Below are 202,654 nucleotides of genomic sequence, written 5' to 3' on the forward strand. Positions count from 1 at the left end.
CTCCATCCTCCTTGTAATTTAAAACCAACCTGTTTTCAATCTTTCCCACTTCTGACGTCCTCAACCTGAAACATTAATTCTGTTTCTCTTTCCACAGATGCTGCCTGAACTGCTGAGAGTTTCCAGCATTTTCTGGACCATGGTACTGTATTGGTCAGCACAACACTTTATGGTACCAGTGACCCGGGTTCAATTCCCACCACTGTCTGTAAGGAGTTCGTACACACTCCCTGTGACTGTGTGGGTTTCCTCGGATGCTCCACCGTCCTCCCACAGTCCAAAGGTGGGAGGTTAATCGGACATTGTAAATTATCCTATAATTAGGCTGATCCCATTCATGAATAGTAACCAACAGCAAAACAGAAGTGGCTTATTTAATCAGCAATGGTCATAAAAAGGCACCAGGCAACACGTTTAAAATACAAATGTACACATATACATACAGTATAGGATTAAAATATCCCAAAATCACCCTCCAGTACAACATTCAAACTCATAGAGTTTTATTGCAGTTTCACTGCTCACTGTACAGAAATGGGAGGGAGTTTGTGAGGAAATGCTGTACCTGGTATTGGCACTGGGGAAATCACAATCTTTATGGGATTTCTAAGGACAGCATTAGTGCAACAGCCAGAGCAGTTTTAATACTTGTACAAAATGGAAAGGATTTCTGGGCTTGGATTCACTGGTTTAGTCTGATACAACAACACAAAGGTGGGGTGGAGTCTACACACTGTCCTCAGTTTGACTAACAGCAGACAATTTGGACAGGAAAATGACAGATTTGACATGGATCCCACAATGATTGCAACTGAGATCAGTGTAGATGGACAACAAGGTCAGCATGGATTTGGTGGGCCGAAGGGCCTGTTTCTATGCTGTGTGACTCTGTGACCCTTCTCAGGATGGCCCAGGAGCAATAGCTCGATGTTTGTAGATTGATGAAGAAAATGCTCATCACTGATGTGTCACTCCGAGTTGGATGATGCCGGCCTCATTATTATGCTCAGGGTTAACGATCCGTGTATGAATGGGATTTATTGTCCTGAAACTGTAACCGGCTGATTTCATTGCAGATTCCAGTAAACAGGTGAACAAAGGAACTCCAGTTCCAACTGACTACTGCGAGGGTACAAAGGGTAACTCCTGTAACACCGACGTGATGGAAGAGCAATGCCATGGCCGAGAGTGAAAATGGTGACATCGGGACGTTCTGTTTGATCTCTCTCAGCTGCCAGCTCTTCACCTCTCTGCTACGACAGGGGAAGTCAGCCTTGATGGCACAAACAAATACAAGCAATAGGAAGTGTTGTTGCTTCACAAACAGATTGGAAATGATGGGAAAGGAGAGGGACTCAGAGAGACCTTGTCATTCTGGTGGGGAACATTAACCACAAGAGGTGCTTGTTGTACAAGGGGGCCTTGGTGACCCTCCAGGTCTACAGCCAGGCAGCGGCAAGGAGTAAAGTGTGAGATGTGGTAGAAATCAGCAATGAATGATCCCAAGGCGAAGAATCTGAGAGGCAGTGATCTGGTCACAAAACAACAAATTTCATCTCATAACACAGTGACAATAAACCTGATTGTGGTTGTCTTCATCAGGCAAAGCAGTTGAACTGTGTGTGGGAGCCTGCATTTGATGTCCCAGATTGCAGTCAGGACTGTCTTCTGAAGCACATATTATGTAGTTATTGCACCTTCAAGAGATCTAAATCAGAGATAAATTCACAAGGTCTTGTGGACCGAGCCCCTCTGGGCTCCTCTTTCATGGTTCCTTAAAATGATTCCGGTACCAATGAGAATTTTGCCAGATTATCAGGATTGAATTTCTCACCGGAAGCTGAGAGCTGAAATGAGTGCAGTGTTGTTCTCACTCAGGGTAATACAAGTTACAGCTACAGAGCACCATGGTCCCACTGTTGGAGGGAAGGATTTTCCAGGCTCCAGTCTACAGCAGGGACACAGAACCTGCCCTCACAGTCACCTCTGGAACTGAAGACTGCCGTGTCCCTTCTAACTGACCGGATGATTTTCAGGTTCAGCTTCATGACCTGGGCCGAGAGGTTGTAATTCCGGCATTTCTCCAGGATCCTAAAATGGACAGAATGTGTTTGTTATACATGATGACAAATCTTCACTTTGTTCACTGAGATAAAGATGGGACAGACTGACAGGCAGTGGGGGGAGGGGTATGGGATGGGGCAGGGGAGGGCAGTGGGATGAGGGAGAGGCAGAGGTGACTAATTGGACATAACTGATGTTACAAAGGGTTCAGACAGAGACAACCACTTTCTGCAGAACCAGACACAGACTGATAGAAATGGTAAATAACCATAATGGTGTCCAAACAAGAATGTAATGAAACTCTAAGGGATACTGTCAATTAAATTAAAATTAACCAGATATTATCGACAATAACAGAGGTCATGATTCCTGCTAACCCATGTGTCAATAAATGAGAGAGAGTGGCATTATAAATCAAACCCAGGTTTTGACTTGGAGCAAGAAGGCTGTGGGTGACCGGCTGATTTCTGGAGCTGAGGCAGATTTTACTACTCGGGGTAAAAGAGAGGAGAGACTGTGCAGGTGCCTGACGTCAGCCAGTAGAGCGAGACAGATTTAAAAAGATGACCACCATATACAGTGGGCAGAGGAGTGAGAGGAAGCAGTGTGATCGGGCTTTGGCTCAACGGGCTTAGGCAGTAACGGGACGAGGTGAAGTAGGTTTACTTGTGTTGGTTGCGGAAAGGAGGAAGTATGTGTCAGAGGCCAGTTTTCTGTGCTTGGTGTCAGATGTGGAAGGTCCCGGAGTCTCCCAGCCTCCCGGATGGCCTTCTCTGCACTAGGTGTGTCGAGCTGAAGCTCTTAAAGGACCAAGTTAGGGAACTGGAGATGCAGCTCAATGACCTTCTCCTGGTCAGGGAGAGCGAGGAGGTGATAGAGAGGAGTTATTGGCAGGTGGTCACACTGGGGCCACGGGAGACAGACAAGTGGGTCACAGTCAGGAGGGGGAAGGGGAAGAGTCAGGTACTAGAGAACGCCCCTGTGGCTGTACCCCTTGACATTAAGTACTCCTGTTTGAATACTGTTGGGAGAGACGGCCTACCTGGGGGAAGCAACAGTGGCCGTGCCTCTGGCACAGAGTCTGGCCCTGTAGCTCAGAAGGGTAGTGAAAGGAAGAGGAAGGCAGTAGTGATAGGGGACTCTATAGTTGGGGGGTCAGACAGGCCATTTTGCGGATGCAGGAAGAAAACTCGGATGGTAGTTTGCCTCCCAGGTGCCAGGGTCTGGGATGTTTCAGCTCGCATCCAAAATATACCGCGTTGGGAGGGAGAACAGCCAGAGGTCGTGGTACATATTGGTACCAATGACATAGGTAGGAAAAGGGAAGAGGTCCTGAAAGGAGAATATAGGGAGTTAGGAAGGGAGTTGAGAAGCAGGACCATAAAGATAGTATCCTCAGGATTACTGCCTGTGCCATGCGACAGTGAGAATAGGAATAGAATGAGGTGGAGGGTAAATGCGTGGCTGAGGGATTGGAGCAGGGGGCAGGGATTCAGATTTCTGGATCATTGGGACCTCTTTTGTGGCAGGTGTGACCTGTACAAAAAGAACAGGTTGCACTTGAATCCCAAGGTGACCAATATCCTGGTGGGGAGGTTTGCTAAGGCTAGCTGGGAGAGTTTAAACTAGAATTGCTGGGGGGTGGCAACTGATCCGAAGAGACTGGGGAAGAAGAGGTTGGCTCACAAATAGAGAAAACTAGTAGACAGTGCAAGAGGGAGGACAGGCAGGTGATAGAGAAGGGACGCGCTCTGTTCGAAGAATTGAGATGTGTTTATTTTAATACAAGGAGTGTTGTGAACAAAGCGGATGAGCTTAGAGCGTGAAGCATAGAGCTTGGAGATATGATGTGGTGGCCATTACAGAGACTTGGATGACTCAGGGACAGGAATGCTTACTTCAAGTGCCGAGTTTTAGATGTTTCAGAAAGGATAAGGAGGGAGGCAAAAGAGGTGGGGGTGTGGCACTGTGGATCAGAGATAGTGTCATTGCTGCAGAAAAGGTGGATGCCATGGAAGAATTGTCTATGGAGTCTCTGTGGGTGGAGGTCGGGAACAGGAAGGGGTCAATATCTTTACTGCGTGATTTTTACAGGCCGCCCAATAGTAACAGGGATATCTAGGAATAGATAGGGAAACAGATCCTGGAAAAGTGTAATAATAGCAGAGTTGTCATGATGGGAGATTTTAATTTCCCAAATATCGATTGGCATCTCCCTAGAGCAATGGATATTGATGGGGAGGAGTTTGTTAGGTGTGTTCAGGATGGTTTCTTGACACAATATGTAGAAAAACCGACAAGAGAGGAGGCTGTAATTGATTTGGTATTGGGAAATGAACCTGGTCAGGTGTCAGATCTCTCAGTGGGATAGCATTTTGGAGATAGTGATCATAATTCTGTCTCCTTTACAATAGCATTGGAGAGAGATAGGACCAGACAAGTTAGAAAAGCGTTGAATTGGTGTAAGGGAAATTATGAGGCTATCAGGCAGGAAATTGTAACCTTAAATCGGAAGCAGACGTTCTCAGGGAAAAGTATGGAAGAAATGTGGCAAATGTTCAGGGGATATTTGTGTAGAATTCTGCATAGGTACATTCCAATGAGACAAGGAAGTTATGGTAGAGTACAGGAACCGTGGTGTACAAAGACTGTAATAAATCTAGACAAGAAGAAAAGATTACAAAAGGTTCAGAGAGCTAGGTAATGTTAGAGATCTAGAAGATTATAAGGCTAACAGGAAGGAGCTTAAGAAGGAAATTAGGAGAGCCAGAAGGGGCCATGAGAAGGCCTTGGTGTGCAGGATTAAAGAAAACCCAAAGGCATTCTACAAGTATGTGAAGAGCAAGAGGATAAGACGTGAAAGAACAGGACGTATCAAGTGTGACAGTGGGAAAGTGTGTATGGAACCAAAGGAAAAAGCAGAGGTACTTAATGAATCCGTTACTTCGGTATTCACTATGGAAAAGGATCTTGGTGATTGTAGTGATGACTTGCAGCAGAATGAAAAGCTTGAGCACATAGATTTTAAGAAAGAGGATGTGCTGGAGCTTTTGGAAAGCATCAAATTGGATAAGTCGCTGGGAATGGATGAGATGTACCCAATGCTGCTCTGGGAGGCGAGGGAGGAGATTGCTGAGCCTCTGGCAATGATATTTTCATCATCAATGGGGACGGGAGAGGTTCCAGAGCATTGGAGGTTTGTGGATGTTGTTCCTTTTTTCAAGAAAGGGAGTAGAGATAGCCCAGGAAATTATAGACCAGTGAGTCTCACCTCAGTGGTTGGTAAGTTGATGGAGAAGATCCTGAGAGGCAGGATTTATGAACATTTGGAGAGGTATAATATGATTAGGAATAGTCAGCATGGCTTTGTCAAGGGCAGGTTGTGCCTTACGAGCCTGACTGAATTTTTTGAGGATATGACTAAACACATTGATGAAGGAAGAGCTGTAGATGTAGTGTATATGGATTTCAGCAAGGCATTTGATAAGGTACCCTATGCAAGGCTTATTGAGAAAGTAAGGAGGCATGGGATCCAAGGGGACATTGCTTTGCGGATCCAGAACAGCTTGCCCACAGAAGGCAAAGAGTGTTTGTGGACAGGTCATATTCTGCATGGAGATTGGTGACCTTTGGAGTGCCTCAGGGATCTGTTCTGGGACCCTTACTCTTCGTGATTTTTATAAATGACCTGGATGAGGAAGTGGAGGGATGGGTTAGAAATTTGCTGATGGCACAAAGGTTGGGGGTGTTGTGGATAGTGTGGAGGGCTGTCAGAGGTTACAGCGGGGCATCGATGGGATGCAAATCTGGCCTGAGAAGTGGCAGATGGAGTTCAACCCAGATAAGTGTGAAGTGCTTCATTTTGGTAGAATATGACAGCAGAATATAGTATTAACAGTAAGACTCTTGGCAGTGTGGAGGATCAGAGGGATCTTGGGGTCCAAGTCCATAGGACACTCAAAGCTGCGACGCAGGTTGACTCTGTAATTAAGAAGGCATATGATGCATTGCCTTCATCAATCGTGGGATTGAGTTTAAGAGCTGAGAGGTAATGTTGCAGCTATATAGGACCCTGGTCAGACCTCACTTGGAGTACTGTGCTCATTTCTGGTCGCCTCACTACATGAAGGACGTGGAATCCATAGAAAGGGTGCAGAGGAGATTTACAAAGATGTTGCCTGGATTGGGGAGCATGCCTTATGAGAATAGGTTGAGTGAACTCGGCCTTTTCTCCTTGGAGCGACGGAGGATGAGAGGTGACCTGAGAGAGGTGTATAAGATGATTAGAGGCATTGATCGTGTGGATGGTCAGAGGTTTTTTCCCAGGGCTGAAATGGTTCCCACAAGAGGACACAGGTTTAAGGTGCTGGGGAGTAGGTACGGAAGAGATGTCAGGGGTAAGTTTTTTACTCAGAGAGTGGTGAGTGTATGGAATGGGCTGTCAGCAATGGTGGTGGAGGCGGATACAATAGGGTCTTTTAAGAGACTTTTAGATAGATACATGGAGCTTAGAAAAATAGAGGGCTATAGGTAAGCGTAGTAATTTCTAACGGAGGGACATGTTCGGCACAACTTCATAGTTTTTCTATATTTCTATGTCTATAAATAGAGCAGGAAGATTCCAATGACTTTATTCATGTGTGAACTGAGAGAGGGAGAAATAACAGTGAATTTACAAACTATTTAAACACAATAAAACTGCAGGAATTTATATGAACAAAATACCTGCTCTGTTTCACCACGGTTGTTCTCATTAGTTCTTTCGTTCCTGCCTGTAATGAATGAAATAATCCCTTATAAATTCTAGATGAATGATGCACATTGGTGAAGATTACTTGTTGCTATTTTAACCGGCCATGGACACCAATCTATTTTGTCCACATGAGGTCCATACCCTTCTAAACCATGTCTATTTAAATGAGGTTCTAAATCGTTCTTGTAATGCTAAACATGTCATCCTCTGTCAGTGTGTTCCAGATGTCAACCATTCTCTGTTTTAAAAACTAATCCCACACATCTCCTTCAAAACTCCTTCCTCTCAGTTTAAACCCGAAAGTTCTTTTTGATACCCCTATCGTACCATGGGAAATGATTTTCACTCTCTACCCCATCTATCTCTGAGGGGTTCACTTCTATGCTAACTGCTAAGGCTAATAAAATGGCTTCTCTGTAATGTTAACTGCTGAGGTAGTGGGTTCTCTGTAGCAGCATGTCTGGGTTATAAGCAGAGATAACGGGGCTTTGGAATTCAGTGTTAACCAATGGGAGGGAGGTTATTCTTTCTTGTCTGTCTAAAATCTATCGGTTTTTTGCGGGCTTTGGGCAGAAGGCGTGAGGGGAATGAAGAGAGGAGATGGGCTCGAGGAGTCGGTGGGCTACCCGACTCTCCGGGCTCTGGGCGGAAGCTCGGAGGTCGACAACGATCGGAGGATCAGCGCAGGGGAATCCGTGAGCTCCAACGATTTGTGCACGAACTGACAAACTGATTAATAAGTCTCTTGGTACATTTTATTTTATATTTTGTTTATCTACTAACCCCACAGTCAAATATAAAATCTTAGTCGTTTAACTGCATATTGCGTACCGTTTGTTATTCCGGGGTACTGATTTGAAACAGGGGACACGTTGTGCAGCATCCACCCAAATGAGAATTCCAAGGTTTGGTCGAGCAGGGGGGTCCTCAACCCCGAGGTCATCCCACACATCTCCTTCAAAACTCCCTCCTCTCAGCTTAAACCCAAAAGTTGTTTTTGATACCCCTGTCATACCATGGGAAATGATTTTCACTCTCTACCCCATCTATGCCTTTCACAACCTTGTATACTTATAAGGGTCACTCCTTAGCTACCTTCACTCCAGGGAAACCAAGCCCAGCCGATGCAATCTCTCCTCATAACCAAACTCCTCCAATCCAGCAACTTCCCGTCGCATCTCCTCTGCACTCTCTCCAGTGCAACTATATCCTTCCTATAGTGTTGTGACCAGAACTACACACAGTACTCCCAGTGAGGCCTATCCAGTGTTTTGTAAAGTTGCAATGTAGAATCATAGAGAATACAGCACAGGTACAGGCCCTTCAGCCCAACGAGTCCATGCTGACCACATTGTTCTCTGAGCTCGTACCAATTTACTGTATCTGTCCCATATCCCTCCAAGTACTGTCCCTGAATGTATCGATTTAAGTATTTCTTACATGAAAAGATTGTACTTCCCACAACCACTTCCTCTGACAGTTCGTTCCATCTACTCACCAACCTCTGTGTGAAAAAGTTGCTCCTCAGATCTCTGTTAAATCTTTCCACTTTCACCTGAAATCTCTGCCCACCCCTAGATTTGGGATCCCCTCCCTGGGGAAGGCTGATTCCATCCACCTTATCTATGTTTCTCATTATTTTAAACATTTCTGTAAGGTCTCCTTCCCCCATGTTCCAATCTATAAAGACTTAGCCTGGCCAACCTCTCCCTATAACTCTAGTCTTGGCAAAATTCCCCCATGTTCCAATCCATAAAGACATAGCCTGGCCAACCTCTCCCTATAATTCTAGTCTTGGCAAAATCCTCGTAAATCTTTTCTACACTTGGTTTAGTTTCATTACATGTTTCCTATATCAGGCTGAACAAAACTGTACACAGTCCAAATGTAGCCTTACCAGTGACTAGTACAACTGCAGCATAATGTCCCAACTCCTTTGCTCAATGTCCTGACTGAAGATAGTCAGCATGCTAAATGCCCTTTTCACCACCCTGTCTACCTGTGACACCACTTTCAATGAACGATGTACTTGTACTCCGAGGTCTCTCTGTTTCATTGCACTCCCTGGTGCCCGAACATTCAGAGTACCAGTTGCAAACTAGTTCCATTTTCCAAAATGCATCTAATACCTTGTACTTATCTGTATCGAAATCTATTTGCCACTTCTCAACCCTCTTCCCTCAATGATCAGGATCACTGTTCAATCTACGATAACCATTTTCACTATCACCAACATCTCCTCATTTTGTGTCATCTGCATATTTGTTGACCAAGCCTTGTGTATTCACATTTAAATCATTCTATAATTAACAAATAACAAGGGTCCCCATACTGACCCATAGAGCACAGCACTAATCACTGACCTCCATTCCCAGAAATAACCCTTAAAAACCTTCTGATTCCTACCAAAAAACTCATTTTGAATTCACCCAAATTGCTCTCCCTGGATTCCATGGGAGCTAAACTGCCATGTGGGACCTAGAACGCTTTGGAAAGGTCAAAGAAGACAACATCCACTGACCTACTCTCACCAACAGTTTTAGTTACTTCTTCAAGTAATTCTCTGGCTTCTCCTTGTTACTCTACTTAAACAACGGAATGACAGTAGCTACATCCCAGTCTTTGGGAATTTCACCAGTGGCTAAAAATGAAGCAAATATCTCTTCAACAGCCTCCACAATTTCTTCTTTAGCTTCCAATGTATTCTGATGATATACTCAGTCAAGCCCTGAGAATTCATCCACATAAAAATGCACATTATCTAATTTAATCCCCCGTTTGATCCTGCCTAATTCCCACAAAATTAGCCCAGCCCCAGTTTTCAACCCTAACTTGGGGTCCCATGCTTGCTTTTCCATCACCATCTTAAAACTACAAGAACTGTGGTCACCAGAGCCAAAGTTCTCCCTGACTGCTCCCTCAGTTACTTGCCCTGCCTCATTCTCCAAGAGGAGGTCCAGTATTGCACCCTCTGTCTAGGTCTCTCTACTCGGGAAACTTTTCAAAGTTTAAATATCGTTCAGTGTCATTTCCTGTACACAAGTTTAAGGAGAACAAGATAATTATTACTCTGGATGCAATGCAGCACAAAAAATACAAACTATGAAGAACACATTATCAATAATAAAAATCACAAAATAACTATAAATACACACGACAGCTTACATGCATAGATTGATTGTCTATCCATAAAGTGACACTGGCTTGTACATAATGTCAGTGATGGGAAATTATAATGTAGTGGTGGAGTTAGCGGGTGGAGGTGTTGATCAGCCTCACCGCTTGGGGAAAGGAACTGCTTTTGAGTCTGGTGGTCCTGGCGTGGATGCTACGTAAACATGAGAAAGTCTGCAGATGCTGAAAGTCCAAAACGACACACACACAATGCTGGAGGAACTCAGCAGGTCAGGCAGCATCTTTGGAAATGAATAAACGGTTGACGTTTCAGGCTGAGAGCCTCCTTCAGGACTGAGAAAGAAGGGGGAAGATGTCAGAATAAAAAGGTGGGGGGAGGGGGAGGAGGCAAGCTGTAAGTTGACAGGTGAAGCCAGGTGGGCAGGAAAGGTAAAGGGCTGGAGAAGAAGTAATCTGATAGGAGATGAGAATGGACCACACCGTACTCTATATACAATATGTCATTAATTGCAGGTAGTTTGGTGCCAGTGATGGGTTGGTCAGTTTTAACTACCCATTGTGGAGCCTTCCTGTTCGCCACAGTGCAGTTTCCGTACCAAGCAGTGATGCAGCTTGTTAGGCTGCCCTCTACTGTGCATCTGTGGAATGACATGAGTGTGGATGTGCAAAGTCTCGCTCTCTCAGACTCCTCAGAAAAATGAGGCAGTGGTGAGCTTTCCTGCCGTGTAGGATGTGTTCTGGGACCATGAGAGTTGTGTGTGATGTTCACTCCCAGGAGTTTGAAATGATGTTCAGTCCATACAGCTTCACAGAATGAACCTCCAAAGATGTCATCTCTAATTACTGATGCTGTGTCCTCCGTGATCAAAAGGCAACATCCCCTCCTCATTTATCTGTACCTCTGTCCATAAGACCATAAGACCATAAAACATAGGAACAGAATTAGGCCATCTGGCCCATCGAGCCTACTCCGCCATTCAATCATGGCTAATCCTTTATTTTCCTCCTTCTTAACCCCAGTTCCCGGCCTTCTCCCCACAACATTTGATGTCATGTCTTATCAAGAACTTATTAATCTCTCCCTTAAATACACCCAACAACCAGGCCTCACAGCTGTATGTGGCATCAAATTCCACAAATTTACCACCCTTTGCTGAAGAAGTTTCTCCGTATCTCTATTTTGAAAGGGCGCCTCTCTATTCTGAGGCTGTGCCCTCATCCTAGACTCATGGGAAACATCCTTTCCACGTCTACTCCATCTAGGCCTTCTAACATTTGAAAGGTTTCAATGTGATTCCCCTCTTCCTTCTGAATTCCAGTGAGTACAGACCTGGAGATATCAAATATTCCTTGTGTGATAACCCTTTCACTCCTGGAATCATCCTCATGAACCTCCTCTGGACCCTCTCCAATGCCAGCACATCTTTTCTAAGATGAGGGGCCCAAAACTGTTCACAATACTCAAGCTGAGGCCTCAGCAGTGCCTTATAAAGCCTCAGCATCAAGTCCTTGCTCTTATATTCTAGACCTCTTGAAATGAATGCTAAAATGGCATTTGCCTTCCTCACCACTGACTCTAACTGCAAGTTAACCTTTAGGATGTTCTGCACAAGGACTCCCAAGTCCCTTTGCATCTCAGATTTTGGGATTTTCTCCCCATTTAAAAAATAGTCTGCACATTTATTTCTACTGGCAAAGTGCATAACCATGCATTTTCCAACATTGTATTTCATTTGCCACTTTCTTGACCATTCTCCAAATTTGTCTAAGTCTTTCTGCATTCTACCCATTTCCTCAAAACTGCTTGCCTCTCCATCAATCTTCGTATCATCTGCAAACATGGCAACAAAGCTATCTATTCCATCATCTGAATAATTTATATACAGCATAAAAAGAAGTGGTCCCAACACCGCTAGTCACTGCCAGCCAACCAGAAAAGGATTTTTTATTCCCACTCACTACCTCCTACCAATCAGCCAATGCTCTAACCATGTTAGTATCTTTCCTGTAATACCATGGGCTCTTAAATTGGTAAGCAGCCTCATGTGTGGCACCTTGTCAAAGTCCTTCTGACAGTCCAAATAACAACTTCCACAGCATTCACTTTATCCTACTTGAAACATCCATCCTACTTGAAACTTCCTCAAAGAATTCCAACTGGCTCGCCAGGCAGGATTTTCCCTGAAGGAAACCATGCTGACTTTGTACTGTCTTGTCATGTGTCACCAAGTACTCCATCACCACATCCTTAACAATTGACTCTAACATCTTCCCAACCAGGCTAACTGGTCTATAATTTCCTTTCTGCTGCCTTCTTCCTTTCTTAAAGAGTGGAGTGACATTTGCAATTTTCCAGTCCTCTGGCACCATGCCAGAGTCCAATCATTTTTGAAAGATCACTTCTAATGCCATCACAATCTCTAATGCTATCTTTCAGAACTCTTGGGTGCAGTTCATCTGGTCTGGGTGACTTATGTAGCTTTAGGTCTCTCAGCTTTTTGAGCACCTTCTCTCTTGTAATAGTAACTGCACCCACTTCTCTTCCTTCACACACTACAACATCAGGCATACTGCTAGTGTCTTCCACAGTGAAGACTGATGCAAAATACTCATTTAGTTCATCAGCCATCTCCTTGTCCCCCATTATTATTTCTCCTGCCTCATCTTCTAGCGGTCCTATATCCAATCTCATCTCTCTTTTATTTTTAACATACTTGAAAAAACCTCTACTATCCACTTTGATATTATTTGCTAGCTTGCATTCATATTTCATCTTTTCCCTTCTAATTAATTTTTTTAGTTGCTCTCTCTAGGTTTTTAAAAGCTTCCCAATCATCTATCTACTATCACGTCTGTATTCTGGAGCATTGAGCTGCCAGTCCTGCCCTTCTCTCAGCCATGTTTCTGTTATGGCTGTAACATCCCAGTCCACAGAGCCAATCCACATTCTGAGCTCACTCACGTTACCTCTTAATGCTCATGCTGTGAATTAAATGCAGTTTGACTGAGTATTCTTTTCTTTCCCTTCATCCTGATATCCTGAATACAAAACTTGCTCTTGCAGATTACTGCTTTATCCCGTGTGTTGTTCCTGCTCAGAGTTCCATCCCACCCCCAAATGTTCTTGCAAGGATATTGGCCCCTCTCTGGTTCAAGTGTAACCTGTCCCTCTTGTACAGGTTGATTCCGTCCCCAGAAGAGATCCCAAGAACCTGAACCTCTCCCCCTGCTCCGGCACCTCAGCCACGAATTCATCCGGCCTATCTTTCTATTTCTGACCTTGCTTGTTGTCCCAAATTATAAATATCAGCATGCCATGTATGTTCTTCTCCACAATATCAACCGATGTTCCTTCTTAGAGATCTATGAACTTGGAGCTATGGTTAACTTCCACCCTGCCCTTAAATTCACTTTGTCCATTTCTGACACATCTCTCTCTCTCTCTCTCCTTTCTTGATCTTTGTCTCCATGTCTGGGGATAAGCTGTCTATTGTTATCTTTTGTAAACCTACTGAATCCCACAGCTATCTTGACTGTACCTCCTCCCAACCTCTCTCCTGTAAAAATGCCATTCCCTTCCATCAGTTCCTTTGTGTCTGTGTGGTGAGGTTTTCTTTTCTGGGAAATCAGAAATGTCCTACTTCTTCAAGGAACAGCGTTTCCCTTCCTCCACTATTGACGCTTCCCTCAATCGCATCTCCTCCATTCACAGGCATCTGCCCTCCACACATCATTCCGGTGCCTTAACACTGACCGAGTTCCTCTTGACTTCACCTACCACCCACGGGACTCTGCATCCCTAACACTGACCGAGTTCCTCTTGTCTTCACCTACCACCCACGGGACTCTGCATCCAGCACATCATTCTCTGTACCATCCACCATCCCGGTGGCCAACCATTTTAGTTCCAGTCTCCCTTCTGACTTGTCAGTCCATGGTCTCCTCTATTGCCATGATGAAGCAACTCTCAGGTTGGAGGAGCAACACCTCATATTCCATCTGGTAGCCTCCAACTTGATGGCGTGAATATTGATTTTTCCAACTTCCAGTAATTTTTCTCCCTCCCGTCCCTTCTTCTTCTATTTGCCACTGTGTTCCCCTCTCCTCACCTGCCTATTACCCCTCTTCTTTCCCTTTCTGGAGATGGAGTTCAACCCAGATAAGTGTGAGGTGGTTCATTTTTGTAGGTCAAATATGATGGCAGAATATAGCATTAATGGCAAGACTCTGGGTCTCCATTTGGCAGCGTACGGAGTAAGACTTCTTTTGTCTCAGCTCCATCTTTCATAACTTACTTTCCACTGCTAGATCCATTTGAAGTTTGAAGATTTATTATATTTGCTGAAGGATTTTATGATTAATTAAGATGGCTGGAACCGAATTACGTAGTGGCAAAACCCTTTCTGAGCCGCAACAAACAGAGAAATCAGAGGAAGTTTCTACTTCAGAAAGAATGTTTTCTTCAGTGGAAGCTATTAATGTGAAGATCGGTACGCTGGATACCAAAATGGATAAATTGACGAAAGCTAATGAATTGCTTGAAAAAACCAACATCGCTATTCAGGAGTCTTTGAAGAATTTGGAAGATCGATAACAGCCGCTTAAGCAGAGTACTCACAGAATTGAAAGGGAATTTGAATTAATGGATCAATCTATTAAGGAACAGGATTTGATGATGTCTCTTGTGGAAAAGAAAATTAATGAGGATACTTCAGAATTATAAGGAATTAAGAAGAAAACAATTGAATTGGAAAGCAGAAATCGCAGGATGAATCTACATATACTAGGTTTGCCTGAAAATACGGAAACCGGTGAGCTACTAAAGTTTTATTTGAACATGTTATATTCACTTTCTTGTGACATTCTCGAAGCCTGTCCGATATTGGACACAGCCTACTGAATTCGGCGTTTTAAATCATCAGCCAAAATTAAACCACATCCTGTAATTCTTTGTTTGCATTATTTTACAACCAAAGAAGCTATTCTTCCGAATACAAGGAAAAGGGATAAACTAATCAATAATGAAGTTCAGATTCGTATAGTGGAAGGTTTTGCCCCAGAGATTTATGCCGAAAGAATTAAATATCGGGAAGTGATGGCGGAATTTTTAAATGAGCTGTTGCCCGTCTGATGAGTACTCCACCCAATGCTCGTCCAAAACGAATTGACTCTCCAGAAGATGGTTGAAAATTTATAAAAGAATTTAAGTCCACTTCGGAAGCAATTTGAACAGTTGATCCTTAACTGGGAGTGGTTTGTAACACCGTTGATGAAAGTCCGCTTTTCGTCTTATCTATGTTTAGATACAGACTTGGTTAACTTACTTAGATCTGTTGCTGTTTGCTTTAACAGTTAATGTAGTTCTGAATTTAACACATATATATTTACTTATTTTTCTTTGATTTGTAAGTCTTTAATATTAGTTGTAGTATATATTAGTTGATGGGATTCATCTTTTTTTTGAAAACATGGCTGTGTATATTAAGCGGATTTAAGATGGCCGTTGTTAATTCGGTCTTAACTACTGTTAGACATAATATGAAAATATTTGGAATTTGTTTACTTCTTTATGTATTCTTTGTTATGTCTTTTTTGTGGTGGTGAATTTTACTTTGTAAACGGAGCTGCCAACTGGAGACGGGTTAAGGGTCAATAGATTAGCATGTCATTCGCCTATTGGACGATTTCTGGGCTTTTGGGGGAGGTGGGTGGGTCTATTAGGTTAGTTTTTTTCTCGACTGGGCAGTCCTGAGGGGCTTTTCTCTGTCAATCAGCTTGCTTCTCTTTCTGATCGAGTCAAGCTTCACCTTTTCTTCCGATTTATGCTGCGCCTGAGCGTTAGATTACTTTATAAAATTTTTAAATTAAGTTTTAAGTATGGATCTTAATAAAATCAATATAATATCTTGGAATTTAAATGGTATGAAGCAACCTATTACGTGCAGAAAGATTTTTAAGAAATTAAAAACACTTCATGCAGATATTATTTCTGTGGAGGAGACACACATCTGTAGACAAGATGAAAATCGCTTTTTTAAATTTTGGAAGGGACCCTTATTTCATTCTTTATCAGTAAACAAAATAAGAGGGGTACCTATTTTTATTAATTCTAAAATCCCTTTTGTTCATTTTAATACTGTTACTGATTTAATTGGAAGATATTTAATTCTTACTGGTTTGTTGTGTGGTCAAAAGGTGGCTTTGGTATGTGTATACGCACCTAGTACAGACAACCCTGAATTTTTTAAGAAGCTATTTTCTGTACTGCCGAATTTAAATGAATATAAGTTGATTATGGGCGGTAACTTTAACTGCTGTCTTAACCCGTTGATTGACAGATCGTCCACCAATCCGTCACTTCCTAATAAAGCTGCGACTTGTATTAATTCTTTTTTATTAGAATATGGTCTGGTCGATATTTGGAGATTTAAATTTCCTAAAGATTTTTCTTTTATTTCACATGTATACTATAAATATTCTAGAATTGATTATTTTTTCTCGGATACACGATTGGTGTCCTCTGTTGTTGAGTGTGCCTATGATGTGATTGCGTTGTCAGATCATGCACCTATGAAACTAACTTTGGAACTCTCTGATAATATTCACATACCTCAGCTGAGATTTAATATTTCATTGTTGCAAGATTCAACTTTTGTAAATTTTATTAAAGAACAAATTTCTCTGTTTTTGAATTGAATACAACTGAGGAAATGTCAAATTTGGTTATTTGGGATACGATGAAATCTTTTCTTCGGGGACAGATAATTTCATATTCAGTAGGTTCAAGAAGGAAAACTAAGGCAGAACTTTTGCTGGTCACTAATAGGATTAAAGAAATAGATAAACTCTATTCAGTAACGCCTAGTGAAGATCTCTTTAACGAAAGGGTGGAACTCCAAGCACAACATGACTTGCTTTTGACTTTTCCCATTGAACAGCAACTTTTTAAATCCAAAAGCCAATTTTATATACACTGAAACAAATCAGGCAAATTATTAGCTGGACAGTTAAAAGCAAGTATGGCTAGAAGACAGATCCTGAAAATAAGAAGACATGATAGAACTGTAACGGTAGATCCTTATGAAATTAATAAGATATTTATGGATTTCTACTCTAACCTTTATGAATCTGAATTTTCAGATAATATTACTTTTAAGAATAGTTTTTTGCAAAAAGTGAATATACCTAAAATCTCTACTCAAGATATGAATACATGAGATGCACCTATTAAACAAGAGGAAATAGCAAGGGCTATATCCTCTCTCCAATCAGCTAAGGCTCTGTGACCGGATGGATATACAGTGGAATTTTATAAGACTTTTACTGATATACCTCATTTATATCAAAGGTTCACTGACTCTATATCCTCTGGGACTCTCCCAAACACTTTCTATGAAGCTTCAATCTCTTTAATTCCTAAAAAAGGTAAAGATTTATCTGAATGCGCCTCTTAGAGACCAATTTCTCTATTGAATGTGGATTTTAATATCCTCTCTAAGATTTTGGCTAATAGACTTGAGAAAATCTTACCTACTGTCATTTCCAATGACCAAACTGGATTTATTAAAAACAGATATTCACATTTTAATATTTGAAGATTATTAAATATTATTCACTCTTCTCCATCTAAAGAATCTGAATGTGTTGTTTCTCTTGATGCAGAGAAAGCTTTTGATAGGGTGGAGTGGTCTTACTTATTTGAGGTTTTGGAAAGATTTAATCTGGGCCCAGGATTTATTTCTGGATTAAATTGATCTATCATGCTCCTATGGTTGCTCTTATAACTAACAATCAAAAATCTCCCTATTTTAGATAATATAGGGGTACTGGACAGGGATGCCCTTTTAGCCCTTTATAATTTAACTTGGCTTTAGAACCCCTTGCTATTGTCCTTAGAGATTCTAACACTGTTCAAGGTATTAAGAGAGGGGACAAAGTACACAAGGTTTCATTATATGCAGATGATCTGTTAGTTAATATTTCAGATCCAAGGAAATCTATTCCTTCTATGTGATCTATATTTTCTAAATTCAGTAGTTTTTCTGGGTATAAATTAAATTTACACAAAAGTGAGTTATTTCCTATTAATAATTACTCGGATCCAAATCATCAAATACCTTTTAGTATTGCTAAAATTTACTTTACCTATCTTGGTATTAAAATTACTAAAGCTATGAAGGATCTCTATACATATAATTTTTTTCCATTAATTGGCGACACCAAACAAATGCTTTCTAAATGGTCTCCTATGACATTATCATTAATGGGTTGAATTAATGCTATTAAAATGATAGTTTTACCAAAATTTTTATATATCAGGCAGTTCCTTCTTTTGTTCCTAAAAAGTTCTTGACAGAATAGATTCTATAAATTTATCTTATATTTAGAACAATAAAAATCCTAGATTGAGTAAACCCTTATTGCAGAAATTAAAAAAAGGATGGTGGTATGGCTTTGCCTAACTTTAGAATGCACTATAGGGCAATAATATTCGATATATTACTTTTTGGATTCACTATTCAAATATTGTCCTTCGTGGTTGGATCTGGAGGTAAACTCGGTGAAAGGATTCTCTTTGGCCTCTTTACTGGGAGTTTCTCTTCCTTTTTTGTTTTCTAAGATTAGCAGACAAGAATTTAATCCCATTATTAAACATACATTAAGAACTTGGTTTCAGTCTTGTAGGTTTTTTGAGTTAAATAATTTTATTCTTTCTAGTAATATCTATCTCAATTATTTTTTAAATTTTGGATAAGGCCTTTTTAATTTGGAAAACCAAGGGAATAACAACTTTTTCAGATTTGTTTTTCAGGGGACTGTTTAATGTCTTTTTCTCAGTTAGTGGATAAATATGATTTATCAAATGTACATTTCTTTAGATATTTACAAATTAGTAATTTTTTACGTGGTTTGTTACCAAATTACCCTTCTGCTTATCCACCTAATATGACAGATGTTCTCTTTCAGTTTAAACCTTTTCAAAAAGGGTTGATAGCTATAATCTATAAACGGTTATTGAATGATATCTAATGATAAAATTAAACGAATTTGGGAATCGGAATTTCAAGAGTCATTTTCAGATAATCAATAGAGTAAAACTCTTCATTCGGTTAACAACTCATCTATTTGTGCCCGTCATTCCTTGATACAGTTCAAGGTAGTGCACCGGGCTCATATGTCAAAGGATAAACTAGTGCGTATTTTCTCCAATATTAATCCTACTTGTGACAGATGTAATACTGAGCTGGCCACTTTAACTCATATGTATTGGTCTCGTATAAAGCTAGATAACTTTTGGAGAAATGTTTTTAAAACACTATCAAAAGTTTTGGATCTGGATCTACAACCTAATTTGCTTACGGCAATTTTTGGGATTATCCCATCGGAAGCAGGAAATATTCCTCTTTCCGCACAACATATGATAGCCTTTTCGACCTTGCTGGCTAGGAGAGCCATTTTATTGAAGTGGAAGGATTCTGATCCACCTACTGTCTTTTATTGGCTCTCCTCCATTATGTCCTGTTTAAGTTTAGAGAAAATAAGAAGTCGGACATTTGATACATCCTTTAAATTTGAGCAAATATGGCGACCTTTTATCCAATATTTTCATTTAATTTGATTTATTACTCCTTCAATCTTTTTTTCAAAGTTTTAGATTTGATCAGAAAGTCTTTCTTTCTTTTTTGATCGTATCCTCAAAATGGGCCGCCCAGTCCTTTTTTTTTGTTTTTTTAGTGCAGTGGGTTTTTTTCTTTTCATTTAAAACCCAATGTTTTTTTCCTTTCTCTTCATAAACTGGTAAGAGCAGAATTGTTATTTTCATTTTTTTTAATTATATATTTTATGCTAGTTGAACGATATCTATGATTTTGACAATGGTTTGTATTGTTACTGATACATATATATTTGATCTAATTCTCCTCTGGATTGTATTTATGCTTTTTTAAAAAAATCACTAAAAAGATTAATAAAAAAAGACAGAAAGACACTTGGCAGTGTGGAGGTTCAGAGGGATCTTGGGGTCTGAGTCCATAGGACACTCAAAGCTGCTACGCAGGTTGACTCTGTGGTTAAGACTCTGTGAAGGCATACGGTGCATCGGCCTTCATCAATCGTGGGATTGAGTTTAAGAGCTGAGAGGTAATGTTGCAGCTATATAGGACCCTGGTCAGACCTCACTTGGAGTACTGTGCTCAATTCTGGTTGCCTCACTACAGGAAGGACGTGGAAACCATAGGAAGGGTGCAGAGGAGATTTACAAAGATGTTGCCTGGATTGGGGAGCATACCTTATGAGAATAGGTTGAGTGAACTCGGCCTTTTCTCCTTGGAGCGATGGAGGATGAGAGGTGACCTGATAGAGGTGTACAAGATAATGAGAAGCATTGATTGTGCGGATAGTCAGAGGCTTTTTCCCAGGGCTGAAATGGCTAGCACGACAGGGCATAGTTTTAAGGTTCTTGGAAGTAGGTACAGAGGAAATGTCAGGGGTACGTTTTTTTTACGCAGTGAATGGTGAGTGTGTGGAATGGGCTGCCAGTGGTAGTGGTGGAAGCGGAAACGATAGGGCCTTTTAAGAAATTCCTGGATGGATACATGGAGCTTAGAAAAATAGAGGGCTATGGGTAAGCCTAGGTAGTTAAGTGCATGTTCAGCACAGCTTGGTGGGCCCAAGGGTCTGTATTGTACTGTAGGTTTTCTATGTTTCTTCCACATTCCACTCCCTTCTCCTATTTCTTCTCCAGCCCTTTGCCTTTCCTACCCAGCACCTCCCAGCATCGTCCTTCATCCCCCTCCTGCTCCCACCTGGCTTCATGTATTAGCTTCCAGCTTGTTCTCCTTCCCCTTCCCCCTTCCTTGTTCTGGTTCTTCCCCCTTCTTTCCAGTCCTGATTAAAGGTCTCAGCCCGAGACATCGACTGTTTATTAATTTTCATAGTTGCTGCCTGACCTGCTGAGTTCCTCCAGCATCTTGTGTGTCTTGCTATGCACTTGGAATCCTCAGTCTCTCTGTTCAACATTTCTACCATGGACTGCAGATATCCAAGTCCTATTTCAACTCGACAAAATGGATGACCTTGTACTTGTCAGAATTAAGTTCCATTTGCTAATGCTCTACCCAGCTTTTCATCTGACCCATATCCTATTGCAGACTTGGACAACTTTCCTCACCATCCACAACACCACCAATTCTCATTCATCTGTAAACTTACTAATCATACCTCCTAAACTCACAACTAAGTCGTTAATATATATCACAAAGTGCAGAAGTCCTACAACCATTCACTACTGTACATGAGTAGGTGCAGACTTCAAATCAGAAAAAAAACATTCTTCCAACACAACCTCTGCCTTCTGTCATCAAGCTGATTTTGGATCCATTTAGTTGGATTACCTTGGATCCCAGGTGTTTCAGCCTTCTGGATCAGCCTCTCATGTGTGACCATGTCAAATGCTTTACGAAAGTCTGCATGGAGAACATCTTTCACATTGCCTCCAGCAATCTTCTTTGCCATCTCCTCAGATTAGAGAGATACAGTTTTCCTGACTCTAGGCATTACTGACAATCCCTAATCAGATCCTGATCTCTCCAATTATACACAACTCCCATGACTTAAATTCTCTCCAATAATTTCCATGCAGGCACAGATGGAAATCACTCAAATTCAATTCAAAGTTCTGGACTTCCACAATCCAGCAGGAGTCCCAAACCCATCAGCTCACCTGCTAAGAGATCCCAGCACCTCTGTGCAGAACCTCCAACAAAATCCAGCAAAATCTGAGCCAGAACTGTTCCCGACTGACAGCAGCCAGCCAGGACAGATTTGATAACGTGCTGGAGAATTCCCCTCAACTGCTCCCTTTAGAAGCTGAAGTGATGGTGAGATCAGGGAAAGTTTTCACAGTGATTGAGTTCTTTAGAAAATGTTTTGTTTTTGATACTTACTGCAAACTGGAAAGAATCTGGATAATGCTGTCACAAATGTGATTGCTGATACTGTCAATATGATCCAGAGTGGAATGTTGATCTTGCAGCTTTGATCTGAAATGTACAGAAGTGAACCCACTGAGTAAATTAACACTGCTTCTCCACACGCACTCCCAGTTTAAAATACATTTAACACAGTCATATGTCCAACGGCATTCATGAGACGAAGCAACAAGTTAATCAAAACAATGTAAATTTATTACCAAAATATATACTGTATATGTCACCATTTACTAACTTAAGATTCACTTTCTTGCAGGAAATCAAAGTAGAACAGAGAAATACAATAGAAACAATGAAAAACTACACACAAAGGCAGACAAACAATCAAATCGAAAAGATTATTGAACGGTCTCGGCCAGAAATATCGACTATACTCTATTCCATAGATGCTGCCTGGCCTGCTGAGTTCCTCCAGCATTTTGTGTGTCTTGCTTGGATTCCCAGCATCTGCAGACTTTCTCTTGTTCATTCAGATGTATTTGATTTATTAAATGCAAACACAAAACTAAATCCTAGAAAGAGGTAAACATGTGAAACCTGTAATATTCCCCACACACCCAAGATCCAAGGTTATGTTGTCCATAACAGCTACACAGTCAGCACTAATTACACTGCAAAAGGCAAATGCTAACAATACCTTCTCTCTCCTTCACTTGTAATGTACCCCTGGGATTCCTTTTTGCTGTGGACTGTCACTTTAAGGCACAAGAAAGAACTGAGACTAACTTTTGGATTTCTGCTGAGAGAGAGAGGGGCAGAGTCTGCCTTTCAGCTCATGTTTGCACTTTTACAAGGACTGACTACTGCTGTCAGCTTCTGGGTTGCCATGGAGAGAGAGAGAGGTGGAGTTATTTGATGGACAATCGATGTTATGGTGTCTCTGCAGCGTGTTTACTTTTTACAACGACAGTTACAGACACAGAAACACATGCTCAGAGTCAAGATGGATTCGGTTAATGAAAGACACCAGTGAGTGGGTCGCTGGTTTAAACTTTCAGTAACCCAAAAAGGGTGAGTGGAGATCGACCCTGAGTATTGATAAATGACTCTCACAAGCTTTCTGCAACTAGAGCAAGTTTGCAGGAAGAGAAGAGAGGAAAGATAGGTTTGAAACAGAAGAAACCGAGTGTCAAAGAGATCACTGTTTGGACTCTCTCTCTAAGTAGCCCATGAGGGTGAGTTTGATTCCACTCGACTATGAAAGTGTGATTGTCACATAGTTAATCCACAGGAATGAGTTTTCTGGGGAGGGGAGTACCTTTGTGAATACCACTTGTGTGTTACCCTTGTTTTGGTGTGGTAGTTCACTGAAGAAAGGCACCCCTGTGGCAAATCACTGTTGGAGTTATTTCATACGTCACGGAACTGGATAAGTGGCCATCACAGTTGTGTGTTTGGGGTAACCTTGTGTGGAAACTACCTGTGTGTGATAATCCTTGCCTGGGTTAGCAGTTTTACCACTTGAAGACGGTACGTCAGTGATAGACTACTGTTGGTGATAATCCATACGTGGATTCTGTTGGAGACACACAGTTTTGGACACTGGATGAGCTTTGTTGTGCCCACAGAAAGGTGGGTTTTGCAGGATCGATCAGGAGAATCAATCAGTGGCTCTCACAGTGTGGAAAAGGTGTGACCGGTGGGGAGTTATTCGTGTGTCTAATCCTCACCTGGGTTGATAATTCTACCACAGAAGAACGGTCCCCTTGTTGTGGTCACATTCGGTGACTTCTAAAGGATTTCAGAGGACAACAGGAAGAATCGATGGCATCGGCTTACTCGGACAACCACAAAACCTCTCTCTCTGCATCACTACTCAACTCAACACGATGAACTGAACTTAACTTTACTCATCACCGTAAGACTGTATCCATTTACCCCTAGGCTTGAAAAAGCTTGGTCTTTATATTTCCACACTTATATACATATAATCTTTGCTAACCTGTTTGATATATCTGAATTTATATTACTGTATTGCATAGTTACTAATAAATAGCATTAGTTAACAGCAATACCAGACTCCAAAGTGTTTTCTATTTCTGCTGGTTCTTTAACACACTAACTCACCTTCTCTCTCCTCCTCCAACCCTGATAGCCCTTCCCTCGCTCCTCATTCTCCATCAATCAGATAACTCTTTCCCCTTCTCTAACCTCTTTCTGTGATTTATTGCTGCCCTGTTACAATATCATTGGAAACTTGTTTGTGACTGTTTAAAATCCCATCACCGGACTCAACCTGATGAAAAGTTGCAGTCACAACAGATTTGCCACCATCAATTCTCCACTCTGGTCAGTAGCATGCTTTCAGTTCCATCAGGTTCACCTTCGGGAGTTTATCAAGCAGCTTCTGGAAGTCTGGACACACCCTGTATAACCTACAGTGTCTATACTGGGTCAAACCTCCAGCAGGTCTCCCAGTCCCCAGCTGTAGACTGTGGGGCTGAGGACTGCAGGTGCTGGTGTTCCATATAAAGCAGTTCACAATGTACTGACTGAGATACTCATTCCCTTCCTGCACTGAGCACCATAGCCACCATTTTAATGTAATTTAAGAATATTTGTGCACATACCTTTAGACACAATCCAGCAAATGAGGGCAATGAGGATGAAGACAAGAACCACAATGTTACAAATATTCAGTCGCCACCACCACTGCTTGTCATCTAGAGTCCACAGGGAGAAATGAACAACAACATTAGAACTGTTTCAAAACTGAAGTAACAGATCAACACAAACAGTTCTACATACGTTTCAGTGGACAAGTGTTCCAGATAACAGACATGGATTGGGATTGGTCAGGTTGGCTGTGATAATGAATGTCCTAAACATGAAACAATCCCACCAGGTTGGAAAAGGACCAGGTGTCAGAGCAATGCAGTGAGGGAGGTTCAGAGAGTTCACTCCACTGTCAGTGTGTGCAGATCCCTGGACAAACTAAAGACCTTGTGGTTAGTTCTGGAAATATATTGTAGAACCTGGGTATCCATTATCCTCAGGCCGTGAAGATGGAAATGGCAGGAAGACTGCAGTCTCTCTGTGTACAGACTGAGCCAATGAGACGAGACCCCACTGTAAATAAGCTCAGTCGTATTATCCCAGTGGTCAAGTGCTGCAATTGACATGGTCATGCCAGTCAGCCAATCAGGATGGTGGAATTAGGAGAAGGTCCTGGAGAAAGCTGGGTGGAGAGAGATTTGTGACGGACACTGGTGGCGTTCCTGGTCTTTTGGCGGGAGATGGAGAGAGGAGAGGATCGGGAGAGGCAGCTGCAGGATTTGATCCAACGGGAAGGCATGATTCAAAGGAGTCCAAATGGGAAGTTCTACTGGTGATCAGAGATGAGGAGTTGGTGCCGTTGGTAAGGGACACACCCAGAGTTTGGAAAATATGATCTCCAACACTGTGCACATTTCATGGAGAAGACCGTAGGGACATGAACTTGCTTGAGGTACTGGTGTATATGAATGATCTCATAGTGCTCGAGTCCACACTGGAGGAGCACAAGACGAGACTACTGAAGGTGCTAGACCGCCTGAAAACTGAAGGGTTAAAACTGTCACTGGACAATTGCCAGTTCTACAAGATGTCAGTCAATTACGTCGGGCACATAGTGTCTCAGGATGGAATAACTATATATCTGTCCAAGGTCAAGGCAGAGACCACATGGCGAAGGCCCAAGAATTTGAGAACTCTACATGTATTCCATGGATTCTGTGGGTACTACCAGAGATTTGTGAAGGATTACTCCAAAGTAAGCCAGCCTTTGAATCAGCTTCTGTGTGGTTATCCTCCCTTAGGGAATAAAGGGAAGAGAACGAGAGGAGAAGAAGGTAATGTTTATCTTGGAGCCTTTTGGAGAAAGATGGGATGCAAAATATGAAGAGGCCTTTCAGCTGCTGAAGGAGTTGCTGACTAAAGCACCTGTGTTGAGCTTTGCAAAGCCCCAGCTGCCATATGTCCTGCACACCAATGCCAACCCCGAGGGTTTAGGGGGTGTTCTATATCAGGATCAGGGCAAAGGGTTGAGTCCCATTGTTTTCATCAGCTGGAGTCTGTCACCTCTGAACGAAACTACCCTATGCACAAATTGGGTTGTGGTGGATAAGTTAGATGACTATCTATATGGTGCCAAGTCGGAGGTGGGGACAGACAACAATCCTGACCTTGGCGAAGCTGGATTCCACAGGTCACCGTTGGTCAGCAGCATTCTCTGTTTATGATTTCAGCCTGAAATATCGGCTGGGAAGTCAGAACATTGATGTGGAGTCATGGTCCTGACGGTCACATGAGGTGCTGGAAATGGACAGAGGGTGGGAGTGTGTTCCTGCCTCTGGTGTTAAAGCAATGTGCCAGCTTTCCACCACAGGGAAATGAGCAGCAAGGCTGTGGCAGGATAGAGCTGTGGATCATTTGGGAGCTTCCGGTTGTGCCATTCCACAAGCTTATTGCCACTTGACAGCTCTGGATACAAAGCAGTTGCCTGCCTTGAGTCCTGTGGAATTGGCAGTAACCCAGTGAGACAACACTTGTATAGATGTCACTTGGTCATCTGTTGCAGAAGGGGATATGGGCCAAGCTGAAAAGATGAAACACCCTACCATACCCCTACTGATGAGGGAGTTGAGGAACCAGGTTTTATACAGGGTCATGTCTCCTCCAGACAGGACTCAGCATTCCTAGTTGGTTTTGCCTGAGAAGCATCAGAGGATTGTGTTGAAGTCGCTTCATGATGATTCTGGTTACTTGGGGTTTGACAAGACTGTTGGCCAGAAAGAATGACAATCTACAAATCAGTCAATTCAAGGAATCAAGGACAGTGGAATCAGACAGACTATTTGCCTTTGTTCCTGCCCGCATGCTTGGGGATGGAGGCTGCCATTTTGTGAAGACTCTCTATTCTCCATTTTGTGAGTTTGACATGCTGGGCTTGATCAATGTTTTGAATAAGACACAATGATACTTCAGGTAATCTGCTGGACTGGAGATCATTTCCAAATAAGAAGTTATTTGTGAGATGTTCTTTGATTGGATATAACATGCAGTTTCTGAATGTTGGCATTGATGCATGCCTGAAGTGATTCGAGCTCATTGCTGATTGAGAACAAAAAGCCATAAATTATCAACTGTCACTTGATGGGAAGAGGGAATAAACTGGTGCTGGCTTGGAGCACAGCCAATAACAAGGTGTTAAAGAACAGAAACATGACCTGTGGCCAATGACACTGGAATGTGATATTTGAATTGAATAGGAATTGATATAAAAGTGGATGCTTTGTGTGTGCTGGTAGCAGTAACTTTGAAGAACAACCATCGCAGATACAAGCGTGAGCAACCCTATGTGAAAGACGTGGTGAGTGAATCAGGACTATGAGGAACGCCTGGCCAGCGTAAACTCCTTTGCCAGGTAATACCTTTGCTATTCTTTGACTGTTGAGGAAAGTCAGGGGTACTTAGCGGGTGGGCACACAAGTTATTTAGTGTATGAATTCACGTTCTTGTTAGTTTAAACAATAAAGGTACTTGTCAGTAAATACAGATTTCTCTGTGCCTCACTAATCATCCTTACAAGTAATTTTTTTTAACAACAAGACCTACAGATTGGTCCGAGATCTGTTTTATTGGCCCCGAATGAAGCCTGAGGTTGAAGAGTCCTGCATTTGATCTATTTGGAGGAAGTTGGCTGATAACTGGGTGTCTACACTTTACATAGCGGACAGCCAGATGCCAAATGTGCCAGTTTTCCGGGTGAAGCCAGAAGCCGGGAATGGCCCTGTCAACATTCTCCATTGGAATCACCTTTTACCTCCAGGGCAGGAGGTACGTGTTGACTGAAAGCCTGACATGGACCCTACACCTAGTAGGAGAAGAGCAGAGAAGCAATCAGCGGAACGAGCTGAAAAGGACCTAACCACTGAATGCTGTACGGACTCAGAGGATGAGGACGTGGGGTGTGGTAAACGTTACCGTAAGCAAACTCTGAAACTGTTTAGAGGAACAAAGTTGCGGAGAGATCGTTGACTTTTGCAAAGAAAGTAGTTTTAACTTTCCACATATTGACAGATACTCCCACAGTGTAAAAGGACAAGATGGGTTACAGTTTGTCATCTGTGTTCAGGAAAGTTTCCTTAGTCAGTACGTAGAAGTCCCAATGAGAGAATGTGCGGTGCTCAATCTGTTCTTAGGGAATGAGACAGGGCAGGTGATAGAAGTTTGTGTAGGTGAGCACTTTGCATCTAGTGATCACAATGCCATTCGATTCAAAGCAAATTTGCAAAAAGATGGGACTGGTCCACAGGATGTGATTCTAAATTGGAGAAAGGCCAACTTTGATGGTATCAGAAAGGATCTGGCAAGTATGGACTGGAACAGGCTGTTTTCCGGCAAAAGCATAGTTGGTAAGCGGGAGACCTTCAAAAATGAAATTTTGGAAGTGTTAACCTTTTATGTGATTGTCAGAATAAAAGGTAAAGTTAACAGATGTAGGGAATCTTGGTTTTCTAGACATATTGAGGCCTGGTTACAAAAAAAGGAAGTTCATTGCAGGTGTAAACAAGAGAGAAGCTGCAGATGCTGGAAATCCAAGCAACACACACAAAATGCTGGAGGAACTCAGCAGGCCAGGCAGCATCTATGGAAAAAACTACCGTTGACGTTTCATGCCAAGACCCTTTGGCAGGACTGGAGAAAAAGAGATGAGGAGTAGATTTAAAAGGTGGGGGAAGGGGAGATAGAAACACAAGGTGATAGGTGAAACTGGGAGGGGGAGGGATGAAGTAAAGAGCTGGGAAGTTGAGTGGTGAAAGAGATACAGGGCTGGAGAAGGGCGAGTCTGATAGGAGAGACCAGAAGGCCAGGGAAGAACGAAAAGGGGAGAGGAGCACCAGAGGGAGGCGGTGAGCAGGCAAGGAGATAAGGTGAGAGAGGGAAAAGGGGATGGGGAATGGTGAAGGAGAGTGGAGGACATTACCGTAAGTTTGAGATCGATGTTCATGACATCAGGTTGGAGGCTATCCAGACGGAATATAAGGTCTTGTTCCTCCAACCTGAGTGTGGCCTCAACACGACTAGAGGAGGCCATGGATTGATATATCGGAATGGGAATGGGAAGTGGAATTAAATGGACCAGAGGAGGCCATGGATTGGCATATCGGAATGGGAATGGGAAGTGGAATTAAATGGGTGGCCACTGGGAGATCCCACTTCCTCTGGAAGATGGAGCGTAGATGCTCGGTGAAACGGGCTCCCAATCTACGTCTGGTCTCACCGATATAAAGGAGGCCACACCGGGAGCACCGGATACAGTATATCACCCGAACAGACTCACAGGTGAAGTGTCACCTCACCTGGAAAGACTGTTTGGGGCCCTGAATAGTAGTGAGGGAGGAGGGGTAGGGGCAGATGAAGCACTTGTTCCACTTGCAAGGATAAGTGGCAAGAGGGAGATCAGTGGGGAGGGATGAATGGACAAGAGAGTTGCATAGGACCGATCCCTGCGGAAAGCAGAAAATGTGCAGGGGGGGGAGGTGGGAATGATGTTCTTGGTGGTGTGATCCTGTTGGAGATGATGGAAGTTCCAGAGAATTATGCGCTGGACATGGAGGCTGGCGGGGTGGTAGGTGAGGACAAGAGGGACCCTATCCCTGGTAGGGTGGCATGAGGAAGGGGTAAGATGTGCTGAAAAATGTGAGATGGAATTTGATGCAGACAAGTGTGAGGTATTGCACTTTGGTTGGACCATCCAGGGTAGGTCTTACACAGTGAACGGTCGGGCACTGAGGAGTGTGGTAGAACAAAGGGATCTGGGAATACAGGTCCATAATTCATTGAAAGTGGAGTCACAGGTAGATAGGATCAAAAAGAAGTTTTTGGCACATTGACCTTCATAAATCAAAGTGCTGAGTACTGGAGATGGGATGCTATGTTGAAGTTGTATAAGACGTTGGTGAGGACTAATTTGGAGTATTGCGTGCAGTTTTGGTCACCTACCTACAGGAAAGATGTAAACAAGGTTGAAAGAGTGCAAAGGAAATTTACACTCTGAGGGACCTGAGTGACATGGAAAGATTGAACAGGTTAGGATTATGTTCCCTGGAATGTAGAGTATTGAGAGGAGATTTGACAGAGGCACACACAATTATCAGGGGTATAGACAGAGTAAATGCAAACAGGCATTTTCCACTGATGTCGGGTGGGATTATTATCAAGAGTTTACAGGTTAAGGGTGAAAGGTGAAAGTTTAAGGGGAACATGAAAGTCGTCAGAGCAGGGAAGAAGCTGTCAGTACAAGTGGAGCATGCAAGCTCGATTTCAACATTAGAGAGATGTCAGGATGGGTAGACGGATGGTTGGGGGTATGGAGGGCTATGGTGCTGGTGCAGGTCAATGGGAGTTTAAATGGGTTGGCATGGACTAGATGGGCCGACAGGCCTGTTTCTGTGTCATATTTTTCTATGACACTCCCTCCTCAGGGCCACTTCTCCCAAAACCTCCTCTGCAGTCGGATCAGAGCCGATTCCAGAACAACTCCAGACATTCTGTGTCACCACTTCAAATCTCAACCTGTCAATCATGTAGGAGAATTGCATTCCGGATGCCACAGGAATCCTCAGACTCTGTGGGGATGAGGGTGGGTGTGTGGGAGGAGTTCATTTTGTCAACATGAGTCACTTGGTATTTCTGCTGAAATGCAAATTAGACAATAACAGGTACCTGGAGATCCTTTCCTTATCCAGCACATGAATATAATAGCATATGCTGCAGAAAACACCAGTCCCACCATCGATGTAACGGCAACTCCTACATCCTCTCGTCCGAGGCCTGCAATTAAAAACATTGAATAACTGTATCTGTAACCAGATCAAGGTCATAAGAGGAGAGAATGCTGCCTCTTGAACAGAAGGCTGATGCCCACATGAACTGAAAAACTCAGCTAATTTCCTGTGAAGAGGGACAGCAGTGAACTTCTCCAATTTGACAGCACCTTTCATCACACTCTGTTCAAGAGCAGATCTCTGCCAATGATCTCGTGCAGTCAGTGTTGGAGGGAATGTGGAACGTGGTTTATACTGAGCAAGGCTGAACAAAAAGCAGTGTGACAGAAACCGACAAGCTGATGAGTGATGCTGGTTTCATATTTCCTCACGATACAGAGGGACGTCACTGACACTTTGTCAGTTCTCAGAGCAAATCTCATCAACCCCATTCCCAACCACCCCCCTATTTCCCTGCAACCTATTTCTTGTCCGTGCTTCACCTGCTACTTGCTGAGGATTCCCAGCAGATTCAGGTTTTAATTCCAGGAGCAGGTGATTTAGTCCCTCGAACTGTTCATGGCTGACAAATGACCTAGCTCCACATGGCCAGTGTTACAGAGGCTTTGTGGGGACGGGGATTGAGACCAGAACCCCTGGGATCCAGATACAGATCTGGGAAATCTACACCACACTCACTCAAATAGCAAAACTAAAACAGAGAGAATCAGCAGAGTCACAGGAAGGAATGGAGGGAGGAGGAAAGAAAATCAGCACCGGCAGAATAAATGGTTGTTGTCAGGGTGTTCGGGAGCCCTGAGGGATGAAGGTCAGAAATTAATAGCTGCAGATGTCCCAGTTCAGAGCTGCGATAGTGAAACCAATTGTTACAGGGGTGGCCAAAAACACATGATGCAGTTACCATGCAGTTCCACTAGAGGGGAGTGTTGCACAGGGAATGACATCACGTGTCCCTGACAGGGAAATGATGGGCATGAGGGTGACCAGCACCCACAGTGCCCGGTTACATTTGTACAGTGGGTGTTACTCCTTTTTCACCCCAGGAAAAGGGATTCCCAGTTGGAAAACACTGGAACAAACCAATTTTCTGCAATTAAATTTCCTGCCCCAAGTTTCCCAGTCCCAGATGCCCTCAAGTAGCAGCAGGACTCTCTATCTCCCCGTGATCTTTAATTCAGACCATAAGACCATAAGATATAGGAGCAGAATTAGGCATTTGGCCCATTGAGTCTGCTCTGCCATTTCATCACGGCTGACCCAATTTTCCTCTCAGCCCCAATCTCTGCCTTCTCCCTGTATCCTTTCATGCCCTGACCAATCAAGAATCTATCAACCTTTTCCTTAAATATGCCATACATAAAGATTTGGCCTCTACAGCTGCATGTGGCAAAGAATTCCACAGATTCTGTCTGAAGAAATTCCTCCTCATCTCCGTTCTAAAAGGACTCCACTCTATTCTGAAGCTGTATCCTCTGGTCTTCAACTCTCCCACCGCAGGAAAGATCCTTTCCATATCCACTACATCAAGGCCTTTCACCATTCGATAGGTTTCAATGAGGTCACCCCTCATCCTTCTGAATTCCAGTGAACACAGGCCTGGAGCCATCAAACGTTCTTCATATGACAAGCGATTCAATCTTGGAATCACTTTCGTGAATCTTCTTTGAATCCTCTCCAGTTTCAGCACATCCTTTCTAGGGTGCCCAAACCTGCTCACAATACTCATCAGTGCTTCATAAGGTTTCAACATTACCTCCTTGTTTTTCTATTCTAGTCCACCTGAAATAAATGCTAATATTGTAGTTGCCTTCCTCATCACAGACTCCACCTGCAAATTAACCTTCAGGGAATCCTACACAAGGACTCTCAAGTCCCATTACACCTCATTGTTTTGTACTTTCTGTCCATTTTTTGATTCTCTGGATTCTATTTTATCTTCTTATATATGGAAAAATAAGTGTTCTAGACTAAACAAAATTCATCTTCAGAAAGCTAAAAAGAATGGAGGGCTAGCTTTATCGAATTTTACGGTTTTATTATAGGGCAGTTAATATATGTAATACTACATTTTGGTTATATTACATTAATCATGAGGATTATCCGATGTGGGTTTCTTTAGAAGATAACTCTGTTGATAAATTTTCGATTATTTATATTCTTGGATCCTCACTTCCTTTGTCTTTGAGTAAGTTAACTGACAATTTGGTAGTTAAACATACTTTGAGGATATGGGTACAATTCCGAAAATACTTTGGCTCATTGAGATTTTCTCTTTAAGTCCCCTTTTTTCTAATTTTTTTTTAAACCTTCCATGATCGATGTGGCCTTTTGTTTGAGCAATTGTCAACTAAATATAGCTTACCTAAAACTCACTTTTTTCAATACCTAAAAATAAGAGATTTTTTACGGTCTCAGATCTGTACATTTCCTAAAAGTCCTGATAAGAACCTATTAGATGTAACTTTTAATTTGAAACCTTTTTATAATGGATCTATATCTAATATTTACCGATATAGATCCATTGGTTGCTGGGAATGAGAAGTGTCCCTTTAGATAAAACTAAAACTCTTTGGGAACAAGACTTACAGACTTCAATTTTGGAGGAAACATGGAAGGAATTTTCAAATTGATTAACACTTCTTTGTTACGTGCCCGCCACTCTCTTCTACAATTTAAAGTGGTCCATAGGGCCCATATGACCAAAGATAAGTTGTCTCGCTTTTATTTCGATATATCTCCTTATTGTGATAAATGTAATAATGGAGAAGCTTTGCTCATTCATATGTTTTGGACATGCCCTAGTCTTGAAAAATATTGGAAGGAAGTATTTCAAACCTTCTCAGTACTTTTCAAAGTAAACCTTAAGCCTAATCCTTTGACTGCTCTATTTGACATTGTTGTAGGGAAGGATATTATTTTAGAGTCAGCTGATTTGCACCTTCCAGCTTTTATCTCTCTTATGGCTAGGATAGCGCTTTTGCTTAAATGGAAAGAAGTAGTCTCGCCTACTCACGCTCAATGGCTACGTGATGTAATGTCATGTTTAAATTTAGAGAAGATTCGCTGTTCAACTTCTGAACCTAAACAAGACTTTCAAACAATGTGGGGACCTTTTTTTGAAATATTTTCAAAACCTTTGATTTGCTGTTGAAGCACAGCTGATGGCTAATAATATACTTTTTTCTCTTCCTTCTTTTTCTTCACTAATCAGCTTCGGTTTTGGTAGTGGGCTAGATATTTTTTCTATAATAATTACTATATTTCAATTTTGTGATTAATTAATCTGTATGAATATGTGGAGGCAGACATAATAGTGAAATTTAAGAGACTACTAGACAGGTATATGGATGAATTTGATGTGGGGGATTATATGGGAGGCAGGGTTTGAGGGTCGGCACAACAATGTGGGCTGAAGGGCCTGTACTGTGTTGTACTTTTCTATGTTCTATGTTCTAATATAGGGTAAGGAGTTTTTATGTATGATTCAGTATAACGTATTTGATATATATTTTTTTCTTGAAATTTCTTGAAACACAAATCTTTATCTGTGGTCTTGCCAACATCTGTCTCCACAACGTCTCCACCAACTGTTCTAGCACTCTGGTTCCCATCTCCCTGCAACTCTAGTTTAAATCCCACCATGAAGCATCAACAAACCTTCCCTCTCCAGTTCAGGGACAAACCGTCCCTTCTCTATTTGTCTCACCAAAGTGATATTCCAGTTCTTGAAGGGGATGGCCACAGGGGTACTCTACACTGGTTCCTTAACCTCTTTCCCCTTCCTGACTTTCACCCAGTTTCCTGTGTCCTGCACCTTGGGTGTAACTACCACTTGGTATGTCTTATCTATCACCCCTTCAGCATCATAAATGATCTGGAATTCATCCAGTTTCAGCTCCAGTTCCTTAACACTGTTTGTTAGAAGCTGCAGCTGGATGCACTTCTCCTTGTTGTAGTCACCAGAGACACTGGAGGTCTCCCTGCCTTCCCACAGCATGTAAGAGGAGCATTTCACTATCCTGCCTGGCATCTCTACTGTCCTAACTGGGCATATATAATGAAGAGAAGGGAAAAAAATTCAAGGTTGACTTTTCATTGTCTTCTCTGAGTGAAGCCTCCCTTTGAAGAGCAAAAACCTCGAAGAGCTAAAGTCTCAAAATCACCACTCTATGTCCACTGAGACGATGGACACTGTACTTGCCCCTACCTTTCTTTAATTTGCTCTTACTAATCAATCCTAAATGCCGATTGGTGGCTGGTCACCAAACCATGACCCACTGCTGCCTTTTATCCTCAAGAAGTGAACCAGGTTGATGTCCCCTCTTCTCCAAAGTTCTCATGTTTGGATTGGCTGCTGGTCAAAGCTCTTTTTCTTGTAAAATTTGACTTCTTGTAAAATTTAACTGCTTCACCCTTTAACTGTCTCAGATCCATTCAGCACAGCCCTCGTTTCTGCAAATTCTGCTCAATAAGCATAAACCAGAATCCTTAAAGACCAATTTCTCCTTCCTGTGATTTGGGACACAAAATTCCTCTGTGTCTCCAAGACCTGTTCAGGACTTGTCAGAATCCTGATGCCCATATGAATTTGTCTTGCTGTAGAGTGGCATTTATCCCTGGTTTTGCTCATTCCCATCTATTAATCCCTGTTGGCCACAGAGCTGCTACCACTTCTTGCTTAATTGGGAAATGTGTCATGCAACCTGTCACTCCTCGGTCAATCTGAGACAAGTTGTAATCCAAACACAGATCCTTGCAGGACACCATTAGTCACATTCTCCCAACATGGGCCACGTAATCTCCTGCAAATTATCCCCACTCTCTGCCTTGTCCCATTGAGGCAACTGTCTGCTCAGGTCAACATTTTGCCTTCAGTTCCATGAGCATCAGTGAAATGCCATTAAAGTCTAAACCTCCAGCAGATCTCCCTGTGGGAAAGGACCTCAGCTGTGGGACTGAGGACTTCAGGTGCTGGTGGTCCTGGTAAAGCAGTTCACAACATCCTGACTGAGATACTCTCTCCATTCCAACCAAACTCCAGAGAACCCAGTTCATCATTTACATGAAAATACAGAATAATATTTCAGCACATACCTTTAAACGCTGTCCAGGAAATTGTAGCAATGACGATGACAACGAGAAAACCAACATTACAGACAGATATCTGTCTTCTGAATCTATAAAAGCCTTTGGATAAATGAAAATTAATCAGTTTGAATGCCAGAGTAACAGATCTACACAAATTATATCACATAAGCATCGATTTACAATGTATTCTTGGTAATGAAGATTAATCCTGAGTTAGTCAGGCTTCCTAAACAGAGAGAAACCCAACCAATTCAGAAATTGAGCTGAAATCAGAACACCAGAATGAAGAAAGTCCAGGGATCTTTCTCAAACTGGCAGCAAGCAGAGAATCCAGGAAACAACAGATATACACAAACAAACACATATTTGATAATTTCTGTACTCCCTTATCGAGTGTCTGCACATGCAGAATTGGCAGATACACTGCAGTCTCCCTGTGTACATATCCAGCAGATGAGGTAACAATCCACTACAAATCAGCTTTGTATTATTCTAGAGACCATGAAGGTTTCAGTTGACGTGGTCCTGCCTGTGGTGACAATACCCAGCCCCAGCTACAGCACTGAGGTTCCACTGTGAAGCCTGTTCTGTTGTTGAGGACTGAACCATCACCACACCCAGATGCTCGAGGCTTCAAACAGTGTTCTGGTCCAAGAAAAAATGGAACTCAATGTGAGTGCAGACTAAACTGCCCAAATGCTGGGACATTTAACATGGATAAGGGTAGTGGGTGTCCAGGAAGTCCATTGGTAACCAGTGATACATGCCTGAGGGATTGTTCACCAAAAGATCCAAGGGATACTTTTCCTTCACCCAGATTTTTTAATTCACTCAGACTGATGTGTTCAGTAATTATTGTTTAGGAGGCTACAAGACCATAAGACATAGGAACAGAATTAGGCTATTTGGCCCATCGAGTCAGCTCTGCAAATCGATCATGTCTAATTCTTTTTTAACCCTCCTCAGTCCCACTCCCTGGCCTTCTCTCCGTAACCTTTAATGCCATGGCCAATCTACAACCTATCAATTTCTGCCTCAAATACAACCAATGACCTGGCCTCCACAGCTGCCTGTGTTAACAAATTCCACAAATTCACCATCTTCTGGCCAAAGAAATTTCTCTGCATCTCTGTCTCAATTGGATGCCCCTCTATCCTGCGGTTGTGCCTGCATGTTCCAGATTTCCCCACCATGGGAAACAACCTTTCCACATCTACTCTGTCTAGGCCTTTCAAAATTCGAACTCCTTCTAAATTCTCGTGAGTACAGGCCCAGAGCCATCAAACGTACCTCATATGATAACCCTTTCATTCCCGGAATCCGCCTTGTGAACCTCCTCTGAACCCTCTCCAATGCCAGCACATCTTTTCTTAGATGAGGAGCCCAACACTGTTCACAATACCCAAGGTGAGGCCTCACCAATGCCTTATAAAGCCTCAGCATTACATCCCTGCTGTTATATTTTAGTCCTCCTGAAATGAATATTAACATTGCATTTGTCTTCCTCACCACTGACTCAACCTGCAAGATAAGCTTTAGGGTGTTGTGCACAAGGATTCCCAAGTGCCTTTGGATCTCAGATTTCTGGATTTTCTCCCTGTTTAGAAAATAGTCTGCACATTTATTTCCACTATCAAAGTGCATGAGCATGCATTTTCCAACACTGTATTTCATTTGCCACTCTCTTGCCCGTTCTCCTCATCTGTCTAAGTCCTTCAGCACCCTTCCTTTTTCCTCAACACTACCAGCCCCTCCACCAATCTTTGTATCATCTGCAAACTTGGCAGCAAAACCATCTATTCCAGGCTTTCTCAACCGGGGTTCCGTGAGAGTTTGTGATTGAAAAAATAAACTTTGTTTATTAACCGTGCAACGTGTGATGCTAGCACTCACAGTGGTGGGCAGTGACCGAGCAGACACGTTAGCAATCTCATTCCAGGTCTCTCAGCCCAGTGTGGCAGTGCAGAGTAAGCCTGTGTTTATTTGGCCATTGACAGTTGTTGAGAACTGTACTGCATGGAGGGGAGGACTGTAGGCTGATAATTAGTGAGCGTTGTATTGCACGGAGGGGAGGACAGAAGACTGATAAATGCTGAGTCCTGTACTGTATGGAGGGGAGGACGGTAGGTTGATGAGGAGCATGAAGTTTGTTTTCAGAACATTGAATGGACTCACCCATTTTTATATTTTACTAACCCCTGTGGTTTACAGACATGTCTGATGTTCCAGTGTGGTGATTTTTGAATTACAATTTGTTGAGTCATTTCACTGCACTAGTGCAACAACAGACACAAAAACGTCTGTCTCTACAATGAAAGCTATTTATCAATGGGTTTTACATGGACCGGTGATCCATGTTGTCCTGTTCCATTGAGCCCAGTCTGTGACAAACAACTTACTGCATCTTTCCTGCGTCTCCTCTTCTCTTCAGCAGTCGCTCTTCTAGATTCCTGAAGACTCTTGGCTACACCGTGGATCAGCGTTCCCCAGCGGTCTCTGGCACAAGCCAGCTGCCGCCACTCATTGACCTCGATATTTGGCTGAGAGAGCTGCTGCTTAAGTTGGTCTTTGTACCTCTTGTGCAGGACACGGTGATCTCTCTTTCCCTGAGGGAGTTCTCTGTAGAGTACAGCTTTCGGTAACCTGGAGTTGTCCATGTGAGACGTGTGGCCTGGCCAGCAGAGCTGCCTGAGCAGCAAAGTGGCTTCAATGCTTGGTAGTTGAGCCTTCTCCAGGACCTCATTGTTGGAGACACGATCCAGTCAGCTGATCCCCACGATGGAGCAAAGGCAGCACTGATGGAAGTACCTGAGCAACTGGATTTGCCTGCGGTACAAGACCCAGGCTTCGGAGCCGTATAGCAGTGTTGTGATGACGGCAGCTCTGTACACCTGGATTTTTGTGGACAGACACAGCTGGTGTTCTTCCACACGTTTCTCGAGGCATCTGAAGGCACTGCTACCTCTGGCAAGTCGATTGTCAACGTCCCTCACTACCGTAGCGTCACTGGATATGACACTGCCCAGGTAGGTGAACTGCTCAAACGTGGTGAGAGGGGGGTTGTCAATGATGATCTGAGATGGGTTGTAAACCCCACGAGGGGGCTTCTGATGGAGGATCATTGTTTTCTTCAGACCGACCTTTAACCCCAAAGCCCTTGCAGCCTTGGTGAACTGAGTGACTGCAGCCTGCAGCATGTCCTCTGTGTGAGTGAGACGAGCACAGTTGTCCATAAATAGTAGCTCGAGAATGGGCTCTAGCACGGATTTTGTTCGGGTGAGAAGGCTGCCACCCTCAAACAATATGATAAGTCAACGTGTTGATGACATGTGACTTGATGCTGAAGAGGTTTTGTGTGACAAAGTGAAAAACAACAGCTTCTCTATCCAGGGTGATGAGACAACAGATTTAACCAATTAATGTCATGTTGTAGCACTTGTAAAATTTGCAAATGTTGGTGAAATTCAAGAAAACTTTTTCTGTTGCAAAGAGCTGCCCGAAACAAGCAAAGGCCAAGATATATTTAATGTTTGTCTTCGTATCTGGAAACAAAAGGTCTGTCTTGGAGGAACCGTGTTGGCGTCTGTACTGATGGTGCCCTCGATGGCTCCAGGAGGGGTTTCATTTCTCTTGAAACAAAGACAATCCTGATGGTGTCACAGCACACTGCTTTCTTCACAGAGAGGCGCTGATGTCAAAAACTCTTGGAGATGAAATGAAAAAGTTCTGGATGATGCTTCAAAAATGGTTGACTTTATTAAACAAAGACCAGTTCACTTGAGAATGTTTAAAAAAGTGTGAAAAACTGGACAAGGAGCACACCGATCTCCTCCACATACAGAAATCTGGTGGCTTAGCAGAGGAAGAGTTCTCAACAGGATGTCTGAGCTGGAAGGTGAATTACAGGAGTACATGCAAGAAAATAGTAGGGCAGGATTTTACTGAGTGCTTTGACGATGAAGAATGTCTGCAGAAACTAACCGACTCAGCAGACATTTTTCATCATATGAACCAGTTGAACAAGTCTCTGCAGGGTGCTGGAGAAAATGTTTTGACTTAATCTGACAAAAATTTTGGATTTAAAAGGAACTGAATCTGGAAAAATCATGTTGCAAACAGAAATCTTGAAATGCTTCCAATGCTGCTTGGGCTTGAGAGTGAGCAAGGATCAGAAAGTCTCGAGTCTTACGAAAACCCCCTGGAATAACAAAATTGAACAGTATTTTTCCTCCCATTCAACACAAGTGTATGACTGGGTGAGGGACTCTTTCTCTGAATCTTCTGCTCAGCCTGAGAACTTGACTTTGAGAGAAGAGGAGGAATTTTGTGAGATGCCTTCTGATTGTGCACTCAAGCTGAGATTTACTGGTCTGCCTCTGGACAAGTTCTGGATTTCTGTGAAATGAAGAGTATCCTGCCATTCATAGGAAAGCAATGAACATTTTGCTGCAGTTCTCAACTTTTTACATGTGTCAGCAAGCTTTTCCGTGTTTAACAAGCAATACGAGCAAGAATAGAGATTGTTTGATTTCAGTTGAAGTTAAATCTGTGTTGTGCTTCTCTCAAGTTTGACCCAGAAATGAGTATTTATGCAGCAAAAAAACAGGTACAGATTTCACATGTTAGGCCTATATTTGTGCCTGATCATGTCACTTAGTAAGAGAATGTTTTTTCAAAGTCTTGTATAAAATTGTGTCTTAGGCTATACTTTTATTCATACTGCAATGGCTTATATACCTCCTAGTTAAGATGAGATGTATTTATTCATATTTTTGATGTTGTGTACAAGGTACAGGGTTGGTGGGATTCCAATATTGTTTGTATCGTTTTTTTTAGAATTGTCACTACCGTATTGGTTTTGTATATTTTGTTTAATTTATCTTCATACTGCATACATAACTAGCTGATACACAAGTGTGTGGACCGAAGTTAAGCTTTTGATAGTTCCTTTCTGCATTAAAGTATCTCAAACAGATAAAGAAATTAAAGACCTGAAAAAGTGTTTGTTGTTCTGATTGTGTATTCTTCCCAGGCTACAAAATTTGGTAGCAGCAGTGGGGTAATTCCAAGCCAGTTTAGAGGGTTTTTGATTTTTGTATGCAGTACAATGTACAATACATAACAGGGTAGTGGTGAAGGACAGGACAGTCATTCCCATGAGACAGTGTCACATGGAGACCATGGTAGAGTCTTGAAGCCAGGTTGGGTTATCAGGGACTGAAGCCAGGATGTAGAACTGTGACGGTGATCCAGAGCAACTGCGGCCGTGAAGTCATCGTGTTTTCTGCAGGAGATGTCAGCAACCCCTTTTCCAGTCTTGTTGTGCAGACCTTCTAAGGACTTGCATTTTCATAATGTTACACTCAGAGGATGAGCAAACTGAACCTGATTTCAATGAACAAATTTGAGAGATGCATGGTCGGCACAAGGAAACAATGGCAACTGTTGATAAATTAATCAAAAGGTCCTTTGTATACGTTGCAAGGGAAAGACACATCGCTCCATTTACCGGGGGGGGGGGGGGCTGAGAAAGATGGGGGTCTGTTGATGACTTTATTGAAGAAATCAATTGTGTACTTCATGCTAGAAATTAGACTGGCCAGGATCAGTATGATTTTGTTATGGCACTGCTCAGGGGTGCAGCTCTAGAAGAAGCACTGATGTGCAGTGAAGACCAGGCTGATGACTTGTTCACCTATCTCAGGGAGGCTTTTAGAGACAAGCATAGTGCACCCCAGCTGTTGCATAGCTTCTATAGTCACAAACAGTGTGAGGGTAAAGACATAGAGAGTTTTCACATGTCCTAGCCCAAGCTCTTAACTTCCAACTGAAGTGTTCCCCCGATGCTCTGGCCAATGAAAGGGTGGTGCTCGGAGATCAATTTATAGAGGGGATCAGAGATCCTTCCCCTGAAGGGAGCTCCACCGATTTGTGCGGAATAACCCTGGGTCCTCGAAGTTAGAAGTGCGAGAGGAGACTCTTACTGGCTACAAGGACAGCTATACAGTCACAAACTCCTCAGGTAGGACACTGCCAGCCGCTCTGAACCAGTTCTTTTCTCACTTTGACAGCCAGAATGGAGAAGTTGGCATCCAGTCAGCACTAACAGAGAAGGATAACCCCATACAATTACACCAACATCAGGTCAGATCCGCCTGCGCGGAATCAATGCGAGGAAAGCAGCTGGCCCAGATGGAGTCACCGGAAGGATTCGTAAGGACTGAGCAGATCAACTAGTGGGAGTATTTACTACCATTTTTAACCTCTCGCTACTACAGTCTGTAGTCCCCACCTGCCTTAAGTCAGCCACAATAATACCCATACCAAAGAAAAGTACAGTGAACTGCCTTAATGACTATTGCCCAGTTGCTCTAACTCCTATCATCATGAAATGTTTTGCGAGACTCATACTGTCTTATATTAAGTCTGCCATACCTGCTGACCTTGATAAATACCAGTTTGCATATCGTGCAAACAGATCGACAGGGGATGCAGTCATCACAGCTCTCCACACAGCCCTTACAAACCTGGATCAGGATAACACCTATGTAAGAATGCTCTTTGTGGACTACAGCTCAGCTTTTAATACAGTCATCCCCTATAAACTGGTGCAGAAATTGAGCAACCTGGGCCTTGGCAGTTCACTGTGCTCATGGATACTGGATTTTCTGAGTAACAGACCCCAAAGTGCCAGGATGGGAGAACACACATCATCTACTCTCATCCTGAACACCGGTACACCACAGGGATGTGTTCTCAGCCCCATCCTCGATTCTCTTTTCACCCATGACTGCTCTACCATTCACTCCACCAACACCATTGTCAAATTTGCTGACGATACCACCCTAATAGGTATCATATCAGACTGTGATGAGACAGCCTATAGGGAGGAGGTACAGCATTTGACAGAATGGTGTTGTCATAATAACCTGGACTTGAACATCACAAAAACCAAGGAGCTGATGGTAGACTTCAGGAAATCAAAACGCGTCGAGCACTCTGCTCTGCACATATACGGGAAAGAGGTGGACAGAGTAAAGAGTTTCAAGTTCTTCGGCGTCCACATCTCGGCTGACCTCACCTGGACTGCCCATATCTCTTATCAGGTGGGGAAGGCCCAACAGAGGCTCTACTTCCTAAGGAAGCTAAAGCACGCTCTCCTCCCTCATCAGCTGCTGATCAACTTCTATCGGACAACTATAGAGAGCCTCCTGACGTATTGCTATGCAGTGTGGTTTGCCAGCTGCACAGAACAGAACAGGAAGGACTTGCAGCGGGTGGTGAGGGTAGCAGAGCGGGTTATTGGCACAACATTACCCTCCCTCAGAGACATTTATACTGGCAGACTCCAAAAGAAGGCTACTTGTATTTCAAAGGACCCTACTCATCCTGGACATCACCTGTTTTCCCCTCTACCTTCTGGGAAGAGATACAGAGCATTAAGGATGAAAACAAAGAGACTCCTTAACAGCTTCTACCCACAAGCAGTGAAATGTATAACACCCCCTTCCCTTCTCCTGCCCCCCTCCTAAGACGGCGGCAGCTAAATGCATCACACTTCCAGGAATGGCAGGTGTGCAATAGTCCTACTCCCCCACCCCATCCATATATTATTAATTTTGGACTGCACTCCTGAGGTTTTAGAGATTATTTTATGTATATATTCTTTGTCATGCTGCAAAACGTTGAGCTGCTAAACTGTGTTTCATTGCTCCACAACAATGACAATAAAGATATTCTATTCTATTCTATTTTATTCTATCTGTGGTTTTTAAGAGTCCTCAGGAAACGCAAAGACTGTAAAGTCAAAGTGTGGCGGTAGCCAGGCACAGTGCTCACCTCCTGAAGCTCAGGAATCCAAGTCTGTCACTCTAGACGATGTCCTTAAAGTAGTCGCAGAGCAGGGCAAAGCCACTAGTGAGTTGACTCAAGCAGTGAAAGATCTTACTGTACAGAGAGGTGTTACATATGCTATTAGCAGTAGGCCCAAGCTGCAGCCGAGATTCACAGAGGATGGGCAACCAATATGTTTCCAGTCTCAGGTGGGGTGATGTGGTCAAAAATTGCCCACAGAAGTGAAGTGTGAGGGACGTAGAGCCGGCATCTTCCAGCCCTCAGGTCGTTGTGAGTCGGGCAATTCGGGACAACCTCACAGATAATGTACAGACGTCCCGTGACCAGTCGCTGCAACGTGCCAGAGGACCATGTACTGTCGTTGTGCTTCAGATATCAGGTGTCACTGTCCATTGTCTGTAAGACACAGGTAGTCAAGTGAGCACCCTGACTGAGCAGTTCTTTCCAGAACACTTGAATGGAGAGGATGAGGATATGTTGTCCACTGCTGGCTGGCTTAGGTTAACAGCCACTGACAGTCTTGATATTCCCTACCTTGGGTATCCAGAGCTGGAGGTTCAAGCGATGGCCATGAAGATACCCAGTTGTGGCTCTCCAGTTGTCAGGGATCCTGTTAGCACTGAACAACCCGTCCCATGCATTGTAGGCATGAACATTATAAGCCAATGTAGACAATTTGTCTACTTGTCAACTTGTCTACACAGGATTTGACACCACTCTCGAAGGAAAGTTGGATTCTGGCTGGAGAGATGATTTCCAGAAAGTGCAGATGTGAACTACTGAAAAGAAAGCCGTAGTCCGAGTATCAGGAAAAGATACTGAGCACATACCTGCTGAATTGTAGTTACCGTTGTGGCTAGGAAGGCCACTGGAGATGTTGGTCGTGACCATAAGATGTTACCTCAGCCACTTAACACCCCTCTACCGGGTGGTCTAATAGTTATTCCCATGCTCGTTGACTCTCGTAGTCGTACAGTATCAGTACAGGTTTTAAACCTCTCTCAAGAGGATGTATGGCTCTCACCCAGGACCCGGCTGGGTATACTGTCAAAATTAGAGTGTGTAGATAGTGATCAGCAATGTGCTGTAAGATTTCAGTGGATCTCAGCTGGCATTGAACATGTGACAGTTGGTGTAAAGGAGGAGGGTAGTAACCACAAGTTAAAGTCAATTCTAAACAAGCTCGACATTGGGGTAATGAAGAACAACAAGCACAGCTAAGAGCATTACTGGATAAGTACCTGGATATCTTCGCTGTTGAAGATGAAGGCCTTGGGTACACTGACAAGGTGAAGCATGAAATTCAGTTAATTGATAACGAGCCCATTTCACAGCCACACCGTCACGTTCCGCCCAATCAGTACAGTGAACTGAAAGTGCACAGCTCAAAGAAGAGTGTGATTCAGGAGAGCAATAGTGCGTATGACTCACCTGTAGCCTCCAGATGGTTATGGATCAGGAGGGGTGATCCGTGGGGCAATGCTGCTGGGACACAAGTTGGGGTCTGATCAACACCGGCTGGGTGGCCTGGGTAAGGGTGTATGATGCTGAAAGACCCGAAACACCCGCTGACCCGAGGTTACATCACTGATAGTGTGTCCCAGCGCATCCGCAGGGTGGATCTCAGAATCATATATGAATATCTTCACATGACATTTGGGTCTGCAATGGGCTGGTGACTTTCCGAGGACCCATGCAGGCAACCATGAATAACTTAGTCTTCCGAATTATGCTTGTGTATCTGGATGATATTCTGATGTATTCACAGACTCTCCAGGGATACAGTTGGAGAGGCTTGACACTGCGCTTCAGCACCTCAAGGAAACTGGTCTGAAGGTGAAATTGGAAAAATGTCATTTTCTGCAGTCAGCAGGTTAAGAACTTAAGACACCAGATATCAACCAAGGGGATAGGCACAGATCCCGAGAAGGTCTCGGCTGTTCAGCAATGGCCAGTACCATCTACAGTCAAAGACTTCAGATCATTTATCAGCTTTTGCAGTTCTTATAGACGGCTCATTCAGGGATTCTCAAAGATTGCAGGTCCGCTGCATGATGTAGTGAATTTGTGTTTTAATGCAGGGAGTCCGAGTAAAACAAACCAGCGGTTAAAACAGTCTTGGACAGAAGAATGTCAAAGTGCCTTTGACTTGCTCAAAGAAAAACTAGCCATTTCACCCATCCTCAGCTTTGCCAATTTCACACACCCTTTCATAGTGGAGACTGATGGCAGCATAAGACTGTGTAGATTATTGGAGACTGAATCTTAAGACCAATAATGATGCGTTCCCACTCCCACGTATTGATCAGGAGCGTAAGGGGTTACTGTATCGTGTATTTGAGGATGAGAAGCATGGGGAGTGTTATCAGCTTCTGTTACCTATCAGCTTGAGGAGTAAAGTGTTTGGGTCTGTACATGACTCTATGGGCCATCAAGGCATAGAGTGTACTCCACACTTGTTGAGAAGCAGATGTGTTTGGGTGGGCATGCATGAGGATGTGACATGGTGGATGAAAAATTATCCGCATTGTGTGCTAACTAAGATGCCTTAAGATCTGTCCCCCCATGAAATCATTCCTTGCTTCTCAGCAGCTCAAAGTTGTTGCTGTAGATTTCACTGTGCTTGAACCGGCAGCTGATGGGTGTGAGACTGTCTAAGTAGTCACAGACATTTTTACAAAGTTCACTCAAGCATTCCCAGCTCAGGATCAAAAGGCCGATACCACAACAAAGGTGCTGTTGAGGGAATGGTTTATGAAGTACGGTGTTCCTGAGAGGTTGCATTCTGACCAGGGCCGTAACTTCAAAAGAGAAGGCGTAGCTGAGCTCTGCAAACTGTACGTGGTAAAGAAAAGCTGTACTACACCCCATCATCCTACTGGCAACACTCAGTGTGAGTGTTTCAACAGGATGATGCATGACTTGTTACGTACGTTGTCTCCAGAAAAGAAACGCAGTTGGCCAGAGCATCTACCCGAGTTAAGGCTGATTTATACTTGTGCGTCAAATGAACGCCATAACCTACGCAAGTGGCCTATGCGCGTTGTGAGCGTTTATACTTGTGCGTTAGTGTGTCTGTGTCACTCTGCGATCGGGAGCGCGCGCATGCGCACACACCTGCCCGTGCAAGGCTTCATGGTCATGGTAGTCTTTCTCAGGGTAAACAAGTTTAAAGTGAGCGTCTTTTATCGTAAAAGCAAAATATGTCCTCCATAATTTCGGAGGTCTGTAAGGCTTTATGGAAAGCATTGCAGCCGGAGTTCCTTCCCTGCCCTTCAGTCGCTCAATGGGAAGCTATTGCAGGGTAGGAGGAAATGCAATGCTACATGCGGACCAATCACGATTGTAGTGGTCTGAGTTGCCGCGATGCGTAGTTACATTTTGGGAGAAGTGTGCGTCAGGCTACGGCGTAGGGATCCGCGTAGGCTCTGTGTAGGGTTTGCAGTGACGCCGTACCTACGGCGTCGATTTGACGCAGAAGTATAAATTAGCCTTTAGTGTATGTGTATAATGTGACGCCTCACGCCACCACCGGATATTCCCCTTATTACCGACTGTTCAGCATTGCCTTTCTGGAGGATAAAATTCATTTTCCTAAGATTGATATAAATACACCGGTTTACCTCAGGAACAGACCATTATGCCGTAATAAGGTCCAGGATGCTTGGAAATCAACTGTCTACAGGCTGGTGTAGGTACTAGGCAGCACATACACTGTGGAACCTTTGGAGGGAGGGCCTATCAAGAGGGTGAACAGGGTAGACATCAGGCCCTGAGAGACCCTTCCCACCCCAGCTCCTGGAAGGAGATGATAAACTCATGTCCTCGGGACATGAATCAGATTCTGAGGATTTAGAGAATGAGGTCATATTGGTAGAAGGTGTGTCAGAACAGGGTGTACAGAATCTTGACTCCAGCCTTGGCAGCATATCTTCTGGGACTGTAAAAATGTCTGGAACTGAGACTGTAGTGCCTGAGACTGATGATACAGGGTCAGATGTTGGTGGTCCTCCTGTTGTAGTACCCCACAGGAGTAAAAGAGTAAACGCTGGACAGCACTCTAACCCACATCACGAACCAAGGTCAGTCCGAAATGTGGCCTCCATAAGTCCTGCAGCAGTGTCACAGATACTGGCTCGTCCAGGTTCAGCTCCATTCAGAGAAGCAGTTAAAGAGGTTAAAAATACCTTTGCAGTGAGCGAATAAACGAGGATGCTTACCTGTTTGCAGGGGAGAATGTAACCAGGTGATTGCTGAATATTATTTTGTATTGTTAAAAGTGAACTTGTGCATTCACTCTGGTAACACTAAAATAGCTGCCTGTGCCTTTAAGAGAAAACAGTGACGTCATTATGCACATGTGGAGTAGAAAGAAGAGTTAACAATGTTCTGCAAAGACAAATATCGAGTGCTGGGAGCTGCTTTTCCCAGATTTTCGTGAGTAAGGTATTGGCACAGGATGGCATGGTTGTGCGAAGTTCCTCATCGGCTGAGTAGTGTGAGTGAGGAGAATTTGTTTCAGGGTCCAGTCTGTACATGTTTAGAAGTTAAGCACGTGTGTGCCAAAGTGAGTATACACCTTCATTATGATGAGATGTATTTATTGATATTTTCAATGTTATGTACAAGGTACAGCGTTGGTGGGATTCTGATGTTGTTTGCATTGTTTTTTTTAGAATTGCCACCACCGTATTGGTTTTGTATATTTTGTTTAATTTATTTTCATACTGCATATGTAACTCATTGACACACAAGTGTGTGGACTGAAGTTAAACTGAGATTGTAACAGCAGGAACTGTGCATTTCTTTAAATTCATTTTGTTGTTTTATTTTGATACCCTCTTTCAGCATTAAAATATCTGAAACAGATAAAGGAATTAAAGACCCGAAAAGGTATTTGTTGTCCTGAGTGTGAATTTTTCCCAGGCTACAAAATAAATCACTCTTGGGTTCCTGTTGACCTACATTCCACCTCGTTTGTTTTTGTCCGCCATGATGCACACCAACATCCCCTTAGGCCCCCTTACAATGGCCCATTCTGCATTTTGGAATGGAGGGAAAAGACTTCGATCATTGATAAGAGGGATAAACCGGAACATATTTCAGAAGATCGCCTTAACCCAGCCCACCGAGATTTGGAGTATTCCACGGCCATGCCCCTGCCATCACCTCTGAACGGGCACAGGACCCGAGCCGGGCTGCTGATCCCAGCTTCAGACAGGCTCCCAATGCTGGTTTTAGTTAATTCCAGAGGGGCCTGTGTAGGGTAACATGACTGGCAGAAATGTACATAATTCACAACCATCGACACTGAGTTGTGGTTTCACTTTGAGATGATGGTCTGACGAGATGATATTATTATGTAAAGAGTTTTAGCACGTTTTTGTGTGTTGGTTTGGGAGTTCAATAAAATGTGTTACGGGTTTCGTTAAACATAAAATGCCTCACTTCATTTTATTTCTGAAAACCTACATTAATCCCTCATCTGAGTGTCTGCTGTGGTGGAGCCTCCATCTGCACTCCCTCAAATGAGAGATGCAAGTGTGGGTGTGTCCTTAGTGAAAAATGGCTTTAACCGTCCATCGTCAGATCTGGCTGCACCCTATTCAGCATCATCAGGTCCTGCTCTCCTTCACCAATTGTTCATTCAAAGACTGTGCAGAAATGCAAAGAGAACCCCTAATTCACCACTGTTTCCACAATTCACCATGCTGAAATATTCTAACAATGTGCACTGAACCCATGAATGGCTGGGATTCAGACTGTGCATCTGCCCCTGTAGTTTCCCTACTTCCCTTTGCCCACTGGATCAACCCTCCCAAATGTCCCTCGATGCCCTGGTGTTGAAATTGCATTGAGTCTGGATTCTAACCATTTCTTTTTCATGCTCAACCCTCCTTCTGTTAGATCCTGTTCATCACCAACCTCCTCTCCTGGTTCCAATGTTAATGCCATTGCTAATCGTTCCCTCTCCTCAGGTATTGTTCCTCACCCTTTCACATCTCCCATCACCAGCTCTGTGCACAAAACAAAAGGCAAGACCCCACTTTCCTTACCACATGGAAGAAGGCCGTTCAGCCCATCTATGCCAGTTCTCTCAGCTGTCCATTCCTGATTACTTCTCCTTGAAACCATTTCTCTCCACATCTACATCAAGTCTACCACTCTTATGCTACTGCAATTGACAGAAACCAGGTAACCTAGCAACCCATCTTTCTGGGATCTGTGCCCATGAACATTGAGAGTTGTCAGTTCCCCTCCATGCCTTAGTCTTCTGTTTACTGTTTGTTCCTTTGCCTAGTTTGCCCTCTCCAAAAGCACTGCTGTAAACATTTCCAGACTGAGTTCCATTTCCTCTTTTGTGTATCCAAGGAGACCACCGATATCTTCCTGTGACCCAGACCTTTCTTCTTCACTGTCCACCAAACTGCTAATATTGTGATCAACGGGAAACTTCCTGATCGTTTTCCTCAATTCAAGTTCAAATCATTGACGAGTACCTTAAACAGCAAAGGACCTATTACTGAGCCCTGCTTAACTCACCACACATGTCCCTCCAGACACTGAAACTCCCATTGATCCTCATTGTTTGCTTCCTCCCTCTGAACCAATTTTTATTCCAACACCATCTTTTCCTGGATCCCATGGACATTTAGTTTCTTGAGTGCGCCATGAGGATCTTTAACAAAACTTTGCTGAAATCCATGTGATGAGGAGGGACTTTACCACTCTCTCACCTCACCTTCATCAGGATCAACGAGCAACTTTCAAGTTAAAGTTATTGTCATTCAACCGTATACATGCATACCATCAAATGAGACCACTTTCCTCTGGATTAATGTGCACAACACAGTACATGTAACTCACGTGCATAACACAAAGTAATATCACCACAAATAAATTAACAAATAACAAGATGCATATATAATATAACTGAAAAGTAAACAGTCTCACACTGCTGGTGCTTCATACATGATGAGACCTGGGTGGTGGCAGGAAGTTCAATAGTCTTACGGCCTGGGGGAAGAAACTGTTCCGCATCCTAACTGATCTTGTTTTAATGCTACGGTACCTCCTGCCTGATGGTAGGGGATCAAAAAGATTAGTGGACGGATGGGAGGGATCACTGACAGTTCTAAGTGCCCTGCATATGTAACACTCCTGATAAGTATCTCTACTGGGTGAAAGAGACCCCAGTGATCCTCTCAGCAACACTTGTGATCTTTTGTTGGGACTTGCAGTCAGATGCCTTGCAATTCCCATACCAGACAGAGATGCAGCCGGTGAGGACACTCTCGATTGGGGTCCTGTAAAAACTGGTTATCATGGGGGATGGGGGTGGGGGTTAGCCACGATCTCCTCAAGGAATGGAGGTGCTGCTGTGCTTTCTTATCCAAAGAGGTGGTGATGACGGGCCAGGTAAGATCATCAATTTTGTGCACTCTCAGAAACTTGGTGCTCTTAACTCTCTCCATGGAGGAGCCACGTGTGTGCAGTGAGGAGTGGTCCCTCACTCCTCACCTCTACATCACCAGTCACAGCACCTTTGACAACATCATGTGTGTAACACAATTGAGTTGAGACATTTTACCCTCAAGTACAGTCTCAGACACCAGGTCAGAGGTGAGTCTGGAATCGTCCCAGCAGTGGTGTCACTGTGAAACACCACTCCACAACTGGGCAAAAATACAGGGGAATTTCATCCCTCATGTCTCAGTGATACAGAGTGGTGGTGGTGGGGGGAGGGAGTAACTTTTCTTTTAAAATTAACAGCAATTTCCTTGGAGAGGCGCCTGAAGTTTAAACACGAGTGTAGACAATAACACTTACCTTCATACCAAACTGTTTTCCACGAAAAAAACACAAATGGAATAAAAGCCACTAGGAGCAACACCGCCATTGTGATTGACGCAGCAATCGTTACAGTGTCCTTGCTGTAAAAACCTGCAATTACAAATACATTCAGATAAGCAAATATGCAACAATACACCAGAAAAATGAGCAGGAGAGCTCCCAATTGTTGCCACATCCAATTTGTTCCCCTTATCTCCTGCAGGGAAGGGATGTGCTAATCACTGCCCAGTCTTGTCAACCTGTGACTTCTGGTCTGCACCAACTGACTCTACCTGCTGTGCTGGGTTAACAAGCCACTGAAATGTTACGCCGGCCAAGAATAGACTGACTTACTCAGTCTTCCTCAGTCACTATTTCCCTGTTACCTGCTGCCAATATTCTGCACTGGGTGCTCCTTCTGGTGTTGAGATGGCCAAACCTTGATGAGTTCACTGTCAGAAGCCCCTGCCTCTCCTCCATCCATTCCTCTCATGGACTGCTCTCCTGTCCGATTGGATTCATTTGTCAGCCATTTGCCTTTTCCACCTGTTACCTCCCAGCTTCTCACTTCACCCCTCCCCCACCCACCTACCTCGCTCTCCACATGGCTTCCCCTATCACCTTGCACTCTTTCCCCTCCCCCCACATTCCTATTCTGGCTCTTTCCCCTTTCTTTCTGGTCCTGATGAAGTGTAGTCCGAAACATCAACTCTTTATTCCTTTCCATAGATGCTGCCAAACTTGCTGAGTTCCTCCAGCACTTTGTGTGTGTTTCTCTGGATTCCCAGTATTTGCAGAATCTCTTGTGTTAGGGACCACAATCATAGAAACCATAGAAACCATAGAAAACTACAGCACAGAAACAGGCCTTTTGGCCTTTCTTGGCTGTGCCGAACCATTTTCTGCCTAGTCCCACTGACCTGCACACGGACCATATCCCTCCATACACCTCCCATCCATGTATCTGTCCAATTTACTCTTAAATGTTAATAAAGAACCCGCATTTACCACCTCATCTGGCAGCTCATTCCACCACTCTGTGTGAAGAAGTCCCCACTAATGTTCCCTTTAAACTTTTCCCCCCTCACCCTTAACCCATGTCCTCTGGTTTTTTTCTCCCCTTGCCTCAGTGGAAAAAGCCTGCTTGCATTCACTCTATCTATACCCATCATAATTTTATATACCTCTATCAAATCTCCCCTCATTCTTCTACACTCCAGGGAATAAAGTCCTAACCTATTCAACCTTTCTCTGTAACTGAGTTTCTCAAGTCCCAGCAACATCCTTGTAAACCTTCTCTGCACTTTCAACCTTATTTATATCCTTCCTGTAATTTGGTGACCAAAACTGAACACAATACTCCAGATTCAGCCTCACCAATGCCTTATACAACCTCATCATAACATTCCAGCTCTTATACTCAATACTTTGATTAACAAAGGCCAATGTACCAAAACCTCTCTTTACGACCCTATCTACTTGTGACGCCACTTTTTGGGAATTTTGTACCTGTATGCCCAGATCCCTCTGTCTTACTGCACTCCTCAGTGCCTTACCATTAACCCTGTATGTTCTACCTTGATTTGTCCTTCCAACGTGCAATACCTCCCACTTATTTGTATTAAACTCCATCTGCCATTTTTCAGCCCATATTTCCAGCTGGTCCAAGTCCCGCTGCAGGCTCTGAAAACCTTCCTCACTGTCTACGACACCTCCAATCTTTGTATCATCAGCAAATTTGCTAATCCAATTTACCACATTATCATCCAGATCATTGATATAGATGACAAATAACAATGGACCCAGCACTGATCCCTGTGGCACACCACTTGTCACAGGCCTCCACTCTGAGAAGCAATTCTCTACTACCACTCTTTGGCTTCTTCCATTGAGCCAATGTCTAATCCAATTTACCACCTCTCCATGTATACCTAGCGACTGAATTTTCCTAACTAACCTCCCATGCGGGACCTTGTCAAAGGCCTTACTGAAGTCCATAGAGACAACATCCACTGCCTTCCCTTCATCCACTTTCCTGGTAACCTCCTAGAAAAACTCCAATAGATTGGTCAAACATGACCTACCACGCACAAAGCCATGTTGACTCTCCCTAATAAGTCCCTGTCTATCCAAATGCTTGTAGATTCTGTCTCTTAGTACCCCCTCCAATAACTTACCTACTACTGATGTTAAACTCACCGGCCTATAATTTCCCGGATTACTTTTCGATCCTTTTTTAAACAACGGAACAACATGAGCCACTCTCCAATCCTCCAGCACCTCACCCGTAGACAGCGACATTTTAAATATTTCAGCCAGGGCCCCCGCAATTTCAACACTAGTCTCCTTCAAGGTCCGAGGGAAAACCCTGTCAGGTCCCGGGGATTTATCCACTTTAATTTTCCTCAAGACAGCAAGCACCTCCTCCTTTTCAATCTGTACAGTTTCCATGATCTCACTACTTGATTCCCTCAATTCCATAGACTTAATGCCAGTTTCCTTAGTAAATACAGATGCAAAAAACCTATTTAAGATCTCCTCCATTTCCTTTGGTTCCGCACATAGCCGACCACTCTGATCTTCAAGAGGACCAATTTTACCCTTTACAATCCTTTTGCTCTTAATATACTTGTAAAAACTCTTTGGATTATCCTTCACTTTGACTGCCAAGGCAACCTCATGTCTTCTTTTAGCCCTCCTGATTACTTTCTTAAGTATTTTCTTGCACTTCTTATACTCCTCAAGCACCTGATTTACTCCCTGTTTCCTATACATTTCATACAACTCCCTCTTCTTCTTTATCAGAGTTGCAATATCCCTTGAGAACCAAGGTTCCTTATTCTTATTCAATTTGCCTTTAATCCTGACAGGAACATACAAACTCTGCACTCTCAAAATTTCCCCTTTGAAGGCTTCCCACCTACCAATCACATCTTTGCCAGAGAACAACTTGTCCCAATCCACGCTTTTTAGATCCTTTCTCACTTCCTCAAATTTGGCCTTCTTCCAGTTCAGAACCTCAACCCTAGGACCAGATCTATCCTTGTCCATGATCAAGTTGAGACTAATGGTGTTATGATCACTGGAACCAAAGTGCTCCCCTACACAGACTTCCGTCACTTGTCCTAACTCGTTTCCGAACAGGAGATCCAATATTGCATCCCCTCTAGTTGGTCCCTCTATATATGATTTAGAAAACTTTCCTGAACACATTTTACAAACTCTAAACCATCTAGACCCCTAGCAGTATGGGAGTCCCAATCAATGTATGGAAAATTAAAATCCCCTACCACCACAACTTTATGTTTCCTGCAGTTGCCTGCTATCTCTCTGCAGGTTTGCTCTTCCAAGTCTCGTTGACTACTGGGTGGTCCGTAATACAATCCCACTAATGTAGCCATTCCTTTCCTGTTTCTCAGCTCCACCCATAAGGACTCAGTAGACAAGCCCTCTAATCTGTCCTGCCTGAGCGCTGCTGTAATATTTTCCCTAACAAGCAATGCTACTCCCCCACCTTTCATTCCTCTGCCTCGATCACATCTGAAATATTAGAACTCTGGAATATTAAGCTGCCAGTCCTCCTGTAGCCAAGTTTCACTAATTGCTATAATGTCATAATTCCACATGTCAATCAACGCCCTCAACTCATCCGCCTTCCCCGCAATACTCCTCGCATTGAAATATATACACCTCAGAATCCATTGTTCTTTTGTGAGAAGATAAAAACACAAGAAAATAAGAGGGGAGTCGGTCACTCAGCTCCTTAAACCTGCCCCACCGTTCAATACAATTGGAGCTGATCTGCCCCAGACCTCATCTCCTCTTTTGTCTCAGTCCCACACAATCATGAATTTCCCAATCTTTCAAATATTTATCCATCTCTTCTTTAAATACATCCCAACTACTTGTGGTGGGAAAAGCCTCTCATCCCAGGAATGATCCTTATGGATCACTTTTGGACTGCCGGCAGTGTCAGTGCAATTGTTCTGAAACAAGGGGACCAGAACTGTGCACAGTACCAAGTGAACTCTCCAACACTCTGTACAACTGTAACAATACTTCCCCATCTCTAAACTACAAATCCCTTTGTTACATGCTCAAGGAGATCTGTTTTTTTTTGTGAGAATGCTGTAATGGTCTTTTGGAGGTCACCTGATGTGACTTTCCCGCCGATGTGAGGTCATGTGATGACATGTGTCCCGTGACGAAATAAGGGTCGACTCAGGTGACGTAGTGGGTTTTTGAGTTTGTAGATTTCCGGGTAGAACGTGTTGTGCCTCCGTTTCTGGTGCGTGTTTGTTTTTGTGACGCAGTTTCATTTTTAAAACGGAAGGTGCGTTCTCTTACAAGATATTGTATTTGAACTGGAAATTTGTGGCTGGAAGTGCCAATTTACTCAATTCCGACAGTTTTGAAGGGAGAGTGAGGAATTCATCAAAGTGAAGGATTGAGAGAAGTCGGCATTGTTTGGCAGTTTAATAAAGGATCGACCTTATTGAGTCTTCATTGAAGAGAACCTGCATTGAGATAACTCTTGCAATAGCGCAATGAGTTCATGCACAAAGGCTCTCTCTCTCTAAAAGGAATTTAAGGTCAGTCGATTTAAACTGTTTATTTTTGGCATCGGGAATCCTGTGGACAGAACCGGCAGTAAAGGTGCGTTGGTGAAGAAATCGTTCTCCAGAGAAGTCTCTCCCAATTGAATGTGTAAAACTGTTGGACTTTTGAAGTTATCGCTTTAAGAACTGTATCTGACTGTATCGCTTTAAGAACTGTTTTCGCATTTAACGCTTTAAGAACCAGAGCCGAGTGGAGTTGATGAACGGCTGCGTACCTGTTTAACCTCCGGTTAAAGTTTTCCTTTGTTTTTTTTCCCCCTTTTCCCTTATATGTGTTTAATAAATGTTTGGTTGTTTTCATAAAACCTGTCTCGATTAATATTCGTTGTTGCCGGTTACGTAACACCTTGCAATTAAGGCTTATATGTCACTCCTGTTCCTAATTACTTGCTGCACCAGATCTTTTGTGAATCCTTTATCTTGATCCCTCTGCAATTCACTCATTTACAATTCCTCTCCATTGACATAACAGTCCGGTTCTTCTTACTCAAGGGCTCCACCTCACACTTTCTTGTATTAAACTCCATGTGCTGAGTTGTCACCCACTCACTAATCTATCGATATTCTATTGTACAGTCCGAATTTCCTCATTGGAACTTGCTTTTCCTCCAGTTTTGACGAAGTTCAATATCGTTTCATTACATTATATTAATCACTAATTAGAAACTCTGCTCTCCCATGGGTATTGAATCACTGGTGCTTTTAGATATTTACAACTTAGAATCTATCAGCTCTGTGTTTAATAAAAAAACAAAAATGTTGAAAACACACAGCAGTTTGTGTAGCATCTGTGGAAGGTGAAACAGAGTTAATATTGCAGGTCCTAGACACACACAGAACAGGGAGAATGACATTTAGATATTCATTTGAGCAGCGCTCTATTGGAGAGATTGGACGCTTGAGAAGACATAGTTCACTCCCGTTCGCCCATTGTGCAGAAAATGCAGTGACTCATGACAGTTTGGTATTTTGAGCAGCACCCAACCTGAATTCAGGATTAATTGGCAAGAACAAATTAGAGTAAGGCAGTGGCTAGTGGAGTGGCCATCACTGAAGTGGTCAGAATTAGAGTGGAGATTTTGAGGCTTTAGCTCTTCAAGGCTTCAGTGAGGAGAGGCTTCAGTCAAAGAAAGCAAAACAAAGCTGCAGGTAGAGTTTTCTTTTCACCCGCATTTTATTGTTTTTCCTTCTTTATGGTTGCACAGTTAGGAACAGTAGAAATGCCACACAGGATAGTGGAACGCTCCTCTTGCTGGATGTGGGAAGGCAGGGAGACCTCCAGTGTCTCTCTGATGGCTACACCTGTGAGAAATACTTCCAGCTACAGCTTCTCACACTCTGTGTTAAGGACTTGGAGCTGGAACTGGAAGAGCTCCGGATCATTCGGGAGTCTGAGGGGGTTGACAGGTAGGACATATCGAGAATTAGTTACACCCAAGGTGGAGAACACAGGAAATTGGGTGACAGTCAGGACAGGGAAAGGGATTAAACAGCCAGTGCAGAGTACCCCTGTGGCCATCCCCATCAACAACAGGTACACCACTTGGATACTGTTGGGGGGATGACCTAGCAGAGGAAAGTCACAACGGTCAGGACTCTGGCACTGAGTCTGGCTCTGTAACTCATGAGGGAAGGGGAAGGAAGGGGTGAGCTGTGGTCAGTAGACAATAGGTGCAGGAGTAGGCCATTCGGCCCTTCGAGCCAGCACCGCCATTCACTGTGATCATGGCTGATCATCCACAATCAGTAACAAGTTCCTGCCTTATCCCCATAACCTTTGATTCCACTATCTTTAAGAGCTCTATCCATCTCTTTCTTGAAAGTATCCAGAGACTTGGCCTCCACAGCCTTCTGGGGTGATAAGGCATTCATTTGTTAGGGAACAGAAAGGAGGTTCTGTGGACAAGAACGAGATTCCCAGATGTTATGGTGCCTCCTGGGTGCCTGGATCCAGGACATCTTGGATTAAGTCCTCAGCATTCTGAAGTGGGAGGGTGAACAGCCAGAAGTCGTGGTCCATGTAGGTAGGAAGAGTGAAAAGGTTCTGCAAAGTGAGTTCAGGAGTTCGGTGCTCAGTTGAAGGGCAGAACTTTCAGGGTTGTGATCTCAGGATTGCTACTCAGGCCATGTGCTAATGAGGCCAGAAATAGGAAGATTATACAGTTGAACACATGGCTAATGAGGTGGTGTAGGAGGGAGGGTTTCAGATTCTTGGAATATTGGGCTCTCTTTTCCAGGGAAATTGGAACCTGTACAGAAGTCACAGTTTACACCTGAACTGGAGGGAGACTAATATCCTATAACCATATACAGTAACCATATAACAATTACAGCACGGAAACAGGCCATCTCGGCCCTTCTAGTCTGTGCCAAACTCTTACTCTCACCTAGTCCCACTGACCTGCACTCAGCCCATAACCCTCCATTCCTTTCCTGTCCATATAGCTATCCAATTTAACTTTAAACGACAACATCGAACCTGCCTCAACCACTTCTGCTGGAAGCTCGTTCCACACAGCTACCACTCTGAGTAAAGAAGTTCCCCCTCATGTTACCCCTAAACTTTTGTCCTTTAACTCTCAACTCATGTCCTCTTGTTTGAATCTTCCCCACTCTCAATAGAAAAAGCCTATCCATGTCAACTCTATCAATCCCCTTCATAATTTTAAACACCTCTATCAAGTCCCCTCTCAACCTTCTATGCTCCAAAGAATAAAGACCTAACTTGTTCAACCTTTCTCTGTAACTTAGGAGATGAAACCCAGGTAACATTTTAGTAAACCTGCTCTGTACTCTCTCAATTTTATTGACACCTTTCCAATAATTCGGTGACCAGAACTGTACACAATACTTCAAATTTGGCCTTACCAATGCCCTATACATTTTCAACATTACACCCCAACTCCTATACTCAATGCTCTGATTAATAAAGGCCAGCATACCAAGAGTTTTCTTCACCACCCTATCCACATGAGATTCCACCTTCAGGGAACTATGCACCATTATTCCCAGATCCCTCTGTTCTACAGCCCTCTATCCTAGTGGGAAGGTTTGTGAGTGCTGCACGGGGTTGAGGAGGAGTTGTTAAACTGGAGTTGCATCTGGATGGGAACCAGAGTGTCAGAACAGATAGTGGAGAGGTTGTGGGGACAGACGGGAATCAAAAGGCTGAGCATGGTGCAACTGATGTCCTGAGCTGTGTATACTTCAATGCAAGTAGCACCGTAGGAAAGGCAGATGAGCTCACAGCATGGATCAACACCTGGGAATATGGTATTGTAGCCATTAGGGAGACTTGGTTGCAGGAGGAGGTGGACTGGCAGCTCAATATTCTGGGGTTCCATTGTTTTAGACACAACAGAGAGGGAGGGATTAAAGGAGGAGGGGATATTTTATTAGTCAAGGATAATATCCTGGCAGTCTTTAGACAGGCCAGACTGGAGAACTCATCAAGTGAGGCATTATGGTGGAACTGTGGAATAAGGAAAGTGTGAACACGTTAATGGGGCACATTACAGATCATACAAAAGTCCATGGGATTTAGAGGAACAAATTTATTGAGAGACTGTAGACTGTTGCAAAAATTATAAGGTTGTTATAGTTGCTGATTTTAACTTTAACTGTATTGACTTGGACTCCCATAGTGTCAAAGGACCATACTGGATAGAGTTTGTCAAATCTGTTCAGGAAACTTTCTTGATCAGTATTAGAACTCCCAACAAAAGTGTGTGATTCTTGATCTGCTGTTAGGGAATGAGATAGGAAAGGTGACAGAAGTGTGTGTAGGAGAACACTTTGCATCTTGTGATCACAATGTCATTAGTTTTGAAGAAAATAAGCAGAAAGATAGGTCTGGTCTGCAGGTTAAGATTCTAAATTGGAGAAAGGCCAATTTTGATGGTAAAGGAGAAGATCTAGTAAGTGTGGATTCGGACAGCATGTTTTCTGGCAAATGTGCACTTGGTCAGTGGGAGGCCTTCAAAAATGAAATTTTGGAAGTACAAAGCTTGTATGTGCCTGTCTGAATAAAAGGTAAAGATAACAGGTATGGGAAACCTTGGTTTTCAAGAGATATTGTGGCCTTGTTTAAGAAAAAGAAAGAGGTACATTGCAGGTTCAGGCAGGTAAGAACAAATGAGGTGCTTATGGAGTATAAGAAATGAGAGAACAGTTAAGAAAGAAACCAGGAGGGCTAAAAGAAGGCTTGAGGTTGCTTTAGCAGACGAGGTGAAGGAGAATCCGGAGGGATTCTACAGATATGTTCAGAGCAAAAGGATTTCAAGTGACAAAGTTGGTCCTCAGGAAGATCTGAATGGTAATACATGTGTGGAGCCCGAAACGATAAAGGAGATCTTAAATGCATATTTTACATCTGTATTTACTCAGCAGACAGACACAGAGGCTATAGAAGCAAGGCAAAATGGCATCAACTTCATGGACTCTGTACAGACGACAGGTAGTAGATTGTTGCCTGTCTGAAATTTTGTGTGGCCAGCTGTTCTGAACAGAGATTTAAACTAAAATGGACATTCAAATATTTTAAACCTCCAGCAGGTTTCCCAGTCTCAGCTGTGGGGCCAAGGTCAGTATGTGTTTGTGGTCCAGATGAAGCAGCTGACAATGTTCTGACAGAGACACCTCATTCTGTCCCTCTGCTCAGTACCAAGTACATCATTTCATGTAAATACAGAATAATGTTATAGTACTTACCTGGAATCGCAGTGCTGACAGAAATGCCAAGTAAGAATATCAGGTTAAAGAAACTAGCGGAGGTGCTCCACCACACTAAAAAAAGAAATTAAAACCATTTGAAATTCTCAGAATCAGAATTCAGACTCAGGTTTATTATCACTGATATACGTCATGAAATTTGTTGCTTTGTGGCAACAGCACAGAGCAATAAATAAAATATACTATAAATTACAATGAGGATACAGTTATGTAAAAAGACAGCAACAATAGTGAGATCATTCTCATGGGTACACGGACCGTTCAGAAATCTGATGACAGAGGGGAAGAAGCTATTCCTAAATCATTGAATGTGTGTCTTCAGGCTCCTGTGCTCCTCCCTGATGGTAGTAATCCCCCTGAGTTACAATCTACACAACTTATTCAAAACTTGCATCAGTGAAATGCTGCAGTGAACAGAGATGAACCCGGGCTTGGTCAGGTTCATTGTGATATTCAGTGTCCTAACATGAGGCAATCAACCAGCTCAGAACTGGACCAGACATTCAAGCATTGGACTGATGGAGGTTCCGAGAGCTCTCACACACTGGCAACAAGTGGAGAGACCAGGGAGGGACCAAAAGCATCTTCTGGTTCCCTCTGGAAATAACTTACTGACCCACAGGCATCCCATGTGGAAATGACAGGTACTCTGTAGTTTGTCCGTGTATACATCCAGTGGATGGGATATCAGGCCACTGTAAATCAGTTCTGCTGAATTATCCCAGTGACCTGGAGGACTGCAATTAACAACATTTTGCCAGTGACTGAGTTCCATGTCTGACAGTATAGCCTGTTCTGATGCAGAGAATCAGAACATCACTGTTTCAGCTGTTCAATAGCATCGGACAGTGTTCTGGTTCAAATTGAAAACTGAACTCCACACGGGTGCAGGCTGAACAGTCCACATGCTGGAACATTTTATGTAGACGTGCTGAAAGATTATCCTGAATGTAAAAATAATGTATTATTTTTATAATGCACCCAGCAGCTTGTTGAGTTCTTCATCGTTGCGGATAGCGAGCTGGAGATGGCGGGGAATGATCCTGGTCTTTTTGTTGTCGCGAGCTGCGTTGCCGGTCAGTTCCAAGATCTCAGTCGTTAAATACTCTGACACTGCCGCTAAATAGCATAAATGACAGATGTTCCATCCTTTAACTTTTGCTGCAACTTATTAGGATGTCATGATGGTTGTGATTGAGATCATACATCTGTCTCTGCTCCTTCAATCTGCCCACAGGATCAACCCTTCGAAATGTTACACATCACTCCAGTACTGAAAATTGTATCTGTCTCCAGATTCATCTGTCTCTATATTCTACCCCATCTCCTTGCCAAGTTTCACATCCACACATCACCCTCACCCATACTCTCCTGTCGTTTCTTGGTACCTTTGTATAAAGCAATCACGCTTGCTATTGTCCAATTTAATGGAAACTGTTCTGAATAGGGAGAACATTTAAATTGCTGCATGAAGTGTGTCATTAGCTGCCTCTTTCAGGACCCAGGATGAAGTCTATCCGGATGTCCAACTTGTCAGATGGCAGCTCCAACAATTGACTCAGTGTTTCTTCCCTGGTGTTTGTAATTTTCTCAGATTTGTTGCTCTACACTGGTTCTCACTCAGATTACAGCTCAATGCTCATCAATACTTTCAGAAACCTCCTTGACGTTACAATTTGCTTCCTCCTTCCTCTCTGCAGTCTATAAACCTTTATATTTCTGTTCTAATGCTCTCCTTCTCAGCAAGCTTGATCTTTGTGTGGCACTCACAACACGCTGGAGGAACTCAGCAGGTCGGGCAGCATCCGTGGAAACGATCAGTCAACGTTTCGGGCTGGAACCCTTCGTCAGGACTAAAGAGGGAAGGGGCAGAGGCCCTACACAGAGGAGGACCAGTGAGAGAGGGTCTTTGTGCTTTCAGCAAATTGCTCTTTACCTCTGAATTTACCCCACTAAAGCTCACCACGTTTCCTTAATCCTTCAAGCTTTTTTTTTGATACCCCACTGTCTGACCAAGCCTGTGGTCATCTGCCCGTATCTTGCTTTACTTGGCTTGCTGACAGACTTCATTTGGTAATTAGTCTGTGAAACAGCAGGGGGCACTTACTGTATAAACATTGATTCTATTCTTGGACAACTTTAGTCTGTATGGTGAAGTAGATCTCAAAGTGAACTTAACCAAGCTTTGCTTGAATTAGGCCATGATGAAGGAATGTCAATATTTTGAACCCTGGATAGTTTACAACTTAGAGAGAAAGAGAAGGAACGCGTTCCTTTGTGCTGACTATCTGGAAGGTGCTGTTGAAAACAAAACTACTGCAAATATCCAGGAAAGATCGGTGAGAGGCCTCCCAACACTGAATTCTATCGAGAATCAGAGGGATACCTATCATGCAAACACCTCACCATCACTGGGATAAAGGGGATTCTGTCTCTCATTCCTCAGCTGATTTCATTTTGAAGTTGAACAGCACCACCTGTCAAACACCAGACAGCAGAGATAGCTTCCTCTCAACCCGACTTCTTCCAAAGATCCCTCTGGAGTCAGGTAAGAGATGGGATCACTGTGAAGCAACACTTCACAACTGGGTGAAAGATGATGCCAGTTTCATCCCACAGGTCACAGTTTGTCAGGGTGGGTGGGTTCTGTGGGGGAAGGGGGATAATTTTCAAGTTTTCATTTCATTAATGTCTTTGTTAAAATTTGTCACAAATTACTTGGAGAGATAACTGGAGCTTATAGACAAAGGTAAAGTCACATACTTCTATAAAACTCCTTCTTGTAGATCAAGTAAACCAGAAGCATAACATTCACCAATGGCAACATCTGCAACACATAAATTAAAACGTCCTTGATGGAATAACCTGCAAGTGAAAATAAATTCAAATGAGAAAACATGTAACAATTCACCAGAGAAATGACCATAACAGCTGTACAATGTTGCAAACAACCAAACTGTTCCATTTTCATCCTGCAGGGATGGGCATGTGCCAATCTCTGCCCTGTCTTATTGACTGCATGTCCTGTAAGGTGGGAAACCTAGAACAGACAATTCACGAGCCCTGATCAGTTGTCCTCAGAGGTCTCCAGTCCAATCTTTCCAGGTCACCTCCTACCAATATTCTGCACCAACTGCTCCTTCTGGTGTTGCAATGGTCACTCCTTTGGGAGTGCACTGCACTGATCCACATGATCCAGGATTTGATCTTCCCAAATTCCACAATAATTGGTTATGGAGTTACCCCACAATTTCAGTGGAAAGTCACTGAAACTCTCAATCTCTGGCTCGATTCCACATTTTGTCACAAAAGTTCTCCTACTCATTTAGACAGAGGAGCTCTGGCTGATATCCACAATCTGATCAGGGGCACATTTGAGGAGAGGAAGTCTCCTTGTGAAGGGCAGGTTGATACCCAGACAGCTGACTGCCACCTGCACATCAGACTGATTGTCACCAGCGACTTTATTTCAGATATCAGGGTCTGATGTTGCATCGTACCAGGAACAGGAGAATATCTGACAGCTCTTTACATTCTTCATACTATTTCAATGACGTCACACAGGAACTGAAAAACTCAGCCAACCCCTGTGAGCAGGGGGCAGAGTGAACTTCTCCACATGAGAAACAGAACCTGTAACCTCACAGCATCTGTTACCAGTCTCTGGCCCAGACCATGAAGTACTTTAAGTGCAGTCACTGTTGGAGGGAATGAGACTCAGTTTGTACTGAGTAAGGCTGAACAAACAGTCATGTAAAAGCTGGCAACGTTTTTCCGATACTGGGGAGAAATCCTTTGTTCTTTTGGAAATAACACCGAAGGATCATTTACACCTTCCTGAAGAAGGCAGATGGGACTCTGGTTTAATGTCTCATCCAAAAGTGGAGATCTCTCATTGTGCAACACTTCCTCAACACTGGTTCTGAGAATGTGGGTGATGCTGGTGAAGCCACAGATATTCCCTGTCCGTTTATCCTGACAGGGGGATGGTGAGCCTCCCACTGGAATCTCTGTTGTTCTCATGGTGATGCTGGTTGTTGGTCTATTGTTTAAGAGGGGCAGCGAGGACAAGCCAGGGAACTACAGCCTGATCAGCCTGACATCAGTGGTGGGGAAGTTACTGGAGGGAATTCTGAGCAATGGGATCGACCAGGATTTCATTAGACAAAATCATTTTTTTGAAGAACTAACCAAAAGGTAGACAGGACAATGAATGTTATCTATTTTGACATGATCCTGACATGAATCCAGGGCATTCCAGGGGGTTTCAAAATTGGCTCCGAGGTAGAAAATTGTTTTCCATTATAGAAGCTGGTGACTAGTGGTGTGATGCAGGTATCAGTGTAGGGACTCTTGTTATTTTATATTTTTATCAGTGATTTGGATGCAAAAATGCAAGGCTTGATCAATAAGTTTGCATATTACACAAAATTAGGTGTTGTCATTGATAGTGAGGGCAGCTATTGTGGGTTGCAGGGGGATTTTAGACCATTTAGGGAAGAGGGCTGAGGAGTGTCAAATGGATTTCAAATCTAATGGAACCTTCTCCCAATCAAGAGAACTTGAGAAAATTAATACTGATCATAAATTATAACTCTAGTTTGTTCTTTTAGGCCCCAGGATGAAGTCCATCTTGACCAGGGACTCGGCAGATGGAAGCTCTGACAATGTGCTCAGTACCTCTTCCCTGGTGATCGTAATGTATCCAGTTTACTGCCCCACATGGTTCTCCCTCAGATAATGGTTCATTATTAAAATGCTGATCTGTTCTTTCAGAACCCTCTGACTTTACATTTCTCCTCCCCATCTCTCTGTCTGCAAGTTTTCTGTATTTCTGCATCCCTTTCCTCCTGTCCACCTGAGACAACCTGATCTTCATCACTTTGTGCTTTGAGCTGTCTTGACCCTTATCTTGAATTTACCCCCACTAAAGCTCTCTATCCCTCCCTAATCCATTAAGCTCTTCTTAAATACACAACTCCCTGACCAAACCTGGGGTCATCTGCCCTTTTCCTGATTCCTGTCTCTCAGTGACAGACTTCATTTGGTAATTAGTCTGTGAATCAGCAGAGAACATTTACACTACAAACACCAGTAGTTACTGGGACTATTCTTGGATAACTATAGTCTGTGTGGTTAAATTATTCTCAAAGTGAACTCAGCCAGGACTTGCAAAAGTTAGGCCATGAAGAAGGAATGCAATATTTTGAAATTTGAATGGTTTATAACTTGAGGAGGAAGAGGGAGAAGGTGGTGTTCCCTTGCATTAATTGATTGGAAGGTGTCATTGAAATCAGAATCAGGTTTATCACCGACATTGATGTGAAATTTGTTAACTTAGCAGCAGCAATTCAATGCAATATATGAAATAGAAGAAAATAAATAATAATAAATAAATCTTATTCAGTATACTTCATACGGTATACCTATATTGAATGGATTAAATTAGTGCAAAAAAAAACAAATGCAATACTCCTTGTCTGCGGGGGTTTGGTTCCAGGACCCCCCGCGGATACCAAAAAATGTGGATGCTCAAGTCCCTTAAATAATATGGTGTAGTATTTGCATATAACCTACACACATCGTCCCGTACATTTTAAATCATCTCTAGATTACTTATAATACCTGATACAATGTAATTGCTATGTACATAGCTGTTATACTGGATTGTTCGGGGAATAATTTGTTTTTTGAGCTCTTCTGGGAACGCTGATGCTGCCTCGGCATCAGCCGATCCCGATCCTCCCGTGATCTGTAAGTTCTTGAGGCTGTAGTGCTTTACATAGCAAGCCAGCCATGCCTTACTCCTGCTCTCCTCAACCCCGTCAGAGTAGAGCTCATAGAGACTAAGTGCCTTTTCACGTATGATTTTGCCATCAATGGCGATATGCTTCTGTGACACGTCCTCTAGCCACACACTTACTGCTTTCTCAGACTTTGCAAGCACTTTATCACAAACCAGAGAGGCCATTTTTGCCATTGTAGGGGTAGCACTAACACTTCCATGAATTTCAGCTTCTTTCTGCTTTATGGTGCGAATGCTCGATTCATTCTTACTGACCTTACGGCCCACTTCGGCAAGTGACATACCACTTTTCAAAAGATCTAAGATTTCTACTTTCTCGGTGAGAGATAGCACCTTACGCTCCCTCTAAGCCTTTGAGGAATTGCTTTGACCACTTAATTGCATTTTAGGAGCCATTTTTTTCACAGAAACAAAGTCGCAACAGAACAAGACGCAAGGCGAACAATGCTCAAACAACGAGTGCTGGAGAGAGAACTTCCGGGTTTTCCGGATCCACGGTTGGTTGAATCCATGCATGCGGACCCCACGGATAAGAAGGGCCGACTGTATATTAAAAATAAAGTGAGGTAGTGTCCAAGGGTTCAATGTCCTTTTAGGAATCGGATGGCAGAGGGGAAGAAGCTGTTCCTGAATTGCTGAGTGCGTCCCTTCAGGCTTCTGTACCTCCTACCTGATGGTAGCAGTGAGAAAAGGGCATTCCCTGGGTGCTGGGGTCCTTAATAACGGACGCTGCCTTTCTGAGACACCGCTCCCTAAAGATGACCTGGGTACTTTGTAGGCTAGTAACCAAGATGTAGCTGTATAAATTTACAATCCTCTGCAGCTTCTTTCAGTACTGTGCGGTAGCCCCTCCATACCAGACGGTGATGCAGCCTGTCAGAATGTTCTCCACGGTACATCTATAGAAGTTTTTGAGTCTATTTGTTCACATACCAAATCTCTTCAAACTCCTAATGAAGTATTGCCACTGTCTTGCCTTCTTTATAACTGCATCGATATGTTGGGACTGCATTAGATCCTCAGAGATCTTGATACCCAGGAACTTGAAGCTGCTCACTCTCTCCACTTCTGATCCCTCTATAAGGATTAGTATGTGTTCCTTCGTCTTACTCTTCCGAAAGTCCACAATCAACTCTTTCGTCTTACTGACATTGAGTGCCAGGCTGTTGCTGTGGCACCACTCTACTAGTTGGCATATCTCACTCCTGTACACCCTCTCATCGCCACCTGAGATTCTACCAACAATGGTTGTATCATTATCAAATTTATAGATGGTATTTGAGCTATGCCTAGCCACACAGTCATGGGTATATAGAGAGTAGAGCAGTGGGCTAAGCACACATCCCCGAGGTGCACCAGTGTTGATCGTCAGCGAGGAAGAGATGTTATCACCAACCTGCACAGATTGTGGTCTTCCTGTTAGGAAGTCGAGGATCCAATTGCAGATGTTGGTACAGAGGCCCAGGTTCTGCAACTTCTCAGTCAGGATTATGGGAATGATGGTATTAAATGCTGAGCTATAGTCGATGAACAGCATCCAGACATAGGTGTTAGTGTTGTCTCGGTGGTCTAAAGCCGTGTGAAGAGCCATTGAGGTTGCATCTGCTGTTGACCTATTGTGGCAATAGGAACATTGCAATGGGTCCAGGTTCTTGCTGAGGTGGGAGTTCAGTCGAGTCATGACCAACCTCTCAAAGTATTTCATCACTGTAGGTGTGAGTGCTACCGGGCAATAGTCATTAAGGCAGTTCAGGTTATTCTTCTAAGGCACTGGTATAATTGTTGCCTTTCTGAAGCAAATGGGAACTTCTGCCCATAGCAGTGAGAGATTGAAAGTGTCCTTGAATACTCCCGCCAGTTGGTTGGCACAGGTTTACAGAGCCTTACCAGTTACTCCATCGGGAACTTCCAACTTGCGAAGGTTTAAACTTGCTTTAAAGACAGCCTAACATCAACCTCTGAGACAGATCACAGGGTCACCAGGTGCAGCAGGGATCTTCACAGCTGTAGTTGTGTTCTCTCTTTCAAAGCAAGCATAGAAGGCGTTGAGTTCATCTGGTAGTGAAGCATTGCTGCCATTCATACTGAAGCACCTTCAATGACTCCAAAGACTGAGAAATACCAAAAGGCTTTTATTAGCTGTAAAACAGGACCTCCATGATGAGTGCCTGCCCCCGGACTGACGGGGAGGAGCAAGGCGAACCCTTTATACAGGAATCTGTGGGAGGAGCCACAGAGGCTGTCAGCAGAGGGCGTTTTTTAGACAGTTAACCCCATCACAACATATATACATGGTTTACCACATTCACCCCTCCTTTTTAAAAAAAAAGTCCCGCGGGGTGAAGTGACTGACAATATTTACAAGAAGTATATTTACAGGTCAAGTCTATCAGGCGGTCGAGTCCGTCGCTGTGATCTACGTAGCACTGGTGGTAATTGCATTGGCGACGGTGGTTGTGCTGGCTCCGGCCTGACTTGAGGTGCCAGCACGTTAGGCGCTGTTAATCCCTCGTGTGTGTGCGTCGCGCCCGGTATGGGAGTGTTGTGTGGTGTCTGTGTAGGGTTTGGAGTGCACGGTGTCTCGTGGGTACATACATCGGTGGGTACGGGGTCAATAGTCACCACGGAGTGTTCAGGGTAGGGGCCCAGTGCTCCTGCGGGCGCCAGGTCGCGCATGGAGACCGTGTCCTCCAGCCCATCAGGTAAAACCACATAGGCATACTGGGGGTTCGAATGAAGTAAGTGAACCCTCTCGACTATCGGGGAGCATTTATTGCTCCTTGCATGTTTCTGGAGCAGCACTGGCCCCAGGGACGTCAGCCAAGTTGGTAGGGTGGTCCCAGTGGTCGACTTTCTGGGAAATGAAAAGAGCCGCTCATGAGGGGTGGCATTGGTGGCTGTGCATAACAGGGAGCGGATGGAGTGGAGTGCCTCGGGAAGGACCTCCTGCCAGCGGGAGACCGGCAGACCCTTTGACCTGAGGGCTAAGGGTGTGGCTTTTCACACCGTGCCATTCTCCTTCTCTACCTGTCCATTCCCCCGGAGATTATAGCTTGTCGTCCTACCAGTTGCAATTCCCCTAGCCAGCAGGTATTGGCGCAGCTCGTCACTCATAAACGAGGACCCTCTGTCACTGTGGATATAGCATGGGTATCCGAACAGAGTGAAAAGCTTGCACAGGGCTTTTATAACTGACATGGTAGTGGTATCGGGGCAGGGGATGGTGAAGGGGAACCGCGAGTGCTCGTCGATAACGTTAAGAAAGTACACATTGCGGTCGGTGGAGGGAAGGGGGCCCTTAAAGTCAACACTCAGTCGTTCAAAGGGGCGGGTGGCCTTGATGAGTTGTGCCTTTTCCGGTCGGTAGAAGTGCGGTTTGCACTCTGCGCAAACTTGGCAGTCCCTGGTCATCGTCCTGATTTCCTCAAGGGAGTAAGGCAGGTTCCGGGCTTTCATGAAGTGGAAAAGCCGGGTGACAAAGATCTACATGTAGGGCGTATAGCGGGTCGATCTGCGCGCTGGCGCACGTTCCCTGGGATAGGGCATCGGAGGGCTCGTTGAGCTTCCCAGGCCTGTACATGATGTCATAGTTGTAGTTGGAGAGTTCGATTCTCCACCTCAGAATTTTATCGTTTTTGATCATGCCCCGCTGTTGGTTATTAAACATGAATGCAACTGAGCGCTGGTCAGTTAGCAGGCTAAACGTTTTGCCGGCAAGATAGTGCCTCCAGTGCCTAATAGCTTCCACTATGGCCTGCGCCTCTTTCTCCACCGCGGAGTGCTGAAGTTCAGGGCCTTGAAGGGTACGGGAGAAGAACGCCACTGGTCTTCCCGCCTGGTTGAGGGTAGCAGCCAGTGCAAAGTCGGAGGCGTCACTCTCCAGTTGGAAGGGGATGGACTCATCCACCACATGCATTGCTGCTTTGGCAATGTCCCCTTTTATGCGGCTGAAGGCCGTGCAGGCCTCGGCTGAGAGGGGGAATGTGGTGGACTTGACCAGGGGGCGGGCCTTGTCTGCATAGTCAGAGACCCATTGGGCGTAATATGAAAAGAAGCCCAGGCACCTTTTGAGGGCTCTGAGGGTGTTGGGAAGAGGGAGTTCCAACAGGGAGCGCATACGGTCGGGGTCAGGGCCAATGACTCCATTCTCCACAACGCACCCAAGGATAGCAAGTCGGGTGGTTCCGAACACACACTTGTCCTTGTCATAGGTGAGATTGAAAGCTCTGGCCGCTTGGAGAAATTTTTGGAGGTTGTTGTCATGATCCTGCCGGTCGTGACCGCAGATGGTGATGTTATCCAGATATGGGAACGTGGCCTTCAATTGGCACTGGTCCACCATCCGGTCCATCGCCCTCTGGAAGACAGATACACCATTCGTGACACTGAAGGGGACGCGCAGGAATTGATAAAGCCTGCCACCCGCCTCGAAGGCGGTGTAAGAGTGGTCCTCTCGGCGGATGGGGAGCTGATGGTAAGCGGATTTTAGGTCTATGGTCGAGTACACCTCATATTGTGCTATCTGATTGACCATATCCACGATGCAGGGTAGAGGGTACGTGTCGAGCTGCGTAAACCTATTGATGGTCTGGCTATAGTCCACGACCATCCTATTCTTCTCTCCATTCCGAACAACGACCACCTGCGCCCTCCAAGGACTTGTGCTTGCCTCAGTGACCCCCTCCCTGAGCAGCCGCTGCACCTCCGACTTAATGAAGGCTCCATCCCCCGCGCTGTACCTCCTGCTTTTAGTTGCCACAGGTTTACAGTCGGGGGTCAGGTTGGCAAACAGCGGTGGGGGAGGGATCCTGAGGGTGGAGAGGCTGCAAGTGACATCAGTAGTACGGCAGTTGGCATGATGTTGGGTGGGATGTGTGGGTCGGTGTGTGTGTGTGTGTGGTCAGTAGCGGGGTATGTGACGTATCTCTACAAAACTGGGGATTTACGGCAGTGATTGCTGGGAGGGGCCCATCATAGTCATGCTTTTCAGGTGGCTCTGGAAGTCAAGCCCCAATAGCACAGGGGCACACAGTTGAGGCATAACCGGTGATGTAAAGTCTCGGTATTCTGTGCCCTGCACCACTAGCGTTGCTACGCAACCCCCCCGGATGTCTGTTGTATGTGACCCGGAAGCCATGGTGACCCTCTGGCTTACCGGCCGTATCACGAGTCCGCCATGCTGCACCATGTCCGGGTGGATAAAACTCTCCGTGCTGCCTGTATCAAACAGGTATCTTGTCCTGTGCCCCTCCACCAGGATGTCCATCATTGACCTGGCGAGCTGGTGGGGAGCGCTTTGGTCGAGGGTCACGGAAGCCAGGTTTGGGTCGCTGTCTTGGTTCAGCGCGGTGCGGTGCCCCATGAGCACCCGTTGGTCGTAGGCGGTGGGAGGTGGTGCTGACCAAGATGGCCGCTCCCATGTCTCGCACGTGGTGGCGGCATGCAGGGAAGATGGCAGCAGGGCAGAAGGTGACCCCCATGTTTCGCACGCGGCGCTGCTCGATCCCGCTCGCGGTTTGGACCTACACACCTTCGCGAAGTGGCCCTTCTTTCCACAGCTGGAGCAGGTTGCATCTCGGGCCAGGCAGCGTTTCTGGGGGTGCTTCTCCAGTCCGCAGAAGTAGCACTTTGCGGACTCACTACTGGCGGCAGCCGAGGTCGATTCGCCAGGGGGTTGCGGGGTCTGCGGAGCCCACGAGCTCATCGGGGGATCGCGTGCCTGGAGGGCCTCAGAGTTATGCAGAGCGGCCTCGAGTATGTCGGCCAGTTCGATCGCTGAACCTAAGGTAAGACCAGCTTTTTCTAACAGCCGCTGGCGCACATACACTGACCTGGTCCCCATGACGAAGGCGTCTCACTAGGAGGTCTACATGCTCCGCTGCGTCAGCTCCTCGCAATTGCAGGCCCGCACGAGCGTGTGTAACGCCTGGACGAACTCAGCACTCGATTCCCCGGGGCGTTGTTGCCGAGTGGCTAAGTGGTGCCGAGCATAGACGCTGTTTATCGGCCACAGGTATTGGTTTTTGAGGGCACTCAGAGCGCCGTCGTAGCTCAGCTGGTCTCTGATCAGCGAATAGACCCGTGGACTGACCCTGGAGAGTAGAACTCTGCGCTTCGCTACGGGGTCGGTCACTTTAATCCCCTCTAGGTACGCTTCGAAGCAGGCCAGCCAGAGTTCGAAAGCATTTCCAGCTTCTGGTGTCTGCGGATCGAGATCTAATTTTTCCGGTCTCAAAGTGTGTTCCATGCTTTAAAATATACAGCTAATAAAATTGAAGCACCTTCAATGACTCCAAAGACTGAGAAATACCAAAAGGCTTTTATTAGCTGTAAAACAGGACCTCCATGATGAGTACCTGCCCCCGGACTGAGGGGGAGGAGCAAGGCGAACACCTTTATACAGAAATCTGTGGGAGGAGCCACAGAGGCTGTCAGCAGAGGGCGTGTCCAGACAGTTAATCCCGTCACAACATATATACATGGTTTACCACACATACTATTGGGTTTCACTTTGTGGGAAGTAATATCTTGCAAACCCTGCCAGAGACGTCATGCATCCAATGTCCCTTCCAACCTCGTTCGAAATTGTCTCTTCACCCTTGAAATAACCCTCTGCAAATCATACCTGGTTTTCTGGTACAGGTCTGGATCGCCAGTCTTGAATGCCACAGATCTAGTCTTCAGCAGACAACGTACTTCCTGGTTCATCCACGGCTTTTGGTTTGAGAATGTGCAGTAAGTCTTTGTAGGCACACACTCACCCACACGTTTTAATGTAGTTGGTAACAACTGCAGCAAACTCATCCAGGTTCAAAGATGAATCCCTGAATACAGTCCAGTCCACCGATTCAAAGCAGTCCTGTAGGCGCTCCTGTGCTTCTCTTGTCCAAACCTTCTTGGTCCTCACTGCTGGTGCTGCAGTCTTCAGTCTCTGCCTGTACTCAGGGAGTAGAAGTACAGCCAGGTGATCAGACTTCCCGAAGTGAGGGCGTGGAATAGCATGGTAGGCATTCTTGATGGTGGTGTAGCAATGGTCCAGTGTGTTGTTTCCTCTGGTATTGCAAGTGATCTGTTGATGGTAATTGCTTAGTGATTTTTTCAGACTGGTCTGGTTAAAATCTCCCAAAACAATGGTGAAGGCATTAGGATGAGCTGTTTTGTGCATGTTGATCCCATTGGTCAGATCATCTAAAGACTGACTGACATTGGCCTGAGGTGGAATGTATACTGCTACCAAAATGATTCTGGAGATGATCTGTGGTAGGTAAAAAGGACGACACTTAACTGCTGGATATTCCAGGTCTGATGAGCAGAACTGGGACAGCACTGATACATTTGTGCACCAAGAGGAGTTGATCATGAGGCATACTCCTCCACCTTTGCTTTTCAGAGACTATAGATCTATCCTGATGGTGTATAGTAAACCCGTCAATCTGAATCGCTGCATCCAGTACAGAAGGGGTTAACCAGGATTCCGTGAAACAAAGGGCACACGTGGTCCTAATGTCCCTCTGATTCAGCACCCTGGCTCTGAGATCATCAATTTTGTTCACCAGAGACTGCAGGTTCACCAGCAAGATCATCAGTATCGAGAGTTTAAAACCCTGTTTTCTTAAACGCACTTGTAACCCCGATCTACAGCCACGCTTCCTCTGTGGGTGCTTCCATCACAATCAGAGTTGTTTCTGTCAATTTTAAGCAGCGACAGTTAGTTTAAATGCATTAAGACATCTTTGTTGACTATACTGACCTTGGAAGTAGTTGTGCTTTTTAGCTGTATCAGTCTGAAATGAGAATATTTAATTAAATATCCAAGCAAGATTATTAACAGCCTGAAGGAGATGCCTTCCCACAGCCAACTGTATCAAGGATGAGAAAGGCCCCAAACACTCACTCACTCACCTCACCATCATTGGGATCCTTTACACCAACCTAATATGATGCTGAAATTTGACAACACCATGCATCAAACACCAGTGAGCCAAGACATGTTACTCTCGAGAGTACTTTTTCTAAAGACCCTCTGGGGTCAGATCAGAGGTGACTCCAGAATCATTCCAGCTGTGGTGACACTGTAAATCAGAATTTCATACCTGGGAAAAAGGTCAGACAATTTCATCCCACAGGACACAGGATTCCAGAGGGGTTGATGGAGGTGAGGATTATTCAGCTTCTTTTCTTTTCTATCTTTTTATTAAAATGAGTCTAAAATTACTTGGAGATGTGACTGGAGTTGATACACAAGTGTGAAAATACAATGACAGATACCTGCACCCAAGTACCGACACATCAGAATTGAAATGAATGCAATTGGCAGTACGATTGACAAGACGATACTGACAATTCCCGTGGTGGAAAGGCCTGTAATTAAAAACAAATTCAAATGAGTAAACCTGTAACAATTCATCAGGTAAATGACCATAACAGCTGCCTATTGATGCAAAGAACCAAACTATTCCACTTATCTCCACAGGGCAGGAAACGTAACAACCTTTGCCCAGGCTTGCTAACTTTGTCTACGTGACTGAACCAACTGACTCTGCATGGCCTCCGATGTGGGATGACAACATGCTGACCTGTTATTCCAGACCTGAATTATTCCCTGCAGTCTAATCTATCCTGGTCTCTTGCTGTCAATATTCTGCACTGGCTGCATCTTCTGGAGTTCCAATGGCCACACCTTCAGGAGTGCACTACACTGCAGCCAGCCATCCCACATGGTCCATGGTTTGACTCTCCTGACATCCACAACAATTTCACTGGAAAGTCACTGAATCACCCAAGTTCCATCACTCAGTGCGGTTTACCTCTGTGCCCTCCAGTGATTTATCTGACCTGTATGTGTTCAACTGACCTGTGCTGTGTTTCTGGTGGTTCTGAACTGTTGATGTTTGGCCATTACTGTCTGAATCTCCAGCAGCTTTCCCTGCACCCAGTTGTGGGGCTGAGGACTGCAGATGCTGGTGGTCCTGATAAAGCATCTTACAATGTACTGACTGAGATACTCAATGCATTCCAACCACCCTGCAGAGCACTGAGTTCATCATTTTCATACAAGTTTATTTGACCACATACCAAAAATCGTAGCGTTGACAATCCAGGCAACGATGAAACAATTGATGAGGACAGTATCACAGACGGCTTTCAATTTCCTCCAAATTCCGATCTGAGAACCTTTTCAAAAATAATAAGAAATTTACAACATTTGATAACCAGACAATATGAATGATTTAACACATGCATCAATGGACAAATGTCCCAGGTAGCAGAGCCTGACTCAGGGTTGTTTCGATTGGTGATGATATTGCATGTCCTAAACATCAAGCAATCCAAACAACTCTGAAATGGATCAGATGTCAGAGCTTTGGATTGAAGGAGGTTCAGGAGTTCACTCACCACTGCAGCAAATGGGGAGCTCAGAGAGACACAAAACACGGTTTGTGGCTGCTACCAGGATTTGTTTTACATTTGATAACTTAGATAAACCCTCAATCACTGACTGTGCATGTGGAAACAGATACACTGCAGCTTCCCTCTGGACATGTCCAGCAGATAAGGCAACAGCCCACTGTCGATATTCTCTGCTGTATTCCCTCATGATCTCAAGGGCTGAGACTGACATGGAGTTGCCAGTGTTAACAAAAACCAACCCCAGCTGTAACACTGACGTTACACTGTTTGACTGTGAATCCTGTTCTGATGCCGAGGACTGGAACAGCTGCTCACAGCATCAGGCAGTGGCTTATTCCAACATTGAAACTAAACAGCTCAAGGGTACAGGCTGAACTGTCCAAATGCTGGGATATTTAATACAGATAAGGGGAGAGGTTGTCCAGGACATCCAGTGGTGAGCAGTGCACAAGATCCAAGGGCACCTCCCTTGTAGTGGTTTTTGTTCATTTCCAATTGCTCTCAAGAAAGCTGGGGCGGTGGGGAGCTGGTTTCTTATTTTGCTCCCACCATCTAAATTCTCACCTTCTTCAGACCCCACATGACTGAAAAAGAATTTCTCTCAATTTCCTCACAAGTGCTCTTTCACATTCCCAAGCTTATCACCCACATCTCAGGAATTACTGAGGTGTTGAATCAAACCCTCTTCATATCACCAGATCCCTTTTCCCCATTGTAACTATAACTCATTCACCTGAGACACTGCCCTTTCTCACAACTTCCATCACCATACCCTCAAGATTAACAGGCCTGAACACCCTGTCTGATAAATTGGTTTAACTAATCACAAAAAGATTCCGCTCTTGTCCACTGAACTGTTTGAAGATGAACTAGAATCCAAAGTTGTCCCCCAGATCATCACTTTGATGTTTTTCAATAATATGAACCGAACAGTGAATGCTTGTGTAAAAATAAAACAAGCTGTATCAGGGCTCAACCTGAAATATTGACAACCCCTTTACCTCAGACAAGAGAAATGTTACACGAGCCCAAGTGCAGAACATGGAAGGTATTACTGCCATAGCGAGTTTCCAGGACAGTCTTTTCCCGAAGTCTTGGGTTTGGAGAGAATCCAGGAGCGATACTAGACTTAGAACTGACAGTCCTAAGAACCATGAAACAAGTTTACTCACACCAGAGTCAACCAACAGACTGGCAGCTCCTTGTTGTGATCACAGGGTCTTTATCCTGCATTTTCTGATGGAAAGCAGGTGTGTGTAGTTAGTGGAACCTGGGAATGATTAGAAATTAAACGAGGGGATAGAGGCCCATTTCCTGAGGTAAATAACTCGGTGGGGGATTGCCAGAAGGACCATGACAGTACCCCTCCCTCAACGGGAGCCTCCAGGCGATCCTCCAGGCCTGTCTGGATGATCCGGATGAAAGTCTTGGATGAGGGAAGGGTCTCGGATGAAGAAGCAGGGGACCCAGGAACGCTCTTCTGGACCAGTCTACCAGGTGTTGGAAACCCCTACCCTGACTGCGCACATCCAGTAGTCATTGACGGTGTATGCTGGATGGTTGTCGATGATACGGGCAGGTGGGGGAGTCTCAGCCGGGGGACACAAGGGGCTGATGGAAACTGGCTTTAACTGGGAAACATGAAAAGTCGGGTGGATGCACATAGATCTTGGCAGTTTTACACTGACCGCTGCGGGATTGATAACACTTTCGACCTTGAATGGTCCCAGGAAGCCAGGGGCGAGTTTCCTCTGCTTGTTCTTGAGCGGGATATCCTTGCATGAAAGCCACACCATCGGCCCAGGTTGATACTCCTGCGCCAGAGTCCGGTGTCAGTCAGCTGTCTTTTTATTGCGATTTGCTGATCTAAGTAGGGCATGTTTGTCTCCTCCCAAATCTTAAGGCGCCGATCGATATGGTCCTGAACCGACAGTACCACAATCTCCTCTTCTTGCGCCGGGAACAGCGGGGGTTGGTAGTCCATGGAGCACTCGAAGGGAGACCTCCCAATGGCAGAGCTCACCAGAGAGTTGTGGGTGTACTCAACCCACGGGAGGTGGTCGCTCCAGGTTGACGGATTGTTTGTTGTTACACAATTTAGCATCGCCTCCAGGTCTTGGTTGACCCGTTCCGTCTGCCCATTCGTCTGGGGGTGGAAGCCGGATGACAGGCTGACCAATGCACCTAAAGCTTGACATAAGGCCTTCCATACCGGCGAGACGAACTGGGGACCTCGATCGGAGACGATGTCCGCGGGGATTCCGTGGAGGCGGAAGACGTGACGGACGAGAAGATCTGCGGTTTCTTGAGAGGAAGGGAGTTTAGGGAGGGCTACGAAGTGCACCGCCTTGGAGAAGTGAGGACAGTGGTGTTTCCGCTGGAAGTGGGTAGACTGGTGACGAAGTCTAGGGCGATGTGCGACCAGGGACAGGTAGAGGATGAAGTAAACCTGCAGGTGGCCGATGAGAGGCTTTTCCCCGGGCACAGATGGAACACGCCGAGACACAGGAACGGGTGTCCGCCTCCATGGACGGCCACCAAGTGTTTTATCAGGAGCGCTAGGGTCTGATCACTCCCGGGGTGGCAGGCGAACCGAGATGTGTGCCCCCACTGGAGAACCTGAGACCTGACAGAAACAGGCACATACAGGCGATCACCAGGTCCATTGCCTGGGTCGGGGTCGTCCAATCGGGCTTCTTTTACCTTGGACTCGATCTCCCAAGTGAGGGTTGCAACCACGCATGATGATGGGAGGATAGTCCCTGGGCTGGAAGTGTCCGCCTTGGAGTCGTATTGGTGGGAGAGCGCGTCCAGCTTCCCGTTCTTGGACCCTGGACGGTATGTGAGGGGAAACTTGAACCATCCAAAAAATAATGCCCAACGGGTCTGGCAAGAGTTCAAACGTTCGGCGGTCTGAATATCCCCCAGGTTTTTATGATCAGTCCACAGCACAAACAGTTGTTCTGCCCCTCCTGCCAGTGCCTCCATTCTTCCGATGCTGGTTTGACCACCAGGAGTTCCCGATTCCCCACGTCGTAATTCCGCTCGGCGGGGGACCGTCGGCAAGAATAGAAGGTGCAGGGGTGAAGCTTTTCATCTGAACTTGATCGTTGGGACAGGACCACTCCTATCCCGGAGTCAGAGGCATCCACCTCAACAATGAATTGACGGGCTGGGTCCGGATGGACCAGGATGGGAGCGGTGGTGAAACGCCTCTTCAGGTCGGTGAACACCGAGTCAGCTTCGGAGTCCCAGCAGAAGCAGGTAGTAGGTGAGGTAAGCCGGGTAAGGGGGGCTGCCACTCGACTGTAGTCTCTGATAAATCGGCGGTAGAAGTTTGCAAACCCCAGGAATCGTTGAAGTTGTTTGCGGGTCATGGGCCTAGGCCATTCTTCCACTGCCCAGATCTTCTCGGGGTCTGCTCTCACCCGCCCGCTCTCAATGATATAACCCAGGAAGCTGACCGAAGGATCGTGGAACTCACATTTCTCCGCCTTCACAAATAACTGGTTTTCCCACAGTCTCTGGAGGACTTGATGGACATGGTGAACGTGTTCTTGGGGGGTGCTAGAAAATATCAGGATATCATCGAGGTAAACAAATACGAACCCATTAATAAAATCCCTCGGTATGTCACTGATTAGGGCTTGAAAAATGGCGTGAGCATTGGTGAGGCCAAACGGCATGACCAGGTATTCGAAGTGGCCCAGAGGTGTACTAAAGGCCGTCTTCCACTCGTCCCCCTCCCTCATCCTGACTAGATGGTAGACGTTACGAAGGTCCAGCTTTGAGCAGATGGTGGCTCCATGCAGTGGTTCAAAAGCCAAACTAATGAGGGGTAGAGGGTACTTATTCTTAATTGTTCTACTGTTTTGGCCTCTGTAATCAATGCAAGAACGAAGCAGCACGTCCCTTTTTCTACAAAGAAGAAACCATCGCCTACCAGGGAAGATGAAGGTCTGATAATGCGCACACGAGGGACTCGCTAATATACTTTTTCATGGCCTGTCTCGCCGGTCGGGATAGGTTAAAAGGCAACTGGTAGGGGCGCTAGTGTGCATGCGTATGGATTAGACGTGTCTGGTCAGTGCTCCTCTCCGAGGCCTCGATAAAATTACTATTATACCAGGTTTTATTCATTCATAGGCCAACAGTGTATGTCTAAACTAAGTGCCTGGAAAAGTTTGACAATGCCGAAGGCAAATAAACCGTCGACTGCCAAACTACCGAAGTTTGTGTTAACAATGGGTCAGTAAAGATCGTCTCCGTGTTTGAGATACAGCCGGATAAAACTTACGCCACGTGCAAGGAATTGGGTCAGGAGATTTCTGAGCCAGTTCTGCGCGGCATTAACAACCGCTTTGATGTTTCTGAGACCAAGTTTGAGGCGCTTGTGGCCTCCCAGGCTGATTTACAAGCCCGTGTGGCTAATCAAGAACTAACCACCAGTGACCTTGAAGCACGCGTGCAAGAGCTTGAAGCTAAGTACTCAGAGCTAATGAGACAAAATAGCCAGCTTGAAGCTAAAGTGCATGACCTAGAGGCTCATCCCCAGAGACATAATATTAAGATTGTAGGGATACAAGAGGGCAAGGAGGATGAATTTGTTTCCAGACAGATTCCCAAGTTGCTCGGGGAACAGTATTTCCTGTATCTGGTTAAAGTCGATCGCGTGCATTGCTCTCTCCATCCGAAGCCGGCTGCCGGCGCTAAACCGCGCATCATCTTGGCACGATTCCATCACTTTCAAGTGAAAGAGCTGATCCTGCACCGCAGCAGACTACAACCCGTGGAGTACAAGGGAAATAAGGTCTTGATCTTCCCGGACTATACTAAAGAGGTGATGACTCAACGTTGTGCCTTTCGTGATGCACTGCAAACTCTGCGTGATGGAGGAATCAAGCACACCCTGCGGTATCCGGCTAGGCTCTATATTTATCATCAAGATGGAAGAGCGTATAAAGTATATGACCCGATAGAAGCAGCACAATTCTTGGAAAGGAATAATGCATGAAAAAGGGAATAGATATATGGACACTGTTTATTCAGCTTATATTTGTGCCGGTTTCCATGTTGGGATAAGGGGAGGGACTTGCTTGTTATATGGAGTTTTGCAATGCTATATGCCGCACTGGGATTTAATTGCAGAGAATGTTCTAAATATTTTTGTTATTATAAGGGTTTTGAGTCGGTGTCATGAATGTTCAGTTTCAGTTGTGGACATTGGATAACTCTTCCCAGCCCTAATAGTATTTATTTAATGGTATTATATAGTTTGTGTTATAAATTTTCTTGGAGAGGGGGTTTGTGATAATCGTGTAATGTCAGTTACCTGCCCAGCAGCTCCTTTTGGGATGGAAATGGGGAACTATGTGTCTGGTTCAGGGAGACACGAAGTTGGGGCGGGTTAGGGTGTGTGTTGTTTTTGTTTATGGCTCAGACATGTTTTTTTGGTGTATGTTGTGTTCTTATGAGGCTGCCAGTTATTTTGCATTGTTTACTGTGTTAGTGCTCAATTCTATTAATCTCTTTTTTATTCTCATATGCAGAGGCCCTGCGGTAGGACGCAGCTGGGGGGGTAAAGATATTACAATAGTCTCGTGGAATGTTAAGGGCCTTGGTCATGTTGTTAAGAGAGATAAAGTTCTTAGACAACTCAAATCTCTATCTGCAGATGTGATTCTTCTACAGGAAACCCGCATCAAAGTAACTGAGCAGCGCAGATTGAGGTCTAGCTGGATATCACAGGTTTACCAGTCACCATTTACTTCTCATGCCTGTGGTGTGGCTATCCTCTTTAGGAAAAATATTCCATTTCAACTCACTTCCATGACCACAGATCCTCTCGGCAGGTTTATTATGATCTCTGGCACCATTAATTCGTTTCCACTAACCTTCCTTAATATTTATGGTCCAAACACAGACGAGGCAAATTTTTTTAGGAAAGTTTTTGATTTACTTCCAGATGCCAGTAATTCAAATATAATAATCGGCGGTGACTTGAATTGCTACCTGAATCCATATTTAGATAGATTGTCCTCCCGCCTGCCCTCAAATATCATGTCAGTGCAGGTCCGAAATAATTTGATTAGATCTAGGAATTTAGTAGATATTTAGCGAGTTCAACATCCCAGCGACAAGGATTATTCTTATTATTCTCATGTTCACAAATCTTATAGTAGAATAGACTATTTTTTGGTTGATGCTCATTTAATATCTCATGTTACCAATACAAAATATCATAATAGATTAATTTCTGACCATAGCCCCTTCACAATGTCCCGAAATCTCTCCTTTTCCAAACGAATCTACTCCTGGCGTTTTAACTGCTCCCTACTCGCAGAATAGAAATTTATAGAATATATCACCACCAGATTAAAAGATTTTACAGAAATTAACGATAACAGCGAGGTGTCAGATTCCACACTCTGCGAGACATTAGAAGTTGTAATTCATGGGTATATAATTTCATATGAATCCGCTACTAAGAGGGAGAGAGAAGGGCGATTATTAGAGATTGAGAATACTCTCCCAACCCTCGAAGCGACATACCAGGCTTCGAAATCCTCTGAAGATTATAATAAAATCATGAAGCTTAAATATGAGTACAATTGTATCTTGGGTAGTCAAATAAATAACCTCCTCTTAAAATTAAGACAAAAGCATTTCGAAATGGGTGACAAGCCTGAGGGGCTCCTGGTGTGGCAGCTCAGGGGACCCCAGGCCCTAAGGTCAATTCTTTGCATTAGATCGAGGGCGGGTACCCTGTTAACTAACCCCAGGGAGATAAATGACTGTTTTAAAGAATTTTACAGTGAACTCTACACCTCTAAATGCAATGCTACTCAATGACGTCTTTGATTCTCTGTAATGCCGAAATTTAGTGACGCTGCTAGGGAGGACTTAGATTCTGACTTCACATTGGAGGAAATAACTTCTGCCATTAAGTTCTGCCGATCGATCCCCGCGGGATGCGTCCACCAACCTCAAAGAGCTGACAACAACATACTGCATCGATGGAAACCTGGAAAGATGCACTATTTACCGAGGAAGCGTGGGAAAAGAGCTGGGCAGCTGGTCAGATTGAAGCTGAGGGGCTTCAGGGTCCCTATGCCCACCATCCTACTAGCAAATGTGCAAGCCATAGAGAACAAGGTGGACGATCTTAAAGGGAGACTTACCTACTGCAGGGAGATGAAGAACTGCTGTGTATTCTGTTTCACCGAGACCCAGCTCTCCCCTGCCACCCCCGACTGTGCCATCCGACCGGAGAGATTCTCGATCCATCAGATGGATCGCGCGGTGTCTTCGGGCAAGGCGAGGGGAGGTGGTGTCTGCCTACTGATCAACACTGCGTGGTGCTCGGACACAGTGGCACTGACAAGCTCCTGCAGCCCGGACCTGGAGCACCTGTCGGTGAAGTGTCGTCCCTACTATCTGCCACAGGAATTCACCTCGGTCATACTGACAGCGGTCTACATTCCCTCCGCAGGCGGACGTGGAGTGTGCTCTGAACATACTGCATGCGAACATCAGTGAACTTGAGACCAGGTATCCGGAGGCTTTGCTCATTACAGCCGAGGACTTTAACCAGGCCAACCTCAGAAAGGAACTGCCAAAGTGATAACAACATGTCTCCTGCCCAACTAGAGGCCAGAATATACTTGACCACTGCTATACAGCAGTCGAGGATGCCTACCATTCCGTCCCACGACCTCACTTCGAAAATCGGACCATCAGGCCGTACTCCTCCTCCCCTCTTACAAACAGAAACTGAAGCGGGAGGTCACGGTGTCAAAAGTGGTGTTCCGTTGGACGGAGGAGACGGATGAGGTCTTCCGTGACTGCTTTGAATCGGTGGACTGGTTAGTATTCAAGGACTCGGCAGCTAACCTCGATGAGTATGCCTCAGCTGTCACGGACTTTATTTGGAAATGCACGGAAGGAATGTGTGTCTCGCAAGACGATCCGGGTATTCCCTAGCCGGAAACCCTTGATGAATTATGAGGTCAAGGCCCTTTTAAAGGCTAGAGCTGCGGCTTTTAGGTCTGGGGATACCAGTCGCTACACAGAATCCAGGAATGAACTCCGGAAAGCCATTAAGGGCGCCAAGCCCAGGCTAACCAGAGACATGCCAATAGACTATGGCAGGGTCTAAGTGAGATCACTGGGCACAAAGAAAAGGCTGGGAATATCAATAACTGTGGCACTTCTCTTCCTGACGAACTTAACGTATTCTACGCAAGATTCGAACAGAAGAGGATCGTCCCGCTCCCTCCGAATGAACCGGACCTGGTGACATCGAGATTCATCGTCACCAAGGAGGGCGTTAGAAGGGCCTTCCTGAAGATAAATCCAGGGAAGGCGACAGGCCCAGATGACGTCCCGGGATGGGTTCTCCGGGACTGTCCAAGCGAGCTAGCTGGAGTGTTTGCTGACATCTTCAACTGCTCCTTGCTTCAGTCTAAGATTCCCTCGTGTTTTAAGAAGGCAACGATAATCCCAGTGCCGAAGAAGAGCAAGGTGGCATGCCTGAATGACCATCGACCTGTGGCTCTGACATCAATTGGTATGAAGTGCTTCGAGCGATTGGTTATGGCACACATCAACCACAGCCTAACGGTCAACCTTGACGCTTTGCAATTCGCCTACTGGATCAACAGGGCAACGGCAGATGCCACATCTCTGGCCCTACATTTCTCCTTAGAACACCTGGAGAAAAAAGACACATAGATAAGGCTCCTTTTCATTGACTACAGCTCTGCCTTTAATACCATCATTCCAAATAAACTGATTCCTAAGCTCCGGAACCTGGGCCTTAGCACTCAGATCTGCAGCTGGATCTTCAACTTCCTCACAGACAGGACCCAGGCTGTAAAAATAGGGGACAATCTCTCCTCTACAATCACTCTGAGCACCGGTGCCCCATAAGGCTGGGTACTCAGCCCCCTGCTGTACTCACTGTACACCCATGATTGTGTAGCCAAGTTTCCATCAAACTCAATATATAAGTTTGCTGATGACACAACAATTGTAGGCCGTATCTGGGGTAATGATGAGTTTGAGTACAGAGAGGAAATTAAGAACTTGGTGGCATGGTGCGAAGACAATAACCTATCCCTCAACATCAGCAAGACGAAGGAATTGGCTGTTGACTTCAGAAGGAGTAGCGGACCGCACGACCCAATTTACCTCGGTGGTGCATAAGTGGAACAGGTCAAAAGCTTTAAGTTCCTCGGGGTCAATATCACAAATGACCTGACTTGGTCCAACCAAGCAGAGTTCACTGCCAAGAAGGCCCACCAGTGCCTTTACTTCCTGAGAAAACTAAAGAAATTTGGCCTGTCCCCTAAAATCCTCACTAATTTTTATAGATGCGCCGTAGAAAGCATTCTTCTCGGGTGCATCACAACCTGGTATGGAAGTTGTCCTGTCCAAGACCGGAAGAAGCTGCAGAAGATCGTGAACACGGCACAGCACATCACACAAACCAATCTTCCGTCCTTGGACTCACTTTACACCGCACGCTGTCGGAGCAGTGCTGCCAGGATAATCAAGGACATGACCCACCCGGCCAATACACTTTTCGTCCCTCTTCCCTCCAGGAGAAGGCTCAGGAACTTGAAGACTCATACGGCCAGATTTGGGAACAGCTTCTTTCCAACTGTGATAAGACTGCTGAACGGATCCTGACCCAGATTTGGGCCGTATCCTCCAAATATCCAGACCGGCCTCTCGGCTTTTTCGCACTTCCTTACTTTCCATTTTTCTATTTTCTATTTATGATTTATAATTTAAATTTTTAATATTTACTATCGATTTATAATCCAGCAAGCAGGAAGCATAGAATCAAATATCGCTGTGATGATTGTATGTTCTAGTATCAATTGTTCTGTCCGGCAAGCTGCTGGGCCAGATGGATTTGGCTGTGAATTTTATAAGAAATTCTGTGATATCCTTGCCCCACTTCTCCTCAGAATGATATCTTGCTTTAAGAGAGATAAAGCCTTGCCTAGGACATTGTACGAGGCTAACATTTCCCTCATTTTAAAGAAAGGTAAAGAAGAAACAGACCCGGCCAGATATAGGCCCACTGCACTCCAGAATTTCGATAGAAAGATAATTACTAAAATGCTGGTTAACCAACTAAATAAGCATTTGTCATCTATCATTCATCCTGATCAGACAGGATTTGTCCTGGGTAGGTTCTCCTTTTCCAATGTCAGATGCCTCCTTAATACTATATATGCTGATCATGGGAAAGCTAGTGGAGCAGCAATTTTATCCCTTGATGCACAAAAGGCTTTTGACCAGATTGAGTGGCCTTACATGTTTGAGTCACTGTACAGATTTGTGTTCGGCGAGTCATTTGTATCTTGGGTAAAACTGATATCTGCCAGCCCCATGTGCTCTATCATAACTAATGGTGACAATTCAGCTCTGTTTCCCCTACACGGTTCAGTCCAGCAGGGGGCGTTCTCTCGCCGGCCCTTTGTGCCGTCACGGCACAGCCCCTTGCCTTAAAGATAGAAGTCACCCAAACATTCTGGGTTTGAAAGTGGGAGGTATTGAAACACTTATTAGTTTATATGCTGACGATGTGATACTCTTCCTACAAAACTCACAAAAGTCAGTCCCTCTTCTTCTAGATTTAATCACCTCTTTTGGCAGACTATCGGGATACTCAATCAATTGGACAAAAAGTGACTTTGCGCCCCTCTCTAATGACTACACGCGGGGTTTTTTGGAAAGTGTCCCGTTCAAAGTAGTTAAAGATCACTTTACTGAGGCTTGACAATCCCCAAAGATCCTAAATCAATATTCAAATTAAACTTGGCGCAGTTTATTTCAAAACTTAAACAGAATATAGAAAGTTGGAAAACCCTACCTCTGTCCATGATTGGTCATATAAATTCTTTTTTTTCCCTTTTTTTTCCAATTTTATTTTTATTTGGATAAGGAATTCACAAGTATCATGTACTTTTTTCACATGTGTAACCTTTTCCATTTTTTTCTATGTATAAAACTATAATTATTTATACATTCTTAAGTACACATTGAGATGATATAAAAAGAAATTAGACACTTAAATAGATAATTATGTACAATGGAAATTCTAATCTATTAGGCTAAGTAATGGTATTAATTGTTAAGAAAAATAGTAATAATAGTGGATTAGTAATAGTTTCCCTATATCTCTTCTGGATCATTTCTTCTGGTCCAAAATGTTGTATGTAAGCCTATGTAACAACCATTTGTAGGTGTTTATATCCTAACTTGTTCATACTTGCTCCTGCCCCAAAACATAATTATCCAATCCCTATGTATTTATTTACATAATGATCATTTTTTATCCCTTACCCAAATCTTTTCCTTTACTTGTATTAATTCTCTATTTTCCAAAAGAAAACAAAAACAGTAAACATTTAGACCAGGGGTGCTTACGTTAGCAATATTACTGTGCTGATGAGAAGAGCAGTATAAATCATTAGGAGAGTCATCTAAAGTCTGCTCGCATTGGGGTTATATATTCAATCCATTTATTCCAGATTTGATAAAATTTTTCTTTTTGAATTCTCAGTGAGTAAGTCAACTTTTCCATTTTAAATATTTCCAAGATAATTTCGTGCTAATCTTCTAATGTAGGTGGTATTGGATTTAGCCACTTTCTAGTGATTGATTTCTTACTTGCCGCGAAAAGGGCCTGCAGCAACTTTATATCTTCCTTCTGCTCAAGAAACAATACATGCCCCAAATAGAGCATCTCAATGGTCGTATAAATTCAATTAAAATGGTTTCCCTTCCTAGATTTCTAAATCTTTGTCAAAATCTCCACATTTTTCTTACATCAACTTTCTTTAAAGAATTGGACTCCATAATATTGTCTTATATCTGGAATTATAAGAATCACAGGATTTCAAAAATTCATTTACAAAAGCCCAAGTCTGAAACAGGACTGGGATTACCTGTATTTAGACACTATTATTGGGCTGTCAATGCTAGGGCTTTAATGTTTTGGCAACGGGGGGCTCCGGATAACCTAGCCCCTGGGGCTCCCTTGTGGCTATGTATGGAGTCTAACTCTGTTGTCAATTCCTCCTTGCCAGCCATGCTGTTCTCCAAGTTAGAGAGGCCTGGGACTTCAAAAAGTTTGAATTTTGTTTTGAAAAATTCCATCGGAATTCCAAATCAGATTAGGAGCGTTCTGAATTTACAAGAGACCTCTGTACAAACACCAATCTGTTTGAATCACTCCTTTCTACCCTGATGGTCAAATAAAACCTACCATGCTTGGAGGGAGAAGGGTCAAGTTTCTATTGAAGACCTGTACATAAAGGGACGGTTTGCAACATTTAGTCCGCTGAAAGAGAAATTTGAGCTGCCTCATTCGTACTTTTTTCGTTATTTGCAAATTAGACACTACATTCAATCTAAGATTTGTAATTTTGAAATCCTTCCAGGGAAACATATGTTTTTTGATATTTTAAAGAACCCTCCTGACTCCAGGCATCTTGTTTGTATGTTTGTTTGATAATTGCACTGTAGCGTCTACTGTGAAGATTAGAGATGCCTGGAGAAAGGAGTTGGGCATTGAATTATCTGAAGCTGCCTGGGATAAGTGTTTGTCTATGATACAGGCTTGCTCTGTTAACAGCAGGCACCAACTGATCCAGTTTAAAGTTGTCCACCGTCTCCATTACTCTAAACATAGATTGCACAGGATTTACCCTTCTGTCTCACCAATGTGTGATAGATGCCAAGGGACGGAGGCCATGTTGTCACACACCTTTTGGTTCTGCCCATTACTGACTGGATTTTGGTTCAAAATATTCGACTGGTACTCAAAGGCCTATAAAAGATCCTTCCCCTTGGAAGCTGGTCTCGCCATATTTGGCTGCTCGCAATCTACTATTTGTTTCCCTGCAGCCATACAACAGTCTCTGATGCTGGGGATGATTGTTGCCAAAAGACTTATCTTGAGGGAAAGGAAATCACCTTCTCCCCCTTCCTTTCGGAGATGGATGGCTGATATGATCTCAGTCATGCAGATAGAGAAACTTAGGTTCTCGAGAACCAATTCAATTAAAAACTTTCCAGCTATCTGGGATCCATTTCTTGCCTACCTAGATGAGACCGGGGGCGGATGAGCAAATTCCCCCCAGCTGATTTCTCATGGCCCTCATCTGAGATTTAATGTTTAGTATTTTTGAGCACTTTGTATAATAGGCATCCCTCTGATGTCATGTCTTTTTTTTTTTGCTTATTTCTTTTTTATACATGTCTGAGCTGGTATGTTTTCATTGATTTCATTGTTTTGTTCTTTGAAAATTTTGAAAATAAAGTATTTTAAAAAAAGGCAACTGAGGGCTAGCGAGGCCCCGGGGATAAGGTCGATGGCACAATCATATGGGTGGTGCGGAGGTAGGGAAAGGGCCGGTTGTTTACTGAATACATGTCCCAGGTCATGGTATTCACAAGATCACAAGACAAAGGAGCAGAAGTAGGCTATTCGGCCCATCGAGTCTGCTCTGCAGCTCCCCCATGAGCTAAACTATTCACCCATCTAGTTCCAATTTCCGGCTTTTTCCCCATATCCCTTGATACCCTGACTAATTAGATATCTGTCAATCTCCTCCTTAAACACCCTCAATGATCGGGCCTCCACAGCCACATGTGGCAACGAATTCCACAAATCCACGACCCTCTGGCTAAAAAAATTTCTCCTCATCTCTGTTTTAACTGGGTACCCTCTAATTCTAAGACTGTGGCCTCTTGTCCTGGACTCACCCACCAAGGGAAACAACCTTTCCACATCTACTCTGTCCAACCCTTTCAACATTCGAAACGTTTTTATGAGATCCCCTCTCATTCTTCTATACTCTAATGAATACAATCCAAGAGCCGACAGATGCTCGTCATATGTTAGCCCCTGCATTCCAGGAATCATCCTCGTAAATCTCCTCTGAACTCTCTCCAACATCAGTATATCCTTTCTAAGATAGGGGGCCCAAAACTGCACACAGTATTCCAAATGAGGTCTCACCAGTGCCCCATAGAGCCTCATCAACACCTCCTTACTCTTATACACTATTCCTCTTGAAATGAATGCCAACATAGCATTCGCTTTCCTTACCGCCAATCCAACTTGGTGGTTAACCTTTAGGGTATCCTGCACGAGGACCCCCAAGTCCCTTTGCACTTCCGATTTTTGAATTTTATCCCCTTCTAAATAATAATCTGCCCGATTATTTCTTCTTCCGAAATGTACAACCGTACATTTGTCAACATTGTATCTCATCTGCCATTTCTTTGCCCACTCTCCTAAACTAAGTCTTTCTGCAACCTTTCCGTTTCTTCAACATTTCCTGCTCCTCCACCTATCTTGGTGTCATCCGCAAACTTGGCCACAAAACCATTTAATCCATAATCCAAATTATCGATATACATCGTAAGAAGAAGCTGCCCCAACACCGACCCCTGCGGAACGCCACTAATAACCAGCAACCAATCAGAATAAGATCCCTTTATTCCCACCCTTTGCTTTCTGCCTATCAGCCAATGCTCCACCTATTCCAATATCTTTCCTGTAATTCCATGGGCTCTCATCTTATTAAGCAGCCTCATATGCGGCACCTTATCGAAGGCCTTTTGAAAATCCAAATACACAACATCCACAGCCTCTCCCTTGTCAATCTTATTCGAGATTACCTCAAAAAATTCCAATAAGTTGGTAAGGCAGGATCTTCCCTTCATGAAACAATGCTGGCTTCGGCCTATCTTGTCATGCACCTCGAGGTATTTCATAACCTCGTCCTTGAGGACTGACTCCAATATCTTTCCAACCACCGATGTCAGACTAATCGGTCTGTAATTTTCTTTTTGCTGCCTCCTTCCTTTCTTAAATAGCGGAACTACATTTGCGACCTTCCAGTCCTCCGGAACCATGCCAGATTCTATTGATCCCTGGAAGATCATTTCCAATGCTTCCAAAATCTCCAAAGCCACCTCCTTCAGAACCCTTGCGTGCACTTCATCCGGGCCGGGAGACTTATCTATTCTTAGTCCACTTAGCTTCCCAAGCACTTTCTCTCTAGTTATCTTGACTGTACCTAATTCTATTCCCTGATACCTCTGGCTATCAGGTATATTGCTCATGTCTTCTACTGTGAAGACTGATGCAAAATACTCATTCAATTCCTCCGCCATCTCTTTGTTATCCATTATAATTACTCCAGCATCATTTTCAATCGGTCCCATATCTACCCTTGTCACTCTTTTACTCTTCATATATTTAAAAACTGTTAGTATCCTTTTTTATGTTAATCAACAACTTCCTTTCATAATTCATCTTTTCTTTCCTAATGACTTTCTTAGTTTCTTTCTGTAAGTTTTTAAAGGTCTTCCGGTCCTCATTTTTCCCACTATTCTGTGAAGACTCGGGACAAATCGAAGGGCTCCGGGACAGGAAGGGTCGTGGTAGCTTCCCTGGGAGATGGGGCTGACCTCAGACGGTTGGCATGGCAAGACTGGCTACATTTGGCTATCCTCCCAGTAGACCAGTCGATGTGGGGATTGTGTTAGGTCAGCCATGGATACCCTAGAACTACCGGGACTTGAGGGGAATGAATGAGACTGAATCGTACCTCCTCCCGATGGTTGCCGGATAGGATCAATGTCAGGGCTTACAGTGGGTCACCTGAGCCAGCAGTTTTCCGTCCAGGGCCCAGGCCTCCAGGTGGATGGTTAGCGGCTCGCAAGGAATTCCAGCCTGGTTGGCTATCTCTTCGTCCAGCAGGTTGCCCTCAGCACCGGAATCCACCGAATTCGATAGGGACAGGGACAGTCGTTAGTAATTCATGGTAGCCGGGATCTGCATCCGAGTCTGGGGGGGTTGAAGGGAGTATCGTCTGGCTCACCAAGGCCCCCTTTTCACTGGTGAGCCCTCCCTTTTGGCTGCTGTATCCTGGATCAGAGAGTCCAGACAGTCCGGGTCGTCCCTCGCTGCCAGTTCATCCTTGACCTTGTCCGAGAGACCCTGTCAAGACACCTCCTGTAGGGCCTCGTCATTCCACCCTGAGTCTGCGGCTAAGGTCCGGAACTCGATGGGATACCTTGCTACGCTTCGCAAACTCTGACAAAGAGTCAGCAAGCGTTTAGCGGCTTCCTTATCGCGAATGGGTTGTTCGAAGACCTTCCTCATTTCAGCAACAAAGGAGGGGAAGGAGGAACAAACCTCTGGTCGGTTATCCCATATTGTGGTTCCCAAGCCATGGCACCCCTCGTAACAGCCCCGTGATGTACGCAATCTTGGATTTATCGGAAGTGTAGGTACATGGCTGCAGTTCAAAGACCAGAGAGCATTGTAACAGGAAGGCCCGGCACCTCCCTGGGTCCCCAGCCTAGGGTTCGGGCTTGGGTACATATGGCTCTCGAGGGGACTGTGTTGCTGATCCCAGTGTTATTGCTGTAGTGAATGTAGAATCTGTTTCCAGGAGAGTCTATACCCAAACTCTTGCGTTTGGAGAGAATCCAGGAGCAATGGTAGACTTAGAACTGACAGTACTAAGAACAATGAAACAAGGTTACTCACACCAGAGTCAACCAACAAACTGGCAGCTCCTCGTTGTGATCACAGGGTCTTTATCCTGCATTTTCTGATGGAAAGCAGGTGTGTGTAGTTTGTGGAACCTGGGAATGATTGGAAATTAAACGAGGGGATTGAGGCCCAATTCCTGAGGTAAATAGTAAGGTGGGGAATTGCCAGGGGGACCATGACAAGAAAATCTGCAGATGCTGGAAATCTGAGGAATAAACACAAAATAATGGAGGAACTCGGCAGGCCAGGCAGAAAAAAGTAGAGTCAATGTTTCAGGCCGAAACCCTTCGGCAGGACCATTTTGTGTGTGTAACTCCTTTACCTTCACAGATGCTGCCAAACCACTGAGTTCCTCCAGCAACTTGTTTTTCGTTCTGATCCCAGTGACATCAGTCTCCTGGCTTCGTGGGGACTTGTGGGTCAGACTATTCATCAGTCTCCTGTCTCTATGGAGACTTGTGCTTCAGACTATTCATCAGTCTCTCTCCTTCCTCTTTGTCAATAGACAATAGACAATAGGTGCAGGAGTAGGCCATTCGGCCCTTCGAGCCAGCACCGCCATTCACTGTGATCATGGCTGATCATCCACAATCAGTATCCAGTTCCTGCCTTATCCCCATAACCTTTGATTCCGCTATCTTTAGGAGCTCTATCCATCTCTTTCTTGAAAGCATCCAGGGATTTGGCTTCCACAGCCTTCTGGGGCAGAGCATTCCATATATCCACCACTCTCTGGGTGAAAAAGTTTTTCCTCAACTCCGTTCTAAATGGCCTACCCCTTATTCTTAAACTGTGGCCTCTGGTTCTGGACTCACCCATCAGCAGGAACATGCTTCCTGCCTCCAGCATGTCCAATCCCTTAATAATCTTACATGTTTCAATAAGATCCCCTCTCAGCCTTCTAAATTCCAGAGTACACAAGCCCAGTCACTCCAATCTTTCAACATATGTCAGTCCCACCATCCCGGGAATTTACCTTGTGAACCTATGCTGCACTCCCTCAATAGCAAAAATGTCCTTCCTCAAATTTGGAGACCAAAACTGCACACAGTACTCCAGGTGTGGTCTACCAGGGCCCTGTGCAACTGCAGAAGGACCTCTTTGCTCTTATACTTAATTCCCCTTGTTATGAAGGCCAACATGCCATTAGCTTTCTTCAATGCCTGCTGTACTTGCTTGCTTTCAGTGACTGATGTACAAGAACACCTACATCTCGTTGTACTTCCCCTTTTCCTAACTTGACTCCATTTAGATAACAATCAGCCTTCCCATTCTTACCACCAAAGTGGATAACCTCACATTTATCCACATTAAACTGCATCTGCCCACTCACCCAGCCTGTCCAAGTCACCCTGCATTCTCATAACATCCTCCTCACATTTCACACTGCCACCCAGCTTTGTGTCATGGGCAAATTTGCTAATGTTACTTTTAATTCCCTCATCTAAATCATTAATATATATTGTAAACAGCTGCGGTCCCAGCACTGAACCCTGCGGTACCCCACTGGTCACGGTCTGCCATTCCGAAAGGGACCCGTTAATCGCTACTCTTTGTTTTCTGTCAGCCAGTCAATTTTCAATCCATGTCAGTACTCTGTCCCCAATACCATGTGCTCTAATTTTGCCCACTAATCTCCTATGTGAGACTTTATCAAAGGCTTTCTGAAAGTCCAGGTACACTACATCCACTGGCTCTCCCTTGTCCATTTTCATAGTTACATCCTCAAAAAATTCCAGAAGATTAGTCAAGCACGATTTCCCCTTCGTAAATCCATGCTGACTCGGACCGATCCTGTTACTGCTATCCAGATATCCAGATTGTCCTTGCTGCCCATCATGGAATTTTATCTCAGTCTCGATTTTATCCCACTACCTCCCCACATTAAACTAACCCTTGAAGCATACCTTCCATTCATTACCAATTTCTCTTCCAGCACTGAATGTTAGCAAATTTGACAGGACTGATCTTCCACCTATTAAACCTCTAACATTACCCCTCTCATAGACCAACCACTAACCACTCCCCCCACAGCCCACACCCAACTTCAAGATTCCCACGATCATTGTAATTGAGTTTCTCCATCACCAGCCTACCTTTCCCATTCACAAATCCTTGTTAGCATCTCCTAAGTCAGTGGCAAATTTGATGTTTGAATGTCTGGGTTCCTAGTCCTGTTACAGTAGTGAAGCAGTTTTGGTCACCCTCCTACAGGAGAGATGCCATCAACTGGAAAGTGTGCACAGGAGAATTGAGGATGTTGCCAGGACCTATAGAGTCATAGAAAAGTACAGCACAGAAACAGGCCCTTTGGCCCATCTAGTCTATGCTGAACCATTTAAACTGCCTACTCCCACTGACCTGCACCTGGACCATAGCCCTCATTCCCCTACCATCCATGTATCTATCCAAACTTCCCTTAAACATTGAAATCGGGCTCGCATGCACCACTTGTGCTGGCACTTCAATGCAGACTCTCACGACTCCCTGAATGAACAAGTTTCCTCTTAAACTTTCACCTTCAACTTTCCACCTTTCACCTTTCCAGTTTAAGATGGTGCTACCAAAGGCACGAAACAGCTCACTAGCAGTTCGAAAGCAAAGGAATTCAATTAAAACCATTGTTAATAACACCCTATTTTAAATAAATTGTGGTAAACTACCACCGCAAGCAATGAGGAAGTGAGTGAAGGCAAAGCAAATTCACGGGATGTGCGCTGTAAAATCAACGCACTTGGAGTTGGAGCCGTGTTGGTTGGAGTGAATGATTCGGAGGGGAGAAGACGGGTCAGAGGAGTTCCAATGTCCATCTAACTAACCCGGGTATGAGGATGGATCGCTCTAAGCACTGAGCCAAATTGCAGCGGTCGAGAATGGCTTCTTCTGCAGCTAAATCTAGGCCCGTAGTGATTCACCAGTAGCAGGGCCCAGGTTCTAATTCCAACAACTTCAACCACTGAGGTTCGGAGGTTCAAAGGACTTTTTTGTGGGTTAATATATTCTTTTACTTTCTTATGAACGTGTTTTTTTATTCTCTGCACATTGGGTGTTAGACTTTTTTCAAATGTATGGGGTTAGTGTTTGTGTTTCTTTGTTTCATGGCTGCCTGTTAAGAGACAAATTTCGAGGTTGTATGATGTATGCATACTTTGATAACAAAATGTACTTTGAATTGAAACACCGGCTTAGATAGTCTGGGGGTTTCTCTCTCCGCGATGCTAAGGCTGTGAGACTGCTCCTGGTTGCTGTGCTTTGTGTCTGTGAACTTTACAGCTATTTACCCTGTTAAAATGATGAAGTGAATACTGAGGCTTTGGGTCTACTCTGGGCTGTTCCAGGGTTTTGGATCTAAAGACTCAATTTGGTTGGGAATGCTGTTGTTGTTGCTCGCTTCTCTTGTTTATATGATTTGTTTTGGTGTTTCTTTTTCTCTTTCTCTCTGGGCACTGGGAAGTTGGTCTCATTTTCTTCAATTGGGTTCTTTGTGACTGCCTGTAAGCAAACAAATCTCAACGTTGTATAATTGATACATTCTTTGATTATAAATGCATTTTGAAACTTTGATATTTGAAACTTAACCCATGATCTCTATTTGTCGATCCACCCAGCCTCAGTGGAAAAAACCTGTTTGTATTTACCCTATCTATACCCACCATTATTTTGTATACCTGTCAAATCTCCCCCCCAAACTTCAACGTTCCAAGGAATAAAGTCCTAACTTATTCAATCTTTCCTTATAACTCAGATCCTCCAATATCCTTGCAAATTTTCTCTGCACTCTTTCAACCTTATTTACATCTTTTCTGTTGGTAGATGACCAAACTGCACACAGTACTCCAAATTGGGCCTCACCAATTTTGTATACAACTTCAACCTAACATCCCACTCCTGTACTCAATATATTGACTTAAGACGACCAATGTGCTGAAAGGTTTCTTTATGACCCTCTCTTACTGTGACACCTCTTTCAATGAATTTTGGACCTGTATTCCCAGATCCCTTTGTTTTACCACACTCCTCAGTGCCCGACCATTCTCTGTGTAAGACCTGCCCTGGTTGGTCCTCCCAAAGTGCATCACCCAGCACTTGTCTGCATTAAATTCCATCTGCCATTTTTCAGCCCATTTTTCCAGCTGGCCCAGATCCCCCTGCAAGCAATGATAGCCTTCCTCACTGTCCACGGCACCCCCACGCTCGGTGTCAGCCGCAAACTTACTGATCCAGTGAATCACATCATCAACCAGATTGTTGACATAGATGACAAACAACAACAGACCCAGCACCGATCCCTGTGGAAATAAATTTTCAACACAAATTATAGTTCAAAAATAGTAGCGAAACATCCAGCTCCTGGCATTAATGTAATGAAAAGTCCTCTTTCAAAATTACTTACATCTTTCCTGCAGGTAGGTGACCAAAACTGCACACAGTACTCCAAATTAGACCTTACCAAAGTTTTAGACAACTTCAACCTAAGCATCTCCTGTACTCAATACATTGATTTATGAAGGCCAATGTGCCAAAAGCTTTCTTTATGACCCTATCTACCCATGACTCCACTTTCCTTGGATTATGGACCTGTATTCCCAGATCCCTTTGTTCTACCATACTCCTCAGTGCCCTACCATGCACTCCTAATCCTGGTGTCATCTGCATATTTACTGATCCAGTTAACCACATTATCATCCTGATCAGTGATATTGATGAGAAACAACGGACCCAGTGTTGATCCTGTGACACTCCACTAGTCACAGTCCTCCAGTCAGAGAGGTAACCACTATCTGGCTTCTCCCACAAAGCCAATGTCCAATCAATATACTATCTCATCCTGAAAGCCAAGTGTCTGAACCTTTCTGACCAACCTCCAATGTGGGACCATGTCAAATGCCTTGCTAAGGTCCATGTAGATAACATCTACATCCACTGCCTTGCCTTCATCAGCTTTCCTGCAGATCTCAGACAATCTCACCTGGTCCAGGAACACCACTGGGATTGTGAAACGGGCCCAGCAGAGATTGCACTTTCTGAGGAAGCTTAAACAAGCATCACTCCCCACTAACATCTTAACTACATTCTACAGAGGCGTGGTTGAGAGTGTGCTGACCTTTTGCATCACAACCTGGTACTCCAGCTGCAGTGCTGTCGACAAAAAAGCCTTGCAGAGGGTGGTTAGGGGAGCAGAGAAGGTTATTGGGGTCTCCCCACCTTCTGTCCAAGACCTCTTTCAGAGTCAATGCCTCCAGAAGACACAGTACATCATTAAAGACCCCTCACACCCTCTCCATGAACTGTTTGTTCTTCCGCCATCAGGCAAACGTTACCAGGAGCATCAAAACTAAAAGCACAAGGCTACTAAACAGCTTCCTCCCACAGGCAGTCAGACTGCTAAATAGCTGCTCTACCTGACTCTGCTTTGGACACTTTTAACTTGCACTGGACACTTATAAACTTGATTTTAACTGACATATGACTGTTGTGTTTTACTATTTATTGTTATGTTTATTATTTAGTGTTGCGTTTGTTATGTTATGATTGCACTGCTCCTGGGAAACGCTGTCTCATTCTGCCCTGCAGAGCCGATGTACGGTTAAAATGACAATAAAGTTTTTTTGAATCTTTGAATCTTTGTATGAACTACAAAGAGAGGTTCGGCAAACTCCGATTGTCTTAACTGGAGTGTCAGAGGCTGGGGGGTGGGTGGGGGGGGTACCTGACAGAAGTTTATAAAATTATGAGAAGAGTAGATAGGGTAGACAGTCAGTCTTTTTCCCAGGGTGGAAATGTCAAAAACTAGAGTGCCAATTGTTCAAAGTTCAATGTCAATTTTATTATCAATGTACATAAATATCACCATATACAACCCTGAGATTCATTGTCTTGTGTGCTGCCCTGAAAATCTCTAGAATAGTAACTATAACAGGATCAATGAAAGCTCAACCACAGTGCAGAAGACAACAACTGCAAATAAATAACAAGTACATGAGATAATGAGACAGAGTTATTGAAAGTGAGATCATTGGTTGTGGGAACATTTCAAGATGGGACAAGTGAAGTTGAGTGTAGTTATCCTCTGTTGTTCAAGAGCCTGATGGTTGAGGGGTAGTAACTGTTCTTGAACCTGGTGGTGCGAGTCCTGAGGCTCTTGTACCTTCTACCTGATGGCCACAGTGAGAAGGGAGCATGACCTGGTTGGTGGGAATCCCTGATGATGGATGCTGCTTTCCTACGACAGTGTTTCATGTAGATGTGCTCAATGGTTCAGAGGGATTTACCCGCGATGAATCTGTTACTTTGTGTCGAGTTTTCCGTTCAAAGTCATTAGTATTTCCATACCAGGCTATGATGCAGCCAGTCAATAAACTCTCCACGACACATCTATAGAAGTGTCGAAGTTAGAAACAGAAGTTTGTCAAACTTCTAGATGTCATGCTGAATCTCTGCCAACTGCTGAGGAAATGGGACAGGCACTGCCAGGCTTTCTCCAGAATTGCATTTACATGCTGGACTCAGGACAGATCCTCTGAAATAGTAGCACCCAGGAATTTAAAACTGCTGACCCTCTCCGCCTCTGATCCTCTGATGAGGACTGGCTCATGGACCTCTGGATTCCTTCTCCTGAAGTCTGTCATCAATTCCTTGGTCTTTCTGATATTGAGTGAGAAGTTGTTGTCATGACACCACTCAGCCAGATTTTCAGTCTCCCTCCTGTATGCTGATTCATCAATACTTTGATTTGGCCTGTGACAGTGGTGTTGTCAGCAAACCTGAATGTGGCATTGGAACTGTGCTCGGCCACACAGTCATCAGTGTAAAGCAGGTAGAGCAGGGTCTAAGCTCACAGCCCTGTGGTACACCTGTGCTGATGGAGATCTTGGAGGAGATGTTGTTGCCAGTCCGAAGTGACTGAGATTTACAAGTGAGGAAATTCAGGATCCAATTGCACAGGGAGGCCAAGGTCTTGTAGCTTATTGATTAGATTTGAGGGGACAATGGTATTGAACACTGAACTGTAGATAATAATGAACATCCTGATGTCTGCATCTTTGCTGTCTTGATGTACCAGGATTAAGTGAAGAGCCAATGAGATGGCATCTGCTGTGGACCTGTTGCTCCGGTAGGCAAGTTGGAGAGGATCCAAGAAACCTCTCAGGCAGGAGCTGATATGTTTCATCACCAACCTCTCAAAACACGTCATCACTATCGATGTACCTCAGTGCAACTGGGTGATAGACATTGAAGCAGATTACCACGCTCTTCTTGAGCACCAATATAAATGAAGCCTGCTTGATGCAGGTGGTACCACACACTGCTGAAGCAAGATGTTAAAGATCTCAGTGAACACACCAGCCAGTTGATCAGCATTTTAGTACGTAGCCAGTTACCCAGTCCAGTCCAGACGCTTTCCTGGGATTCACCTTTCTGAAGACAACCCGCACTTCAGATCATCGGATCATCAGGGGATGTGGGAGTTTTCGATGGTTCCTCCATGTTCTGATGGGCAACGTGAACAGAGAAGACATTGAGCTCATCTGGAAGTGAAGCTCTGCTGTCTCCCACGTCACTTGATTTAACTTTATAAGAGCTGATAGCATTCAAACCCTGCCACAGCTCTCGAGGATCCCATCGCTGCTTCAAGTTTGGTTTGGAACTTCACGTCAAGTGTCTCCAGATCTTCTACCTCCTCCTCGATCTTAGCAATAAGAAGAGAGCATTCCTGAGTGATGGGGGACCTTAATGGTCGATGCCATCTTCTTGAGGCATCCTTTAAAAAATTTCCTGGGTGCTGGGGAAGCTGGTGCCCATGATGGAGCTGACTGAGTTTACATCTTTTTGCAGCTTATTCCGACCCTGTGCAGTGACCCCTCACACCAGACGGTGATGCACCCAGTTAGAAAGCTCTTCACAGTGCATCTGTAGAAAGTTGTGAGTGTCTTTGGTGACATACCGGCTGTCCTCAAATTCCTCAAGAAATATAGCCGCTGTCGTGCCTTCTTTGTAATTGTATCAAGATGCTGGTCCAGGACAGATCCTCAGAGACGTTGGCACCCAGCAACTTGAAACTGCTCACCCTCAGCAAGCTGTTTACTGTCTACATGTGCTGCACACTACATGCACCCTGAATTGTGTTTTATTAATGTATTTGTGGTAATATTTTGTGTTCTGCACTGTCAGTGATGTGTGTTTTGTGGGTGCACCGTGGTCTGGAGGAATATTTGTTTTGTTTGGTTGTATTATGTGCAGTCAGATGACAATAAACATGAACTTGAACGTGTCCTATTTAACTGAAGATAACTTTATCTCTTGTACAGTCAGTTCACTCTACAATACATGTGACATTCAGTTACCTTCTCTAATTACTTGCTGAAGCTGAAATTGAGACAGTTACTAATGATACCCAGTGAACCCAGCTCCCTCTGCATCTGCAGCCTCTCCCCATTTCAATAATACACTCCTTCGTTTTCCCTGAGAAAATGAACAATTCCACATTCTGCCACCTTACACTCCATTTGTCAATGATTTGCCCATTCTCATCACTCTGTCCCTTTGGACCCTCCACATGTTCTTATCACAATTTACTTTCCTCCTTATGCTGGTATCAAATTTAACCACCATATCATTGGAACCTTCGTCTCCCACAGCAAGAACATTACAGAAAATTATGAAAATCTCTGTTCCCAGAAACAAACACAGCAGCATCCATTTTTACATCCAGACAACCAGAAAAGACCCACTTATGTCGACTGTCTTCTTCCTGTTTTACATTCTCCACAATAATCTTTGATATTACACAGTAAATGTTCACTGGAAATCTAAACACAGCAGATCCACCTTTACCCACAGCATGTTATCACTGTAAAAAGAGGCCAATAAATAGATCAAGCATGATCTCCCTCTCACTAAACCATGTTAATGTTTACTGTTTTAGGTGTCCTGTTATTATGCCTAATGATTAAAATCTCATCTGTGTCTCAGAACCTGCTAAATCTTTATACCTCACATTCCCTGACCCAGTTCTACAACAGTTTAGTCCAGATACATTTGAAATTTCTTCACTTCTCTAACTCTTCTCCTGTGAACTCCTGATCTTCATCACTCCACTACTGGTGTGTGTGCTTTGATTTACCACAAAGACCAAACTCTGAGTTTCCCTGTCTGAAACTCTGCACTTGCTCCTTCTTTCAAACCGAACTCTATGTTCAGTCCAGGGTCACCTGCATCATTATTGTTCCCTGCAACTTGCTGACATATTATTTTGCAATTTGCCTCTGAAGCTTCACAGTACTTTTCATTATATTAATGCCAGGAGCTGGAGGTTTTGCAACTATTCTTGAACTATAATCTGTGTTGAAAGTTTATTTGTGATGTGGACTTGGCCAGGAAGCTCTTGAGTGAGGACATGAGGAAGGAATAACAATATTTTGATGTTTTATATGCTGGAAAGGAACTTGGGGGTAAAAGCCACAGAGCTGAAATCTGCTGTTGAATGAAAATGTTGTTGTAAGTATCCAAGAGAGACACAAGAGAGACAGTCCTACCCCTTCCCAACCTTGCCACTATCAGGATCATGGGGGAAACTTTCCCTTGGTCCTCAGCTCCAAACTGATTTTGTGTTACATTGAAGTTGAACACAATGTGAAACACAAATGGATTGAGTCAGCTCCTCTCAGGGTCCCTTCTATTAAAGACCCTCCGGAGTCAGTTCAGAGACAATTCCCAAATATCTCCAGTGTCACTTCAAAACATCAGCTCATAAATGGAATGAACAGGACAACTTCACCCAAATGTACAAGACCGGAAGAGTTGGGACAGGGTGTTGATAATTCAGACGAGATTTAATTTGATCTCTTTTTCTTTTGAAGATATGTCACATTTCACTTGCTTGAAAATTCATACCAAATGTGTATTAAACAATGACAGATACCTTTCAGTAATTCCCAAATCTCGGTCACAAATGGAAGGTCATTGATATAAAATGAAGAAAGCTGCAATCCTATGATCATCACAGCAACCACTGCAATGTCCAGCGGTGAAAGGCCTGTAATTAAAAATAAATCAAATAAGCAAACATGTAAAAGCTCCAGAGAAATGTCAATGAACACTTCCAGTGGTTGCAAGAACCAAACTCTAACACTGATGTCCCAGTGAAGGGAACATGCCAATTTCCACCCAGTGTGCCAACCTGTGACCCAGACCTGCACCAGCAGACCCTGTATAGATTAACAAGACACTGAACTGCAATGCCAGGCAAGAATGGATCATTCATGGTGCCCACTCTATTTTCCACGTGGGTCTCCAGCCCAGTCTTTACACGTCACCTGCTGCCAATTTCTGCACTGGCTGCTCCTTCTGGTTCCAATGGCCAGACCTTAAGGAGTTCATTAAGGTCCATAGTTTCTTTCTCCCAACATCCACAACAGTTGATTTTGGAGAAACCCATAAATTTCACAGAGAGTTGCTGAAATTTTCATTCCAATTCTGACCAGTTTCCATAGAATCTGCTGCTCATAACTGGAGCTTGATGCCAGTTCTTCACTGGTGGAAATTCCTCACTGGCTGCATTCAATGTGATTGCAACCTAATTTCCCTCATTTCATGATGTGGTCAACAGTCCATCAGAGAAGAAAAAGCTGTACATGACATTCATCGAACACTCAGACATGTCAGTCACTGTCACCAGCTCCATCACTCCAGATGTTTGTGTTGGAACGTCAGATGGTGAACAGAGGAAGGAAACAGGAGTGTTTCTGACAGCTGCTTTGACTCTGCATATCTGTTCACTGATGTACATAGACTGAACAATTCAGACAAATTCTGTGAATGGTGACAGTGAAAATCTACTTTAACTCTGCTCACCATCTTAGTGAATCTCTTCTGTACTCTTTCTCATCTAATCACATTCTGACAGGCTGCATCACTGTCTGGTATGAGGGGTGGGGATAGGCTACTGCACAGGACTGAAAGAAGCTGCAGAGGGTTGCAGGTTCAGTCGGCTCCATCCTGGGTAACAGCCTACAAAGTACCCAGGACATCTTCAAGGAGCAGTGGCTCAGAAAGGCAGCGTCCATTATTAATTCCCCCAGCACCCAGGCCATGCCCTTTTCTCATTGTTACCATCAGGTAGGAGGTACAGAAGCCTGAAGGCACACACTCAGTGATTCAGGAACAGCTTCTTCCCCTCTGTCATCCGATTCCTAAACGGATATTGAGTCCTTGAGCACGACTTCACGTTTTTAACATATAATATTTCATTTTTACATGATTTTTAATCTATTCAATATACATATACTGTAATTGATTTAGTTATTTATTTATTACAATTATAATTTTCTTCTATATTATATATTGCATTTAACTGCCGCTGCTAAGTTAACAAATTTCACGACATGCTGGTGATAATAAACCTGATTCTGATTATGTAATATTCATTTATGATTACATTTATTTATGTAATATTTATTTATGTCTGCAAGATTGCAACAGTATATTCCAGGTGTGGCCTGACTAAAGATAGTACAGTTGTAACGTGACGTCCCAACCTTGTACTCAATGCCCTACCGATGAAGGCAAGCCCACCATTCACCTTGTTTACAATCCTGTCTGTCTGTGTCACCACTTCCAGGGAACTATGTACTTGTCCTAAGCTAATTACCATCTGCCATTCCTATGCCCACTAACACAGATGATCTTGGTCTTGTTCTATACTTAGACAACTTTCTTCATTGTCCACTATCACACCAATTGTGCTGTTGTTCATGGATTTACTGATCATGTCACCTACATTTTTCTCCAAATTGTTAATATGAATGACAAACAACAGGGGACCGAGCACCAGTCACTGCAGTACATGATTTGTCATCCATTGTCACCTCTGCCTCTGACAACCAAGCTAATTCTGCTTAAGTGATCCTGGTTGAGAGAATTATTTCTTGGACACTGGTGAGAACTTTGTTGCTCTTCAGAAAATAGCACCAGGTGATCCATTACGTTCTCTGAGAACATAAAAGATTCCTTGGTTTCATGTCTCATCCAAAGGCAGAGCTGTACTGGAGTGTTAAATTATGAGAGATCACACAGACTGGGACTGCATTCCCTGCAGGTTACTCAGGTGTAATTCAAGTTTTCAAGATATTAATGGTAGATGGAAGCTATTTCCACACGTTGGGACTGAGAAACGTTACCACAGAAATTTCCTTACAAAGCACCGTTTTGACTCAGTGTTTTACTTTTTCCAGAGTGGAAATGCCCTCCACAGAAATTCAATAGTGTGCTGTGTACAGTGGTCATCCTCACACCCTAGTGGGGTTTCCACATCCACAACACTGGTGATGTCATTCCCTGTGCAACATCCTCCTGTCGGGAAACTGCAGTGTCATTAGACTGGAACTTGGAGATGCTCCTGACTACCCGCCATGGTCTCCTCTCAGTGAGTAAATGTAGCCTCAGTAACACCGTCTGAAATCCCCGTCACTTGTTTAAATGGCCAAGACCAGACTTCTGAAAATGCAACACTTCCCTCACACTGGTTTGGGGGATGTGGGTCCTGTAGTTACTCCCCTCAACTTGTCCTGAGAGGGTAATATTGAGCATCCCACTGGAATCTCTCATGATGGTAACTGGGTAGAGACTCCAGGAAACTAACCCAGAGACAGTAAACTACTGGTCTCTGTGTGCTGACACTGTGATATCATTGTATAAACACATTTAAACTTCAATCAAATCCAGCACATCAGCAGCCCCTCGGGATTAGGGTTGATCTGTCTTCACCTCAGTACCATGAGTTCTGAAGTGAATATCATTACTATTATTACTAAAATATTATTTAGCTGCATCATTACAGAATAATAATTACTTTGTTCTCCTTAATATTTGTGTACAAGGAAATTACATTAAACAATTTTGAATGAAACAATTGTGAATCATAAGAGTATTGGTCACATACCTTCAACCACAAACGAATACATTAACTCAATGTACATGGTGATAAGTGACAAAGTATTACAGATCCACAGGCTTAGAAAATAAAATCTGTATCCCAGATGTCCTGTGGAGAAATAAAAAAAAATATGAAAGCCGTTAACAATGCAGACTGATTATGACACTGGAGGCCATTCTGGACATCAATCAATGCTAGCTCCCCAGGGAGCAATCACAGTCCCACCATTGACCCACTTTAACTGTTACTCTCTCACCCCAGTTGTTACCAATGGCAAACCCTCTATCTCATCTTCCCCAAAATGTAAAAGACATAACAGTAAATGTCCTTTTCTTTAAAAATTAAGTGCAATCATGACCAATAGCCAGATCAGAAATGCTGATCAAGTCAACTAGTTCTCAAAGAGAACTCTGATAGGCCAATCAGGTGGTTCACTCCTGCTCAGTGACAGAACACAAAAAAATCATGTGTACAATTAAGAAACATTGAAGAATAGTAGAAATGATCATGATGAGGTCTGCTAGAGAGAGACAATTATACACATGCTGTCCTCCATAATTCAAAGAGATTGAAGGATAAGGTTGCAGGGTGACAAAACGTGGCAGGAGCACTTGGAACTAAAAGCTAATCGCTACCGGGAGAAAACAGCGCCTGTACTTTCCACACTGTTCTCCAGCAGCCTAAAGACTAAGTCCAGCCAGAACATAACTCACAAGTGCTCTTGAAAGTCCGGTATTAACCCTACATACCAACAACCAAGCATTGCCATCCTGGTCCCTTTCATGATAGCTTATGAAGAAGCCTGTGACTTCCCTCCCAGAGACGATAGGTGTTTGTGCACTCAACTCTTGACTTGGACCCCATCGTTGCAGATGTTTCCAACCACAGCATCTGGAAGGCTGTTCCGAATTCTGATAGCACAGTGAAACTAGCTTCCATTCAGTGTGTAGGTTCTCGCATCAGGCATAGAAACAGCATGAGCAGGCATAGATAAACTTGTTCTTGTGGTGCGTTGTCTCTCATAAGATGAAGGCAGCATGGTGCACAGGTCTGCAGGGCTGTGGCTGGTTTGCATTTTGTATAGCACAGTAGCTGCGTGAGAACTGGTTTAAACCATCAGACCCAGCTGAACCTGATTCAGCATCATCGATCTTCCTCCCAATCATTAAATTATTTGTTCAAAGTTTAACCAAAATTGCAAGAATAATCCCTGATTTGCTCTTGTCTCTGTAATTTTGCTCCAGCAACATGTTAGATGCCCCTCGATGGGTGTGACAGAGACTGTCCACCTGTCTCTGTGGTTCCCACCCATCCCTTTGCCCACTGGATCAATGTTCCCAAATGCTCCTGTTGCCCTGGTGTTGAAATTGCATCTCTCTCTCACTGGATTCTATCCCATTTCAGTTCTAATTTCAGTTTACCTACAAAGCCACCGTGTGTCTGTGTCAAGCTTCGTGTCTGTGGACTCAATTTCATCAACTTCAGTTCTGAATGTTATCTGCTTAATTTTATTGTTTGTATTTTTTTTCTACACATCGGGTGTTTGACAGCCTTCTTTTTAATGGGTTCTATTGTGTTCCTTTGTTCTGTGGCTGCCTGTAAGGAGACGGATCTCAATGTTGTATATCGTATACATACTTTGATAATAAATGTACTTTCAACTTCGCTGTACCATCCCCGTTCTAATCCTGCCCCTTCTTGCTCAATTGATCCTCTTCACTGCCAACTTCTCTTCCAGGTCAAATGTTCACTGACATTGTTAATGGTTCCCTCTCCTCAGATATTGGTCCTCCTACTTTGGAATCTCCCATCGTCACCTCTCTGCATTTAAATAAAAGCAAAATCCTGCAGCTCAGCCATGGCAACGTCTCTGTCTGGTCATTCAAATCCATCCGGTTGCCTGGTGACTGGAGCTGAACACAATGCCTTGAGTATGTCCGAGACAATATAGTGACTGGAAACCCCCACGTGTTGAGAATCTGAAATATACTCAGTGGCCACTTTATTAGGTACATCTGTATACCTGCTCATTAATGTGAATATCTAATCAGCCAATCATGTGGCAGTAACTCAATGCATAATAACATGCAAACATTGTCATGAGGTGCAACTGTTGTTCAGACCAAACACTAGAATAGGACAGAAATGTGATCCAAGTGACTTTGACTGTAGAATGATTGTTGGTGCCAGATGTGGTGGTTTGAGTATCTCGGAAACTGCTGATCTCCTGAGATTGTCATGCACAACAGTCTCTAGAGTTTACAGAGAATGGTCCAAAATGCAAAATAAAACATCCAGTGAGTGACAGTTCTGAGGCTGAAAATTTTTTGGCAGAGATTGGCCAGACTGTATCAAGCTGACAGGAAGGTGACAGTAATTCAAATAACCACATGTTACAACAGTGGTGTGCAGCAGAACATCTTTGACAGACAACATATCGAACCTTGAAGTGGATGGGCTACAGCAGCAGAAGACCATGAACACACACTCAGTGGCCACTTTATTAGGTACAGGAGGCAGCTGATAAAGTGGTCACTGAGGGTATCATAGAAAATGCTGGAGGTACTCAGCAGTACAAACAGCATTTGTGCAGAGACTTGATGTTTCTAGTCACAGAGAGGAGTGAGAGAAATCCTGAGAAATACAAGAGAGAAAGAAAAACATTGGTGTACGATACACTGTAGTTGCTGGAAATCTGGAATAAAAAAGAATTCTAGATTTCCATTTCTGCATTTGTGGAGAGTGGAAAACAGAGTTATGGTTACACACTCTGATCTTGTATCAGAAGTGGTTAGTTCTAACATAAACTGGAATGGCTGGTTATCTGAAATTGATGAATTCATTATTGCAGCTCTTGGGACTCAATGTGGAATAAGGGATGCTGCTCCTCAATGGGCTTTGCTGGAACTGGAGAAGAGATTAAAGACGGGAAACCAGAGAGAAAACTAAAGTGATGGGCAACTGGAAGCTCACTGTTACCCTCGGTGTTCTACAAAGTGTCATACAACCTGTAATGGTTTCTCCAATGTGCAGCAAACTGCTCTGAGGACACAGAATTGGAAGTACAAGTCACTCACTGCTTTACCTGGAGGGGTTATATGTGTGCCAGGAATGGGGAAAGGGAACAGGTAATAAAGCAGGTGTTGCATCTTCTTTGGTTCTGTGAGACAGAGGTGTCCCATGTGGAAAACTGCATTGGAAAGAGAGGTTCTTTCAAAATAAACTTTTACAAACACCCAAGAGAAATTACCACCAAGTCTGAAAGAAAGAGCCACATGTACTGTACACTCAACGGCAGGTCTGAGAGACAACTGCTCAAACCCCCTGACACTCCTTTCACAACTCTGCCATATCTGTGAATGAGGTCCCTGTTTCCAAAGGCACAGCCATCATCAGGATGAAAGGGCATCTTTCCCTCAGTCCCACCTCTAAACAGACTTGGTGACACAGTGAGTTGAGACAACACAATGCAGCAAACACGAGTGAATGAAGACAGCTCCTCTCATGGCCACTTCTCCCAAATATCTTCTGCAGTTTGGTCAGAGGTGACTCCAGGACTGTTTCAGGTATTCCATGTCACTGCAAAGCACCTCAAAACTGGGAAAAATGGGCAATTGCACCCCACAGGTCAGAGAGACAGAGGGGAAGTGGGGGGGACGTTGTCAGTGGTGAATTGATTTCCCATATTTTCCCTTGTTTATGTTAAAGTTCATTCAGGTTTACTGGGTGATGTCTGAAAGTTCATGCAAGAGCAAATTAATCAATGACAGATACCTCCGAGGGTTTTCCACCTCCACTGGTCCGGCAACACGGCTGAACGAAGAGATGGTGCATAAATCACCTGTCCTGCTGTCATTACAGCAATCATTATAATGTCCTTGAGGGAAAACCCTAAAATTAAAATTAAATTCAAATCATTAAACATCTATTGGGCAGTGAATGGCAAACGATGCAACAATCATAATGTTCCATAATTTCCTGCTGAGCAGGGAGTGTTCCAACCCCGGTCTAATCTCACCGATCTGTGACCCAGGCTGACACCAAATGACTCTACTCTGAGAAACATTAATCACAATGCATCGTTATACCCATCAAGGATGGATTATTCAGATTCATTTATTTATCAGATCTACATCACAACATACAATGAAATGTATTGTTTGCATTAACAACCAACACAACCTGAAGATGTGCTGAGGGCAGGGCAGACTGCAAGTGTCACCACACACTCTGGTGCTACTTTCCAGCTGATGTTGGGGCTGCTACACAAATGCACATGTGGGCAGTTTGTTCTGATTGATCTGTGAAGTGCATTATCTGCCTATTTATCCCATCCCATGAGTCAGAAGAATGAGAAGAGCATACAAAGTCAAGGAGTCAATTCTAAAAGGGTTACACCAACAAGAAATTTGTAGAAAGTGTTACGAAAGTAGTTTGACAAAGATAGGATCTTTGCCTTCATGATAAAAAGGGCATAAAGAGGAAGAAAGTCCAAGTGAAAACCTACAGCACAATACAAGCCCTTCGGGAGAAGAACAAATAATATCTTGGGGATTTTTTTTATGCATCGTAGTGGACAGGGTCTAGAGTTCATTGTCAGGAATAGTGAAGTGATATTCAACTGTAATTTCATATGAGGTCTGGATAATTATCTGAAAGAAAGAATTTACACAGCTGTGGGGAGAGGACAGAGCAATAGGATTCAGTTGCTTGCTAGGTGATCGAACCAATCTATTCTTAAATGGCTGAATGACTTCCTTCTCTGCGATAACTATTCTGTGATTCCCTGAACCCAATTAATTCAGCTTTTGCCTCTCTCTGCTACCGCACTGATTTGCATCGGCTGTATTCAATAGGCCGCCAATATGGTCTAAAGGCTAACTGCAAAATGTCATTCATGAATGAAGCTCACCTTGCAACATTAAGGTGTAGTTTGTCTGGATGGAGCTGACAGGATTGGTTGTGATGCAGGTGTACACTCCACAGTCTTCAAATGAAGCGCTTGGGATAACAAGTGTACTGTTTTCATCTGTTAGTTGGTGACGCTGGGAGATTTCCCCTCCATTCTTTTGCCACTGATACACATTCGAATCTCCAAGGACATCACAGGTGAGCTCGACCGTGAAACCCAGTGTTTCGATGTTGGTCAATATGGAACCTTCTGACAGCTCATCTAAAGGAGAGAATACGAAACCATGATATTCCTATCTTGATGTAGAATGCAATCTTACCACGTGACATTGCACCAGTTATGTACAAAAGGTACAAAAGTACAGTCGGTTCAACACATCAAATATATACACAACAATGGAAATAAAAGCCATTTAAACCTCGACTCTGCTCTGTCATTGTACAAGATCACAGCTAACCTGATGGTAGATATTCCCATCTCCCACGATAACAGTTCACCTTTCTGTTTATCCAGGATCCATCTACCTCTGCCTCAAAAATATTCAAAGATTCCAATGATCTTCCTCAAAACTGTGGAAGCAAAAACTCAAAACTGTTTCATCTCTGTTTTAGATGTTCATTTGCAAGTTCATAGACATGCCACTTACAGCAGGAATAGGGTGATGGTACAGATGAATGAGAGGCTCAAGAAGTGATGTTTGAACCTTCTCCCTGTTTAGATAATAATCTGCACTATTGTTCCTTTTACCAACATGCATTATCATACATTTCCAAACACTCTATTCCATCTGCCACTTTTTTACACATTCTTCCAATTTGTCAAAGTCCTGCTGCACATTGCTTCTTCAGCACTACCTAACCCTCCAACGATCTTCGTGTCATCTGCATACTTTGTCACAAAGCCATTAATCCGTTATCTAAATTACTGACAATGTAAAAAGTATCAGACCGCCCTGCCCCCCACCCCCAGGAACACCACTCATCACCAGCAGCCAACCAGAAAAGGCCCCTTTTTCCCCACTCGCTGCCCCCTGCCTCCCAGCCATTCTGCTATCCATTGCTGAATCTCTCCTGTAACACCATAGGATTTTATCATGTTAAACAGCCTCATTTGTATCAAATGCCTTCTGAAAATCCAAGCAAATGACATCCACTGCCTCTCCTTTATCCACATTGCTTGTTACTTCCTCGAGGAACTTGAACAAAGTTATCAGGGAAGATTTCCCTTCACAGAAACCATGCTGACTTTGACCTATTTTACCATTAGTCTCCAAATACCTTGAAACCTCATCCTTAATAACAGACTCCAACACGTTCCCAACCACTGAGGTTAGTCAAACTGGACTACAGTATCCTTTCTTTTGTCTTCTTCCTCCCTTCTTAAGGGGAACTGGCCAAAATTGACTACAAAGGGACACTAGTACAAAGGACAGCAGAGCAGCAATGGCTAGAGTTTCTGTGAAAAATGAGGGAAGTGCAAGGCAGATATATTCCAAATCAAAATGGACGAAGGACATTTCCGTAGCTGACAAGGGAAGTCAGAGCCCAAGTTAATGTTCGAGGTCAGCCGAGGTGTGACAATTGAAGGAGCTGTGAAGGGAAATCTTCCATAGAAACCACAGAAAAACTACAGCACAGAAAAAGGCCTTTTGGCCCTTCTTGGCTGTGCCGAACTATTTTCTGCCTAGTCCCACTGACCTGCACATGAACCATATCCCTCCATACACCTCCCATCCATGTATCTGTCCAATTTATTCTTAAATGTTAAAAAAGAACCCGCATTTACCACCTCGTCTGGTAGCTCATTCCAGACTCCCACCACTCTCTGTGTGAAGAAGCCCCACCTAATGTTCCCTTTAAACTTTCCCCCCCTCACCCTTAACCCATGTCCTCTGGTTTTTTTCTCCCCTTGCCTCAGTGGAAAAAGCCTGCTTGCATTCACTCTATCTATACCTATCATAATTTTATATACCTCTATTCCTTGGAGCGTAGAAGAATGAAGGGAAATTTGATTAACTCCTAACCTATTCAACCTTTCTCTGTAACTGAGTTTCTCAAGTCCTGGCAACATCCTTGTAAACCTTCTCTGCACTCTTTCAACCTTATTTATATCCTTCCTGTAACTTGGTGACCAAAACTGAACACAATACTCCAGATTGGGCCTCACCAATGCCTTATACAACTTCACCATAACGTTCCAGCTCTTATACTCAATACTTTGATTGATAAAGGCCAATGTACCAAAAGCTCTCTTTATGACCCTATCTACCTGTGACGCCACTTTTAGGGAATTTTGTTTCTGTATTCCCAGATCCCTCTGTTTTACTGCACTCCTCAGTGCCTTACCATTAACCCTGTATGTTCTACCTTGGTTTGTCCTTCCAAAGTGCCATACCTCACACTTGTCTGTATTAAACTCCATCTGCCATTTTTCAGCCCATTTTTCCAGCTGGTCCAAGTCCCTCTGCAGGCTCTGAAAACCTTCCTCACTGTCTACTACACCTCCAATCTTGGTATCATCAGCAAATTTGCTGATCTAATTTACCATATTAACATCCAGATCATTGATATAGATGACAAATAACAATGGACCCAGCACTGATCCCTGTGGCACACCACTAGTCATAGGCCTCCACTCGGAGAAGCAATTCTCTACTACCACTCTTTGGCTTCTTCCATTGAGCCAATGTCTAATCCAATTTACCACCTCTCCATGTATACCTAGTGACTGAATTTTCCTAACTAACCTCCCATGAGAGACCTTGTCAAAGGCCTTACTGAAGTCCGTGTAGACAACATCCACTGCCTTCCCTTCATCCACTTTCCTGGTAACCTCCTTGAAAAACTCCAATAGATTAGTCAAACATGACCTACCACGCACAAAGCCATGTTGACTCTCCCCAATAGTCCCTGTACATCCAAATGCTTGTAGATTCTGTCTCTTAGTACTCCCTCCAATAACTTACCCACCACCGACGTCAAATTTACCGGCCAATAATTTCCCGGATTACTTTTCGATCCTTTTTTAAACAACCGAACAACATGAGCCACTCTCCAATCCTCCGGCACCTCACCTGCAGATACCGACATTTTAAATATATCTGCCAGGGCCCTTGCAATTTCAACACTGGTCTCCTTCAAGGTCCAAGGGAACATAGAAACATAGAAACATAGAAAATAGGTGCAGGAGTAGGCCATTCGGCCCTTCGAGCCTGCACTGCCATTTATTATGATCACGGCTGATCATCCAACTCAGAACCCCGCCCCAGCCTTCCCTCCATACCCCCTGACCCCCGTAGCCACAAGGGCCATATCTAACTCCCTCTTAAATATAGCCAATGAACTGGCCTCAACTGTTTCCTGTGGCAGAGAATTCCACAGATTCACCACTCTCTGTGTGAAGAAGTTTTTCCTAATCTCGGTCCTAAAAGGCTTCCCCTCTATCCTCAAACTGTGGCCCCTCGTTCTGGACTTCCCCAACATCGGGAACAATCTTCCTGCATCTAGCCTGTCCAATCCCTTTAGGATCTTATACGTTTCAATCAGATCCCCCCTCAATCTTCTAAATTCCAACGAGTACAAGCCCAGTTCATCCAGTCTTTCTTCATATGAAAGTCCTGCCATCCCAGGAATCAATCTGGTGAACCTTCTTTGTACTCCCTCTATGGCAAGGATGTCTTTCCTCAGATTAGGGGACCAAAACTGCACACAATACTCCAGGTGTGGTCTCACCAAGGCCTTGTACAACTGCAGTAGTAGCTCCCTGCTCCTGTACTCGAATCCTCTTGCTATAAATGCCAGCATACCATTCGCCTTTTTCACCGCCTGCTGCACCTGCATGCCTACTTTCAATGACTGGTGTATAATGACACCCAGGTCTCGTTGCACCTCCCCTTTTCCTAATCGGCCACCATTCAGATAATAATCTGTTTCCCTATTTTTGCCACCAAAGTGGATAACTTCACATTTATCCACATTAAATTGCATCTGCCATGAATTTGCCCACTCACCCAACCTATCTAAGTCACCCTGCATCCTCTTAGCATCCTCTTAGCATCCTCCTCATAGCTAACACTGCCAGCCAGCTTCGTGTCATCCGCAAGCTTGGAGATGCTGCATTTAATTCCCTCATCCAAGTCATTAATATATATTGTAAACAACTGGGGTCCCAGCACTGAGCCTTGCGGTACCCCACTAGTCACCGCCTGCCATTCTGAAAAGGTCCCGTTTATTCCCACTCTTTGCTTCCTGTCTGCTAACCAATTCTCCATCCACACCAATACCTTACCCCCAATACCGTGTGCTTTAAGTTTGCACACTAATCTCCTATGTGGGACCTTGTCAAAAGCCTTCTGAAAATCCAAATATACCACATCCACTGGTTCTCCCCCATCCACTCTACTAGTTACATCCTCAAAAAATTCTATGAGATTCGTCAGACATGATTTTCCTTTCACAAATCCATGCTGACTTTGTCCGATCATTTCACCGCTTTCCAAATGTGCTGTTATCACATCCTTGATAACTGACTCCTATCATTTCACCTCCTATTTTATCTCACTGTACTGGGTACCACCTGTCATTCAAATAATCCCTCCTTCCTTTGTGAAGAAATGCAAGCAGGCAAAAATCCTTGAAGTATCAACAACCTGCCGAAAATCATAACATTGAGTGTTCATTAAATTGCACCGCCTTTGGTCACCATAGCAACTTACGAGCTGCTCGGTGCTGTCTCCAACTCCAGCAGAAACTTAAAAGTTAACCAGTTCTTTCTCGTGCCTTAAAGTGACAGTCCAACCAGTTAGTTTTTGTCTCTCTCTCTCTCTCTTTTACAAACAAGTTGGTGTTAAATAACTCTCTCTCTCTCTTAACAAAAACACAGTTAATAGGGGTACTTCAGGATCCCCTCGCACTTGGGAGTATTGTGTGCAGTTTTAGGCTCCTTATTTTAAAAAGGATATACTGACATTGGAGAGGGTTCAGAGAAGATTCACGGAAATGATTCCAGGAATGAAAGGGTTACCGTATGAGAAACATCTGGCAGCTCTTGAGCTGTATTCCCTGGAGTTCAGGAGAATGATTATCTTATAGAAACATTCTGAATGTTAAAAGGCCTGAACAGATTAGATATGGCAAAGTTATTTCCCATGGTAGGGGAGTCTAGGGCAAAGGGCAGGTCTTCAGGTTTGAAGGACATCCATTTAGAACAGAGAGCGGAGAAATTACTTTTGTCAGAGGGTGGTAAATCTGGAATTTTGTGCCACGAGTAACTGTGGAGGCCAAGTTACTGGGTGTATTTTAGGCAGAGATAGATAGGTTCGTTATTAGTCAGGGCATCAAAGGGTATGGGGAGAAGGCAGGGGCAGTGGGGATGACTCGATGAATTTTATCAACACATGATTGAATGGCAGAGCAGACTCGAGGGGCCAAATGGCCTACTTCTGCTCCTATATCTTATGGTCTTAGAGAGTGGAGTGACATTTGCAATCTTCTGGTCCTCTGGGACCATGCCAGGATCAAGTGATTCTTGAAAGATCATGACCAATGCATCTGTTATCTCTTCAGCAACCTCTCTCAGGCCTCTGGGATGTAGTCCATCTGGTCCAGGTGATTTATCCACCTTAAGACCTTTCACTTTGCCGCACACTTTTTCCTTTGTAATAGCAGTGACACTCACGGACCTCTGGCACACTGCTAGTGTCTTCCACAGTGAAGACAGATACAAAGTACCAATTAAGTTCATCTGCCATTTCTTTGTCTCCCTTTACTACTTCACCGGCATCACTTTCCAGTGGACCAACATCAACTCTCACCTCCATTTAACTCTTTATATAACTGAAAAAGCTTGTGGTATTCCACATTATATTATTGGCTAGTCTGCCCTCATAACTTCATCTTTGATTCAAGTGTCTGACGGTTGAGGGTCAAAACTTGTTTCTGAATGTGTGGTGGGGGTCCCTGATGATGGAGGCTGCTTTCCTGCAACAACTCTCCATGTAGATGTGCTCAATGGTGGGGAGGGTTTTACCCATGATGCACTGGGCTGTATCCAGTACTTCTTGTAGGATTTTCTGTTGAAGGGCATTGGTGGTTCCATAGGCTATGATGCAGCCAGTCAATATACTCTCCATCACACATCTACAGAGGTCTGTCAGATTTTCAGGTGTCACAGGAATCTCCGCAAATTCCTAAGGAAGTAGAGGCACTGCTGTGCCTTCTGCGTTTTACACTTAACTGCTGCACCCAGCACCCGTCGTCTGGAATGATAACACCAAGGAATTTAAAGTTGCTGACCCTCTCCGACTCTGATCCTCTGATGAGAATGGCTCATGGACCTCTGGTTTCCTCCTGAAGTCAGTAATCAGGTGCTTGGTCTTGCTGACATTGAGGAAGAGGTTATTGCTGTGGCACCACTCAGACAGATATTCAGTCTCCCTCCTATATGTTGATTCATCACCACCTTTCATCCCAGAATTACCACCAGCTCCAAGAACTCTTGCTGTTTTCCCAGTGGGACAGAGCAGCCTCACACATGGAAATACTTTACTGACTTTTGTGACTGACATTGAAATCAATGAAACGGGCACTGCTGTGGAAACTGACAGACACAGCACCTCAGGAGGAAGGGGAAGGTGTACATTTAATAGGCTGTGGAATTACCAGCTGGCTCACACTCCATTAGTGCATTTTGACCCACCAGTGACCCATCTACACAGGGAACATCGATACCCTGACATCTCAGTATTTTCAATAAGATTCTGCTCTTGTTACTTCAGAGAACATCCTCAGGTTTGTTGCCTTTTTTGTCAGTCAGGATCAAAATATTTCTCATTGATCATCTTCACCTGGGGCTGAATGTTTATGTCAGAATCAGAGTTTAAACAATAAGATTAATGTGATCATTGTGAGCATTGTATGGATTTCAAAAACATAAACAGAGACACCAATCTTAATTCTTTTTATATCCTCCATCTTCCTCCCTGGTCAGTTTCCCAAAATTCTAGTCCTTATCTCAGTACCTGGATTTACCAAACAGAACGGACAATACATTGCTGACATCACAGTGCAGACAATGGCTTTATCACATAAACACAATGGGAAAGTTTATTACAATACACCGCTGACTTCACAGTGCAGAGAATGGCTTCATCCCACATAAACACGCCAATAAAAATTTGGTGGCGTGGAATCTGGAAGGTCCAAGAGCTTTCTGTATCTTTTAAAAGGAATATTAATCTTGTCTTCCCTGTTTTTAAAACACTTAATGGTTTGTGTCCAGAGTACATCACAGAATCACTTTCCTTTCATAATCCTGCTCAGGCTCTCAGATTGTCTGCCAACGGTCTCTTAAGTTTAAAAAAAAATCTCCCTCAGAAGAAAATAGGCAGGTCATCTTTTTTGAACTACACTCCTGAACTGTGGAATTCAATACTTAAACCTATAGGGGATGCAGACTCAGTTGACACCTTTAAATGAAAGCTTAAAATCTATTTATTTAACCTTGCTTTCAACAAACATCATTTTGTCTTTTATTTATATTTATTTTTATTTTATTTTTCATATTTGTACTTTTAGCCCATTGCCAGCAACTTTGAACTACATCATCTCTGTGAAAAGTGCTCAATAAATAAATTTTATCTTTTACTTAGCATTATTATTGAAGTTTCTTTCATCATGTCATGCCTAATCCCACACCAATCTAATGCATTTTGTACCTCCCTCCCCCCCATCCCTTCTATTGCTACTTTTTCCATTTCTCCACCTTTTCTATCCATCCACACTCTCACTTCACAACCATTTCCTTCTGTTCTCCCCATCAGAAAACCCAAGCCTCAGGTTTGACAAACAGTTCTTCTTCTCTCATCCCACCAGTGCAGCAATGAATGTTGGATCAAATCCTGAACAGGCTCCTCCTTGGGATGACAGGTACATCACAGTGATGGGGTTGAATGACAGCTGCATTCAATATCTGACACCTCACTGTTTATTCTATCAGAGGAGTCACCCAACTTAGCCTCTACTGGAAAATACAACTATGGCACATTCTGTACCCAATCACATCCTGAATAAACACACGGATGGAAATAAAATGGATGTCTATGAGGGAGGGAAGGGTTAGATTTTTCTTGGAATAGGTTAAAAAGTTAGCATAACATTGTGGGCCAAATGGCCTGAATGACGTTGTACATTCTATGAAACATAAAGCTACCTACCAAAGAGGCGCAGTTGTATTATTCTCAGCTCTTGTCCATCCACAATGAAGGTGTAATCTCCTTGGTCACCATCTTCTGCTCCATCCACAGTCAGAGCACCATTAGAAGTATCAAAGTGCAGACGAAACTTGAACTGGTCACTCAGTTCCACTAAGCTGTGACCTGGGACATGATGCAAAATGCTCCTGCTGATGAAGGTCCAAACTATTTCACTCTTGCTGGGATCAACTTTGAGTTCAGGATCCAGTAAAACTGATGAGCCAAGGAGACCAATCTCTTCTTTATCTTTACCTGTTAATAAAAATAATTGAACTCATTTAAAATGTGGTGGCTGTGAAACAGCTAAATAGAGAACTTTGTGAAACTATGGCAAATGAGCACATACTACTGAATAGATATTGGGCCACTCTTTACTGGGGTTACAGGTACTTGACTTTTGGACTAGACTGTTGTGAAAATTCTTTCTGGTCCAGTCTCCCACCTCAGACCCCTCATCAACTTTGGTTGATCCAAGACTCTCACACTATACCTGTTGAAGCCGGTTCCCAGTGCTTCTGATCTACACTGGCTCCAGAACTAGCAATTCACTGGCTTCAAAGCAGGAAGTCTGAGAGTTGGAGCGGGAGAGCGGAGGAAGCCATTTTTGAATTTTTCATTTTGTTTTCCATCGGCGTTCAGAGAGGCGGGACTGCGCAGGCGTGTGACATCGGACAGTGAAGCGCAGAGGATTTAAAAGGAACAGAGCCTTATATAGCAGGCAGTGGAGTTTGCGGGCTGCGGACTGAGCCGGGAGCAGAGTGAAGGCTTAACGGCTTCGGCTCAACAGGCTTAGGCGGAAACGGGCAAGGAGAAGAGGGATTGGTATTCATTTTATTGTTGTTGTTTGAGGAGAGGGGCAGTATGAGTGTGAGGGCAGTTTGCTGTTCTCGGTGCCAGATGTGGGAGGTCCTGGTGTCTCCAAGCTGCCCGGACTTCCACATCCGCGCTAGTGCGCCAAGATGCAGCTCCTAAGAGACTGCGTTAGGGAACTGGAGCTGCAGCTCGATGACCTTTGTCTGGTCAGGGAGAGTGAGGAGGTGATAGAGAGGAGTTACAGGCAGGTGATCACACCGGGGACACGGGAGGCAGACAAGTGGGTCACAGTTCGGAGGGGGAAGGGGAAGGGTCAGGTACTAGAGAGTACACCAGTGGCTGTGCCCCTTGACAATAGGTACTCCTGTTTGAGTACTGTTGGGGGGGGACAGCTTACCTGGGGGAAGCGACAGTGGCCATGCCTCCGGCACAGAGTCCGGCCCTGTAGCTTAGAAGGGTAGGGAAAGGAAGAGGAGGGCAGTAGTAATAGGGGACTCGATAGTAAGGGGGTCAGATAGCCGATTCTGTGGACGCAGTCCAGAGACCCGGATGGTCGTTTGCCTCCCCGGTGCCAGGGTCCAGGATATTTCTGATCGCGTCCAAGATATCCTGAAGTGGGAGGGTGAGGAGCCAGAGGTCGTGGTACATATAGGTACCAATGACATAGGTAGGAAAAGGGAAGAGGTCCTGAAAGGAGAATATAGGGAATTAGGAAGGGAGTTGAGAAAAAGGACTGCAAAGGTAATAATCTCGGGATTACTGCCTGTGCTATGCGACAGCGAGAGTAGGAATGCAATGAGGTGGAGGATAAATGCGTGGCTGAGGGATTGGAGCAGGGGGCAGGGATTCAAGTTTTTGGATCATTGGGACCTCTTTTGGCGCAGGCGTGACCTGTACAAAAAGGACGGATTACACTTGAATCCTAGGGGGTCCAATATCCTGGCGGGAAGATTTGCGAGGGCTACTGAGGTGACTTTAAACTAGAGTGGTTGGGGGGTGAGAATCAAATTAAAGAGACTAGGAGAGAGGAGGTTAGTTCACAACAGGGGGATGGGAACAAGTGCAGAGAGACAGAGGGGTGTAAAATGAGGGTAGAAGCAAAAAGTAGTAAGGTGAAAAGTAAAAGTGGCAGGCCGGCAAATCCAGGGCAAAAATCAAAAAGGCCCACTTTTCAACATAATTGTATAAGGGCTAAGAGTGTTGTAAGAGTTAGCCTGAAGGCTTTGTGTGTCAATGCAAGGAGCATTCGTAAAAAGGTGGATGAATTAAAAGTGCAGATTGTTATTAATGAATATGATATAGTTGGGATCACAGAGACATGGCTCCAGGGTGACCAGGGATGGGAGCTCAACGTTCAGGGATATTCAATATTCAGGAGGGATAGACATGACAGAAAAGGAGGTGGGGTGGCGTTGCTGGTTAGAGAGGAGATTAATGCAATAGAAAGGAAGGACATTAGCCGGCAGGATGTGGAATCGATATGGGTCGAGCTGCATAACACTAAGGGGCAGAAAGCACTGGTGGGAGTTGCATACAGGCCACCTAACAGTAGTAGTGAGGTTGAGGATGGCATTAAACAGGAAATTAGAAATGTGTGCAATAAAGGAACAGCAGTTATAATGGGTGACTTCAATCCACATACAGATTGGGTGAACCAATTTGGTAAGGGTGCTGAGGAAGAGGATTTCTTGGAATGTATGCGGGACAGTTTTTGGAACCAACATGTCGAGGAACCAACTAGAGAGCTGGCCATTCTAGACTGGATATTGAGCAATGAGGAAGGGTTAATTAGCAATCTTGTCGTGAGAGGCCCCTTGGGTAAGAGTGACCATAATATGGCGGAATTCTTCATTAAGATGGAGAGTGACATAGTTCATTCAGAAACAAAGGTTCTGAACTTAAAGAAGGGCAACTTTGAAGGTATGAGATGTGAATTAGCTAAGATAGACTGGCTAATGATACTTAAAGGGTTGACGGTGGATATGCAATGGCAAGCATTTAAAGATCGTATGGATAAACTACAACAATTGTTCATCCCAGTTTGGCAAAAGAATAAATCAGGGAATGTATTACACCCGTGACTGACAAGGGAAATTAGGGATAGTATCAATTCCAAAGAAGAAGCATACAAATTAGCCAGAAAAAGCAGCTCACCTGAGGACAGGTAGAAATTCAGAATCTAGCAGAGGAGGACAAAGGGCTTAATTAGGAAAGGGAAAAAAGATTAAGAGAAAACTGGCAGGGAACATAAAAACTGACTGTAAAAGCTTTTGTTGATATGTGAAAAGAAAAAGATTGGTTAAGACAAATGTAGGTCCCCTACAGACAGAAAGAGGTGAATTGATTATGTGGAACAAGGACATGGCAGACCAACTGAATAACTACTTTGGTTCTGTCTTCACTAAGGAGGACATAAATAATCTTCCGGAAATAGTAGGGGACCGACGGTTGAGTGAGATGGAGGAACTGAGGAAAATACATGTTAGTAGGGAAGTGGTGTTAGGTAAATTGAAGGGATTAAAGGCAGATAAATTCCCAGGGCCAGATGTTCTGCATCCCAGAGTGCTTAAGGAAGTAGCCCAAGAAATAGTGGATGCATTTGTGATAATTTTTCAAAACTCTTTAGATTCTGGACTAGTTACTGAGGATTGGAGGGTGGCTAATGTAACCCCACTTTTTAAAAAAGGAGGGAGAGAGAAACCGGGAAATTATAGACCGGTTAGCCTAACATCGGTGGTGGAGAAAATGCTAGAGTCAGTTATCAAAGATGTGATAGCAGCACATTTGGAAAGCGATGAAATCATCGGACAAGGTCAGCATGGATTTGTGAAAGGAAAACCATGTCTGACGAATCTCACAGAATTTTTTGAGGATGCAGCTAGTAGAGTGGATAGGGGAGAACCAGTGGATGTGGTATATTTGGATTTTCAAAAGGCTTTTGACAAGGTCCCACACAGGAGATTAGTGTGCAAACTTAAAGCACTTGGTATTAGGGGTAAGGTATTGATGTGGATAGAGAATTGGTTGGCAGACAGGAAGCAAAGAGTGGGAATAAACGGGACCTTTTCAGAATGGCAGGCAGTGACTAGTGGAGTACCACAAGGCTCAGTGCTGGGACCCCAGTTGTTTACAATATATATTAATGACTTAGATGAGGTAATTAAATGCAGCATCTCCAAGTTTGCGGATGACACGAAGCTGGGCGGCAGTGTTATCTGTGAGGAGGATGCTAAGAGGATAGGTGAGTGGGCAAAGTCATGGCAGATGCAATTTACTGTGGATAAATGTGAGGTTATCCACTTTGGTGGCAAAAACAGAAAGACAGATTATTATCTGAATGGTGGCCGATTAGGAAAAGGGGAGGTTCAACGAGACCTGGGTGTCATTGTACACCAGTCATTGAAAGTGAGCATGCAGGTACAGCTGGTGGTGAAAAAGGCAAATGGTACGCTGGCATTCATAGCAAGAGGATTCGAGTACAGGAGCAGGGAAGTACTACTGCAGTTGTACAAGGCCTTGGTAAGACCATACTTGGAGTATTGTGTGCAGTTTTGGTCCCCTAATCTGAGGAAAGACATTCTTGCCAGACAGAGAGTACAAAGAAGGTTCACTAGATTGATTCCTGGGATGGCAGGACTTTCATATGATGAAAGATTGGATCGACTAGGCTTACACTCTCTGGAATTTAGAAGACTGAGGGGGGATCTTATTGAAACATATAAAATCCTAAAGGGATTGGACAGGCTAGATGCAGGAAGATTATTCCCGATGTTGGGGAAGTCCAGAACGAGGGGTCACAGTTTGAGGATAAAGGGGAAGCCTTTTAGGACCGAGATTAGGAAAAATTTCTTCACACAGAGAGTGGTGAATCTGTGGAATTCTCTGCCACAGGAAACAGTTGAGGCCAGATCATTGGCTATATTTAAGAGGGAGTTAGATATGGCTCTTGTGTCTAAAGAGATCAGGGGGTATGGAGGGAAGGCCGGTACAGGGTTCTGAGTTGGATGATCAGCCATGATGACAATTGAATGGCGGTGCAGGCTCGAAGGTCCAAATGGCCTACTCCTGCACCTATTTTCTATGTTTCTATGTTTCTTGGAATAGGTTAAAAGGTTAGCATAACATTGTGGGCCAAATGGCCTGAACGATGTTGTACATTCTATGAAACATAAAGCTACCTACCAAAGAGGTGCAGTTGTATTATTCTCAGCTCTTGTCCATCCACAATGAAGGTGTAATCTCCTTGGTCACCATCTTCTGCTCCATTCACAGTCAGAGCACCATTAGAAGTATCAAAGTGCAGACGAAACTTGAACTGGTCACTCAGTTCCACTAATCTGTGACCTGGGACATGATGCAAAATGCTCCTGCTGATGAAAGTCCATTGTATTTCACTCTTGCTCGGATCAACTTTGAGTTCAGGATCCAGTAAAACTGATGAGCCAAGAAGACCAACCTCTTCTTTAACTTTATCTGTTAATAAAAATAATTGTACTCATTTAAAATGTGGTGGCTGTGAAACACCTAAATAGTGAACTTTGTGAAACTACAGCAAATGAGAACATAATACTGAATGGATATTGTGCCACTCTTTACTGGGGTTACAGGAACTTGACTTTTGGACTAGACTGTTGTGAAAATTCTTTCCGGCCCAGCCTCCCACCTCAAACCCCTCATCAACTCTGGCTGATCCATCACTCTCACACTATACCTGTTCAAGCCAGATCCCAGTGCTTCTGATCTACACTGGCTCCAAAACTGTCAATTCACTGGCTTCAAATTTCTCTATTCTCCATCTCTCAGGAAGTTGAATTGCCTCACCTTCAGATTTCTCTGCAGTTCATTCATCCCCTTTTCAGGAACATCCCTCAGTTTCAACACCTTGGCAACACAGGGGACAGGCAGAACCTCAGCACATGGGTGGTACTTGGTGCCCGTGTATTTAGGTTCCACACACAGCCTGGTGCAGCCACACATGAAGATGGTCATCAGGGTGAGGGTGACATCAGGTAAATTTTTGCTCCCACTATACAGGGATTTGCGTATTATGATCTGCGCCTCACCCACTCCATCTCAGACCCCCAGATGAACCTGAAAACAACTCGATGGATTCTCAAGCTGGAGGAGCGGGACATGGGCAACACTTGCACCAAACTACAGCAGCCTGAGAGCCCCTCACACCTGATGACCAGGTTCTTCCCAGATATTGATAGGGAGCGCCCTCCCCACAGTCCCAATTTCAGTTTTAGCTTCTCAGTCTAGTCCAGGCAATCATTCAAAGTTCAAAATACAAAGTAAATTTATTAGCAAAGTACATATATGTAACCATATAGAACAATAAGATTTATTCTCTTGTGGTCATTCACAGTAACTACAATAAACACGAATGAATCAAAGAATGACCACCCCCCTTCAATGTGCAAAAGACAAAAACTGTGTAAATATAAAAAAAAATAATAGCAATAAATAAGCAATAAATATCAAGAACATGAGATGAACAGTCTTTGAAAGCAAGTCCATTGGTTGTGGGAACATTTCAATGATGAGGCAAGTGAAGTTGAGTGAAGTCATCCTCTTTGTTTCAAGAGCCTGATGATGGTTGAGGGGTAATAACTGTTCCTGAACCTGGTGGTGTGAATCCTGAGGCTCCTGTAATTCTTCCTGATGGCAGCAGTGAGAAGAGGCCACAACCTGGGTGGTGGGAGTTCCTGATGATGAATGCTGCTTTCCTGTAACAGCACTCTGTGTAGATGTGCTCAGTGGTCGGGAGGGATTTCCTTGATGATGGACTGGACCATATCTGATACTTTTCGGAGGATTTTCCATTCAAAGGCATTGGTGTTTCCAGACCAGGCTGTGACACAACCAGTCAATATACTCTCCACCACACATCTATAGTGGTTTGTCAGAGTTTTAAATGTCATGCTGGATCTTTGTCAACCCCTGAGGAAGTAGAGGCTGATTTATCACATTTGTCTCAGTCTACGTCAGCGAACTTGAAAGTGGCGTTGGAGCTGTACTTAGACACACAGTCGTCAGTGTAAAGTGAGTAGAGCAGGGGTGAAGCACACAGATCCTGTGGTGCTCCTGTGCTGATGGAGATTGTGGGGGAGATCTTTCTGCCAGGTTCAGCACAGGTTTGGTCAGGTGAATCAGAACAAACTTGTCGCAATTGGTGATGACCTTGGACAGGATCTTACAGTTGACAATCAACAGTAAAATGGGTCTAACATTTCTGATGTCACCCCTTTGCCCCTATTACTTGTATATGAGGGGAGTGATGCTCTTCCTCATGGAGTCTGACATGCTGCCAGCTGGAAGTATTGCATAGTACACTTCCAGCAGGTTTGGGCCCATCAGTCCCACGTAGCCGAGTACAACTCAGTCGGTAAACCATCACCATCCTTCTGAAGGGGTGCTGAAGGCATTGTGCAGCTTGTCTATTTTAACTGTTTTCATCAGGGATCTGGAGGTGCTGTCCAGCCTGCTGTCGGCACTACCAGCTGCATCGATGATGCAGTTGAAGTCACCAACCAGAATGACCAGCTGTGACGTCACCGGCAGTGGTGGGAGCGGCCCGAGGATGGCCAGTCTCTCGCTCCGCACGGGTGAGGTGTACGTGTTAATTAACCAGAGCAGAGTGTTTCAGTACATTATGTATGCCACAAGGAGCCACCCCCACCAACCACCTCTCTGACTTGGGTGATTGAGAAGCTGTCACCCTGTAACAGAATTCCTGGCCAGAGGGATGTCAATCGTTGCCCCCAAACACACAGACACACCACGGGGCCACCATCACAACCAACTCTGGCGATTGCAGAGTGTGCTTGTCCACACTCCTGTAAAAAACTCACATCGGCCTTGACCATGGCCAGTTATTGTAAGGCATTGACACATCACACCGTATTCTTTACACTGATCACATTCAAAAATGCCAATTTTGCACCTATGATTATTTCTTGAGTTACATTTCTTGTCCAGGTCACTCAGCCTGAGCTGTCAAGAACATCCCTCTCTTTGGAGGCTGTGCCCTCTGATCTTCGATTCACCAACGAAAGCAAACATCCTCATCACATCCACTCCATCTTGGCCTTTCAACTTTCAATAGGTTTCAATGAGGTCCCCCTCATTCTTCGAAATTCCTCTGACTACAGGCCCAGAAACTTCAATCATTACTTATATGATAACTCTTTCATTCCAGCAATCATTCTTGTAAAACTCCTCTGAACCCTCTCCAATGTCAGCACATCCTTTCTTAGTAAGGGGCCCAAAACTAATCACAGTACTCCAAGTGAGGCCTCAGCAGTGATTTATACAGCACCAGCATTACATCCTTACTTTTACGTTCTAGTCCTCTTGAAATGAATGCGAACATCCCCTCCACCAATTCAACCTATAAATTAAACTTTCAGGAGTCCTTGAGGTCTCCCAAATCCCTCTGCACTTCAGATTTTTGATTGTTTTTCCTCGTTTAGAATATAATCTATGTTTTTAATCCTTCTACCAAAGTGCATGACCATACAATTCCTGACACTGTATTCCATCTGACACCTCTCCAAATCAGTCAAAGTCCATCCGCAGCCTCTCTGCTTCCTCAACACTACCTGCCCCTCCACCTTCAACCGACAGGTTAAGGCGACTGAAACTGATCATTGAATCAAATCAGAATCATGTTTAATATCACCGACATAGGTCATGAAATTTGTTCTTTACAGCAGCACATTATAATATATAATAATAAAAAGCTATAAATTACAATAAGTGTATATTAAAAAATAAATTAAATAAATAGTGCAAAAAGGGAGCAAAAAAGTGAGGTAGTGTCCACGGGTTCATTGTCCATTGGGAAATGTAATGGCAGAGGGGAAGAAGCTGTTCCTGAAATGCTGAGTGTGTGTCTTCAGCCTCCTGTACCTCCTCCTTGATGGTAACATTGAGAAGAGGGCATGTCCTGGGTGATGGGACTCCTTAATGATGGAGACTATCTTTTTGAAGCATCACCTTTTGAAGGATCCTTGATACTAGGTTAGTGCCCATGATGGAGCTGGCTGAGTTTCCAACTTTCTGCTGGTTTTTCTGATCCTGAGCAGTGGCCCCTCCATACCAGACGGTGATGCAACCAGTGAGAATGCTCTCCACATACATTTGTAGAAACTTGCATGAGTCTTTGATGACATACCAAGATTCCACAAACTCATAATGAAACATAGGCAATGTTGTGTCTTCTTTGTAATTGCATCAATATGTCGGGCTCGGACAGATCTTCAGTGGTTTTGACACCCAGGAACTTGAAACTGCTCACCCTCTCCACGGCTGATCCATTGATGAGGACTGGGGAGTGTTCTCTCGAACTTGCCTTCCTGAAGTCCACAATCAATTCCTTGGCCTTACTTACGTTGAGTGTAAGGTTGTTGTTGTCACACCACTCAACCAGCTGATCTACCTCACTCTTGTACGCCTCCTTGTTACCAACAGTGGGCTAAGCATTCATCCGAGACGTGTTCCAGTGTTGTCAGCAAGGTGGGGATGTCATTTCTGATCCGCTCTGACTCGTCTCCCAGTGAGGAAGTCAAGAAGGGAGGTACAGAGGCCCAGGTTTTGAAGCTTTTGGGACATTCTGATTCTGCTCCAGGGGAAGACAATACATGGATGGTGGTCATTTGATTGGTGGTCATTTAAATCCTCAGGGTGTGATCAGGGACGTCGTTAAGTGACCATTGTCTGCATTAGCACAATGTCAAAGTGTATACCTGTCACAATGGGACAGGTCTGTTTCATCTGAATCAGAATCAGATTTATTATCTGAAAGGCGGGAGGAGAAGATGGCAGTGCAACGCAGCGCGCGCAGCTCTCCGGTGAAAATGATATCATATCTGTTAAATAGAGGCCGTGGACAATTCTGATTTGATGAAGACAGACGTGAGAAGCAGAGGAACATTTGGAGAAATTTCTGGAATGCCTGGTTCGCTGCTGTTGTTACTGCGTGATCGAGAATCTCCGAAGGGTAGGCCCCAAAATCCCCGGCTTTGCCTGCTGCTAGTGACCGAGGCTGAGGTCGAAACGCTCGTATAGAGATGGTGCTCGGTACTCTGTGTCGGAGGGTTGATCAGAGCTCGAAATTTTCGGACGACTCAGAGTCGGACTGTGGTCGGGCATGGCAGGGAGAGTTTTCTTCCTTCTCCTGTCTGCGTGAGATGTGGGATTTTCGAGAAACTTTGAACTTTTTTTTACTGTGCCATAGACTGTTCTTCATCAAGTTAAGGTATTGTTGCACTGTTGTAACTATATGTTATAATTATGTGGTTTTGTTAGTTTTTTAGTCTTGGTCTGTCCTGTGTTTTGTGATATCACACTGGAGAAATATTGCATCATTTCTTAATGCATGCATTACTAAATGACAATAAAAGAGGACTGCGTGTCCTCATAATCTAATCTAATCACCGGCATGTGACGTGACATTTGTTAACTTAGCAGCAGCAGTTCAATGCAATAGTTAATATTCTGGCCAGTTCTGTATTCAGAGAGCCATCCTTCAGCACTTTAACAGAAGGGATGTATTTTGGGTGTTTGGAGTTTGTGCTCTGAAGCTTCCAAAAGGATTCTACTAGCTGGGATGTATGACTATCGTAAATAGGTAATTCTACAAATATTCAAAATGTTAGAATTTGGTAGGTAATTATAGCAACTGAAATTGTGTTTATTCATTTACACTTTACTTGTGTTTAAAAAATGTAAGACTGTGTGATGAGAGGAGAATCAGATTCTCTGCAGAAATTCTGCTGTTTTTATATCACCAGCTTCAAAGTCTCTCTGATGACTCAGTTGATGAGTCACAGCAGAGGTTATCCTACTTAGACTGTGATGGAAATAAAAATCGCAGATCATAGTTTCTATAAATCACACACGACATCACAAATATCTGAAACTTCTTACCAATGACAAGCAACTCCATTATTTTCAACTCTTTCCCATCAACAGAGAAGGTGTAATCTCCTTGGTCACTGGCATTTAATCTGCTTATCGTCAGTGCACCACTCAAAGCATTGAATTGTAAACGGTCCTTGAACTGCTCACTTGGTTCCCATGTGGCGACGCCTGGGATGTGATCCAAAATCATATCATTACTTTTGTTGCTGGCTTTGAAAGTCCAAAGGATATCATTCTTGCTGGAATCAACGGTGATTTCAGGATCCAGTAAAACTGATGAACCAAGGACACCAACCACTTCTTCCCTTTCAGATGCTGAGAATAAAAAGAAAATATAATCATTTAAACTGTAGAGCAGGTGAAAGTGAGACAACTACAGCAGAGGAGTAATATTACATGAACAGATGTTATTGGACATTTTACTTCAGTTTCAGGACCAAGCTGTGCAGGGCAACTTGATCTGCAGCCTTCTTCACCTGGACAATACTAATACTTATGTCAGGAAGTTGTTTATTGACCTCAGCTCAGCGTTTAGTACAATCATTCCCATGGTTCTGATTGGAAACATTACAATTTTGCTTTTATATTCTAGTCCTCTCAAAATGAATGCTAACATCACATTTGCCTTCCTCACCACAGACTCAACCTGCAAATTAAGCTGCAGGGAATCCTGCACAAGGTCTCTCAAATCCCTGTGGTGCCTCAGATTTTTGCATTTTCTCTCCATTTAGAAAATTGTAAAACCTTTCATTTCTTCTACTGAAGTGCATGACCATACACTTCCTGACAGCACATTCCATCTGCCATTTCTTTGCCCATTTTCCAAACTTGTCTAAGCCCTTTTGTAGCCTCCCTATTTCCTCAAAACTACCTGCCCTCCACACCTACAGATGCGCCGGGCTGTCCGCACCACTCACTCTGGCGATTGAGGGAAGTACAGTTCCCATACTAGGCAGTGATGCAGCCAGTCAGGATGCTCTCAATTGTGCCCCTGCAGAAAGTCCTTAGGTTTTGGAGATCCATACCAAACTTCTTCAACCATGGATTGAAGGAAAATGAGGAGGAATTTCTTTACCCAGAGAGTGGTGAATCCATAGAATTCTTTGCCACAGGATGCAGAAAAAAGAAGCACAGATGGTAGTTTGCCTCCCGGGTGCCAGGGTCCGGGATTTTTCTGATCGCATCCATGATATCCTGAAGCAGGAAGGTGAACAGCCAGATGTCGTGGTACATATTGGTACCAACAACGTAGGTAGGAAAAGGGAGGAGGTCCTGAAAACAGACTACAGGGAGTTAAGAAAGATGCTGAGAAGCAGGACCACAAAGATAGTAATCTCGGGATTACTGCCCGTGCCACGTGACAGTGAGTATAGGAATAGAATGAGGTGGAGGATAAATGCGTGGCTGAGGGATTGGAGCAGGCCGCAGGGATTCAGATTTCTGGATCATTGGGACCTCTTTTGGGGCAGTTGTGCCCTGTACCAAAAGGACGGGTTGCATTTGAATCTCAGGGGGACCAATATCCTGGCTGGGAGCTTTGCGAAGTCTACTGGGGAGAGTTTAAACTAGATTTGCTGGGGGGGTGGGAACTGAACTGAAGAGACAGAGGAAGTGGTGGTGGCTCACAAATAGAGAAAGCTTGTAAGCAGTGTGAGAGGGAGGACAGGCAGGTGATGGAGAAGGGATGCACTCAGACTGATAGTTTGAGATGTGTCTATTTTAACGCAAGGAGTATCACGAACAAAGCAGATGAGTTTAGAGCGTGGATCAGTACTTGGAGCCATGATGTTGTGGCCATTACAGAGCCTCAGATGGCTCAGGGGCAGGGATGGCTACTTAGAGTGCCAGGCTTTAGATATTTCAGAAAGGACAGGGAGGGAGGCAAAAGGGGTGGGGACGTTGCACTGCTGATCAGAAATAGTGTCACGGCTGCAGAAAAAGAGGAAGTCATGGGTGGAATTTATAAACAGGAAGGGGTCAATAATCTACTGGGTCTTTTTATTGACCACCCAATAGTAACAGGGACATCGGAGAGCTGATAGGGAGACAGATTCTGGAACGATACAGTAATAACAGTTTTGAATGTTAAAAGGCCTGAACAGATTCGATAAGGCAAAGTGATTTCCCATGGTAGGGGAGTCTAGGACACGACTTCAGGATTGAAGGACATCCATTTAGAACAGAGATGTGGAGAAATTAACTTTAGTCAGAGGGTGGTAAATCTGCGGAATTTGTTGCCATGAGAGGCTGTGGAGGCCAAGCCACTGGATGCATTTAAGGCAGAGATAGATAGGTTCTTGATTAGCCAGGGTATCAAGGGGTATGGGGAGAAGACAGGGGAGTGGGGATGACTGGAAGTATTGGATCAGCCCATGAATGAATGGCGGACCAGACTCGATGGGACAAATGGCCTACTTCTGCTCCTATATCTTATAGTCTAACAGGGTTGTCGTGAATTTGAGTGAATGATTTGTAAATACTGCCCAAACCCAATTATCAATTGGCAAGAAATAACAGATTGTACGCCATATAAAATTATAAAGGAAGTATATTTACTAATTTTAGCTTTATCAAACAGTTATTAAAAGAAAGAAAAGATTGAAGAAAAAAAAGGGCCTATTACAGTTAAACCTGTCGAAATATTGGAGCTCATCTTTTCCAAAGCTGGGTAAACCGTTACTCACGGTGCTGAACCCACGCTCTGCCTGAAAGCACCCACCACAATCCAAACTTCCTTTGAAGGCCATCTTCAACAAACCGGCCTTCTCTCACGAGTATTGGCACTCGTCCTTGGAGATATTCATCTGCACAAGGCACCTCTTGCAATGGGGACTCTGCTTCCCACAGCCTTCTGTGGAATCTTCCTTTCTGTCCCGCTCCGCAGCTCCTGCTAAACAGACCCCAAACCAGACTACTGTCCATCACAAAGCTCCATCCACTACACTCTTGAGAGCTTTCTCCAGATCCCACCACCCTGACTGGCTGACACAACATTCCTAAGTAGAACAGCAGGGCTTCTTGTCTGAGCCAAAACCAAAACATTCTACCAGCAGGACATAATGCTTTGGCTAAAATGAAATACCTACAACATAGCACTGGAAATCTTAACCAGGGCATTACACTGATAATTTCCTTCAAAAATACAGTAAAAATGGTTAGACATGACTTACCATGCACAAAGCTATGTCTTCTTTTAGCCCACCTGATTTCCTTCTTCATTGTTCTCTTCCATTTCTTGTACTGATCAAGTATCTCATTTGTTCCTACCTGCCTATACTGTTATGCATCTCCTTCTACTTAACCAGAGCATCAATGTCTTTCAAAAAAATCAAGATTACGAAAATCTATTATTCTTGTCGTAAATTCTGACAGGAATATACATTCTGTATTCTCAAAAGTTCGCTTTTGAAGCCCTCCCACTTCCCAAGTATACCTTTCCCAGAAAACAGCCTGTCCCAATCCACATTTGCCATATCCTTTCTGATACCATCAAATTTAGCCTTTCTGCAATTTAGCATCTTAACCCGACCACATCTATCCTTTTCCATAATTACCATAAAACTAAAGGCATTGTGATCACATACTTTTGTCACCTGCTCCATCTTATTCCCTAATAGGAGAAGCAGTATCACATTCTCTCTAGTTGAGATTTCTATGCACTGATTAAGGAATCTTTACTGAACTCATTTGACAAACTCTTTCCCATCCAGCTCTTTTACAGCATGGGAATCCCTGTCAGTGTGTGGAAAGATAAAATCAACTATTATCACAACCTTGACTTTTTGCTGCAGTCTGCAATCTGTCTGCAAATTTGCTCCTCTAAATCCTGTGGACTGCTGATGGTCTGTGAAACTATCCCATTAACTTAGCCATACCTTTCTTATTCCTCAGTTCTACCCAAAAACCCTCACAAGATGAGCTCTCCCATCTGTCCTGACTGAGCACGGCCATGACGTTTTCCCTTACTGGTAATGCCACCCCTCCTGCTCCATCATGTCTAAAACAACTGAACCCCAGAACATTGAGCTGCCAGTCCTCCCTCCTGAAAACAAATCTCAGTAATGGCTACAATGTCATATTTCCACAGGCTGATCCATGCCCTAAGCTCATCCACCTTTCCCACAATACTCCTTACATTGAAACATACACAGCTCAGGACATTTGCCCCACTACGCTCAATCTTTCAATTACCTGACCTTGTACATGGGCGTAACAACACCTTTCTCTACAACCACTCCATGATCTGTTTAGGCACTCTGGTTCACATTCCCTGCAACTCAAGTTTAAACTCCACCACTAGTAACCCTTCCCACTAGGATATTAGTCCCCCAGTTTGGGTGCAAACCATACCTTTTGTACAAACCTCACTTTCCAGAAAGAAAATGCAATGATCAAAAAATCTGTAACCCTCCATTCTGCACCATCTCCTCAGCCATACATTAAACTGTATGATCCTCCTATTTCTGGCCTCACTAGCACATGGTATGGGTAGCAATCCTGAGATCACAGACCTGGAGATCCTGTCCTTTAACTGAGCACCTAATTCCCTGGACTCACTTCGCTGGATCTCGTCACCCTCCTCCCCATGTCATTGGTACTGACGTAGTCCTCGACCTCTGGCCACTCACCCACCCACTTAAAAATACTGTGGATCATCAGAGATGTCCCTGATCCTGGCACCCAGGAGGCAACATATCATCTGGGAATCTCACTCTCAGCCACAGAAGCTCCTTTCTGTTACCCTAATCAATTTGAATCCCCTATCGCCGCCGCTTGACTTTCCTCCCTCTTCCCCTGAGGCACAGAGCCAGACTCAGTACCAGATACGTGACTGCTTTGGCTTTCCTCTGCTAGGTGATACCCCGCCTCAACAGTATCGAACACATCCTCCCTGCTGTTGAGGGGAAAGGCCACAGGGGTACTCTGCACTGGCTGCCTATCACCTTCTCCACCTGAATCACCCACTTACCCGTGTCCTGCACAGTGTGTGTAACTACCTGAGAGTGTGTGCTGTCTATCAAATGATCTCAGCCTCCTGAATGATCCAGAGTTCATCCAGTTCCAGCTCCAGCTCCTTCACACAGTCTATTAGAAGCTGCAGCTGGATACACTTCTAGTAGGTTTTGTTATCAGGAACACTGAAGAACTCCCTCCCTTCCCATATCCTGCAAGAAGAGCCTTCCACTGCCCTGTCTGGCAACCACACTGCTCGAAAAGAAAGAATGAAAGAATAATTGGCAAAGAAAAATCTACCTATGGACTAATCCTCCCCTAAGCCTTGATGAGCCAAAGCCTCAAATCCCACTCTAACACTGGCCCACACACACGATGGCCACTTCGCTGAAACCTAACTTCCAGTCTGATTTTCCCAACTTACCTGCATATCTAAATCCCCCCATGATTATCACAGCATTGCCCTTTTTACATGCCCTTTCTATTTCCCTTTGTAATTTGTAGATCACATTCTGGCTACTGTTTGGAGGCCTGTATATAATTCCCATCAAGATCTTTTTACCCTTGCAGTTTCTTAACTCTACCCACAAGGTTTCTACATCTTCTCATGTCGATCTCTTTCCATGGATTTAACTTAATTTTTACCAATCGAGCCACCCCAACCCCTTTGCCTACCTGCTTATCTTTTCGATACAACATGTAGATTTGGATATTAAGCTCCCACTCTAATCTTCTTTCAGCCACAACTCAAATGCCCACAACATCATACCTGCCATCTCTAACTGCGCCACAGGATCAACTACCTTATTCCATCTGCTGTGTACATTGAAATATAACACCTTCATCATCTTTTCTGTTTTTGGCCCAATGTTACAATTTAACTCATACCACTGATTGCAATCTTGCCCTATTGTTTGCCTATTTGTCCTCACAGCCTCACTGCACACTGCAACTAGTTGTATACCAACTGCCCATCCTCAGCCCCATCACTGCAGTTGCCATCCCACTGCCAAGTTACTTTAAACCCTCCACAAATGGATACGATCCTCCTTATCAGTAACATAACTCAAACAAGCTGCTAAAAAGAGGACCACTGTCTCAGCAGTTAACATCACAGAGAAGCTATTTAATTATAACATAACAAAGAAGCCATTTTAATTAGCCTACGCAGTAACATAAATGAAGAAACCCCTTACAATGTTAAGAAAAGTCAGCATTGCTTTGTCCAAGGCAGGTCGTGCCTTACGAGCCTGATTGAATTGTTTGAAGATGTGACTGAACACATTGATGAAGGTAGAGCAGTAGATGTAGTGTATATGGATTTCAGCAAAGCATTTGATAAGTCACCCCATGCAAGGCTAATTGAGAAAGTAAGGAGGCATGGGATCCAAGAGGACCTCTTCTCTTTGTGATTTTTATAAATGACCTGGATGAGGAAGTGGAGGGATTGGTGAGTAAATTTGCTGATGACACAAAGGTTCGGGGTGTTGTGGTTAGTGTGGAGGGCTGTCAGAGGTTATAGTGGGACATCGATAAGATGTAAAACTGGGCTAAGAAATGGCCGATGGAGTCAACCCAGAAAAGTGTGAAGTGGTTCATTTTGGTAGGTCAAATATGATGGCAGAATATAGTATTAATGATGAGACTGTTGGCAATGTGGAGGATCAGAGGGATATTCGGGTCCAAATCCATCGGACACTTAAAGCTGCTGCGCAGGTTAACTGTGTGGTTAAGAAGGCATACGGTACATTGGCCCTCATCATCCGTGGGATTGAGTTCAAGAGCTGAGAGGTAATGTTACAGCTACATAGGACCCTGGTCAGACCCCACTTGGGGTACTGTGCTCAGTTCTGGTCAGCTCACTACAGGAAGGATGTGGAAACTATAGAAAGGGTACAGAATAGATTTACAAGGATGTTGCGTGGATTGTGGAGTATGCCTTATGAGAATAGGTTGAGTGAGCTTGACCTTTTCTTCTTGGAGTGATAGAGGATGAGAGGTGACCTGATAGAGGTGTATAAGATGATGAGAGGCATTGATCATGTGGATAGTCAGAGGCTTTTTCCAGGGCTGAAATGGCTAACACGAGAGGGCACAGATTTAAGATGTTTGGAAGTAGGTACAGAGGAGATGCCAGGGGTAAGTTGTGTTTTTTTACACACAGAGAATAGTGAGTACATGGAATGGGCTGCCGGCGATGGTGGTGGAGGCGGATACGATAGCGTCTTTTAAGAGATTCCTGTGTAGGTGCATGGGGCTTAGAAAAATAGAGGGCTATGGGTTATTCTGGGTAATTTCTAAAGTGAGGACATGTTAGGCATAGCATTGTGGGCCGAAGAGCCTGTATGGTGCTGTAAGTTTTCTATGAAGATCTGAAGGCCAAGTATTTATGTACAGTATACTTAAGGAAGAGGTTGATAGATTCTTGATTGGTCAGGGCATGTAGGGATATGGGGAGAAGGCAGAGATTGGGGTTGAGAGGAAAATTGGATCAGCCATGATGAAATGGAAGAGCAGACTTGATGGGTCAAATTCTGCTCCTACATCTTATGGTCTAATAGTCTTACTAGAATGACCACAACTGGACAAAATACTCCAAATTATCCCCACCAATGGTTGTGCAATTTCAATATAGCACCTCAACTCCTGTGCAAAAATGTGCCAAAAGCTTTCTTTACAACCATATCTACATGTCATGCCACATTCATGGATTTATGCATCTGTATTCCCAGATCTCTCTGTTCTACAAACACTCCTCTGTGCCTTACCCCTCATCTTGCCAAGTGCAACACCTCACTCTTGTCTACAATAAATTCCATCTCCCATTTTTGAGCCCATTTTTCCAGCTGCTCCAGATCCTGCTGCAAGCTTTGAAAGTCTTCCTCGCTATCTACCAGACCCCTAGTCTTGGTATCATCCACAAATTTGCTGATCCAGATTACCACATTATCATTCTGCTCATTGATCTAGATGACAAATAACTAATGGACCCAGCAGTGATCCCTGTGGCACACCATTAGTCATGGCTCTCCAGTCAGAGAGGTAACTATCTACTGCCACCCTTTGGCTTCTCTCTTCTCCTGTGAAGACAATGTCCGATCCAAATTACTACCTCATTTTGAATGCCAAGCAACTGAACCTTCTTGAGCAGCCTCCCGTGTGGGACCATTTCAAAGGCCTTGCTAAAGTCTATGTAAACCACATCTATGCCTTGCCTTCAGCGTTCCTGGTGCAACAACAGCCACGTGACTCAGCGGTGAGAAGGCACCTTTCATAAACAATATACATCTCGGGTCGGTATGACTTCGGATTCAAACCAAACAGGAAGGTCATGATGTTCTGATTAAAGAAACCTCAATTTCAGGGAATGATTTGTAAATACTGCCCAAACCCAATTATCAATTGGGAAGAAATAACAGATTGTACACCACATAAAATTATAAAGAAAGTATATTTACTAATTTCAGCTTTATCGAACAGTTATCAAAAGAAAGAAAAGATTGAAGAAAAAAAAATTAAAAGGGCCTATTACAGTTAAACCTGTCTAAATATTGGAGCTCATCTTTTCCAAAGCTGGGTAAACCGTTACTCACGATGCTGAACCCACACTCTGCCTGAAAGCACCCACCACAGTCCGAACTTCCCTTGAAGGCCATCTTCAACAAACCGGCTTTTTCTGACAAGTATTGGCACTCATCCTTGGAGATATTCATCTGCACAAAGCACTTCTTGCAATGGGGACTCTCCTTCCCACGGCATTCTGTGGTATCTTCCCTTCTGTCCCGCTCCGCAGCTCCTGCTAAACAGACTCCAAACCAGACTACTGTCCATCACAAAGCTCCATCCACTACACCCTCTCAAAAACTTTCTCCAGACCCCACCATCCTGACTGGCTGATACAACATTCCTAAGTAGAACAGCAGGGCTTCTTGTCTGAGCCAAAACCAAAACATTCTACCAGCAGGACATAATGCTTTTGCTAAAATGAAATACCTACAATATAGCACTGGAAATCTTAACCAGGGCATTACACTGGTAATTTCCTTCAAAAATACAGTAAAAATGGTTAGACTTGACTTACCACGCACAAAGCTATGTCTTCTTTTAGCCCACCTGATTTCCTTCTTCATTGTTTTCTTCCATTTCTTATACTGATCAAGTATCTCATTTGTTCCTACCTGCCTATACTATTATGCATATCCTTTTACTTAACCAGAGCATTAATGTCTTTCAAAAAAATCAAGATTATAAAAATCTATTATCCTTGTCTTAAATTCTGACAGGAATATATAAATTCTGTATTCTCAGAAGTTCGCTTTTGAAGCCCTCCCACTTCCTAAGTATACCTTTCCCAGAAAACAATCTGTCCCAATCCACATTTGCCATATCCTTTCTTATACCATCAAATTCAGCCTGTCTGCAAATTAGCATCTTAATCCGACCATGTCTATCCTTTTCTATAATTACCATAAAACTAAAGGCATTATGATCACATACTTTTGTCACCTGCCCTGTCTCATTCCCTAATAGGAGATGTAGTATCACATTCTCTCTAGTTGAGATTTCTATGCACTGATTAAGGAAACTTTACTGAACACATTTGACAAACTCTTTCCCATCCAGCTCTTTTATGGTATGGGTGTCCCTGTCAATATGTGGAAAGCTAAAATCGACTATTATCACAACCTTGACTTTTTGCTACAGTCTGCAACCTCTCTGCAAATTTGCTCCTCTAAATCCTGTGGACTGCTGATGGTCTGTGAAACTATCCCATTAACTTAGCCATACGTTTCTTATTCCTCAGTTCTACCCAAAAACCCTCACAAGATGAGCTCTCCCATCTGTCCTGACTGAGCACGGCCATGACGTTTTCCCTTACTGGTAATGCCACACCTCCTGCTCCATCATGTCTAAAACAACTGAACCCCAGAACATTGAGCTGCCAGTCCTCCCTCCTGCAAACAAATCTCAGTAATGGCTACAATGTCATATTTCCACAGGCTGATCCATGCCCTAAGCTCATCCACCTTTCCCACAATACTCCTTACATTGAAACATACACAGCTCAGGACATTTGCCCCACTATGCTCAATCTTTCAATTACCTGACTTTGTACATGGGCGTAACAACACCTTTCTCTACAACCACTCCATGATCTGTTTGGACACTCTGGTTCACATCCCCCTGCAACTCGAGTTTAAACTCCACCACTAGTAACCCTTCCCACTAGGATATTAGTCCCCCAGTTTGGGTGCAAACCATACCTTTTGTACAAACCTCACTTTCCAGAAAGAAAGCGCAATGATCAAAAAATCTGTAACCCTCCATCCTGCACCATCTCCTCAGCCATACATTAAACTGTATGATCCTCCTATTTCTGGCCTCACAAGCACATGGTATGGGTAGCAATCCTGAGATCACAGACCTGGAGATCCTGTCCTTTAACTGAGCACCTAATTCCCTGGACTCACTTCGCTGGATCTCGTCACCCTCCTCCCCATGTCATTGGTACCGACGTAGGCCTCGACCTCTGGCTGCTCACCCACCCACTTAACAATACTGTGGATCATCAGAGATGTCCCTGATCCTGGCACCCAGGAGGCAACATATCATCTGGGAATCTCACTCTCAGCCACAGAAGCTCCTTTCTGTTACCCTAATCAATTTGAATCCCCTATCGCCGCCGCTTGACTTTTCTCCCTCTTCCCCTCTGAGGCACAGAGCCAGACTCAGTACCAGATACGTGACTGCTTTGGCTTTCCTCTGCTAGGTGATACCCTGCCTCAACAGTATTGAACACATCCTACCTGCTGTTGAGGAGAAAGGCCACAGGGGTACTCTGCACTGGCTGCCTATCACCTTCTCCACCTGACAGTCACCCATTTACCCGTGTCCTGCACAGTGTGTGTAACTACCTGACTGTGTGTGCTGTCTGTAAATGATCTCAGCCTCCTGAATGATCCAGAGTTCATCCTGTTTCAGCTCCAGCTCCTTCACACAGTCTATTAGAAGCTGCAGCTGGATACACTTCTAGTAGGTTTTGTTATCAGCAACACTGAAGAACTCCCTCCCTTCCCATATCCTGCAAGAAGAGCCTTCCACTGCCCTGTCTGGCAACCACACTGTTCTAAAAGAAAGAATGAAAGAATAAATGGCAAAGAAAAATCTACCTATGGACTAATCCTCCCCTAAGCCTTGATGAGCCAAAGCCTCAAATCCCACTCACACAATGGCCACTTTGCTGAAACCTAACTTCCAGTAAGATTTTCCCAACTTACCTGCATATCTAAATCCCCCCATGATTATCACAACATTGCCCTTTTCACATGCCCTTTCTATTTCCCTTTGTAATTTGTAGATCACATTCTGGCTACTGTTTGGAGGCCTGTATATAATTCCCATCAAGATCTTTTTACCCTTGCAGTTTCATAACTCTACCCACAAGGTTTCTACATCTTCTCATGTCGATCTCTTTCCATGGATTTAGCTTAATTTTTACCAATCGAGCCACCCCAACCCCTCTGTCTACCTGCTTATCTTTTCGATACAACGTGTGGATTTGGATATTAAGCTCCCACTCTAATCTTCTTTCAGCCACAACTCAAATGCCCACAACATCATACCTGCCATCTCTAGCTGCGCCACAGGATCAACTACCTTATTCCATCTACTGTGTACATTGAAATATAACACCTTCATCACCTTTTTTGTTTTTGGTCCAATGTTACAATTTAACACATACCACTGATTGCAATCTTGCCCTATTGTTTGCCTGTCTGTCCTCACAGCCTCACTGCACACTGCAACTAATTGTGTACCAACTGCCCATCCTCAGCCCCATCACTGCAGTTGCCATCCCGCTGCCAAATTACTTTAAGCCCTCCACAACAACTCTAGAAAACATGCCTGCAAGAATATTGACCCCTCAGGTTCAGGTGTAACCTGTCCTTTTGTACAGGTGGTTCCTTCCCCAGAAGAGATCCCAATGATCCAGAAATCTGAAACCCTGCCCCCTGCACAATTTCCTCAGCTACACATTCATCCTATTCTTACCCTCACTGGCACGAGGTACAGGTAATAATCCAGTGATTACTACCCCAATGGTCCAGCTTTTCAGCTTACTGCCTAACTCCCTAGATTCTCTCTTCAGAAGCTTCTCCCTTTTCCTACCTATGTCGTTGATACCAATATGTGTCAAATCTTACAGCTGTTCACCCTCCCCTTTAGAATGCTGTGGACTCGATCCAAGACAACTCTAACCCTGGGATCTGGGAGGCAACAGACCATCCGGGTTTCTCTTTCACGTCCACAGAACCTGCTTTCTGATCCTCTAATCATGGAATCCCCTGTCATTACTGCACTCCTCTTCTCCTCATTCCCTTCGAAGCTGCAGAGCCAGGCTCAGTGCCAGAGACCCAGCCGCTGCTCAGAAGTATCCAAAGTGTTATACTTATTATTGAGGGGAACGGCCACAGGGATACTGTGCACTGACTGCCTATTCCCTTTTCCTCTCCTGACAGTCAGCCAGGTACCTGCATCCTGCAACTTCAGGGTGACTGACTCCCTGTATCTCCTATCTGTCACCTCCTCATTTTCCTGTATGAGCTGAAGGTCATCCAGCTGCAGCTCCAGTTCTTTAACACAGTCTCTGAGGAGATGTAACTTGGTGCTCTTCATGCATATGTAGTTATCAGTGAGGCTGCAGGTCTCCCAGAGTTCCCACATCTCTACAAGTAACACACACTAGCTACAGTTGATGACAGAAGTTTACATACACCTTAGTCAAATACATTTAAACTCAGTTTTTCACAATTCCTGACATTTAATCCTAGAAAACATTCCCTGTCTTAGGTCAGTTAGGATCACTACTTTATATTAAGAATGTGAAACATCAGAATAATAGTAAAGAGAATGATTTATTTCAGCTTTTATTTCTTTCATCACTTTCCCAGCGGGTCAGAAGTTTACATACACTTTGTTAGCATTTGGTAGCATTACCTTTAAATTGTTTAACTTGGGTCAAATGTTTTGGGTGGCCTTCCACAAGCTTCTCACAATAAGTTGCTGGAATTTTGTTCCATTCCTCCAGACAGAACTGGTGTAACTAAGTCAGGTTTGTAGGTCTCCTTGCTCGCACACGCTTTTTCAGTTCTGCCCACAAACTTTCTACCGGATTGAGGTCAGGGCTTTGAGATGGCCACTCCAATACATTGACTTTGTTGTCCTTAAGCAATTTTGCCACAACTTTGGAGGTATGCTTGGGGTCATTGTCCACTTGGAAGACCCATTTGCGACCGAGCTTTAACTTCCTGACTGATGTCTTGAGATGTTGCTTCAATATATCCACATAATTTTCCTTCCTCATGATGCCATCTATTTAGTGAAGTGCACCAGTCCCTCCTGCAGCAAAGCACCCCCACAACATGATGCTGCCACCCCCATGCTTCACGGTTGGGATGGTATATCGACGTAACTTGAAAGGCTGCTCAGCAAGGAAGATGCCACTGCTCCAAAACCGCCATAAAATAGCCAGACTACAGTTTGCAAGTGCACATGGGGACAAAGATCTTACTTTCTGGAGAAATGTCCTCTGGTCTGATGAAACAGAACTTGAACTGTTTGGCCATAATGACCATCGTTATGTCTGGAAGAAAAAGGGTGAGGCTTGCAAGCTGAAGAACAGCATCCCAACCGTGAAGCATGGGGGTGGCAGCATCATGTTGTGGGGGTGCTTTGCTGCAGGAGGGACTGGTGCACTTCACAAAATAGATGGCATCACGAGGAAAGAAAATTATGTGGATATATTGAAGCAACATCTCAAGACATCAGCCAGGAAGTTAAAGCTCGGTCGCAAATGGGTCTTCCAAATGGACAATGACCCCAAGCATACCTCCAAAGTTGTGGCAAAATTGCTTAAGGACGACAAAGTCAAGGTATTGGAGTGGCCATCACAAAGCCCTGACCTCAATACAGAAGAAAATTTGTGGGCAGAACTGAAAAATCGTGTGCAAGCAAGGAGGCCTACAAACCTGACTCAGTTACACCAGTTCTGTCTGGAGGAATGGAACAAAATTTCAGCAACTTATTGTGAAAAGCTTGTGGAAGGCTATCCAAAATGTTTGACCCAAGTTAAACAATTTAAAGGCAATGCTACCAAATACTAACAAAGTGTATGTAAACTTCTGACCCACTGGGGAAGTGATGAAAGAAATAAAAGCTGAAATAAATCATTCTCTCTATTATTATTCTGACATTTCACATTCTTAAAATAAATTAGTGATCCTAACTGACCTAAGACTGGGAATGTTTTCTAGGATTAAATGTCAGAAATTGTGAAAAACTGAGTTTAAATGTATTTGGCTAAGGTGTATGTAAACTTCTGACTTCAACTCTATGTACTAACTGAAAAAATATTCCCAGAAACTTTCTTGCTTACTTACTTAGAACCTCCAGATATGTTTGCCCAAGACCACTGAGCCAAATCTGGACCACTAACGCTGGCCCACTCCAACAACGACCACTCCAACAATGGCCACTCCTACAATGTCCGCTGTGCTTTTTATTGATCCAGAGCTGATTTCAGCCAGCAGAAAGAAAACTGACTCTCCTGAGCTCTTTAGAAACTTTGTGCTGCATCACAAACGGATGCAGTGCAGATGAAGAAACAGAGAAAAGGGAAAAGCATTTTTATAAGAAATAGGGAAGAGGTTAGTCGACATAATCATAGAAATCAGAGGTTTATAGAAGATGCTGGTTGATAGTTTTTCTCCAGAGATGGAGGCAGGGAGATCGAGAAAAGGGAGGGAGATGTCAGAGGTGGAACAACTGAATTTAAGAGAAGGGTGGAAGTCAGAGCAAAGTTGATAAAATTGTCGAGCTCAGCATGGGTGCATGAGGTAGCACCAATGCAGTTGTCATTGTAGCAGAGGAAGAGATGGGGAGTATAACTGGGGAAGGCCGAACATGGACTGTTCGACATAGCCAACAAAGAGGCAGGCAGAGCTCGGGCCCATGTGAGTTCTTATGGCTACACCTCGAGTTTGGAGAAACAGGGAGGAACCCAATTTTGTAAAATTTTGAAGGTGAAGACTAGATCTGCCAGACGAAGGAGGATGGTGGTGGAGGAGGATTGGTTGGTTCTCCGTCAAGAAAGAAGCAGAGAACTCTGAGGCCTCACTGATGAGAGATAGGAGATGAGGGAAGGTATTATCAGCACAGGGTGTGAAATCCTTGGCAAAGAAGTGGGCTTGGGGATAGCGGTGATGGAAGAAGAGCTCACTGCTGTGGTGGGCATGGAACTCACAGAGGTGCACGTGAAGGGGTACAAAGGTGAGGCCCTCACTGAGGAAAAAACATTCAGCCTCAAAGAGGGGAATGTCGGAGGAAATTCAGAAGACATGGCAAGGATCAGAGCTGAGATTGGAGGGGGAAGAGGACTGGTGTTGTCACAGGAGAGACGAGGTTTGGGGTGTTCAGCGAAGCTGGAGAGGTGAGAGACACGGGGCTGTGGAGTGGTCAATCTTTCAACTTTTGCTGGACGTGCGGAAGGTGAAGACATGGATCTAGTGGAGGATAAAATTTCAGAGAGGCTCATGACAGGCTGAAGAGAGAAAGGCCCAGAGCTGTGGCAGATACTGAGACAGAGTCTCCAGGTATCTCTGCATGGCAGAAAGAGTGACGTGTGGAATGTGGAGGGAGAAGCAGTCAATTAAACACCAGTAGCTGGAATCCTCAGTGGGTCCAGACCTAGAGACCTGAAAACGGTACTGGAGGCCATGTGGCACAAGCTAGTGGCACAGACAAGCTCCCAGGAAGGTTACGTGGTTGTGGTAGAGGGTCTTGGTGAGCACATGGTGGAAGAGTCGGAGGGCAGCAGACATCACAGAGGAGAAGCAGTGAGAGAGGGTTTCACTGAGCTCCCATTGAAGAGAAGATTTAACACTAGAGCAATTCATCACAATAACAATGCAGAATAACTTGTTACGTGACAAACAAAGTGAAGAGCAACTTAACACTAGATCAATTCATCACATCAGTACGTCAAGGTAGTACAAAGGAAAACAATAACAATGCAGAATAAAGTGTCACAGTGACAAACAAAATGAAGAGCAGAATTAGAATCAGGTTTAATATCACTGGTATTTGTCATGAAATTTTAGTTATGCGACAGCAGTACATTGCAATATATAATTAAATAACAAAATGCCAGTAACTATATATAGTAATTACAGTATATATAGCTAATTTAAATAAATAGTGCGAAAAGAGCAAAAAAAGTAGTGAGGTTGTATTCATGGGATCAATGTCCATTCAGAAATCTGATGACAGAGGGGAAGAAGCTGTTCCTAAATTGTTCAGTGTGAACCTTCAGTTTCCTGTACCTCCTCCTTGATGGTAGCAATGAGAAGAGGACATGTCCTGGGTGACACAGACAGTAAGGAGAAAGGCCATAGGTTAAGGGTGAAAGGTGAAATATTTAAGTGGAACCTGAAAGGAAACTTCTTCACTCAGTGGGTGGTGTGAACATGGGACGAGCTGCCAGCAGAAGTGGTGGATGAGGGTTTGACCGAGACGTTTAAGACAGGTTTGGATACGTACATGGATTGGAGGGGTAAGAGGGCTGTGTTCTAAGTGCAGGCCAATGGGACTGGACAGAATACCAGTTCAGCACAGACTAGATGTGCTGGAGATTCTGTTTCTGTGGTGTAGTGCTCAATGATTCTATGACTCTCCAATTATTCTGAATCACTAACTGCCCATTTCATAGTCACTAATTCAGTGTGTTGTGCACTCGTGTTTTCTGATAGTTTACGAGCTGCTGTCATAATTTCTTGTCTGCTGTCATCCTCAACAGAAACACTGAACCCTGTTTTCCTCTCAACTTCCTCCACGGGTGATCCATAGAACATAGAACAGTATAGTACAGGAACAGGCCCTTCGGCCCACAATGTTGTGCTGAACCAATAAAATTGTAATCAAATGGCTAACTAAACTAATCTCCATTCACTGTCCATATCCTTCCATTTTCCTCACATTCATGAGCTTATTGAAATGTCCCTTAAAAGTTTATAATGTTTCTGCCTCCACCACCACCCCAGGCAGCCACCATTCTGTGTAAAAACTTGCCCTTTCATCTCCTTTGAAATGATCCCCTTGCACCTTAAATGCATACCCTCTGGTATTAGACATTCCTACCCTGGGAAAAATCCCCTGTTTACTCTATCTATGCCTCTGATATTCTTATAAAACTCTAACAGATTTCCCCTCAGCCTCCATTGCTCCAGAGAAAACAACCCAAGTTTAACCAGCCGCTTGTTACAGCATGTTCCCTCTAATCCAGAGAGCGTCCCAGTAAACCTCTTCTGTACCGTCTCCAAAGCCTGGACTTCCTTCCGATAAGAACTATTTGCATTACTCCAGATGCGGCCTAACTAGAGTTTTATAAAGCTGCAACATAACTTCCTGACTTTTGAACTCAGTGCCTCGACTAATATAGGCAAGCATGCCATACACCTTCTGAACCACCCCATCAACCAGTCGAGCCACTTCCAATGAGCTATGAACTTGGACTCCAAGATCCCTCTGCTCACCAAAAATGTCAAGGATCTTTCCTTAACAGTATACTGTCTCTTTACATTTGATCTACCAAGGTACAACACCTCACGTTTGGCTGGGTTAATCTTCATCTGCCATTTCTCTCCCCATATCTGCAACTGATCTCTGACCCATTGTAATCTCTGACAGTCTTCTACGCTACTCACAGCAGTACTGGTCTGCATATCATCAGCAAACTTATTAACTCACCCATCGACACTTTCATCCCGGTCTCTTATCCACTTCACAGATCATCCATCTGTGGAACTTTGAAAAGGGGTCTGTTTTCCTGACTCTGAACACCTCCCGTATAGTTTTGTTGCAAATGATACCTCAGAAACATTTGTTACTCACACTATGGCATTTGTGCATTTCTACACTTGTTTACCAACCAGTATCCTGCACTAAACTCAGGGAAATTCCCCTCATACCCCCCACCTCGCCCCAGGTAGGAATGTTCTGGAGAATGTGAAACCAGACAAGGGAGATGATTCATTCCCTTTCCATTCTGGTGAAAAGTAGTGGATCAACAGGTTTTCCTTTCCTAGAGGCAAGGCTGGTTAGATAAGCTCCTGATTTTGTAAACATTTCTTCAGCATGCATCTAGTTTCACAAAGTTTTGGTAGCGTGTACTTTCAGCTGCTGTTTCTCTATCTCTGCCTCCCTTCACGGTTTTCTGCTTTCTACTGTTCAAGCATATTTCTTCAAAACCTCAGCTGATATTTTTAAATATTTTATTTCTATCTTTCTTTTATCATTTTGTTTTTACTCCAACTTTTCATCCTTATTATCTGTCGTCCCTGACCAAGCACAGTAATGAGGATACTTCTGAAGATTGAATTGTCAAGAATATCTTTCCGATATTTCACTGATCACTGACTGCCATCTTGCCTAATACACTCAGTGGCCATTTATTAGACAGACCCCTACACCTGATCATTAACACAAATATCTGATTAGACAATCACGTGGCAGCAACTCAATGCATAAAAGCATGCAGACATTCAGTCCTTGTTCAAACCTAACACCAGAATGGGGAAGAAATGTGATTTCAGGGACTTTGACTGTGGAATGATTGTTGGTACCAGATAGGATGGTTTGACTATCTCAGAAACTCTGATGTACTATTTTTTCCATGCATGACAGTCTCTGGAGTTTACAGAGAATGGTGTGAAAAACAAAAATATCCAGTGAGTTGCATTTCTGTGGGTTAATGAGAGAGGTCAAAGGAGAATGGCCAGACTGGTTCAAGCTGACAAGAATGCGGCAGTAACTCAAATAACCGCTTGTTACAACAGCAGTATGCAGAAGAGCATCTCAGAAAGCACAACACATCAAACCTAGCGGTGGATTGGCTGTATCTGCAGCAGACCACAAACATACACTCAATGCCCACTTTATGAGGTTCCTCCAGAAGTAGCCATTGAGTGTACATATCAGTCGAGTTCCCTTATTGGTATGTTCGCTCATTTTTAATCACCCAATTACTTTTAATTTTTACAAACCCACCCATGGACACCTGTGTCCCGCAGGAAGACTCTGGGCAGATAGAGTCAGAAGTGGAATACTCATTTTATATTCAAAACTTTCTTTTTTCATCTCTTAATTCACATGTATTCTCGGTAATAATGCTGAAGACGACCAAATCAAATCAGTTACGACCTTACTTTAGTTGGGACATGATGACAGGTTAGATACATAATGATTAACTATCCAGATCTGATCTCCTCATCCCTGACACAGGAGCTTTCTATCAACCCTTCACGGCCGTTCCCTCTCACTCTGCAGATGTGGATGTATTTCTCTTTACAATAGCTTTGTCCCACGAACTGCTGTACCAGTGTGGATTCTCTACCCCTTCTCACATCCACCACAGAGAGTTATTTGCTCACTTGATAAGTTTGAATCTTGTTTGGTCAGTTTTTGTCTGAAAACTAGTTTCAGTATTGCTTTGATTATCTATCAGCACCAAAAGTCTGTATCTGTCTGCCCACTGGTTTGATCATGGGTCGTTCCTCTCTCTCGCGCTCTCTCATTAATCCACTGACTTAATCATACTTCACTTCTTACACTTGGGGTTTTCTTTTGCAAGCTGCTTTGTGCAACTTCACTCATTGCACCCCACCCCCCTCACTGGGTGTTTGTCCATGATGTGGACTCAAAATCCATGGTCTCATGAAGGAGAAAGTGGGCATTTCCCCATCATTTGCAAATACAACTTCCAAAACCCGTTGGTTACAAACTGGTCTTACCATCTGTCCCATCATTCAATTTTGCCTGCTCTCCCTGTCTCACACCCCCAATCTCTGCCTTCTTGAAAGCCAATGCAAAGACAATGACAATTCAGCCCTTGCTGGAATAACAGAAATTTTCCAAACTTTTCACATAACATCTTGCACACAATTCTCACACATCTTCCCTGCAGCCACTTTACCTGTGGTGTTGCATGCAGTAAGCGCTACGGTGGTGTAGCGGTCAGCATGACGCCATTACAGCTCGAGGCGTTCTGGCATTTGGAGTTCAATTCCTGCGCCGTTCTGTAAGGAGTCTCTGTACATCCTCCCCATGGAATGCGTGAATTTTCTCCAGGTTCTCCGGTTTCCTCCCACAGTCCAAAGACCTACTGAGTAGTTTAATTGGTCATTGTAAATTGTCCTGTGATTAAGTTAGGACTAATCGGGTTTTTGGGGGTTGCTGGGGTGATGCACCTCAAAGGGCCAGAAGGGCCTACTCCGCACTGTATCACAAAATAAATAAATCGGCTTGAAAGTTAATATAAACTGAGCATCAGCAAAGTAAAACTGATCTTTTTGATTTTATAAGAATATTGACAATTCCATGTTTCCAGTCAGTTTATCTTCACCATGGATATGCAATCCATCTGCACTGGTCTCATATCAGGAGGGTCTGAAGATTAGATTCATCCTAACTTTGAACACTTTCTCCTTCAGCTGCATTCTCCATATCAAAGGCCTCATTATGGACACTCACTTGGGCCAAAACTTTGCTCATCCTCTTGTGTGATGCTTGGAACATCAGTATCTCACTCCTACAACACCTCCTCTGGTACATTGACAAATCTGTTGGTGCTGCTTCCTGCATTTAGTCAACTTAGAAGTTCCATCAATTTTGTTGCCAATTTCCACCTTCCCTTCATCTTCCCTTGGTCCATCTGTCTCTTCTCTTCCCTTCCTGGATCTCTCCATCATAGTTCAGGGGATATGCTGACCACCGCTAACCATTAAAAGCCAAGATTTTAACACCCATCTTGTCTGTACTTCCCTCCCCGCTTCTTGTTGTGAGTGACTTCATTCCATTCTCCCAGTTCCTCCATGTCGCTACATTTGCTGTAGTGATGACCATTCTGCAGTTGCCTTAGAAAGGTCTTCCTTCTTCCCAAACAGTGGCTTCCCCTCAGCAGGCAAGGCCCCTGACTGAATCACAGACATCTGTTTTCACCCTGTTCTCCTCCTGGACAGAGCATGAACAAAGGTCCCCGGTCCTCACCTTCTCCTCCATCAGCCTTTACGAGTTTATCCCTCACAACTGATGCCAGGATTTCAGCAGACCCACACTCCCATCCCATCTCCTTTCAGCTTTTCAAAGGGATCACTCCCTTTGTGATTCCCTAGTCCACTCTTCCACCCCAATCAACACTTCTGTATCATGAGGTGCTTCCCCAACCACAGGAGATGCAATGCCCAGAATGGAACACAGAAAATGCCGGAAACACTGAACAGTTACAGATGATGGTTTGCCGACAGAAAACAGTCACTGTTTCTCTTTCCTCAGATACTGCCTGAACTGTTGCAGCTTTTCTGGAATTTCCTGTTTATCTTTCAGATTTTCAGCATCTGCAGTTTTCAAATGCAACATCAGTCCTTTAACCTCTGGCCTTCCCAGCACCCACGTAACCAAACTGTCTTTCCAGATGAAGCAGTGACTAACTTGCACTTCCTGCAAATTCATGCCCCACATTCAGAGTTCACAATGTGATCACAGTTTGTCATTGTCATAGAGAGACATAGCATTGACCTTCAGCCCAGCAAATCTCCACCAACAACCCACCACCCATTTACACCAATTGTACATTCATCTCATTGATTATTCATCTCAACTTCCCATCAACTCTCCCAAATTCCAGCACTCAGCTACACACTGGGGGCAATTCACAGGAGTCAAGTGTACTTGTATCATCCCTCTCACCATTCCTTTCATTCACCATCATCACCAGGGAGATGTTTGTACCTGTATCTTTCATTGTAATAGCAGAACTGAAAATAAATTTAATTCGACCATTCCTTTGTTCTTCACTTTTCATTTCCCTGCTTCTGACCACAAGGGATGCACATTTACCTTCTCTCATCCTTTTCTCTTCACATGTTTATAGGAGCTTTTACAGTCAGTTTATGTAAACCGCAAACTCCATCTCGTACTATTTCTCCCTTCCCATTGTATTTTTCTCTCAGTTGCTGAAACCACTCCCAATCCTCATGTTTGCTATTTTTTCTGCCTTTTTATGTTCCTCTCCATTGGATTGACCATATAAGATGGCTTTAGCAAACAACATGACCAACGGCAACGTCCTTCAGATGGTTCACAAAACTAATTCTTTTACACCTCCTTCTTTCAAATATGATTCTAGTAAACTGCATGGGATTGGAACCTGTAATTTACATTTTGATGGTGGGTTTTTGGGCCAATTGTGTGATCTGGCACTTTGCCGTCTCTGAGGGAGGTTGGTGAGGTTTGGAGTGGAGTGTGCAGCCTGGAGGCCAAGATGAAAGCATCTGATAAGATTGAAATCAACGAAGACGAGAGCAAAAGGCGAGCAGGTGTTCAGATCCATCTGTTCGTGCTTGACCGGTCTTCCTCTCCTTCCTTGCTGCAGGAGGAAGGTGCCGGAGTCTTTGACCTTGGGCAAGGTTTCATCTGCACAATTTGTGGGCTGGACTTGTTTACAATCTGCAGTACATGTCATGTGGCTTTCTGGTTTCTGGTTGCTCTCATTTTATTGCTATTTTTGTCATCTTGATCGGAGCAGCTCTGCTGCCTGCAGTCAACGATCAACACTGCACTGAACTGAACTGAACTGAACTAAACCAAACGGAACATTCCTGGACTGTTTCAAAGCTCTGTCATTTGATGTTCAATGTTCTGTGTGTTGTTCCCTCATTTTTTGCCGTTTGGGTGCTTGATGTTTTCTTTGAATGGGTTCCATGGTGTTTCTTTGTTTCCTGGTTGGCTGTGGGAAGATGAATCTCAGGGTTGTATACTGCATAAATACTTTGATAATAAATGTACTTCGAGCATTTAACTTTATTCTCTAAATTCTTTTGAAATCCATTAATTCTTTGTCTCAATTCTTTACCTTGTGCACTGAACACAGAGGTGGGAATGGCAGCTGGAAAAGGCCAGTGACAGACAACATCCAGTTACTGAACAGGAGGTGAAGCCTCCTACTGATCCAAGAGCAAAGATTCCAGGGTCTGGAGGTTCCAAGGACCAAAACCTGGAAAGTGAACCCATTCCCCACTGCGTGTCAGACCAATCAGGAGAGGACACACACACTGTTGTGCAGTCTCCGTCCTAATGGTCACTAAAGGTAAAATAAAAATCCAATCATTCACAATCAACCATTCAGATATTCCAGTGGTTTGGGATCTGGTTCACCCGGTAACAATTCCCACACTATCCCCGAGGCTCTCCAGGTTTCAATCTCCCCTGACACTTACCAGATTCTGTGGAGAATGTATAATACCGTGAAACATCTCAACCAAAAAGTCTGTTGGGGCATTAACACCGAATAACACCCAATAGTCCTGAAGGTCTGGTAGTCTTCACTCCACCATCAGATTTATCACTATGTTCTGCAAAGAACTGCTGCCACATAACAACAAATTGCACCACATATGTCGGTGATATTAAACCTGATTCTGATTCTGACAGTCCAGCACCAATGTCCCGAGTGTGCCTGATTGTCAGAGTTTGACTGGACATCTCTCGTACAAAACTGAACAGAATAGAATTGAACTGAGTTGACTTTATTACTTACATCCTTCACCTACATCAGGAGTAAAAATCTTTATGTTACGTCTCCATCCAAATGTGCAATGTGCAATTTATAATAAATTGTATGTACAACAGAACAGTCAATATAACATAGAAATACAATTGTATCAGCATGAATTAATCAGTCTGATGGCCTGCTGGAAGAAGCTGTCCTGGAGCCTGTTGGTCCTGGCTTTTATGCTGTGTTACTGTTTCCTGGATGGTTGCAGCCGGAACAGTTTGTGGTTGTGATGACTCGGGTCCCCAAAGATCCTTCGGGCCATTTTTACACACCTGTCTCTGTAAATGTCCTGAATAGTGGGAAGTTTACATCTACAGATGCGCTGGGCTGTCCGCACCGCTCTCTGCAGAGACCTGAGATTGAGGGAAGTGCAGTTCCCATACCAGGCAGTAATATAGCCAGTCAGAACGCTCTCAATTGTGACCCTGTCGAAAGATTTTAGGATTTGGGGACCATACCAAACTTCCTCGACAGTCTGAGGTGCTTTTTTAACCACACAGCCGGTACGTACAGACCACGTGAGATCCTTGGTGACGTGTAGCTGTTCAGCCCCTCAATCCCAGATCCATTCAATAGGGGAGCGGTTGAGTCTTTTTCTTAGACTAAATATATATTGATCTACAAATATATGAATTAGGACTACATTCTGTAGTTTCCATGAGATTTGCTTATAATATGTCGGTTCCACAGTCTCAGACACATACCTATTCTAGGGTGACTCAGACTTTTGCACAGCACTGTAATGTCAACGAGGAGCAAAGAGTGAGTGTTTAAATCTGGTGGGATTAAAGGATGTTGGGACTGGCGAGGGTAGAGCACCACAGGAAGGGTATGGGACAGGTGGCAGAGAAGGCCTGCCAGGGGCAGGGATGGCACAGTTACATAGGTACCCAGCCCTCAGACACCAGTCAAGGGCATTTCATTCCAAACAATTGGTTCACTGATCATTACGGAATATCTCTCAGGGGCTTCCACTCCCTTCCCTCTCCCTGCCCCCACCCCACTCTCAGTCAACAAAAGAGACCCATATCAGAATCAGGTTTATCATCACTCACAAATGCCACAAAATTAGTTTTTGTTTTCTGCAGTAGTACAACAATACATATTACTCCAGGACTGTGCAAAAGTCAAAGGCATTCTCGTGATATAAATATGCCTGAGGCTTTTGCACAGTACTGTACGTAAAAATCAAAATGAAACTTCTGGCAATTCCATCATCAAGCACACCGACAGTCCCAGCCAAGCCCTCATCAGAGAGGAGGTACAGGAGCCCAGAGACTTACACCTCGATGTTCGACAACAGTTTCTGAACATTGTTTACCCTCCTCACTGCCTCTGGAAAGCAGCCAGCAAAATCAAAGACTCATCTACCCCAGATACTCTCTCCTCTCCCATTGGGCAGTAGATACAAAAGCCTGAAAGCCAATCCCACTGGGCTCAAGAAAAACCTCTAACCTCATTAATAAGCAAATACGTTGAGGGGCTGGTCAAGGACTACATCTGCAGGATGCTACCACCCACACTGGATCCCCTACAATTCACCCACCGACACAACCGATCAACAGACAACACAATAGCCACAGCTCTACACACCGTCCTCACACATCTGGAGAAGAAGGATGCTTATGTGAGTATGCTGTTCTTGGACTACAGTTCAGCATTCAACACCATGATTCCCTCCAGGCTCAACAAGAAGCTCACAGACCTCTACCTTCACCCTGCCTTGTGTAGCTGGATCCTGGATTTCCTGTCAGATGGCCAGCAGGTGGTCAGAGTGGGCTCCCTCATCTGTGCCCTTCTGACACTCAACATAGGAGCCCTCAGGGCTGTGTACTAAGCCCCCTCCTTTACTCTCTGGATACCCATGACTATGCCACCACCCACAGCTCCAATCTGCTAATTAAATTTGCTGACGATACCACACTGAATGGCCTAATCTCAAGTAATGATGAGGCAGCCGACAGAGAGGAAGTCATCACCCTGACACAGTGCTGTCAAGAAAAAAACCTCTCCCTCCATGTCACAAAAACAAAGGAGCTGGTTATGGACGGCAGTAGGAATGGAGATAGGCTAACCCATATTGACATCAATGGATCTGGGGTTGAGAGGGTGAACAGCTTTAAGTTTCTTGGCATCCACATCACTGAGGATCTCACGTGGTCTACACACACAGGCTGTGTGGTAAAAAAAAACACAACAGCAAACACAAAATATTCTGCAGATGCTGGGGTCAAAGCAAGATGCACAACACGCTGGAGGAACTCAGCCGGTCGGGCAGCACCCGTGGAAACAAACAGTCAACGTTTCAGGCCGAGACACTTTGTCAGGACAACAGTGCCTCTTTCACCTCAGACGGTTGAGGAAATTTGGTATGGTCCCCCAAATCCTAAGAAATTTCTATAGGGGCACAATTGAGAGCATCCTGACTGGCTACATCACTGCCTGGTGTGGGAACTGTACTTCCCTCAGTTGCAGGACTCTGCAGAGAGTGGTGTGGACAGCCCAGTGCATCTGTAGATGTGAACATCCCAGTATTCAGGACATTTATAAAGACAGGTGTGTAAAAAGGGCCCGAGGGATCATTGGAGACCAAGTCACCCCAACCACAAACTTTTCCAGCTACTACCACCCGGGAAACGGTACCGCAGCATTAAAGCCAGGACGAAAAGACAACAGACAATGGGTGCAGGAGTAGGCCATTCGGCCCTTCGAGCCAGCACCACCATTCACTGTGATCTCGGCTGATCATCCACAATCAGTACCCCGTTCCTGCCTTCTTCACCTATCCCTTGACTCTGCTATCTTTAAGAGCTTTATCTAACTCTTTCTTGAAAGCATCCAGAAAATTGGCCTCCACTGCTTTCTGAGGCAGAGCATTCCACAGATCCACAACTCGCTGGGTGAAAAAGTTTTTCCTCAACTCCGTTCTAAATGGCCTACTCCTTATTTTTAAACTGTGGCCTCTGGTTCTGGACTCCCCCAACATTGGAAACATGTTTCCTGCCTCTAGTGTGTCCAATCCCTTAATAATCTTATATGTTTCAATCAGATCCCCTCTCATCCTTCTAAATTCCAGTGTACACAAGCCCAGTCACTCCAATCTTTCAACATAGTTCCGCCATCCCGGGAATTACCCTCGTGAACCTACGCTGTACTCCCTCAATAGCAAGAATGTCCTTCCTCAAATTTGGAGACCAAAACTGCACACAATATTCCAAGTGTGGTCTCACCAAGGCCTTGTACAACTGCAGAAGGACCTCTTTGCTCCTATACTCAACTCCCTTTGTTATGAAGGCTAACATGCCATTAGCTTTCTTCACTGCCTGCTGTACCTGCATGCTTACTTTCAGTGACTGATGAACAAGGCCACCAAGATCTTGTTGTACTTCCCCTTTTCCTAACTTGACACCATTCATATAGTAATCTGCCTTCCTGTTCTTGCCACCAAAGTGGATAACATCACATTTATCCACATTAAACTGCATCCGCCATGCATCTGCCCACTCACCCAACCTGTCCAAGTCACCTTGCATTCTCATAACATCCTCCTCACATTTCACACTGCCACCCAGCTTTGTGTCCTCTGCAAATTTGATGATGTTATTTTTAATCCCTTCATCTAAATCATTAATGTATATTGTAAATAGCTGCGGTCCCAGCACCAAGCCTTGCAGTACCCCACTAGTCACTGCCTACCATTCTGAAAGGGACCCGTTAATCCCTACTCTTTGTTTTCTGTCTGCCAACCAATTTACAATCCATGTCAGTACCCTACCCCCAATACCATGTGCTCTAATTTTGCCCACTCATCTCCTATGTGGGACCTTATCAAAAGCTTTCTGAAGGTCCAAGTACACTACATCCACCGGCTCTCCCTTGTCCAATTTCATAGTTGCTTCCTCAAAAAATTCCAGAAGATTAGTCAAGCATGATTTCCCCTTTGTAAATCCATGCTGACTCGGACTGATCCTGTTGGTCCCCATCTACATCAACGAAGCTGTAGTAGAGCGTGTATCAAGCTTCAAATTCCTTGGTGTCCACATTTCCGAGGATCTCACCTGGTCCCTAAACTCCTCCATCCTGATCAAAAAGGCGCAACAGCGCCTTTATTTCCTGCGGAGCATCAAGAAAGCTCACCTCCACCCCAGGATACTGATGGACTTTTACCGCTGTACCATGGAGAACTTACTCACCAATTGCAACTCAGTGCGGTATGGCAATTGTACCATATTGGACCGCAATGCACTCTAGAGTGTGGTGAAAACGGCCCAGCGGATTATCAGCACCCAATTGCCCACTATTGAGAACATCTCAGCACTACAAGACTGTTTTTTGCACACAGACTGGGACATATTCAGAACAGCAGCCTCCTATGATGACCATACAGACATTGAGGAGTATGCGGAGGCAGTAATCAGCTACATAGCCAAATGCACGGAGGATGTCACTGTGATGAAAACCTTCACTGCACGTGGTTATAAAAAGCCATGGATGACAACAGAGGTGCGGTCACTACTGAAGGCCCGTGACACAGCCTACAGATCGGGGGACAGGAGTGTGCTTCGCTCAGCCAGGTCTGCGCTTTCACTAGGGATCAGGAAAGCGAAAAGGGCCTATGCGGGCAAAATACACGGACACTTCTGTGACACAGGTGACACCAGACGGATGTGGCAGGGAATTAAAGCTCTGACAGACTACAAGATCAGGCAGAAAACTGATAACAGCGACGCCTCTCTACCAGACAGGCTTAACAATTTCTTTGCCCGCTTCGAAGCATCAAACACTACAGCAAGGGGGAGAGCCAGTCCCTTTTTACCATCTGACCAGCCGGCTCCAATCATTGATCCAGCGCAAACACGGAGGACCCTTGCCACGGTTAACCCACGAAAAGCGGGAGGTCCCGTCAACATCCCTGCACGTGTGCTCAAGGAATGTGCTGATGTACTAGCAGATGTCCTGACAGACATTTTCAACATCTTCCTTAGTCAAGCCATTGTCCCCAGATGCTTCAAAACCTCCACAATCATCCCTGTAGCAAAGAAATCAGTTGTAGCCTGTCTGAATGATTACTGTCCCGTTGCCCTGGCCCCCATAATGATGAAATGTTTTGAACGGCTTGTCAAGCCTCGTATCACAGCCAGCCTCCCCTCATCGCTGCATCCTCTACAGTTTGCTTATCGTCCAAATCGCTCTACAGAGGATGCAATATCCACCACACTGCACACAGTTCTCTCTCACTTGGACAACAAAGACACTTATGCCAGAATCCTGTACATTGATTTCAGTTCAGCGTTCAATACCATCATCCCGCAGAGACTAGTGGAGAAACTGTCGCTGCTTGGCCTTAACACTGCTATGTGTCGCTGGATTCTGGATTTCTCGACAGAGAGACCACAGTCAGTCAGTGTTGGTAGGAACATCTCTGACTCCATCACACTGAGCACTGTTTCTTCTTCTGCCATCAAGCAAATGTTACAGGAGCATCAAAACTAAAACCACAAGGCTACTAAACAGCTTCCTCCCACAGGCAGTCAGACTGCTAAATAGCTGCTCTACCCGACTCTGCTTTGGACACTTTTAACTTGTACCGGACACTTATAACTTGATTTTAACTGACATATGGCTGTTGTGTTTTACTATTTATTGTTATGTTTATTATTTAGTGTTGCGTTTGTTATGTTATGATTGCACTGCTCCTGGGAAAAGCTGTCTCATTCTGCCCTGCAGAGCTGATGTACGGTTAGAATGACAATAAAGTTTTTTGAATCTTGAATCTACCATAAACGCTGTCTGGGCAGGGCGAAAAGCATTATCAAGGATGCTTTTCACCCTAACCATGGACTTTTTACTCTCCTCCCATCCGGTAAGTGCTACAGGAGCCTCCACTCCCGCACCAGCAGGCACAGGAAGAGCTTCTTCCCTGAGGCTGTGACACTGCTGAACCTCTCATCACAGCGCTAAGCAGTATTGCACCCATATTGTACTGTCTCAGTACTTTTATATTTGTGTGCTGTAGCACTTACTTTTTATTCGCAGTTATTTTGTAAATAACGCTATTCTTTGCATTTCTGGTCAGATGCTAACTGCATTTCATTGGCTTTGTATCTGTACTCGGCACAATGATAATAAAGTTGAATCTAATCTAATCTTATCTAATTACTGCTATCCAAATGTGCCGCTATTTCATCTTTTATAATGGACTCCAGCATCTTCCCCACCACTGATGTCAGGCTAACTGGTCTATAATTCCCTGTTTCCTCTCTCCCTCCTTTCTTAAAAAGTGGGATAACATTAGCTACCCTCCAATCCTCAGGAACTGATCCTGAATCCATAGAACAGGCTCTGGGACAGCTTCTTCCACCAGGCTATCAGTCTGATTAATTCATGCTGATACAGTTGTATTTCTATGTTATATTGACTATCCTGTTGTACATACCGTTTATTATAAATTACTATAAATTGCACACTTAGACGGAGACGCAGCATAAAGATTTTTACTCCTCATGTATATGAAGGATGTAAGTAATAAAGTCAATTCAATTTCCCTACTGGTTTGAGATGATTGAAACAAAAACTTCACACCATTTTAAGTTTATTCCTCAGGTAGTTATCTGATTAATTATGAGTTAGCCCCACCTCCATCTATTACCTCAATACTGCACTGTAAAGACTTTGAACCAGGTTTTTGAATGCTGTTTACATTGTGAACAGATGCTGATATTTGTGTATTTATACACATTTTCTTCCGTATCCGTACCTTAACTTCTAAATCTATTTTATATAATTCTTTATAGTTATTAAATATTTCATTGCATATCACGCCAGCACACCGACAGCAAATTCCTAGCAATACACACAAAACAATGGAGGAACTCAGCAGGTCAGGCAGTCTCTGTGGAAATGAATAAACAGTTAACGTTTCGGGCTGACACCCTTCATTAGGACGCGTTTGTGTTCACAGCAAATTCCAAACACAGGTCAATATTTATGGCGATTAGATTTCCTCCCAGATCCTCGAATGGTCCCCTAGTACGATAAGATGGAGACTTGACCTCATCATGCCTTTTCACCTCACAGTCTGCTTGCACTGAGCTTTCTGGGGTACTGTAACACTTCATACCTCATTCTGTTGTTGTACATATTCCTTTGTACCACCTCAATGTACTGATGTCGCGGGAGTTCTGTCTGACATGCAAAAGAAGTTTTACATGTCCCTCCAATTTACCATTACAGTCAGGTTCTGGAGTTGAACTGAAAACCCCGAACACTACCTCTTTCTCTGTCTCAGCTGGCACCAATGTGTTGTATTTATTTGTTCCTGTAAATTGTATATAATTCCAGTCACGTGAACAAATGATCTTTGTCATGTTTGTAATGTACTGTGCTGTTACAAAAGCTAATGGCCGTGTCATTTGCCTCGGACAACAGACTTCAGACTTCAGCTTGCAAAGCTGCAGTTCCCGAAGAGAAAAAGCTGGTTCAGTCAGCAATCTGTTGTGACACCACAGTCTCCGAGCACGGAAATGGAGACTGTGGCTCTCGGATTCACACATGAAGTCATTCCCTTACCTTCGGCACCGATCACACCAAGCTGGAGCAGAAGCGAGAAAAGGTGAACGAGTGAAAATATCCGGAGACTGAGAAGGGACATAGCCCGGGGTTGACGATTCTTGGGTCCGACGCTCAACCGATCCACGCCTCTTCCCGACCGATCGGTGCCGGACCTGCTCTGGGATACTGACCCCGTTCGCTGGCGGGCAGAGAGCAGAGGAGGGTCCGCACACCGGGTCACGGAGCTTCCCAGCGGGGAGTGGAGGGGACTGATGTGGAGTGAACTCATAACGATGGTGAACAGTAAAGCTGAACACGGCAACGGTTAAAATGTCTGTTAATGATTTTAAGTTTCTGTTTCGCTCGTTTCAGTTTCAATTTCCGGCTTTGTGATCGACGAGGAGGAGGAGCAAGAGTTTGTACAAACAAGTAAACCTTGTTTGTTTTAGGAGTTCCTTTTTTAATTTCATAAATGATCTTTGTTCATAATAAAATAGACACAAAAAGAGAAAAGAAAATATTTACATCCTATTCATCATATGGTCAATATACTCAGCAGTGTTAACTCTGTTAAAAAACAATTGCCGTCCATGTGTTTCTCTCAGATGACACACTATGACATTGTTTGAGGGGCTACCCGAGCCGATTCAGGCCCTGCCTGTCCAGGAGCAGAAAGATCCCAGACTGTGGTCGTTCCCTACGGAGCCTTTGCATTGGCTGCACTGAGCTTCAGCGTGTCCCCAGCACATCCTCACACAGCCTGAGAGTGCCGGCAGCGTTCCTTACAGGCGCCTCACTGTGCTGGAAGAGCAACAGGTCTCAGACACATCTAAGGGGCTCCTTCACCGAATTGATCTAGCAGTACCGGATATCTGTCTCACGCAGACATCCCACCTCTCCCGGAAGTTCCGGGAGTCTCCCGCATATCGAAAGTGGCTCCCTGACGCCCGGAAATTATATACAATATCCTGAAAAATAGAATTTTTTGAGAGGGAGAGGGAGAGCGAGCATCCTGATTGGTCTCTCTTCGTGCTAAGAGTGGTCCCCAACCACCGGGCCGCGAGGAAACAATATGATTTGGCGATATGAAACGATATGAGTCATTTGCACCTTTCCTCGTTCCCTATCACGCACTGTTGAATTTGAACGCACGTGAGGTCATTACTCACACGTCATCCACGTCAGCGCGGGAAAAAGATCAACTCCTGGAGCTTGCAAATGACGGCGAGCTGAAAAGTATGTTTGACATAACATCTCTGCCAGCATTCTGGATCAAAGTCAAGGCTAAGTATCCTGAGATAGCCACGAAAGCACTGAAAACATTGCTTCCATTTCCAACATATCTCTGCGAAGCAGAGTTTTCTGCAATGAATGCAACGAAAACTAAATTGCGGAATAGACTGGACATAAGGAACCCCGTTTGAGTATCGCTGTCTCTCGTCACCCCTCGATGGGACCGTCTTGTTGCAGGAAAACAAGCCCAGAGCTCACACTGATTCAGTGAGATTGGTGTGTTGCAATGATTTTATATGTTCATACAGGGAAAATATGCACTGTATGTCTAATATCCAAACGTTACTTAAAATGATATGTTGCTATTGACTTATCATCTATATTCTGGTCATGATTAAACCCCACCGCCCCCCCCGGGGTCGGCTGATCCGCAAGAATATCGTCAATATTAAACTGGTCTGCGGAGCAAAAAAGGTTGGGGACCCCTGCTAAGTAGACCTATCAGTTTTCTCTGTGGGCGGGCTTTACAGTCGACCTCAAAAATAATGACAGTGTTGCTCGCTGCACTGTTTGCAACAGTGACGTTTCTATTGCCAATGGTGGGTTAAAATATAAAAGACATTTTGAGGTGAGCTTAACAGGTGTCATTACAGCATAGCTAACGTTATTTAAACTAGCTGGCTAGCTGCTAAGGAGCTACGCTATTGATGTCCTACGTGATGAGGCCAAACTCCCTGTAGACTTGCTTAAAGTTGTAATAGAGTAAACATGACAATATAATATAAGTACATATTTTAATGTCACATTTGCTGCATATACCCAACTTGGTTTACAGATTAGACAAAATCACTAAACAAAGTATTACATACACCCTTGGAGGTTGACGGGGGTGGGGGGGGGATATGGTGTTGTGCGGGGGGGGGGGTGCTACCTCCGTGAAATGGTGGTGATAACTCCCTGAAATGAGTTTTTGCAGGGTGGAATGTATGCTCGCGTGTGTATGTGTCCGGAGAACAGGGCAGACCCATCCGCCACGACACCAGTGACGGGTAGAACCTCGGCACATTGACACTCGGTGTCCACGTGCTTTAGATCCACACACAACTCGATGCAGCCACACACAAAGGTGGTCATCAAGATGAAGGCAACATTTGGTGCAACTTTCTCTGGGGAATTATGCAATGCAACCTGTCAAACTCACTCCATCTTGCATATCCAGATGAACTGGAGAATAGCCCAGGTGTTTACAATGGAAGGGGAGAAACCGTGATCAAAAACTCAGAGATCTCTGTTGCCGATCACTCAGGATTTCATCTGCTGATGCGGGGTGGATCATAATAGAAAGGCTCCCCAAAATGGGTTGGGGTAGTCAGGATTTGCATCAGACTGCTCCACACAAACATATGTAGTGCGTCCAAATCAATCGGTGGGAAACAGAGAGCGTCCCCATCAATTCTGGTGTCAGGCATGGGTGCTCACTCTCCCCTGTTTGTGAGCTGTATAGAAACCTTTGGCAAACCATCAGGAAGAATGAAGGGAGAAGAGAGGTGTTGTTGTCAGGCGATGGAGGTACCCCGGTCTAAACCTCATTCAACATGCATGATGTCACTGTATTGTGCTCAGATCCATGGTCAGTTCACAAACTCACCAGCATCTATGGCCATTTGAATCGCCATCATTGGTCAGAGCGAGGTCACTGGACCGATCGAATGTCACAATCACCATCAGGTCTGACGGCCTGAAGGAGCCGGGCATCTTGTTTGGAGTTGCTGAAACATGGCTGGAGCAGATTGAGACGGTAAAACAAAAGGCGATGTTGCGGGAGGCAGCAGCGGCCTCTCCGGACCTGGGGTTAATTTAATTTAATTTTTGTTTAAAACTAGGGCATAATTTTTTAATTGCACATGGACAGCAGAGCAACCGATGTTCATATCTACCATTGCCGGACACTGCTACAGTACAGAAATTGCCCAACAACAAACCTTCATGAGGTATGGTTACCTGCTGGAGAAGCTACGCGACCTTGGCTTGCTTCAGGGACCAGGCCTACGGTCCTCGGAGTCGCCTGATGCCGGTGGCTGGGAGTGGAGACGTCGTAAGCGGTGTGCGAGGAAGCAGAAGCGTGGCAAGCGGGCAGGGGTCCGTGCTAGGCTAAAAAAAAACCCTAGCCGGCCGGCTCTCCCGTCCATTCTGCTCTCCAATGTCCGCTCCCCGGACAATAAATTGGACTACATCCGACTCCAGCAGACTACTCGGCGGGAGTTCGGAGTCTGCTGTGCTTTTGATTTCATGGAAACATGGCTTAGCATCAGAGTTCCAGACGCTGCCATTCAGCTAGACGGGCTCGCCTTGTTTCGGGCCGACAGAGATGCAGCTCTGTGCGGTAAGGCTCGCGGTGGTGGCTTGTGTGTTTACATCAACAGGGAATGGTGCAAGAACTCTGTGCTGGTTTTAGTTGCTGCTCGTCGCTAGTGTTAGATGCAGACCATTTTATTTACCATGGGAATTCACCACTGTCCTTATAGTCGGTGTGTACATTCCCCCCAGCGCTAATGCTAAGGAGGCGAACTATGAACTGTATGGAGCTATTAGTGAACTGCAGAACGCACACCCTGACGGTCTGTTTATTGTCACCGGAGATTTTAACCACGGGAATCTCAAGTCAGTGGTCCCCAAATTCCATCAGCATGTGGACTTTGCAACGAGAGGGGTGAACGCATTGGACCTTGTTTACACAAACATTCCCAACGCATACCAGGCAGAGCCCTGCCCCCACCTCGGTTACTCAGAGCCCTGCCCCCACCTCAGTTACTCAGTTATGCTAATCCCAGCATACAGACCGCTCGTCAGACGCTCCAGACCAATTCAGAAGCAGGTGAAAACCAGGCCAGCAGGAGCCATCTCTGCTCTTCAAGACTGCTTCGAGCACACTGACTGGCACATGTTCAGGGAGGCTGAAACTGATGGCGACTCCACCAACTTAGAGGAGTACACGGCATCAGTGACTAGCTACATCAGCAAGTGCATTGATGACGTCACGGTGTCCGAGACCATCACTACACGCGCTAACCGGAAGCCATGGATGACCGCGGAGATGCGTGCGCTGCTGAGGACCCGTGACTCCGCCTTCACAGCAGGCGAAAAGGCAGCCCTAACAACAGTGAGGGCCAATCTGTCCCGGGCCATCAGAGAGGCAAAGCGTGCAGACGCCCAGCGAACCCACAGCCACTTCCAGGACAGCGGCAATATGCAGCGCATGTGGGAGGGCTTTCAGGACATCACCAAGGACAAGACAACACCACCTGCCTGTGCTGGTGATGCCTCCCTCCTAGATGCATTGAACAACTTCTATGCTCGGATCGAGGCGGAAAATGACGTGGTGGCGAGGAAGACCACTTCTCCTCCCAATGACCAGGTGCTGTGTCTTACCGTGGCCGATGTGAGGAACACCCTATGCAGGGTCAACCCATGGAAGGCTGCTGGACCAGACAATATTCCTGGCAGAGTGCTCAGAGGTTGTGCAGACCAGCTGGCAGATGTTCTCACTGACATCTTCAACATCTCCCTGAGCAGCGCCGTCATTCCAACGTGCTTCAAGGCCACCATCGTCCCCGTACCGAAGAAGTCTTCAGTGTCCTGTCACAATGACTACTGTCCCATTGCTTTCACATCCATCATCATGAAGTGTTTCAAGAGGCTTGTCGTGAGGCACATCAAGACCCTGCTGCCCCCCTCACTGGATGCCCTGCAGTTCGTGTATCTTCCCAACCACTCAATAGACGACGCCATCGCCACCACCCTCCACCTGGACAAGAAAGACACGTACGTTCAAATGCTGTTTAAAGACTTCAATTCAGCGTTCAACACAATCATTCCTCAGCACCTGATCGGAAAGCTGAAACTGCTGGGCCTGAACACCTCCCTCTGCAACTGGATCCTAGACTTCCTGACTGGGAGACCTCAGTCAGTCCGGATTGGAAGCAGCATCTCCAACACCATCACACTGAGCATGTGAGCCCCCCAGGGCTGTGCGCTCAGTCCACTGCTGTTCACTCTGCTGACCCACGACTGTGCAGCAACACACAGCTCGAACCACATCATCAAGTTCGCCGATGACACGACCATGGTGGGTCTCATCAGCAAGAACGTTGAGTCAGTATAGAGAGGAGGTGCAGCGACTAACGGACTGGTGCAGAGCCAACAACCTGTCTCTGAATGTGAACAAAACAAAAGAGATGGTTGTTGACTTCAGGAGGACACGGAGCGGCCACTCTCCGCTGAACATTGACGGCTCCTCCTTAGAGATCATTGGAAGAACCAAATTTCTTGGTGTTCACCTGGCGGAGAATCTCACCTGGTCCCTCAACACCAGCTCCATAGCAAAGAAAGCCAAGCAGTGTCTCTACTTTCTGCGAAGGCTGAGAAAAGTCCATCTCCCACCCCCCCATCCTCACCACATTCTACAGAGGATGTATCGACAGCATCCTGAGCAGCTGCATCACTGCCTGGTTTGGGAATTGCACCGTCTCGGATCGCAAGACCCTGCAGCAGATGGTGGGGTCAGCTGAGAAGATCATCGGAGTCTCTGTTCCCGCCAATACAGACATTTACACCGCATGCTGCACCCATAAAGCCAACAGCATTATGAAGGACCCCACGCACCCCTCATACAAACTCATCTCCCTCCTGCCATCTGGCAAAAGGTACCAAAGCATTCGGGCTCTCACAAACAGACTGGGCAACAGTTTCTTCCTCCAAGCCATCAGATTCCTTAATACCCAGAGTCTAGACTGACATCTACATCATTTATTATTATATCGTAATTTGTCCTTTACTGTGCCTATTGTCTTGTTTATAATTCATTGTACTGCCCTGCACTGTTTTGTGCACTTTAGGTAGTCCTGTGCAGGTCTGTAGTCTAGTGTAGTTTTTATTGTTTCATGTAGCACCATGGTCCTGGAGGAACGTTGTTTCGTTTTTACTGTGTACTGTACCAGCAGTTTATGGTCGAAATGACAATAAAAAGCGACTTGACTTGACTTGAAAAACTGGCTTTGTGGAAATGGCGTTCTCTGTCAGTAACTTGAAAGAAATTAGCCGTCAGTGTCTGATGTTCTGTCAGTGCTGTGGTACTTGGCACAGGTGTAACCTGTTCCCATCTGTGGCTGCATCAGGGTGTGTGTAGAAGCAAAGTATATGGACACCAAGTGTCACCCTGTGCTGAGGTTTTATTTGTCCATAATGCTGCAGAGAACTGGTCTGGTCCTGTTGACGTACAACGTCACAGTCAGCTGGATGTTGCCGCACGACCTGTCCTTTGTGAAAGAGTTCTTCCAAGGAAACGCTTCTGAGCACAAGTCCATCAGGCGGTGGTCAGTATGGAATGTCCTACAGACACTACTGGGCAGAGACTTGTGGGTCAGTTTCCCAAGCAAACTGTATGCACCATCTCACAGAATGCCTCATCACCAGAACTTGCCACGTACTGAGACACCGCTTGGCTGGTACATGGTATCTAATCCCCATGGTACACTGCCCTCAGAACAGCTGTGGTGGGAAGAGATGGTCTTCCAACTCTTTAACGATTGCGAGATAGAGTCAGATGCAAGGATCCTTGTCTTTGGTCTGCAAGAAATATGTTGGTGTCCAGCACAGCAAAATTACACAAAGTTAGCACCTATCCAATCGGTTTCTCATTGACCAGGGTACCAAAAGCACCAGTAATCACGTTGCCTCTCAGACGATTAGCACCTATACAATCGATGTCTCATTGATGAAATGATCTATTGTAAATTAGTACAAGGAAGTTCAACCCATTCTGTTTCTTATTATGCCATCCTCATGATTCTGTTAACCCTTAGTTCTCAAGCTTAATTGTCCTCCACAAAACTGTTACCCAGTCGGGCAGTCCTAGTCCTGAGGCTTCTGTACCTCCTTCCTGACAGTAGTGGGTCGAAGAGATTGTGGGATGGGTGGTCAGGATCCTCAACAATGCTTCCGTAAGGGAATGCTTCTGACTGATATATTCCAGGCTGTGGGAGTATGTGCTGAGGATCAGTGCAGACAATGCAAAGGCTCTGTGGGGAAAGATCACAGTCTAAACTCCTTCTGCCACCACATGTGGAGGGGCAGAGTTGGGTGAGGAAGCCCCTCGAACATTGAATATCACCGAGGGCCACATCAGTCGTGGTGGTGCTATTGTTTAAGAGAAGTTAAAACTACCGAATACATTGAATAGATGATACTAAGAATTTAAAAATAAATTACAGTACTCTTTGTGCAACAAATCTTTTTGTATCTATGTTGTATTATGAATATTTATTTTTAAGTTTTAAAAATCAGTTGTGAAACTACGACAGTTGGCTTGAGTTTGGAATATGATAAAAGAATAGCCACATTGGAATTTCAAATGGAGTGAGGCTAATGAATATTCAGGTTGAAGGAGATCAGACACCCTCAGAAACAAAACACAAAGTGAATTTTGAAATACAACAATAAAAAAAGCAAAATGATTTTGACCTTTAACGTAATCAAAAAGGAGTACAAAAGTAAGGTGGTCTCGCTACAACTGTGCAATGTTTTGATTGGATCTGTGTGAAACATTGCATTTATTTTGGTAAAAAGAAAAATCAGTTCCAATGAAATGTTCATATCTGACAGTGAAACAGGAAATAAACACAATGACAAAATATCTCATTGATTTACAAATAGCATGTAATATTCACATTGAGGAGTAGACAATAGTGAACAATTGTATGATTACACATCCCATGTCAAATTCATTCAGACATCCGCACATGGGCTATTGGACAGGTATTTTACAATTGCACTCGTTTGACAATCACACTTTATTTACTTGTGCACAAGGAGAAGAGCTCAGTCAGGGTCTTTAAACTGTTCTGAAGTCTCAGCTCAAAATTGATGATTTTTATACAGATATTGATCCAATAATAACCTAATACTCTTCTGAATCCTGTTATTTGCATATTTAAATTCCAATCATAATACATATTTCAGGTACTAATAACCAGTAAAATGTACATGTTAAAGGCCAATAATACATTAGAATTAGTAAAATCACTGTCCAATTGCTGGTGTGCCTTTGTTTTTATCTGTATCTTGTCTTGGTATACCTGGTGGCCTTGGTTCCCAGTGTGGCAAAGACACTGAGCAAAGAGGAGCTGGGCTGTCAAGGATTGAGTTTTGCTTGGGGAACCACGTTCAGCTCAGTAACTCTACAATGTCTGCACACTGTTCTGTCAGCACCTCATTTTAACCCTTGCCTTGCTGCAACTTTCATAGATACAGTTGTTAAAACCATAAATAAAAATGACTCCCCTTTGGTTAATAAGGCAAAGATAGAGTGGATGAGGAGAGGATGTTTCCTATCTAGGAGTCAGAGGGCACAGACTCAGAATAAAAAGACAGACATTTAGAATGGAGATGAGGAATTCCTTTAGCCCGAGAGTGGTGAAGCTGTGGAGTTTGTTGCCATAGGGAGCTGTGGAGGCCAGGTCATTGGGTGTATTTAAAGCAGATATGGATCGGGTCTTGATTTCTCAGGGCATAAAAGATTATGGGGAGAAGGCAGGAGAATGGGGTTGAGAGCAAAATGGATCAGCCATGATGAAATGGCAGAGCAGACTTGATGACCAAATGGCCTAATTCTGCTCCTATGTTTTATGCTCTTAAGGTCCAAACAAGAATTTTAATTATTTTATTCTTTTCCTGGTCTAAGAATAGCAACTAAACACCTCCTTTTCAGCAAAATGGACCAAAATATAACCGGTAATCAATATCTTATGATTATTTCTATATTTATTCGATTTCACCTTTATGACTCCATATTCTTTTCTCTTTTCTTCTGCAAGTATATACCGTAACAGAGCACAGAATGAGTAGGGGCTTTCCATCCGTTCATCCCTCCCCAGTGAACTCCCTCCTGGCACTTATCCTTGCAAGCGGAACAATTGCTACAGCTACCCCTACACCTCCTCCATCACAACCATTCAGAGCCCCAAACAGTCCTTCCAGGTGAGGCAACACTTCACCCGTGAGTCTGCTGGGGTCATCCACTGTATTTGGTGCTCCCGGCATGGCCTCCTATATATCGGTGAGACCTGACGTAGATTGGGAGATTGCTTCGCTGAGCATCTATGCAAGAAAAAGTGGTTTCTCCCGGTGGCCACCCATTTCAGTTCAACTGTCCATTCCCATTTTGACATGTCAATCCATGGCCTCCTCTACTGCTGCGATGAGGTGACACGCAGGTTGGAGAAGCAACTTATATTCCATCTGGATAGCCACCCACCTTATGGCATGAACATCAATTTCCCGAGCTTACGGTAACTGCTGCCCCCCTTCGCCATTCGCCATTCCCCATTCCAGACATCCCACCCTGCAAAAACTCATTTCAGGGAGGTATCACCACCATTTCAGGGAGGTAGCACCGCGCCCCCTACAACCCCATATGCACCTCCCCCCCTGGGTCGACCTCCAAGGGTGCATGTATACAGGATATTTGATTATGAAAGAACACAACAATTTATTTGATCACATATTGAATCTATTTACACACACACACACACACACACACACACATATATATATATATTCCTGGTTGAGTATTTTGTTGGCAGTCTCAATGCTAATAGCTAAACGCTAATGCAAATAGTTTTTCTATTTCTTTTGGAAACTTTCCTTGTACTGTCATGTGGCTTGCTTGGCAGATTTGAGCATTTTGCCAGAAGTCTCAACCTCAGAGCAGTCTGTGTCAATTAATTTGTTAATTTTGCAAGACATCAGATTCGCAAGTGTTTTGTGAGGCAGCTGACTTCTGAATTCTGTCTTAATGTGATGCACCATGCTGAATGCCCTTTCTACATCACAGTTAGAATTTGGCAGCACCAAAAGCAGCTTCATCAACTGGCAGAGCTCTTTGAATCTCAGCTGCCCTGTGCTCACAGATTTTACTTTGGACAGCTTCCCCCAGAACTCATCAACTGGCAAACTTTTGTAGTTTGGCACCAGTCCTTCAAGGTTAGTTGAGCCATAATCCAGGACTTCCAAGTGGAGCTGTTCTCTAGCATCTGCCTTGATCACATTTGGAAATCCGTCTGCCAAAGTCAAAATCTGGTCTGGTTTCACCTCATCTTGGCTCTCTGTATTGACCACTGACAGATTTTTCACAAGATTTGGTCTCTCATTGGGAACTTCTCCAAGATTTTTTGAAAGCACCTGACATAGAATGCTCTGGCATCTTTGAAGAACTGCTTTGTCTTGTAAGGGGGGATCTCTTGTGCTTCCTCGCTTAGCAACTGCCTCCTTGCCAGGTACCCAGTAAAAAGCTCTTTATCTGGGCGGTGAATTTCAGGGTTGCTCACATCTATCTCCTGAATGTTCTGTTCTCTCAATACCTTTGGCTCAATAAATCTGCTTGCTGTGTCCTGCAGGAGCTCTTCCACGCTCTGATCCAACTTGAAGAGGATAGGTGCCTTGTTCTGAAAACTCAAATTGAATTTGTCAAAACGTTGTGTGACATTATGGAGAAAGCATGTGTATATTTTCATTTGGGGGTCTTTCAGCCTCTTCTGAATATGAGATGACTTCTGATTCTCACTCTTTGACTCAAAATGTGAAAGAAAGGCTGGCCATTGGTCCAAACCTTTTCCTAAAGAAAGCCAGTGTGTAGGACAATGCTTTTGTACTCTCTGCTGGGCAACATTGCAGAACTCTTGAAACTGTTTTAGGTCTTCTCTTCGTTTGGAACCTTTCTCAAAGTAGTAGTAGATGTCAACGAGCAGTTCTTCAGGTGGCATTGAGAACTCCTTCGCAGCAGTTTTGGCACAGCTGTTGACCAGGTGACTTGGACAGCCAACTCTGTAAATATGAGGGGCCTGTGCTTTCACTCTTGATAAGACAGAGTTGTTTTTGCCAATCGTCACATTGCAGTTGTCACTGCTAAATCCTACACAAGTAGACAATTCAAGGTTGTCATGCATGGATGATGCAATGAGGTTGAATATGTTTCCAGCTTTGGTATCATTGCATGTCTTCAAATCCAACTGTTACCTAATCCTGTGTTTCATTCTAGTACCCGGCTAAAATGGCACATTCCTTCTCACACATGATATCGTTGCTTTCATCAACCAAAATACTGTCTGGCCTTTTATCTGTCCGGACGAACTTGTACTGATCCTCTGAACATTCAGGTTCCAGTGCCACGTTCACGATAGCTGCTGTCTTGGGTGATGAGCAGGCAGAGTTTTTTGCTATTTCTGTACTTACATTATATTATATTATCAATAGACAGTAGGTGCAGGAGTAGGCCATTCGGCCCTTCGAGCCAGCACTGCCATTCACTGTGATCATGCCTGATCATCCACAATCAGGTGCCCTGTTCCTGCCTTCTCCCCATATCCCTTGACTCCGCTATCTTTATCATGGAGTCGTTTTTTTTATTCTATTACAACTTTAAGCACGTCTACAGGGAGTTTGGCGTCATCACGTAGGACATCAATAGAGTAGCTCCTTAGCAGCTGGCCAGCTAGTTTAAATAACATTCGCTATGCTAGTGAATGGATGACACCTGTTAAACTCACCTCAACATGTCTTTTACATTTTAACCCACCATGGGCAATAGAAAAGTCACTGTTGCAAACAGTGCAGCGAGCAACACTGTCATTATTTTTGACCCCTATTAGGCAGGGCTACACTTTAGTGTAGTCTGGGGTGAAGTGTGTTTTATATATTTTTTTGAAACACTCTGCCATGGCAGTGCAGGACACGAAACCGAACTGATGGGGAGACAGAGGTCGACTGTAATGCCCGCCCACAGAGAAAACTGATAGGTCTACTTAGCACAAAGAGAGACCAATCAGGATGCTCGCTCTCGCTCTTGCTCTCGATCTCCCTCTCAAAAAAAATCAATTTCCAGGATATGGTATATAATTTGCGGGTGTCACGGAGCTGCCATCGATATGCGGGAGACTCCTGGAACTTCCGGGAGAAGTGGCATGTCTGCCATTCCCATTTTCCTCTCTCATCTTATCACCTTACCTCCCCATCACCTTCCTCTGGTGCTCCTCCCCCTTTTTCTTTCTTCCCTGGTTTTCCATCCTCTCACCAGATTCCCCCTTCTCCAGCCCTTTATCTCTTTCACCAATCGACTTTCCAGCTCTTTACGTCACCCTTCCCCCTCTCCCTGTTTCACCCATCACCTGTTACAGTACCTTGTATTTCTTCATCCCCCTCCCTCACCTTCTTACCCTGACTTCTCATCTCTTTTTTCCAGTCCTGAACTAGAGTCTCTGCCTGAAACATTGACTGTACGCTTCTCCATAGATGCTGCCTGGCCTGCTGAGCTCTTCCAATATTTTGTGTGTATTCCTTTGATTTCTGGCATTTGCAAATACTCTCTTGTTTATATCGCTGCTCCTCAAGTATTCCAATCTTTCCAAGGTGTTAAATTCTAATTCCAAATTTAACTGTCCGCTCGTCAACAGTTTTCCTGAATGCCCATATCCCTCTGAAATATGGGCATCTCATATTCGGAATCCATGTTTGAACTGTTCATCCCTCCGAATCTTTGCTAGAAATTGAAAATCTTAGAATAAGCAGTTAATTCTCTCCATGAAAAGTTTTCACACATTTTTCAAAGGACCGAAGAGAAAAGGGGGGAAAAACTGCTGGGTGGGTGTCCCTGTCACATAACACATTGATGCAACCTCTTAAAGGAACAGCCTCTTCAAAACAGCCTTTGCATTCTCTCTCTCACAGACAGACAGACAGACACACACACACACACACACACACTTACTCACTCTCTTTCAGTCTCTCTCCCTCCCTCACAAGTGAACTCACATGTGGCCACACTACACATAATTAAAACATGCAAACCATTGACAGCTTAAACCATTTCTGAAAATCTTATTTTCTTGAGGGTTAAATCATTACCAAATATATTCAGTTATAATCCAACAATATTGAGGAACTGTGTTACTCTAAGACTGTAAACAAAGAAATGTTGAAGTTATAAATTATGCACAAGTAAACAACATTCAACAAGTTTAAAGCATGAAATCCCCACATTAACCAAAATTCCAACATGTTCTGACCCATCAGTAACACCAATGACTGATTTTGTTTGGATTCTGATCATATGAACTGTCCGCTGTCGGGTTCCGGGCACAATGGCCCACATTGCCACATCTAAAACAGCAGATTTCAGCATATCCCTGCCCCCAACAGCAACTTCCTCAGTTGGGTGCAGGGGAAATCCAGCACTGTGTTGCTTCCCTTTTACAATCTCTCTGCTGGCTTCTACCCTGAACTGCATTACCCCACACGATACCCTGTGTATTTTCTTGAAGTGAAAACACTTTAGCTGCCTCTGAATTATTCCTGTACATCCTTCTGCCATGCTCCATTCATTTTCCTCAGTACCCTTGCCTCAGTGTGTGTAGGGTCACTGGGATCAAACAGTTCCAACATCTTTCTAGATTTGTTGGTGATATGAGACACTAATGTACTTATCCACCTGTCTGTAGGGTTCTGGTTCGAAATGATCTCGATCTAATGTTGATCCATACATCCCTTGAAACACCATCCACAGAGAGGATGCAAATGCATAATTCTCCTTTCCTCTGGTAACATTTACACAAATCATATATTGGGTCCCCGTTGTTATTACCCAGAACAGTCAGTACCACATTATTTAACTCCTTATTTGTTCCCCCAGCATGGCGCAGTCTTTCTGACAAAGTGTTCAGATACAAGCACATTGTAATCAATCTCCTTTCCTTGGCATTACTGAGACCGTGTATTGCTTTCTGGTAACTAACTTCATGGAAGAGTTCCCTAAGATCATCCCCAGGGATCCAGAGTCTGTGGGGATTGGTGATAGCATATCCTCTTCGCTGACGATCAACACTGGTGCACCTCAGGGGTGTGTGCTTAGCCCACTGCTCTACTCTCTGTATACACACGACTGTTTTGCTTGGCATAGTTCAAATACCATCTATAAATTTGTGGATGATACAACCATTGTTGGTAGAATCTGAGACGGTGACAAGAGGACGTACAAGAGTGAGATATGCCAGCTAGTAGGATAGTGCCACAGCAACAACCTGGCATTCAACATCAGTAAGACGAAAGAGCTGATTGTGGACTTCAGTAAGGGGAAGACAAAGGAACACATACCAATTATCATAGCGGGATCAGAAGTCGAGAGATTGAGCAGCTTCAAGTTCCTGGGTGTCAAGATCTCTGAGGATCTAACCTGGTCCCAACATATTGATGTAGTTATAAAGAAGGCAAGACAGCAGCTATACTTTATTAGGAGTTTGAAGAGATTTGGCATGTTAACAAATACATTCAAAAACTTCTATAGATGCACCGCGGAGAGCATTCTGACAGGCTTAAGTTCCCTGTCCCCACCGCTTTATTTTCACCATGGATGTCCAGTCCCTATATACTTCCATCCCCCATCAGGAAGGTCTCAAAGCTCTACGCTTCTTTTTGGATTCCAGACCTAATCAGTTCCCCTCTATCACCACTCTGCTCCGTCTAGCGGAATTAGTCCTTATTCTTAATAATTTCTCCTTTGGCTCCTCCCACTTCCTCCAAACTAAAGGTGTAGCTATGGGCACCCGTATGGGTCCTAGCTATGCCTGCCTTTTTGTTGGCTTTGTGGAACAATCTATGTTCCGTGCCTATTCTGGTACCTGTCCCCCACTTTTCCTTCGCTACATCAACGACTGCATTGGCGCTGCTTCCTGCACGCATGCAGAGCTCGTTGACTTTATTAACTTTGCCTCCAACTTTCACCCTGCCCTCAAGTTTACCTGGTCCATTTCCGACACCTCCCTCCCCTTTCTAGATCTTTCTGTCTCTGTCTCTGGAGACAGCTTATCCACTGATGTCTACTATAGGCCTACTGACTCTCACAGCTATCTGGACTATTCCTCTTCTCACCCTGTCTCTTGCAAAAACGCCATCCTCTTCTCGCAGTTCCTCCGTCTCCACCGCATCTGCTCTCAGGATGAGGCTTTTCATTCTAGGACGAGAGAGATGTCCTCCTTTTTTAAAGAAAGGGGCTTCCCCTCCTCCATTATCAACTCTGCTCTTAAACGCATCTCCCCCATTTCACGTACATCTGCTCTCACTCCATCCTCCTGCCACCCCACTAGGAATAGGGTTCCCCTGGTCCTCACCTACCACCCCACCAGCCTCCGGGTCCAACATATTATCCTCCGTAACTTCCGCCACCTCCAATGGGATCCCACCACTAAGCACATCTTTCCCTCCCCCCTCTCTCTGCTTTCTGCAGGGATCGCTCCCTACGCGACTCCCTTGTCCATTCGTCCCCCCCATCCCTCCCCACTGATCTCCCTCCTGGCACTTATCCGTGTAAGCGGAACAAGTGCTACACATGCCCTTACACTTCCGCCCTTACCACCATTCAGGGCCCCAAACAGTCCTTCCAGGTGAGGCAACACTTCACCTGTGAGTCGGCTGGGGTGATATACTGCGTCCAGTGCTCCCGATATGGCCTTTTATATATTGGCGAGACCCGACGCAGACTGGGAGACTGCTTTGCTGAACACCTACGCTCTGTCCGCCAGAGAAAGCAGGATCTCCCAGTGGCCACACATTTTAATTCCACATCCCATTCCATTCTGACATGTCTATCCACGGCCTCCTCTACTGTAAAGATGAAGCCACACTCAGGTTGGAGGAACAACACCTTATATTGTGTCTGGGTAGCCTCCAACCTGATGGCATGAACATCGACTTCTCTAACTTCCACTAATGCCCCACCTCTCTCTCGTACCCCATCTGTTATTTACTTTTATACACACATTCTTTCTCTCATTCTCCTTTTTCTCCCTCTGTCCCTCTGAATATACCTCTTGCCCATCCTCTGTGTTCCCCTCCACCTTGTCTTTCTTCCTGGACCTCCTGTCCCATGATCCTCTCGTATCCCTTTTGCCTATCACCTGTCCAGCTCTTGGCTCCATCCCTCCCACTCCTGTCTTCTCCTATCATTTTGGATCTCCCCCTCCCCCTCCCACTTTCAAATCTCTTACTAACTCTTCCTTCAGTTAGTCCTGACGAAGGGTCTCGGCCTGAAACGTCGACTGTACCTCTTCCTAGAGATGCTGCCTGGCCTGCTGCGTTCACCAGTAACTTTGATGTGTGAGGCTGCATCACTGTCTGGTATGGAAGGGCTACTGTAAGGACCGAAAAAGCTGCAGAAGGTTGTAAATCTAGTCAGCTCTATCTTAGGCACTAGCCTACCAATTACCCAGGACATCTTCAAGGAGCAGTGTCTCAGAAAGGCAGTGTCCATTATTAAAGACCTCCAGCACCCAGGGCATGCCCTTTTCTGACTGTTACCATCGGGTAGGAGATACAGAAACCTGAAGGCACACACTCAGTGATTCAGGAACAGCTTCTTCCCCTCTGCCACCTGATTCCTAAATGGACGTTGAAGCTTTGGACACTACCTCACTTTTTTAATATACAGTATTTCTGATTTCGCACATTTTTTAAATAATCTATTCAATATATATAATTAATTTACTCATTTATTTATTACTATGTTTTATTTCTTCTCTCTCTGCTGGATTATGTATTGCATTGAACTGCTTCTGCCATGTTTACAAATTTCACATCACATGCCAATGATAATAAACCTGATTCTGATTCTGATTCTGATATATGTCCTGATATCTTTCGCAATATCCCTCAACTGCTGAACCCCAAGCGGTGTAGTGTATGTTATATTCCTGTTTTTATTTCCCGCCCCACTCCTCCCTGTCTGATAGTGATTGGAAGTGTGGGGTGGAGACAATGGTGCTATTGGTAGCACAGGCTCTCCTTGGTGTTATGTCAGCGGGAAATCTTCGGAGGGAAGCTCCTCATCGTAACCATATCTAATCGTCTTATCTGCTAAATCATTCTAATCCATATCTCCATATTCATCCACCTCCCCTCTTTCAGATCCAAAAGCACATATTACTCCTCTCTGCGCAGCAAGTTGGTCCCACAGATTTTGTATTTGCTTTAAACACTTTGCATGATCCCCGCTGTTGCTTTTCTTTTCATCTACTGATTTCTCTATCACATTTTTAGCTGCTTTTAAATCACTCCACTGTTTCCTTAATTCCTCCACCTGGCTCTTAGCTCCCTGGATGGCTTCCTCCTGTTTACTCTTTTCTTTAACCAGTTTCTCACACTTCATCAGAAACTGGTTCATACTCACCATCCATCCTTCTCTGCATCTCTACCTCAGCTTTTCTTTAACGTTTTCTACCTCCTCACAAAGCCTTTAGATTTCCTGTTCCAATATATCTCACTCGGCGTCAGATTTGTGTCGACTTTCTATCAAATCCTCAGTCAGACAGGCTACTGCTACTGGCTTTTGTTTTTGGCTAAATTCCTTGTTTGAAAATTGACCCTCAGCGATGTTGAAAAGTGCTTCGCCAGTGGTTTTCCCTTCAGCGCTGGTGTGACGAGCATTCTCCCTGGGTCTCTGGAGAGGGTTAGCACAGCCAGTGCACTTGAAGCGTCTGCTTTTCTATTCATTCCTTAACAATTCAAATGTTGCATTACAGTGTTATTGGCTATGGGTCACCTGACTGACCTTCACCACCTTCTTATTGGCTCTGGTCCAAGCTGGCATCCATTTATTGCCCTTCTCTGTTCAGACCAAAGGGTCCTGCGGAAGGGTTTTGGCCCGAAACGTCAACTGTACTCTTTTCCTAGATGCTGCCTGGCCTGCTGAGTTGGTCCAGCATTTTGTGTGTGTTGTTGGATTTTCTCTTCTTAGTGAAATATGTTGGCTGTGTTCACAACCAACACAACGTCAGGAAGTTCTGGGGGAGCCCACAAGGGTCACCACACATTCCAGAGCCAACACAGCATGTCCACGATATCCAGCAGAACAACACAAACAACAACAACAGTAACAGCATCAAAACAAAACTACGACAACAAAACAAGCCCCTTTCCCCCTTCCCACCCACTCACACACACCGGACAGGCTGTGGCTGGGTCTGGGTCTCCAACCTCCAGTCCCTGTTCTGTACTCGCAGACACACAGACTATGAGTGTGTGAAAAAGAATAAACTGTGCAAATACAAAACAAAAGAAATAATAATAATAATAAATAATTAAGAAATAACCATGCTGCAAGTCTCCCCTCTCCACGACATCGATGTTGTCCAAGGGAAGGGCATTGGGACCCATACAGCTTGGCACCGGTGTCGTCGCAGAGCAATGTGTGGTTAAGTGCCTTGCTCAGGCACACACACGCTACCTCAGCCAAAGCTCGAACTAGCGACCTTCAGATCACTAGACAAACGCCTTAACCACTTCACCACGCGCCAACACTTTATTTATTTATTATTATTATTTCTTTTGTTTTGTATTTGCACAGTTTATTCTCTTTCACACACTCATAGTCTGTGTGTCTGCAAGTACAGAACAGGGACTGGAGGTTGGAGACCCAGACACAGCCTGTCCGGTGTGTGTGAGTGGGTGGGTGGGGGGAAAGGGGCTTGTTTTGTTGTCGTAGTTTTGTTTTGATGCTGTTACTGTTGTTGTTGTTTGTGTTGTTCTGCTGGATATCGTGGACATGCTGTGTTGGCTCCGGAATGTGTGGTGACCCTTGTGGGCGGCCCCAGAACATCCTGAGGTTGTGTTGGTTGTGAACGTAGCCAACACATTTCACTAACAAGAGAACATTGGCAGATGCTGGAAACCCCAGCAACACACACAAAATGCTGGAGCAACTCAGCAGGCCAGGCAGCATCTAGCAAAAGAGTACAGTCGACATTTTGGGCCGAAACCCTTCGCCAGGACCCTTTCTTCCAAACAGAAAAGGGCAATAAATGCATGCCAGCTTGGACCAGAGTCAGTAAGAAGGTGGTGAAGGTCAGTCAGATGACCCATAGCCAATAACACTGAAATGCAACATTTGAGTTGTCAAGGAATGAATAGAAAAGCAGACGCTTCAAGTGCACTGGCTGTGCTAACCCTCTCCAGAGACCCAGGGAGAATGCTCTTCACAGCAGCGCTGAAGGGAAAACCACTGGCAAAGCACTTTTCAGTGTCGCTCAGGGTAAAGTTTCAAACAAGGAATTTAACCGATCACAAAATTCAGTAGCAGTAGCCTGTCTGACTGAGGATTTGATAGAAAGTCGACACAAATCTGACGCCGCGTGAGATATATTGGAACAGGAAATCTAAAGGCTTTGTGAGGAGGTAGAAAACGTTAAAGAAAAGCTGAGGTAGAGATGCAGAGAAGGATGGATGGTGAGTATGCACCAGTTTCAGGTGAAGTGTGAGAAACTGGGTAAAGAAAAGAGTAAACAGGAGGAAGCCATCCAGCTGGAGGAATTAAAGAAACAGTGGAGTGATTTAAAAGCAGCTAAAAATGTGATAGAGAAATCAGTAGATGAAAAGAAAAGCAACAGTGGGGATCATGCAAAGTGTTTAAAGCAAATACAAAATCTGCGGGACCAACTTGCTGCACAGAGAGGAGTAATATGTGCTTTTGGGTCTGAAGGAGGGGAGGTGGATAGATATGGAGATAGGGATTGGAATGATTTAGCAGATAAGTCGACTGGATATGGTTATGATGCGGAGCTTCCCTCCGAAGATTTCCCGCTGACATAACACCAAGGAGAGCCTGTGCTACCAACAGCACCATTGTCTCCACCCTGAACTTCCAATCACTATCAGAGAGGGAGGAGTGGGGCAGAATATAGTATTAATGGTAAGACTCTTGGCAGTGTAGAGGATCAGCGGGATCTTGGGATCCGAGTCCATAGGACACTCAAAGCAGCTGTGCAGGTTGACTCTGTGGTTAAGAAGGCATACGGTGTATTGTCCTTCATTAATCGTGGAATTGAATTTAGGAGCAGAGGTAATGTTGCAGCTATATAGGACCCTGGTCAGACCCCATTTGGAGTACTGTGCTCAGTTCTGGTCACCTCACTACAGGAAGGATGTGGAAGCCATAGAAAGGATACAGAGGAGATTTACAAGGATGTTGCCTGGATTGGGGAAGGTGCCTTATCAAAACAGGTTGAGTGAACTCGGCCTTTTCTCCTTGGAGTGACGGAGATGAAAGGTGACCTGATAGAGGTGTATAAGATGATGAGAGGCATTGATCGTGCAGATAGTCAGAGGCTTTTTCCCAGGGCTCAAATAGTTGCCACAACAGGACACAGGTTTAAGGTGCTGGGGAGTAGATACAGAGGAGATGTCAGGGGTAAGTTTTTTATGCAGAGAGTGGTGAGTGCATGGAATGGGCTGCCGGCAACGGTGGTGGAGGTGGATACGATAGGGTCTAGTAAGAGACTTTTGGATAGGTACATGGAGCTTAGAAAAATAGAGGGCTATGGGTAAGCCTAGTAATTTCTAAGGTAGGGACATGTTCGGCACAACTTTGTGGGCCCAAGGGCCTGTATTGTCCTGTAGGTTTTCTGTGTTTCTATTACTACTCCCCTTTATCAGGACTGGCAGCAGTAAAGGACGATCTTACACTACCCTTGAAAAATCTGCAAGCATTTCCCTATACAAAATCCCTCTGCCATCAAAAATGGAGTAACTAATTGCCTATAATCACCTCTGGCCTGAAAACAATTGGGTCTCTGTGCAATATTGCTTGACCCATGAAGACAGAACTACAGAAACTATCCTGCTCCTCATCTTCCACCCCACTGGTCTCCACATCCTTCACAATTCCCTCCAGCTCCAGCAAAATTCCATCAGGCACATCCTCTCTTCCTCCTTTCAGCAGTTCAGAAATATTGGTCCCTTTCTGACTCCTTGTCTTACCTCTGTTCACACTAACCATTTAAATACTATAGTGCCGCAGAAGCTGGAAATCTTTAAAAAATGCTTGAAATAGTCAGTCTTCAAACTGAAACGTTCTCTTCTTGGAGATGCTGCCTGACCTGCTAAGTATTTCAAGCATTTTCTGCTTTTTTATCTCACCAACCACTTGCTATCTTATGACATTTTCTTCTGCACCCTCAGGGTATGCAGTGTACATTTCCCCCACTTCCATCCCCATCATTGAGAGGCACAAGCAGTCTTTCAGGTGAATCAGTGATTCACTTGTACCTCCCCCAATTGAGTGACTGCATTCAGTGCTGGACACTGGGAAAATCAAAAACTCATTGTGTGATCCCTTTAGGATCACCCGTCTTCAATCCACAGAGAGCAGCCATTCTGACCCCCTATTGCCTACCACTTCAGTACTCCATCCACTTTGACCTCAATGTCTACAGCCTCCCGCCCTGTTACAATGAGTGCACAGTGTTACACAGTGCAACCTTCCGGACTCAATATTGAATTCCCCAACGTTCGGTAACTTGTTGCTGACTGTATCAGAACTGGCCATTTCGACCAGTCATCCATCTATGATTTGGCTCTGTTTTTCTCTCTATTAAGACAGCTTGGTCGGGTGGTCATGATAAGCACTAGCCCTGTGATTAGTGACACATAACACAGACAGAGAGGCATGATCTGCTTTGAACTGTCACATTAACAAACTTAGTCTCATAAGTTACCAACATTCTCTGTTTTTATTCCTTTCCAAATGGTTCATATCCTTTGTCACAAATTCCAACATTTTCCTTCTACTGTAGTCAACACCTCCATCGTTTCCTGCTTTATGTCTCCCTTCTTTCTTTGAGTGTTCACATTTCCCACCCTCCACTCTGCAGGAGCCATCCAGAATTCATGGAAGTCTCGAAAACCAGAAACACAATCCACCTTTTTCATAATTACCTTTCTCAAACTATTGAAGTTAGGTCATCGAGTCTTAGAATTTATCACATTTCAATTCCACTACTTTTGCCAGCACCAGTTCTTCACTGTGACTGCTATTTCTACATGTCCAGTTTGTTTTTATTTATTAATACAAATTTCCTTCAATTATTCACTCCCTTAGCTTCTTGTAATCTCTGTGAAGATTGACAGAAATGCTCATAAACAATTTTGTCTACATTCCAGATATTCATCCTCCAGATTGGCCCATCTCCAGATGTTGCTGATCTAAAGCTAATACTATTTGCCTGTGTTTGGCCCATAAACCTTAAACTTCTAACATTCTGAACCAAAAAGGTGATCCAGGCTTCCTCAAAGATGAAGTACAAAACTCTCTAGGCTTCTGGCCTGCAGGATTCTATGTAATTAATACATGTTACCAATACCAACTGTCATGGTCCTGTCTGGCAATCCCCCACTTTGCTATTATCTCAGCAATTGGGCCTCAATCCCCTCATCTACTCCCAATCATTCCCAGTTCCACTAATCACAGTTCCATCAGATAAAAAGGATAACAACCCTGCAATCACAACAAGGAGCTGCCAGTTCGTTGGTCGATTCTTGTATGAGTAACCTCATTTCATGGTTCTTTAGGACTGTCATTTCTAAGTTCTGCATCATTTTCCTGGATTCTCTACGTGAACATTGTCTCCGTGTTAAGACTCTATGGAATACCTATTCCACGCTCGCGACTATGCTAACACCTCTCGATCCTGCCTCCGTGCCTGTGTCCAGCACTTGGATTCCCCCCGCAGCCACGTCCTTGCAACACCCAAAGGGTTTATTTATTTCTTGAGATACAGTGTGGAATTGGCCCTTCAAGATACGCTGCCCAGCAATCCCAGCAATCCCCTGATTTAATCCTCACCCAATCACAGGACAATTTACAATGACCAATTAACCTACCAACCAGTGTATCTGTGGACTGTGGGAGGAAACCAGAGGACCCAGAGAAACCCACGTAGTCACGGGTAGAATGTACAAACTCCTTACAGGCAGTGGCAGGAAATGAACCTGGGTCGTCTGTACTGTAAAGCGTTGTGCAAACCACTAGACTACCGTGCTGCCCCAAGGTATATGGCCTTCGGTAGAATTGATCCGTATTATTATCACTAATTTGATTTGCCCATTCTATATCAAAAGACACAACTTCACTGTAATAACACCTTCACATGTACTATGCCTCTATTTTCAGAATAGCAGGTATTCCAACAGGAATTCACTAGGCTAATTCCTGATAGGAAATGCTTATCTTATCACCAAATCGTACCAGTTGTGGACAGAGCATTTGTATTCTTTGGAGGTCGAAGAATTGGGCATGTCAATGAAAATGTTCAGTTATTTCCTCTAGTGACAGAATCTCAAAGAGTGATACTGTTAAAATCACAAACAAGAGAAAATCTGCAGATTGGGAGACCGCTTCGCGAACACCTACACTCTGTCCACCAGAGCAAGCAGGATCTCCCAGTGGCCACACATTTTAATTCCCCATCCCATTCCCATTCTGATATGTCAATCCATGGCCTCCTCTACTGTCGAGATGAAGCCACACTAAGGTTGGAGGAACAACACCTTATATTCCGTCTGGGTAGCCTCCAACCTGATGGTATGAACATTGAATTCTCTAACTTCCGTTAATGCCCCTTCTCCCCTTCTTACACCATCCCTAATTTAAAAATATAATTTTTTTTCTCTCTCTCTCTTTCCCTCTCACAATAACACCTTGCCTGTTCTCCAACTTCCTCTGGTGCTCCCCTGCACCTTTCTTTCTTCCAAGGCCTTCCATCTCATGATACCCTCCCTTCTCCAGCCTCATATCCCTTTTGCCAATCAACTCCCCAGCTCTTGGCTTCATTACTCCCCCTCCCACATTCAAATCTCTTACTATCTCTTTTTTCCATTAGTCCTGATGAAGGGTCTTGACCCAATAAGTCGATTGTACTTCTTCCTATAGATGCTGCCTGGCCTGCTGCGATCCACCAGCAGTTTGTGTGTGTTGCTTGAATTTCCAACATCTGCAGATTTTCTTGTGTTTGCGTTTTTAAAATCTGCCGGTGCTAGAAATCTGAGCAACACACACAAAATGCTGGAGGAACTCAGCAGGCCAGGCGGTTTAGGGGCCACTGATTTAAAACTGAGGTACACAGAAATTTCTTCTCACAGAAGGCAGAGACTCTCTGGAATACTCAACCCCAAAGGGTAATGGAGACCCTGCCTTTTAAAGAGGAAATAGATGATTTTCTGAATGATTAGTGAATTGAAGAATATGCTAAATATCAAATGAAGACTGGGGCCTATCAGCCATAGTCAGATTAAATGACAGTATGTTTCACAGGGTGATGGTCAACTACAGTTCCTATTATTTTCTTTTCCTGTCCTTAACAGCTTCTGTTTTCTCATGTCCTTATCAATGCTTTCTGCCATTTGCTGTTTCATATCTTCACCCACACTCTGAGCTCCCACCCATGTGACCGTCAACTATGCATGTACCTCTGTGCACGACTGCAATGAAATACTTACTTGCAACATCAGCACTGATACATGATATAAGCAGTGTTCACAAGGAGAAAATATATTAAACATAAACATCATTTTTACAAGAACAAACATGAAAATTATAGGGAAAAAAACAAAGTCAGCCCAGAAACTGGTTTGTGCCCTTAGATTCATTTTCTTGCAGGCATTCACAGTAGAACAAAGCAATAGCAACGGAATCAATGAAAAACCACACACATACCAACACTGATAGACAATCAATGTGCAAAAGAAGACAAAAGGTGCAAATTCAATCAGTCAATCAATCAATTGATGAATTGACCAATAGATAAATCAACCTATCAATCAATCTCCATGGATGTTCCCAAGCTTGGGCTGAGAAAGGAGGAGTTTGGCATGGGGCCAGCAGCCCAATCCCATAAAAAACCCAGAGCTACAGAAACTGCAACAAAAGCTCTAAAGACCTTATCCCTGGGAGAGAGAAACATCTTTGCCACAGAGACATATGATGGGCTACACCTGGGGAATACTTAAATGCCTGACCCAGGACAGAGGACTTTGGTGAGCTATGCCCCAGTAGGGGTGATGGACTTAAGTTAAGCAACTAAGAGTCCTTCAGGAGATCATAAAATTGCTAGTTTGTTTAGACAGTTCAAAAGCACATTTCTTAAAGAGAGATCACAGGTAGTAAGTACCAGCAATGGTAGTTCATAAAAAGCAATATCTATTAGTTTTGTAAGCTGCCAGCAAAACATCACCGTCAGGATGAAGGATGGAGCATGCACCAAGGAGAAGGATGAGGAGGACAGCAAGATCAGTGTGGAGTGGGATAATATACCAGGGCATTTTCAGATAAAGATAAAAATGGTACTGGGTCTCTTGAAGAATATTACGGTTGCTAAGTCCCCATGGTTTGATGTGATGTACCCATAACCTGGAGTCAGGCAACATCTCTGGAGGGAAACAGCCAGTTGACATTTCAGGTTGAGACCCTTCTTCAGGAGTGGAAAGAAAGTGGGGAGAGTGAGCTAGAAAATGTGGGGCGGGAGGGGTGGAGCAAAATCTGGTAGGTGAGAGGTAGATCCAGGTATGTGATCCAGGGGAGTGATCGGCAGGTGAGGAATTATGAAAAGTGGCACTGATGTAAGAAGCAGGGAGGTGATAAGTGGAACTGACAAAGGGATGAAAAACCTGACTGGACAGGACAGAATCAATGGAAGGAGGGGAGAGGGAAACCAGAGGGAGGAATGTGTGGGTGATAGACAGATGGTGGCTGGTAGGTGAGGTAGAGGGTCAGTGGCCTGAAGTTAGAAAAATCAGTATTCATGCTATCAGGCTGCAGACTACCAAGACATAATAACATTCAGAACATAACAACATGATAACATTCAGGCAGCAGAATCAATACAGTTGGATCTAAACAAAATCCAGATGTGGGCAGATAAATGGCAGATGAAATGTAGTGTAAATAAATGTAAAATAATACATATAGGGAGTGGAAATGTTAGATATAAATGTGCAATGGTGGTCTTGAGTTAGAACATGCACTGTATGAGAGGATTTGAGCATCCTGGTAGACTCATCACTATCAACGTCCAGACAAAGCACAGAAGCGATTAGGAAGGCTTCTGGAACGTTGGCCTATATAATGCGCTCAGTGGAGTTCAAGTCCAGAGACGTTCTCCTTTGGCTGTGCAATGTGCTTATGAGGCCACACCTTGGGTGTGGTGTGCAATTTTGGTCTCCATATTTTGTGAGGGATGTGAAGGCATTGGAGAGAGTTCAGAGAAGGGCAATGAGACTCGTTCCAGGTCTGCAGGGTATAAGCTATGAAGAAGGAACGAAAGAGCTAAATCTTTTTAGCCTAAGTAGATGTAGAATGAGAGGAGACATGACACAAGTTTTCAAGATCATTAAGGGTGTAAGTAAGGTGGATGCCAACTGCTACTTCAAAATTAATCCCTCAGTGAGGACTAGGTGGAGACTGGTTAAAGGGAGATTTCAGACTGACATCAGGAGGCATTTCTTTATACAGCGAGTTGCAGACACATTGAACAAACTGCCTAGTTATGTCGTTGATAGTAGTGACTCAGAGACTTTCAAATATAAACTAGGAATTAAGTAAGTGGGGTGATTGACCCATTCTTGCCAAAAACTTCCAAATGTTCTAATAATAAGAACATAATGAGAGGTGCTCTAATAATAAGAGGTGCTGTACCTCTGATCTGTGTCTAGCCTCCACATGGCAGTACAGGAGGAGGCTGCCTGGATAGCCTGTTGAGGAGATGACGGGCGGGTGCCGTTTTGTACCTGAGTGGTGCTGTGGTATTGAGTGCCGGAGTGGGGATGTCCCATCTGGGTGTCTGTCTAAACCATTCCTGTGTCCTGACTGAGTGTAAAACCATCTCCTTACCTTCCGTGAGAAAAACTCCCAGAGTGAACAGAAGAGCGAGCAACAACATATCCAAGCACCGAGCGGGAGCCAAAGTTTCCAGACAATTCAGGGAAGTTTCCAACGTCTCAGATTCCTGGACTTTGGACTCTGAGCACTGAGACTGGGGGATGTGTGGAGAGTAAAATTAACAACAGCTTCCAGTCATAAACGTTGAACATTGAACCAAGGAGTGGTTCAGCTACCTGTGAAAATGAAAGGAAGGTAGACTCAGTCTGATTACAGAACTGAACAACGTATTGAGAAATAAGGGGAGTTTATGTCATTGGAATCTGCTGTGTCAGTCCACAAGATCATAGCTGATGTTCCGATCATCCTCACATGAAACTGGTAAATGAGTTTATTACTGTCACAAATAAAGTAAAGGATTTGTCTCATATACCGTTCATACAGATCAATTAATTACATTGTGCACTGAGGTGTTACAATAACATTGCAGAATAAAGGGTTACAGAGAAAGTGCAATGCAGATAGAGAGTAAGGTGAAAGGTCACAGCAAGGTAGATTATGAGTTCAAGATTCCACCTTTTCATAAAACATCTTATGTTTCAGTATTCACAATTTCTAATGCAATAAATTACCAAGACACAGAATTCCAAATGTTTACAGTCCTCTGAGTGAAGAAGATTTCCATTCACCTGTTAAATAGTTTGTTCATTTTTACTGGACTGACAGGGTTCTGAGAAACAAAAGTAACGACATTCATCTCTGAACCTTCACTGGTATAGACCACCCCACAATTACAAGTGGCTAAATCTTGTTCCCTCACCTATTGTGGGACATTTTACACCACAGCATGGTTTCCCTTTCAGGAATCCCATGTCGATGCTGACTGTTTTCGAAGCAATCTAATATTGTATAGTATTCCAGGATTTTCCCCAAATACTGACTTCAGGTTAACAGATTTCGAACTTCTATATTTTCTATCTTGCTCCTTTTTGAAATGGGTCACGTTTGCCTGCATCCATCTACAGAAGACATATTAGAATATGTTTTTTTTAGGATGATGCCCAGAGGATCCACTATCTCAGTTATCCAGCTCTTTCAAACCTTTGATTGTAGTTCATGTACCCAATGGGCTTTGACAAGTTTCAGTCTCATTAACTTCTTGTGTATTGATACCTATTTCTCCATCAGACGATCCTCAGTTTGCCATTTCAGGGACTTTTCTCTTTCATGTAGATGGACATCAAGCCTTTGTTTGAATCCATGTGTCCTTTTCTGCTTCTTCATGATACACTCAGCGGCCGCAACATTAGATACACCTGCACACCTGCTCACTAATGTGAATATATCATCAGCCAATCTTGTGGCAGCAACTCAATTCATAAAAGCTTGCAGACATGGTCAACACGTAAAGTTCAAACATCAGAAAGGGGAAGAAAATATGATCAAAGTGACTTCCATCATGGAATGATTGATGGTGCCAGATAGGTTGGCTTGAGTATCTCAGCAACTGTTGATCTCCTCGGATCTTCACTTACAAAGTTTCTAGTGTTTACTGAGAATGGTGGCAGGAAAAATAAAACATCCAGTGAGCAGAGGTTCTGGGTGAAATGCCTTGGTAATGAGAGAGGTCAAAGGAGAATGTCCAGACTGGTTCAAGCTGACAGGAAGGTGACAGTAACTCGAATAACCACACATTACAACAGTACTGAGCTGAAGAGCTTCTCTGAATGCAGAACACGTCGTAACTTGAAGTGGATGGTGACAGCAGCAGAATACCCCACCGGGTTCCCCTGCTGTACTTAATAAAGTGGCCATTGAGTGAAGGGATGGTGTGTGCGTGTGTGTGGGGTGGATGTATTTTTACCTTCGACTCGTTTCCTTTTCACATATTGAGTCAGCCGTTCTGCCTCATGCTGATTTACACACACTTTATTTTCTCTTTATCAATTGTTTGCTGATCCTTTAAGGAGTTGACCCCTTTGGAAAATTGAGCTCTCTTCTGGGGAAGGTTGGATCTGTACAAGAGGAACGGTTTTCCCCTGCACTGGAGGGGGATTAATATTCTCACAGGAAGGTTGATAGTGCTGCACAGGAGGGGTTAAAGTGGAGGTGCAGGGGGAATGGGAACCGCAGCGCCAGAACAGATAGTGGAGTGGTTGTGGAGAAAGATGTTGTTAAGCCTACAGGAATCAAAATGTTGATGATGGAGTGACTAATGTTCTGAGCTGTGTATATTACAACACCAGGAGTATTGTAAGAAAGGCAGATGAGTTTAGGGCACGGATCAGCATGTGGGATTATGACATTGTAACTTTTAGTGAGACTTGTTTGCAGAAGGAACAAGCTCAATGTTCTGGGGTTCCATTGTTTTAGATGTGATAGAGCAGGAGGGATTAAAGTGGGAGGGGTGGCTTTACTCGTGAGAGAAAATGTCACAACAGTGCTCAGTCAGGTTAGACAGGAGAGCTCATCCAGTGAGGCTCTGCGAGTAGAACTGAGGAATAAAAATGTATGACCACGATAATGGGATTATATTACAGACTACCCAGCAGTTTACAGGAGCAGATTTGTAGAGAATTCGCAGACTTTTGTGAGAAACATAAGGTTGTGATAGTAGGTGATTTTAACTTGTCACATTTTAACTGGGATTCCCATACTGTGAAAGAACTAGATGGGAAAGAGTTTATCAAATATGTTCAGGGAAGTTTCCTTAATGAATACATAGAAATCCCAGCTAGAGAGAATGTGGTACTAGATGCACTATTATGGACTGAGAGAAGGCTGGTGACAGAAGTTTGTGTGGGGAGTACATTACATCTAGTGACCATAATGACATTAGTTCAAGCTAACTTTCGAAAAGGATAGGTCTGGTCCTTGGGATGAGATTCTAAATTAGAGAAAGGCCAGTTTTGATGGCGTTAGAAAGGATCTGGCCAATGTGAATTGGGACAGGTTGCTTTCTGGCAAAAGTGTACTTGATAAGAAGGAGGCCTTCAAAAGTGAAATTTTGAGAGTACAATATTTGTATGTTCCTATAAGAATAAAAGGCAAGGATAACAGGTTTAGGATTAGGAGTGCAGCCTGACATTGTGTTGTGCTCTGACTCATTGAAGCCCGTTCTTATGCTTGAGCTTACCGTGCCGTGGGAAGAATGCATGGAGGAGGCCTACGAGCGGAAAAGAGCCAAGTATGAAGTTCTAAAGAACGACTGCCAAAGAAGAGGCTGGAGAGCAAATGTTGGCCTGTGGAGGTCGGCTGCCGTGGCTTTGCAGGCCAGTCGCTCTCCAAAGTATACACTGCACTTGGAATCACGGGAGAGAGAAGAAGGAGAGCCGTTTCTACCACCATAGATGCAGCAGAGAAAGCATCGAGATGGCTCTGGATAAAAAGGGCAGATCCATGGGTTGCTGCTAGATCACAGGCCAGGGTCTGATTAACCCTGGTCGGGTCGCCTTGGCGAGGGTGCATGATAAAGACCTGAAACACCCGACGACCACAGGTAACATCCCTGATGATGTGCCCTAGCTTATCATCATGCAGATGTTTCTGTAAGAAGAAAAGGAACCTTGGTAATATCAAGAGATATTGAACCCCTGGTTAAGAAAAAGGAGGAGATGCATAGCAGGTATAGGACCAGGAACAAATGAAGTACTTGAGCAGTATAAGAAATGCAAGAGAACACTGAAGAAGATAATCAGCAGGGCTAAAAGAAGACATGAGGTTGCTCTAGTAGACATGATGAATGAGAATCCCAAGGGATTCTACAGATATATTGAGAGCAAATGGATAGAAAGACACAAAGTTGGTCCTCTGAGATATCAGAGTGGGCATCTGTTTGAGGAGCCAAGAGAGATCGGGGAAATCTCAAAAGGATTTTTTTTCCATCTGTATTCGGAGATGGACACAGAGACACAGAGTCGATACATGTGAGACAATGCAGCAGTGAGTTAATGGACCCTACACAGATTACAGAGGAGGAAGTGTTTGCTGTCTTGAGGTAAACTAAGGTGGATAAACTCCCAGAGTTAAACTCCTCGGACCCTGTGAGAGGCTGGTACAGAAATTGCAAGGGCCTCAGCAGAGATATTTAGAACATCCTTAGGTGCTGGAGGATTGGACAATAGCTAATGTCGTTCTGCTCTTTAAGAAAAGCTCTACGAATAAGCCAGGAAACTATAGGTTGGTGAGCCTGATATCAGTAGTGGGAAAATTATTGGAAGATATTCTAAGGGACCAGATATATTTGGACACGCAGGGACTGATTAGGTCTAGTCAACATGACTTTGTGTGTGGTAACTTGGTGTGTAGCCAAGTTTCCATCCAACTCAATATACAAGTTTGCTGATGACACAACAATTGTAGGCTGTATCTCAGGTAATGATGAGTTTGCGTACCGAGAGGAAATTAAGAACCTGGTGGCATGGTACGAAGACAATAACCTATCCCTCAATGTCGGCAAGACGAAGGAATTGGTTGTTGACTTCAGAAGGAGTAGCGGACCGCACAACCCCATTTACATCAGTGGTGCACAAGTGGAACAGGTCAAAAGCTTTAAGTTCCTTGGGGTCAATATCACAAATAACCTGACTTGGCCCAACCAAGCAGAGCCCACTGCCAAGAAGACCCACCAGCGCCTTTACTTCCTGAGAAAGCTAAAGAAATTTGGCCTGTCCCCTAAAACCCTCACTAATTTTTATAGATGCACTGTAGAAAGCATTCTTCTTGGGTGCATCACAACCTGGCATGGAAGTTGTCCTGTCCAGGACTAGTAGAATCTGCAGAAGATCGTGAACACAGCGCAGCACATCACACAAACTAATCTTCCGTCCTTGGACTCACTTTACACAGCACGCTGTCGCAGCAGTGTTGCCAGGATAATCAAGGACACGACCCACCCAGCCAACACCCTTTTTGTCCCTCTTCCCTCGGGAGAAGGCTCAGGATCTTGAGGACTCATACATCTAGATTTGGGAACAGCTTCTTTCCAACTGTGATAAGACTGCTGAACGGATCCTGACCCGGATCTGGGCCATACTCTCCAAATATCCGGACCTGCCTCTCAGTTTTTTTTTGCATGACCTTACTTTCCCTTTTCTATTTCTTATTTATGACTTATAATTTAAGTTTTTTATATTTACTACTGATTTGTACTCCAGGGAGCAGGAGGCGCAGAATCAAATATCGCTGTGATGATTGTACGTTCTAGTATCAATTGTTTGGCGACAATAAAGTACAAACATTTGTATGAAGTATAACTTGTGCCAAACCGATCTACAGAGTTTTTGAGTAATTTACCAGGAAAGCTGATGACAGCAAGGCAGTGGATGTCGTTTTCATAGATGTTAGCAAGGCCTTTGGCAAGGTGCCGCATGGGAGGTTGGTCAAGAAGTTTCAGTTGCTGTATTTGCCATTTTCCAGGTCCTACTGAATTTGGGGCTGTAGTGGACTGCGAGGAAGACTATCAAAGTTTGCAGTGGGATCTGGAAAATGGCAAATGGAATTTAATGCAGACAAATACAAGGTGTTGCAGTTTGGAAGGACCAACCAGGTTAGGTCTTACACAGTGAGTAGTAGGGCAGTGTGGTAGAGCAGAGGGATCTCAGTCTACAGATCCATAGTTCCTTGGAAGTGACATCACAGGTAGACAGGGTTTTAGGTTTGTAGAGAACACTTTGGCATATTGGCATTCATAAATGAATGGAGGAGTTGGGACATTATATTGAAATTGTATAAGATGTTGGTGAGGTCTAATTTGGAGGATTGTGTACAGTTTTCATCACCTACCTTCAGGAAAGATGTAAAGAAGATTGAAAGCGTGCCGAGGAGATTTACAAGGATGTTGCTGGATCTTGAGGACCTGAGTTATAGGGAAAGGTTGAATAGGTTGGTACTTATTCCCTAGAACATAGAAGATTGAGGGGAGATTTGATAACAATATACAAAATTATGAAGAATGTACAAGATAGGGTGAATGCAAGCTGCTTATTCCACTGAGGTTGAGTGAGATAACAACTAGAGGTCATGGGTTAAGAGTGAAAGGTGAAATGTTTAAAGGCTCATGATGGGAAGCTTCTTCACTCAGAGGGTGATGAGAGTGTGGAATGAGCTGCCAGTGATGGACGCAGCGTCAATTTCAACATCTGTGAGACATTTGGATAGGTACATGGATGAGAGGGGTATGGAGGGCTATGGTCTGGTGCAGGTCAATGGATTTAGCAGATTAATAGTTTAGCATAGACTAGATGGGCTGAAGGGCCTGTTTTTGTGCTGTAGTGCTCTATGAGTATTTGGAAAAATCATGTTGCAAAAGGAAATCTTGAAATGTTTCCAATGCTGCTTGGGCTTGAGAGTGAGGATGGACACCAAAGAGTCTCGAGTCTTACTGAAAATCACCTGGAATAACTGCAGAACAAAATTGAACAGTATTTTTCCTCCCTTTCAACACAAGTATACGACTGGGTGAGGGACCTTTTCTCTGAATCTTCTGCTCTTCTTAGAACTTGACTTTGAGAGAAGAGGAGGAACTTTGTGAGATGCAGTCTGATTGTGCACTCAAGATGGGATTTACTGACCTGCCCCGGGACAAGTTCTGGATTTCTGAGAAAGAAGAGTATCCTACCATTCGTGTATGAGCAAGCTTTTTCTTGTTTACTTTCAAGAAATGTAAAGTAAAAATGTATTCCCTACTCAGAAGAGCATTGACAATTATCTTTGGATTATTATATCAGAATCAGGTTTATTATCACAGGCATGTGATGTGAAATCTGTTAACTTAGCAGCAGCACTTCAATGCAAAACACAATACTGTTCAGAAGAAAAAATAAATAAAATAAGTAAAATAATAATAATAAATAAATAAGCAAATCAATAAATAAGGAAATAAGTATCTACAAATTACTGTTCATGGTAACGTACCATGAGCTGTAGATATAATGATTTTTATACTGGGGTTCCCTGAGACCTGAAAATTATTTCAAGGGTTCCTCCAGGGCAAAAAGGTTGAGAAAGGCTGGGTCAGAGGATGGGCAATTAGTATACAGGTTGATACAGGATATAGAGAAATGGTGAGGAATGACAGGCAGTTGACAGAGCAAAAATGAAGTGTACCTTTTTTAATGCAAGAAGTATTAGGAACAAAGATGGTGAACTTAAATCATAGGTTCGTACATGGAACTATGATGGTGCAACTTGGCTGTCACAAGGGCAGGAAAGGCTACTGGATATTCCAGGAGTCAGATGTTTAAAAGGAGACAGGGAGGAGGTAAAGAGATGGGGGAGTGGCATTGCTAATCAGGGAGAGTATCTCAGCTGGTGGACGTCCTGGTGGGATCGTCTCCGGTGTCAGAAATAGGAATGGAGCAATCACCCTATGGGGATTATTCTAGACAGCCCCACACCCCGATAGCAGAGCCTATTGGGAATGGGTGACAATTGAGACAGCAGTAGGTGAGGGAAAGAAATAATTCCAAATCACAGTGGGAGGGGGCGTGGATTGAGTTAATGGTTCCAAAGAGTTAGCACAAAACTTCAGGCTAACAAAGAACGGAAAAACAGTTTTCTGAAGACAACATAATCAAAATCATCAGCACATAACTTTAGCCTCTTGCTGCAGCATTACATTAGATGGGTATAACACGAGTTTGAGGAGAAGGCTGTTTAAGATGATGCAGTGGATGCAAATAAACACAAAGGTGATAAAATGTTAACATTCGGAAAAAGGAGAAACAAATCCAAAAACATGGTTATCAGTGGCCCCGTTACTCTCTCTCTTTCTTCTCCCCACCCTCCCAACCTGTCTATTAACTTCATCTTCCTCCCTTTGGTTCCCCACCTCCTTCCCCTTCCCATTCCTCCGTGGTCTACTGTCCTATCAGATTCCTTTTAGTTCAGCCCTTTGCCTGTCTAAGTTCAAAATTCAATATAAATTTATCAATGGCTTTCTATGTTACTATTTACTACACTGAGATTCATTGTCTTGTAGACATCTCCCAGCTTCTCACATTACTCTCTCTTTATTGTCCCGATGTCCTGCCTTCCCCTTCTCACCTTGATTCACCCATCACCTGCAAGCCCCCTCCCTTTTCATCCTGGCTGCTACCCCTTCCTTTCCTGTCCTGATGAAGTGCCTTAGCCCAACACATCAACTGTGCATTTCTCTCCACAGATGCTGTCCGGCTGCTCAGTTCCTCCAACATTTTGTGTGTGTTGATCCAGATTTTTTAAATTTATTGGCATAGAGCAAGGAACAGACCTTTCTAGCCCAGACGTGCTGCCCTGCAACCCCCAATTTAACCCTAGTCTAATCATTGGACAATTTACAAAGACCAACTAACCTGCCAATCGGTACGTCTTTGGACTTTGGGAGGAAACCAGAGCACCTGGAGGAAACCCACGTGGTTACGGAGAGAACGTGCTAAGTCCTTACATACAGCGGTGGGAATTGAACCCGGGTTGCTGATACTGTAAAGCCTATAGCCATTACACTACATTTCTAGTGTCAGTAATCTCTCGTGACATAACTTCAGCCTCTTGCAATAGTGACATTAGATTCAGATTCATTTTATTTATCACGTAAACATCAAAAGATATAGTTAAACATGTAATAACACCCAGCACACCCAAGAATGTGCTGAGGGCAGCCTGCAAGTGTTGCCACACATTCTAGCGCAAGCAGAGCACGTCTACAATGTTCAGCACAACAACACAACACACAATAACACAAGCAGCAACTACAGCAGAAGAAAATAAGACGACAGCAAGACAAGTCTCTTGCCCACCATCGCACCCACTCAGGAGACAGGGTGGGGAGAGGTATAGTTAAAAACAGTGGGAATCAGTAGGTTTATTAAAGATGTCAGTTGACATTTTGTCTCCAGCCATGGGGAGGGAGGTATGCTGGCAGTGGGTGGGAATTCTCCAGTGTCGATGAGGTCAGTGACGTTGTTGGAGACAGTTTTCTGATGGTCCAGTGTGGGGTCCTCTTCAAGGGGTAGATATGAGTAAGTGTCTGAGAGCCGCCACCTGGCCTCAGGAAAGTAGAGGTCAGTGCACCACACTACAACAGCACTGCCTTTGTCTGCAGGTTTGATCGTAAGGTTGGGATTGGAGGGGAGAGACTAGAGGGCAAATGTGTTCACAGGTGCAACACAGCAAGTGAATATAGAATAATTTAGATTATAAGGACACGCAGTCCTCTCTTATTGTCACTTAGTAATGCATGCATTAAGAAATGATACAATATTTCCTCCAGTGTGATATCACAAAACACAGGACAGACCAAGACTGGAAAAACTAACAAAACCACATAATTATAACATATAGTTACAACAGTGCAACAATACCATAAATTGATGAAGAAGTCCATGATCACAGTAAAAAGTTCAAAGTCTCTCAAATGTCCCACATCTCATGCAGGCAGGAGAAGGAAGAAAAACTCTCCCTGCCATCCCTGACCACAGTCCGAATCTGAGTCATCCGAAAACTTTGAGCATCCAATCAGCTCTCCAACACCGAGTACTGAGAGCCATCTCTGTCCGAACGAGTCGACCTCCTTCTCGGTCACCAGCAGCAGGCAAAGCCGAGGATTTTGAGGTCTTCCCTCTGGAAGATTCCCAACCGCGCAGTAACAACAGCAGCGAACTGGTGTTTCAGAAATTTCTCCAGATGTTCCTCCGTGCTTTCACGTCTACCTCCATCAAATCAGAATTGTCCACGGCCCCTATTTAACGGATATGATATCATTTTTCACCAGAGGACTGCGCACGCGCGGTGTGCTGCTCTCTCTCCTCCCGCCTGAACAAAGTCCCAGAAGTAGGAAGCATAGGATCCACGGGGAGGCGGGGGGATAACTGTGAATAAAGAAATACTGAAGAAGTTAGTGGGTCTGAAATTAAAACACAATGAGTCTATGAACTACAATCAAGGTGTTTGAAAGAGCTGGAGAAATAAGATAGTGAAGCCTCTCCATATCATTTAAAAATTAACTTATTATAATATGTCTCCTGCAGATGGATGGAAGCAAACCATTTACAAAAGGAGCAAGAAAGAAAGTAGTAAGAAAATACTAACCCTGTTAACCTGAAATCAGTATTTGGGGAAAATATTGGAATATGCAATATTAAAAAGCTTAGAAATTAAGCAGAATTGATATGGGATTTGTGAACGGGAAATTGTGCTGTTGTTTATAAAGTCCCATATAGATGAGTGAACAAGATTGTGACACTTGAAATTGAGTGGAAGCTATATCAGAGAAAATTAACAAATTATATTGTTTCTTTTCAATGTAATGTGCTGGTTAAGGTTTTTGCTGCTATGCTGTAAATATTTCATTTTCTCTGTAAGAGCAGTCTGTTCTACTTTCAGCCTGTTTGGCTTTGAGCTGAGTAAAGAGACTTTGTGGTTCAACTTAGGAATGTGGTGTCAGCCAATCAGCTTGGTGGAATTGGGAGAAGGTTCTGGAGAACGCTGTGTGGAGAAGTTTTGTGAAGAACATTGGTGAGGGTCGATGTCTTTTTTGGTGGGAGCTGGGAGAAGACAGGAGTGAAGATGACTGAGGATACCATCCCTGTTGCACAAGGGGCTTTGTGCAGATGAATGACTTCAAGGAGGAAGGACCGGTACTCTCGTGGGAGACCTGTTTGTTCGAGGTGGATTTCGAGCGACATTCAGAAAGGTCGTGTGTGCTTTGGCAGCCCAGATGAATGTTGATTAGAGTTTTAAGTATTGTTGGAGCATGAGGGAAAGTTACGTACATGGAGTGGCAATTTGATCAAATAGAGGGGAAAGATGTGGTGTTAGTTCAGACCAGCGCTGACGTAACAGGAATGAATCTGCCTGTTACCACTGGGGTCCCGGGAGAGGCTGTCCATACTTTCAGAGAAGAGGGGAGTGGAGGTGAGGGTGCCCAATTGGAATTTGTGTTTCTCATAGCTGAGAGCAAGGACTTCAAAGAAAAGTTGTTCTTGTTTCTGTGGAGTGAGGGGAAGGAGTTGTCTGATGTGAGATGTGAGAGGTCTACTGATTTCTTCAGCTGTTGATTTAATCCTGAGCTCGTTTTGGCTATTGTATCACTGGCTGATAAATGAAGAAGGATATCTGTGGAGAGCCAAAGTTATTGTAGGTTGGGAATGTTCTCTGGAGCCAAGCCCACATCCGATGGGGAAGAAAAACTTGAGGCTTGGGCTGAGCAGACATCCCAGTTACTGGATGAGCGGCAGTGCTCAGATAATATGAAAAAAACAGTGACTGGTAGAGTGCTTGAAGGGGCTAGTGGCTGATATAGTGAAGTTCTTCAAAGAAGAAAATCCATTAGCCACTGGAGGATGTGGAGATTCTTCAGAGGTATATAGATAGGTTAAGTGAGTGGGCCAAGGTCTGGCAGATGCAATACAATGTTGGTAAATGTGAGATCATCCACTTTGGAAGGAATAATAGAAGAGCAGATTATTATTTAAATGGTGAAAGATTGCAGCCTGCTTCTGTGCAGAGGGACTGCACAAAAGCCATTGACACAGTGAAACACAAAGTCATCATGAAAATGCTTAAGGATTTTAATATCGATGGAAGAGATCTAAGAATAACCAGGAATCTCTACTGGCAATAAAATGCAGCCATACGGGTAGACAACGAGATTGGTGAATAAGTATAGGAGGATACAATATCAACAACCTCCGCTATGCGGATGAAACAGTACTGATAGGAAACAGTGAAGTAAATTTACAGAAACTAGTATCTTCCATCAACATAGAGAGCGAAAGACTTGGCCTAACCTTAAACAAAAAGAAAACTGAAGTAATAGTAGTATCAAAGAAACCTTATATTCCAAACTGTAGGATCATATTGGGAAATAAAATCCTGAAACAAGTTCACAACTTCAAGTACCTTGGATCATGGGTAACATCTGATGGCAAATGTGAAACAGACATAAAAGCAAGAATAACAATGGCAAGAACAGCATTTGCAGAAATGAGAAACATCCTAACGATCAAGATATTAGCAATTGACAACCGCCTTAGAACCCTCAGCTGTTACATTCTTCCAATATTGATGTATGGCTGCGAGTCATGGACCATCACAAATGCAACGGAAAAAAGAATCAATGCACCAGAGATGTGGTTCCTCAGAAGAATGCTATCAATATCATATACGGACAGGATAACCAACGAAGAAGTTCTACAGAGAACGAAAATAAAACGTACATTACTTTAAAATATCAGAGAACAGCAATCAGAATTCTTTGGACACATCATGCGAAGGGAGACATTAGAACATTTAGTTACAACTGGAAAGCTGGAAGGGAAAAGAATCAGAGGCAGACAGAGAATGAAAATGATAGATGGAATAACATCATGGTTAGAAACAGGGGAGGCAACAGCTACAATCCGGAGGGTCAGAGACTGTGATGGGTGGAGAGACATGATCGCCCACGCCGAACGGTAAAGCACCTGAATGATGACTTGAGGAAGGATATACTGGCTTTGGAGGCAGTGCAGAGGAGGTTCACCAGGTTGATTCCAGAGATGAAGAGAGGAGAGAACCTATGAGGAGAGATTGAGTTGCCTGGGACAATACTCTCTGGAGTTCAGAAGAATGAGAGGGGATCTTATAGAAGCATACAAAATTTTGAAAGGGATAGACATGATAGAAGTAGGAAAGTTGTTTCCATTGGTAAGTGGGACAAGAACTAGGGGACATTGTCTCAAGATTCAGGGGAGAAGATTTAGGATGGAGATGAGGAGAAACTGTTTTTCCCAGAGAGTGGTGAATCTGTGGAATTCTCTGCCCAGGGGAGCAGCTGATGCTTACTCGCTAAATATATTTAACAAAACAGTTAAGTAACACACATAAAAGTTGCTGGTGAACGCAGCAGGCCAGGCAGCATCTCTAGGAAGAGGTACAGTCAATGTTTCGGGCTGAGACCCTTCGTCAGGACTAAGTGAAAGAAGAGCTAGTCAGAGATTTGAAAGTGTGAGGGGGAGTTGGGAGATCCAAAATGATAGGAGAAGACAGGAGGGGGAGGGATGGAGCCAAGAGCTGGACAGGTGATTGGCAAAAGGGATATGAGAGGATCATGGGACAGGAGGTCTGGGGAGAAAGAAAGGGAGGGGTGAAGCCCAGAGTATGAGTAGGGGTATAGTGAGAGGGACAGTGGGAGAAAAAGGGGAGAGAGAGAAAAAGAATATGTGTGTGTGTGTGTGTGTGTGTGTGTGTGTGTATGTGTGTGTGTATATATAATTAATAAATAAATAACAGATGGGGTACGGGGGTGGGTGGGGCATTAGCGGAAGTTAGAGAAGTCAATGTTCATGCCATCAGGTTGGAGGCTACCCAGACGGAATATAAGGTGTTGTTCCTCCAACCTGAGTGTGGCTTCACCTTGACAGTAGAGGATCTCCCCCTCCCCCTCCCACTTTCAAATCTCTTACTAGCTCTTTTTTCAGTTAGTCCTGACGAAGCGTCTCGGCCTGAAACATCGACTGTATCTTTTCCTAGAGATGCTGTCTGGCCTGCTGCATTCACCAGCAACTTTTATGTGTGTTGCTTGAAATTCCAGCATCTACAGGTTTCCTCGTGTTTCCATTAAGAAACAGTTAGGTAGGTTTTTACATCGTAAGGGAATTAAGTGTTATGAGGTAAAGGGAGGTAGATGGAGCAGAGTTTACGGACAGATCAGCCATGATCTTATCGAATGGCGGGACAGGCTTGATGGGCCAGATGGCCTACTCCTGCTCCTATTTCATATGTTCTTATGTTCTTATAGTGAAGTTCCTGAAGGAAGAAAATCCATTAGCCACGTCAGCCAATTACCTACAAGCTCTGGAGGATGTTTTAGGAAACAAAAGAAAATCTGCAGATGCTGGGAATCCGAGCAACACACAGAAAATGCTGGAGGAACTCAGCAGGCCAGGCAGCATCTATGGAAAAGAGCACAGTGAATGGTTTAGTTTCAGCCACAAACAGTAATCTTCCATAGATGCTGACTGACCTGCTGAGTTCCTCCAGCATTTTGTAGAAGTTGCTTTTGGCTCTGCTGGAAGTGCAGCCGACCTTTGGGTGAAATTTAAGCGCACATTTCAGGAGGAAGGAGGGTAATCGTCTGTTTACATTTTCAAGTTGGAGAAGTTGCTGCACTGTTTGTGCCGCAAAAGGGTATTCAACTTGTCCGGGAGAAATTGTTTGAGGATGGAGCAGGTTGTGAAGGGCATGTTGTCACATGACGTGATTGCTCTACATAGTCGAATGACTCCGCCATCTTTTCCCGAGTTGCTCACAGAAGTTAGAGAGGAGGAAAATGCAATGGAGGAGCTGGAGGCTTCCGTCAGTGGGGCACAGACCTCAGTAGTAGCCTCTGTTGCAAAAGCAAACCTGATACCACAGGAGCAGGGATTTTGCATGGAATTGGGAAAGATCTGAGGACTGAAGTATTTCGGATGATATCAGTTGGTGCTGTTGCCAAGCTTGACAATAGACAATAGACAATAGGTGCAGGAGTAGGCCATTTGGCCCTTCGAGCCAGCACCACCATTCACTGTGATCATGGCTGATCATCCACAATCAGTACCCCGTTCCTGCCTTCTCTCCATATTCCTTGACTCCGCTATCTTTAAGAGCTCTATCTAACTCTTTCTTGAAAACATCCAGAGAATTGGCCTCCACTGCCTTCTAAGACAGAGTATTCCACAGATCCACCACTCTCTGGGTGAAAAACTTTTTCCTCAACTCCATTCAAAATGGCCTACCCCTTATTCTTAAAATGTGGCCTCTGGTTCTGGACTCACCCAACATCGGGAACATGTTTCCTGCCTCTAGCGTGTCCAATCCCTTAATAATCTTATATGTTTCAATCAGATCCCCTCTCATCCTTCTAAATTCCAGTGTATACAAGCCCAGTCGCTCCAATCTTTCAACATATGACAGTCCCACCATCCCGGGAATTAACCTTGTGAATCTACGCTGCAATCCCTCAATAGCAAGAATGTCCTTCCTCCAATTTGGAGACCAAAACTACACATAATACT

General features: G+C 44.2%; 1 protein-coding gene across 2 annotated transcripts; it reads right to left on the reverse strand.

The window, feature by feature from the left end:
* Positions 1–358: 358 nt before the first annotated feature.
* On the reverse strand, positions 359–187,706 carry LOC140198136 (uncharacterized). Of its 2 annotated transcripts, none has more exons than XM_072259094.1 (19): positions 187,650–187,706; positions 129,496–129,804; positions 123,745–124,035; positions 118,711–119,001; positions 110,499–110,759; positions 109,361–109,477; positions 105,593–105,694; positions 102,575–102,688; positions 75,720–75,818; positions 74,913–75,005; positions 63,602–63,703; positions 60,818–60,892; positions 51,486–51,599; positions 35,808–35,900; positions 30,652–30,759; positions 24,513–24,605; positions 21,898–21,993; positions 6,790–6,836; positions 359–2,091 (listed from the first exon to the last, which is right to left on the reverse strand). In XM_072259094.1, exons 1-19 carry the CDS (start codon positions 187,696–187,698, stop codon positions 2,014–2,016), a joined length of 2,532 nt encoding a protein of 843 aa, XP_072115195.1. In that variant the 5' UTR covers positions 187,699–187,706; the 3' UTR covers positions 359–2,013. The 2 variants fall into 2 exon arrangements, with proteins under 2 accessions (XP_072115195.1, XP_072115194.1); XM_072259093.1 differs by lacking the exon at positions 187,650–187,706 and adding an exon at positions 160,679–161,270.
* Between the last annotated feature and the right edge of the window lie 14,948 nt (positions 187,707–202,654).

This window comes from Mobula birostris, chromosome 5 (assembly GCF_030028105.1).
Source record: "Mobula birostris isolate sMobBir1 chromosome 5, sMobBir1.hap1, whole genome shotgun sequence".
Classification (NCBI taxonomy): Eukaryota; Metazoa; Chordata; class Chondrichthyes; order Myliobatiformes; family Myliobatidae; genus Mobula; species Mobula birostris.

Excerpts from the sequence above, each read along its gene's own strand:
- LOC140198136 (XM_072259093.1), bottom strand. The coding sequence starts at position 160,949 with ATGAGTTCACTCCACATCAGTCCCCTCCACTCCCCGCTGGGAAGCTCC. Across the intron at positions 110,760-118,710 it reads AATACAACTGCGCCTCTTTG|ATGAGCTGTCAGAAGGTTCC; the intron begins GTAGGTAGCTTT and ends TCTCTCCTTTAG. Across the intron at positions 6,837-21,897 it reads CAGATTCTTTCCAGTTTGCA|GCAGGAACGAAAGAACTAAT; the intron begins GTAAGTATCAAA and ends CATTCATTACAG.